A 243,793-nucleotide genomic window follows, 5' to 3' on the forward strand; every position below is an offset into this window, starting at 1 on the left:
AGTGGGGTCATGGCAATTACAAACAACAGAGGGGATAGTGAGTCCCCTTGGAAAATGCCTATTCTAATGCTAACCTGTCCAAGTGTCTCGCCGTTGATTGTTAACTGTGTACTCCATGTGCTCATTGCTCTTTTTTTTTATAAATATCTGAATGTTTTTGCTGACACCAGTTGTTTCTAAACATTTTAGTATCCACGTGTGAGGCAATGAGTCAAAGGCTTTCTTGTAGGCAGTCCATGCAACACTTAGATTTGTTTTTCTTCTCTTGCAGTTTTCTAAAATCATTTTGTCAATCAGCTGCTGGTCTTTTGTGTCTCTGGTGTTTGGGCAATTTCCTTTCTGTTCAACAGGAAGCTGTTTGTTAGTTAATAAGTGTTGCATCACTTCATCTGCTATTATTCCAGTTAATAATTTGAACATAGTTGGCAGGCAGGTTATCGGTCTATAATTACTTGGAACTGCACCTTTTGCTGGGTCTTTCATTATGAGATGAGTTTTCCCAGTTGTTAGCTATTGTTCAATATCACCTCCTTGCAAAATGTGATTGAACTATTTTGATAGTTGTTTATGAAGGCTTGTTAGGTGTTTAAGCCAAAATCTTTTGGCTTTATTATTATTATTATTATTATTATTATTAATTATTATTATTATTATTATTATTATTATTATTATTAACCCACCCCTCCAGTGCACTACTGCTTACATGAATAAAACAGATACAATATCAAACAATTTAAAAATTAATAAAAGTTAAAAAGTTAAGAGACTTTTATTAAAACCCACATCAAAAATGACAATTTTTTAAAATTTGAAATTAAAAGTTATCAATAAAAAGTGAAACACTAAGAAGCTTACCAGATATAAACAGCAGATAAAATATTTTAAAGCCTCTCTAAAAAGATGATGCGCTTTTGGTTGTTGCTTTAAAACACTGAGGTCAGGAACATGGTGACAGTCTTCCAGGAGGGCATTCCAAAGTCAAGGGGCAGCAACCAAAAAGGCCCTATCCTTAGTCCTTGCCAGCCAGACTTTTCAGGGGAATGTTTCTTTTCAGCCCAGTACAGCATCCTTCCAGTGGTGGCAGCTGGTAGCTCCTTGGTGTGTGTTTCTTTTGAGCTGAGATCTCAGCCAGGGACAGCCAGCTCATAGCTCATGCCTTTAACCACTTCATTACCTCTCAATGGGCAGCACTGTTATTGTTATAACAGTTGTATCCCACCCTTGGTTAAGCTCAGGATGACATACATGGATATGGGTTATTCCACAGGAAGCTGCCATCTACTGTACTGTCTCCGACCATTGGTCCCTCTAACTCAGCACTGAATATCTATATAATTAATTCTCTTAGCTGGCATGCATGTCCAGGATTTGGCAGCGGAACTCTCACAACACGCTGTGAGAGTTCCAGTGAGAGGCCCGGCCGAGGGAGGAGGGAGGAGGAGAGGGGGGAGAAAGTGGTTGTGGCGGCGGCGGACAGGCCAGTGGGTGGGCAGGGGGGGGGGAGAAAAGCAGCGGCGGCAGGCAGGCGAGAGAAAAGCAGAGAAAAGCAGTGGTGGGTGGAGGGGGGAAAGAGAAAAGCCACGGCGGCAACAGGTGGACGGGAGGGAGGGGGAAAAAGGTGGTGGCGGGTGGGCAGCGGGGCCCTTCTTGGCCGCCCAGTGAGTCGCTGTGGGGGGGAGGAATGGGAGGGGTGAGGGCTAGGGAGCACGTGGCTGGAGGGAAGGGGGAGAGACCAGGGCAGGAGAGAGAGGGAGGGGGAAACAGCCAGCCCCAAAGCGCCGCACAGATGCTCTGTGCGGGGTCAGCTCGTACTGATTATACTGACTGGCAGCAGCAATGCCAGGTATTGAACCTGGGACCTTCTGCATAGAAAGTAGATGTTCTACCACTCAATTTTATCTTCATGACTACTCTGTAGGGCTGAGAGAGAAAGACTGGCCCAAAGTGAGATTCATGGATGAATGAAAATTTGAACCTGGCTAACATCCATTGTGATTGCTCTAATCATTGATGTCTGCAGGATATTTTACAGGAGGGGGGCAAAGCTTGCAATCCTATACCACTTACCTGAGAGTGAGCCCCATTGAATTCAATAGGACTGGCTCAACTGGGGAAGGGGAAGTGCACCCTCTCGCCTCACCAATGGCACTCATCCAAGGGATCCTTAAACATGGGTCCCCGGATGTTGTTGAACTATAAATCCCATCATTCCCAGCAAAAGCCTTTGTGGCAGGGAATGATGGGAGTGGTAGTCCAATAACATCCAAGAACCCATGTTTAAGAACCCCTGGATTCTAATCACTACCCCACACTCTTAGAGATCTCATTCATTGGTTGACATTATAGATGGAAAAAGAATTCAGTTATTCCTGAGTTTTGCATCTACATTCTCTCAAGATATGTTCTGGGGTTGCAAACCTTTCTTTTACTGGCTCTGTTTTGTGCTTTTAAGAGTATCCTCCTATGCTGAAATGTGAAAGATGACTGACTGTTTCCGTGACATGGAGGGACGGGTTGTCCTTGCTCATTTTCTGTGTGACAGGCTGCTGTAAAAGGCAGAGACGCAGATGCCATTCAATAGTTGGCAACTTCGTGTGCACCATCATTCTAAGAAATCAACTCTTGCTAATTTCTCCTCTCTATGTCTAGCACATTAACACTAATTTCTTAATAATTTTGTACCATTATTTTGACTACTAAAATTAAAACGGCAAGCACAGCCTTTTCTGCAGCAGCTGCTCCTTCATTCAGTCTCAGTTGTCTGCAGTAATCTGAGCACAGCTTTGCTTCCAGGCATTTTGCAAAAGGCTCCAAAATTCAAGAATTTACCATGGGGGTGGGGAGACAGTTGGCCAGCTTTCATGCTTAACTTTCACAAATGCTGACAATTTGGTGAGTAGGACTCTGGACACCTCCCAGCTATAGCTGTAGTCCATGCACTTTATTCCATTTAAAAAAAAAAAAAAACTACAATTAGGTCAACAATGGCCTCCAGCAATGTTATCTGAGCTACATATGGCACACACAGTCCTAGATCAGGCCTGCTAGCACAACTCCCTTGGTCCTCTTTATGGTTGTTGCAATGCCGATCTAGTCAATAATAAAGCCTGCATGGCTAAATATCAGTATCCATAATGAGAACATGTAGAAAGTGTTGGAAGTGAAGGACTCTGCGCTGCCTCATGCCTCAGTGACAGAGGGGGACAGATTAGTGAGTCAGAGGGCTAGAGGGGTCAAGACATTGGACATCCCTTCTCTCTACTGCTCTGACACTATCCCTTTGATATGTAGATTGCTACTCTCAGGGACTTCCTTCCTTCCTGCCTCTCTCTCCTCCTCCTTCTTCTCCCTATCACACACGCTCGCCTCTCTCTCTGTGCACCATGTGTGCAGAGATGCATGCAGCATCTCCCTGCATCCAGCTAGCTAGTTAGATTAGAGATTCTATCTCTCCATTTTCCTATCTAGAATGGAGTTCTCCAATAAAAACTCCTTATATTGATTTGAAACTATGAACTGGCTCCAAGTTTCTTTTGCTCTCAGCAAACATGCATGCCTGGGCAGACTCTGCTGTGTTTTGCTTCTGTGCATTCTTCTGTAATAGAAGGGTATCTCTTACCAGAGAGACATCCCAACAGAAAGAACAGGAGTTGAGTGGTTGTTGAGAAAACACGGTTTCAAAAGCTGCTGCATGAGCATGTAGCTCTATGCATGGAGATGCAACGAGGTAGAAACCCAGCTGAAAACTAGTAGAAACTCAGCTGAATGTTTGCCTTTAACAGGGTTGCCAGCCTTGGATCCCCAGATGTTGTTGGACTGCAACTCCAATCAGCCCTAGCCACAATGGCCCTGGGCCATTGAGGTTTGGGGTGATGGGTATTGCAGTTCAACAACATCTGGGGAACCGAGGCTCAGAATCCCTGGTTAAAGGCACAGGAGGTCTGCCATTCAACAAGCTGGCATTCCTTGGAAATTTTCCCACTGATATCAATAAAAGATGGACAAACTCTAAGAGATGCCAGCTTTTTGAATGTAGGCCTCCGGTGGTTTTAACATCCGCAAAACAGGCAAACATTTCAGCTGGTGATGAACTTTTCTTCCTCACTGTGACTCCATGCATGGAAAAGTTTCAGTAGTTGGATGTTTTTTCTGTTCACGGCACAGAAACCTACCAGAAAGATGTGGAAGCCCTACATTTAATTAGAGCAGGACCCCACTGTTGACTTTGATAATGCCAAACAGTATTTTGAAATGTGTGGCAAGAACAATTCTCATTCTTACTTTGAACCTATGGGTAAAACCATGGGTGTCTGGGGGCGCTAGTATTGAGCCAGTATTGCCACAATTCAATGCCTTGTCTCTTGCCCAAGAATACTGGGTGCACCCCTCCACTGGAAAAAGTCCAGCAGATGCCCATAATAACATCCACCATGCTTGAACTTGCTTCAATTCATGGTAGTATTCTGAGTTTCAGGAATGGTGCAATATCCCACAACCCTGATCCATAGATGGAAACATGTATGCAAACCTGGAGACGCAGGAGTATTTGTGTTAAAAATCCAGGAGAGGTTGGATAATATCTTGCTGATCATCTAATTCAGAGGTGGGAGGACTGAATCTACTATTACTATGACTACGACGACTACTACTGACTCTAACCCTCAATTCCTCTTATTTCCCCCCAGTTGATGACCAGTGCCATTTAATACAATTTGACCAGGATGGCTTCAACTCTTCCATGGGATGTTTGTTCTGTGGAACCATGCACAGCTTCCCATTTCCGATCAAATCAGTGACTGAGTGGCTGCAGTTTTGCAATACAAGGACTTGTGATTTTATACTCGTGCAAGGCCCTCTTACTGGGTTTGGTCTCTTTTCCCCCTTGCACAGCAGATGGTCAGGAAAGCTACAAGTGTCTAATTTCTGACAGCCTTCCCCACACTGACTTTTCTGACTGTAGAACCAATTATTTGGACAGGTGGTAAAGCACACAAGGAATATAGTCATCACTTCCTTACAATGAGCAAGTTAATAACAATGGCCCAGAAATGAAGCTAGTATAGGAAACGTTCCCAGAAATCAGTAAGCCGTTAAGCTATACAAGGTGACAAAATTCCATACAACAGCAGAACATTCAATAATGCAGGAGCTCTCAAACCTGGGTCCCCAGATGTTGCTGGACTACAACTCCCATCATTCCCAGGAACAATGGCCAAAGGACCAAGGTTTGAGAGCCCCTGGCATAATGAGACTTAACTACAAGACCCCTTTCCATCTTTGAAGGGTATGCATCTTAAGTACCTAATAGAGGAGTCATGAGATCAGGAGCCCAGAGAGTCCGATTGAGCCTGCTGACCGTTACCTATCCAGGGACCTTGGAAGTGTTTTTAAGGTGTGTGTGTTGGGGTGTGTGTACAGTTGCCTACTTTTCAGGAGCATATTTACGTCTGTTTATTTAATGGGAAAATAATAAAGTTATAATCCATCACATCCAATATATTGTTGTAAGTTTGAGGCTAGTTCGCCAGCTGGCTGTTCTTTGGTAAGTTAATCACTGGGTGATGGGCGAAGAAGTGGCCCAGGGGTTGGGATGCTAATGACCCATCTGAAGGAGGAATACCATGATGGGTCGTGGCAAAATGCACATGGGGCCACCTGAAAGGAGGGGCTGAAGGTGACATCAGTCTGTCCTGCTTCCCTCCTTCTCAGCAAGGTCTGTGTGTTTTAAACCAGTGTAAAAGAGAGAGAGAGAGAGAGAGAGAGAGAGAGAGAGAGAGAGAGAGAGAGAGAGCAGGCACGCTGCTAGATGAGAGAGACTTAAGGAAGGATTCTGGAGAGGCAGACTGAAATGGAACAACAGAGGCAGAAAGTGGTAGCATCTGCAGATGCAGAGTTTGGCTTCTTTAAAATCTCACTTGTGCTCTAAAAGGTGTGGAAATTGCATGTTAAGTGCCCATCTTAACTTCCACGCTACATTAGCAGTAAATATTTGTACAGCCTCGTATATTTTCCAGACTTTACAAATGAGGCTCCATGCACCCACATCCTCGCTTGGTCTTTCAGCTGGACACTAGGCTGGGAAGGAATGCATCCAGGCAGAAATCCAACAGGTTCAGCTTCTTCAATCATTTACTAGAGACAAATTTCTGCTTGATGTATCTCTATGGTACAGAGCTTCCCACAAATGCCCCATCTACACATTAGCTCTCCTCAGCTCCTCCCTCTACAACTAAGCTCTGCTCCCAAGACACAGCATCCAGCCCCCTTCTGGAGTCCGTGTACTTTCCATGCATTAAACATCAGATGAGGATCTTGCTGTAGGTGATTTAGGGTTTGAAAATAATGTTAGGGAAGAAGAGACAGAACCCTTTGGAGAGACACCATATCCACTTACTCTGTTAACTAGCCATCTGCTCTGCATTTATTATAACTGATGTGTTCCATTGGGAGGATGAAGCGGAACTTTATAGCACTTTTAGACTCAACACTGCAATCCCATCTAGCCTTCCCACTTTAAAAAAGGAAAAATAATAATAATCAATTCAAAACCACTTTCTTGCAAGTCCAAACTTCCTTTGAGCCACTATTATGCTAATGCAATTAAACAGCCAATATGTAGAAAAACAATTCAAGACTTCAGCCTCAGGATTTTGGTTGTACTCCCAAAAACCTTTGGTTGTACAGATGATGAATTATAACTTTTTCAAATGTAAAAAGATGTCTCTGGGGGAAAAAAACATTTTAACTAATAGAGAATTACTCAACAAACAAACAAAAAACCAGGAAAACACACACACACACACACACACACACACACACACACACTTTTTAAAGCTGCAAACAGAAATCCATTCAAGCATTATCTGAATATAATGGGCAAGACGTTTTGGTTTCCACCTTCTTAGGCATCTTGCCCATTTTATACACACATACACATAGGAACACAGGAAGCTGCTATATACTGAGTCAGACCATTGGTCCATCTAGCTCAGTATTGTCTACACAGACTGGCAGCGGCTTCTCCAAGTTTGCAGGCAGGAGTCTCTCTCAGCCTTATCTTGGAGATGCTGCCAGGGAGGGAACTTGGAACCTTCTTCATGGGAACCTTCTTACCAGAGCAGCCCTATCCCCTACGAGGAATATCTCATTGTGCTCACACATGTGTATTCTCCCATTCCAATGCAACCAGGGTGGACCCTGCTTAGCAAAGGGGACAATTCATGCTTGGTACCACAAGACCAGCTCTCTTTCCTCCACACCACACACACACAACGTACTTAAAGATCACATTAGGTCCAATCCAGCAAGAGGTGAAGAAATGTTTTTGAAGGCCTTGTTAATTTATCTCCAATGGGATGAGAACATCTTGACTACTTACTAGAGCACATGGTCGGGATGCTTATGGTGCAGCAACTTTCTTGAAGCTAACTAGGGCTGTATTGGGCCAGGGGCTGGAGGGGCGAGGACAGGGGTTCTGTTTGTTTAAGAGCTCTGAGGTTGGGAGCAGGTTCACAGTTGCAGCTTCTCCATCAACAGTGCCGCCACAGTGGTGGGAAATGCTTATTTATTTATTAGGATAGACTAAGTAGAAAACTTCCACCTACTACACATCTTGTATTTGAGACCCAGACACTTTGCTTCCCCCAGAACAACTAGTTTGGTGGCAAAGGAAGGATGTCCTGATCTGTGAGATGCACTCCCAGCAGATATCTGTAGCTTGGGCTCATTGTTGGCCTTTAAGAGAGCCCCCTACAAACCTATTTGCTTGGCCTGGCCTTCCAAGGTTTTTTAATTGTTCTTAAATATTTGTAATTGGGTTTAAATGGTTTGGAACGGTTTTAAATTTGTTTTTATATTGTTTTAAGCCATTTGTTTTAAATGGTGTTTGTTTTTGTTTGTGTTTGCTTTCTGTGCACTGCCCAGAGCCTTTGGATAGAGTGGTATCTAAATGTAATAAATAATAAAATAGAATAAAATTAGGGGAGTGAGGAACTTGCTATAAATTAAATACTTAAAGAGGTAAGGTAATCGATGTTTTTAGTTTATTATTTACCTTATTCATGAAGCTTGCTTGATTGACATTTTCAAACTTACTGATAATTGGGCCAGTTTCCTTTTGGAAAATAAAGTCTTTCTAAGCTAGGCTAAACCTTCCAGTCTGCTTTGCAGGCAAGTTTTCTTTTCCTGTCCATGTGGCAGGAAAGAACCATCTAGGAGGGAGAGGTCAATAGCAGGCCAGCTGAAATCTGCAGGGGAGTTGATCCAGCACCTGCCCCGCCACACACTGCACACATGGTCTTGCCCAGCTAGGAAGGAAGCTAAGCAGTTGGTCTGGCTCCTGGGAGGCTGGAGGAGTTTCCTCTACCAGGTGTACTGGATTCTGCTGCATGTTGGGGATGGGGGAGTGAAAGAACAAGGGTTTTAAAACAGGGGTTCCCAACCTGTGGTACCCCAAATGTTTTGAACTACAATCCCCATCATCCCCAGCCACAATAAATTGTAGCTGAGGCTGATGATGTAGGAATTATTCATAGCCAAAATTTCCTGTTAGCCTTGTCTGACCAAAGCTTAGCTATTGAGCTCAGGTTTATGTTCAGCTGTTTGCCCACTGCTTAGAAAATGGAGCACACACTCCAGGAAATAAAGTTAAAATTTTATTTGAGTTATGTTTAGGATGAGTTAGAAGAGCTGACACAAAGGATGGAACCCAGAACAGGAAACTCAATAAAAATTAGAAGAAAAATTACAAAAACAGCAACCAAAAAACCCTATAGCCAGAGCTTGAAGCTTGAATCTAGGGAAATGGAGAAAAAGAGGAGAAAATTCCAAAAATCAAATCCATGGCTTAAAGTCGTATAGTCTTTTTTCCTCAGGGGAAGGTCTCTACCCCTACGGGGATGGATTTGGGGTGTTAGTTTTGATAAATTACTTCAGATTAGAAGATACCACCCATCTTAATCAGAAAGATGTCATCTTAGAATATAAATAAAAACTGGTTACTATTTACTTGTATGCAAAACAATATTAATTTTGATGACTAGTGCATCGATTAGGTGATCTCACCAGCCATTTGACTAGGACCAAAGAGCAAACTCTTAGGAGACAACCCCCATCTGTGTTCTTGTGGTATTTCCAGTTAGAAACAATGGCATCTAATTTGCCTAGATGACCTATAGCCATGTTAAACTTCCCTTTCTTCCTAGCTACAGAACTTGGAAAGCAATTTTTAAAAATAACTTTTCAGCAGGTCTGTATGAACAGACTTGAACCAAAGTCTTTAGATATGGTTTTTTGTTGAAAATTACAAAAGCCCCTTGTCTGATAATGTGATTTAAATAATGTGATAAAGTAATCAAATAATGCCCAGCCCATTTACCTTCAATTCATTATTTATTTATTTAAAATATTTATGCCCCGCCCCTCCAGTACACTACTGCTTGGGGTAGCTCACAACATCAACAAAACACATACAATGTACAATAAAACACTAATAAAGTTAAGTTAAAAGACCAGGCTAAAACCACATTCAAAATTACAATTTCTTAAAAGGTTCACATTAAAAGTTGTATTAATAGAAAGCTAAAAACTGAGAACTAAAAAACTAAAAAACCTACCAGATATAAGCAGCAGAAAAAACATTAAAAGGCCTTTTAAAAAAGATGTGCTTTTAAAAAATACTGAGGGAGGAAGTAAGTTGGACTGCATTCACCCATATTAACCTGCCAGGACCCTCCACTCATCATCTCAGGCCCTGCTCATGGCCCCACCACTAACAGCGATCCAGTTGGTGGGGATCAGAGACAAGGCATTTTCGGACGTGGCCCCTCAACTTTGGAACACCCACCATGAAGAACTTCACCATGCTCCTTCCCTCAGTGTTTTTAAAAAACAATTAAAAACATATCTTTTTAAAGAGGTCTATTAATGTTTTATCTGCTGCTTCTATCTGGTAGGTTTTTTTTAGTTTTTTAGTTCTCAATTTTTAGCTTTCTATTAATAACATTTAATTTATTTAAAAGCCCTCTAGAGCTTTAAAAGTCAAGACCAGCATCTTGAATCTAGCCCAGAAGCAGACTGGTAACCAATGAACCTGCCGCAAGATGGGTGTGACACTCATGAATCGACTTGCACCCATGAGCATCCTTGCAGCAGCATTCTGGACCAGATGAAGCTTCTGAACCATCTTCAAGGGCAACCCCACATAGAGAGCATTGCAGTAGTCCAAGCTGAAATTACCAAAGCATGAGTGACTGAGGTCAGATCCAACTTCTCTGAATAGGGTCGCAGCTGGCGTACCAACCATAGCTGGTACAAAGCACCTCTAAAAAGCACCTCTGCTGTGCCGCCAAGGACAGCATCAGGTGCAGAAAACCCCCCAAGCTGTGGACTTTGTCCTTCAGAGGGAGTGTGATCTGTCGAAGACCAGATTTACCTCACTTCTCAGATGATCAGATTACAAACTCGGATTACAAATCCAAAGCACTTCTGTCTAATTTGGGTTATGTTTCAGCTTGTTTGCACACACACACACACACACACACACACCCCATACAGTCCAGAACAGCCTCCAAACCCCGATTCAAAGTATCCACTGCCTCCCTGGTGCCTGCTGACTTAAAAGATAGGTAGAGCTGGATGTCATCAGCATATTGATGGCACCACAGCCAACACCAATGGATAACCTCTCCCAGAGGTTTCATGTAGGTCTTACACTGCATAGGAGACAGAATAGATCCCTGTGGCACCCCATAGGCTAAAGGCCAAAGTGGGGAGCAGGCACTCCCCAGCATCACATTCTGAGTATGACTCTCCAGGTAGGAGCATAAGCACCAAATAACCATGTCCCCAAGTTCCAATACAGAGAGATGACCCAGAAGGATACCATGGTTGATCGTATCAAAAGCCACTGAGCGGTCCAGGAGAATCAACAGAGTCACACTCCCTCTGTATATCTCCTGGCATAGGTCATCAACCAGGGTGACCAAAGCAGTTTCCATCCCTTATCCAGGCTGGAAGTGAGACTGGAAAGGATCTAAGTAATCAGATTCATGCATGGATGCCTGGAGCTGAGACCCCACCACGTTCTCCAACACATTGCCCAAGAAGGGGAGGTTAGACACTGGTTGAAAGTTATTTAAATCATCTGGATCCAATGAGGGCTTTTTAAGGAGGGGCATAATGACTGCCTCCTTTAGCTGAGCATTCACCACCCCCGCCACCCATGGACCCAGTCCTTCCCTGGTAGCCTTCACCAAGCATGAGGGGCAAGGGGCAAGCACGCATGTGGTAGGCCTCAGCCTTCCAAGCCGCTTCCTCAGGCAACACAGTCTGAAAACCATCCAATACAACAAGACCAGTGTATTGGCAATATCCAGTTCTGGTGCTGCAAAAACCTTTGCATCCAAGTCAGAATGGATACAAGCACATAATGCAAATTAAACACAGCGGGCTGCTGAGGGTTCCGTTTGATAGTCTTTGGAGCGGCAGGCAGAGCCCTCACATAGGAGGCCCTGGACCACTCAAAAAAGCTCCACTGGACAACATTAAGCAGACGCGATGGTGGCGGAAAAGTCGGATTTCTTCGCCGCCATCACCGCCATAGAATAGGCCCTAATGTGGGCTCTAGCCTGCGTTCGGTCGCATTTATTCTGAGTTTTCTGCCAACGGTGCTCAGGCCATCTACCAGCCTGCTTCATTGTCCACAACTCACTTGTATACCAGAGAGTCACTTGGATTCGGCGGGTTGGGAGAAGACACCTAGGTGCAACCGTGTCAACCGCCCGACCCATCTCCTCATACCAGAGGGAGACCAGGACGTAAATAGGATCGTCCACTCTCTCAACAGGAAACACACACCCCCGAGCCGTTAAGATCCATATGCCTCTGAGGGAGAAGGCTTCAATGAGAGTTGTCGTTCAGCAACATCTGGTTTAAACATTGGAGACCTTTTAAAATAATTAATTCAAGCAATAGCTCCACAATATACTATACTGTAGCATCTGACACTTTGCTGTAAAGGTCCAGTCTGGTGGATTGAGGAGTGGAAAATATTTAGTGGGGAGTGGAAAATATTGGGGGTGGGGAGAGTAACCTTATTACCCCCTAGAGTTATCCCATCATATCCAGAATGGATCTGCCACTCCTATAGTTGGAGCTACCACACCCAGCCATACTCTGTCAGAATATGATTGTTCTTCTGTGATGTTTATACTTAGCAGGAAGAAGGGTGATCAGACACAAAGAAGAACAGGGACCCTGTACCTTTACAAGCTGGGTAGAAGAAGGTGCTCCTTTGCTTGGTGCCACTTCTCATACAAAGCTAAGAACTGCACCTGCTAAGTTTCCCTCATCTGGTTGCCTTGGAAGGAAACCAAGGGCATCTTTCCTCAGAGGCGTAACTATAGGGGGGCAGGGGGGGCACATGCCCCGGGCGCCATCTTTTCTGGTCACGTGGGGGGCGCCGCCATGACAAAAATTTTTTTAATTTTTTTTTAAAAATTTTGTTTTTGTTAATACAAATGTTTCCTGCTCAGTGCAGCAGTGCTGCAGCAGTCAAGGGAGCGCATCAGCGCCCCCTCCCCCACGAGCGGTCCCTTCCGCGCTGCCCGCGCCCCCCATTGCTTTGCTGGCACCTGGCGGCCAGTCAGTGGCCTGGCTTGGCGGCGGCGGCGGGCGCTTGTGAGGAAAAACTTAAGTATAATGTAGTATGTGGGGGGGGGGCGCCATTTCAGTGTTTGCCCCGGGTGCCGTTTTCCCTAGTTATGCCTCTGTCTTTCCTTGTCTCTGTTGTGCTGCAACCGAGGGTTGCTGGCTTGCAACCCATAACTCTGCTCTGTTCCTATAAGTTCCTTGATGTAGTGGAAGAAGAGGAAGGCATGCCTTTTCTTGCCCACTCTCATTGTCTGCTCTCTACTTTACCTGGAGGCTTTACACACAGGGCTTCTGCCCCAAATCTCCTTCAGAAGAGAATGTGTGTTCACACCCCAGCCAAACATACCTCGAAGTCCCTTCGAGATTTTTGGACCCACTCCACACACAAACCAAACTTTGTGATGTGAATTCTAGCTTATCTCGACGTATGTCCGTTTTAAAAAAAATGCTGGTTTTAAGCTACCTTTTCTGAAAACGCCGCAGCAAATGGGAGATGCACTGGCATAGATTCATTAGCATGATAAGAGGCATGCGCTCTTCAGAAATGCAGATCTATCTCTGCAGGAGCTCTCTTCCTCCCCCCACCATTGGCTAGAAGGAAAACAGGGAGCATACTATGTGGACTTGTTTCAAAATAAAACCGAGAGCAGAGGGGAGGGGCTGCTTCCCTCAATGCCACGAGTGTACTTCGAAGTGGCTTCGCTCAACATTTACCCCGAAGCCGGAAGCTAAGTGCGAATAACTTCCAGGCTGCTGTAATGATCAAGGCTCTAGGTATGCTGAACAGTAGTGGGGAGGGCCACACAACAGGACAGGGGATAACAGATGGGGAAAACTGTGGCTGTGTCCTCTTATACTGCACTGAGAAATCTCAAGGTACAGTGTGGATCTCCAGGTGGCAACCTGGCAACCACGCTGATTAGCTCATCACTTATTGCAACCATCAGGACAGAGAGTAGAATTTTTATCTTAACAAATATAGGAGTTAAGTCATAAGGGGCTTCACTGAAATGTTGAAAGGTGGGACTGTCGGTCAGTAGACAGTGGATGATTTGTCTTACTGCTTGGGGAGATCAGGATTAGGAACAGGAACCAGTGGGACTGGTTCAGTCATGTGGACAAAGGTGATCCGGTTGACATTGTATACTTGGACTTCCAAAAAGCTTTTGGCAAAGTTCCCCACCAAAGGCTCTTGAGTAAACTTAGCAGTCATGGGATAAGGGGACAGGTTCCTGTGTGGATCGGTAACTGGGAAACAGAGGGTAGGAATAAATGGACAGTTTTCACAATGGAGAGAAGTAAAAAGTTAGGTCCCCCCAGGATCTGTACTGGGTCCACTGCTCTTTAATTTGTTCATAAATGATCTAGAAGCAAAGTGGCCAGATTTGCAGATGACACTAAACTATTTAGGGTAGTGAAATCCACAACAGATTGTGAGGAACACCAAAAGGATTTCTCCAAACTGGGTGAATGAGTGATAAAATGGCAAATGTAAGCAAGCAAGCGTTGTAGTGACCAGCATCCCCACCCCAATAGAGGTAACAGGAAGTGAACCCCTGCCTTAACTGACAGGCTGGCGAAACCAGGTCTTGACTAATCAGTCCACCAGGAGGGTGGGACAGGAGACCTGCTGGGGCTGCTGGGAACAAGAAGCAGGAGGTCTGTATGGAGAGTGCAGAGGGGGAGTGACCAGCATGGAGATTGCTCCTACATGTGACTCTGCAGATCCTTGAAAGACAGGGTTGCAGGAGGCTTGACTTGGCCAGGAGTGTGGTGAATGTCAAGGGGAAGGAAGTCCAGGCTTGGTGGCTTCGGAAAGTAGTGTAGGGGAAAGTGTGTTTAGAAAGATTCTGCATTAAAAGTTATATTTGTTTTATGTGTGCTTTGCGTTCCTAAATATCTGTTCTTTGTAACTGAGTGTAGTAACCAGCCCCTCCTCTCCCCTAAAGAGTAAACTGGAAGTGAACCCTGTCCTGACTGACAGGCTGGTAACTCCAGGGATCAGCCAATCAACATACCAGGTGGGTGTGACAGAGTGCCATGAGGAGGAAGAGAAGGGTTCCTTTATTAGAAGTAGCTAGGCTGGAGGTGAGAGAGGCACGGGCTGAAGACTTAGTGAGGAGCAATGCAGTTTTGCTTCCTCATGGTCAAAAGCTAGCCTGGACATTTCTCTCATGGAAGGACCTCTGCAGATCCTTGAAAGACAGGATTGCAGGAAGCTTGATTCTCATCAGGTGTTGGGTGAATTTTCAAGGAAAGGAGGATTCAGCACAGGGAACAGTTAGCTTGTTAATCAGATTTTGCATTAGAAACATATTTCTTTCGTGTGGTCTGTATATCCCTGAACCTGTTCTATTGTTTACCTGTAATGCAACTAAACTAAGTAAAGCTGAGCCTGCGCCCATCCAGCTAGGGTGCTGCAAAATACTTTCTAAACTTTTGAAGGGGGGGTTGTATTTTCTTACATCCATGTTCTTTGCAACTGGGTAAACATGATTTTTAAAATGTGCCACCCCAATATCATCTGGGGTGCTTTTTGAAGGATTCTTGCAACCTACTGAGAACTTCTTCTACCTGTAACTAAAAGCTGAGAGCGCCTCAGACTGAAGCAGTCTGCAGAATTCGAGTAAAGCTTTTATTTTCCTTTTTGTTCTTTGCAATTTTAACAAGCCTCTTTGAGTGGATTTTTAACTCAGGAAGGGGTGGTGGAGGGAAGAGTTTTTCTCTGGTGCAACACACCTCATTACATCCAGCAACTCTACCAGTTTTTTCACCACGTGTAAGCTTGCACATGGAAGGTTTTTGTACTTTTCCTATAACAGAGGAGAGAGTCTCCCTGGGAATTCCACCCAAGCTTGGTGTGTGTGTGTGTGTGTGTGTGTGTGTGTGTGTGTGTGTGTATGAAACTCTGTTGATAATTGGGGTGGTGGCGGCAGCGTGAACTACTGGAAATAAAGGAAGTTTGAGGGAGAAGCCTTTGCCAGAAAGCTCAGAGGGGATGGTTCAACATTTTCGAATTTCAAATTTCGGTGATAGAGCGAGCGGTAGCAGTACAACTTCAGGTGTTTTTTGAGGATGCAGCAATTCTCAATCCCTTCTAATCTGGGTTTTCAGCCTGGGCGTGGTGTCAAAACGGTCCTTGTCACCCTGGCTGATGATCTCCGACACCAGCTTGATAGGGGAGGATCAGCGCTGCTGTTGCTGTTAGATCTCACAACAGCGTTCAACACTGTGGACCATGATATTCTGATCCACCGTGTAGCTGATGCTGGGATTCGAGGTGTGGCCTTGTTGTGGCTGTATTCTTTCCTACAAGACCGGGGATATAGGGTGGCAATGGGCGATGAGAGGTCTTCACGTCATGTATTAACATGTGGCGTCCCCAGGGGGCTATTTTCTCACCCTTCCTGTTCAATATTTATATGCGGCCTTTAGCAAAGCTGGTGAGGAGTTTTGGGCTAGGGTGCCATCAATATGCGGATGACACATAGCTTTTTTTGCTGATGGACGGCAGGGCTGAGGACACCATAGCCCAGCTGACCAGGTGCTTCGAGGCAGTCGTAGACTGGCTGAAGCAAAGTCGTCTACGGCTTAATCTGGATAAGACTGAAGTCCTGTGGCTGGGCCCGAAGAGGTCAGGGGGGAGTTTCCAGTTACCAACCCTTGATAGTGCTTGCTTGATGCTTCAGCCTACAGTGAAGAGTCTGGGTGTGATTCTTGATGCCTCTTTGAATATGGAGGCTCAGATCATGGCGGTCACTCGAAAGGCCTTTTTTCAGTTATGCCAAATACGGCAGCCAGCCCCTTATCTATCCCCTCCGGATTTGGCCACTGTGATCCATGCAACAGTCACTTCTAGGTTAGATTATTGCAACTTGCTTTATGTGGGGTTGCCACTATGCCTAACTTGGAGATTGCAACTGGTGCAGAATACATCGGCCAAGGTCCTTACTAAGGCGCCTTGGTGAGCACATGTGACACTTTTGCTCTTTCAGTTGCACTGGTTGCCAGTTGAGGTCCGGGTTAGGTTTAAGGTATTAACTTTAACATTTAAAGTCCTATATGGTATGGGCCCTCCATACCTCCAGGACTGACTTGTTCGATATGTCCCTTGCCGGGTCCTGAGATCAGCCACAAGTAATACCTTGGTGATCCCGGGCCCTAGGGATATTAAACTACAATCAACAAGAGCCAAGGTCTTCTCAGCGGTGGCCCCGGCTCTATGGAATGGTCTCCCGGATAATATCAGAGCTCTCCATGATCTGTTGGCCTTCTGCAAGGCATGTAAGACTGAAATGTTCCGTCGGGTGTTTGGTCACTGAGATAGCTGATTGCAGAGTGATCTTGTAATCCATGGTCACTATGTCATGTGGAATGAGTACTGTATGGGGTTGGGGTTATGACATTAAGTAAGATGTATTTTATAGAATTGTGTTGCTTTATATGTTATTGTTTGTAAGCCGCCCTGAGTCCTATGGGAGTGGGGCAACATATAAATCTAACTAATTAAAATAAATACAATTTTTCTTCCCCTCACGTGGACTCTGAGACAAAGGATGGTAAATCCGCTACACTGAGTAACTAAAATTTCAGTGTAGGCTGCCTACAAAAGATCTGGGTATTTTGAAACATTCTTGTAACCAAGCTAAGCAATTTTAACTGCATCTAAAAAGCTAAAGCCTCAGATAGACCAGTCTGAGAAAAAGAAAACAACAGAGAAAAACCCTTTTATTCAGTTACTACAAACTGAATAAAGGGGGTTTTCTCTGTTGTTTTCTTTTTACAAGCCTCCCAGAGTTGGTTATTAACTCAGCAGGAGAAAGGCGGGGAGAAGAAGGGGGAGTCTCTAGGGCAAAGCATCTCTTAGAGCTCAGCAAACTATCATTAGCTCTCACCATCTGCAGGCAAACATGTGGGGAAGCAGTTGTTTTTATATTTGCCTGTTAGCAAGGGAACGCAAAGCAAAAATGGGGATTTTCAGTCACTCAAGCCCCATTAAGGAAAACTTTGTAAAGTAACTTGGTGGCAGCAATTTAATCTACTGGAAATACAGAATAGTTTTATGAGGAGCCCACGCAGGCAGCTCAGCCGGGATGACTCAGCAATCATTCCCCTCATGTGAACTGGTCTGAGTAGAAAGGCTATTGTTCCTTACAAGCATATTGGAGCAAAAAAACCAAATTCACATATACACTGATGGGGTCAGAGCTGGCAGTGACTGACCAGGAGAGAGATCTTGGGGTCATGGTGGACAGCTCATTGAAAGTGTCGACTCAGTGTGTGGCAGCTGTGAAAAAAGCTAATTCCATGTAGTGATCATTAGGAAGGGGATTGAAAATAAAAATGCTAATATTATAATGCCCTTATACAAATCTATGGTGCGGCCACACCTGGAGCACTGCATACAGTTCTGGTCACCATATAGTAAGAAGGGCATTGTAAAACTGGAAAGGAGGGCAGAAAAAGGCAACCAAGATGATTGTTTGTTTATTTTATTATTTATTTTTTACATTTACCGTATTTTACGGACTATAAGACACTACGGACTATAAGATGCACCTTAATTTTAATCCAGTTTTTCAGAGTTTTAACATATTAAACTGTTAAAACATATAAGACGCTCCTGAATTTTGGCGGATATTTTTCGAGGAAAAAAGTGAGTCTTATAGTCCATAAAATACGGTATATCCCGCTCTTCCTCCAAGGAGCCCAGAGCGGTGTACTACATACTTAGGTTTCTCCTCACAACAACCCTGTGAAGTAGGTTAGGCTGAGAGAGAAGTGACTGGCCCAGAGTTACCCAGCAAGTATCATGGCTGAATGGGGATTTGAACTCGGGTCTCCCCGGTCCTAGTCTATGAGGCAAGGCTACAGCATCTGGGGCTTTTTAGTTTGGAAAAGAGGCAACTTGGGGGAGACATGATAGAGCTGTATAAAATTATGCGTGGAATAGAGAGAGTGGATAGAAATAATTTTTTCTCCCTCTCTCACAACACTAGAACCAGGGGCCATCCCATGAAACTCAAGGCTGGGAATTTCAGGACCAACAAAAGGAATTACTTTTGCCACACAGTGCATAATTAATCTATGGAATTCTCTACCATGGAATGTGGTGATGGCCACTAGCTTGGATGGCTTTAAAAGGGGCTTAGACAAATCCACAGGTTTATCAATGGCTAATAGTTGGTGGCTATGGGCCACCTCCAGCCTGAAAGGCTAGATACTTCTAAATACCAGATACAGGGGAGCGACAGCAAGAGAGAGGGCATGCTTGTCTGTGGGCTTCTCAGAGGCATCTGGTGGGCCACTGTGTGGAACAGGAAGCTGTACTGGATGGGCCTGATCCAGCAGAGCTGTTCTTATGTCCTATGATCAAATAGGATCACTCTGTTTTCACCGGATCCTGCAGACATTAGGAGGTGATAATGCTTCTCTCCATGATGTGAAAAGCTTTACCTGCTGGCTTCACCAGATAAAGCTGCTGTTAAAGGCAGTGAAGCAGGCCAGGTTGAGGTACATTGGCCACCCAAGTGACAAGGCTATCCTACTTTTGTATGGACTACCTGTGCTAATGTATGTAAAATACTCTGAATGCTCTAAAGCTGTGTATAGATGCTCCTTAGGCCGAAATAAACCAATTCATACGTCTAGATGCTGAATAAATATTGGCTGTGCTGTAGGCCCACGTTCAGCAAAGGTTTGGTTGGGGCCAACTGGGTTCAAGTTGCAGCTTGCATAATGTAGAAGAGTGTCATTCTCTAGCCCCGTTTGTAAACAGATGGGACATAAAACAACGGAGAAACCAGCTTTCGTTCAATGCTGCTCAGAAATTGAGTGCATGCTGGGCAGCTGCAGTGAAAGATCGATTTCCATGCTTGCCCTGAATTGGCACAGCCAACTTACTCGGTCTCCCTCCTCAGGGACTGGTTTTTCAGCTGATAACACAGAACAGAAGCACTCAAATGTCTGGAGGGGTTGTACAGGCCAGGCATGTCAGCACTGGCCTAATTTCCCAGCCATTAACTATTGCAGGGATGGGAGGCTGGACAATGATTGCCAACTTTTAAAAAACCAGCTTTTATGTTCCTTTGGGTTTACCGGCAACTTAGCTGGCAAACATTAGCAGCAGGTGGTGCTTAGCTCCAATCCTTGAAAAGCACAAGAGCAGGCTAGGCCATACTTTCTGGTCACCTGGCAACCCTGTAAAGAGGACATATCTGGATATGTGACAGGTAACAGGTAGGCCCACAAAGAAGGAGGCCGGAAGTTATGTCTTATCCACAGGGAGAGTCCAGGAGTAAGGTGGCCATACGCTTCTTTTAAGTGTGAAGGCCACACATGTGTAGAATTAGATGTGTGCTGCGGCTCCTGCTTCTTTAATTCAGAGTTTTTAATTTTAAAAAATTAATTTAATTTTTAAAATTCAAAAGGATGGGCCCTGCATTGGACCATTGTGCTGAGTGCAGTGTGTGTGTTGGTCTTGGGAAAGGGCCGTAGCTCAGTAGCGGAGCACATGCTTTGCCTGCAGAAAGGCCTAGGTTCGGAACCTGCCATCTCCAGGGAATTATTCGCACTTGGCTTCAGGTTTCAGGGTAAATGTTGAGCAACGCCACTTCAAACTACACTCTCAGCATTGAGGGAAGCAGCCCCTCCCCTCTGCTCTCGGTTTTCTTTTGAAACAAGTCCACATGGCATGCTCTGTGTTTTCCTTCTAGCCAATGGGGGCTGGAGAGAGAGTCCCTGCAGAGAGAGATCTGCATTTCTGAAGAGAGCATGCCTCTTATCATGCTAATGATTCTAGTCAGTGCCTCTCCCATTTGTTGTGTTTTCAGAAAAAGTAGCTTAAAACCAGCATTTTAAAAATCCGGAGGTACCTCGAGATGAGCTAGAATTCGCATCACAAAGCCTGGCTTGTGTGTGGAGTGGGTCCAAGAATCTCAAAGGGACTTCAGGGTAAGTTTGGCTGGGGTGTGAACACACACACTCTTTTCTGAAGGAGTTTCGGGCAGAAGCCCTGTCTGTAAAGCCTCCAGGTAGGGCTGGGAAATACCCCTGTCTGCAACCCAGGAGAATGGCTGCCCTTCAGTGCTGACATTACAGAGCTAGAGGAGCCAAGATCTGACTTGGTCAAAGGCAGCAGCAGTTTGTTTGTTTATACATTTATATCTTGCTCTCCAAGGAGCTGGAGAGGAGAGCTGGTCTTGTGGTAGCAAGCATGATTTGTCCCCTTAGCTAAGCAGGGTCTACCCTGGCTGCAGATGAATGGGAGACTTGATGTATGAGCACTGCAAGATATTCCCCTCAGGGGATGAAGCCGCTCTGGGAAGAGCAGAAGGTTCCAAGTTCCCTCCCTGGCTTCTCCAAGATATGGCTGAGAGAGGTTCCTGCCTGCAACCTTGGAGAAGCCACTTCCAGTCTGGGTAGATAATACTGAGCTAGATGGACCAATGGTCTGACTCCGTATATGGCAGCTTCCAATGTTCCTATGCTCCTATGAGCTCAGAGCAGGTTATCCTCACATCAACCCTGTGAAGCTGGTTAGGCTGAGAGAGAAGTTTCTGGCCCAAAGTCACCCAGTGAGTTTCATGGCTGAGTGGAGATTTGAACTCAGGTCTTCTTGGTCCTAGCCCAATAGTCTAACCATTGCACCACATTGGATCATTGGATCACATTGGAAGCTTTCCCACGTCTCAAAACAGTGGTTCTTCTTCTTCTTCTTCTTCTTCTTCTTCTTCTTCTTCTTCTTCTTCTTCTTCTTCTTCTTCTTCTTCTCTTGTTTACACAGTCAGACAGGTGTTATTGACTGGTTTGTTTTATCCAGACATCGAGTCCTTCCCAAGGACCTGGGATGGCTGAATTTTATTGTCAATTGTTATAGATATTGTCGCAGAATATAGGCTGTTCCCAGTAAAGCTGCTTTTTGTAATTGGCTGATGGTGATTTCTGTGGCCCCTATGGTGTTGAGGTGCTCTTCAAGGTCTTTCGGAACTGCACCCAGGGCGCCAATTCCCACTGGGATTATTTTGGTCTTTTTCTGCCACAGCCTTTCAATTTCAATTGTAGATCTTTGTATTTGGTGATTTTTTCTATTTCTTTTTCTTCTATTCTGCTATCCCCTGGTATTGCTATGTCGATTATTTTCACTTGTTTTTCTTTCTTCTCGACTACAGTTATATCTGGTGTATTGTGTGGCAGATGTTTGTCTGTTTGTAGTCGGAAATCCCATAATATTTTTACATATATACACACACATTTTAATGCTTGCTAGTTTCCATTTTCTGTTTGGTCAATGACTGTAAATAAAATTATTACTATTACATCTTCATTTTCTACAACTTTTTCAATTTTATGGTCCCACCAATTCTTGGCTACAGGTAGCTTGTATTTTTTGCAGATGTTCCAGTGTATCATCCCTGCTACCTTGTCATGCCTTTGTTTGTAGTCAGTCTGTGCGATCTTTTTACAACAGCTGATTAGGTGGTCCACTGTTTCATCTGTTTCTTTACAAAGGTGGCACTTGCTGTTTGTTGTGGATTTTTCAACTTTGGCTCTTATTGCATTTGTTCTTAGTGCCTGTTCTTGTGCAGCCAGTATTAAACCCTCGGTTTCTTTCTTCAAGTTGCCATTCTTAAGCCATTGCCAGGTCTTGGTGATGTCTGATTTTCCACTTATATTGTGCAAATATTGACCATGCAGGGGCTTATTTCTCAATTTTTCTGCGGTGTATAAATTATTAAATTTATACACTGCCTGACTCCAATGTCTCTAGGAGGTTCACAAAAATAAACACAATAAAGACAAAATTAAAAAAAAACTGTTAAAACAGCAATTCTAATCATTCACTTAACGCCAGGCTAAAAAAATGTCTTTTTAAGGGCTCTTTTGAAGGCTGGTAAAGACATTAAACCACAAATGTCTATAGGAAGTGCTTTCCTCAGGCCAGCAGTAACTACAGAGAAGATTACATATGCTGGTAACCACCAGACTTGACTACTCTATTGCGCTCTGTGTGGGTCTGCCTTTGTACATAGTCCAGAAACTGCAGTTGGTACGGAATATGGCAGCCATGTTGTTCTCTGACTTATCTCGAAGAGACCATATAGCTCCTATACTAAAAGAGCTACACTGGCTGCTGATAAATTTCTGGGCAAAATACAAAGTGCTGGTTATAACCTATAAAGCCCTAAACAGTTTAGGACCTGGTTATTTAAGAGAACATCTTAAGAACATCCCTGCTGGATCAGACCCAAGGCCCATCTAGTCCAGCATCTTGTTTCAGTGGCCCACCAGACCAGATGCTAGTGGAAGCCTATAGGCAGGAGTTGAGGGCATGCCCTCTCTACTGCTCTTACTCCCCTGCAACTGGTACTCAGAGGCATCCTGCCTTGGAGGCTGGAGGTGGCCTTTAGCCCTCCAATTAGTAGCCGTTGATAGACCTCTCCTCAATGAAGTTATCCAAACCCCTCTTAAAGCCATCCAGGTTGTTGGCTGTCACCACATCTTGTGGCAGAGACTTCCACAAGTTGATTATGGATTGTGTGAAAAAGTACTTCCGTTTGTTGGTCCTAGATTTCCTGGCAATCCATTTCATGGGATGACCCCTGGTTCTCGTGTTATGGGAGAGGGAGAAGAATTTCTCTCTATCCACTTTCTCCACACCATGCATGATTTTATAGACCTCTATCATGTCTCCCTGCACTTGTCTTTTTTCTAAACTAAATAGCCCCAGGTGTTGTAGCCTTGCCTCATAAGGAAGGTGCTCTAGGTCTTCTTCACCATGAGCTCCACTGCCTGTTGAGATCATCTGAAGAGGTTTGTCTACAGTTGCCACCAGCTTGTCTGCTGGCCACACAGTAACAGGCTTTCTCTGTTGCTGCCCCCAGACTTAGGAATGTGCTCCCTGCCAAGATAAGAACCTCCCCATCTCTGACCACTTTTTAAAAGTTTAAAGATTTATCTCTTCATCCAAGCTTCTTAATTTTGTCTGTGGTTTTAAATTGTTTTTATTTTCTCTGTTTTAACTTGTTTTATGGTGTTGTAAACTGCCCAGAGACTAAAGTTTGGGGTGGCATACAAATTGGATAAACAAACGAACAAATAAATCTCACACACAGTTCTTCAGTGGCCCACTTTTCTCCAGACTTTTGGCACACAGCAAACATGCCCCAAACAACCATGTACCTACGGTGGTTTGTGCATATAATGACAGAAGAACTCTCTAGCCCAGGGGCACTCAAACCTGGGTCTCTAGATGATGTTAGACCACATCACTTGCGTTCTTTGTGGGAATAGCCTATGTGGGGGCTCTGGCAAGGCTACTGCATATCCAAAGATGAGGCCCAAGCAGAGTCTCCTGATATCAGAAATGTTAAGACATTTCCACCACATCCAGTAGAGACCTTACAGAAGCCTACTAGGGTCCCCTCTGTGCCCACAACAGCTGACCCCTTGGAGGGGAAGGATCATGTCACCACTTTAACTGTGATTCTAAGATGCCAATAAAATCTCTAATACTTCCCTATAATTATGTACCATACAATATGCATGATGAAGGTACAAATGGTTTCTTTTAACTAAACCCTTGGACATATAAGAATGCACAGCTATGCTGTTTGGCAGACTGAGTATCCTTGCTGGAGCTAAGCTGAATGAGCTGTGTAAAGTAAATCGATATTACTAATAAAGGACACGCATGCAAATGGAAAGTGACAGGCGTTCTACGGTGAAAAGCAAAATGCTGTGGTTTGAAAGCACTGGAGGCATTTGAAAAAGATATATATTTTGGGAAGCATGGATGGTAACTGTTCAAGTTGCCTCACCTTAACTCAGGGCTGCACAATATCAGCCCTCTGGCTGTTGTTGGACATAAGAACGTAAGAACAGCCCTGCTGGATCAGGCCCAGGGCCCATCTAGTCCAGCTTCACACAACCATTGTGTGTCACAATGGCCCACCAGATGCCACTGGAAGCCTACAGGCAGAAGTTCATGGCATGCCCTCTCTCCTGCTGTTACTCATCTGCAACTGGTACTCAGAGGTGTTGGAAATTCTCTGTGGTGAGAGAATCCCTTTTTCAATATAGCAGAGTGCACAGAGGCACAAACACAGCGGATTTAGTTATGCATGCATGTGTGCTAAGAGTAAAGTAACTTGGAGCCAATTGCTAGTTTCAAATCAATATAAAAAGGTATTTATTAAGGAACTCCATTCTAGATAGGAAAGTGAGGATTTAGGATCTCTAATCTATCTATCTAAATGGATGCAGATGGATTCACCATCTTCTCTGCACATATGGTGCAGGGCAAGAGACTTGCCATGTTGCAAGGTCAACAGCCAGGTAGGAAGAGAGAGAAGGAGGAAGGAAGTTGAATCCCCTAAGATTAGCAATCTACATTTCAAAGGGATAGCATCAGAGCAGCAGGAAGTGATGACCAAATGTCTTTGACCTTCTAGCCCTCTGACTTACTAGTCTGTCCTCCACTGTCTGAGGCAAAGAGACAGCGCAAAGTCCTTTCCTTCCAACACCCCCTCTCGTTGTCTCGTGACTCAGTTCACAATATTCATTTTCTCTCTCAGCTTTTCAAAGCAGGGTCTTGGTAGTGGCTTAGTGAGTAAGTCTGCGAGCATTTCATTTGTCGGGCAGTAGAGCAACTTGATTAGTCCATCTTTCTGCAGACTTCTCACTACATGGTACTTCACATCAATATGTCTGGTACTCCTCTTTACATCTTCTTGTTTGGAGAGTTGAATGCAGCTTTGGTTGTCTTCATACACTGGTATGGGCTGTGGTACATCTGTACCTAGGTCCTTCAGTAGTTGACACAGCCATTGTATCTCGTGACAGCCCTGTGCAGCTGATACATATTCCGCTTCAGTGGTTGATGATGCTACTATGTCTTGTTTTCTGCTTGACCAGCTTATCGCTCCATCTCCATAGAAAATTATGTGACCACTGGTGGATTTCCTGTCTGTTATATCTCCACCCCAGTCTGCATCTACGTATGCTTCTAGTTTTGGTTCACTATTAGCTGGCAGCTTGAGCTTAAAGTGTGCAGTACCCTTTAGGTACCTAACAAGTCTTTTCATTGCATTCCAGTCCTTGACTGTTGGTGATGCAGTCTTTCTACAAAGTAAACCAACTGCTGTACTAATATCTGGCCTAGTGAGTGTAGTAATGTATAAAAGCTTACCCAATGCTTCACGATATCTATGGTTGTCAGATAGTGGCTCAGTTTGATCTTCTTGCTTTATGTAGTTCACTTCCATTGGAGTTGGTGTAGGATTTGCATTTTCCAGTCTGAGCAAGTTTATCAAGTCTTTAATTTTCTGTTCTTGGTTGATCAGGAAACTTCCATCTTTCTCTCTTTGTACTTGAATGCCCAAGTAGTGTGCAATGTTGCCAAGTTGCTTGACTTCCACTTCTTTGTTCAGATGATCCATTATTTCCTTGCTGTCATCTGGATTTTCATAGGCAAAAATCAAATCATCAACATACGCCAAAATGTAAGTCCATTTCCCATCTCTGCATCTCGTGTACAGGCAGGGATCAGCTTCACTTCTTTTGAAGTTTGCTTGAAGCAGCATATCATTCAGTTTTATATTCCATGCTCTGGCAGCTTGTTTTAAACCATAAATGCTCTTTTGCAGTTTGCATACATAGTCCTCTTTGCCTTCCTGTAAGAAACCTGGTGGTTGTTGCATGTAAATGTCCTCTTCCAGTTCACCATGCAAGAATGCAGTTTTCACGTCTAGGTGCTCAACATGCATTCCTTTGCTAGCAGCAATACTTAACAGAGTCCTTACTGTGGTATGTTTAACCACTGGTGCAAAGGTTTCATCATAATCTTCTCCATATTTTTGTGAATATCCTTTTGCTACTAATCTGGCTTTGTAGCGCTGAATCTCACCATCAGCATCATGTTTGAGTTTGAAAACCCATTTGCAGCCAATAACTTTTCTTCCTTGTGGTAACTTAGTAAGAGTCCAGGTTTTGTTTTTCTGTAGAGCCTCAAGCTCTTCAATTGCAGCCTGTTTCCACTTCTGGGCTTCTGGTTGTGGTAGCTGGGATATTTCCTCCCATGATGAAGGTTCTGGTTGTTCCGCTGTTCTTGCGAGGTAGGACAGCCTCGGAGCTGGAACACCTCTGTTTGAGCGCGTTGATCGCCTCACCTCACTCTCTGTGGTCCCTTCTATCACCTCAGGTGCGTCTGGTGGATCGCTGGGGGTCTCTGTGTCAAGTGTGGTTGGATCTGGATCTGCTGTCTCCTCCTCCTCCTCAGTTCCTCTGAGATCAGGAAGCATAATCCAGTCATCAGGGTGCTTGGTCTGGTTGCTTGCTTCAGTGTAGGCCCCCTCTGAAGGTGTAGCTCTTTCATCCTCTTCAAAACACACTGCTCTGCTTATGGTTATCCTGTTGGTGTCAGGATCCAGAATTCTGTAGGCTTTGGATTGTGCTGCGTAGCCTACAAAAATCCCTTTTGTGGCCCTAGGCCCTAACTTAGTCCTTTTTTCCTTTGGGATGTATGAGTAAGCCGTGCTTCCAAAGACACGCAGATGCGTCATGGACGGCTTATGACCATGCCAAAGTTCATAAGGTGTTGTTTCAATAGGTTTTGTGTTCATTCTGTTGTGTATGTATGTAGCAGTCATGATGCCTTCTCCCCAGAATTTCTGTGGGAGGTGTGCGTCAGCAAGCATGCATCTTACCATGTCCAGTAGAGTTCTGTTCATTCTTTCTGCGATTCCATTTTGGGGCGGGCAGTAAGGCACCGTAGTTTGATGCACAATTCCATGTTCTCTTAAGAACTGCTGTGTAGCATTGGACATGTATTCTCCTCCATTGTCTGTGCGCAGGATCTTTGGCTTCGAGCCAAATTTGTTGCTTGCCATCGCCACATATTGTTTTAATTTCTCCAGCATCTCTGATTTTTCCTTCAGTAAATAAACACACGTGTATCGTGAGAAATCATCTGTTATAGTTAGAAAATATTTATGATTACCTATGGTTGCTGGTAGTGGTCCAGATATGTCACTGTGGATCAGATCCAAGGGTCCTTTCGTCTTCCTTTCACTCTGCTTTGGGAATGGCTTGTTTACTGCTTTGAACTCGAGACAAGAAACACAGTTAGTTACAGTGTCACATGGTACAAAATCAATGCCATTAGCTAATCCCTGTTCCTTCATGTTTTGAATTGATTCAAAACTTCTGTGTCCTAGTCTTCTGTGCCATAATTGTAAGCAGTTTCCATGCTGACACAACTTGGCTAGGTTCATTACATTAGGCTGGTATGCCTCAGGTCTGGACTGGGCTGGTCTTTCTCTGTCTGTAAATTGCTCTTCCACATGATAAAGACCTTGAAATTCCGAGCCCACAAGGCAAACTTTTCCATTCTGGGTAACAACACATTGTCCATTTTTAATATACAATTCACAGCCTTGTTGCTCTAGCTTGGATATTGAAATCAAGGAGCTTGAGAATTCAGGGATATACAAAACATCTCTCAGAAAAAATGGTTTAACAGATCCATCCAGCAATTTGCAATATAAAATTCCTTCGCCCTTTTTCTTTGCTTTAATTGTAGTATTATTGCCCAAATAAACAGTCTCTTCAGGAATATCAAACAGTTCAGTATAGAAACTTAGATTTTTAGAAATATGGACAGATGACCCAGAATCTAAAATCAGCTTTTCATTATTTTTCATTAAATTAACACTATAGTTCTTGTTGAAATGTCTGTCTGTATACTTGGAATCTCTATTTTCATTCTCCTTTGTTTGACTGATATTCCCAGACCTCCTGGTCTGATTCTTGGGACAATGCGCCACCCGGTGGCCAAATTCGTTACACAGGAAACACCTGAAGGCTTTGTTTCCAGCTGACCTCATTTCAGCACTGGCGGTCATGTGACCTCTCTCTCTGGGCTGAGTTTCTCTGGTGTAATCTGCTCTCTTTGTATGCAAATGTGAGGTGCCCATGCGGTTCCCTCTTGCAGCATTTCCTCCAGCATTCCCTCCCCATCTCGGGTTACGTCTGGAATGATCAATTGTTGCTTTAAGAGCAAAGTTGCTAGCCAGTTCACTTTCATAGCGTGAGTTTAAAAGGTTTCTTCGGTTAGCCTCCGAAGACAATGTTTCTACAGCCTTTTCAAAGTTTAGATTGGTGTGGGTTTCCAATTGCCCAATTATAGTGCTATAGGAAGCAGGCAAGCTCAAGAACAGAGTCTCCAGCTTTTGACTCTCTGTAAATTCCTCTCCTGCTTGTCTAAATTGGAAAAAGAAATCTTCCAAAGTCCCAATAAAAGTAGAGAAACAGTCCCCATCTTTATACTGAAGATCTTGCAATTTTCGGCGTAAATTAAACGTGTATGCCCATCCTTTCCTCATATGCATAGAATCTAGCTTGTTTAGCATTTCCTTTGAGGTTCCAAGATCACAAATAGCATAAAGGAAAGTTTTACTCACGGAAGCTGCAATCATCGCTTGTGATTTTCGGTCCTTAATTAGCCAGAGTTCCTTCTCCTTTTTCTCAGCATCCGAGGTTCCATCTGGCGGCGGGTCTTCCTCAGTAACTTGGTGGAGTCCCTCTGCTTTCAGTGCAATCCTCAGTCGAGTCTTCCATTCCAAGTAATTATCCGCTTCCAGGATGGTAAGCCTGAGTTTTCCCTCCAGGTATGCAGCCATGCTCACCGGCTCCAAAAGGCAGTTGCTGTAGATTAGCAATTCAAAGTGTCCACGCTAGATCTCAATGGATCTCCTGGAACAAACCTAACTATCTAGTTGCAGCACACGCAGCTCAAAATACTGCTCCCATAACTTGCTGGAGCCCATAACCTGTTGGAAATTCTCTGTGGTGAGAGAATCCCTTTTTCAATATAGCAGAGTGCACAGAGGCACAAACACAGCGGATTTAGTTATGCATGCATGTGTGCTAAGAGTAAAGTAACTTGGAGCCAATTGCTAGTTTCAAATCAATATAAAAAGGTATTTATTAAGGAACTCCATTCTAGATAGGAAAGTGAGGATTTAGGATCTCTAATCTATCTATCTAAATGGATGCAGATGGATTCACCATCTTCTCTGCACATATGGTGCAGGGCAAGAGACTTGCCATGTTGCAAGGTCAACAGCCAGGTAGGAAGAGAGAGAAGGAGGAAGGAAGTTGAATCCCCTAAGATTAGCAATCTACATTTCAAAGGGATAGCATCAGAGCAGCAGGAAGTGATGACCAAATGTCTTTGACCTTCTAGCCCTCTGACTTACTAGTCTGTCCTCCACTGTCTGAGGCAAAGAGACAGCGCAAAGTCCTTTCCTTCCAACAAGAGGCATCCTGCCTTTGAGGCTGGAGGTGGCCTATAGCCCTCCAACTAGTAGCCGTTGACAGACCTCTCCTCCATGGAGTTATCCAAACCTCTCTTAAAGCTATCCAGGGTGATGGAACCACGGCTCCCATCATCTGCAGCCACAGTGATCAATAGTCAGGGGTGATGGAGACTGTAGTCCAGCAATAGCTGGAAGGCTGAAGTTTTGCAGTCGTGCCTGAATTCCTCTCTCTCAGGTAGGCCAACATAAGGGTCAGAAGTTAGTTACTGCTTTACATCAGTGGTTCTGAATGTGGAGTCTGCAAGATGTTGCTGAACTGCAACTCCCAACATCCCCAGCAACAGTTTATTATGGCTGGGGATGCTGGGAGTTGTAGTTCAGCAACATCTGGGGGACCCCACATTAAGACCCACTGCTTTATATCCAGGTACTGAAACTGCTTTGTTTGCTTGGTTGTGGCTCTGTGATAGTCACAGTGGAGCCAACTAACTTTTTAGCCTAACTGACGCAAAACTAGAGTGTTCAAAATGTGAAGTTTTAGCATCTCATCAGATAGCTTACTGTAGTAGTGGTTAAAGTGTCAGACTGGGCCTGAGATGGCTTGGGTTCAAATCACACTCAGCCACGAAACCCAGTGGGTGACTTTGGGCTGGTCCCTCTCTCTCAGCCTAACCTACCTCTTAGGATTTTTGCGAGGACAGAAATGGGAGAAAAGAACCATGGACACCCTGAGTTCCTTGAAGGGAAGAAAAATAATCCAAGTGAAATAGGCCTAACCCAAGTTCCAGGAGTGGGTAAGTTCACCCCCCCCCCCAAAAGAGCCCTTTTCAGGTGTTGTATGCATGTAGAACCAGAGGCACTCTTACCCCTGAACTTCTGGGCCAAAGTCCAGGGCCTCCACAACCCCTGGGTCCCCCCAAATCTTCTTTAGTCTGTACCGGGTAGTGTGGTCGCCCAGCTGAGCATGATGATGCTTAATGTTCAGGGGAGGGAGGCCTCCAAAGGCCTTTAGGTCCAGGCTCCAAAATAACCTAGGTGCACCTTTGTGTAGAACCAACATGTATAGGCAGAGGGTTGGCACTAAAGTGGCAATATCCCTAATAGACCTAACAACATCTGAAGCAACCCTCTTCATGTACACATTAAGGAACCTCTCCTTATGGTCAAGAACCCTGCAAAGGCTTATGCACAGAGGCATTGATATGTGCGCACCTGTAGGCAGCTTAGGTTGCTTCGGATGCCAAAATGAATGTATGTACATTGGGGGTGACAACTACTGTCATAGCATCCTCCTCCACCTAGGTTGGTTTGTTCTCTGTGCATATAATGACAGAAGAACTCTCTAGTCCAGGGCAGGAGTTCTCAAACTTGAGTCCTCAGATGTTGAACTGCAACCCCCATTGTCCCCAGCCATAATGGCCTTGGACTAGAGCAGGGATGGGCAAACCTGGCCCTCCAGCTGTTATTGAACTACAACTCCCATCACCCCAGACACAATTTATTGTGGTTGGGGAAGATGGGAATTGTAGTCCAACAACAGCTGGAGGGCCAAGTTTGCCCAGCCTTGAATTAGAGAGTTCTTCTGTCAGGCCTGCCTGACTTTATTTTATAAAGGAGGCCAAGGCTAACACTGCCAGGAAAACCTGGCCTTTGCCCCATTTCATCAAAGCTCAATTACTATGATCATTGGCAAAGCCAGTGTCACAACCTTTCCTAGCCTATTTTCGTATCTTCATAGTTTCTTCTGGATCTTGAAGGCACCGGTTATGCAGAACTACTCTTTGCAAGTCACAAAGCATCTATATTTTTATTCTTATCATTATTATCCAGTCACATCAGTTATTTCCTCCTCTCATTCATCTTAACTCTAGTGTGCTATGCACGCTACACATCCCTGAGCAGTGAGAAGTTCCAGGTGCAGCGCTACTCAGGTTTTGGCTTCCTTTGGCCACAAGGAACTGGCTTGTGGATGGGGATGATGGGAGCTGTAGTCCAACAATGTCTGGGGACCCAATGTTGGGAACCCCTGTCTTTTCACAACAATCCCTATTCAGCCCAGCATAATATCTTCCAAGTGATTTGTTGAAGGTGTGTGTGGCCATTAAAAAAACACCAGGCCTCGCAGAGGCCATTTGCACATGTGCGGCGGCAGGCAAAATGGCTGCCATGCCAGCATACGGAGGCTTGAACAGGCCAAATAAAGCAGCCGAACAGGCCACGGAGGTGATGACCGAGGCCGGCGGGGGGAGGGGGAACCTTCACGGACCCCCCCAGCCTAGAGGAAGCCCCCTGAAGGGGCTAAAGGTTAATTTAAAAAAAAAATCGCAACCCCCCAGACTGAACCAAACCGGGGGGGTTTCGAAGGGATGACGGACCGAAGTGGTCCGGACTCCAACCGAACTGGGCCAGCTGGTTCCGTGCACATCCCTAATATAAATGAATCCACTGCCCATTACAGAACATTGACACAGGCATCCTGAAATATTTCCAACTAGCTTAACCCACGGAGAGCATCTGTGTGCTAGTATTTGATTGCTCCCGTCACCCTCTGCCACAGTCCCCCTCACCTCAGAGAGCTCTCCACCCTCACCTGAGCCACACTCCTGCTCCTCCTCCTCCATCCTGTTGCTTCCATCTCCCTCACCCCTCTTGGTCTCAGCTGCAGCATTGCTGACACCTATTGGCCAAGCTGCAGCCCCCTATCCCCAGAGACCTCCCCACCCTCACCCAAGCCCTGCTCCTGCTCCTCCCAACAAGAGCAACAGCAGCGGTGGCGGCTGACCAGGCCCTTCCTTGCTGCTGCCACCGCCATGTTCCTCTCAGGCTGCTGACAGGCCTGGGCCCATCCCTTGCCTCCCTCCCTCCCTCCGCCAATGTCCTTGGTAGCCCCAAACAGCAGCAGTGGTCAGCTGGGCCCTTCCTTGCTGCTGCTGCTGCTGCCGCCACCATAGTCGCTCGTTCCCCTCAGGCTGCTGACAGGCTTGGGCCCATCCCTTGCCCTTCCTTCTTTCTCTCTTCCCCTCCCTTCTTTTTCTCCCTTCCTTAGTTAACAGATCTTGTTAATCTTGTTTCCTCATCTAATTCACACAACGGCAGCCTCCTTCTCCTGAAGGGACTCTTTCCTCCCTCATGGCCCCTCTCTTTGCAGACCCCTGACCACCATCCTTTTATATATATAGATTCATGTCCTCTACAATAAAGATCATCTTCCGACCAGTAACGCATTCCAGCTGACCTTAACTATCACAGGCCCCTCCTCCCTATCTGCATATGGAATCCCCACTGCTCAATCAGCACAAGGCCACAGGCCCCTCCTCCCTATCTGCATATGGAATCCCCACTGCTCAATCAGCACAAGGCCACAGGCCCCTCCTCCCTATCTGCATGTGGAATCCCCACTGCCCAGTCAGGTGCTTCTGCTCATGAACTCTTGCGAGAGCTGCCACACACAGAACTAGCCATGGGTATGCCTTCGAGAATTATATATAGAGATAATCTCCCTGACGAAGAAACAGCTGGCCAGCAGCCACTGCAGGTGCTTAACAGAGTAAAGTAATATGAGCAATACAGCCGACACCCGGCTCCACCACCCACCCACACACCCAACCACACACCACCACCACCACCAAAGAGCCCCATTGTTAACAAGGCAATCCAGCTCAATGCCAACAACTGCTGGGATGCTACAGTGCTGCTGTGAAGTATATCTGCTGCCTCTGAATCAATGGCATCCTTCACTCTTGTAGCCATCACAGTCATTATGTTTACAGGAGGTTCTGTAGAAGCATATGAAATAGCCATAAATGTTATCTTAGGCTGCCAGAATGTATCCCTTCAGGCGTATTTTTTTCTAAGGGCATTTTGGGGCAGTGCCATTTCCCTGGGTTGGTTTGTTGCGAATTGTATTGACAGCAGCCCCGAACACCCACACCCACACCCACCCCGCAAAGCTGCCTTAGATCAAATCATACTAATTATCCACATAGCTCAGGACTTTCTACACTGACTGGCAGAGGCTGTCCATGGTTTCAGGCAGGGTTCTTTCCCAGCCCTACCTGCTGCAGATGGTAGGGATTGAACCTGGGACCTTCTGCATACAAAGCAGATGCTCTACCACTGAGTTATGATCCTTCACCAGGCAGTGGTCTGGTAAGAACTGATTCGCTAGATCAGTCAAAAGGTTCAGCTCGTTCATCACCTTGTATTCCATTGTCGCTAGCCATGTGACGTGGGAATCTCAGAGTATGAGCTAACAGCCATGCCTTATTATTTGTCTCCAGCATCTGGCAGTACACTGCCTCTCACAATGGAAACTCTCTTTGGGTTATCATGACTACCAAGTATTCATAAACCTTCCATAAATTTGTCTTATCTTTAGACCACCTGTGGAACAACCATTATCTCATGTTCCGGTGATGAATGTCATAAGCCAAAGAAACACTGTGTGTGAAGAACTAACATGGTGTGCCTTCTTTTCCCCACAGGCCATGGGTTTATCTGGGAGTTGAATGTGAGAGCTCTCACACTCAGAGTGAGAATCATGCCCCTAGACCAGCAAGCCTGGCATCAGCCCAGTTTGAATGCTGGAGCTTGCATAGGGAAGATAACAGAATATTCCTTTAGCAGGGAGGAACAAATCTCCTTTTCTCATCTCATGTCTTGGGAGATTGTGAAGCTGTTGGATATAGAGCTCCAGGAGCACCGACTCTTTACACATTCTGTCTTATTGACCACTAGGGGCATCGGGAATAGATATAATAAGCAAGGGTCTTCCTCTTTGTTTCCCACTGATGTTGTCACTCTCTGTTCTGGCTTCTAATTGATAGACTGATACTCTCAGATCTCCACCTTCATTGCATTTTAGCTTTCCCTCTTTCCTTGTTCTGCTCTCGCACTATGAAGACATAACTCTCTGTGACACAGGCTTTCTATCCAAGTATGTAACTTCCTTAATAAACCTTTACAAGTAATTGGACCTTAAATGTCTGTCTCAAGATATTCTTAATAGGCTTGGTTCTTCTCTCACACACTTCCTCTGTTATAAATGGGATCACTGAAATAACTTCCCTACAACAGGAGCAACGAACCAAGCCCTTCCATTTTATATTTGTTGCTATTGGTATTTAAATGAAAAAATAAGGACAGCCCTGCTGGATCAGGCCCAAGGCCTATCTAGTCCAGCATCCTGTTTCACACAGTGGCCCTCCAGATGGCTCTGAGAAGCCCACAGGCAAGTATGTCCTCTCTCTTGCTATCGCTCCCCTGCATCTGTCCAGCTTTCTCAGCTATAGAGTGTCACAGGGGAACCATTGTCCAAACGATTCGAATATTTGTAGGTGTGGACACGTCATGGTATCTAAATATCCTTTCCAAAGCCTTCATTGCAACCCTACCAAGTGCTGTGGCATATTTCTTAACTGCTGGATCATTTACTGTTGACGGACGATCCTAAAAAGCAGAAACTATCCACCACTTCAGTGTCTTCATTGTCAGTTCTGAGGCTGGCTGCTGTACCTGTTGTCATTAGCTTAGTCTTCTTTACATTTAGCTGTAGTCCCATTTTTTCACTGTGCTCCTTGACTTTCATTACTACAGCTTGCAGATCATCTGCATTCTCAGCTATCAGAGTGGTGTCATCGGCGTAGCGCAGGTTATTGATGTTTCTTCCTCCAACTTTAAAACCACGCTCATCTTCTTCCAATCCAGCTTCTATCAGTATATGTTCAGCATATAAATGGAATAAAGAAGGAGAAAGTATACTTGTCTTACTCCATTGCTGATCTGGAACCAGTCTGTTTCACCATGTTCTGTCTGGACTGTGGCTTCCTGCCCTGTGTATAGGTTTCTCATGAGAACAATGAGATGTTCTGGGATGCCCATTTTCCTAAGTATATTCCACAACTTGACATGGTTGATGCAATCGAAGGCTTTTATGTAGTCAATAAAGCACATATTGACTTCTTTCTGGTTTTCTTTGGCTTTCTCAACTATCCAGCGTACATCAGCAATGTTGTCTCCTGTTCCTCGGACTTTTCTGAAACCAGCTTGAACATCCAGCATTTCCCTTTCCATGTAGGGCTCTAATCTGTGTTGGATGATCCTGAGCATTATTTTTCTAGCATGTGAAATTAAAGATATTGTGTGATGGTTTGTGCAATCTGTTGAGTCTCCTTTCTTTGTTATGGGTATGTAGACTGACCTCTTCCAATCTGTTGGCCCCTGTGTCGTTCTCCAGATTTGCTGGCATAGTTTGGTTAGAGCCTTGACTGGTTCATCTTCTGTTGCCTGCCATATTTCTGTAGCTATTCCATCAATTCCTGTAGCCTTCCGACTTGGTAATGGCCAGCAGGGGTGTATCTAGGGTAGGGGAGGCACATGCCCTGGGCGCCACTTGAAGGGGGCACAAATTCTTAAAATTATTTTTTTTAAAAAAAATCACCACCAAAAACAAAATGGCCACTAAACATGCTCAAATGGCCTCTGTGAGGCCCTAGGCCATGCCAGGCCTCACAGAGGCCATTTGAGCATGCACGGTGGCCATTTTGTTTTCAACGGCCATTTTAAAAAACACAATTATTTTTAAAAATGGCCACTGCACATGCTCAAATGGTCTCTGTGAGGCCCTAGAGGCCAGCGGTGGGAGGGGTAACCTTTGCAGACCCCCCCCCACGGCCTATAGGAAGTGCCCCAAAGGGGCTACAGGTTAAAAAATAATAATTTAATATAATATAAGTCACTGTACACATAGCGCGCGCGCCTCCAGCTATCAGTGCACACCATGGCGCTGCCCCCTGCTGTCCCCATGTGGCACCGGCATGCACATGGCCTCCATGCATGTGCAGTGGCTATTTCCATGATCAGAAACCATGCTGATCACAGAAATGGCCTTGATGCATGCACGGAGGCCATGTGCATGCTGGTGTTGTGCCAGGGCAGCGGGGCGGGGTGGGGGGAGTGCGCTGATAGCTGGGGGAGCACTGCAAGTACGGCAATGGTGGCGAGCAGAGGAGGAGCAGGGATGGACCTGCTCTCCTCCGTGTTAAAGGGGCTGTGGAAGCCCACAGTGTTAAAGGGATTGTGCCACGATTCGGAAGCCGGGTCACATTTTGAGCACATCCCTAGCGCCTTGTTGCATTCCTGGGTCATCTTAGAAGGCTCAAGGAGAGTGATAGGAAATTGAGGCCTTCTCATAAGAAGTGTGTGAACAACCATTCCTGACTAAATATCCAGTGTGGAACCAGCCCTTGCCTCGTCTCTTTGTTGTAGATGGTGAATCCTCCGCATGAGGACGATTGAGCTCTGTGTTCTGTACAACCCCAAGCACATCACCCACAGAGAACACATCTTAAAGCAGAATGGGAAGAGCATATGCAGAAGAACCACAAGTTCAGTATTTTAGACTGTAACGTTTACTTCCTGCCACAAACAACAAAAGCTTATCGTGATCAGTTGAAAGACCTTTTGTCTTTTAAACCTAGCAGCAATGGACCTTGAACGTGTTTAGTTTGGAAGCCATTTTGGCTCTTGGCTAATCTAGTGTCTTAATTGCCTTTTGGTGAATAAAGGGAATTGCATAACACTGAATATTCCCTAATTGGTCTCTTTTTTATCCTCTCTAGACTTATTAATCTAGACCTATGCTAGCAAGACATCTGCTTACAATATCCTGCTGTTGCATATAAATGAGATATGATGGTTAAACAAATGGGGCCACCTAATTAAATCTCTGTTATATCTTGCTTTATGAACATGCATGAAATCAATTGACTGTGTGTATGTAAGGTTACATAGAGACTGTGGGTGTTTAATAAGCCAGCAAAGTAAGCAGAGTTGTCTGAGCTGGGGTTTAATCAAGACGCGTCTACTCAACAAACATGTTCAATGAGACTGCAATTATGCTCTTTGGACCAAAAGGATCTATAATGTTTCCCTTTACTAAAGTTTATGACAAGGCACAGGGGAGGGGGAAGGAGAGGGGGAGAGAAGCACACACACACAGTTTCTAGACCTTGAAGCTAGTAGGAGGCCAGCCTAACAAAGGCCCAGAACTGCTATGATGTTCCCCTAGCTCTGTTTTATAAATACATTTCTTCTTCTTCTTAACTGTGTGTTTGGGCTGCCACCAGAGTTAGCACTTTTTTTTTGTGGGTAGAGGCTCTTCCAGGCCTATAAACAGCTGTATCCACAAGCTGAAACCAGCAGGTTCACCTTTTCACACTACTTCAGAATGGTTACCCCCTGTTGATTTCTGCCTGTTTTGCAGCTATTAAAGACACGGATCATTTGTCCATCAAATGTGACAACTCTAACTAGACGATGATGGGAGGAGAGCTGGTCTTGTGGCAGCAAGCATGAATTGTCCCCTTTGCTAAGCAGGGCCCTCCCTGGTTTGCATTTGAGTGGGAGACTACATGTGTGAGCACTATAAGATATTAGGGGATGGGGCTGCTCTGGGAAGAGCACCTGCATGCTTGCATGTAGAAGGTTCCAAGTTCCTCTGTGACATCTCCAAGATAGGGCTGAGAGAGACTCTTGCCTGCAGCCTGAGAGAGGCCACTGCTAGTTTGTGTAGATAATACTGAGCTAGATGGGCCAATGGTCTGACTCAGTGTAAGGCACCTTCCTATGTTTATACAGTATGTTCCTAGTTTGCAAAGGGCAGGCTTGGCTGGAAGGCAGAATCCATTCCCAGCAGGACACCTATCTGGATTTCTTACCTGAATCTTTCCTGCACCCCTCCAACTATCTCATGTTTGTGATCTACAACATGCTCATGAGAATCCTGCTGGATCACACCACACACCCATCTAGTTCAGTATCCTGCTTCCCACAGTGACCAACCAGGTGTTTTTGGGTCTTGGGGAGTCCACAAAAAGGGCACAGAAACACTGCCTTCCCTTGGGATGCCCCTCCAGCCATACTATTTCCGAATATGAAGGCTCCATATAGCCATCATGAAAAACAGCTGCTGATAGACTATAGCGGGTCTATCATCATAGTCTGGGATGGTAGGAGAAGGTGGTAGCATCAGCATGTGTCTGCACTGCTGCTACTGCCATTTCTTGGCCAACAACCTTCCCATCTGCAGATATGAAGAGGAAAGGAGAAGCACAGGGTCAGCCCTGGGTGTCTCAGCCCATATCAACACTTCCTCCTCCTCATCTAAAAATGGCAATGTCCCTCAGAGATCCTTGCAGTTGGAGGAAACCTATTGGCTGATGGGGTGGTGGAGAAGAAGGAGTTGCCACAGAAGAGTTCTTGGGCAGAAGTGGCTCCTCCCCCTCTTTTCTCCCCATCAGCAAATGAAGGGGGGTGTAGTGGCAGCAGCTGCAGTGGCTTGAAGCAGGAGGTACTGCCGCCACTGTGTCTCCTTCCTGCCGGAGAGAGGAGCATATACAGACCAGGGAGAAGAGGGGAAATTGCAATACGCTAACTCCCATCGTGTAAAAAAAGGAAGAGGAAAAGCAAGCTGAAGCTGCCACCAATTTTCCCCAAGTTAGCCAGTCAAGATGACCCCCAACACAGGACCCCTGGGCACTTGCATGCCCAAGAGTCCACATCGCCCTGGAGTCAGCTTGGCTTTTGTCTTTTCTTATAGGGAAGTTGCTTCACTCGATGATTTTGCTCACCCTTATTTGCACCTTGTCCAGCTCTATGACATCTTCTTTGAGACTGAGTGACCAGAACAGTACATAGTCTTCCAAATACAGCCCCATTGTAGATGAATTCACCAGCCTTCTTTCCCTTGGCGCCTCATCTCTAGGGCTACTTTGTGCTCACTACAGGGCCCCTGTCTTCTTTTGCATCTTACAATACTCCACAGGATTTTCTTATTTGAATGCCTCATTCCACCTTTCGTGGGATTAGCCAAAGTATGACTCAGAGATGTTGCACTTTCCTGTAGGATACAAGGCTGTGGGAGACTATGCAGCTGTGGGCTCTTCTGCCTTGTCCCTCCATCTGACTTCTTCTGACCTGGCTTCCATCCCTGCCTACCGTGGGAGAGAGAAGGAATCCTGCATGCTACAGCAGGTGGGAAGGGAAGGCAGGAGAGAAGACCAATGGAGAAACAGGCAAGACAGGGGTGGTGGTCCTTCCATGAGGTGAATTCACCGCCCCAAGCGGTGAATTATTGGGGTGTTGATGGGGCGGGAAGATGCTCCCTGCTACCCCAGCTGCCTCCCTTTACCACTCACTCTTGTCACCACTGGAGCAGCACAGAGCTACCTCCAGATGGCCTCCCTGCTCTTCCTTTTCCTCCTTTGTGATGGTGGCACCTGCCACCACTTGACTGGTGCACACCCTCCTCTGCCTCCCTTACATGCCACTGAGCTGGCCAGGAAAAGGAGGATATTGTCAAAAGGGGAGTAGCGCACGTATAGGAGACACTCTATAGAGTGTCTCCAGTACCAGAGATGTGCACAAACGACTCATGCACAGGCTGGTGGGAAGGGGAGTGGTTCCCTTAAGGAGCCAGTAAGGAGCTCCTTCAGGGGTGTAGCTACAATTTAGCGGATGGGTTCAAAGAACCCAGGCCTCCAAGCTCCTAAGGGAACCCCAGCTCTACCCCTCCCTTTCTTCTTCATTATCTCCCTCACTCTGAGGGGCTGCTGGGGAGAGAGGTGAGCACGGGCCCCCTCTCCCCTAGCTACTCCCCTGAGCTCCTTACCTGCTCCTCCCCATCCTGCTGCTTTTCTAGGCACAGCACCCTGTCCCCAACTGGCTGCACAGGGCTACAGCACTGTTCCCTGAACACTCCTGCCCAAGCAGGCTCGGCGCTTCCCAGAGGAGGCACCAAACTGGCTCATGCACATCTCTATCCAGTACTTTGCTCATCTTTTGATATTTCCTCTTTTCTTTATCAGTCTGTTTTATAGCTGCTTCTTTCTTAAACACAAAGCAATCTTATGTTTAGCAACTCCATTTTTCTCCTTCTATTTTCCTTCCTTCCTTCCTTCCTTCCTTCCTTCCTTCCTTCCTTCCTTCCTTCCTTCCTTCCTTCCCTCTCTCTCCAGGATCCCCACAAGGACAAACTTCTAATTAACAAAACATACAAATTTGCTAGATAGAATACAGCACAGTACCACGGCATCCGAGAGGCAATGGAAGAGAGAGGATGCATGCCTAATCTAGTGGCAGTGATGGCTACTGTTGTGTCGAAGAAGGAGGTGTGTATGCATGTGTGTGTGTGTGTGTGTGTGCCTGTCCACTGAGTCAAGTAGTGGAGAAGAACAGATGAAAAATAGTAGAAAAATAAATGAGGAGAGTGTATGTGGTGAGGAGAATATTTAGTGTCCTACAGCTACCTCAGGCATGCTGAGTTCTTGGGTTACCGCTGGGGCTGCAGAAGATCTCCAATCTCCCATAGCCTCAATCTCCCATAGCCTCAAAATCTCCCATAGCCTCAAAACTTTTAAAGGGAAACACAACAGCTCTGGATTTCAACCTGTCAACACTCCCCACTCCAGAAACCACATTTTATTATTATTATTATTATTATTATTATTATTATTATTATTATTATTATTCAATTTCTATACTGCCCTTCCAAAAAGGGCTCAGGCTTACATTACACCAGACTTCTTTGAAGGGACACATTAAAGGTGGAGGGGAGAGGTGCATCTTCAAACATACAAACACAAGAAAAGGCTTGCTGGATCAGGCCTAAGGCTTATCTAGTCCAGCACCCTCTTTTCCACAGTGGCTGAACAGATGCTTCCTGGAAGCCCACAAGCTGGAAATGAAGGCATGCTGTTGCTATCCTGCAACGGGTATTTGGAGGCATCCTGCCCCTGAACCTGGTGGTAGGCTCTAGCCACCAAGACTAGTAGTCATTGATAGACCTGTCCTCCATTTGGCAACTCAAGTCCCGTTTTAAAGTCATCCAAGCTGGTGGCTATCACCACATCCTAAGACTGAGAATTTCATAGATTAGTTATGTACCGTGTGAAAAAGCACTTCCTTTTCTGTCCTAAGTTTTCTGCCAGTCCATTTCATAAGATGACCCGACACATTTGTGGATGTGCTGTGAACATCTGCTAGGCAGGCATCTCCCCCTATGTGATCACTGCAAAGGAACACAATACAGATGCCTGCAATCATAAAGTATGAGCTGGTTCTGAGAGCCCACCACCTGCTCCATGCTGGACTTCACTGGTCTGACCTGGCTTGGATTATTGTGCACTAAGAGAAGCTACAGAGGAACATAGGGAAGTGCCTTATACCAAGCCAGCCCATTGCTCCATCTAGCTCAGTATTGTCTACACTGACTGGCTGTGGCTCTCCAAGGTTACAGGCAGGAGTCTTTCTCAGCCCTACCTGGAGATGCCAGAAACTGAACCTGGGATCTGTTGCATGCAAAGCAGATGCTCTGCCACTGAGCTACGGCCCCATTTCCAGTTTGTCACCATAACTTGATTGCCTTTCACATGAGGACTGACACAGAGGCAGTTCTTCATAAGCAAGCCTAATACAATTGGTATATTGATCTTGTTCACACTTTTACTCTTGAGCAGATGTACTGTAACTATATTTGTCCACATTTTCTTGTCAAACTCAGGCTGTGTTTTGGGTGGCACATCCAAAAAATGATATATTTAAAGAAGCATAGCATATTTACACCTTTGATTGTGCTTTTTCGTTGACACGGGTCCCATCAAGTCTCCCTGCAAGAGATTTCATTAAGTCAGGCGGCAGGCACCATATTTCTAATCATCAAGGCTGGCTGGTTGCCTGGATACTTCACTCCCTCGTATCACATTGATATGATTGCCAAGACAGTCCTAACAACAAATCACTCCCTATTTTTAAAGCTGAATATCTGTACTGATTCCAGGACCTCCAGCCTCAGAGGCAAGATGTCTCTAAATTGCAGGGGAGTAACAGCAGGAGAGAAGGCATGCCTTCAGCGCTTGCCTGTGGGCTTCTTAGAGGCAAACAGGATGCTGGACTAGATGGGCCTTGGGCCTGATCCAGCAGGCCTGTTCTAATGTCCAGGAGCTGTATTATTTTTCAGGCAAGGTTCAAGGAGTCCTCACACAATGCAGATGCATGATCATATCTCCGGAGATGTTCACTTCTTTGTGGTATTTTATTTTAACCAATTTTAAACAAAATAGTTGCTATAGCATCTTCCTTCCTTCCTTCCTTCCTTCCTTCCTTCCTTCCTTTGGTGGAACTGTGACTTACAAAATTTCAGTTTTAGCCCTTGGAGAGAAACTTCTTAAACATTCAGGGATGGGGCTGTAACTCAGTGTTACATCATCTGCTTTGCATGTGGGAGGTCCCAGATTCAATTCCTGACATCCCCAGGGCACTTTCCAAATTAGACCCTAAAACGGGATCAGGACGTATCTCTTAAGTGTGCTTCCACACTTCCTGTGTTGTGACACTGCAGTCCCAATGCCGACCGCAGGGTGCCGTTCATATGTTGGATGCCTTATTTCGAATTTAATCGCTGCGATTTAGTGCTACGATGTTGTTTATTGAGCATAAAAAAGGTGTTGTTTTTCCGGGTTGTTAGTTTTCGCAAGACTGCTCCCCCTGCAGGTTTTACATTTTCACTGCGATTTGCCTGAATGAAGCATTTAGTTGCTTGTTTTGAGTGGCTAACTGGAAAGTGCCCAGGAGGTTTTACACACACCAGATTTTACCGCAGGTTTACGAGGAGGCATTACATCCACCCCCAGCACAGTATCTCCAGTGACTGTTGCTGGTGTCTATCATGGTTGTTTTTTTTTAAAGAATGTGAGCCCTTTGGGGACAGGGAGCCATCTTATTTATTTATTATTTATCTGTGTAAACCACCCTGAGCCATTTTTGGAAGGGCAGTATAGAAATTGAATTAATAATAATAATAATAACAACAACAACAACAACAACAACAACAACAACAATAAAGAGCCCCTGGTGGCGCAGTGGTAAAACTGCCGCCCTGTAACCAGAAGGTTACAAGTTCGATCCTGACCAGGGGCTCAAGGTTGACTCAGCCTTCCATCCTTCTGAGGTCGGTAAAATGAGTACCCAGAATGTTGGGGGCAATATGCTAAATCATTGTAAACTGCTTAGAGAGCTCCGGCTATAAAGCGGTATATAAATGTAAGTGCTATTGCTATTGCTATTGCTATTGCTATTGCTAACAACAACAACAACAACAACAACTGCAAACTTAAAGCTGTCTCAAAAAACCGCTGAAAATAGTGGAGTTTTTTACTCCGGAGTCCGGAGATAACTTGAGCTACACTTGGACGCAGGGGAAACCCCAAATTGCAAGTATGGGCTGCTCCCCGATAACTCACAGGGAATTCGGGGGAAATCTGGCCGATACGTGTACTTGCACCCTCCATTCTGGAGGAGATGTGAGCTAAAAGCAAAAACCTCACAGTAAAACTGCTCTGCGTAAAACTTCCAGGTAGGGCTGGGAAAGAACCCTGCCTGAAACCCTGCTGCCAGTCAGTGTAGACCAGGGCTTCCCAACCTGTGGTACACCAAGTGTTGCTGAACTACAACTCCCATCATCTCCAGACACAATAAACCATAGCTGGGCATGATGGGAGTTGGAGTTCAGCCGCATCTGGAGTGCCACGGTTGGGAGCCCCTTGTGTAGACAGTAATGATCTGATTTGGTATGGCATCTAGGTGCACAATAATATAAGCCGGTCTTACCAGTGAAGCCCAGCATGGAGCAGGTGGAGGACTCTCATAGGCCGCTCATACTTATGGTATAAGACAGCTTCCTATGTTCCTAAAGGATTTTTCTGACATTTATTTTCCATATAGCTCTTGAAACAGAAGGATGCTGCCCTTCTGCTTTAGGGACACAGACAAACAAGGATTAGAGGAGAGATACACACTGCAGCTTTGGCTGTAGATGAACATGTGTAGCGGCCTTATATGAGTCAGATCGTTGGCCCATCTAGCTCAGTTTGTTGACACCAACTGGCAACGACTCTCCAGGGTTTCAGACAGGGGCCTTTCCCAGCCCTACCTGAAGATGCCAGCAATTTTCGAACTTCTGGACCAGGGAGACCCAAATTCAAATCCTTGTTCAGCCATGAAACTTACTGCACGATTCTGGGCCAGTCATTTATCTCTCAGCTGAACCTACCTCACAGGGTTGTTGTGAGGATTTAACATAACCATGTACACCACTCTGGGCTCCTTGGAGAAAGAGTGGGATAGAAATTTAATAACGAAGTAAAATAAAATAAGTATCCTCTAGTACTGTGCTGTGGCCTCTCTCAAGGCTGTGTTATGACCAGGACAGTGAGGGTGTGATTTTGCCCTGCACATGCTCCTTTTCATATGAAGAATAGACCCTCCTTACCTCTGCTTATATCTGATTGGGGAAGACATGTAAATAAAATGCTTATGGCTGCCCCATCACATGTAGTTTTGCCTTTGTATAAGGCAACTTCACACATTCATGTACATCTATATTCCTAGAGTACCCAGAATGTTGGGGGCAATATGCTAAATCATTGTAAACCACTTAGAAAGCTCCGGCTATAGAGCGGTATATAAATGTAAGTGCTATTGCTATTGCTATTGCTATTGCTATATAACTGAGCCTACATTTATGGCCATCTTTCTTCTCCATTCCGTACCAAACTACACATGTCATTACCCCTGCTAACTGAGCAAAGAGGGACTTTTTAAAAGTGGTGATTCTCTTTATTTAGCAGGGGGAGAGCAACTGTCCCTAGCCAACCCCAGCAGAGCATCCCTCCAGTGGCTGTTGTTGGTGTCTTTCTTATGCCAGAGAGCCAGCGTGGTATGGTGGTTAGAGTGTTGGACTAGGACCAGGGAGACCCAAGTTCAAATCCCTATTCAGCCATGAAACTAGCTGGGTGACTCTGGGCCAGTCACTTCTCTCTCAGCCTAACCTACTTCACAGGGTTGTTGTGAAAGAGAAACTCAAGTATGTACTACACCACTCTGGGCTCCTTGGAGGAAGAGTGGGATATAAATGTAATAATAATAATAATAATAATAATGTTTCTTTTTTAGACTGTGAGCCCTTTGGGGACAGGCAGCCATTTAATTAATTAATTTCTGTATGTAAACCGCTTTGGGAATTTTGGTTGAAAAGTGGTATATAAATACTCGTCATATTCGTATACGTATTAAGCTCTTTGCCAGCTTAAAGCACGAAGTGCATAGGAATTGTTCCTTTTATGTCAAAAACCATCCGTGAGTGGGGGTGATAAACATCAGGAGAGTTGCACATGGGGAAGGAGAGTTATACTTCCCCCCCTGCACGGCCTTCCTACTGAATATCCCCTCCTCTAACATGGCTGTTTGGCCTGGAGTGGCTATTTGCTGCAAACAGTCTCTACAGAGGGGCATTATGGCAGGGAAATGACTCAAAAAGAGTCAACCCTCCCTCCCTCCCTGTTGGAGATGGAGTTCCAGTGCATGGAGCTTTTGCATCAACTATCCTAATGGCCACTAAGGGCATTGGGAGTAGAGAAGGTGAGTAAGGGTCTCCCTAGCTGTTCTACCTGTCTCTAATCTGTGACCCCTGATTGGACTCCTCAGGTATTTCCTGTAGGAGTCAGATTCCCTTCCTTTCGTCTTAGAGAGCAGATGGAAACACCTCTCTCCCCTGCTACCTATTCATTATGTAGTTCTTTAGATTAAGGATTAGGTCTTTCCTATCCAAAGTGTACTTCACCAATAAATACTTAGTATTTAGTTCTACAAGGATCTCCACATGTCTTCTCTAGATAGCGGCTAAGCAACTAAACTCTGCATTCTACTCTGTAACTGGAGTGCTTCTTTAACTGCTTCTTTAACTGGTGCTTCTCAGTAACTGGAGTGCTTCTTTAGTGCTCTGCTAATTAACTGGGGGTAAAAATTACAACCCCCAACACTCCCTGCATGCCGCAGTCACGACCTGGATTGAGCCCCTGAGATGGTTTTTTACATAAATGGAACACTTCCTGTCTGTGTACTTCCTGCCTTAAGCCCGTCTGTTAACGATGGCTGATTTAATAGTTTGGCTCAGAGTTACTATGGCCACAAACCATTAAATGGGACTTGGTATACATATGACATCATACATGGCATTCAGGCGCTTGGCTACCATAGAGTATGGGGGGGGGGAGTCCTCAGGCTGTCGCCACCCCAAGCACTTCTGGGGTTGCCAGAGGCTTGCCTTCAGCTTTCCCCCACACCTCCGGGGGTTCACCAGATACTCGTTCACCCCTGCTCTCCCTGTGCCCTTAGCTACTAGTGGCAAGACGGGCATGCTGCCCTTTTGCGGCTTCTACTCAGAGCTTCGTTCATATGCCATTGTGGGGTTTGGTTGGGTGCATACCTTCTCTGCTTGGAGTGCACCCAACCTGACCCCAAAGGCATGTGAATGAAGTGCCGAGTGGAAGAGGCAGAAAGGCAGCGCGCACCCATCTTGCCATCAGTGGCCACGCCCCCTTGTGTATGACATCATATGCAGGGGTGGCCAGGGGAGGGGCCTCCAATAGAACCCATTCCACAGCCACCGGTGAGTTCCCTACGGCCCTGATTGCTTTGCTTAGAAAAGGCTTAGTGACCTGTTTTAGTCACAGCTTTAGTTAATGGCTGACATACTATATAGAGTAAGGATCCACCAATGTAGCAAGAGAGCAGCCTAACAGAACTTCCCAACTCTCTGCACTGGTGCAGCTGGGAAGGGGCAGTTTTTGACACCCTCCCCCTCCCCAGGATGCCCTCTCTGGCACCCAAAAATATGTTCCCAAGGGTTGCGCAACCCTTAGGGCATATTTTTGGCTGGCACAGAGGGCTTCCTTCCTGGAGAAAGGGGTGGCATCAGAAATGCCTCATCCTTGCTGCATCAGGGCAATTACCATCGTTGGGAAGTTCTGTTAGGCTGTTCTCTCACTGCACTGGTGCATCCTTGGTTTGTACGTCTGTCTGCCGTTATACCGTATAACAAATAAGCACAACACATGTGTGTTTGTTTATTTATTTTATCATATTTATATACCACCTGATATGTGTATCTCTAGGATTAAACAACTTTAATCCTGAATGTATTAAAACGTGGATGTTTAAATATAACTTTAAGGGACCGCCCCTTAACAAACACAAAGGAAATTTCTTTACTCCTCTTCTTTGCTATTGATACCTGAACTAGTGCCTTTAATTGGAATTTCAGAAAATGCCACAACTTCCAGGAAGGATTGGACCCCAGCGCCTCTCATTTTTACAAATACATTGGTTTTTCCATGTTAGTTATAGAAGTATTGACCCAACCCTTCCTACAAGAAGTGCATTAAAGACTTTAAAATAACACAGAATAAATCCAGAGAACCTTTCTGGTGAAAATCAGCTACACATTGAATTAGTGCTGGCCCTGGAGCAAAATTCAGAGTGACCCAGAAATAGGGCATGTGTTTAATTAGAGTTGACAGCCGTAATGGCATTTCTTGTAATAATGTCAGGGGATTGTCTATTGCTGCAGCACAGCATGATAAGTGATACAGAATTTTGACCAAGGATGCTGGCTTTATCTATGTCGATGCAAATAGGATTTTGCCTTTTAAAATGACAGAAACCTACATCTGTACTGAACTGATCTACCCTGTTTTAGCCACTGCTAAAACACATTTTAAAATGCAGTTTGCATTTTATATATTTCACATTTTATATGATCATAATCTTTTTAAATACAGCTGTTTAATAATCTCACAGCTACCCTCTTTTCTAACTGTAGCAGCTTTATAGTATTATAACTTTATACTATTAGAGTAGTTTTAAAAAGTCACCTTAAGTGGCACAGCGGGGAAATGCTTGACTAACAACGCAAGGTTGTTGGTTTGAATCCCCGCTGCTATGGTTCCCAGACTATGGGAAACACATATATCGGCCAGCAGCGATATAGGAAGATGCTGAAAGGCATCATCTCATACTGCGTGGGAGGAGGCAATGGTAAACCCCTCCTGTACTCTACCAAAAGAAAACCACAGGGCTCTGTGGGCGCCAGGCGTTGAAATCAAATTGACAGCACACTTTACCTTTTTTGGAGCCAGCGTGGTGTAGTGGTTAGAGTGCTAGACTAGGACCGGGGAGACCAGGGTTCGAATCCCCATTTAGCCATGATACTAGCTGGGTGACTCTGGGCCAGTCACTTCTCTCTCAGCCTAACCTACTTCACAGGGTTGTTGTGAGTAGAAACCTAAGTATGTAGTACACCACTCTAGGCTCCTTGGAGGAAGAGTGGGATATAAAATGTAAAATAATAATAATAAATAATAATTTGAAAGGAATATATTTTTATGGTTCCATATTTTTTTATTATTCTGAATCATGCTCTACTATTCTTCTATCTTATGCTGGTCTTGGACCGTAATAAAGATGATTGATTGACTGAACTGAATCCAACCATCTTATATGTGATCAAATCTGTGTTTGGAGTTAAGTGCAAGTGCCAATGTACTTATTGTGAAAGGGGGTCTTTGAGAGCATAAACAAGTGTGTGGATAAAAGGGATCCAGTTGACATAGTACACCTGGGCTTCCAAAAAGCTTTCAACAAAGTTCCCCATCAAAGACTCTTGAGAAAACTTAGCAGTCATGGGATAAGGGGACAAGTACATGTGTGGACTGCTAACTGGCTGAAGGACAGGAAACAGAGGGTAGGTATCAATGGAGAGTTTTCACAATGGAGGGAAGTAAGAAGTGGGGTCCCCCAGGGATCTGTACTGGGACCGGTGCTTTTTAATTTATTCATAAATGATCTAGAAGCAGCGAAGTGGCCAGATTTGCAGATGATACCAAACTCTTTCAGGAAGTCAAATCCAAAACAGATTGTGAGGAGCTCCAAAAGGATCTCTCCAAATTGGGTGAGTGGACAACAAAATGACAAATGCAGTTCAATGTTGGCAAGTGTAAAGTGATGCACATTGGGATGAAAAATCTCAGCTTCAAGTATACATTGATGGAATCTGAGCTGTCAGTGACTGACCAGGAGAGGAATCTTGGGGTCATGGTAGACAGCTCATTTAAAGTGTCAACTCAATGTGCGGCAGTTGTGAAAAAGGCCAGTTCCATGCTAGGGATCATTAGGAAGGGGATTGAAAATAAAAATGCTAATATTATGATGCCCTTATACAAAACTATGGTGCAGCCACACCTGGAGTTCTGAGTACAATTCTGGTCACCACATCTAAAGAAGGACATTGTAGAACTGGAAAAGATTTAGAAGGGGGCAACCAAGAGCCTAGAGCACCTTCCTTATGAGGCAAGGCTACAAACCTGGGGCTATTTAGTTTAGAAAAAAGACGACTGCGGGGAGACATGATAGAGGTCTATAAAATCATGCATGGTGTGGAGAAATTGGATAGAGAGAAATCCTTCTCCCTCTCACATAACACTAGAACTAGGGCTCATCCCATGAAACTGATTGCCAGGAAATCTAGGACCAACAAACAGAGGTACTTTTTCATACAATGCGAGTTGCAGGGGAGTAACAGCAGGAGCGAGGGCATGCCCTCAACTCCTGCCTGTGGCTTCCAGCAGCATCTGGTGGGCCATGTGTGAAACAGGATGCTGGACTCGATGGCCCTTGGACCTGATCCAGCAGGGCTGTTCTTATGGTCATTGAGACTGTGAGGTGTTAATGAAAGCGAATATACAGCTATTTTACATTTTGTGTAGAAATGGCAGACTCCTCAATGCCTAAACCGGAAGGGAAAATGTTTGAAAGCATAGATGAGTCTTTAGGGACTCCATGTAAATAGCGCTTAGTGGTTGCTTGCACGCAGAGGCTTATTCCATGTAAAGAATAGTATTTTGAACTATAGCTCCCTTGAATGAAGGGGAAGATTATTCAAGGAAATGGGGTGCCAGGGGGGAAACGGGGTGCTGGGGTGCTGGGCAGTTGGGCAGAAGTGGTGGGTGCAGCAGAGACTGTGCATCCACCAGAAACTGCTTCGCGGGGGCCTGGAATCATCTGAGAAAGAACAGTGATGGTACGATATTATGTATTTATTTTATTTAAAATATATCTATACTGCCCAAAACTTGCATCTCTGAGTGGTTTACAATTAAAAATTATATGTTTTATCATTCTGATCATTTAAAAGGTAATTAAGATAAAAGAGATCAGTATGACCTGGATGGCAATTTATAAAAGGAGTCAAATATTTATGTGTAAATAGTGCTCTGATGTTAGATTTACATCATTTTAATGATAGATTTAAAATGATATAAATCTAACGTCAGAGCACTATTCACACATGATACCTTGATTCAACACGGTATTCTGCTGTAGCTGTAGCCCTGCTCCTGCCACATCACTCACCCGCGCACCCCCACCGCTCCCAGTGGGACGGGGTTTGTCTGAAGAGGGGGAAGCCCTCAGGACTACCCCGCCAGCGAAGCCACTTCAAAGTAGACTCTCAGCATTAGGGAAGCAGCCCCTCCCCTCTCTGCTCCCAGTTTTCTTTTGTGTGGGTTCACACACAGCTTGCTTCCATGTTTTGCTTGTGGCCAATGGCTTGGCCACACCTCCCTTTCCCCCAAGGGTTCCGTACTGTAATTCAAACACCCTCTGTGATCTGGCTCTGTTGAAGTCACACACACACACACACACACACAAACACACACTTCTGCTTAATTAAAAGAATCAGACTTGGCTTTCTATCCTCCACCACCCCACACCCCAATACACACACCACACACACACACACACACACACACGTCCCCAGCGTGTTCCTGCCTTCCTGCATCGCCTCTGCTTTTTTAGCCCCCTTCTAACTGTAGGCTCCTCATCCCTTATGGTCTCCTTGCATTTCTTTTGGCAGAGTTTATGTTCCTTTCTGTTCTCTTCATTGGGGCAGGACTTCCATTTTCTGAAGGAATTCTTCCTCCCTTTTTTAGCTTGCAGCCTCACTGAGGAGATTCTATGATAGCAAGGAAATGCTCCTTTTCTGCCAGGAGAGCCCTCTGAAGACTGCAAATTCTCTCTCCTTCCTGAATCTCCCCCCTCCAAAAACTTTCAAAGAACAGAAAAGAGCGGAAACCCACTCTTTGCCTCTGGGCCGCTTTCGACAGTATTTGCATTTCATAGGCGTGACTTGCTCTTATCATGTCAATGTAAAGAATTAAGTCAGTGCCTGCTTCGATTTTATGTCCGAAAACTTCAGAGCAGGGGCGGAGCCACCACTGAACGAACAGGTTCCTCCCTGACATGCCTTGCACCCCTGACATGTCCCCTACATCTGACGTCAGGCACGGGGGCGTGATTTAGGTCCCAAACGGGGCCGTGTGGCATTCATGCTATAGTGTTGTCAGCACACAAGATATCAGGATACCGCAAGATTACTGAACAAATATTTATCAACAACAATCCTTGGACAAGCATGTAGAATAAAGGTACTTGCAGAAATCATCAGCCTGAATCTAGCAGCAGAGCCCTCTGCTGTCTAGCAACAAACATTAACTCCAACCTCCTGTAACAACTACTAAGCAAGCTGAAGCCCTGTCTTAAAACATCGTCTCCAACATTTCACACAATACACAACAGCTGCAGTGGGCCTTTTTAATAACATCTGGAGGAGATGTGAGTTCAACACTCGTACAAGAGTACAGTGTACACAGGCACAGATCTGTACACAGATACAGTTATTCCCACGTTATGCTGAACACAGGTACAGCAGTACACAGACATTTCCTATTTGTACCAACCATTTGAGGGGCCTGTGCCCAGGTTCACTTTTAAAATGAATGCAGGAACTGTCATTCACCCAAAACATGCCCAGGTATACAGACATCTGGACACTCTTACAACAAAGTGTTGGAATGGGGAATACCAACGTTCGGAAGTCAGTGGGAAAACATTTTAATCCAGATCTCTTTAGTGCAGACCTGGGCGTGGCCATTCTTCAGCAGAGAAACTTCAGAAGAAGACTAGAGCGTGAAATAGCAGAATCAGATTTTATGTTGATGTCTGTTTCTAATTGTCATTGGTCTGAACAAGGACCATTAATTTCTGTCACATTACAGGGCTAATTAACTTAGCCCTTGTAAGGGGATATTACCACTACAATTATTGCTATTGTGAATTATCACCATGTGTATCTTGTCTACTTTTAGGTTTGTCATAAGACAAGCCAATTAACTCCCTCGTTTTTTATTTTCTCTCTGTTCCCAAATATATGCATGTACCAAATGAGGATTAAGCTTTATGCATCTAATGAAGCGGATTGTGGTCAGTGAAAGCTTATTATTATTTATTTTATTATTATTTTTACATTTTATAACCCATTCTTCCTTCAAGGAGCCCACAGCGTTGTACTACATACTTAAGTTTCTCCTCACAACAACCCTGTGAAGTAGGTTAGGCTGAGAGAGAAGTGATTGGCCCAGAGTCACCCAGCAAGTCTCATGGCTGAATGGGGATTTGAACTCGGGTCTCCCTGGTCCTAGTCCAGCACTCTAACCGCTACACCATGCTGGCTTGTGGCTTATGCCACAATGTAAATGTAAATATAAATGTAAAATAAATAAATAAATATGTTGTTAAGATGTCACAAGATCCATTGTTAGAAATTTTACTTTGTTTCTGAGGTTATTATTTATACTTCTGTTACCTCAACTGTGTTATATTGCTGACTTCTCTTTTTATTAGCCTATTTGAGTTTTCTTTTGAAAAGCAAGGTGGGGTATAATTAAATGAAATGTATATCCAAAGCCTTCTACTCATTGCTGATCTTCTACACTCTGCTTTTCCCCTCCAAAAATGCAGACCCTGCCTGACTTGTTCCAAACTCATCCTTCACTAACTAGTCCCTCTCCATATCAAGCTTAGGGTGCCTAATTACAACGACATGTTTTGTTTTGTTTTTTACTACAAAATGACAGAGAACTCCATTGACTTGGCTAATGAAGTGGACATAGCAGCAGCAGCAATGATTTTCCTCCATCAATATATTGTCCCATGAGGTAAGTCAGTTTGTTGCCTGCAGCAGTTATGAAGGATTGCATATCTCCGCAGCTAGAAAAGCTAAACAGGTTCCTATTTAAAGCAGCAAGCAAAAAATTGTGGGAACTGAGGAGAGGAACAACTAGGGCAGGCCTGCTCAACTTTGAGCCCCTAGCCGTTTTTCGACTACAACTCCCATAATCCCCAGCCATAGTGGCCAATAGCCAGGGATTATGGGAGTTATAGGCCAACATCTGCACAAAGGCTGAAGTTCAGCAGGCCTGAACTAGGGTGTCAGAAGATTCAGCCCTGGACCAAGGGCTGGCTGTGGTTTTCAGAGGACTCTGGCAAACTGCCTTTCATATGCCCCCTCCTGTCTTGCTGGGCCTTAAGGAACTTTTTCAAAGCGCTGTATCTTACTCTGAAGCCCTAAATGCTTTGAGACCAGAATACCACAGGGAGCACCGTGGCCCAGGTAAGCTTCCATGGGTTTTCCGGAAGAGATTCAGTATCACTGGGCAGCTGCAAGGAGTCCAGGGCCCTCAGAAGAGTCCTTGGCTGATGCCTGAGAGGCTGAGACTGTGACCATCACTTTTGTGTGGTGTCGATGATGACCTACCCTCCCCTCTGTCCCCTCTCCCTGTCCACAGTTACTGTATCAGTGCTTTTCCTCCCTAGCTAACTGCAGACAGTACACTCAGTTTGGTGCCTTGAACACCCACCTGGCTTGCCCATCCTAGGTCTGGCCCTGGCTAGAGGATAATTTCCGTGGAACAAAGCCTGTTTCCTTTTCTATTGTCTCCACTGCTATTGAAATATGGATTGCAACAGAAATAGGGTGGTACAGATATATAGATTGACAAGTATGGACCTGTAACAAAATTTTGCGGTATATCCCTGGTGTGCATGTGTTACCTGAGACTGTGCCTGGGCATGGCAAAAGTTTAGGCACATTTCCCCCCTCAAAAGCAGAAGGGATTGTGGCTGTCTAGAGGGAGTATTCATCAGGGTGCTTTCCAGATTAGACCCTGCAACGGGGTCACGTCATATCTTGGAAGTGTGCTTCCATACTTCCTGCATTGTGACACCACAGTCTTACGTGGACAGCAGGGTACCGTTCACATTTCCAATGCCTTGTTTCGAAATGTAATAGCTGCAGTATAGAGCTAGGACGTTGTATATCCGACGTTAAAAAGTTGCTTTTGGAGGAGGGGGTTGTTAGTTTCCATGAGACTGCTCTGCCTGCTGTTTATGTTTCGAATTCAACTTGCCTGAAAGGAGGCATCTTGCTGCTGTTGAGCAGCTAGTCTGGAAAGCGCCCAGGCTGAGAAAATTCCTGTTTTGTGTTCAAGGCTTTCATTCTGCTTCCTCATCATTGAGTTCCATTAGCTCCACCCACCTGGTTATCTGTTAACTGCCCTCTGAGTCTGTGAACATTCCACTCCCTTGAATTTCATTGGGGCAGTTGGGGGTTTGTCCTCTTGGGATCTTTTTTATTTCATTGTTTGTGAAACCAATGTGTCTTCAGGTTATCCTGAGTCTGCCAGTACCTCCCTCTCACCCTGCAGGTGTTCCTGTTATGTATCCATAAGGATGATAACATTTTCCCTTCCCTTCCTTTCTCTTTTTGCTTCTGTTCCTATGCAGAGCATCATCTACATTGATGATGCTAAATAAATAACTTTTAAAACACACCAAAATGAATTCTGTTACCCTCCAGTGACTGGTGGCTGAGTGCCATTTATATTCATGCCATTGATTGATTGAACTTGCTTAGGTACCATTTTGACTTCATTTGCCTTATACCTGAGTGACTCCAGTAGGCACACCTCTGTAACTAGTGAAAGCAAGCCATGGCACAGAATGCTTTTAATTAAAATGCTGTGTTTATTTCGGGATGGAGAGCTCGGTGTTTTAGATACGCTGTGCATGGCAAGTTTTCAAAAGCTGTATTGAGGTCACTAGCTTCCACTCTCTCTGGCTACCAGAGCGAATTAGCAGTAAGCTGCTAACAAGCTCAGACTTACGTTGATGAGCTGTCCTCTCCACTTTAATATAGTGCTGCAAAGGTTCAAAACCCTGCTTGTTAAAAAAAGAAGATGCTTTTCTAAAGGAAACAACTACGGGCAGGGAGCTCGTGCCACAAAGGATCCATGTTATTTCTTATTTTTTCATCATCTTCTGTTGTGCCATGTCTTACAGTGGGAGAAAGGCAAGCCAGGGAGCTCTGTAGCAGAAACATTTTGCAGTAATGTGCTCCTGTTTCAACCTGCAAAAGGCCACAACTTGTATTAGCTGCTAGAGGGGATGCACTGAACTGTCACTGAACAGACCCAGCACTACAAGCCCAACAAGGATCAATCAGATTCAAGTGTGGGCTGAAACTTAAAAGCCTGCGGCAACCAGCTTGTTCAGGCTGATGAATAATAAATGAAACACACTAATATGGAAATCTGCCAAACGGGTACACTGATGAATTTCTTCTGAAGCAGAACCAAAGTCAACAATGGATTTGCAATGCAAGAGAGGATTGCAGTGCAGCTAGATTCGTGCAGGTATTGGTGCTTTGCACTGTGTGAGGAAATGGAGCTCTTTGTACACTTGGAGCTTAGACTACCAGCTGCTAACGTCTGACCTGAGTTCAAATCCCTCTTCAGCCATGAAATTCACTGGATGATTCTGGGCCAGTCACTATTAATAATAAATAATAATAATTGACCCTACTAACACACCAAAGTGGTGGCTCTTTTTAGCAGGGGGAGCAAAACTGCTCCTATCTGCCCCCAACACAACACCTCTCCAGTGGCTGCTGCTGGCATCTGTCTTGTGTTTCTTGTTAGATTGTCTCTGTCCTTTTGCCACTGAGAACCATTTTATTTCTTTTTCTATGCAAACTGCTTTGAGAATTTTTGTGTTGAAAACTGGTATATAAATATTCATTTATTATTATTATTATTATTATTATTATTAATAATAATAATAATAATAATAATAATGATCATCATGGATACATACAAATTAACAGCAATCCTAAGGCGGGCCTCCATAACGCGTGAGCCAAGCAGGCCTCCATTGGATAATGCTAAAATAGAATTGGACTGGATTCTTAACTCCAAGACGAAGCCCTAAAGTAATCTCTCCATTAATCTCTTAGTTAGCTTTCTAACGAGAGGCGGAAAATAGGATTGAAGTGCCATGAGGGATTGCAAAGAACCTCTTCTGCAATAGACAATAAAGCAGAGAAGGTTTGCTGCTATTCACTATTTGTTGTCACAGAGGACGCAATGCAGTCCACACTCCCCACAACAAGAACCCGCTTGGCTGGGGGGAGGTGAGTAAAAAAAGCCCCCCCACTGGCCCGCCACCCTGTATGGATGTGCATGCATGGCTCAGGCAGTCGGTGGCAGGGCATGGAGCGGTTCCCTTAAAAACACTCCCAGCATGCACGCCTGCCATGTGTGTGCTGCTGCTGCTGCCGCATGGAGGCTGCAAAGAACAGCACCATAGTGTGCTGCATTCTGGAAAGTGGGCACCCCCGGAAGAGCAGCGGGGCAGAGACAAGCAGGTAAGGAGCTTCTTACCTGCTTTTTAAGGGAACCATTCCCCGCACCATCAAGCCAGTTCAAACACCAGCACCCTGTTGGGGTTTGTGATTATTTAGCAAAGCACAAGGAAGCTGCCACTCCAGTTACAGAGTGCAGAGTTTAGTTGTTGCCACTAAGGAAAACACACGGAGATCACTGTAGAGTCTAAACTAAATTGATTTATTAGTGAAATACATTTGAGATGACTGACTGATTAATTAAGTGCTGTCAAGTCACTGTCGAATCTTAGCGACCACATGGATAGATTCTCTCCAGGATGGTCTGTCTTCCACTTGGCCTTTAAGGTCTCTCAGTGGTGCATTCATTGCTGTCGTAACCGGGTCCACCCACCTTGCTGCTGGTCATCCTCTTCAACTTTCCCAGCATTATGGACTTCTCAAGGGAGCTGGGGTTTCACATAATGTGTCCAAAGTATGATAGTTTGAGCCTGGTCATTTGTGCCTCGAGTGAAAATTCTGGATTGATTTGTTCTAGGATCCATTTGTTTGTTTTCCTGGCTGTCCGTGGTATCCTCAAAAGTCTTCTGCAGCACCAAAGTTCAAAAGCGTCAATACATTTTCTATCTTGCTTCTTCAAAGTCCCGTTTTCGCATCCATGGTCTCTATGGATTCGCATCTAATCTTTGTAGGTGTAGACACGTCACGGCATCTAAATATCCTTTCCAAGGCCTTCATTGCAACCCATCCAAGTTCTAGTCTGCGGCGTATGTTTTGACTGCTGGATACTTTACTGTTGACGGTCGATCCTAAAAGGTAGAAACTATCCACCACTTTAATGTCTTCATTGTCAATTCTAAGGCTGATTGCTGTACCCATTGCCATCAGTTTAATCTTCTTTACATTTAGTCGTAGTGCCAATTTTTTCCCTGTGCTCCTTGACTTTCATTCCTAGAGCTTGCAGATCATCTTCATTCTCAGCTATCAGAGTGGTGTCATCAGCGTAGCGTAGGTTATTGATGTTTCTTCCTCCAACTTTAAAACCACGCTCATCTTCTTCCAATCCAGCTTTGCTTAGTATATGTTGAGCTACATAATGAATAGGTAGGGAGAAAGAGAGAGGTTTTCATCTTCTCCCTAGGAGGAAAGGAAGATGACTGACTCACTACAGGAAGTAGCTGAGGAGTCAAAGCAGGGGTCACAGAGTAGAGGCAAGCAGGGACAGGTAAGGAGACGCTCACTAACAACCTAGTGGTCATTAGGATAGTTGGTGCACAGGAACTCCATCTCCAACACACCCGAGCCGGTATGGCACTTCCCAGAGGAACTGGCTCATGCACATCCCTACTGCCCCACCCGCCCAGTCATGTGAACATGTTAGAGGTTGTTGATTTTTACCCACAATAGGTAAAACAGCAGAGCACTAAGGAATGCGCACACACTCCGGTTACAGAGTAGGTAGCAGAGGATGGTTTGGATATTGCAGCTATTTAGGGAAAACACATGGAGATCCTTGTATGACTAAACACTAAACATTTATTGGTTAAATACACTTAGATAGGAAATACCTATATCTAATCTAAAGGACTATATAATGTATAGGTAAGGAGAGAGAGAGAGAGATGTTTCCATCTGCTCTCTAGGAAGAAAGGAAGGATTGTGAATCAGCACAGGAAGTGCTGTAGAGTCAGTTCAGAGGTCATAGAGTAGGGACAGATAGGGAGACCCTTACTCACTATCTCTACTCCCAATGCCCCTAGTGGTCATTAGGACAGTTGGTGCAAAAGGTCGATGCACTGGAAGTTCATCTCCAACAGAGAACAACCTCAAACAGTAATCTTGCTGCTGTTATGCTATAGCCTTCAATTATATGAAAGCCTAATATGTAAGTGCTCTTGCACCCCGAGGATGCACATATAGTAATGTCCATACCAGACACATATGTAATCTTGGAGGTAGAGAGAGAGGAAGAAACCATAGAAAGAGTCCTCCTGCCCCTGGCCAAGATCATGCGGTGAATGTAACTTGCTTGAGGGGTAGTGAAGATACCATTTGATTACAGTCCCTGTAACAAATAGAGACAGGCCCATAAAATGAAATATTTGCAGGACTCCTACATCTGAGCTGGGGTAGCTCCCTTCTTTGCCTATTCCTGTAAGAAGCTTCTGAAGTGCCTACAGAGCGTGCTCCACTTGTTACTTAAGGAAAGTGGGAGGGGAACTCATTGCACCCTTTATTTACTGGATTGAGAATGGGTTTTCTGTCTTTATTCCCTACCATTCTTGATTATAAGGCTGGTAGTAACAGCATGGGTTACAAGTGGTCCCATTATTTTCACTGTGACAGTACTTTTGAGAAACCTGGTCTGGCTGTCAGCCACACTAGTGGTCACCCAGATGCATGAAAGCAGCAGGTGTCTGCATGCCCAGCAGGTATACTAGTACTCACTTTGGAAGTGACAATGCATGGGCAAAAAAAGCCATGCACCTCACTATTTCGCTCCTGCAATTCCAGCTGAGCAAACTGTACAGCATTGTGTTCCCTTAGAAAACAACGGTTTGCTCATGCAAGTCCTAAATTAAAAGATTAGATTCTGTTTTCATTTTGTGGAAATCAGCCTTTGTATTCCACATTGTTCCAAAGCAACTGAGCTCTCTCGGCCCCCAAGGAAAAATAATTAACCAATTGTGATTGTTAGTAACCCAAGCAGCTTAATTTCCTGCCTGTGCCTTGACAAAGGTATGGTCTGACTCCTACTTTCTGACTAGTCAAAGAAGTGGCGGAAATGAGGTAAAGAACAAAGAGAAAAGGCCTGTGTTTGCTCATGCAACAGATGAAACACACAAATGACCTTCGAGTCTATAGAATTCTCCCACCACCTTTTCTCCTTGCTTATTTATTTAACAGCTTTTTCTAATGAACATTCACACAGGCAGTCAAACAAATAGCTCGCTGCATCAACTCCCAGCTCGTTAGCAGCGATAATGTAAAATAAAAATATTAGTTTGAAGAGATGAATGGCCATTTCTTTGTAATTTCCCCTGGCTTGATTGCTAGCAAATAGTCCACTTTAATAAAGGTGTGTACGTTTGCCACATGGCGCTGCTAACTGAGCACAAAGCAAAGGAGAACACGGTAACCAAATTAGCGCTATCGTTCCTGACAAACACAGTTGATAACATGTGCCTCAACCTTACTGTGGAGAGAAAAACAAAACTGACCTGTTGGCTGGCTACAGCACTATATGATTATTAAGAGACACAGCCCATCCACAAGCCAAAAATAGCCTTATCGCTTAAACAGCTCCAAAATGGCTGGTAAAGTTGCCTGTGTATCCTGACCAATGTTCTCAATGTCCTAACCAAGATGGAACTTGGGGGCTCAGTCCCAACATATTTTTTTCTCAAAAAGTAGCAGGGTTTGTTTGTTTTTAGTGTGGATTGGGGCTGCAGTGCAGGGGGAAAGGGTTCATCTCTCTCTCTCTCTCTCTCTCTCTCTCTCTCTCACACACACACACACACACACACACACTTACCTGAATCCTTATCCAAAACTATATCTCCTCCAAGTTCTTTGATGTTAGAAATGGGGCGGGGGGGTTGTGTGTGCATCAGAGACCTGTTCTTTTTGAGTTACTAGAGGTACAACCTGTATTTAATCTCTGCATTTTAAGGGGGCCGCCTTAAATTCAAAGCACTCTTTTATTCAGGTAAATATGGTATTAGCTGCAGAGGAGAGAACATATGGGCACATACATTGTACTGTTGCTTAGCATGGTTATTATTGACATCCAGACTAACACTTCACTAGTGCAAACATGTTGCACACTAGACATGTTGCACACTAGTGCTGGGCTGTTGCACTATCTAGTGCCACTAAGTCAGCATCTTGCATTCCAGACTGGTGTTGCGCTGCTGCACCAGAATTCGCTTGCACAGCCTGTGGCATGCCTCCTGCTGTGACACCTTTACCTCAGTCACTATATGTCGCAAGGAATTAAACAAAGCTATTTACTGTCCTTGTTGCACTTGTGTGAGGTGACTAAGACCAGAAGAGATTGCGCCGCTTTGAGCATCTGCTCAGCTAAGCAACCTTTTCGTATAGGTGCATATTTGATCATTGCACTAGTGTAGCGTTAGTCTGGGTGTTAGCCAATGTTTTATTAATTTAACAGATGAATCATATTGGTGACATTGATTTGCTATGAACATTTTTTTTAAGTATTTTTTTTCCTGCAGGATATTGCTGTGTTTTACTATATTCTGATCTTTTGGGGGGGGATGGGGGGGGTTCTTCTTTTTCTTGTTGGCCAATTTGGGCTTCCTTTGCAAAGAAAGAAGAGGATACACGTAAGAAGTGAAATGAAATCTGTCTGGGTATTTGCAAACTTCTCCCTCCCTTCCCTTCCCTCCTCTTCCAGCTAATACTGCAAATGTGGTTGGCTGGCTGAGTGAGGGCATGGCTGCACTATTTTAAATCTCTCTCTCTTTGAGTGATCAGGGCGCTTTCCAGATTAGACCCTGCAATGGGGTCACGGTGGATCTCGGAAGTGTGCTTTCACACTTCCTGCATTGTAACACCGCAGTCCCTACGCGGACAGCAGGGTGCTGTTCACATTGCCAATGCCTTGTCTCGAATTTAATCACTGCAATATAGAGCTAGGACATCGAATATCTGGTGTAAAGAAGTTGCTGTTTTTTCGGGTTGTTAGTTGCTGTGAGACTGCTCCCTCTGCTGTTTACATTTTCAGTGTGACTTGCCTGAACGGAGGCATTTTGCTGCTCTTAAGCAGCTAGGCTGGAAAGTGCCCAGGATAGCTTTTACTTTCTCTCCCTCTCCTCCTTCGGTTTCTTCTCCTACACAGCAGCCTCTCTTGTTCCTCTCCTAGTGGAACATTCTCTGTAAATTCAGGGTTTTTGATATTAAAACTCCTTATTCTTTAAATGTACAAACTTTGCTTTTGTTGTAAGTATCTCTTCCTCTTCAAGTCACCATTTTGTAACAGATTCTACCTCCCCAAGCTGCCATTTTGTGCTGGTGACTCCCAAGGTTCTGGGAAGAAGAAAAATAATAGCTCTTGGAAGTCTGCCTACCCACTGTCTTAAGAAATTAGAGCCCCTGAATAGGCACTCTCACTAGATAACATTAAAATACCATGTGAAATACACGGATTCTAGTAAAAATGAAAAAAATGGACTATGGACAACTGAAATCATTGCACTCCTGAATGGATGGAGTATACTAGGCTATGATGTCATAGAAACCAACTGGACATTCTAGAACAGAATGTCAGGTGCACCAGGAACAAGACACCACAGAAGGCTACATTTCAGCAGATCTCTAGAGCTATAATTTCCTAGAAGTGCCATGCTCTGAACTTGCTCTCAGGAAAAAGGAGAAACATAAAGAAATCAACAGCTCATCTAGGCAATTATGCAACATAAATACAAGCTGGAGCTCAGAAGAGAGGGGAAGTTTTTATCGCAATAAAATAAGAGGGAAAATATCTCTCAAGTCTTCTTGGTTTATAGTTTTTCAGGCAGAGAAGAAAGGAAGACAACAAGTCAAAGAGAGGTTTGCCAGAGTCTCAGGTAGCTGTTAGAAAAGGGACACTTTGCTACAGCTGTCCCAGAGACTGATTGATGCTGATAGTGCAGAGACCAAAGGAAGGATGGAAAAGATTGATGAGGAGACCTCTAAAGGCAGCACAGCAAATGAAGATTTTCCAGTTGTTGAAGAACAGAAACCTGACAGTGAAATAGATGAGGATGGTGACAAAGAGTTGAATGAACACCAGGAAAATGAAATCAACGAGGAGGGTAACAAAGAGATGAATGAGCAGCAGGAAAATGAAATTATTGGCCCAGTAACCGAGGAAAAAGATGCCCCAGAGGAAATAATTTCAGATAAAGAAGCTGAGGAACAACCTCTGAACCCAAACCAGCCGACAGACATTTCCGACAGTGGAATGGGTGATACATCATCTCTCCAGAAAGAGCACCCCAAAAGTATCCAGGTAATCTATAAACGTGACTTGTCTGATAGCCAGCTGCCCCCAAGCCCTAACATTCTGGCAAGCCAAAAGATAGTCAAAGAAAAGCAAAGCAGTCTTATCCAGACAAGTCTAATCTGGGAACGAAAACCTCTTGCAGACATTTTACGGCCTCCTGGCACAGTACCCCAGGCCAGCAAAGATCCAGGGAAAGATACAGTCACTTCTGCTGGGGATACAGAAACTGGGAAGCAGACCACACAAGAATCCCTCCACTCTGCCCAGGGCTTAGAGGGAGAACCCCAGAGTGATAGTCAGCCAGAAAAGGGATCAAAAGATGACATTCGGCTGACAGAAGAAAAGGCATCCCAGCATGATGAAATAGAATCCTTCCAAGAAATTCAACATCCTAAAAGGCAGGCATCACATCTTGGAATTCCCCATCCAGGTTACAACAACAATTTACCTTCCCTACTGCTGCTTACATCAAGCCAAGGTAACGCTGCAGAGGACGAAGTTTGGTTTAGCCCCAAAACAGGCAAACCAGTTAAAAGCAGTTTTAATCAGACAAGTCTTGTTTGGGAAAGAAAACCACTTGCAGAGATTATTTGCTCTTCTGGTGTTACAGGAATGAAGCAGTCGTCAGTACGATCATTCGTGCCCTTCAGCTATGACCCAGAGAGTCCGGAATGGGCTGGGTACCCAAATCCTTTTGAATATTAAGAGCTATACCATTATCATCTCCTCCCCACCCCCCCACCCCGAATCCTGTTTCTGTTAAAGTTAAGCAATTTAAATACTGGTAATGGTGTTAAATCAAATTAAATGCAGTGAGCTATAGCTTAATGCAAAGAGACAAATATGTAGTTGAAACATACTTGCATTCAAAAAGAAACACAGGCCATCATAATGGAAATGCAAACGAATGTTTCTCAAATATCAGTGCCACTGGCCCTAAGGAAATCCCACCGTGAGGGCATGAAGGCTTCAGGTCAAGGATCCTATAGTAGCAGCCCAGAGCTCAGGGTCCAGAATCTTATAACAGCCTTAGGGCCCAGTTTCTCAAACTTGGGTCCCCAGATGCTGCTGAACTACAATGTCCATCATCCCCAGCCACTGAGGAAGATGGTAGTTGTAGTCCAGCAGCATCTGGGGAGCCAAGTTTGAGAAACCCTGCTTTAGGGTGTTTCCCATGTAGCCTTGTGTGGTGGTGAGAAAGAATATCAATTAACCTGCACATACACCAGTAGCAATAGGAACAATTGAGCTAATTTATTGTGATGGTTTACAAATGATTATGTATAGCTGGCGAATCCTCCAGAAACCTGCCTTGCTCACCAGGGACATTCTGTGAGGGGTGTGCAGGCAACCGGCCTCTGCCACACGTGCACTGAATCGCACCCTCTGATGCCACTATGACTGCTGGTCTTTCTCCATAGTGAAGACCGGAAGGTGTCACTCCAAACAGCAGCAGAAGAAAAAGAGGAGGGAAACTTCAACAGGGTGCATTTTTCAATGTAATCCACTCTGAGAACTTATGTTGGAAAACGGTATATAAATATTAGTGGTAGTAGCAGCAGCAGTAGTCCAGGTGCTATTTAGATCGCTGGTATTCTATTTACATCCAATCAGATGTCATCATGAACATTCTTATAAGAAGGCTGTGACACCCACTTTGGCAATGAAAATGTTTTATACTTTACTGGCATTCATCAAGGCAAGGTCATGATGCAACTGTAGGTGATAACTGGTTAAAAGGAGAGTAAATAATTCTCATAAGAACAGAAGAATATATGAACATAAGAACAGCCAGGGGTATAGCTATCATTGAGCAAAAAGGGTTCAAAAAACCTGGGCCTCCAGCTCTGGAGGGCCCTCCAGCTCCACCCCTCCCTATTTTCTTCATTATCTCTCTCACTCTGGGGGGCTGCCAGAGAGAGGGATGAACACGGGCCCCCTCTCCCCTAGCTATGCCCCTGAGAAAATTCCAGCTGGATCAGGCCCAAAGCTTATCTAGTCCAGCATCCAGTTTTACACAGTGGCCCACCAGATGCCTCTGGGGAGCCCACAGGCAAGAGGTATGTGCATGCCCTCTCTCCTCCTGTTGCTCACCTGCAACTGATATTGAGAGGCATCGTGCCTCTGAGGCCCACAGCCACCAGACTAGTAGCCATTGATAGACCTGTTCTCCATGAATTTATCTAAGCCCCTTTTAAACCCATCCATGTTGGTGGCCATGACCACATGGCCACTAAGGCCATGTGGAAACGAGTGCTTCTCTTTGGGATGAGGCATGACAGTTTTTCTAATACACTGGAGTTTGGAGCAGTCTGGGGTCCCAGTGGTGGCGAGGACTTTCTTGGCTAAGATTTTTGGCAGGGGGTGGGGAGAGCGCCTGCTCATTTGCCCCTCCTTTCCCTCCAATATTTGCCCCTCCTTTCCCTCCAATAAAGCAGGAGAGCTGGTCTTGTGGTAGCAAGCATGACTTGTCCCCTTAGCTAAGCAGGGTCCACCCTAGTTGCATATGAATGGGAGACTAGAAGTGTGAGCACTGCCAGATATTCCCCTCAGGGGATGGAACCACTCTGGGAAGAGCAAAAGGTTTCAGGTTCCCTCCCTGGCTTCTCCAAGATAGGACTGAGAGAGATTCCTGCCTACAACCTTGGAGAAGCCGCTGCCAGTCTGAAGACAATACTGAGCTAGATAGACCAATGGTCTGACTCAGTATATGGCAGCTTCCTATGTTCCTATGTTCCACATTCCATGGCAAAGAATTTCATAGATTATTATGTGCTGTGTGAAAAAGTACTTCCTCTTGTCGGTCCTAAATTTCCCAATCTTCAGTTTCATGAGGTGACCCCTGGTTCTAGTGCTGTGAGAGAAGGAGAAAATAATTATCTCTGTCCACCCTCTAAACAACATGCATAATTTTATAGACCTCTATCGTGTCTCCCTTTAGTCGCCCTTTTTCCAAGAGAGCCCCAGATGCGGTAGCCTAGCCTCATAAAGAAGGTGCTCCAGGCCCCTGATCATCTTGGTTGCCTTCTTCTGCACCTTTTCCAGTTCTACAATGTCCTTCTTAAGATACAGTGACCAAAGCTGTACGCAGTACTCCAGATGTGGCAGCACCATAGATTTGTATTAGGGCATTATAATATTAGCATTTTTATTTTCAGTCTCCTTCCTAATGATTCCAAGCATGGAATTAGCCTTTTTCACAACTGCCACACACTGAGTCAACACTTTCAATGAGCTGTCCACCACGACCCCAAGATCCCTCTCCTGGTCAGTCACTGACAGCTCAGATCCCATCAGCGTATATCTGAAGTTGGGGTTTTTTTGCTCCAATGTGCATCACTTTACACCTGCTTACATTGAACTGCATTTGCCATTTTGTTGCCCACTCCCCCAGTTTGGAGAGATCATTTTGGAGTTCCTCACAATCCATTGTGGATTTCACTACCCTAAATAGTTTAGTGTCATCTGCAAATTTGCCCACTTCGCTGCTCACCCCAACTTCTAGTTTATGAACAAGTTAAAGAGCACTGGTCCCAGTACCAATCCCTGGGGGACTCCACTTCCTACCGACCTCCATTGTGAAAACTGTCCATTTATTTCTACCCTCTGTTTCCTGTCTTTCAACCAGTTACCGATCCACATATGAACCTGTCCCCTTATCCCAGGGGTGGGGAACCTTGGCCCTCCAGCTGTTTTTGAACTACAACTCCCAATTGTGGCTGGGGATGGTGGGAGTTGTAGTTCAAAAACAGCTGGAGGACCAAGGTTCCCCACCCCTGCCTTATCCCATGACTGCTAAGTTTACTCAAGAGCCTTTGGTGGGGAACTTTGTCAAAAGCTTTTTGGAAGTCCAAGTATACTATGTCAACCGGATCACCTTTATCCACATGCCTATTGATACTCTCAAAGAACTGCAAATGGTTAGTGAGGCAAGACTTGCCCTTGCAGAAGGCATGCTGGTTCTCCTTCAGCAACACCTTTTCTTCTATATGTTTAACAATTTTGTCCTTAAGTATGCTTTCCATCAATTTACCCGGCACCAAAGTTAAGCTGACTGGCCTGTAATTCCCTGGATCCCCCTCAGATCCCTTTTTGAAAATCGGAGTTACATTAGCTACTTTCCAGTCCTCTGGTACAGAGCCTGATTGTAGGGACAAGTAACATATTTTTGCTAGGAGATCAGCAATTTCACATTTGAGTTCCTTCAGAACTCATACATTGTACCTATTTATTTGGCTAACAAAGAGCATGCTTTTGTCAACTGATCCCTTTAGGATCCAATAATACTTTTAGATGTTCAGCTGACCTCAGAATATGTTGGTTCCAGAGGCAAAAACAGGGATGGCCCATTCATGAGGCAAGTTGAGGCAGTTGCCTCAGGTGGCAGATTGCTGGGGCACCAGTAGGGTGGCAAGTAGGGATGTGCACGAAATGGATTTTGCATTTTGTTTCGAGCTTGAAACAAAATGCAAAATGCTCAAAATGTTTCATCGAAACAGTGGCCAAGCCAGCTGTTTTGACAAAACAAACTTTTGAGTGTTTTGAGCACCATTTTGGAGGGCTGTTTTTCTGGGGAGAATTGGTCTACCAATTGGGGTTGGTAGGTAGACGAGTCCTCTGCTCCAGACTTGGCACATCAGCCCAACTCAGAGGACTGGTCTACACGGCAGGTAGATCAGTCCTCTGAGGCAGACTGATGAACCAAGTCCAGAGCAGAGGACTGGTCTACCCACCGACTCCAACTGTCAGTTGCAGTACAAAAATAATAATAACTAGCTTAACCTGTGCAGAGCATCTGCGTGCTAGTACATGAGTGCTCCCTTCACCCCCTGCCACAATACCCCTCACAGAGATCTCTCCCTTCACCTGAGCCGCACTCACAGGAACACAGGAAGCTGCCATATACTGAGTCAGACCATTGGTCTATCTAGCTCAGTATTGTCTTCACAGACTGGCAGCGGCTTCTCCAAGGTTGCAGGCAGGAATCTCTCTCAGCCCTATCTTGGAGAAGCCAGGGAGGGAACTTGGAACCTTCTGCTTTTCCCAGAGCGGCTCCATCCCCTGAGGGGAGAATATCTCACAGTGCTCACACTTCTAGTCTCCCTTTCATATGCAACCAGGGCAGACCCTGCTTAGCTTAAGGGGACAAGTCATGCTTGCTACCACAAAACCAGCTCTCCTCTCCTGTTCCTCCTCCTCAATCCGGTTGTTCCACCCCCTCACCCCACTTGGTCACTCCTCCATCCCTTTACTCCCTCCCCCTCCCCCCTCTTGGTCACAGCTGAAGCCTATCATCCAAGCTATAGCCCCCTATCCCCAGAGACCTCCTGACCCTCACTCAAACCCTGCTCCTCCCAACCGCAGCAGCAGCGGTTGACCAGGTCCTTCCTCATTGCCGCCATGGCCACTTGAGCCCCTCAGGCCGCTGATAGGGCCGGGCCCATCCCTCACCCTTCATGCTTTCTCTCTTCCCCACCCTCTGGCTTGCCGCTCTTATTGGTGTTCTTGTTTGTATTTGTTCCTCTTTTGTTTTTAATGTTGTTTGTTTAATTTGATTTTTGTAGGTTACCGTGAGGCATTCAAGAAGAGGTGGGATAAATATAAATTAACATAAAACAAATAACTAATTGTTAAATTCTGTAAAACGGTAGCTTTGAGAAGGATAGACTCTCCTTAGAATCTGTATTAGGTATGCACAACTCGCTATCCACTAAGCTGAATGCAGTCCACCAACTATGGATGGTGGCCTGCCAGGCAGATGAAAAACATTTTTTGCTGCTTGCCTGGGACTGCAAAAGGTATGGGGGTTTCAAGTATCTGGGTTACCACAACACATGGCTATGGCATTGTGTTTAGCCTTCTGAATCACAAAGTTGTGCAGATCAAACCTGTGTAATTGAATAGTGTCTCGACAAACAAAATTTCCAGAGCGCAAGGCGAATCAACAGTTTGGTTATTGGCATTAGGGATGTGCACGGAACCGGTTTGAATGGTGGGTGGTTCCACTGGTTTGACGGCGGTGGGGTGTGAGCTTTAAGGGTGGGGGAGGATGCACTTATTCCCCCTGCTGTGTTTCCGCCACCAGCGCTCGTTTTTCAAAATGTCCATCGGGGCGGCAGTGTACCTCCCTGCCACCCCATTCGCTACGTTTTCCAGATGTGCCCGGAAATAGCTGACGTGCCTTGTGGTGTCCTTCCCACCACCGCGAGGGAAGCTTGGAGAGCTTGGAGAAAATGTGCTGAGCTTGTCGCAGTTGCAGCTTACAGGTGGAGGAGGGAGGATGCGGTAGAAAAACAGCAATCCTTCATGGAAGAAGATGGGGTGAGGACCCAACTTTTATACAGTGAGTGATAACATAGGAACATGAGAATCAGACCATTGATCCATCTAGCTCACTATTGTCTACTCTGACTAGGAACATAGGAACACAGAAAGCTGTCATATACTGAGTCAGACCATTGGTCTATCAAGCTCAGTATTGTCTTCACAGACTGGAATCGGCTTCTCCAAGGTTGCAGGCAGAAATCTCTCTCAGCCCTACCTTGGAGATGCCAGGGAGGGAACTTGGAACCTTCTGTTCTTCCCAGAGTACCTCCATCTTCTGAGGGGAATATCTTACAGTGCTCACACTTCTAGTCTCCCATTCATAAGCAACCAGGGCAGACCCTGCTTAGCTAAGGGGTCCAAGTCATGCTTGCTACCACAAGACCAGCTCACTAGCAATAGCAATAGCACTTACATTTATATACCGCTCTATAGCCGGAGCTCTCTAAGCGGTTTTACAATGATCTAGCATATTGCCCCCAACATTCTGGGTACTCATTTTACCGACCTCGGAAGGATGGAAGGCTGAGTCAACCTTGAGCCCCTGGTCAGGATCGAACTTGTAACCTTCTGGTTACAGGGCGGCAGTTTTACCACTGCACCACCAGGGGCTCTCCACTAGCAGTGGCTCTCCAGGGTTGCAGGTAGGAGTTTCTCCCAGCCCTTCCTGGAGGTGCCAGGGAGTGAACCTGAGACCTTCTGCATGCAAAACAGATGCTCTGCCACTGAGCTTCAGTCAGATTAACACCACATATAAGAAGCACCAGTGACGCTGCTGAGTTCCCGACTAATGTGGCACCATAACTCACATGGGGGGACAATTGTGACCACCTCCCCCTTCCTCTCCCCTGGAAGTGCTCTTTGCCACTCAAAAATATATTCTTGAGGACTGTTCACTGTCAGCAATATATTTTTGAATGCCAGAGAGCACTCCCGGAGGAAGAAGAGGTTGTCCAAATTCACCTCCTTACCCGCCACGAAATTGCCAGTGCTGTATTAGTTGAAGTTAGCAGCAGCAGCAGCAGCAATGGCATTTCCCACATAGCCCCTGTGGTTTGTTCGCCTGGATGTCAGCCAGTATACATATCTTCCGCTTGCTTGTCAGCCTGTTTCTTTCCTTGATACAGTGACATCCAATGCGATGGATTTGGGATGCCTCTCCTGTGGAATTGCTGGAGAACTGCAGTCTCTGCCAATTGAGTTTCATTTCAGTTTTCTTGTTAACTGAGGCTGCAATCTTATACTCACTTAACTTGGAGTATGCCCCCATTGGCCACAATTGGGCTTTCTTCCAAGTAGATCTTTATAGGATGGCCCTGTGAGTATTATAAACATAATTTTCCATCTCCAAGGAAGGCTAACTCCAACTAATGCAAGCGTAGGGTTACAGACACTTCTTAATGATACTTTTGGTACCTGAGTATAGATACCCAGCATAGATAGCCAGCATAGTGTACTGGACTAGGACCAGGAAGACCCAAGTTCGAATCCCCTTTCAGCTATGAAACTCACTGAGTGACTCTGGGCCAGTCATGTATCTCTCAGCCTAACCTATCTCACAGGGTTGGTGTGAGGATAAAAATAACTCTGAGCTCCTTGGAGGAAGAGTGGGATATAAATGTTAATAAATATCAACAACAACAACAACTAAATACAAGGACCTTCAGATTGAAATTGAGCAGTTCTGGAAAAAGAAAACAATAGTGGTGCCAATAGTTGTTGGTGCCCTTGGTGTAGTACCAAAATAACTTGAGCACCATCTCGACACCTTGGGGATTGATAAAATTACAACACATCAGCTACAGAAGGCCACACTACTCGGGACAACACAAATACTATGACACTATCTTTAATTTTTCTTTGGTTATCCTAGACCCTTGGAAAGGGCCTGATAATTAAAGTACCAAATCCAGTCCATAACATCTGGTAGACTGTGTGTAAACAACATAATAAATTATTATTATTATTATTATTATTATTACGTAATATTGTGTCCGTTTTGACTAGTGCACACAGGTTTAAGTCAATGTTTTCATGGCAAAATACATGGAAGAGGTGATTGGGAAAGTCTCAAGTCTCTACTTCCTTAAACTGAGCCAAGAAAAGTAGTGATTTATAGTAAGAGTGTCCTTGGTGGAGTTCAATAACATAAGCTCATATTGCCATGTGACCAACAGTGATATCAAAATACCCATTGCAGCCTGCCTTAGCCTATGCTGCATCAGCTAATCGATGTTCACAAAACAGCTGATCGAGAAACACAAACGAGAGGCTGATTTATAGGAAGGACTTACAATAGTCATGTTAAAAATGCTTAAAAGGGCATTAGGAGATCATAAAATGAGCTACACATAATGAGCAACTAAGTAAGAGAGGCCTTTTTGTTATGGTTTTACTGGAAAGGTTTCACAGTGAATATACAAGGACTGCACTGCTGTTCACCTTTCAAAGAAATATTGAACATTAAATCAGGTTTGGTGGTTAAAATGTGACATTTCTGGAGCGAGTACTATAAGTATTCATTAGCACTAACCACAGATTGAAGAAGCTAATCCTGTTTCTGTGAGGAACTGACTCTTTTCTCTCACAGGGCAGTGGAAAGAAAAACAATGGTGGGACCAATGAGCTGTCAAGGCCAGACAGTGGTAGTTCTGCAGAAAACAGTTGGTGATAGGGTCATGGCTGTGCAGCAGGCCTGAAAAACAAAACAGCACCCAACCGGCTGAGAATGGTGGAAGAGGGCTAAGTGCGAGGCAAGAGAGGATGGGATGGCCATTCCAAGGGATGCTCCAGCAGTCTACAAGGCCTGCACCCTGTACTAGTTACTTCATGGTGGAAAGAAGAAGAAGGAACAGAGAGAAAATAGAAGAAGGGGGTGTCCTAAGAGTATCAATCTACCAATCACAAGAGGCTGAGAGCAGAGACAGAAATGAGAGATTACAAGGGAGCAGTCCTATACTCTCTACGTTTATTCCTAATGTGCCTAGTGGCCAATAGGAGTTATTGTGGTTAAGAGTCGCTGCCTATGGAGTCACATCTCCAACAGAAACTGCTTCAACAATCATGTCCTCTACCTAGGAAAATTTTAAAGTTGTAGTTCTCGGGGTGGGGAACAACACAAGATCTCTAGGAGATGACTCCTAACACCTCACTAGACTATAGTTCCCAGGATACTCTGGTGGGGGAAACCATGACAATTAAAGTGGTACAAAACCCAATATAATTCTGTAGAGCTGTAAAGTCAGTTTCTTTACAGAGCTGTTTCTATTCCATCAGACTCAAAAACACAGAGTATAAAGGAGCCCATTCTTTGGCGGATAGGGCCAGTTACTCTCACCCTGCTAAATAAAGAGAATCACCACGTTAAAAGGTGCCTCTTTGCTAAGTTAGCAGGGGTTTAATATAATCCAGAGAAACTGATTTATTACATTTAATAAAATATTTCTATGCCACTTTTCTACCAATCCAGAACAAAGTGGAAGACCTCATTCCCAGCAACAGGACAGCAGCTGCTCATGTGCCATACTGTAATGCAACCAGAGTACTCAACACCAGGGCAAGAATTTATAATAAAAACATTAATATTTATTCAATTAATAATATAAAATACTCCAGAACAATTGGATAATATTTTTAAAAAATCCTGCCTAAATATACAATGGCAAAAGGTGTGTGTGTTTTTAAATGAGCATGTAACATATAATATCAAATACACAAAATATATGAAACCAGCGGACCTGAAGATAGCTGATAAATATGGAACAGTAGAAAGTACTGATCCAAACCCCAGATGGGCTGTTTGCCCGTGATAACCATAGGCCAGATGCATTTCAATCAGTGTTCCCTGAAACAAGGATTCCCAAATGTTGTTGGCTACAACTCCCAGCATTCCCTGCTGCAATGGCCTTTGGCTGGGGATTAGGAGAGTTGTAGACAACAACATCTGGGAATCCCTGCTACAGGGAACACTGGTTTTGACCTCTCTGAATCTTCATCAGTGACCCAGTCCATGAGCTGGATAAGAGTCTAGAGAATTGCACATCTCCTCTAGGCAGAAAGAGGCGACTGGGAGTGAGTCACACATGCAGGTTGTTTACCACCACCCCCTGCTCTGCCGTACAGCCACTACTGAAAACAGGTGGAAGCTTCAGCTACAAGAAAGAGGTTACCCTAAGGAGATTATTAAACAGGCCTCCCATAAGGCTAAAAGTAGTGATGGGGTTGAGCTTCTGAAGCCTCAAAGTATAAACCAGCAAAATGAGAGGATGATTGTGTCTGTGACATTTGATACTGGATATGTGAGATCATTCAAAAACACTAGCTTCAATTACAGGGTATTCCAGCTTGTCATCAGGCTTCCCTATTGGCACACAAACAAAATCAAAATCTGAGGGAATACCCAGTTGGGGGCTAGGTAACCTTGGCTCTCCAGCTGTAGTTGAACTACAGCTCCCATTTTCCCATTTGGAAATTGCAATGGCAGCCAGAAAGTAAAGGGTTAATTCTACCTTTAGAGGCGAAGGGATGGGGGTGGGGATTCATATGTAAGTGAACTCTCTGTATTAGACTGGCACAGTTGCTTGTGCCAATATCGTTGTGATGGCCGGTGAGTTGTTTCAACATTCCACTATTATAAGTCCTGAACATTCTATTGCTTATAAAATCAAAACCATTTGTCCGATCTGCCTGGCCATCAGCACACATTCCGTAGGTGACAAGAGACACCTCCCCAGAAAATCTGGTGAGGATCCGTTGAAAAATTGCTTAGATCGAGCAGTTTAAAGTTTTTCTCTTTTGAACAGGGGTTTACAGAGTTGGGGACATTCTTTCGGACTGAGGAAGTGGTATTTAAATGATTGTGTAGTCCGTGTGTATAGTTTCAGCCTTTAGACTGCAGGCCCGAAAAGTGCCTTTTGTATATCCCTCTGGGACCCAATAGATGGTTATCTCACAATTGATCCTCATAGTTGTGTTTCAAGAGGCTGAAAAATGCATCTTTACTGCTAAAAGAGCTGCACTGCCTACAGCACTGGACACAACCAGCCTGGCAGTCAGCTTCTTCCCTCCCTGGCTTCTCCAAGATAGGGCTAAGAGAGATTCCTGCCTGCAACCTTGGAGAAGCTGCTGCCAGTCTGTGAAGACAATACTGAGCGAGATAGACCAATGGTCTGACTCAGTGTATGGCAGTTTCCTATGTCCCTATGTCCCTGTCTGAGCCTAGGGAGCACGGCCCTGCAATTTCCTTCCCTGCCCTCTTCTTTCCTTCACCCACTGCAGCTATACCTTTTAATACCTCTCCCTTGCCTTAGATAGAGTGCGGTTCAACTCCAGTCATTGGTTACTCCATGGTTGTCAATTCTTCAAATCCGTGTGCATTTTGTCCGGACCTTCAGCCAAAACCAAACCAACACGCTGCTCTGTGCAGTTCGGTGTAAGCGGGAGGCGGAGGGGAGGAAATGCACTCCATTTAGCTAGGCTGTGAAGGGCTCCTCTGGGCTCCTTCTGCAGGGTGTGTGTGTGTGTGTGTGTGTGTGTGCGCGCAGGAGGATAGCTGCAGTGGGTGTGTGATGGTCATTGGTTCTTCACAACCATGTGCGTTTCGTCCCAACTCCAGCGCCCTGCTCTATGCAGCCAGGTGTAAGTGGGAGGTGCGGGGAAGGAGACACATTCAGTTTATCTAGGATGCAAAGGTCTCCTCTTGGCTCCACTTGGCCTCAGTGTGTGTGTGTGTGTGTGTGTGCACGTGTGCGCTTGTCTGTCTGCAGTGTGTGTGAGAGAATGAGAAAATGGATGTGGTGTGTGTGAGAATGGCTGCAGTGTGTGTGTGGGGGGGGGGGGCGACATCACTTGTGTACAACTTGTACGCTATTTTGCTAACACCATCTTGAAGGAAATTAAATCAAGCAGGAGAACTGTAAGGTTTATGGGAAATTTCTGGGAAGATAATCTGTTGTTTTGGACATGGTTGTTAAAACATTTATTTTTAATTATCATTGTTTGTATGTGTGTGAGTTTGTTTTTAAGAAAAAGAAAAAATGAAGTACAGATTTAAAGTGAACACAAATTACCTGCTTCTTCTTGTGTCCTTCTTCACTGCTGAATAATCATGAGTAGGAATCACATGGTCACTATTACTGAATCCACTAATTTCATTTAATTGTTGTTTTTTCCCCAGGTGCGGGGGCGGGGGGAGTGTGACTTTATCTTAGTTGAAGGTTTTACAAAGTTTTTGGTGTTCAACATCAGAAAGTTCTACCTTGTGGTCTGCATAAGCATTTCTGTCTTCCCCATAGTGTCTAATCAGATTCCCCTTTTAAAAATGCCTAGACATTCAGTAATCCAAAAACCTTTGGATTAAGATGAGAGTTCAGATGCTTTACATTTTCACTCATGCTCTAAAATGAATGGAAATTGCAAGTTAAGGTGCCCATCTTAACTTGCATGCTATAGAAGTTGTAAAGATCCTGTACAGTCTGATATATGATGATGGCTTTAGAAATGAGGCTCCATGCACCCATGTGCCTTGATTAGAGATGCATCAGGCAGAAATTCATCAGGGACATCTCTAGGAAGTGATTAGGGAAACGGCTGCTGTTAAACTGTACTTGGTACTGTCTGATATATGATGATGGTGTTAGAAACGCGGCTTCATGCACCCACACTTTGCCTTGGTCTTTCAATTGGACATTGGGCAGGGGAGGGATGCATCCAGGCAGACATGCATCCCTCCCCAGCACAAAGTGTGGGTGCATGGATCACCCACACTTTGGATCAAAGAGGATATGAGTGACTAGCTCCTCCTTCTGATGCCGGCATCACAATCAGGGGGCTGGGCTGGACCAGGCCTGTACATGGAGGTGGGGAACAAAAGTTGGGGTGATGAGGAGCTGATAGCAGCAGCAGGCAAGTGAGATGGTGTGGGGCAGTGGGAGGGCGGGGTGGGATGCCTGTACTTGGCACTGCCCTGAGGCTGTTGCCTCACCTCGCTTCATGGACAAGCCTCCCCCGTCTCCAGTGCAAAACAACCTGATTAACAAATGCACATGCAGCCCAAGCTCAGCTATGGTTTAGCGGCAGGTCACTCAAAAGCCCTCTCCAGACAGGAGAGCCAGCGTGGTGTAGTGGTTAGAGTGCTGGACTAGGACTAGGACCCGGGAGACCTGAGTTCAAATCCCCATTCAACCATGAGACTTGCTGGGTGACTCTGGGCCAGTCACTTCTCTCTCAGCCTAACCTACTTCACAGGGTTGTTGTGAGGAGAAACTTGAGTATATAGTACACCGCTCTGGGCTCCTTGGAGGAAGAGCAGGATACAAAATGTAGTGTGGTGAGGGGGAATTGTGTTGTCATTGTGTTCAGCTAACTGTACACATGCACATGCTTTTGTGTGACTTGTACTTTTAAAAAGTGAACATGGGTACAGGCCCCTGAAATGCAGGATACTGATAGAAAGTGCACTGCTGTGCTTGTGGTGTTCAATATAACATGTGACTAACTGTACCTGCATACAGACCTGTACCTATGTACACCATATACAGATTGTATGAGTGTTGAACATAACATGTGCATAGGGCTAAAGTGTCTTGGTCATATATTCCACATGGTCATATATTCCACATTACTTGCATCTAAGAATTGCTTGCATCTAAGAATTGTTTTCTGAGTCAGACCAAACCCCATCTAGTCCAGTATTCTGTTTCCAACAGTGGCCAGTCCAGATGCCTCTACTTACAAGTAGGACAAGAAGAAGAAGAAATAGGACCAGCTTCAGCTAGTCCAGAATGCTGCTGCAAGGATGCTCATGGGTGCAAGTTGTTTCATCAGTATCACACCCATCCTGCGGCAGTTTCATTGGTTACCAGTTTGCTTCTGGGCTAGATTCAAGGTGCTGGTCTTGACCTTTAAAGCTGTACATATCTTGGGACTTACCTGGCAGGGGAGACACCTTGATCATGAAGGAGGTTTTCCCAAGGTGAGGCTCATCCATTGCACTGCGGGTGTGCTGACTCCTGCGATTTCCCCAAATGTGTGAAACTTGACTGCATAATTTGTGCAGTTGGACCCCATTCACCCATATGAACCTGCCAGGACCCTCCACTCGTCATCTCAGGCCCTGCTCATGGTCCTGCCACTAACAGAGATCCCGTTGGCAGGGACTAGAGATAGGGCCTTTTCAGTTATGGCCCCTTGGCTGTGGATCACCCTCCTTGAAGAGCTTTGCTATGCTCCCTACTGTTGATGGAACTGCCTTGGGGTTATTTGGTCAGCAACCCCAGTTCGGGTGAATGTAGAGAATAATTTAGCTCAAAAGGGGAGAGAGTTCCAAGCAGTTTTAATTTATGTGAGCATCTGAACTCAAGAAAACCAGCTTGGGAGAGAGGTTTTAATTAACAAAAGGAGTTTATTGAAAGAAAAATAATAAAAATAGTAAGATTAAGTTATGAGGTGGTCCGAACGTAAAAGCAATACAAATATGTTTAAAAACAGACTATTGTAAGGCACGTTTAGCTTAAAGTTCCAGATTAGGTGTAAATTTCCAGGTGGGCAAGAGAGAGATGCTAAGAGAGGGGGAAGGGAGAAGTTTGAATTGAAGTGATAGACTGAGGTCCTGAGAGCTGGACAACCGCTATACTGTACCTGTCTCAAGGCAACAGGACTTAGAGCAGTGGGAGACTCATGTCTTTCAGGGTCAGCGAGGTGGATGGGCGCCCACGAGATAGGTGTCTCGGTGGACTCAGCTCCCTACGCCTGCTAGGGACGCTGGCTGGAAGGGCACGCGGACCAATCCAGGTAGTGATTCCAGGCTCTTTTGAAGTGGCAGCACGAAGATGGTCTTGCTGAAGTCCTTGTTGCAATGGAGTCCCAGGTGTAACACACAAGGAAGCACACGATGGAGTCCCCAGTAGGATTGAAAGGGGAACACCAAGATGTCTTGCATTTCGAGTCCCCAGTATAAAGCACAAGGGACCACACTGGGTCATGGAGTCAGGGATACTTATATCCCAAAACGTGCCTTGGAGGCATATTTCTTTTGTCATAGTTTGCTGAATAGAAGAGCCTGGACAGGCCGGCATGGAATGCATTGTGTCCGATAGTCCTTCCTGGGTTGGATGGGGTGTGAATAGCCTATTGTATGCAAGGCTGATTGAGATGAACACTAGAGCATACAGGTGCGTCAAAGAATCCTCTGTTGGGAATGACTCTCCCAATAATTCTATCAAAAGTTTCGATAGGCACACTTTCCAAGTTATGTCACTGACTTATCCCTTTTGTGATGGAGGCTGCTGCTGCACTTGTCTTATCTGCTTTCCCTTCCGAGCCTAATTGCTTCATTAGCAACAGATGTTATCTCTCTTGCGAGAGGATGAGGGAAGTTTAGAGTTCATCCTAAGTCCAAAATGACCTTGGATGCCAGATAACTCGCAATAGCTAGTTCTGGAGTCTGCTTGGGCAGGGTCCCCCACATAGAGAGAAGGGGAGTGAAGCTAATCCCCTTTGCAATCTGTGTTACTTGCAGCCCAAATCTAGGGGTGACCAGTCCACTGCCAACAAAGCAACTTGTCCCCATGTATAACATAAACTAGGAGCTCACAATGCAGTGCAGCTCCTGAGCATAGCAAAAGTGCAATCTCCAAGCCTGGAGATGCAGCTGTAAATAGGGAGGCTTCTGGGAGCCAGGCAGAATAAGCTCAGCTAGTAACACTCCCTCCATGTTGTTTATAAACTAAAAATACATCTTTTTAAAGAGGCTTTTTAATCTTCCATCTTATATATAAGATGGTTATATCTGGTAGGTTCTTTAGTTTTTATAATTCTCAATTTTTAGCTTTAAAAATAATGTTTAATTTGAAACTTAATTCTGATTGTGGTTTTAGCCTGACTTTTAACTTGTTGACTTAATTTGGTTAATTTTATTACTTTTATTCTACATTGTATCTATTTTATTGTCGTGAGCCACCCCGAGCAGTAGTATACTGGAGGGGCGGGGTATAAATAGTTCAAAAAAATAAATAAATAAGAAGATAGCTTTCATAAAGCCCTTCAGAATTTAATGATATCTCTGAAGTTACATGTAAACAGCTAATTATGTATTACAGCCAGAGACAATGAAGTCTTTAGAAGATCTTGACTGAACTCATTAACACAGTTGATGTTATCTCCATTAGATGTGATCTCTTTTGATATTCATAATCCCCCCCAAATATATCTATTAAACTTGTATGCTTAAAGGGATATTGCAAATGATATATCTTTCTCCTTCTCCATCATCTTTTTGTTCTATCTTTTTGTTCTTTCTTTCTATCCATCCATCCATCCATCCATCCATCCATCCATCCTGCACATGTGAGGTTCTGGGAAAATGAGGTTCTGGGGAGGGGAGAAGTAGGGAAGGAAAAAATAATAGGGAAGTAGGCAAGATAAGAACATAAGAACCGCCCTGCTGGATCAGGCCCACGGCCCATCTAGTCCAGCATCCTGTTTCACACAGCGGCCCACCAGATGCCACTGGAAGCTGGAATGAGAGAATTATTTAGAAGTTAATACCTACCACAATCAATTATTTCATTTGTATGAATCTTTATTATTTAAATTTAGGTATTCTGCATGTTCTACATGCAGGTTGCCATCTTGAAGAAAATGCCATCTTGAAGAAAATAACAATATTGTTAATACAACACCATCAGCATACATTGTGCTTTCTGTGGCAAATATAGGTCTCTGCTCCCCAGGAGCTTGCAATCTCAGGCAGACAATGGGGAAAACAGGGGTTGGGGAGGGTAGACAAGGGCAGCAAGTTATTAATGTGGAAAATGCTGTTACAAGTATTGAAAACTGGTCAGCGTTGGGAATGAGGATTAAAGAGCAAACCCCAATGTCGAAGAGGGATTTAACTGAAGCAAGAGGTCACATAATCTACATATTCAAGGAGGAGGCCCACACATAGAGGGTTGGCCTTGTGGTAGCAAGCATGCCTTGTCCCCTTTGCTAAGCAGGGTCTACCCTGGTTGCATATGAATGGGAGACTAGATGTTTGAGCACTGCAAGAGATTCCCCTCAGGGGATGGAGCCGCTCTGGGAAGAGCACCTGCTGCGTGCTCGCATTCAGAAGGTTCCAAATTCCCTCCCTGGCATCTGAGACAGAGCTGAGAGAGACTCCTGCCTACAACCTTGGAGAAGCTGCTGCCAGTCTGTGTAGACATTACTGAGCTAGATGGACCAAAGGTCTGACTCGGTATATGGCAGCTTCCTATGTTCCATGTAATCACTGTAATCCAAATAATACAGCCTCTGTGAAGAAATCATATGTCTTTGGACGCAGAGGTGGCCCTTTCATGAAGCAAGTTGAGGCCAGGGGCGTAACTATTATAGGGCAAGGGGAGACAGTTGTCTGGGGGCCCACTGCCTTGGGGGCCCCCCCAGAGGCAAGTCACATGACTAACTATCCCAACCACACACCCGCCCGGGCTTCCTTCAGTTGTATTCATCCTCCGAAATTGATGTGAATGTTAATACCTGGAGCTACCAGAACAGCATGTCTTTCTCAAGTACCATTAACTGACTTGCATCGTCCACAATTTACAAAGCCTTTTAAAAAATAATTTAGGATGATGTTCTATTGTGGCACATAGGTTTAGATGTGTGTGTGTGTGTATGTGTGTATATAAGCATATATCACTATGCTTTTCGTTACCACTATTTAACCTCATTTAAGATTTCTTTACTTCATGAGCTGAGTTTCAGTGAGGGGGGGGGCATTTTAAAATCTTGTCTCTGAGCCCACTCCAACCTTGCTACACCCCTGGGTGAGGCACCTGCCTCACGCAAAAGATTATTGGGGCACCAGCTGGGTGACAAAAGGCCCAAACCATCGCCATCAGAACAGCTCTCTGGGACTGATTTGACCCTTGCAAAGTTTGCAAGAAGCACAAGGAGAGAAGAGTTGGCTGCTGACAACCGCAACTTTGGATGTGGTGATTCTCTTTATTGAGCAGGGGGAAAGTAACTGGCCCTATCCACCCCCAGCACAGTACCTCCAGTGACTGTTGCTGGTGTCTATCTTATGCTTATTTTTAGACTGTGAGCCCTTCAGGGACAGGGAGCCATCTGATTTATTTATTATTTCTTTGTGTAAACCACCCTGAGCTATTTTTGGAAGGGCAGTCTAGAAATCAAATCAATAAATAATAATAACCTCCCTCCCTCCCTCCTCTGCCACTTGCAAGCAGGGCCAATCAGAAGGTGGTGGGGCAGAAGGGCCATATTTGGCTTGGGCCTCAAGTATAAAGGAGCCTCAAATGCAGACCCTTATTTTTTGGCATGCACTAAGTTTCACAACTTGGTTTTAGGCACATCCCTATCAGACCCAAATGGGCTCACCCTGCTTAAAATCAACTGTTACATGGCACGAAAGCTAGATCCCCCCACCCTCAATAATTATTACGACGATGACAACAACAAATATTTATATACCGCTCTTCAATCAAAGTTCTCAAAGTGATTCACATAGAAAAATAAATAATACATCAAGAAGATGGTCCCCTGTCCCCAATGTTGGAAATTCTCTGTGGTGAGAGAATCCCTTTCTCATTATAGCAGAGTGCACAGAGGCACAACACAGTGGAATTTGCTTAGGCATGCGTGTGTGCTGAGAGTAAAGTAACTTGGAGCCAATTCATAGTTTCAAATTAATATATAAGGCATTTATTAAGGAACTCCATTCTAGATAGGAAAGTGAGGAGTTAGGATCTCTAATCTATCTATCTAGCTGGATGCAGATGGATTCTGCATCTTCTCTGCACACATGGTGCAGGGAGAGGAGCTTGCCATGTTGCAAGGTAGAAGGACAGGTAGGGAAGAGAGAGAGGAAGGAAGTTAATCCCTAAGAGTACCAATCTACATTTCAAAGGGATAGTGTCAGAGCAGTGGAGAATGGGTGACCAGTGTCTTGACCCTCTAGCCCTCTGACTCACTAGTCTGTCCTCCACTGTCTGAGACAAGAGGCAGAGCAAAGTCCTTAAACTTCCAACAGGCTCACAATCTAAAAAGAAACATAAGGCAGTTACCAGCAACAGCCACTAGCGGCATGCTGTGCTGGGGCTGGATAGGGCCAGTTGCTCTCCCCCCGTTAAATATAAGAGAATCATCACTTTGAAAGATGCCTCTTTGCTCAGTTAGCAGGGGTAAATTTACAGGGTAGTTGTGTGAGGGTGAAGTAGGACAGCCCCATATACTGAGTCAGACCATTGATCTACTGTATCTAACTCAGTATTGCCTACACAGACTGGCAGCAGCTTCTGCAAGGTTGTAGGCAGGAGTCTCTCTCAGCCCTTTCTCAGATGCCAGGGAGGGAACTTGGAGCCTTCTGCATGCAAGCACACAGCAGGTGCTGTTTCCAGAGCGGCCCCATCCCCTGAGGGGAAAGGAGGATTGTCTGCACTAGTGAAATGGGGCAAGGAAGCATTGAGTGCCTCACCTCAGGCACCACAATACCTTGGGCTGCCCCATTTTGGAATGCATTTACTGAAATTCATTCTTTGACTACTGAAAGGTAAAATCATCATGACAATTTATGATGCCACTGAATCTTTCCTGTCATCATATGCTACATATCCCAACTATGGGAATGACAAAAAGTTCAGCTCTCAAATGACCTCTGCTGACTGAGCAAAGAGGCACCTGTCAAAGTGGTGATTCTCTTATATTTAGCAGGGGGAGAGCAACTGGCCCTCTCCAACCCCAGCACAGCATCCCTTCAGTGGCTGTTGCTGGTGTCTACTTTGTGTTTCTTTTTAGATTGTGAGCCTTTTGGGACAGGAAATCTCATTTTTCTATGTAAACCACTTTGCAAACTTTTGCTGAAAAGTGGTAAATAGGGGGTAGTGGAAAATGTAGCTACTGTATGCCTGGTCTGGTTTTCCAGTGGAGAGGGTTGTCTGTTTAAATCTAATGGGCTATGTACCCACATGAGGCAAAGCTGTTCTGAGCAGCATTGATCTTTTTAAAAGCCTCTGAAATGTCTCACACCATTTTGTAATTGGGTTGCAGCTGATTTTTCATCACGGAACACTACAGCAAACAAACCTACCATGGCATAGCAGCAGCAGCTGCTGCTGCTTCCGTTTCACTGATAAATTAATATTTCTGCAGGTTAAGTTTTTCTTTGCTAAGCAATTAAAGCAGCATGATAAAGGATGTATTTTTCTTTGAAGGATGTTCATTCTGATTCAGATAGTCTGGAGTATTCATATGGTAAAATGAAGGTGCTTTCAAAGCAGAGAAGGGGGCAAAAATAAAGCCCCCCCCCCCCAAAAAAATCGTGTTCAGACCTTCCTTCTATAATTCTGGAGGTGGGAACTGCTTATCCATCATCAATAACAATTGCAACCTTGAATGCTAAAGCTCTGAGCTGAACAGAAAGATAGATTCTACATGTTCTATCTAGACAGATACATACTTAGCATAAGCTTAGCACAAGTGTTCAAAGCACTTCAAATAAGTTATCTTGTGATTCTTACAACTCACGAATTCTCAGGTTCTGGTCCTCAGATGTTGTTGAACTACTACTCCCGTCATCCCCGGCCACAGTAGTCTTTCTCCTTGCAGCTGAGGATAGTGGGAGTTGTAGTCCTCAACCACACCTGGGGACCCAGGTTTCAGAACCCTGCTACAAGTTAAGTGTTCCTTGTTGTACCTGAGGATGGGATGGAGTAACTAGCTTGCCCAAGGTCACCAAATGACTTATAATGAATATGTAGATCTCATTTTTCAATTAAAAAAAAGCTCTCAAAGCAGATTCCATAGAAAAATAAGATGGTTTCTTGTCCCCAAAACGGGTGTCTAAAAAGAAAGAGAAGGCAGACACCAGCAACCACTGGGGGAAAGAATGCTGTGCTGGTTTTGGTCCTAGGAGAGGCAAAACTCAACCCAGCAAAGTCCTGATTTGTAATTCTCTTCGCCACTGTGCTACATCAACATGCCCCCACTCCCTCTGTATACCAGGATGCTAAATTCTGTACTCCGTATCTAGTCCAGGGCTGCACTTCAGCCCTCCTGAGGATGCTGGCCTACAACCCCCACTATCCCTGACCAGTGTTCCCTCTAACAAGGATTCATTCCCAGATGTTGTTGACTACGGCTCCCAGAATCCCCAAGCCAAAGCTATTGCAGCTCGGGATTCTGGGAGTTGTAGTCAACATGTGTGAATCCGTTAGAGGGAACACTGTCCCTGATTATCAGCCACTGTGGATGGAGATTACTTATTTAGATTATGGGAGTTGTGCTCCAAATACAGCCAGAAGGCCAAAGTTGTGCAGCCCTGATCTAGTCCCTTATTTGCATGGTAGGCCCACACAGTTGCAGAATAAAGCACAAATAGTTGCGGCCAACATCGGAGTTCCGGGGAACCACTCACCTTGCTAAAGCTCCCAGCTGCAGAAGCAAAAGTGTTCCATGACAGGTGGGGAGAAAGACACAGATAGCTGAGTGGAAAGAGAACTTCTAGGGCAGGCATCCCCAAACTGCGGCCCTCCAGATGTTGCTGAACTACAACTCCCAGCATCCCTAGACACAATTTTTTGTGGCTGGGTATGCTGGAAGTTGTAGTTCGGCAACATCTGGAGGGCCGCAGTTTGGGGATGCCTGTTCTAGGGGAAGCAGCAGCCCTGGAATGGAGGTGGCAAGCATTTGCTTCCTCCTCTAGCCAGCTGCCTTAAAGCAGAGGAAGCTAGTGATAGGGATGTGCGGGGGGGGGGGCATACCTTTAAGGGTGGTGGAGGGTGCCCTTGCCCCCCCCCCAGCATTTTGCACACCAGTGCTCCATTTAGAAAAAGTCTCCATCGGAGTGGCAGCCTACCTCCCTGCCTCCCCAGTGTCCTCCTCAGCCAGAAGTAAAAGGAAGTGCCCAGCGCACCGGGTATTTCCTTTTACTTCTGGCCAAGGAGGACCCCGGGACGGCAGGGAGGTACGCTGCTGCCCCAACAGAGACTTTCTAAATAGAGCACTGGTGGGGTGTGTGTGTGTGAGGGGGGCGCCGGGGTGTGGGTGAGGGGAGCGCCGGCGGGGGGGTGAGGGGAGCGCCGGCGGGGGGGGTGAGGGGAGCGCCGGCGGGGGGGGTGAGGGGAGCGCCGGCGGGGGGGTGAGGGGAGCGCCGGCGGGGGGGTGAGGGGAGCGCCGGCGGGGTGTGTGTGAGGGGAGCGCCGGCGGGGGGGGGGTGAGGGGAGCGCCGGCGGGGGGGGGGTGAGGGGAGCGCCGGCGGGGGGGGGGGTGAGGGGAGCGCCGGCGGGGGGGGGTGAGGGGAGTCCCGGCGGGGGGGGGGTGAGGGAAGTCCCGGCGGGGGGGTGAGGGGAGCGCCGGTGGGGTGTGTGTGAGGGGAGCGCCGGTAGGGCGGGTAAGGGGAATTTCAACCACACTTTCCAACCACACCAGTTTCCTGTCTTCCTTGTGAGCAGGCCCTTACAAGCAGGTTTTAATCATTAGCTAGGGATCTACACAGAACCAATGGGGTGGGGTTCGCAGGCAGGGGGCATACCTTTTAAGGGTGGGGGTCCCCTCCCCCCTCCCCCCTCTCCACCGGTGCTCCCCTCACCCCTCACCCCCCCTGCCGGTGCTCCCCTCACACACACCCCCACTGGCGGGGGGGTGAGGGGTGAGGGGAGCACCGGTGGAGAGGGGGGAGGGGACCCCCCACCCTTAAAAGGTATGCCCCCCTGCCTGCGAACCCCACCCCATTGGTTCTGTGTAGATCCCTAGCTAATGATTAAAACCTGCTTGTAAGGGCCTGCTCACAAGGAAGACAGGAAACTGGTGTGGTTGGAAAGCCAGCCACACATAAAAGGCTGGAGTAGCTCTGTGACTCTGCTTGGTCAGAGAGCATAGCCTGGTTCACACAATTGTTCAGAGCTAAGTATAACGCAGGCGACCATCATTAGCATGATTGTGTGAACCCCTGTCAAGGCAGGAATCTCAGATTGCCCTCAGGCCATAAACCACCTAGGCCTGGATTCACACGATCATGCTTATGTTGGTAAACCACATAAAATCTAGATTCAAATGCTTGTGTGAATAGGAACAAGCATAGTTGTTAGACTCAAGCATACTAGAGTCTAGAAAGAGAAGGATCACACCAAGAATAACCTCCCCTCTGGTTGAAGCCAAAAGGGACCCAAAGTTCATCCCACCCCTTATTTCATATTCCAAAAGCTCCAGTTCTCTTACTCAATGCGATAATGGCCTTTTTCAACAGTTACAGAAACAAAAAAGGAGCAATCTTTTACTGAGAGAAGGTGAGAAAGGGCCACAGGAAACATGCATTAATTGATCAATATTCACGGATATAGGATGCTATACAATTGCATGGAGTCAACAGTGGTTAAAAATAGCCCGAATGCCGTTGTAGCTTTTACCAGCAACTGTAGCCCTTCAGTGAATCTCTCACAAATTTATAAAACTGAATCTAGTATAAATTTGCAAATAAGTAGTTTCTTCTATGAAATGCCTACAATGTTAAGACTGATACCATGAAATCCTGAGGAAATAAAAGGTTTAATAAGGCAGCTAATGGGTTGATGTCAGAGATGCAAAGAATAAAAGGCACTCAAGTCTTACAGTTCTGTATATACAAAACTCCTATACATATTAAAATAAGCATTAAAAATAAGCACTTTTCTGCTTTACTACAGAATACATTTCTAGCATGTTGAAGGACCAAAATTAAAAGCAATGCATAATATACTTTTATTTCTCTTCAGAGCTATTTACAGAAATGGTAATTCTTCCAAGCAGCTGTCAAGTCTGCAGTGTATGAACACATTAAAGAAAAGCTAAATTTAGATCTTTACAGAGTTAAAAGGTGCAGGGACAGGCAGAAGAACAGGGGGGGGAAATAAAAGTTTATTTAAGGTTCTAAGTACAATGTGTCCCTGATTATAGCCCATTTCCGGGAGGATCAAAAATACAGTATGTACCATATGCATGTATAATCTCAAAAACAGTGTTGTTCTAAGCAGGTGTACAGGTTTTGATGTGGGTATACCATGAAGAGAGAGTGAGGAAAGACAGAACTGAGGCAGCCGTTAGTTCACGTAAATAGCCTTTTCCCAGGGAAACTTTTTTTTTTAAATGGAAGAAGTGAAAGGTACTAAACTTGGAACACCTGCCAAATAATTTACGTTTGCCAAAGCAGGAAGAGGCGTGGCACTTCTTCTATTTTTCCTGGCCAAAGCGCTCCCTTCCAAAGAATCAGTATCAGCTGCTCTAAATATACTGTTAGTAAAGACTAGTAACTGTTAAAGTACGCTCTGTTCCAGAATTGTGTTTTATTTCCCGTTTGGATTATCATGATGCATTTCTGGGGTGTAGGTAAGTAGAACGATCATGACCCAGAGGTGAAGCAATGCCTAAAAAAGAAAGAAGGAAACAGGAGTTCGTGTATGGCAAGGCAACCATGAGAAACCAAACACCTTGACCGCCCTGCAGAGCTCCAAAGCACAGAAGGAGCTCTTCACCAGGGTGTATCCAAGGGCTGTTCCCAGTGTTGGGGAATAAACACTGGGAACAGCCCTAGGACACACCCTGGTGGTACAGGCTCACCGGTGCAAATGGGGGCTCTCCCAACGATGAAAGAAAATGCCACATGCGTGGACACAGAATGGTTTATTTATTGGTCTCCACTTTTCCTCTAAGAAATTCACATATGCACACTCACTGTACTACTACTACAGGTAAAGTGTGCCGTTGAGTCGATTTTGACTCCTGGCGCCCACAGAGCCCTATGGTTGTCTTTGCTAGAATACAGGAGGGGTTTACCATTGCCTCCTCCCATGCAGTGTGAGATGATGCCTTTCAGCATCTTCCTATATCGCTGCTGCCCAATACAGTACCAGCGGGGATTCGAACCGGCAACCTTCTCTTTGTTAGTCAAGCATTTCCCTACTGCGCTACTACTACTACAACAAATACTTACATACCACTTTTCAATAAAGTGCTCAAAGTAATTTACACAGAAAAACAAACAAGGTGGTTCCCTGTCCCAAAGGGGCTCACTATGTAAAAGAAAATATGAGGTAATTACTAATAACCACCACCAGAGGCAGGGGCATAGCTAGGGGAGAGAGGGCCTGTGTTCGCCCATTTCCCCTGGGGGCGCTTGGAGTGAGAGAGATGATGTAGACAAGAAGGAGGGGTGGAGCTGGGGGCCCTCAGGAGCGAGGGAGCCCGGGTTCTTTGAACCCACCTGCTCAATTATAGCTACACCCTTGACTATGCTGTGCTAGGGTTGGATAGGGACACAGGAGCATAGGAAGCTGCCTTATACAGAGTCAGACTATTGGCTCACCTCGTTCAGTGCTGTCTGCACTGACTGGCAGCAGCTCTCCAAGATTTCAGACAGGAATCTCTCCCAGCCCTACCTAGAGATGCCAGGGATTGAACCTGGGACCTTTCGCATGCAAAGCAGATACTCTACCAATGAGCTATGGTCCCATCCTTCTGCTAAACATAAGAGAACCACCACTTTAAAAAGGTGTTCGGCTAGCAGAGGACTTGTAGGGTTACCCCACTTTATTCTCATAATAATCCATGAGGCAGTTTAGGCTGAGATTGTACTATAGTACCATATATCCGTATCGGAGCCTTCTCAGTGGTTGCACCACAATTGTGGAACTCCCTTCCCAAGGAGATTAGATTGGCTTCTCCCTTATCGCCTTAACATGGTCATGAACAGGGTTGGCCAACTTGAGGCTCTCCAGCTGTTGTTGGACTACAACTCCAATCATCCCCAGCAAAAAAAATCCCCAGCTCCAATCATCCTCAGCAAAAAAAACCTGGCCACTGATGGTCAAGGAGGTTTCAGAAGGCGTTTTACCCCTCTATAACCTAATTTTATGCCTTGACTGTTATATTTGCTGCTGCTTTGTCCTTGTCTGTATATTGATTTTATTGTTGCTTTTACAATAGTTTAAATATTAGTGAGAAATGACAATATGGCTAATGAAAAGCAGGACAGAAATATAAAGTAAGTAAACAAACAAACGGAATAGCTATTGGCCATGATCACCCAGTAAGCTTTATGGCTGAATGAGGATTTGAACTCAGATCCTACACTCTAGGGACTGCATCCTGCTGGATTTCTATCTGTCATGGCAACCAATGTCATGCTTGCACAGGGTTCTAAATCACAGCCTCAGACCATAGCAAATGCTTTCTGTTAAGTGTTCAATGAAAGGATTCCAGCTTCTTCCTTCTATAAAGTCAAGTGTGTGAACATTTACATTAGTCATGGTAAGAGCTTTGCATGACAGCATGATTGCCAGTTAACATTCCTGACACGTTATGAAAAGCTTTTCAAAGACTACAGTGGCCTTGTACAAGTCTCCTATGGGGAACGACAATAGCTGCTGAAGAGATTACAAATTATGTTTTAGAAAGTTCAGTTCCCTGCCGATTCACACTGCTGGAGATACCCAGTGAACTTGGATACGCATCTAAGAATTTTAGGAGTTGACTTTTTAGCTTGAATAGTTTGAAAAAAAGAGAGTAAAATCAACATGGCCGATTTAATTTGATGTTCAGCACTGGCATGGGGGCGGGGTGGGTGGGAGAAGGAAGGTGTCTGGCTGAAGTGTTGTTCTGCCCCCTGCAGTACCAGAATATTCTGGAATATTCAATATGCAGTACCAGAATATTCTGGCAACCCTAGATATTCAGTATGCTTTCTCAAGCAAGGTACATCCACAGTCTGAGAACACACTGAGGAAGACTACTGAAATTGGAAAGGGGTTTCTTATGTAACAATCCTGATTTTCTGCATTAATCACAGGTATATCGTCTCTCTATTGGAAAACAACAGGAATTTCACATATGCTGTGGACTTATTCTCCCATCAAGGGACTTGCCCATCATGGGCAAGTACATTTTGGTCTTTGCCCCAAATGAGCAAGGATCATCACAACAAACAAAAACTCTTCCCAGCCACAGTAGGTACAGAAGGCAAATGTTAGTACTAGAACTGCAGATTTATGAAGCCATGCTTAACATTTTTATGGTCATGAAAATAATGACTCTCCATGTGCTACAGGAGGAGGAGGAGGAGGAGGAGCACTGTCATCCTGTAACTATGGGAAGAGTCCTGCTAGATCAAACCAAAGGTCTATCTAGTTCAGCTTCCTGCTTCTCCCAGCAGCCAACCACATGCCTCTGAGAGACCTATAAACAGGGCATCAAGGCAATAACCATCTCCTGCTGTTGCTCTCCAGCAGCTTTAAAGTCCTCCGAGATGGCTTTAAGAGGAGTTTGGATAAATTCATGGCGGACAGGTCTATCAATGGCTGCTAGGACTACAGGCCAACCTGAGGGCTATAGGCCAGCTCCAGCCTCAGAGGCAAGATGCCTCTAAAATACCAGTTGCAGGGGAGTAGCAGTAGGAGAGAAGGCATGCCCTCACTTGTGGGCTTCCTGGGGGCATCTGGTGGGCCACTGTGTGAAACAGGATGCTGGACTAGATGGGCTTGGACCTGATCCAGCAGGGCTGTCCTTATATTCTTAGCAGCTAGTAGTCAGTGGCATCCTGCCTCAGAATCTGGAGGCTCCATATAGTCGCCTTATCTGAACGCCATAAACTTGTCTAACCTTTTTGTAAAACTGTCTAAGCCAGGGGTTCAGATGTTGCTGGACCATAACTTTGCTGTCATAAGATCCAATAATGGCCAATAGCTTAGACCAGGGGTTCCCAAACAAGAGTCCCCAGATGTTGGATTCCAACTCCCATCACTCCCAGCCACAATGGTCTTTGCCTATTATGGCTAGGGATTATGGGAGCTGCAGTCAAACATCTGGGGACCCAAGTTTGAGAACCCCCTAGTCTAAACTATGATGCATTATGTGAAGGGCTTTTCTTTTGTCTAGCCAGAATCTTCTGCTGATCACTCTAACTGAATGGCCCTGAGTTCTAGTATTATGAAAGAGATTCTGATTCTTTTTCTCCAAACCGCATCTAATTTTATAAGCCTCTGTCATGTCCCTTCTTGGTTGTCTTTTCTTTTGCTAAACTAAGAAGCCTCAGTCATTTCAGCCTTTCCATATAGAGAGGGTGCTCCAACTCCCTGAGCATTTAGGTTGTTCTTTTCTACAAGAGAGAAGAAACATCAGAAACATGAACTGAACTCAAAGATTTGCTGGAGCAAGCGTTCCCAACCTTGGGTCCCCAGATATTCTTGGACTACAACTCCCATCATCCCCAGCCACAATGGCCAAAGATGGGAGTTGTAGTCCAACAACACAGAGCAGGGGGAAAGACTGGAAAGTTTTCTTCCAGCATCAGGAAAATGAGAGATCAAACATGTAGACCTAATACTTGCACAAGTAAGGCAAGACTTCCCCAGGGAAGTCGGGCAATAGTACTCCTATTTTTTCTAGAACACACTAAGTGATGATGTTCATGGCTCTTCTACGGAGGGTCTCCATTGTAATGGACCACTTGCCTATAACCTGTCTTTTGGGGGGCGGGGGGGATGGAACAGGCCAGACTACTATTGTTGCCTTAACAATCCCAAACATTTTACCAAAGTGGACTTCCACTGAAGTGTTTTTTGCTTTTTTTGCTTTTTAGGACCCTCATAGGGATGAGTCCAAGGGGTAACAGTCACTCTCCCCAAATACTTTCTACTTCTCCATTTGTTCCCCCAGCTTCCCGTCACAGTATACTGAGGTGTCAAATAGCTTTTCTCCCCTAACAGTGGTCTTTGCTACCCCTTTCCTTCCCCAAATGAATTTTTCTGGAGTTGCCCTTTTACTTTGCATATTCCAGTTTCAACTTGTGACCTAGAAGTGCAACAGGTACAATGAGGATTCCGTTTTGGAAGGACTGCTCAATCAAAAGCAAGTGTAATTATTTATTCGATTTTGATACTGCCCTTCCAAAAATGGTTCAGGGCAGTTTACATTAAAGAAAACAATCACCATCACCATCATTCCACTATTTAAAGGGAGCAAAATGATGGAACTTTAAAGTTATTTTATTCCTAGAAATTATAGTGAAGTGGAAAAAAACTGAGATAAAACTCTTTTTTTTTAAAAGCCAGTAGCCATGTAATGTCACATGAATATCTGTCATGCTGCACGACTCCAAGATGAAGCTTGCATAACCTACTTATAAAGCGTGCTGAACTGCCAAAATTAATTAGATCCCATTTTTCTTGTATATGCCACTCAAAGCCTGTCAGATCAAGATTATATATTATGCAAGACAGACTAAAAATGCTGTGCTTTAAGTAGATTAAACAGACTCACCATATAAATGATTACAAATACCCTTGCGATGGGATACCGCCGTAGAAAAATTCCAAGTCGAATGCTGGAAACAAATACAATATAAGCATTAGGGGACTTTTCTCCCTCTTGTATTTCCCCCAAAACAGCCATTAAACTCTTTTTCTAGGTCCTATTCATGCCTTTTTAGAATAATTACTAGGACAACAGGTAGAATTACTAGGACAACAGGAGGGGAGAGGGAAGAAGAGAAGTCGAATTCCATCATTCTTCATGACAGTCAGCACAGCTTGGTGGACAGACCAGGAAGACCTGGGTTCCAATTCCTGCATAGCTCACTGCGTGATCTTCAACCAATCACTCTCAGCCGCTCAGCTCAACCTACCTCACAGGGTTGTTGTGAGGATAAACATAATCATGTGCACTGCTCTGGTTTCCTTGAAGTCAGAGCAGGATATAAATGTAAATAAATACATACATAAAATTGAAAGTTAAGAGTTGCTTCAATGATATCAAGTGGCACACTTTCCTCAATAGACTATGGGGGACAGCTGTAGCCATTTGAGGGCCCAACCACAGCCTTCATTCCATCAGATGGAGCAAGACACTGTAAAACATGTTAGTGTTTCTGACTTTTCAGAGAAGTTAATAGCGGAGGCAGGTTTTGAAGGCTCTAGAGTTGTTCGACTGGCTTTTTTCATTTACAACTTCTGAAGATAACACAAACTGATTCCTTTTTATAATCCTGAGGTAACAAAGGACTTGGGAAAATGGGCAAAATTTATTTATTTTTACATTTCTATCCCACTCTTCCTCCAAGGAGCCCAGAGCGGTGTACTACATACTTGAGTTTCTCGTCACAACAACCCTGTGAAGTAGGTTAGGCTGAGAGAAGTGACTGGCCCAGAGTCACCCAGCTAGTTTCATGGCTGAATGGGGATTTGAACTCGAGTCTCCCCGGTCCTAGTCCAGCATTCTAACCACTACACCAGGCTGGCTCTCATTATGACTCCCTATGATGCACAAAGAGAGGAAGGGCGGGAGAACAGCACCGATATGTCAACAAAAAGGAAGGAATAATCTAAGATGCCAAGAGACTGTTCTTATTAAAAGATTCAAAACTGTCTTGCATGTTTCGAGCACAAACTCTTCTTCAGAGGCATTATTATTTTATCAGCCTTTGCCTGGAGGCCTTTTTACCTCATTCAAAGATGAATCTCTGAAGTAAAGAGGTCTCCAAGAAAAGCATTACAAAATAATATTTCCTCTGAAGAAAAGCACATGCTTGAAATGCACAAGACCCTTTGAATATTTTACAAAAAGAGTTTTTCAGCACCTGAGTTATTCCCTCCTTTTTTTGGCAACATGACTGACGTCTCCCCTAGCAGAGTGGCCTCAGGTCAACTGTTATGTGTGAGAGCAAACAAAAGCACTCTTCTGACAGGGATAAAGCAAAAGAAAATAAGTCATGGTTGACTATCAGGTGTCCAATTCAATGGGCAACATCCAGACTAAGGTCTAGATAAGAACACAAGGACAGCCCTGCTGCATCAGGCACAAGGCCCATCTAGTCCAGCATCCTCTTCCACATAGTAGCCCACCAGACGCCACTGAGGAGCCCACAGGCAAGAGGTATGTGCATGCCCCCTCTCCTGCTGTTGCTCCCCTGCAACTAGTATTGAGAGGCATCGTGCCTCTGAGCCTGGAAGTGGCCCACAGCCACCAGACTAGCAGCCATTGATAGACCTGTGCACCATGAATCTGTCAAAGCCCCCTTTAAAGCCATCCAAGCTGGTGGTAATTACCACATCCCCTGGATTTATGATGCACTGTGTGAAAAAGTACTTCCTCATGTCGGTCCTAAATTTCCTGACCTTCAGTTTCATTGGGTGACCACTGATTCTAGTGAGGAGAGGAGAGCTGGTCTTGTGGTAGCAAGCATGACTTGTCCCCTTAACTAAGCAGGGTCTACCCTGCTTGCATATGAATCGGAGACTAGAAGTGTGAGCACTATAAGATATTCCCCTCGGGGGGTGGAGCCACTCTGGGAAGAGCAGAAGGTTCCAAGTTCCCTCCCTGGCTTCTCCAAGATAGGGCCGAGAGAGATTCCTGCCTGCAACCTTGGAGAAGCCTCTGCCAGTCTGTGAAAACAATACTGAGCTAGATAGACCAATGGTCTGAATCAGTATATGGCAGCTTCCTATGTTCCTAGTGTTGTGAGAGAGGGAGAAAAATTTCTCTCTGTCCACCCTCTCTACTCCATGCATAATTTTATACACCTCAATCATGTCTCTCCTTAAACGTAAAGAGTGCCATCGAGTAGGTGTTGATTCCTAGTGACCATAGAGTCCTGTGGTTGTCTTTTGGTAGAATACAGGAGGGGGTTTACCACTGCCTCCTCCTGTGCAGTATGAGCTGATGTCTTTCAGCATCTTCCTATATCGCTGCTGCCCAGTATAGGTGCCAGCAGGGATTTGAACTGGCAACCTCATGCTTGCTAGGCAAGTCATTTCCCGCTGCGGCATTAGGTGGCTGCTTGTCTCCCCTTAGATGCCTCTTTTCCAAGGTAAAGAGCCCCAGATGCTATAGCTTAGCCTCATGAGGAAGGTGCTCCAGGCCCCTTCCTAGATGACAAAGACATATTGAAATGAATAGGCCTGAATTTAGTCACAACTAACTTACCTCATTGATTTTTTTTAATGTCAAGTAAGATTACAGCAGTATATATAACATAATAAAGAATAACAATTATATATTTGTACAACTGAAAAAGGGTGGGGAGAAAGAAAGAAAAAATGATAATTTAAAAATTCTTAAACATGATTCTAACATCATAAATACAACCTGCCAAGGTAAAGGGGGGGAAGGGGGATAACACACCTCCTTCTAAGGATATAATTTGTATAACAAGGGTATACGCTTTGAAGGCAATGGAACGTGCCTCTTTGGATCTCAAAATGTATTATATCTTGAGATCCAAAATACAGCAGAAATTTTTATTTTAGGCTTGTGGGACATTTCAGAGAATGTTTAATAAGGGTTGGCTGCAAACTTCTGGATGTTGGGAGGTATTATTATTATTATTACATTTTATATCCTGCTCTACCTCCAAGGAGCCAAGAGCGGTGTATTACATCCTTCAGTTTCTCCTCACAACAACCCTGTGAAGTAGGTTAGGCTGAGAGAGAAGTGACTGGCCCAGAGTCACCCAGCAAGTATCATGGCTGAATGGGGATTTGAACTCGGTATAATTTGTATGAGGGTACACTTACACGGTTTGGTTCTGTCTGGTTATTGTTCCATGCTTGCTTGAAATCCATTAAGATTGTTAACATGATTTTGCAGCAAGTATTGCCTGTCAAGGATTTTCATGTTTTGTTGAGGTATATCCCCAGCAAATGGAATCTAGCATTACATCAATAATTGGAGATTCTTCGTGCAGGGGGCAGGGGGCGCCAAAAGGATTATAATACAGCACTGGAAGGACAAATTTACTCCTGGACTGCAACTTTGGATAAATGATGTGTGTTCCCTGTCAGAATTTGAAGTAGTTTTTTCCTGACGGAAAGGTAAAGAGGAATTTTCAGCCATTTGGTTGAATTTCAATGAATTGTTCATGGGTGGGGGGTGTTACCTCATTGATTTTAATGATACTTAGCTATGACTAACTTGTCTGGGTGTTGCTCAATGTTTTATCAACCCATCTTTTCAAAATGATCATGCTGCTGAAGTCTTATGAATAGTAGAAATAAAAAGAACACCACAATTTTCTCACCTAAACTGGTCTATACTGCTGGCAGCTTTGCGGACTCTGCCATACATTCCTGCAACATTAACATCGATATCGCCAAATAGGACAGGAACGTTTCGCATGCGAGCACCTAGATTGAAAAAGTTTTTTAAAAGAGAAAAACTCTATTAGTAACAAACAAACAAGAACTTAACCGAAAATCAGGAATACAAATAATCCATATATAATCTAATGGTTCTCTGACAAAATGAAGTGAAAAATATCACTTTGGGGCCCTTTCAGATTCCACAACATCGTTTTTTATTGAATGCTTGATTACCAATGCCAACATCCTTCATTAATATGGCCGTTGGCCATTATAATTCCTCCAGTTTTACCTTCACCAGTGTCAATTCCTGCCATATTAATGGAGGGACCATTTGTTGAAGGGCCTTGAACAGTCTTCAGCTGCTGCTCCAATCGCTCCAGCTGGTACACCAAGGAGTTCTTTTCTGTGCTAAGACTCTCCAACATGGTCTGCTTCTGAATTAGTGTCTCCGTCAGCTGATGTAGTCGATTTTCCAGCTCTAATTGACTACTGCTGCTTAGTGTTTTGTTTGTTAGCTGGGGGGTGGAGGGAGTAAGGGATGGGAGGGGGTGAGCAGGGAAGAGAAGATACCTTGTTTACCACACAGGTGGACTACGGAAGTAATGATAATTTAAACCAATTTTTCTACTGTATAATGCACGCATTTCTTGAACAGAACACACACTAATTGACTGTCCTGACAAAAAATATCTGTTTGCAACTGAAGAGTTTTACTACCACCTAGGAGCACAACTTTTGTACTATAGAATTATTTTGCTTAGAGACGAGGAGGCAATTGTGAATTCAGTGGGTTTCTGTTTAGTTCTCTCTGGATACTAAAAGTAGATCACTTATTGGATTATTAAATGCCAAGAACCTACCAGAAGTAGGGATTGGTACTTACGGGGCAGAACAGTGTGTTTCCATAAAATAGTAATACACAATCCAGCCAGAGTTAAGTGAGATTAACTCTCATTGTCTGACATCCTCACTAACCACGTAGCTACACAAGGCGTTACGTCCCAGTGGCAGAACTTCCAGAGCTTCGCAGCAGCGAATGAACAAAGGGGGAAATTTTCAACAATCACTCCTTCCCTCTGAAGTGTATCATGCCACCCAAAAATATGTCCGGAGAGGAGAGCTGGTCTTGTGGTAGCAAGCATGACTTGTCCCCATAGCTAAGCAGGGTCTGCCCTGGTTGCATTTGAATGGGAGACTTGATGTGTGAGCACTGCAAGATATTCCCCTCAGGGGATGAAGCCGCTCTGGGAAGAGCAGAAGGTTTCAAGTACCCTCCCTGGCTTCTCCAAGATAGGGCTGAGAGAGATTCCTGCCTGCAACCTTGGAGAAGCCGCTGCCAGTCTGTGAAGATAATACTGAGCTAGATAGACCAATGGTCTGACTAAGTATATGGCAGTTTCCTATGTTCCTATGTCCCTGAGGGTCATGTAGCCGCAGAGACATGTTTTTGGCTGATGCAGGACACTTCTGGGGGAAGGAGAGATTGGTGAAAATCCACTCCCTTATGGATTCATTGCTGCAGAGCTCTGGAAGCTCACAGTCTTCCCCTTGCACAGCCACACAATTAGTGAGGATGTTGGCCATTGAGCCTACGGTAAAGGAATATCTAACTTTTTTCCTTTGACGTCCATGAGACTTCACAGTCTTAATTTATGTTCTAAATACCTCTGCCGTTTGGGTGTTAGAAATAGTCATAATACGCCACACCACTCCATGACCTATTGAGACACATTTATAATGCTTGATCTCAAATCAGGAGTTTCTCCTATGTTTCTTTGTTTTACATGAGAAGCAGGCTTTAACAGTTAGCATCTGGAGTGCACCACTGGTGCAACATGGACTAGCACAAGACACCTTTCCCTACTCTTCCTCCCTATGGAAGCTTCCTGCCCCCCCCCCCGCAAAAAAAAGCCATTGCTAAAGGTTGGAGGACCTTCAGGATGTGGTGTGGGTGGCTTCAGGGGAAGGGGAGGGGTAGCCAGAAACTATGAGGGAAGTGTTAGCAGAGACACCACTCTGCTTGGTGCTTCTGGATACTCCCCCCTCCCCCTGTAGCACTCCCATGCCATGGATGAATGGGGATGCAGCCACAACTTAGTCATAGAGCAAAGTAGTCCACCTAGCAAAAAAACCCATTGCTCCTTTGGGCAATTCTTCATTGCCCGATAGCGCTCACAGTTCTTTTTCTTTTCTTAAAGCCACAAACGAGGCCCTCCGCAACAGCCACTAGAGAGCCACTACTTTAAAAGTTGTTACTTTGTCTAGTTAGCAGGGTTATGGAGGTTAACACAAGTTACCTGGTTTCTCAGTTTCTGAATTTCCTCTTCTCTGTCAGATATTCGGCTTTGCAAAGTATTCTTTGTCCGGTACAATTCTTCTTCAGTATAACGAAGTTCCTGCAAAAGGAACATAGCCAGCCACCATTATTTCATCAAGTACAATGGTTAACCGTAAATCAACAGTTTACTTCCACATGGAAATTGCTATGACTGCGTCCCAGTGGTTTGGAGACCAGATAGTTACTTCCTCATCCACAGTTGTATGGCTAGAGAAGTCATGATTAGCTGTGGCTAGGGGTGTGCATGAAACATTCAATGTAGAACCGATTCATATTGAATTGGGTCAGTTTGACTAGAGCCGGTTTGGTCTGCGATCGAACTGAACCAAGCCTGGTTCGAGCAGAATGGTTCTACATCGAAAGGAGCCAGGGCGAGGGTGGTTAGAAAAATAATGTAGAGTACTACTTACTGGCTGGCGCAGCCGCCAGTGCCACCCCTCCCCCCGCGATCGCTGCCCATGTGTGGAGATCCATATTTACCAAGCTAGTGGTGTGGTTGTGGACTCTGCGCATGCTGAGAGGCTGCAACTGCAGCGCCATGCGGGCGGCTTGGTAAATATGGACCAGTTCGGCAGCACATGGTTCAGTTCAAATTCGATTCAAATTCTAACTGAACTGTGAGTTCTGGTTTGTGCACACCCCTAACCATGGCTTCTGTTGTGTTGTATGTACCACTGATCACAGAAACTGGTGGGCATTGGGGATAGTTCCAGCAAACTGTATTTACAATGTGAAAACCTGAACATTCACATTCACATGTTCCTCGGCTCTATTGCTCTGTATTCCTTTCATGGGGGCTCCATGATCTGGGGCCTCCATGAAAATAAATGCAAAGCATTTATTTATTTATTTATTCATTTCATTTCATTTATAAACCACCCCATCCAGAGCTGAGGAACATCTAGATGTGAATGTTCAGGTTTTCACATTGTAAATAAAGTTTGCTACCCAACAAGGGTTCCCAGCCTTAAATCCCCACATGTTGATGGTCTACAACTCCCATCATCTCCAGCCACAATGACCAAAGGCCACCTATTCCCTATGGTGGACCATTCCCTATGGTCCACTCAGTTGCAGACTCTCTTGGAAATTTTTCTTTTTAGATATACTGCGCTCTGAAATTGCTTAAGTATTACATAAGAATAAAGCCATTTAAAAAACACAGCCTAGGGTTCCATACTACAAAAAGGGCACTTTCAGAGCTCACGGAGAACTGTTCTGGCACTTCTGATCCTGGCAGTCCAGACTTGTTGGGCTCTTTTGTCTGTGCTCACTCTGACTTGTCTACTTTCCTGGAAGGGACCAGTATGGGCTACCCAGTACATCCCTCTGATTTTGCAAATGGAGTGTGGGGCTAAGCCAGGGCAAATGGTACTGCTCTTTCCCTCAGACACTTTCTATTGTTCCTGCAGTACTTTACAGTACCCAATCTGGGGTATAGCAAGCTGAGGTCAGGACAAACAAAACAAATGTACCTCTTAACACTGGAAACCTAATCCTTGCAATATTATTGGTGTTGGAATAATTTTCATGGCTTTAGTTTTCCTACAGTACAATGTTAGATAGAACCGATGCCAACTACTTCACTAGTGGACGTGGATATGCACTGTATCCTTCAGGACATTTTCTCTTGCATGCAATTAACATGATTGCTGCAATCAATTTCACAAACTTGGCAAGTGCTAAGCCATACAGGATGTGGGAAGATAATCACATTTTTTAAAATTCTGTACTAGACTTCTTCTGAAATTTTTATTCTCAAACTTGAATCAAGTCTTTGAAAACTCAGAAAGCCTGAAAGGGGAATAATTAATCTGAACTATTACTAGTTGCAGGTAGGAATCTCCCTTGTTTTGTTTTTAAAGTTAAAAGCAGCCGTGGAACCCCTGAACTGGATTAGAGCCACAGCACCAGGGAGGGTGCGAGGTTGACTTCTCTCTCTCTCTCTCACTCACTCACACACACACACACACACACTCACTCACTCTCACACACACACACTCCCTCCCGCTCTCCCTTTTACACACACACTACCTCTCTCTCTCTCTCTCTCTCTCTCTCACACACACACACACACCCTCTCTCTCTAACACACAGAGACTCCCTCTCACACACACAGATTCCCTCTCTGTCTGTCTGTCTCTCACACACACACTCACTCTCTCACATTCACACACACACTCTCACATACACACACTTTCACTCTCACTCACTCACTCACACTCTCTCTCTCTCTCTCTCACACACACACACAAACACTCTCTCACACACACACCCTTTCATGCACTCTCACTCTCATGCACTCTCAAACATGCATTCAAAATTCTGTCTCACACACACACTCTCCCTCTCTCTCACTCACACACACACATTCACCCGCTTTCTCTCTCACACAGATTCACAATCTCTCACACACACTCACTCTCCCTCGCACAGTCACTCACTCTCTCTCCCTATCCCTCTCTCTCACACACATATACTCTCACACATACACACACACACACAGAATCTCTCTCTCTCTCTCTCTCTCTCACACACACACACACACTTACTCACTCTCCCATGCAGTAGCACTCCCACACTCACTTTCAGTCACTCACTCTCACACACTCACATCCTCTCTCACACACACGCGCACGCTCACTTCCCCCTGACATGCGTGCGCGCTCACTTTCCCCGACACACGCACGCGCGCTCACTTTCCATCACCTCCCCCCTCTCACGCGCACACACACTCCCCTTTCGCGCATGCACACACACATCCATTTCATGCACTCAAACTCTCTCCCTCTCACAAACACAAACTCTCTCTCTCACACAAACACACTCTCTCACACACACAAACCATCTCTCACACACACACTCTCACACAGTCACTCAGTCTCACAAACACAAAGTCACTCAGTCTCTCACACACACTGTTGCACATACCCTCTCTCTCACACGCTCACTTTCCCCGACACACATGCGCGCGCGCTCACTTTCCCCCTGACACACATGCGCGCGCGCTCACTTTCCCCCTGACACACATGCGCGCGCGCTCACTTTCCCCCTGACACACGCACGCGCGCTCACTTTCCCCCTGACACACGCACGCGCGCTCACTTTCCCCCTGACACACGCACTGAGGCATGTCTCACGATCCATGAGACCCTCTTTGGCCAGGTCTGTGGGGAGAGCGGGCTAAGCCTCCTCTCCCCACAGACAAGCAGGGCGAGAGCCCTGGGCAGCCGGATTGGCTGCCCACACAATTGCCGGCTCCGTGATGGAACTAGCAGGAGTTGGGGAGTTTGGGGGCCATGTGGAGAGATCCCCAGAGTGACTGCAGAGACCCCCGGAACCGGGAGGTCACACACACGCTCACTTTCCCACACCCACATGCTCACGTTCCCTCACACACACAGGCTCACTTTCCCTCTCACACACACGCTCACATGCTCACTTTCCCTCGCTCCGCTAACACAGGCTTAGGGGAGGGCCTAAAAAGCGGGTGAACCGCTTTGACTCAACCAGGCTCAGCTGCGAGCCCAGTGAGTCTCACGATCAGTGGAAAGCGGGCTAAGCACCCTTAGCCCGCTTTCCACTGATCGCGAGAATAGCTCCACTCACTTTTCCACTCACACCCACACCCTCTCGCAGTCACTCTGACACACTCATTCTTTCAACCTCTCTCACACACACTCACTCTCTCACTTACACACGCACACACACTCATTCTCTCAAACACATATATTCTCTCTCTCATACAAAGACTCTCTCTCTCACACACAGCACCAGGGAGCCACAGCACCAATGTGGGTGGGAGGTTTACTCTGCTCTGTTTTTCTCTCCCTCTCCCCCCTCTCACTCTCTCTCTCTCTCACTCTCTCTCTCTCTCTCTCTCTCTCTCTCACACACACACACACACAAACAGTCCCGCACTCTTTCTCTCACACGCAGTCCCACATACTCTCTCTCTCTCACACACACACAGTCCCACATACTCTCTCTCTCTCACACACAAACACAGTCCTGCAATCACTCTCTCACACACACAGTCCCGCACTCTCTCTCTCTCACATATACACAGTCCCGCACTCTCTCTCTCACAAACACACACAGTCCCACACTCTCTCTCACACACACACATGGAGTCCCGCACTCTCTCTCACACATACAGTCCCGCAAACTCTCTCTCTCACACACACACACTGTCCCTCACTCTCTCTCTCACACACACACAGCCCCGCACTCTCTCTCACACACACACACAGTCCCGCACTCCCTCTCACACACACAAAGAGTCCCGCACTCTCTCTCGAACACACACACACACACGCACAGTCCCGCACTCTCTCTCACACATACAATCCCACACTCTCTCACACACACACAGAGTCCCGCACTCTCTCTCTCTCTACACACACACACACACACAGCCCCGCACTCTCTCTCTCACACACGCAAAGTCCCACACTCTCTCTCACGCACACACACGCACAGTCCTGCTCTCTCTCACACATACATAGTCCCGCACTCTCTCTCTCACACACACACAAAGTCCCACACTCTCTCTCTCTCTCACACACACACACACACACACAGTCCCGCACTCTCTCTCTCACACACACACACAGTCCCGCACTCACGCTCTCTCTCACACACAGTCCTGCACTCTCTCTATAACACACACACAAATACAGTCCCGCACTCTCTCTCTCTCACACACACACAGTCCCGCACTCTCTCTAACACACACACAGTCCCGCACTCTATATCTCACTCACACACACGCACAGTCCCGCATTCTCTCTCTCACACACACACACGCACAGTCCTGCACTCTCTCTCTCTCTCACACACACACACACAGTTCCGTCTCTCTCTCTCACACACACACGAAGTCCCGCACTCTCTCTCTCACATACACAGTCCCACACTCTCTCTCTGACACACACACAGTCCCACACACACTCTCTCTCTCTCACACACACACACAAAATCCCGCGCTCACTCTCACACACACACGGTCCCGCACTCTCTCTCTCTCTCTCTCACACACACACACACAGAGTCCCGCACTCACTCACTCTCACACACACACAATCCCGCACTCACTCTCTCTCACACACACACAGTCCCGCACTCACACTCTTGCTCTCACACACAGTCCCGCACTCACTCTCTCTCTCACACACACAGTCCCGCACCCTGTCTCTCTCACACACACAGTCCTGCCCTCTCTCTCACACACACACAAAGTCCTGCACGCTCTCCTCTCACACACACACACGCACAGTCCCACAATCTCTCTAACACACACACAGTCCCACATACTCTCTCTCTCTCTCTCTCTCACAAACACAGTCCCGCACTCTCTCTCACACACAAACACAGTCCCGCACTCTCTCTCTCACAAACACACACAGTCCCGCACTTTCTCTCTCACAAACACACAAAGTCCCGCACTTTCTCTCTCACAAACACACACAGTCCCACACTCTCTCTCACACACAGACAGAGTCCCGCACTCTCTCTCTCACACACACACAGTCCCGCACTCTCTCTCTAACACACACAAACGCGCACAGTCCCGCACTCTCTCTCTCACACACACACACAGTCCCGCACTCTCTCTCAAGCACACACACGCACAGTCCCGCTCTCTCTCACACACACACAGTCCCGCAATCTCTACTCTCACACACACAGTCCCGCACTCTCTCTCACTCACTCACACACAGTCCCGCACTCTCTCTCTCAAACACACACAGTCCCGAACTCACACTCTCTCTCTCACACACAGTACCGCACTCTCTCTATAACACACACAGACGGTCCCGCACTCTCTCTCTCTCTCTCTCACACACACACACAGAGTCCCGCACTCTCTCTAACACACACACAGTCCCGCACTCTATCTCTCTCACACACACACGCACAGTCCCGCACTCTCTCACACACACACACAATCCCGCACTCTCTCTCTCTCACACACACAGTCCTGCACTCTCTCTCTCTCACACACACACAGAGACCCGCACGCACTCTCTCTCTCTCTCACACACACACAGTCCCGCACTCACACTCTCTCTCTCACACACAGTCCCGCACTCACTCTCTCTCTCATACACACAGGCCCGCCCTCTCTCTCACACACACACAAAGTCCCGCACGCTCTCCTCTCACACAGACAGTCCTGCACTCTCTCTCTCTCACACACACACAGTCCCGTACTCTCTCTCACACACACACGCACAGTCCCGCAGTCTCTCTAACACACACAGTCCCACATACTCTCTCTCTCTCTCTCACAAACACAGTCCCGCACTCTATATCTCACTCACACACATGCACAGTCCCGCATTCTCTCTCTCTCACACACACACGCACAGTCCCGCACTCTCTCTCTCTCTCTCTCACACACACACAGTTCCGTCTCTCTCTCTCTAACACACACACGAAGTCCCGCACTCTCTCTCTCACATACACAGTCCCACACTCTCTCTCTGACACACACACAGTCCCACACACACTCTCTCTCTCTCTCACACACACAAAATCCCGCGCTCACTCTCACACACACATGGTCCCGCACTCTCTCTCTCTCTCTCACACACACACACAGAGTCCCGCACTCACTCACTCTCACACACACACAATCCCGCACTCACTCTCTCACACACACACACAGTCCCGCACTCACACTCTCGCTCTCACACACAGTCCCGCACTCACTCTCTCTCTCACACACACAGTCCCGCACCCTGTCTCTCTCACACACACAGTCCCGCCCTCTCTCTCACACACACACAAAGTCCTGCACGCTCTCCTCTCACACACACACACACGCACAGTCCCACAATCTCTCTAACACACACACAGTCCCACATACTCACTCTCTCTCTCTCTCTCTCTCACAAACACAGTCCCGCACTCTCTCTCACACACAAACACAGTCCCGCACTCTCTCTCTCACAAACACACACAGTCCCGCACTTTCTCTCTCACAAACACACACAGTCCCGCACTTTCTCTCTCACAAACACACACAGTCCCACACTCTCTCTCACACACACACAGAGTCCCGCACTCTCTCTCTCTCACACACACAGTCCCGCACTCTCTCTCTAACACACATGCACAGTCCCGCACTCTCTCTAACACATACAGTCCCGCACTCACTCTCTCTCACACATACAGTCCCACACTCTCTCTCTAACACACACAAACGCGCACAGTCCCGCACTCTCTCTCTCTCACACACACACAGTCCCGCACTCTCTCTCAAGCACACACACGCACAGTCCCGCTCTCTCTCACACACACACAGTCCCGCAATCTCTACTCTCACACACACAGTCCCGCACTCTCTCTCACTCACTCACACACAGTCCCGCACTCTCTCTCTCAAACACACACAGTCCCGAACTCACACTCTCTCTCTCACACACAGTACCGCACTCTCTCTATAACACACACAGACGGTCCCGCACTCTCTCTCTCTCTCACACACACACACACACACAGAGTCCCGCACTCTCTCTAACACACACACAGTCCCGCACTCTATCTCTCTCACACACACACGCACAGTCCCGCACTCTCTCACACACACACAATCCCGCACTCTCTCTCTCTCACACACACAGTCCTGCACTCTCTCTCTCTCACACACACACAGAGACCCGCACGCACTCTCTCTCTCTCTCTCACACACACACACAGTCCCGCACTCACACTCTCTCTCTCACACACAGTCCCGCACTCACTCTCTCTCTCATACACACAGGCCCGCCCTCTCTCTCACACACACACACAAAGTCCCGCACGCTCTCCTCTCACACAGACAGTCCTGCACTCTCTCTCTCTCACACACACACAGTCCCGTACTCTCTCTCACACACACACGCACAGTCCCGCAGTCTCTCTAACACACACAGTCCCACATACTCTCTCTCTCTCTCTCACAAACACAGTCCCGCACTCTCTCTCTCTCACACACAAACACAGTCCCGGACTCTATCTCTCACACACAACCAGTCCCGCACTCTCTCTCTCACAAACACACACAGTCCCACACTCTCTCTCTCACAAACAGACACAGTCCCACACTCTCTCTCTCTCACACACACACACACAGTCCCACACTCTCTCTCACACATACAGTCCCGCACTCTCTCTCTCTCTCACACACACACGCACACACTGTCCCGCACTCTCTCTCTCTCACACACACACAGTCCCGCACTCTCTCTCACACATACAGTCCCGCACTCTCTCTCTAACACACACACACACACACGCACAGTCCCGCACTCTCTCTCACACATAGTCCCGCACTCTCTCTCTCTCTCACACACACACAGTCCCGCACTCTCTCTAACACACACACAGTCCCGCACTCTATATCTCACTCACACACATGCACAGTCCCGCACTCTCTCACTCTCACACGCACACGCACAGTCCCGCACTCTCTCTCACGCACACACACACACAGTTCCCCTCTCTCTCACACACACACACACACGAAGCCCCGCACTCTCTCTCTCACATACACAGTCCCACACTCTCTCTCTGACACACAAACAGTCCCACACACTCTCTCTCACACACACACACACAAAATCCCAGGCTCACTCTAACACACACACAGTCCCACACTCTCTCTCTCTCTCACACACACACACACACAGAGTCCTGCACTCACTCTCTCTCACACACACACAATCCCGCACTCACTCTCTCTCTCACACACACAGTCCCGCACCCTATCCTGCCCTCTCTCTCACACACACACAAAGTCCTGCACGCTCTCCTCTCTCACACACAGTCCCGCACTCTCTACTCACACACACACGCACAGTCCCACAATCTCTCTAACACACACACAGTCCCACATACTCTCTCTCTCTCTCACAAACACAGTCCCGCAATCTCTCTCTCACACACAGTCCTGCACTCTCTCTCACACACACACAGTCCCACACTCTCTCTCTCACACACACACGCAAAGTCCCACACTCTCTCTCACACACACACACGCACAGTCCCGCTCTCTCTCACACACACATAGTCCCGCACTCTCTCTCTCACACACACACAGTCCCGCACTCTCTCTCTCACACACACACAGTCCTGCTCTCTCTCTCTCACACACACACACAGTCCCACACTCACACTGTCTCTCACACACAGTCCTGCACTCTCTCTATAACACACACACACAAACAGTCCCGCACTCTCTCTCTCACACACACACACACAGTCCCGCACTCTCTCTAACACACACACAGTCCCGCACTCTATATCTCACTCACACACACGCACAGTCCCGCATTCTCTCTCTCTCACACACACACGCACAGTCCCGCACTCTCTCTCACGCACACACACACAGTTCCGCTCTCTCTCGCTCACACACACTAAGTCCCGCACTCTCTCTCACACATACACAGTCCCACACTCTCTCTCTGACACACACACAGTACCACACACACTCTCTCTCTCTCACACACACACATAAAATCCCACGCTCACTCTCACACACACACGGTCCCGCACTCTCTCTCTCTCACACACACAGAGTCCCGCACTCACTCTCTCTCTCACACACACAATCCCGCACTCACTCTCTCTCACACAAACACAGTCCCGCACTCACACTCTCTCTCTCACACACAGTCCTGCACTCACTCTCTTTCTCACACACACACAGTCCCTCACCCTGTCTCTCTCACACACACAAAATCCCGGCCTCTCTCAAACACAAACACAAAGTCCTGCACGCTCTCCTCTCACACACACACACACACAGTCCCACAATCTCTCTAACACACACACAGTCCCACATACTCTCTCTCTCTCTCTCTCTCTCTCACAAACACAGTCCCGCACTCTCTCTCACACACAAACACAGTCCCGCACTCTCTCTCTCACACACACACAGAGTCCCGCATTCTCTGTCTCACAAACACACACAGTCCCGCACTTTCTCTCTCACAAACACACACAGTCCCGCACTTTCTCTCTCACAAACACACACAGTCCCACACTCTCTCTCACACACACACAGAGTCCCGCACTCTCTCTCTCACACACATACACAGTCCCGCACTCTCTCTCTAACACACACGCACAGTCCCACACTCTCTCTCTAACACATACAGTCCCGCACTCACTCTCTCTCACACATACAGTCCCGCACTCTCTCTCTAACACACACAAACGCGCACAGTCCCGCACTCTCTCTCTCTCACACACACACACAGTCCCACAGTCTCTCTCTCTCACACACACACACAGTCCCACACTCTCTCTCACACACACAGTCCCGCACTTTCTCTATAACACACACACACAAACAGTCCCGCACTCTCTCATACACACACACGCACAGTCCCACACTCTCCCAACACACACACAGTCCCACACTCTCTCTCACACACACACACACGCACAGTCCCGCACTCTCTCTCTCACACACACACGCACAGTCTCACTCTCTCTCACACACACACGAAGTCCCACACTCTCTCTCACACACACACAGTCCCGCTCTCTCTATCTCACATACACACAGTCCCGCACCCTCTCTCTCTCACACACACACACACACACAATCCCGCACACTCTCTCTCACACACACAAACAGTCCCGCACTCTCTCTCACACACACACAGTCCCACACTCTCTCCTCTCACACACACAGTCCCACACTCTCTCCTCTCACACACACAGTCCCGCTCTCTCTCTCACACACACAGTCCCGCATCCTCTCTCTCTCACACACACACACAATCCCGCTCTCTCTCACACACACAAACACAGTCCTGCACTCTCTCTCGCACACAAACACAGTCCCGCACTCTCTCACACACACAAACACAGTCCCACACACTCTCTCTCACACACACACACACTCCCACACTCACTCTCTCTGACACTCACTCCCTCTCACACGCACACACAGTCCCGCACTCTCTCTCTCACACGCACACACACGCCCGCGCTCTCTCTCTCTCATGCACGCACACTCCCGCGCTCACTCTGTCTCACACGCACACACAGTCCCGCACTCACTCTCTCTCACACACACACACAGTCCAGCACTCTCTCTCACACACACGCACACACACGCCCGCGCTCTCTCTCTCACGCACGCGCAGTTCCGCGCTCTCTCTCTCACGCACGTGCAGTCCCGCGCTCTCTCTCACCCACGCTTTCCAGCGCTTTCTCTCACCCAGAGCAATCCCGCGCTCTCTCTCTCACCCACGCGCAGTCCAGCGCTCTCTCACCCAGCGCAATCCCGCGCTCACTCTCCCGCAAGCGCAGTCCCGCACTCTCTCTCTCACACACGCACACACACGCCCGCTCTCTCTCTCACGCACGCGCAGTCCCGCGCTCTCTCTCACCCACACGCAGTCCAGCGCTCTCTCTCACCCAGCGCAATCCCGCGCTCACTCTCACGCATGCGCAGTCCCGCGCTCACTCTCTCTCACTCAAGCGCAGTCCCGCGCTCTCTCTCTCACGCAAGCGCAGTCCCGCTCTCTCTCTCTCACGCAAGCGCAGTCATGCGCTCACTCGAACGCACGCACTGTCCCACGCGCTCTCTCTCACGCACAGTCCCACGCTCTCTCTCTCACGCACAGTCCCGCGCTCTCTCTCACGCACAGTCCTGCGCTGTCTCACGAACACACAGTGCCGCTCTCTCTCTCTCACGCACGCACAGTCCCGCGCTCTTTCTCTCACGCACTCACTGTCCCGCTCTCTCTCACGCATGCACAGTCCCACACTCTCTCTGTCTCACGTACGCGCAGTTCCGCGCTCTCTCTCTCACGCACGTGCAGTCCCGCGCTCTCTCTCACCCACGCTTTCCAGCGCTCTCTCTCACCCAGCGCAATCCCGCGCTCTCTCTCACCCACGCGCAGTCCAGCGCTCTCTCTCACCCAGCGCAATCCCTCACTCACTCTCCCACACGCGCAGTCCCGCACTCTCTCTCACGCATGCACAGTCCCGCGCTCACTCTCTCTCACGCAAGCGCAGTCCCGCGCTCACTCTCTCTCACGCAAGCGCAGTCCCGCGCTCACTCTCTCACGCAAGCGCAGTCCCGCGCTCTCTCTCTCACGCAAGCGCAGTCCCGCGCTCACTCGAACGCACGCACTGTCCCGCGCTCTCTCTCACACGCACAGTCCCACGCTCTCTCTCTCACGCACAGTGCCACGCTCTCTCTCTCACGCACAGTCCTGCGCTGTCTCACGCACACACAGTGCCGCGCTTTCTCTCACGCACGCACAGTGCCGCTCTCTCTCTCTCACGCACAGTCCCGCGCTCTTTCTCTCACGCACTAACTGTCCCACTCTCTCTCACGCATGCACAGTCCCGCGCTCTCTCACACACACACAGTCCCACGCTCTCTCACTCATGCACAGTCCCGCTCTCTCTCTCTCTCACACACACACAGTACCTCGCTCTCTCTCTCTCTCACACACACAGTCCCACACTCTCTCTCTCACACACACACACACACACACACAGAGTCCCGGACTCTCTCACACACACACACGCACAGTCCTGCGCTCTCGCTCTTTCACACACACACAGTCCCACACTCTCTCTCTCACACACACAGTCCCGCGATCTCGCACTCTCTCTTTCTCACACACAGTCCCACGCTCACTCTCTCTTTCACACACAGACCCGCACTCACCCTCTCTCTCACACACAGTCCCGCACGCTCTCTCACACAGACACACACAGAGTCCCGCTCTCTCTATCTCACATACACACAGTCCCGCACCCTCTCTCTCTCTCTCTCTCACACACACACACACAATCCCGCACACTCTCTCTCACACACACAAACAGTCCCACTCTCTCACACACACACAGTCCCACACTCTCTCCTCTCACACACACAGTTCCGTACTCTCTCTCTCACACAAACAGTCCCGCTCTCTCTCACACACACATATACAGTCCCGCATCCTCTCTATCTCACACACACACACACACAATCCCGCACTCACTCTCTCACACACACAAACACAGTCCCACACTCTCTCTCGCACACAAACACAGTCCCGCACTCTCTCTCTCACACGCACACACACACTCCCACACTCACTCTCTCTGACACTCACTCCCTCTCACACGCACACACAGTCCCGCACTCTCTCTCACACGCACACACACGCCCGCGCTCTCTCTCTCTCATGCACGCACACTCCCGCGCTCACTCTCTCTCACACGCACACACACTCCCGCGCTCTCTCTCTCACGCACGCGCAGTCCCACACTCTCTCTGTCTCACGTACGCGCAGTCCCACTCTCTCTCTCTCACGCACGTACAGTCCCGCTCTCTCTCTCTCTCACGAAAGCGCAGTCCCACACGCTCTCTCTCTCACGCACGCGCAGTCCCGCGCTCTCTCACCCACGCGCAGTCCAGCGCTCTCTCTCACCCAGCGCAATCCAGCGCTCACTCTCACGCACGCGCAGTCCCGCTCTCTCTCTCTTACACACACGCACATTCCCGCACTCTCTCTCTCACACACACGCACAGTTCCGCTCTCTTTCTCTCTCACACACGAAGTCCCGCACTCTCTCACACACACACACACACAAACACAGTCCCACACTCTCTCTCTCACGCACACACAGTCCCACATTCTCTCTCACACACACACTCCCGCATTCTCTCTCTCACACACACACATACACTCTCCCCGCACTCTCTCACACACAGTTCCGCACTCACTCACTCACACACACAGTCCCGCACTCACTCTCTCTCACACACACACACACAGTCCCGCACTCTCTCACACACAGAGTCCCTCACACCCACACAGTCCCTCTCTCTCTCTCTCACACACACAGTCCCTCACACACACACGGTCCCTCTCACACATGCACAGTCCCTCACTCTCTCTCTCACTCACACACACACAGAGTCCCGCACTCTCTCTCTCTCACACACACACACACACACAGAGTCCCGCACGCTCTCTCTCTCACCCATGCACCCACAGTCCCGCGCGCGCTCTCTCTCTCTACCACGCACGCACAGTCCCCTCTCTCACGCACAGTCCCGCGCTCTCTCACACATGCACAGTCCCGCGCTCTCTCTCACGCATGCACAGCCCCGCGCTCTCTCTCACGCACACACAGTCCCTCGCTCTCTCTCACGCACACACAGTCCCTCTCACACACACAGTCCCTCACAGACACACAGTCCCGCTCTCTCTCTCTCTCTCTCACACACACACACACACACACACACAGAGTCCCGCATTCTCTCTCTCTCTCTCTCTCACACACACACACACACACAAAGTCCCGCACTCTCTCTCTCTCACACACACAGACACAGAGTCCTGCACTCTCTCTCTCACACACACAGTCCCGCACTCTCTCTCACACACACGAGCAGTCCCGCTCTCGCTCTCTCTCTCTCACACACACACACTCGGTCCCGCTCTCTCTCACACACACGCGCGTTCCCGCACTCTCTAACTCTCACACACACAGGCAGTCCTGCACACTCTCTCTCTCACACACACGCAGTCCCGCACTCTCTTTCTCTCACACACACACGTAGCCCCGCACTCTCTCAAACACAGTCCCCCACTCACTCACTCTCACACAAAGTTCCTCACTCACTCTCTCTCTCACACACACACACAGTCCCTCACTCGCTCTCACACACACACAGAGTCCCTCACTCGCTCTCACACACACACAGAGTCCCTCACTCGCTCTCACACACACACAGAGTCCCTCACTCGCTCTCACACACACACAGAGTCCCTCACTCGCTCTCTCACACACACACAGAGTCCCTCACTCTCTCTCACACACACACAGAGTCCCTCACTCTCTCTCTCACACACACACAAACACAGTCCCTCACTCACTCTCTCTCTCTCACACACACACACACAAACACAGTCCCTCACTCGCTCTCTCTCACACACACACACACAGTCCCTCACTCGCTCTCACACACACACACACACACAGTCCCTCACTCGCTCTCACACACACACACACACACACACACACACAGTCCCTCACTCGCTCTCTCTCACACACACACACACACACACACACAGTCCCTCACACTCTCTCTCTCTCACACACACACAGAGTCCCTCACTCGCTCTCACACACACACAGAGTCCCTCACTCGCTCTCACACACACACACACACACACACAGTCTCTCACTCGCTCTCACACACACACACAGAGTCTCTCACTCGCTCTCACACACACACACACAGTCTCTCACTCGCTCTCACACACACACACTGTCCCTCACTCTCTCTCACACACAGTCCCTCACTCTCTCACACACACACACACACACAGTCCCTCACAGACACACAGTCCCTCTCACACACACAGACCCGCACTCTCTCTCACACACACAGACCCGCACTCTCTCCTCTCACACAAACAGTCCCGCACTCTCTCTCTCTCACACACACACACACTCCCGCAGTCTCTCTCTCTCTCACACACACACACAGAGAGTCCCGCACTCTCACACACACACAGTCCCGCACTCTCACACACACACACAAACACACAGTCCCGCACTTTCTATCTCTCTCACACACACACACAGTCCCGCACTCACTCTCTCACACACACACGCACAGTCCCGCACTCTTTCTCATGCACACACACGCACAGTAACGCTCTCTCTTTCTCACACATGAAGTCCCGCACTCTCTCTCTCTCACACACACACACACAGTCCCGCACTCTCTGTCACACACACAATCCCGCATTATCTCTCTCACACACACAGTGTCCCGCACTCACACACAATCTCCCCGCACTTTCTCACACACAGTTCCGCACTCACTCTCTCTCACACACACACAGTCCCGCACTCACTCTCTCTCACACACACACAGTCCCGCACTCACACACAGTCCTGCACTCTCTCACACACACAGTCCCTCACACCCACACAGTCCCTCTCTCACATACAGTCCCTCACTCTCTCTCTTAAACACACAGTCCCTCACACACACACACAGTCCCTCTCACACACACATTCCCTCACTCTCTCTCACACACACACACAGTCCCGCACTCTCTCACTCTCACACACACAGAGTCCCGCACTCTCTCACTCTCACACACACAGAGTCCCGCGCGCGCTCTCTCTCTCACCCACGCACAGTCCCGCACGCTCTCTCACTCACGCACAGTCCCCCGCTCTCTCTCTCATGCACACAGTCCCGCGCTCGCTCTCTCTCTCACGCACGCAGAGTCCCGCGCTCTCTCTCTCACGCACACTCCCGCTCTCTCTCTCACGCACAGTCCCGCTCTCTCTCTCACGCACGCAGTCCCGCTCTCTCTCTCACGCACGCAGTCCCGCTCTCTCTCTCACGCACGCAGTCCCGCTCTCTCTCTCACGCACAATGCCGCTCTCTCTCTCACGCACAGTCCCTCACTCTCTCTCTCACACACAGTCCCTCACTCTCTCTCTCACACACACACAAACACAGTCCCTCACTCGCTCTCTCTCTCACACACACACAAACACAGTCCCTCACTCGCTCGCTCGCTCTCACACACACACACACACAGTCCCTCACTCGCTCTCACACACACACACAGTCCCTCACTCGCTCTCTCTCTCTCTCTCACACACACACACACACAGAGTCCCTCACTCTCTCTCTCTCTCTCACACACACACAGTCCCTCACTCGCTCTCTCACACACACACAGAGTCCCTCACTCGCTCTCACACACACACAATCACACACACACAGTCTCTCACTCGCTCTCACACACACACAGTCTCTCACTCGCTCTCTCTCTCACACACACACACACAGTCTCTCACTCGCTCTCACACACACACACTGTCCCTCACTCTCTCTCACACACAGTCCCTCACTCTCTCACACACACACACAAACACACACACATACAGTCCCTCACAGACACACAGTCCCTCTCACACACACAGACCCGCACTCTCTCTCACACACACACACACACTCCCGCAGTCTCTCTCTCTCTCTCACACACACACACACAGAGTCCCGCACTCTCACACACACACAGTCCCGCACTCTCACACACACACACACAAACACACAGTCCCGCACTTTCTCTCTCTCTCTCTCTCTCACACACACACAGTCCCGCACTCACTCTCTCACACACACACGCACAGTCCCGCACTCTTTCTCATGCACACACACGCACAGTAACGCTCTCTCTCTTTCTCACACATGAAGTCCCGCACTCTCTCTCTCTCTCACACACACACACACAGTCCCGCACTCTCTGTCACACACACAATCCCGCATTATCTCTCTCACACACACAGTGTCCCGCACTCACACACAATCTCCCCGCACTTTCTCACACACAGTTCCGCACTCACTCTCTCTCACACACACACAGTCCCGCACTCACTCTCTCTCTCTCACACAGTCCCGCACTCACACACAGTCCTGCACTCTCTCACACACACAGTCCCTCACACCCACACAGTCCCTCTCTCACATACAGTCCCTCACTCTCTCTCTCAAACACACAGTCCCTCACACACACACACAGTCCCTCACACACACAGTCCCTCACTATCTCACACACACACACACACACACACAGTCCCGCACTCTCTCACTCTCACACACACACAGAGTCCCGCACTCTCTCTCTCACATAGCACAGAGTCCCCCGCGCGCTCTCTCTCTCACCCACGCACAGTCCCGCACGCTCTCTCACTCACGCACAGTCCCCCGCTCTCGCTCTCTCTCATGCACGCACAGCCCCGCGCTCTCTCTCTCTCACGCACGCAGAGTCCCGCGCTCTCTCTCTCACGCACACTCCCGCTCTCTCTCTCTCACGCACAGTCCCGCTCTCTCTCTCTCACGCACAGTCCCGCTCTCTCTCTCTCACACACGCACAGTCCCGCACTCTCTCTCTCTCACACACACAGTCCCGCACTCTCTCTCTCTCACACACACAGTCCCGCACTCTCTCTCTCTCACACACACACGAGCAGTCCCTCTCTCTCTCTCTCTCTCACACACACACACTCGGTCCCGCTCTCTCTCACACACACACACGCCTTCCCGCACTCTCTAACTCTCACACACACAGGCAGTCCTGCACACTCTCTCACACACACACACGCAGTCCCGCACTCTCTTTCTCTCACACACACACGTAGCCCCGCACTCTCTCAAACACAGTCCCCCACTCACTCACTCACTCTCACACACAGTTCCTCACTCTCTCTCTCTCTCACACACACACACAGTCCCTCACTCGCTCTCACACACACACACACACAGAGTCCCTCACTCGCTCTCACACACACACACACTGTCCCTCCCTCACTCGCTCTCACACACACACACACTGTCCCTCACTCGCTCTCACACACTGTCCCTCACTGTCTCTCACACACAGTCCCTCACTGTCTCTCTCTCACACACACAGTCCCTCACTCTCTCTCTCTCTCACACACACAGTCCCTCACTCTCTCTCTCACACACACACAAACACAGTCCCTCACTCTCTCTCTCACACACACACAAACACAGTCCCTCACTCTCTCTCTCTCTCACACACACAAACACAGTCCCTCACTCGCTCTCTCTCTCACACACACACAAACACAGTCCCTCACTCGCTCGCTCTCTCACACACACACAAACACAGTCCCTCACTCGCTCTCTCTCTCTCTCTCACACACACACACACACAGTCCCTCACTCGCTCTCACACACACACACACACAGTCTCTCACTCGCTCTCTCTCACACACACTCACACATAGTCTCTCACTCGCTCTCACACACACACACTGTCCCTCACTCTCTCACACACACAGTCCCTCACTCTCTCTCACACACACACACACACACAGTCCCTCTCACACACACAGAGTCCCGCACTCTCTCCTCTCACACACACAGAGTCCCGCACTCTCTCCTCTCACACACACAGAGTCCCGCACTCTCTCCTCTCACACACACAGAGTCCCGCACTCTCTCCTCTCACACACACAGAGTCCCGCACTCCCGCAGGCTCTCTCTCTCACACACACACACACAGAGTCCCGCACTCTCACACACACACAGTCCCGCACTCTCACACACACACACACAAACACACAGTCCCGCACTTTCTCTCTCTCTCTCTCTCACACACACACACACACACACACACACAGTCCCGCACTCACTCTCTCACACACACACGCACAGTCCCGCACTCTTTCTCATGCACACACACGCACAGTAACGCTCTCTCTTTCTCACACATGAAGTCCCGCACTCTCTCTCTCTCTCTCTCACACACACACACACAGTCCCGCACTCTCTGTCACACACACAATCCCGCATTATCTCTCTCACACACACAGTGTCCCGCACTCACACACAATCTCCCCGCACTTTCTCACACACAGTTCCGCACTCACTCTCTCTCACACACACACAGTCCCGCACTCACTCTCTCTCTCACACACACAGTCCCGCACTCACACACAGTCCTGCACTCTCTCACACACACAGTCCCTCACACCCACAGTCCCTCTCTCACATACAGTCCCTCACTCTCTCTCTCAAACACACAGTCCCTCACACACACACACAGTCCCTCTCACACACACATTCCCTCTCTCTCACACACCCACACACAGTCCCGCACTCTCTCACTCTCACACACACACAGAGTCCCGCACTCTCTCTCTCACATAGCACAGAGTCCCGCGCGCGCTCTCTCTCTCACCCACGCACAGTCCCGCACGCTCTCTCACTCACGCACAGTCCCCCGCTCTCTCTCTCTCATGCACACACAGTCCCGCGCTCTCTCTCTCTCACGCACGCAGAGTCCCGCGCTCTCTCTCTCTCACGCACACTCCCGCTCTCTCTCTCACGCACGCACAGTCCCGCTCTCTCTCTCATGCACGCAGTCCCGCTCTCTCTCTCACGCACGTACAATGCCGCTCTCGCTCTCTCACACACAGTCCCGCTCTCGCTCTCTCACACACGCACAGTCCCGTGCTCGCTCTCTCACACACGCACAGTCCCGCGCTCGCTCTCTCACGCACGCAATTCAGCTCTCTCTCACGCACACACAGTCCCGCACTCTCACACACACAAACACAGTCCTGCACTCTCACACACACACAGTCCCACACTCTCACACACAAACAAACGCACAGTCCCGCACACACTCTCTCTCTCTCACACACAGAGTCCCTCACTATCTCTCCCTCACAAACATACAACGTCCCTCACTCTCTTTCTCACACACAGTCCCTCACTCTCTCTCACACACACAGTCCCTCTCACACACACACAGTGCCGCACTCTCTCTCTCTCACACACACACAGTCCCGCACTCTCTCTCTCTCTCTCTCACACACACACACATAGTCCCGCACTCTCTCTCTCTCTCACAGACACACACAGCCCCGCACTCTCTCACACACACAGTCCCCCACTCACTCACTCTCTCTCACACAGTTCCTCCCTCTCTCTCTCTCACACACACACAGTCCCTCACTCTCTCTCTCTCACACACAAACACAGTCCCTCACTCTCTCTCTCTCACACACACACACAAACACAGTCCCTCACTCGCTCTCTCACACACACACACAGTCCCTCACTCGCTCTCTCACACACACACACAGTCCCTCACTCGCTCTCTCACACACACACAGTCCCCCACTCACTCACTCACTCTCTCACACACAGTCCCTCACTCTCTCTCTCTCTCTCACACACACACACACAGTCCCTCAATCTCTCTCTCTCACACACAGAGTCCCTCACACTCTCTCTAACACACACATAGTCCCTCTCTCTCTCTCTCTCTCTCTCACACATACACACACACAGTCCCTCACTCTCTCTCTCACACACACAAACAGTCCCTCACTCTCTCTCTCACTCACACACAGAGCCCCTCAGTCTCTCTCTCTCACACACACAGTCCCTCAGTCTCTCTCTCTCTCACACACAGTCCCTCTCTCTCTCTCTCTCTCTCTCTCTCTCTCACACACACACACACACACACAGTCTCACTCTCTCTCTCATACACACAATCCGGCATTCTCTCTCACACACAAACACAGTCCCGTACTCTCTGTCTCTCAAAGACACACAGTCCCGCCCTCTCTCTCTCTCTCACACACACACACACACACACGCACAGTCCCGCACTCTCTCTCACACACACACGCACAGTCCCGCACTCTCTAACACACACACACGCACAGTCCCGCACTCTCTAACACACACACATAGTCCCGCGATCTCGCGCTCTCTCACACACACACAGTCCCGCACTCTCACTCTCTCACACACAGTCCTACACTCTCTCTCACACACACAATCCCGCATTCTCTCTCTCACACACACAGTCCCGCACTCTCTCTCACACACACACACACAGTCCCCCCACAATCTCTCTCTCACACACACACAGTCCCCCCTCGCTCCCTCTCTCACACACACAGTCCCCCCTCGCTCCCTCTCTCACTCTCACACACTCGCTCCCTCTCTCACTCTCACACACTCGCTCCCTCTCTCACTCTCACACACTCGCTCCCTCTCTCACTCTCACACACTCGCTCCCTCTCTCACACTCACACACTCGCTCCCTCTCTCACACTCACACACTCGCTCCCTCTCTCACACTCACACACTCGCTCCCTCTCTCACACTCACACACTCGCTCCCTCTCTCACACTCACACACTCGCTCCCTCTCTCACACTCACACACTCGCTCCCTCTCTCACACTCACACACTCGCTCCCTCTCTCACACTCACACACTCGCTCAACCTTTCTCACACACACTCTCTCTCATACACACAAACACTCTCACACACACAAACACTCTCCCACTCACACACACCCTCCCACTCACACACACCCTCCCACTCACAGTCACTCAACCTTTCTCACACACATTCACTCACACACACACGCGCACACACACTCATTCACACACATATACTCTCTCTCATACACACAAACTCTCTCTCACACACACTAACTCTCACACACGCACACACAGCACCAGGGAGCCGCAGCACCATGTTGGGTGGGAGGTTGATCCCTCTGTGCTTGGTTTTTCTTTCCCTCTCCCCCCTCACACACACTCACTCTCCCTCTCACACACACCCCCTTCTCTCTCACTCACACACACACACACACACACACACTCTCTCACTAGCTCTCTCACGCACAATCTCATCTCACATACACTCACACACACACATACACTAACATTCACTTTCTCTCACACACAAATTCACACACACAAATTTACATACACACACACAAACTACCTCTCCCACAGGCAGGCACAGGCACACAGGCACACACACACACTCCCTCTCCCACAGGCACACAGTCACTCCCTCCCTCTCCCACACACTAACTCTCACACACTCCGTGCCTTCCTCTCCCAAACTCACTCCCTCGCGCGTGCTCACACTCACACACGCTCGTGCTCACACACACAGCATCAGCGAGCCACAGCACCAGAGAGGATAGGAGATTGACCTCTTTGTGCTGTTTTTCTCTCCCTCCTCCCCCCCACTCACACACACACTCTCTCACTCACTCACACTCTCTCTCACTCACACACACACACTCTCTCTCACTCACACACTCTCTCACACACACACACTCTCTCTCTCACACACTCACTCGCGCACACGCTCACTCGCACACACACACGCACACGTGCGCACTCACTCGCTCACACTCCCACACGCTCACACTCCCACACTCAAGCTCACACTCCCACACACTCAAACTCACACTCCCACACACTCAAACTCACACTCCCACACACTCAAACTCACACTCCCACACACTCAAACTCACACACACTCCTCGTCTGTGAGATGGGGAGTGAGTGTGTGACAGAGTGAGTGAGTGTGTCTGAGTGTGTAACTAGTGCAACTTTGCTCATTATGCAAGTGCTTAATTAGTTTAACAACTGCCACAGGAATACCCAATTGCCATTCGCAGTTTCAAAGTATTCCACCCAGGTATTATTTAGTAACAGCGCTGACCAAATGGGGAGGCTAAACTCAACTTGGGAGACACCTCTTTATGTGCCAGCAGAAGTCCTTCCAAATGGGTGGAATTAGGTGCATTGAAGAGTATTTTCATATCTGAGCCATATATTACAACAACAACTATAAATGTAAAATGGAACATTTCACAGCCACTTCTCAAGAGAAAACATGGAACTTTTGCCTTTTCATTACTTCAGCTGGCCATGACCTAATTAATATGGAATTTCTGAAAGGACAGTTTATCCAGCAAGATAAATAGTCCCAATCAGGTAATGAAACATGTTCCCTCACATGACTTCTCCATTTTGCAATACCTATTCATGGTTAACTTTTTTAAAAGGTAATGAGATACTAGAAACCTATCTGGTATTAGTAAGACCCTGACAATTAGTAAGATTACATATTTTAAATGGGGGTTCGTTAGTGACCTTGTCAGGAACTTACTCATACATCACGCTGAAGGCAAAATTCTCCACGATTTCTCTACATGCATGAATACAATGAACTGTAGTAGCTGTTACTCCATTAACATTACTCTATTACTCTAGTAGCTGTTAACATTACTCCATTAACATTACTCCATTACTCTAGTAGCTGTTAACAATGAGGTCATTCATTAACCATTAACAATGAGGTCATTCTCACGACCAAATTCACCAGGCCCGGGAAGAAGGCAGGACACAACCTACCTTTCCCCAAATGATCCTCACCGCTCCGGGGATCACTTGCATCGCACACCCACATGGCCGGCGTGCAAGTGATCCGGGACGGCAAGGGTGAGGGGACAAAGCAGGCTGGGTCCTCCTGCATCCCATAATGCATTATTATGGGGCATGGTGCACTGGGAATTTCTTTGCTGCCATGCACTCCTTCTGCTCAGCTCTATGGAAGCTCAGGCTGCCAGCAGCCCAAGGTTCCATACAACCAGGCGATGAAAGTTCGCATGCACCCCTCACTTTTAGCTCAGGTACAAAACCCAGGCTACCAAGCTGAGGAGCACTGGGATCGAGACAAATCCCGGAGGTTCTCACGGCCAGCTCTACCCATGTAGGGCCCGAGTAGAGCTGGTCATGAGAACAACCTCAGTATATTTTAGCTGCAGGAAGAGACTTGATTTCTTACCATTTATCTTTCCCAAACTATGCGGGCATAGTCTCTTCAAGCTGTATCCATATAGAACCAAGTTTACACTTACATTTCCCCTTGTAACCCATCCACCCTCTCCTTTGTCTTGGTCCATTTTTTTAAAGTGGCGATTCTTTAAATGATCTTTAATATTCCCATCTCGATTTGGTAGGTGGTGTTTCCCTATACTCTCTCAGGGAGTATAGGGAGTCACTCATCTTGCATGGCTCAACTCTTTGCAATTCAACAGACGTCACCTCCTCAGCATGCTCCACAATCCTCTAGGCCAAGGCTGCACAATTTTGACCCTCCTGCAGACACTGGACTACCACCATCCTTGACTACTGGCCACTGTGACTGGGGGTGATGCAGGGCCAACGTTGTGCAGCCCTGGTCTAGGCCAACAGTTACCTCCAAATATAGTCTTCTCAACACTCCCAGCAAGTCCTGCAGTTCTCCAGCAAAAACAGTGTTTCCCACTTGTAGGTGAAGGGGCGGGTGGGGTGAGGAAGAGGTTTTCATTTGCAGAGGTTTTTTATTTGGTGAAACAATAATCTCTCCCCAACACTTACCTGTTTCTGCCTCTCTAGTTCAGCCTCCACTTCTTGTTTGGCAGTTTTGTGTGTTGCAATTTGGTCTTGCAAGTCTTGAATTTGTTCTCTAGTAGACTCTGCTTCATTTATTTGCTGTGCTTCCATATCCTACAGACAACTAAAGGTCACTTATTCATATAACTTAATAAAAGGAATCTTCAGGAGAATCAGCAAGCGGAACCTTTAGCCCCCTTTCCCCATAAACAAGTGTTTCCACGCTGTAGGTGATGGAAAGGATTCCTAGCTGTTTTGTCCCCAAAGCAGCTGCCTGGTACCTCCTGATCATGGCACCACTATTGGGTGTGATCCCTTCAGCAGGGGTTCTCAAACATCTGGGTCCCCAGATGTTGTTGGGCTACAGCTCCCCTCATCCCCAGCCACAGGTGGGAGTTGGTCCAACAACACCTGGGGACCCAGGCTTGAGAACCCCTGCTGTAGAGGATAGCCCATGCCACAGCAGATCTCAACAGCTGGTCATGGAGCGAAGTCAGTCCCACTGGGAGAATCTTCAGATGCTACAAAGAAGTGGCGCTAGCTGTATGCACACCTAGAACTAGCTAGCTCAGCTGGCAGTATTTCTTGTAACATCCAAGAAGAGAACTCGCCTGTGGGAGATTTACATCTACAGCCTGTAGACATCTCTGCACAAAATCCTTCTGGATGTTATGAAGGACGCACACAGATGCAACTTCCACCTGGTGGTGCTTTCTGGTACTGACCCAAACTGCTCCAAATCACTACTTTCCCCTCTCCCACTGCCACGATCTCAAGCCTCTGAGCTGGCGGTAGCTGCAAGCATACAGTTTTCCCCCCTGTTCCGTTTCCTCACAAGCACAGTACCCAGAGAAACATGGCTTCTGGAATGAAGGCACCAATGGCAAAGGGGAACAGCAGCCTGCAGGCATCAGGTCAAAAGGAAAAGCTCACCTAATTCAGGAAGGTAACATAGCAGAGGGCACTGTTGGCTTTAAATTAGTGCATCCATATCCCATTTTGCTCCCAAAGAGCTCAGGGAAGAAAACATGGGGCTGTCCTACTTCACTCTCGCACAACTACCCTGTAAGTTTACCCCTGCTAACTGAGCAAAGAGACACCCTTTAAAGTGGGGATTCTCTTATATTAAGCAGGGGGAGAGCAACTGGCCCTATCCATCCCTCCAGTGGCTGTTGCTAGTGTCTACCTTATGTTTCTTTTTAGACTGTGAGCGCTTTGGGGAGAGGGAGCCATCTTATTTATGTGTAATCTATTTTCCATGTAAACCGCTTTGAGAACATTGGTTGAAGAACCCAATAACTCTATCCACTACACTACACCATAGTGGGTCTACTTTTCTGCTCCAATCCTAATGTACGGTCAAGTGAAATGGAAGGAAAAGAAACCAGGATTTGCACCACCTTTTGCACCACTACAACAGCCGGAAAGCTGCCTCCTGTCTTGTTCATGATGAGATCCAGCGCGATACCTGCAGTTCTGCCCTCAGCTGCTGTATCTGCCCCCACAGCTTCTGCATTTCCTCCTTCTGCATGTCCCGCTCGTGCCTCAGTTCCTCCAACTCCATGAGGCTTGCTGTTTGGCTATCTAGGCCTTCGATGCCAGAGCCTTCTTTCAGGCTGTTGATCAGCTTTTCCTTAGACTGAGATTTAAGACATAAATGATACGTTAATGCACTTGCATGATAGTTGCCACATGCCATGCTTCTATCTACTATGTACACAGAAGCATTGTACTATGGAAGGGGGACTCACTTGGAAACTGGAAATGTCAATCTGATCTCAAGGAGGGTTCACAGGTGATAGCTATTCCCTATCTGACCTCCTTGGCTGGTACTCAAAGGTATACTACCTCTGTACATGCAGGCTCCACTTAAATATATGGTTAACTGGCTAGCATGTTGTAGTGGCACTGCAGAAAAGGCGGCGAGGAGGCCTAGTGGTGTGATCCACTTTTACCCTCTGCACATATAGACTTCCATGTACTACATTTATCCAGGCATTTAAAGGGTTCATTCTGAGCGTCTATAGCCTTAGACTTTAGTAACCTTGCACTCCTGCCTGTCACTGAAGGCTTGTATATTCACTTGCACTCCTGTATTTAAGAATTTAGAAGTGTTCTTGTTTAGACACCCACCTGGGAGCGGGAGGCCAAGAGGTTTGCTGACATGGACGAAAATGCACTCGGCACATAGCTCCTGATAAGATGTACCAGCAGCCCCATCCCAGGTGGTGGTTATGAGTTTTGTAAAAAGTATAAGACAGGCAGACAGCCTAGCAGTGGGAACTCCAGCGTAGACCAAGACCCGGGAAGGTGCTATGTCACTGCTGGCTTGGGGTATTGTCCCTCATCAAAACCAGGGTTCCATGATGAGCAGCTCAAGTGGGAGCAGATTTATTTTTGTTTGTTCTATACTCCTCTGTAAGGAATCATTTAGTTCTGCCTAATAAAAACCCTCTTTGGCACTTACACAGGTCTGAGCCTATGGGCTCTGAATCTCGGAACCTGCTAGCCACCAGTGCCAATACACATGCCAATAAACACATCTTTCCTGATGACGCCTGGAGTACTTTGTATGGATGTACAGGAAAGGGCTTAACCTGGAGGATGCGTGTAGCTTTTTGTTTGTAGTCGACCAGTTCTTGCTTAGCCGTCTCCAAGTTGGTTTTGGCTACTTTGACTTGCTGCTGCGACTCATCTGCTTTCCGTTTCTCCTCCACGTACTTTCTCTCTGCTGTGGTAACTGCCTCTGCCAAGTTCTGACGTTCGGCTTCCATTTTACCAAGGCGAGCTGCAAACTCGTTCTGCAAGAATGTTTACAACCCATTAAGAAAGAGATTCTTGGATTACTACTCCCGTCATCCTCAGCCACAATGGCCAGATCACCTTTTGTGTTGGCATTCAGTTATGTGTGAAGTGTTATTCGGTTATGTGTCAAGTGTCCACAAAAATGACTACTGAAAGTCACTTTATAAGTGCATTTCATTCAAAAGTTTCAGAAAATTCTTTATGCATGTAATATTTCCACATGCATGAGCTTATGGGAATCTCTTCTAAGAGAGCCTGTGAATCACAAACAATAGCACTTACATATATATACCGCTCTATAGCTGGAAGCTCTCTAAGCGGTTTACAATGATTTAGCATATTGCCCCCCAACATTCTGGGTACTCATTTTACCGACCTCGGAAGGATGGAAGGCTGAGTCAACCTTGAGCCCCTGGTCAGGATCGAACTTGTAACCTTCTGGTTACAGGGCGGCAGTTTTACCACTGCGCCACCAGGGGCTCTTCAGAAGGACTTCCTTGCCACAGACACAGTTCCTGTGCTCATCCCAAAATACAACATGATTTTCTTTAAAGTAGTAATTGAGGCAATCTTTTATAAAACCAACTTCTTTGGTAAAGAAGCATGCAAGTTTTTGAGTGGCATGGAACTATTTATCCAAGAACTCTATGAGATTTCAAATCCTACCTACCCTTAGCCAAAAGAACGTAGGAAAAGTAGCATTTACTTTTGAGCTATCTGAGATACAGAAACAGAAAAGTCAGAGGAATTACTGAAACTGACAGAAGATCCTCCCCTGAGGGCCACTTCTGGTGCAGAAGAATCAACAAGATGCAAAACAGACTCCTCTGCACTCTGTGGGATAAGGATCCCCAATTAGTAGAATCGAACGAAGTCGCAATGATCAGGCCTGTTGTTCTAACCTGCATCTGCTTGTAGCCTTCTTGCTCCCGTCTGAGTGCAGACTCTGCATCATGTAACCTCTCCTGAAGAGTCTGGAGGGCTTGATTGTGGAGGCTGTTCCCTTCACTGTTATCCTGTATTATTCTGGGCAGATAACATCAAAGGCTTACTGAACCAGAAGGGAAGGATACTATTTGCTTTCAAGATACAGATTAAGGCAGCAGTCAGACCAGGGGCGTAGCTAGGGGTGAGGGGGCCTGTGTTCACCCCTCTCCCCAGCAACCCCTCGGAGTGAGGGAGATAATGAAGAAAATAGTGCGGGGTGGAGCTGGGGGGCCTGGTTCTTTGAACCTATCCATTCAATTATAGCTACACCCACTGAAATTAACGAGGCTCCAGTTAGTCAGGACTAACTTATCTCAATGGTGCTTACTCATGAGTAACTAGTCTAGATTGATGCCCATAACTCATAATGTCATTTTATTAAAGTATTTAAATTTAGTTCTAACTAGTTCAATCCACATTTTTTCTCGGCATTGGTTCAGCTTTAGTTTGGTACCTTGTGTTTACAAAAGCTCCTCCATTAGAAATGCACTGTGCAAAAAGAAGAAATTAAATAAGAACTACACCTATCCTACTGCCTTTAGCTGCTTTGATCTCTCCATGGGTCCTTCCAGATGGCAATAAATTCTGTTGTTCCAAGCCTGCGTTTACTCACCCTTCAAACCCTCCTGAAGGCTTGCGTCATCCTTCACAGTGTGAAATCATGCTGTGTTCAAACAAAGAGCAGGGTCTTCCAGGTTTTTTTGTAGTGCCACCTGCCTCTTGCATTCTATGAAGAACTACTATTTGCCAAAAAAGTAGCTATCAGTTCTTCACAGAAGGCAAGAGCTGGCCAGCAGGGGGCACTGCAAAAAAAACAAACAGGCCCTGCTCTGAGTCTAGAGCAAATCAGTGCTGTGAAGAAGAACACAAGGCTGCAGGAGGATGAGTAAACTCACACTTAGAACAGCAGAATGTATTGCCATCTGGAAGAAACCCAAATCTCTATGTTGCATCCTCACCCTCTTCCTTTGCCAGAAGTTATAAAGAGAAAGCAACTCAAGGGGGAGGGTGGAATCTACCTGGAAAATTCAAAGAATAAAATCTGCAAAGTTGCAAAAAAGAAAAATAATTTAGTTCTGTGACAAAGATGATTCTATGCATTTGGAGTCTTTTCTTCCTTTCCTCTTTCAAGGTGGAAAAACTAGGAGGAAAGAAGGACTTCAAAGCTGCAGACTTCTCAGCTTAGTAAAAGACATAATTTAAAGAAGTGAGGTTAAGGGCTTTGTCAAATGCCCTTAACACTGCAGAGGGCAGGTACAATTAAGAAAAACCAAGAGCTGCAATGAGCATGCCTAGTCTGGCGGAGCATGCTCTGGGTCCAGATGGAAATTAAGGGGCCCTTGAATGGAGTGAGAGCCGCTGCTCCTAGGGTGGGTCTCACATCACAAAGGTCACATACAAAATCTCTGCAAACGTGGTCTGAGCAGTTTCCACGGTTCCAGACCACACCAGCAGGAACTGCCACATGGGATGGCTGTCACAAATGAGGTACATCTTGCAAGTAAAACAAGGAAAAGTCAGAGACATTGGGCATTGAGACTAGCATTCCTCTTGTGGAGCTGGGGAAAGGAAAGGGCAATTTTTGCCTATCCGCCCCCTCCCTCTGCTGCCCTCAATGTCCCCTGAAAATATGTCCCTACGAAATGGAGGACCTTCAGGGACATATTTTCAGGAGGAGTTTGGGGTTTCCAAAGGGAAGGGGGGGGGGAAATGGATGAAAATCACCCCTCCTCCCTATGTGCAAGTGGCATGTACTTCGTCAAGCAGAATGGATACTGCCCAAGAAGCCTCAAGAGCTCGATTTCTTCAGTAATAAAGTGCGAAGTCGAATACCGTGTTTTTTCATTCTGCAGGCTTTCCAACGCTTCAGTCCGTGAGTTCAGAAGCTGATCGGCTTCCTGTAATCGCACCTTCAGGACAGCCAACTGGGAATCCTTGGCAGCGGCAGCCTCTGTCAGATCATCCACTTGAGCCTGGAGTTCTCGAACAAGCCTGTCGTTGTTTGAGTTATCAGCATTCCACTTTTCAACCCTCGCCCGGGCATTGCTTAATTCTGCAACGTTCAAGTCAGCAACTGTTAGCATGATGGACAAGGCTGGCATATTCACAGGCTGCTTTTCAAACATGGGCTGTGTGAAATCCCCCCCCCCCGCATTGTTTGCTTTGAGCATTATGCTGCGTTGTGTCTACATCAGCACTGACCCTGGTGAACACAAACTTCCCTTGTGAAGCTTGCAAATGCACTGCAGTCCTGGTAGCAGACTCTGGTTAGGAGGGCCATCTTGGATCACATTCACCACGGTTAGTTAGCACGGGTGCAGAATGTAATGCTCTACCATGGTCAAAGCACAACAAGGAAGTTGGGGGGGGTGTGATTCGTGCAACAAAGCAGGGGAGAAGCACACAAACCAATGGCACGTTTCCTACCTCCTAACCCTCCTTATAGAACATGGGGAACATTCCATCTGCACCACAGAATCATAGCTGTGTTGCAAAAGACATGCTTCATCTCTGGTATTTCCAGTTAAAAGATCTCAGGGAGAAGGGCTAGTGACCTCTGCTCCAGATATTGGAGAGCTGTGGCCTGTCAGAATAGACCAATGTTCTTTGCTGCAAGGCCCAAAGGTGGCCCCCATCAACCCTAAGTGTGGCTCCCTGTCCAATTGTTTATTGGGCAGATGTGTGAGCTTTCAGTCAAAGCCGAATACTCTGCACAGCCCCGCTGGCACCATACGGAGACCACCGATCTCACTGTTCAGTGTAGTGCCCTGTGATGTGGGGGCGGGGAACACTGGTCCCGCTCATTTTTCTCATCTCTGTGCAGAATGAATTTTGTTCTGGGTGGCAGAATCAAGGCACTGTGTGCACACAGGCATTCAGAGCGGGGCTTTCTCCTACCTTGGCTGGCTGCTGCTCCAGTTCGGTTTTGCGATGTGCGAATAAGCTTAGTGACTTGTCTAAGGCCACTTACTGAATTTGTGGCCGAGGGGAGATTTAAACTGGGGACTTCACAGATCACACTCTCAGTCATAGCTCATACTCTCAGCTAACACACAATGGGCAACATCCAGACTATGTTACTCGTGACCAAGACCCACTGAAATCAATGGAACTGAAGTTAGTCCTGTCTCATTTATTTCAATGGGGCTTACACATGACCAACAGTCTGGATCAGTGTCCCCTCTAACAGCAATTCTCAGATGCTGTTGACTACAACTCCCAGAAACCCCAGCTGCAATGGATCTTGTTTGGGGATTATGGGAGTTGTAGTCAACAACATCTGGGAATCCCTTTTAGATGGAATCTTGGTCTGGATCCTTCCCTACGTTAACCAAAGCAATCTTCAGAGTTGTCAGCAACGTCTCACGGTTTACAAACTCTACCTGTTTGGGTTTCTTTGGCTCGCTGAATCAATGACGCCATTTCTTGATTTAAGGACTGCACTTCATTCCGCAAGAGCTGATTCTCAAGGCGAAGGTTAGACAACTCATGCGATTTGCTGTCATTAGGCGTGAGGCTGGGGTTAGCTTCTGCACTCTCTGGAGAATCTTTTTTAGCATCCACATCAGTCTCTAGTCCAGAACTGGAACTATCTGGAGTATCTGTACAAAGAGAGATTCACATATAATCAAGCACAGCTTTTTGCTGGCCTACATTCTACAATTAATATACAGCTCTCTACTGTAGTAATAAGGAGCAGCAGATATCTCTTTTTTAAAAAAATGTCCTTAATCCAAGCAATTCCTACAATTACTCATTATTTCATAGTCCTCTGAATCCATAACATATAACATTTCATACATACACAGACCTAATAGCTTTGATATTTTAAAAAGATAAGAGAAAGGCAACAGTCAAGTCTGCACAATATGGGATTCCCAAAGCCCAAATGAAACCTCCAGAGACTCAATAAGCCTCTGGTATTTGCTAACTGCCCAGGCCTGTAAAAAACAGGTAAATAAGTATATGGGAATACGTATGGGCAGGCAGCTGAGAGAAGCACCTTAGAGGTTCCCATACTGAGTTAGTGGGTTCTATTAATCTTGGTGAGCACAGGAACACAGCACATAATTAATCTCTGGAATTCTTTGCCACCGGGATGTGGTGATGGCCACTAGCTTGGATGGCTTTCAAAGGAACAGACAAATTCGTGGAGGACAGGTCTATTAATGGTTACTAGTCTGGTGGCTGTGGGCCACCTCCAGCCTCAGAGGCACGATGCCTCGCAATACTAATTGCAGGAGAGCAACAGCAGGAGAGAGGGCATGCCCTCACCTCCTGCTTGTGGGCTTCCCAGCGGCATCTGCTGGGCCACTGTGGGAAACAGGAAGCTGAGCCAGATAGGTCTTGGGCCTGATCCAGGAGGGCTGTTCTTATGTTCTAACACCACAGTGCTGAGAAAATGAATATATTTTTTCTGCAGCCAGAGAAGTTGTTCAGAACAGCTTTACACGTACACTTTTGTGCTTCTTTCCTGCCACCCCACCACCACCACCGCCCAAGTGACGCTCTCTACCATGTGCATAAATAAAATGGGTTATCACATCTGCTTTTACCAATACAGGTCTCACAATACAAAATGGGTTTCCACTGCACTGGGAAAAGAAAGACCCATTATCCTGCTTTCATATGTGGGCCTCTGCATGGCGAGAAGCTTCATTCAGACAGCCGGGGGCGGGGCCATACAGTAAGCATGAAAAACTGCACTCCTAGAATATGTATGCATAAACAGATAACAGAGGCAGCCCAATCGTAAGGCAAGGTGAGGTGGCAAGGTGAGGTAGCCATCTCAGGTGACAGATGTTGGGCATAGTTAGGTGCAACAAAATAAAAGACAGAGAGATTTGACCCATCTGCCTGGGAGGACCTTCTGCTCAACAAAATGAGTGGGAGCTACAAGAGAGAGCAGTTCCTGTTCATAACAATGAGACCCAAACAGGAGAAGGTCTCAGTGGACTGTGCCCCACATTAATGAGTAGGTGGGGCATTTGGATGCTCCATCTCAGCCACTAAAACATCTTCGGCTAACCTCAAAGCCACTTTAAACATAAGTTCCAAACTTCACATGACATGACATTTTGGGCCAGCCACAATTTGCACTAATATGGAGAGAATCTCCTTCCCACAGCAAAAAGATGCCCGCTATTAAGAGCTACGACTGGGCTGACTACGAAACCCACATATGGATTTAGAATTATTTGTGAAGTCCAGTGACTCATTGATGCCAAGTAGCCAAATATTTAAAGTCTTGTCATGCTACGAAACAGCAGGGCATGTAGAATGCACTCCCAGCAGAAATCCGCAATCTTAATTCTTTATTGACCTTCAGGAGAGCCCTTAAAACCTATCTGTTTGGCCTGGCCTTCCAGGGTTGTAATAAGTTTTAATTGTTTTAATGCTCTAACCTGGCTTTCAAGGTTTTATTGTTCTTATTGTTTAATTGTTTTTTTAAGATGTTTTAATTGTTAATTGGTGTTTATATTTATATTTCTGTTTTAATTACTGTTGGTTTTAATGGTTTCTGTTTTAATTGTAAACTGCCCTGAACCTTTTCAGAAGGGCGGTATGAAAATCAAATAAATAAATAAATAAATAAATAATGCATCATATACAGCTAGCATCAGACCAGGATCCAATGCTGTTAAACAGGATAATCAAGAATGCCCTTTGCATCCAACCGTTTCCGTTTTTTAACAAATATATACAATCTGTCATGCTTCTCATAGAACCTGGTACTATTGCAGCCTAACGGTTTAAAATAATCTAATAAATCCAGATTTGGTATTTAATCTCTGTTGAATGGCTGCAAGAAGCTTCCAGATTTCTACCATGAGAGGCAAGAATACAAGTTTTGTTTAATGGCCTGCCATTCTGCTGGAGAAAAACTGTTGGAGAGCATTTTATTATTATCAAACAGAGCAATTTATGTATCTTACTGTTTGTGAGTTGTTTTGAGAACTTATTTACTAATAAATGTATACACACACACACACACACACACAATATAGGGATATGTTACTTGCCTTGGCTCATATAAGTAAGGTGGGTTGCTCATGAATAAAACAGAAAGCAAATTTGTGACCAGTTATAAATATTCTAAGCTCTTAGAAGAAGTAATCCCCTGTATTACCCACTGAAAATAAAGTCTCCAGCATTTTCACAGAAAACCAAAAGTAGATTTGCCTTCTGTTTCAATAATTGCAGAACAACTATCTATAAGGGTGCAACCAGACAGATAAATTACTTATTTAAGTGCAGCCAATCTCTGTGGTACACAAGACAAAATGCCTCAGCCCGCACAACCCACAATCAGTCCATACTGCCACAGGCTATGCAGTCTATATGGCTGGCTTCCAAGTCTGATGGAGTGAGGGGAAAGGAGAAGGAGGACATTCCCAGGGCAAAATGCCCTGACTTCTTCTCTTCCCCCACCCCCCGGACACTTCACGTTCTCAGTTATAGAAACATAGGAAGCTACCATATATCAAGTCAGACCATTGGTCTATCAAGCTCAGTATTGTCTTCACAGACTGGCAACAGCTTCTCCAAGGTTGCAGGCAGGAATCTCTCTCAGCCCTATCTTGGAGAAGCCAGGGAGGGAACTTGAAACCTTCTGCTCTTCCCAGAGTGGCTCCATTCCCTAAGGGGAATACCTTACAGTGCTCACACATCGTCTCCCATTCATATGCAACCAGGGTGGACCCTGCTTAGCTAAGGGGACAAGTCATGCTTGCTACCACAAGACCAGCTCTCCTCTCCCTAACTACACTACAGTTCTAGAACTGGAGCTTAGGAGGCTGCTGTCTGAATGGGCTGGTTTTGATGTCAAAGAACCACAGTTAAAGCTGGGCTTCATGAAACTTCTCTGAGTCTTTGGGAGTGTGGGCATCCACTTCTGCTTTAGGTTAAATTAATCCAAGAACAGTTATGTCCAAACCTACTGAACTTGTATTATTCGAGCCTAATTATTTCCAAAAAAAGCCTAGATCTGTAGCTTACTTTAAACCTTGGGTACAGATCTTGACTTGTTTGAAGTAAGTAGACTAGAATAAATCAAGATTAGTTGGGTTGGATGTCACAACCCATCTTGGTTTACTTTAACCTAGAGTGGAGGTGAACACTCATGCAGGCATGGGATAGGAAAGCACACAGTCCCAAGGCACAGAGCCCAGCTTCAACTGAGGCTCCATGGGACATCTGAACCAGTCCACTGCCTTACAAACAGTGCTTGAATTATGGGGTAAAGGGGGAGGGCTTAATGAAATCAACTGGCCCCACACTGGACTGCTCCCAGTTTTAGTCAAATCATGTATTTTGTTTTTAGAAGCTAAAGATGTAGGCACAAAAGGCAAGGCTCCTTCTACAGCCAAATTACTCCAGTAATTCAAGCAACTCAGTTGTAGCACTGGGGAACCGCCTTGGGATTGTTTTGATGAAAGGCGGTATACACATTTAACAATAAATAAATACTGAACTTGAGGAGCCAGGTATCAAAAGACAATCAGACTCCATCTAAAAATCTCCAGATCTAGAAGTTTCCAAAAATCACCCAGCAGCTGGAATCAAAATTTGGAGATAGCCCAACTCATACACTTATGTACGTGCATAACACTGCTTTAGTCTGAATTTAACCAAATAATCATAATAATGAGGCTCTGATCCTCTCAACAACATCACGTTCGAAGACATTCCTCAACATCTGTAGTTATGCTTAGCTACCGTTGTCCTGAGTCCGAATGGAAACATCTTCCCCAGTTTTGACACTTTGCGAACTCGCTGACACTGAGCTAATGCTTGAAGTCCGAGAGTGATTTTGCGCCACGGCTGCTCGGCTTTTCTCCCTCTTAAGGTCCATTCTTCCATTCGGTTCCTTCTCAGAGCTATTGAGAAAGTCAAACAGGAGTTCGTCATTGGGTTCCGACTTTTTCCTTCTCACAAACTGGGAAGATGGCCTGGATGTGGAAACCGCTTCCGCAGAAGAGGACATTTCCATGGATGTCCTGGATGCAGCTTTAACATTTGCAGTTCCGGCTAGGATTGTGGCCTTCTGATGTTTAATGTTATCTGCTGCCGAAGAGATGAAACTTGATTTAGAGGACACCTGATATTGCTGCTCTCTGGTCTGCTGGTGCAGCGTGGGGAACTCACTGACAGCATCTAAGTGGCTATTGCTATAGGTTACATTTCCTGCATTCTCTTTCTTGCTTAAAGCAGTTGCAGCTCCTTGGTCTACTCGGTTGAGAAGGTCCTCTGCCTTTCCAGCAAGCTCAGAAAACCACGACATTGTGGAAGTCAGACAATATGGAATTAAAAAATCAAGTGTTCACCCTGGGGAACAAAAGATACAACAGTAGATCAGGGAGATGTGGACCAAATGTCAAGTATGTTATCACTTAAAGTCTATTTATTATAGCTATGCAGATGAGGCTGTCCCACCACTCTATAAATCAGATCTGAAATCCAAAAATACAAGAACCTCTTTCAGTCTCACACACAAAAAAATCAATTCACGTGCCAAGGGTGATTGCGAGGAGCTCCAAAAGGATCTCTCCAAACTGGGGAGTAGGCAACAAAATGGCAAATGCAGCTCAATGTAAGCAAGTGTAAAGTGATGCATGTTGGGCCAAAAAAAAACCAACTTCACATACCGTATTTTACGGACTATAAGACGCTACAGAATATAAGACGCACCTTAATTTTAATCCAGTTTTTCAGAGTTTTAACATATTAAACTGTTAAAACATATAAGACGCTCCTGAATTTTGGCGGATATTTTTCAAGGAAAAAAGTGAGTCTTATAGTCCATAAAATACGGTATATGTTGATGGGATCTGAGCTGTCAGTGAATGACCAGGAGAGGGATCTTGGGGTTGTGGTGGACAGCTGGCTAAAAGTGTCTACTCCATGTGCAGCAGCTGTGAAAAAGGCCAATTCAATGCTTCGACTCATTAGGAGGGGGTTTGAAAATAAAACTGCTAATATTATAATGCCCTTATACAAAACTACAGTATGGTGTGGACACATTTGGAGTACTGCGTACAGTTCTGGTCACCATATCTTAAAAAGGAAATTGTATACTGCCCTGAGCTGTATACAAAGAAATTTAGGACCAACAAAATTTTCACACAACACCTAATTAACCTATGGAATTCTCTGGCACAAGATGCAGTGACATCCAACAGCCTGGATGGCTTTAAGAGGAGTTTAGATAAATTCATGGAGGTCAGGTCTATCAATGGCTATTAGTCTGAGGGCTACAAGCCATCTCCAGCTTCAGAGGCAAGATGCCTCTGAATACCAGTTGCTGGGGAATAACAGCAGGAGAGAGGGCATGCCCTCAACTCCTCCCTGTGAGCTTCCCAGCAGCATCTGGTGGGCCACTGTGTGAAACAGGAAGCTGGACTAGATGGGATTTCGGCCTCATCCAGCAGGGCTGTTCTTATGTTCTCGGAGATCCAGGGTCAGTCAGTGAAGATACTGAGCTAGGTGGACAAAGGGTCTGACTCAGTATAAGGCAGCTTCCTATGTACTCCTGAGAAAGGTATATTACTGATATGTAACAGTACTAATTACATATTTGTATCTGATAGGTACATTGGAAAAGCAGCAGTAAAGGTGAGCCAAGCTATTTAAAAGTTTCTACAGATATGCTGCCATAGCTATTCAGGTATCATCTGGGTCCCATTCACATTTTTTCCTCTCCAACCAACCAGTTCTACCTTCCTTCAGATATGCACCTGCATCAAGGAATGGAATGTGTAAACTAGATGATCACAGATATGGGCAACATCAAAACTCCAGATTACTACTGCAGTTTCCCCATCCTCTGCTATTTAAACTGCTGCCAACTGAAGCAGTGGTTGCTCCATTCAAATTTTATATTTGGCCAAGTAAATGCCAAATCTATCTGAGGATAGTTGGAACTGATCATGGGGGGAGGGCATATTTCATAACCAGCCCTTCGACATCCATTTACACAGCACAACCAAGTCACATACAACACCTGCATTTTTAAAAACGTCACACCTTGGCAACACTTTGCTTGTCATGCTGAACGATTAACATTGTGTGGGTGAGTTTTCTGGTATACAGGAAGGCTATGTGAAAAGGCGGGGGAAATTCCTGGAAGAACAAGTGGGTGTGTCAGGGGACAGACATATTATTATTATTATTATTATTATTATTATTATTATTATTATTAAAATATTTATACCCCGCCCCTCCAGTGCACTACTGCTCGGGGCAGCTCACAACAATAAGACAGACACAAGAAACAATAAAAGTAATAAAATTAACTAAATTAAACAAACAAAAAAAGTTGTCAGATTAAAAACCACAATCATTATTAGGTTCAAATTAAAGGTTATTTTAAAAGCTAAAAACCGATAATTATAAAAAGCTAAAGAATAAAGCATAAAAATCTTAAGGACTGGGGAAATTACTTGACTAGCAAGCCAGAGGTTGACGGTTTTAATCCCCACTGACATGCTTCCCAGACTATGGTAAACACCTATATCAGGCAGCAGCAATATAGGAGAATGCTGAAAGGCATCATCTCATACTGTGCTGGAGGAGGCAATGGTAACCCTCTCCAGTATTCTACCTAAGACAACCACAGAGCTCTGTGGTAGCCAGGAATCGACACTGACTTGATGGCACACTTTACCTTTACTGGCATATACATGGATGTGCACAAGCTTCTGTCATCAGTCGGTCAAAAATTCTCCACTTCCCTTACCCTCACTGTTTACCTTTTAAAAAGCCATTCCCACCAAACAGATTCACCCTCTGCCAATGACCTTCTTCATGTCCCAGAAATGTATTTAGAATATCCTTCCTTTCCTCTCATACAATCCCTTCTTATCACTTCATAATAAAACTTGTGGATTCTATGAATGGATTAAAATTATTTCAAATAAATAAGTTTCAGGGATGGGAGGTAAGCCCTTGGCAGAGGGCGATCTGATTGGTGGGAATGACTTTTTTAAAAAAGGTAAATAATGCGACCAAGACCAACAACAACATAACAGAGGTAACACATCATACCTAATTTCCGCCACCACTAAATCCAGTCATGTCTACAGAGCCTCCAGCCCCGCTCTACTCCTTTCACTCTCTTACTCTCCTTCCTCCACATAAAGCCGCCTCATTTTCTTGCTGTGCATTAGCTAATATTTCTACGGTGGCAGTAGGGTTGCCACCTTTTCCCCCTGGCTCGGCTCCTGTGCCTTTTACAGCTACATGACAACAAGACATTCAGCAGGCAAAGATCTCAACCCCATTCCGGGAGAAAACTTCACCTGTTCGAGGTCTACCTGTCGTGTATCTGGCAGGACCTCTGTCGGGGGGGGCGGGGGAAGGGCGACATAAATCTGGACGCACATAACACAGGCATGGCACAGTCTCTCTCCGAGCAGCCCCAATTAACATTAGAGCCACAATAGTTGATCATTTGATTTCTGTCCACACCCGCTTTCTTTTCCCCATAACCCCCACCCCATATATTTCCCTCCGGTCCTTTAGGCCTTGGCTTACCCTAAGCCTCTCCTTGTCCTGCCCCTGCCCCAATCTCCGGAGCTCGAAGCCTAGGTCAGGCCAAACATGATAAGAAGAGGAGGAAACAGGTGAATTGCCGAAAGCAGCGGCAGCCGCCGCCAAGCCACTGTCTAAACAGCGCGTCCAGGATCCATCTTCCGGGAGACGTGGCTACTAATCAGTGGGCGCAAGGACCCAGCGGAACCGGGGTCCTACCCTCTGCAAGGCGCTGGCGCAGACCAACACCGGTCCGGTAGTGACGCAAACGCGCACAGCGGAACCACGCGCCTTATCGCGGAAGGAAGCCTTCCAGGAAACGAATCTTTAGAAATAAGATTTTTCCTAGAGTTTTTAGCTCTATGAGAGACATATTGGCACCTCTGGTTTAAAGTTCATCCGGTTTCTCTCACTCCAATTACCAATGCAGAGTTTATAGGGAATTCACCGTAAAGACTCCAGGCGGTATAGCGATGCAATCTGCGCCAGTAGAGAATCATGCCAACAGCGGCTTTCACTGAAAGAGTGAAAGAGTACCATATATCACCGGGGATATATGGTACTCTAGAAGACAGAGATAGGAAAGATCTAGAATGACAGAGAGCTGAAAAACTGAAAGCCTTTCAGTTTTTCAGCTCTCTGTCATTCTAGATCTTTTCTATCTCTGTCTTCTAGAGTACCATATATCCCCGGTTTTACACGGAGTGGTGGTAAACAGAGTGTTGTCTGTATGCAAGTTAAAGGAGCACAATCCGAGTCTATGTTCAGCTTGCTTTGAGTGGGTTTTGAGACGGTGGCAATTTTACTGGATCTTCCTTTTTTTCCAGTTTGTCTCACTTGTGCAGGGTCTGTTTTGCTAAACTGTTTTCCATATGAGTGTGTGCTTATTTCAGATGATTTAGATACATGCAGATCTCCACTGCAATACTACACCTTATGTAAGTGGACAGCAGAACAATTACAAAAGATACAGGAGAGGAAGAAGAGCCATTAGTCAACTGCAGGAAAAACAAGGAACAGTCTTTTAGCAACTTCCAAAATTATTGTGCTCTTGTGGGCCAGAGTCCTTTTCAAATGAATTGATCCTGACAACACTACAACACTATGATGTATTTTATTTATTTATTTGTTACATTTATATCCCGCTCTTCCTCCAAGCAGCCCAGAGCAGTGCACTACATCCTTCAGTTTCTCCTCACAACAACCCTGTGAAGTACGTTAAGCTGAGAGAAAAGTGACTGGCCCAGAGTCACCCAGCTAGTATCATGGCTGAATTAGGACTTGAACTCGGGTCTCCCCAGTCCTAGTCCAGCACTCTAACCACTACACCACGCTGCAAATGAAATCAAGTAGGTGACAATTCTCAAAGCCTTTATTACAGAATTATAAGCTATTCTACCAGTCTCATTGCCTATCTGAAATGAAGTGATCAAAACACATGAGATTCCTTTAGATCCTCCTCCCACCACAATAATCAGTATTGGGTATATTCCAAAGTGTGTGTGTGTGTGATATGTGTGTGTGTAGGTATGTGTATATAAATAAAATAATTATTGTTATTATTACTATTAGAATAACATTGGAATATAGAATTATATTCCAATGTTATTCAAATAGTTAATAATAATAAAACAATAATGATATAACCACTTTCTTTCAGCCTCCCCTACCCAATGTGCAAAGATAGTTCTATGTCACTCAGCCACAATTTTCCTCCTGTACCTCCAGATATGGAGATAAAAACAATTTTGTAAAGCTACATACCAGCCCTGATTTATCAGACTGAGGATGCCTGTAGTCCAGGATCCTATTTGACACTGTAGCTACCACCAAGATGCCTCTGGAAAGCCTGCAAATTGTCCTAAGCTGTTTGCCCTATTCACACACTATGTTCAACACTGGTAAAATCTGCACAGAACATACACCAAAATAGATCTGTATAGTGATACAATTATTTGCATGTTATGTTGAAGAACATAAGTATAGAGGTGCACTTTCTATCTATTCCATGCTTTTGAGAGATCTATATCAAGGTTCACTTTTAAAATAAACGCAGTTACAATCATTCACATGTACATGAGTACAGACATCTGAGGTACAACATGATGTCTGAAAAACACTGTTGCCTCTGCCTCACCACCCCTCTGCACCTGTAATATGGACAATAATATTGGACATTTTGATTCTTCTAGCATAAGAGTTTACAGCTTTAAAAAAATTAACATATTTTATCCACTTCTGAAGACCTGAGTTGGAAAGAGTACAGACTTTGCTTCTATTTTACCTTTGCTTCTACTTTGGGGATGAGGCAGGAAATACACTATGCTGCCGAAACACTGCAAAAATAAAGCCTCAGATGTATCCATTGGCTCCTATGAGCACCTCAAATGAGGACTAGTCAGAGGCATCACAAGTAACTAGGAAATCAGGTCTTCGGAGAAAGGAGGCGGCGGCGGCTGGAAGGCAAAGGAAGCAATATGACTGACCTGATTTACTCACATTCACATTTATAAGCAGTTCATATATTCTTGTTGTCATTTACTCCGCAGTATAGCGTTTGGAAAAGCTGAAAGAGAGGTAAGAGGTGGGCAATACAGAGGCCCCACCCTATTTTTCTAAGAAATCCTGCCATTTGCTGGAGCGGGCTGAGGGCAGGTTGCGGGTCTCCCTGATTTTGTAAACAGTAAACACGTTAGGGACTACAACTAAATGCAAAGAAGACTAAACTAATGACTATGGGTACAGCAACCAGCCTCAGAATTGATAATGAAGACATTGAAGTTGTGGATAGCTTCTGCCTTTTAGGATCGACCATCAAGAGCAAAGGATCCAGCAGTCAAGAAATACGTCACAGACCAGCACTTAGTAGGGTTGCAATGAAGGTCTTGGAATGGATATTTAGATGCCGTGCTGTGTCTATACTACAAAGATTAGAATCGTTCGGACAATGGTTTTTCCTGTGACACAATATGGATGTGAAAGCTGGACCTTGAGGAAGCAAGATAGGAAAAGTATTGACGCTTTTGAACTTTGATGCTGGAGAAGACTTTTGAGGATACCATGGACAGCCAAGAAAACAAACAAATGGACCATGGAACAAATCAATCCAGAATTTTCACTCAAAGCACAAATGATCAGGCTCAAACTATCATACAAGACACATTATGCGAAGATCCAGCTCCCTTGAGAAGTCCATAACGCTGGGGAAAGTTGAAGGAAAGAGAAGAAGAGAACAACCAGCAGCAAGGTGGATGGACTTGATTACAACAGCAATGAACTGAATGCACCACTGAGAGACCTTAAAGGCCAAGCTGAAGACAGATCACCCTGGAGAGAATCTATCTATATGGTCGCTAAGAGTCGACACCGACTTGATGGCACTTAATAAATCAATCAGTCGGAGGGGATCAATCCACGTTTCTGTTCCTTCAGTGGTATTCCGCTCTGGCAGAACAGATGGTATCAATCCCTGAGCTGTATACACAGCAGTGGTCTGCATAGTTACTACTGGCCAGCATGAGAAGCTGTGCTCCACTGAGGTAAGGGGTCCTCCAGGGCTACTGTGCAACTTCATATGCAGCCCCAATGGTGTACTGACGATGTTGCTGCAGAAGGACTTTAAAAGACCTTCCAGGAGCTTTTACAGACAGGGCTTTACCCTGAATCTCCTCCGGAAGAGAGTGTGTGTTCATATACCAGCCAAACTGACGCAGAAGTCCATTGGAGATCCTTGGAAGCATTTCACACATCTATCGGGCTTTGTCTTCCAAATTCTAGCTTATCTTGATGTATTTCTGGGTTTTTTAAATGCTGGTTTTAGGTGAGTTTTTCTGAAAACACCTGAGCAAATAGGGAGAGGCACTGCCATAGAATCATTAACATGATAAGCTCTTTAGAAATGCAAATGATAAGCTCTTTAGAAATCCAGGAGGGGAGATCTGGTCTGGACTTGTCCCCTTAGCTAAGCAGGGTCTGCCCTGGTTGCATATGAATTGATGTGTGAGCACTGTAAGATATTCCTCTTAGGGGATGGAGCTGCTATGGAAGAGCTGAAGGTTCCAAGTTCCCACCCTGGCATCTTATATTTATTATTTATTATTTATTTTATTTAACATATTTTTATATTGCCCAAAATGTATGTCTCTGGGAGGTTTACAACAAAACAAAATAACTGACAACAGAAAAAATTAAAACATTAATAAAAATAAATGACAGCAAAAAAGTTAAAACATTACAACAATTTTTTAAAACAATATTAAAACTATTAAAGCAGTATTTAATTAAAAGCCTGGGTGAACAGATGCGTCTTTAAAGATTTTTTTTTTTAATTGTCAAAGATGGGGAGGCTCTTATTCAGCGTGCATCCCAAAGCTTTGGGGCCACAGCGGAGAAGGTCCATCCCCAAGTAGCCATCAGACGAACCAGTGGCAAATACAGATGGACCTCTCTGGATGATTTCAGTGGGTGATGGGGTTCATGACAAAGGAGACGTTCTCTTAAATACCCAGAACCCAAGTCATTTAGGGCTTTATAGGTTATAACCAGCACCTCGTACTTTGCCCGGAAACATATTGGTAGCCAGTGTAGCTCTTTCAATACAGGAGTAATATGGTCTCTCCAAGATGACCAGGAGACCAACTTGGCTGCCTCATTCTGAACCATCTTCAAGACAGGGCTGAGAGAGATTCCTGCCTGCAACATTGGAGAAGCCACTGCCAGTCTGGGTAGACAATACTTAGCTAGATAGCCCTATGGTCTTACTCCGTATATGGCAGGTTTCTATGTTCCTATGTAAATTGAGCAGATTTGCCTAGCTGCAGGAAGCAAACTCTTTAAGTTCAAGTTACAGAAGTAAAACCTCTGTGTTTGCTCAAGCTGACTTCTTTGAACAATATTTGTCTGCTTGCTTAAGGTTTTTCCGCTGGTTAAAACACCACGCATGTGTTGGGAAAAAGGGAATAAATCTGTTAGTGTAGAAAAATGCTTCTAGTCTAGGACACGAGGTTTTGAAGGCAACATTGATTGTATTCCTACCCAATGAACGCTCCCCCCCCCCGCCCATTGGCTGGAAGGAAAACATGGAGGCATGCAATGCGAATCTGCACCAAAAGGAAACCCGAGAGCAGAGGGGAGGGGCTGCTTCCCTCATGCCGTGAGTGTAATTTGAAGTGGCTTCGCTCAACATTTAGCCCACAGCATGAAGCCATGTGTGAACACAACTCCTTGGCAGCAGTGCAGCCAGTGCTCCTTCCTTTGAACAATTCATGTAATTCTTGGAATAGTGTAGGAAAACATGCACTCTTCTACTTATTTAAAATACTTGTATGCTGCCCCTCCAGTGCAGTGTCGTGAACTGCTGGGGCAGTCACAAACAATGAAACTAATAAAACAATGTACAATTTAGTTAAAAATAAGACTTACAATTTTACCAATGTACAAATTTATAAATTAAAAAACCACTAGAAATGAAAAAAGAATAAAAACTAAAATATCTCTATAAAGATGGGTCTTTAAGTGTTTCTTGAAACTCCCGAGGAAGGGAGCATGGTGAAGCTAGTTGGGGAGTGCATACCAAAGCTGAGGGGCCACAACTGAAAAGGCCCAGTCTCTAGTCCAGGCCTATTCAACTTTGCCCTCCAGCTGTTTTTGGACTACAACTCCCATAATCCTAGAGTTGCCATACCACTCGGATTTTAAGCGTCTCACCCAGATTGTTTAGCCTACCCAGATTCACCCTGATTTCAGCTTTCATTTTTAAAAAATAGCTAAACTTTAGCCCTTGTAGAAGTGGAGTTATGGAACAAAACATGCAGCTCAAAAATTATTTTCAAACCAATTTACATAATATGCAAATTAGGCACCCGGATTTGGAAAGCCAGACTATGGCAACCCTACACCTTAAGTGGCACAGCAGGGAAATGCTTGACTAACAAACAGAAGGATGCCAGATTGAATCTCCCCTGGTGTTTCTCAGACTAAGGGAGACACCTCTACCAGGCAGCAACAATATAGAAAGATGGGGAAAGGCATCATCTCATACTGTGTGGGAGGAGGCAATGGTAAACCCCTCCTGTATTCTACCAAAGACAACCACAGGGCTCTGTGGGCTCCAGGAGTCGAAATCGACTTGATGGCACACTTTACCTTACTTTATATAATCCCCAGCCACTGTCAGGGTCTCGACCGGACTTGGCTGCACACTGTCGACATATAGTGACGAATGTTGTTTTTCAGCAGGGAGTAGCCGACTGCCGACGTGATATATAGTGCAAGCCACGAGAGCTCCCAGCTGGCAGGGATTTAAGGCTTATCAGCCCTCTACAATAGGCGTTTGCTTTTCCTAAGAGTCTCTAATTGATCCCTGCGTCTCGTGACATGCCGCTGTTGGGGGGTCAGCGGGGGTTGGTTACATAGCTCTTCTTCCGATTGGTCTTTCACGATTTCTGCTGCCTCAGGTTGTTGTGCCTGCTCAGAGTCATTATCCACAGCTGTTTCATGAATACTGACAGCCGGGCTCTGCCCCTCAGACACTCCTGCATCGCCTGGAAAGTTGACAGCTTCCCCTTCCTCCTCGCTGTCGGAGATCGAGGGCGTGACAGCCACAGTCTCCAATAGCCAGGGATTATGGGGGTTGTAGGCCAACATCTGCAGGAAGGCCGAAGCAGAGCAGCTCTGATCTAGTCCCTGCTAGCCAGATCTCAATCAATGTAGGGGCCGTGATCAGGGCCCAAGATGCAGAATGGAGGGCTCAGCAGGTTCATACGGATGGATGCAGTCTGACAGATACCCTGCAGGGTGAGGTAGAAAGTAGGATAACCTTTCTTCTTCTTTCTGTATGAATATGCCCTGCAACAGTTGCATGCTTTGGTTAACATCTGTGAAATGGGATACCCCTTTGACAGGTATGCCCAATTGGTGTTTTTTTAATTGGTGTTCTTATGTTGTTAAAACAGAGGTCAAAAGTTAACCGGAACTTCTAAAGAGTCAGATTATTGGTCCATCTAGCTCAGAATTGGCTGTGCTGGCTGTCAGTAGCTCCCCCAGGGTTTTGGAAAGGGGATCTTTCCTGGAGATGCCTGGGATTAAAAGTGGGGTCTTCTGTATGCAAATTTGGTGGTCTCCCACTGAGGCAATAACCCATCCCTATCTTTCTTTAGCAGAATTGATCTCTGAACTATATGAGCATATGGACGTATGATAACTCAATGATGAACATATGATAACTCAATATGATAACTCAATATGATGAACATATGATAACTCAATATCAGTTGTCTTAGAGAGTACTTTCTTCTGCATGATCCCCACCGCACATTAAGGTCATCTGAGGAGGTCCATCTCCAGTTACCACCAGTTAATCTGGTGGCGACTCAGAGGCAGGCCTTCTCTGTAGCTGCTCCTGGGCTGTGGAATGCACTCCCTGAAGAAATCCGCAATCTGAATTCTTTACTGGCCTTCAAGAGAGCCCTTAAAACCTATCTGTTTGGCCTGGCCTTCCAAGGTTTTTAAATAGTTATAACCTGGTTTTCAGGGTTTTTAAATTGTTGTGATTGTTTAATTGTTGTTTTATGATGTTTTAATTGTTAATTGTTTTATACTATTTTATAATTTTTGTTTTAATTGTTAACTGATTTTAATGGTTTTGTTTTAATTGTAAACCACCCTGAGCCATTTTGGAGGGCGGTATAAAAATAGAATGAATGAATGAATGAATAAATAAATAAATAAATAAATAAAATCTATCATAGTAAAATTAAATGTGACACTGCCATAAAACTACTCTCATTTTGCAATCACCATTTTGTCTTGCAGAATAAAACTGGCTATGGATCAAGGATATTAACAAAAACATGCACTCAAGCAATTCTGCAAAAAGTTGAGAGATGTATTGCCTTTATTTGGACAAACAAGATCCCATGGCTGTAATTTTTTAGATGTGAAGAACGCATTTGATTCTTGCAACGTGATTTAATCATTATGTTCTTGCAACATGATTTAATTAATTTTGGATTTCCTCTGATTTTTTAGGTCTGGGTTAGCATGTTATATATGGCTCCATATTTATGAGTTATTACTAACAGAATATTGTCCCTTGCAGTTATAAGTTAGATGGGGCACCCATCAGGGAAGTCCTTGATTATAATTATAGATTATAGATTACTAGTGGGCCCGGGCACAGAGCATCTGTGCCTCTAGTGCGCCGGGCCCGCCGCCGCCGCCTTGCCTCCGCAGCCAGGCCCGAGAGTGCCCCCGCCGCCGCGGCCGGGCCCGAGAGTGCCCCCGCCGCCTTGCCTCCGCGGCCGGGCCCGCTGCCACTGCAGCCGGGCCTGGCCAGGCCCACCGCCTCACCTCCGCGGCTGGGCCCGGCCCACCGCCTCACCTCCATGGCCGGGCCCAGCCAGGCCTGCCGCCTCGCCTCCGTGGCCGGGCCTGCCTGGCTCCCTGGCCATGGCCGCCGCCGCCGCTGTTCTCCTGGGTGTGCCAGCCAATCAGGCGCCCCTGCAGCCCAGCCAATCAGCTGGGCTGCCGGGACGCATTTTTGCCTGGCACACCCAGGAGAATTATATAGATAGATAGAGAGAGCACTTGAACTCCTGATTTGCATAATTAGAAAAATCAAAAAGCATTATTATAAAAGGTGTGATTGAATGCAAATTGGTTCTTCATACAGATGATATTTTATGTTTTATTGATAAGCCAGAGGCTTCAAATCCTAACTTAATTTAATTGTTTATTTATCTGGATATTCTATAAATTGGGGTAAAACTTTAATTTTTAGTGTTCTACTTGACAATTGTAGGGTTTGGGACTTCAGGTGGTGCCTGCATTTCTTGAGTTATCTTAGAGCGATAATTTTGAGAAAACCTTCATGATTAGTACATTTAAATTTGATTAATTTTTTGGCAACATGAAATCTCATTTAGATCAGTGGTCAAAGATTCCTTTGAGTTTGGGGGGCAAAATGAATGTAATTAAATGAATTCTACTCTAATTAATGAATGAATTTTGATGGCAAGGTGGTTTGCCAAGAGAGTATCTCTTCAAAAACTTCAACTACCCATAGATGAAGGTGGGTTTAATCTCCCACACTTTCTAGCATATCACGGGGCATTTAATTTTCTCTTCAGTGTTGGGTTGGAATACAGTGTTTCAGTTTTTTGGTCTTGCCTTGGGCTCAACTTAGAAGTCATTATTTGTCCCCACTGAAATCTTGGCAGATGTTAGTTTCTTTATATATTTGGGAATATAAATTTTATTACCTGTTTTTAAGGTTGTGTGAAATATATGGAAAGTCTTAAGTAACATACATGATTTTTATCCTTTTTTATGTGAAAACCCTACATTAGGGCAGAATCCCAATTTAAAAGTTGTTTTAAAATTATTGGGGGGGGGGAGCTAAGTGGGCTTCCCGTAGCATTATTCTGTCGGACCAGCTTATTTCTTTGGAAGCAGTTTTTAGACCTTTTGTGTTCCTGAGAGCTGAGTTTTATACCACATCATGTGAATTGGCCGTTTATCCAGTTGGTGTATAACTAGATTGTTCAGCCCTGACACACTCACAGCTTCTGAAGCTCCACCCCTCTTATCAATTGGAATGCTTATCGGATTTACCAAACCAGTCATTGTTCTTTATCAAACGTTTAGAGAAATAGATAAGATTGGTATTAAATATATTTGAGATCTTTGCAATAATGAACTGGAATACCCTGTTTTAAATTGGTGACAAATGGCTTTTAAAGCAGTGAAACATACTTCATTAGATCACTTCATTAATGAGAAAAATTATTGGAGGGACTCTCCCCCGCCCAAGTATTAATGTCAGCATTGCTTATATATTATCTAAATGATTAGGATTTCCCCCTCTTGTTTCCTTTTTGCTTGTATTTTCTTTTCCTTTTTTATTTAACTACATAATTATGTACATGTATCATGATTATCTGTTCTTGTCTTAGTTGAAATGAACCAAGGGCTTTTCCAGATAGCAGGCTTTACCACAGGTTTACTGCAAGTTAGAAGTTGCCATAAAAAAATGACACAAAAAGTGATTTTTTTAACCCCGGATATAAATTGGGCTACACTCTAATGCACAATGAAAAACCTGAATTGTTTGTGAAGTGCTCCCAAATAACTCGCAGGGACTTCAGACCGAGTAAATTTGGCTGATATGTGAACATACACCTCCATTCCAGAGGAGATGCGAACTAAAAGCCAGGTGTGAAAAACTTCCAGGCAAAATACAAGATGCTGGTTATTACCTGTAAAGCCCTGAACTGGGCCCAGGGTATTTTAAGAGAGAGCCTTCTTCTTCATGATCCGTGCTGCCTATGAAGATCATTGCAGGAGGTCTAGTTGCAGTTACCACCGGCCCATTTGGCAACCCCAAACCAGGCCTTCTCTGGGGTTACGCTTGGGCTCTGGAACTGCTCCCAAACAAAATCAGAACTTCCACATCTCTGGCTGTTTTTAAGCGATTTTTGACAACATACCTATTTTATCAGGCTTTTCGTTTATAATGTGCTAAAGTTTCAATGATGTTTATTTTTATTTGTTTTATTTGATTTAAGGTTTCAATTGCTGTGTGTTAATTTGTGAACTGCCCAGATATTTTAGATGGGGTAGTATATGAATGTGATAAATAAATAAAAATAAAATAAAGTTTAAAAAAATATCTCTCCAAGTTCTTGCTTCATTCCAAAAGCCGTTTCTGAAATTAACCAGTTTGTCAGTCTTCACAATTGCAGTGTGTTCCGTTTGCAATCTCCCCTACCTGCCTATTTTACAATATTCAAGTTGGCTTGGTTTGTTAAAGGAGGGGGGGGGAGGGCGGGGGGGGGGGAGAGTGCATGCGTTTAAATTCTTAAGTATTTTCCACATAGAAATTTTCAGCCAGCAGGGGACATTGTTGTAGCAAAAACTAAAGAGTATTGTGGCAGCTTAAAGCAAGGTTGGGCTTTACATAGGAACATAGGAAGCTGCCATATACTGAGTAAGACCATTGATCTATCTAGCTCAGTATTGTCTTCACAGACTGGCAGCAGCTTCTCTAAGGTTGCAGGCAGAAATTTCTCTCAGCCCTTTCTTGGAGATGCCAGGGAGGGAACTTGGAATCTAGATGCTCTTCCCAGAGCGGCTCCATCCCAAGGGAATATCTTGCAGTGCTCACAATTCTAGTCTTCCATTCATATGCAAACAGGACAGACCCTGCTTAGCTAAGGGGACAAGTCATGCTTGCTACCACAAGACCAGTTATCCTCTTTGTTAACTCTGGAGCTGGTAGCTCCTGGCCTTATATGAAGTCAGCGTGGTATAGTAGTTAGAGTGCTGGACTAGGACTGGGGAGACCCGAGTTCAAATCCCCATTCAGCCATGATACTAGCTGGGTGACTCTGGGCCAGTCACTTCTCTCTCAGCCTAACCTATTCACAGGGTCGTTGTGAAAAAGAAACTCAAGTATGTAGTACACCGCTCTGGGCTCCTTGGAGGAAGAGTGGGATATAAATGTAAAAATAAAAATAAATAAATAAATAAATAAGTCACTCTCTGCCAGGCATTTGGGCTTGCTTCTCCCTTTCAGTCAATACTGCACATCTGATTGTCTGGCTGTGGGGAAACATGCCCACACCATTTAAAATCTCTCTCTCTGTGAATGATCAAGGTTGTGTTTGTTTTCTCTTCCCTTTGTTTCTCTCCTGGTTCTTTATCCATGAATCAGCTTCCCTTGCTCCCTTTCTATTCTGCTGCAGAAATTCAAGGATTCTGGTGTTAAAATCCTTTAGTTTTATCCATGTAACTGTTTGTACAACCTGGCTTGTACAACCTGGAAGTTATGGGCGCACGTGCTGACGTGCACAGGCACGTCAGCAACTTCTGGTCATATCTGAAAGACGAGGGCAACGGGGCAGCAGGGAGGTACCCTGCTGCCCCAAAGGGCTGTTAAAAAACCTGAAGCCAGCTGGGGGAAAGAGGCGGGAGGGGTAGGTGCACCCTCCCCCCACTCTTAAAGGGAGACCTCTGCCACCTTCGAACCACCCTGCCGCGGTTCTGTGCACATCCCTAGATCAGACCTCTGCTATCCATGCATTAGTTATATACAGTGATTACTACACTGTGCTCCTTGTGGGGCTGCCTTTGAAGGCAGTTCTGAAGCTTCAACTGGTTCATGCTGCCACAATAATGCTTGCGGGTGCTAGTTGCTACACCATTATTACACCTATCCTACAGTAGCCTCACTGGCTGCAAGTTTGCTTCCAAGCAGACTCAAAGTATGGGTTTTCACCTTTAAAGCCCTACCCAGCTTGGGACCAGGGTATCTGTTGGGCACCATTCATCCATATGAATCTGCCAGTGTCCTCGGATCATCATCCCAGGTGCTGCTCTTGGTTCTGCCACTGACATAGATCCAGTTGACAGGAAGAGAGCCTTTGTAGTAAAGGTAAAAGGTAAAGTGTGTTGTCCAGTTGATTCCAACTCCTGGCGCCCACAGAACCTTGTGGTTTTCTTTGGTAGAATACAGGAGCGGTTTACCATTGCCTCCTCCTGCGCAGTGTGAGACGATGCCTTTCAGCATTTTCCTATAGTGCTTTGTCATGTAGAGACATTTAACAAACCTCTCTTTTATAGTGACTGGGTCTGCAGCCCAGCCTGGCCCAAGCTCAGCTGCAAGACCCTATTTTGGGTCTTCTTCACCGGTGTACCCATTACCAAGGGAAGAAAACAGAGACTAGAATTAAAGCAACGATTGTAACATTTGTTGCATCATGTTCAGTTTAAAGCAGCAGTATTCAGAAAGAGAATAGATTACAACATCAAGCTATCGTGCATACTTAAAGGCATAGGTCAACCAAGATGGTAGACCCCTAGGACAAACAGCATATTAAAGTAGCATGGGTCAACCAAGATGGCAGACCCCAATTCTTCATCAAGGCACACTTTGTATAACCCCACTCCACAGGAGTCAAATACCATATTCAGCAAAGTGTTTTATTCTCTGTTATGATTAGCTCATCCTGAGCAGGTAGTTTTTCCATGTACCCACCCTCCTTCTTGTCTATGAGTCTACCCCATTCTTCTTGCCACCTCCTTCATGCCTCTCATTCTGGTTTACTATGGTACTGTTGCTGATTCCCTGTGATTTTCAGCTAGTGTAGCGCTCACCACACCTACCTCTTTTTTCCAGGGGAATCCCAGGCTCTCTCTCTATGTCATGATGTGAAGTTTCATCACAGGCAGGGGTTTTAGTTTCAGTATTCATTCATAAATTTTGGCAACACCCACACTTTAGGCCATTCTGTTCTGAAATGCCCATTTACCACTTCATAGAGAACCTGTGGAACAGACAGAAAATACTTCCACTGCTGCTACCCACCCTCCCAGATTAACAGATTTATTCATTTTAACCCTCATCCAGATGTTGAGATAGGTTTCTACCCCTGGCTGCGTAAGTGTGCATAAACAAGCAAACCACTGAAGTTAAAGCTACGCCCTTGTTGTCATACTCTTACCTGCACTTTGGTACACAATATATCCACGAGTATGGCCCCTCACCAGTTATATTTGTTATTAATTTAAAATATGTCATTTCGGGGCAGTAACCAGGAGAGAGATCTTGGGTTTGTGGTGGACAGCTCATTTAAAGTGTCAACTCAGTGTGCAGCAGCTGTGAAAAAGGCTAATTCCATGCTAGGGATCATTAGGAAGGGGACTGAATTTTTTTTAAAAATGCTAATATTATAATGCCCTTATACAAATCTATGGTGTGGCCACATCTGGAGTACTGCGTACAGCTTTAGTCACCGTATCTTAAGAAGGAGATTGTAAAACTAGAAAAGATGCATAAGAGGGCAACCCAAGTGATCAGGAGCCTGGAGCACCTTCCTTATGAGGCTAGGCTACAGCATCTAGGGCTCTACCTTGGAAAAGAGGTGACTAAGGGGAGACGTGATTGAGGTGTATAGAATTATGCATGGAGTGGAGAGGATGGACAGAGAGAAGGTTTTCTCCCTCTCTCACAACACTATAACCAGGGGTCACCCCAAGAAACTGAAGGTTGGGAAATTTAGGACCGACCAAAGTACTTTTTCACCCAGTGCATAATTAATTTATGGAATTCTTTGCCATGGGTTGTGGTGATGGCAACCAGCTTGGATGGCTTTGAAAGGGACAAATTCATGGGACAGATCTATCAATGGCTACTAGTCTGGTGGCTGCAGTTACATCTAGAGTTGCTAGATAGTGTGCTGCTGCCATTAATACTCGTCGGCGGATGATTAATAAGGGAATTTTATTGTTTTAATTTATAATATCCATTTTATTGATATTGATACATTGTATCTTAACTAATTTTTTAAATTTTATTTGCTGACTTTTTGTTCTGGTCAGTGACTATGAAAATAAAGACTGACTGGTGTCTCTTGCTGCCCCCCAGGGTGGCCTTCACCAGCCGCCACTGGTCTGCAAGACTGGCCAACACTCAGCTACAATACCCTATCATCATCATCATCATCATCATCATCATCATCATCATTATTTCGATTTCTATACCGCCCTTCCAAAAATAGCTCAGGGCGGTTTACAAAGAGAAACAACAAATAAATAAGATGGCTCCCTGTCCCCAAAGGGCTCACATTCTAAAACGAAACGTAAGATAGACACCAGCAACAGTCACTGGAAGTACTGTGCTGGGGCTGGATAGGTCCAGTTACTCTCCCCCTGCTAAATAAAGAGAATCACCATGGTAAAAGGTGCCTCTTTGCGCAGTTAGCAGAGGTTCTATTTATCGGGCAACAGCAATATAGGAAGATGCTGAAAGGCATCATCTCATACTTTGAGGGAGAAGGTAATGGTAAACCCCTCCTGTATTCTACCAAAGAAAACCACAGGGCTCTGTGGGTGCCAGGAGTCGAAATCGACTTGACGGCACACTTTATCTTACCTTCACCACCTGAGTACCCGCTGCCAAAAGAACAAAACACAGACTAGAAGTAAAGCAACATTTGTAACATTTATTGCATCGTGTTCAGTTAAAAGTAGCAATTTGTAGAAACAGAATAAGTGCAAAATCAAACAATAATGATAGACAAATAACATGCTTAAAAGCATATGACAAACAGCATGCTCAGGGGCGTAGCAAGGTTGGAGTGGGCCCAGAGACAAGATTTTAAAATGCCCCCCCCCCCCCCACTGAAGCTCAGCTCATGAAGTAAAGAAATCTTAAATGAGGCTGAATAGTGGTAACAAAAAGCACAGTGAGATATATATCTATATCTATATCTATCTATCTCTATTTTTATCTCTATCTCTATATCTTTATACCTCACATGTGCCACAATAGAACATCATCCTAAATTATTTTTTTAAAGGTTTTGTAAATTGTGGACAATGCAAGTCATTTAATGGTACTAGAGAAAGGCATGCTGTTCTGATAGCTGCAGGTCTTAACACTCAAATCAATTTCGGAGGATGAATACAACTGAAGGAAGCCTGGGTGGGTACTCAGCTGGGGGAGTCAGTCATGAGACTTGCCTCGGGGGGGGGGCCAAGGCAGTGGGCCCCCAGACAACTGTCTCCCCTTGTCCTATTATAGTTACACCCCTGAGCATGCTCAAGTAGCATGGGTCAGCCAAGATGGTAGAACCCAAATTTTCATCAAGGTACACTTTTTATAACCTCGCCCCACAGTAGTCAAACACCATATTCAGTTTTATTCTTCATTATGATTGAGGGTTATCCTGACCAGCTTCCTTGTACCCACCCTCCTTCATGTTGATTGGTCCACCTCATTCTTGTTGCCTCCTCCTTCACGCCCCTCACTCTGGTTTTCAACAGAACTCATGTCTAACTCCTTGTGACTTTGAGCGGGTGTAGAGTTCACTACAACTACCTCTTTTTCAGGGGAATCCCCTGCTTTGTGGTTGGGTGTTTACCATCTTCTGCTTTAGCTGGATACCGCCACCCAGCCATGCGAACTTCCCTCCCAACAGTTATGTAAAAAGTGTTCTTCACCCAATCACAGCTCAAAGGCCTACTAGGTACACTTGTATAATGATTCCTTTGCGAGGCCTGTACCCACACTTACTTTTTAAATGAAGGCGGGTAATAGCTCAAATGCATAGGCTTTTAATTTGTTATTGTGTTTGCTAAATTGAAACAAACTCTTCTCTTTCTAGAATGGGCAACATGTTCTGGTGTGATGTATTGTTTCCTGTTGTCTACCTGGCACTTTGTGTTTACAGTCTTGGAAAACTGAGTGAATATATTAATTTTAAGAAATAAAAAAGACGTACACGTTACATTTCAGAGAAGGAAAATTATCCTTCCCTGCAAACCCTAACCCGAACGGAAGCTCTGGTGGGTTCACTGGAATCCACTTATTCACGCTGGATGCGTTTTGGGGCTATTGCCTTCAGTTTAATCAATTACCAACATGCAATGCAACCTGGCTGGCAACGCCCGTAGCTTTTCCTGATCTGACTGGAGGGGAATTTAATCTCAATTTCTCCCTCGCCCACTGGCTGCTTTTCCAGTGAAGTAATTTTTGCCTTCCAACGATCTGTTGGAATTGCTGGAATTTTGCCTTCCACGAATCTGATCCACCACGCGAATCGACTTGGGGATCTGCTGGCAAGGGGGCTCTGCGGGGCAACTGTTGTAGGGGGCTAGGTCCACACCCAGTTCGAGCCGCGGCGCCGTCCCTAGGGAACGGCGGGCTAAAGCTTGTTGCGACAGCAGTGGCTGAAAGTCCTGCCAGTTTACGCCTCTTCCCCGCCTCCGCCCTTCCCTCACACAAGTATATCTGGCCGCCGCAACCCTGTCAGCCGCTGCCCGGCCCGCGCCAGTTTTGGATATCCCAAAGAAGCTGCGCTAGGGCAGGCGAGAGGGGCGGCGACAGCGACTCTCTCACCTTCGTGCTGCCTGCCTGGGTAAGAGAGCCGACTCGGGGACGGGGTGTTAGTCAGCAGGAAGGGCAGAGGGAGTCGCGTTGCAACAATCACCTCGATGGGCCAGCGGGACGAGAGAGAAAGTGGAACTGAATGCTCCTCGGGAAAGCTTCGCCACAGCCAGGATTCTGCTTCCTTCCACCCCATGGTGGGCCGCGACTTGGGGGGATCTGCTGGGAAGGCGACTTTCATAGAAACTGTCCTGCTCGATCTGATCAAATTAAGTTATTGCCCTTAATCCACACAGCCCTGTTGCCCAAAGCGGCCAGCCAGCTGCCAGTGCCGGGGGTCACAAGCAGGGCATGAACTACTATGCAATAATTTCCCCCCTGTTTTGACCCTAGCAGCATCTGGGCTTCGAGGCACACAGCCTCTGACCATAATAATATTACACGTCTAATACCCGGCCGCATCCATTAAGTAGTGCAATTAATATTAGGCGATATATGCCTGGTATCTGTATCCTGGGGGTAAAGGTAAAGATAAACTTATGCTTTCAGGTCGGTGTCGTCTTAGCGACCACAGAGCCATGTGGTTTTCTTAGGTAAAATCCAGGAGGGGTTTACCATTGCCATCTCCCAGCGCAGTATGAGATGATGCCTTTCAGCATCTTCCTAGATCGCTGCTGTCCGATATAGGTGTTTCCCATAGTCTGGGAAACATACCCGATATAGGGTATGTCTAGTCTGGGAAACATGCCCGATATAGGTGTTTCCATAGTCTGGGAAACATACCATCAGGAATTTGAACCCGCAACCTCTGGCTCCCTAGGCAAGTTACTTCCCTGCTGCTCCATTAGGTGGCTCCAGATGGGGGATGGACAAAGTGGTTATTCTGACTGTGTCTTTGCTGTCTGCAAAAGTTGGGAGGGGAGGCATACCAGTATTATGTCCTTTGCTGTATGCTTTTGGGTGGGGTGGGAGCAGTAGTGAAAGTGGATTACTTATCCTATATAATAAACCCCTTGGGTATCTACGTCCGTGTCTCTGACGGGCGTTCTGCGCATGCTTGGCTTCTGCGCATGCGTGGCAGGGCAAGAGAGCCCGATGATGGCGGCGGCCGCGGCGGGGCGACTGGGCCCGATGGCGGCGGCTGCGGCAGGGCAACTGGGCCCGATGGCGTCGGCCGCGGCGAGGCGACCGGGCCCGATGGTGGTGGCGGCTGCGGTGGGGCGACTGGCTCCGATGGCGGTGGCGGCCGCACTCGGCCCTGCCGGAGACGGGGACCCAATGGCGGCGGCGGCCGCGCCAGGGCGACCAGGACCGATGGCGGTGGCGGCCACGCCGGGGCGACCAGGCCCCATGGTGGCGGCGGCCGCACCAGGGCTACCGGCCCCAATGGCGGCGGCCGCCGCACTCGCCCCCACCGGAGACGGGGGGGGCGGAGGAGAGAGAAAAGGAACCGGCCCCAAAAGTCTTCTAGTGCCCGTTATTGCAATGGGCCTAATGTGACTAGTATTTCTATAAAAGCCATAAAGTTCTCTCTAAGGCCAGTTATTAAAGTGGATGAGTCATTTTCCTTCAGTAGGCAGTGGCTCTCCAGGGTTTCAGAGAGCAGTTCTTCTCAGCCTTACATGGTGAAGCAAGGGATTGGACCTGGGACCTTCTCCATGCAGTGTGTGCTTTATCACTGGACTGTGACTCTTCCCCATACCTTATTGTCCCCTTTCATACATAGCCACAGAGTGTGCGTTTAGGAGCCCTTTGGGTCACATAGGCCAACGGTGAGGTCCAACAGTCTTGGCCAGTGACTGCAATGACTATGCAATAGAACATGTCCCAGAATCCACTGCAGTATTCTAGGGTCTTGCATCAGGGTTACATGGCTGATATATGGGGTCCCTCGACCAGCAAGATGGGAGAATTTGAAAGCATTGCTTTAAAGGCAGTGATGGTCACTTTGGATAACTGATGTAGGGCTGTGCACAAAACTGGTTTGTTTGGTTCGAGTCCAAACCATACTCAAGCCAAACCAAGCATGTTTGGTTCCCCCCGGGGCAGAGCCACCATTGGGCAAACGGGTTCAAAGAACCCGGGCCGGTGACCAATCAGGAGCCGCAAGAGCGGCCCCGACACGCCCCCCCGGCGTCTGACGTCAGACATGGGGGCGTGGCTATCCCCTGCCTCTGACATCAAATGCAGGCGGCGGGGCTATCGGGGCGCCCGCCACACAGGCTATGCCCGTGGTTCCCCCCGCCCCACCCCACAAACAGACTACCCCAGCCACCCCAGACTACCCCACAAACAGACTACGCCACAAACAGACTACCCCAGACTATCCCGGTCTTTTGAACCGACTTGAATTTGAGCTGGTTCAGGGGTTCTACTACAGTAAGAATTTAATTTTTTTTAAACAACTCACTGCCTGCAGGGGGTGCTGCCGCAACCACAGGGGGATCTCTGGTGACTCCTGCTCACCCCCCCGGCCTACCCCCCCCAGTCTGAAATGGGCCCGTAGGAGCATAGGAAGCTGCCATATACAGATTCAGACCCTTGGTCCATCTAGCTCAGTATTGTCTACACAGACTGGCAGCAGCTTCTCCGAGGTTGCAGGTAGGAATCTCTCTCAGCCCTATCTTGGAGAAGCCAGGGAGGGAACTTGAAACCTTCTGCTCTTCCCAGAGCAGCTCCATTCCTTCAGGGAAATATCTTACAGTGCTCACACATCAAGTCTCCCATTCAGATGCAACCAGGGTGGACCCTGCTTAGCTAAGGGGACAAGTCATCTTTGCGACTGCAAAACCAGCTCTCCTCTCCATTCTGGGCCTCTGTGCTAGCAGCTGCCATTTTGGAGGCCACTGCACATGTGCACTGGCCATCTGCATGGCCAGGCCATGACCCGGTCACACAGATGGTCGGTGCACATGTGCAGCAGCCTCCAAAATGGCCACCGCCAGTGCAGAGATGCCCCAAATTGGCCCGAATTGGGCCATTTGAAACCAGAGGGAGGTAGTGGTGTGCATGGAAATGGCCCTTGCTGGTTTGAAGGTGGGGAGGATCTCTTTAAGGATGGAGGAGGGTGCTCTTATCCCCCTCCCACCGCATTTCCCCCACTGGCACTGCCTTTTAAAACAGTCCGGCAGGGTGGCAGCATACCTCCTTGCTGCCCCAGTGCCTCCTCGGACCAGAAGTGACCAGAAGTTGCCACCACACATGCACACGTTGGGGGAAATGTGGCAGGAGGGGTAAGAGCACCCTCCTCTGTCCGGAAAGGGATCCCCCGACCTTTGAACCAGCCAAGCCACCGGTCTTTTGAACCGGTTTGGAGGCCCATGAAGGTTTCGGTTTCGTGCACATCCCTAGAGGAGGCCAGCAGCGGGAGGGGGAACTGCAGAGGACTCCCCCCCTCCCAAGGCTGCAGCAGCACACTGCATGGTGAGTTGTTAAAATAAAAATAAAATTTGACTGGCCACCATTTGCATCTAGGTGGTCTGATTAGTGAGGCAATTTTTATATTTGTGCTCCATAATCTTGAAAGAGAAAATACAAATTACAGTAATGGTATGTAGTTAAAAATGTCCTTGCATCTGTAAGTTAAACATGCCCACGTACCCAGTTTGGCAGCTGTTTTCCAGCTCCAGAAAGTACCTCCAGGAAGTACCTCCTGTGTACTTTCCTCCAGAAAGTACCTCCACAGTCTGCCAAGTCATTCCCACTATGCCTTCCCTTGACTTTACCTACCCAAAGCATCTCCTTCCTACTCCATCTCAATCCTTCCCTTGAAAGCCCCTCCCATTAGGTATGATAGCTAAATGGAATCTGCATGTTCAGAAGTGGTAGCATGGTGTAGTGGTTAGAGTGTTTTACTAGGACTGGAGAGACCCATGCTAAAATCTCCATTCAGTGATGGTCACTCACTGGGATCAGTCACTTATCTCTCAGACTAACCACACTCACAAGGCTGTTGTGAGGAGAAACAACCATGTATATTGCTCTGGGCTCTTTGGAGAAAATAAAGTGGGTCGTCGAGTCGGTGTCGGCTCCTGGTGCCCACAGAGCCCTGTGGTTGTCTTTGGCAGAATCCAGGAGGGGTTTACCATTGCCAATTCTCGCGCAGTATGAGATGATGCCTTTCAGCATCTTTCCTATGTTGCTGCTGCCCTATTTAGGTGTTTCCCATAGTCTGGGAAACGTACCACTGGGATTTGAACCAGCAACCTCTGGCTTGCTGGTCAAGTCATTTCCTCACTGCACCATTAGATGGCTCTTTGGAGGAAGAGCAGGGTAGAAATATAAAAATAAATAAATAAAACCGTCAATTCCAATTGCCGGAAACAAACCACAAGCAGGCTTTTGCCTTGATGCCCTGTTTGTAAACTCTGCAGAGACAGCCACTTCCAGAAATGGCGTGCTCAGCTATATGGAGACAGTGGGTTTGCCCAAGGCAGCAAGCTATATAGAAGGCAGGGATGTGGGCTGTACCCCTAATAGAAAAGGTAAAGTGTGCTGTCAAGTCGATTTCTACTCCTGGCGACCACAGAGCCCTGTGGTTGTCTTTGATCAAATACAGGAGGGGTTTACCATTGCCATCTCCCGCACAGTGTGAGATGATGCCTTTCAGGATCTTCCTATATTGCTGCTGCCTGATATATTATATTATATAATAATAATAATAATTATTATTATTATTATTACATTTATATCCCGCTCTTCCTCCAAGGAGCCCAGAGCAGTGTACTACATATTTGAGTTTCTCCTCACAACAACCCTGTGAAGTAGGTTAGGCTGAGAGAGAAGTGACTGGCCCAGAGTCACCCAGCGAGTATCATGGCTGAATGGGGATTTGAACTCGGGTCTCCCCGGTCCTAGTCTAGCACTCTAACCACTACACCACGCTGGCATATTCCCAGACTATGGGAAACATATCAGCGGGGATTTGTACCAGCAACCTCTGGCTTGCTAATCAAGTCATTTCCCCACTGCACCATTAGGTGGCTGTGAACCCCTAATATACCTCCCCCAAAATTTACACCCAAACATGCATTTTCCTTCTGTTCCCCTCTTCCAAATAACCTGATCTCCCCCACCACTGCCTGCCCAGAGGTTTTCTTCATTTCATCCTAATAGCCTGGTCTTCTGTCCTCAATTCTAGTTTAAAATCAGGACTTGCCAAAAAATGAAATAGCAAAACTTGAAACTTGCAATGGCTATCCCATTATCAGCCCCACGAATGTGCCATCTTCCCCAGTCTGCCATCACTATGCTTGAGTACCAGTGTGGCTGGTATTCGAGCTTCTGCTGCAGAGGTAGGTAAACTGTGAATCCTTTTTTATTCTTGTGGCCAGAGATGTAGGGACAGATTCCACCTCCGCAATTGAAAATTTTCTGAAAATTGTCTCCATATATTATTTTTCCATAGAAAAATTTCAGTTTCTAAAATCTCATTTGCAGATATGAAAATTAGCACTGGCAGGGGTGTATGTGTTCCTGGGAGGGATGAGCAAAGTACGTCGGGAGGTATACTCCCAGTAGGGTCACCCAAGCCGTGAAAGTCATCCCAGCTGCCCAGCTAAAGCAAGCAGGCACCTATATTGGGCAGCAGTGATACAGGAAGGTGCTGGAGGCGGACAGTCACTTTAGTGACGACAAAGGCATCATTTCATACTATGTGGCAGAAGGCAATAGTAAGCCATTCCTGTATTGGATAGACAAGATAAAACTTTGAGAATTGTTTAATGGGATGTGCCACATGATGTTAATTCCACTTAGTTCAATGGGACCCATTCCCTAGTAAGTACGAGTATGTCTTGGATGGCAGTCTTACAAGTCCTTAATTTTGTAGGGTTGTCTCCTGATTAAAGACAATTCCATGATTAAGGATTCTAAAGGTGGGGGGGAAGGATACTTTGCCTTTAGATTATGTTCACATTTCATCATGGAAGCATCATCTACAAATAAAGGCGAGGAAAGTAGTCTTCCCCAGTGAGTGTTCAGGGTTGTAGGAGTGTTTGAGATGCCAAAGCTCCAGTCTAATGCACATTTAACAAAATATTGCTTAGGAATAAACTCTGTCAAGCTCAGTAGTTCGTAGTTTATTTTATTTAACATTCTGAGTAAACCCATAAAATAGCCAAGAGGGCTGATGCCACATAAGACAAACGCTTGAACCATCTCTAGTGAAGGAGAGCTCACCACAATGTCAGATAGACTGTTCCACTGTGGAATAGCTCTTACAGTTTGGAAGTTCCTCCACCCACCCACCACCCAGGTATATCAATCAAGTTGTGGTAGATGAGAGCACCATGCCACCTCATGCCACAGTATACCACAAGGATCCAAGTTTTAAGGGTGCAGCTGCCACCCGCCCACCTGTCTGCCTGCCCGCAATGCCACCTGCCTGGCTATGGGGAAGGGGGTGTTTTGCTGTACCCCGGCCAGCACCGCAACTCCCTGGGTAGAAGTCGACAGGGCCCACCTCCTGGCAGGTCTCGGACTTGCTTTGTGCCTCTTCCACTCTTGGTGCACTTTTTCCTTGCTCCCTACCTGCTCGCAGTTACTGCTGCGACTGCTCAGGCAGAAGTCTCTATCGTGGTTTCTTAAATGCCTGAACCCCAAACAGAAAAGTGATGTGTATTGAATCTGCCTCTGAGGGAGATGGAGGGAGAGGTTGGCCCTGAGGATTGCAGAGCCTGCACTGCTGAGGGGAAGGAGGAAGGGCTCCGAGTCGAGCGGGCTCCGAGTCGAGCTCCTCAACTATTTTCCCTCAGCAACCCTCCATTGCTCACAAACTGGGAGCAGAAGTCAGGCCAGACCAGGCCGCAGCTCAGGTTAAAGCTGGCGCTCTGCATTTCTCAACTGTGTGGGGGATGGGGCATCAAAGCTAAACTTTGCCTAGGGTGCCAGAAACCCGAGGGCTGACCCTGGAAGTCCAGAGGAAGTTAAACACCAATTGTATAAAAATTGGTCTGCAAAATAATTTTCACTTTTTATAAACTGGTAAGCTGGGGATGCAATATGAATATTTAAAAGGACTCCCAAGTATTTCTTTAAGACCTTCAAATTTATTGTGTAAAAAACAGATGATTGAACTTGTAAAACTGTTGTTAAAAGCATAATAAAAACAGACATTTCAGCATCAAATGCCAGCCTCAATGTTGTTCATAGTTTGTCTGTGGATCACCTGCTTATATGGTTCACAGTTTTAATTACACACACTCTGGCAGTAATTTCAATCAACAAAGGAGGTTAACAGTGGGGTGGGGGGGAAGGGATAAAGAGAGCCAAGTTCACACAGCTGTGTGTCTGTGTTCCTACACCACATACTCATTAGTAGCCAATATACTTCAAGGTCTCCTTTAGCTCTTCCTTACCATTTACACTGGGTTTGAGTTTTATCTCTCTAATCTTTCTTTGTACTAAGCCACGCTCTACCTATGATTGTTTACTGTGCTCTATTGTTTACTGTCTGCTATCATTTTATTTATCTCCCAGTTCCCTTAGTTGTTGAGTTAAAAGACAAGAATGGTTTTGAAGATTGCTGCACTGCTGAGCTGTATCTTGGGGATCAGCACCATTCCTCTAGAGGACCCAGAGGATGGAGGCAAGCACTGGGTCGTCATTGTAGCAGGTTCAAATACCTGGTTTAACTACAGACATCAGGTAAAAGTGCCTTATACAGTTGTGTGAGTCATGTAAATTGGACAAACAAACAGCCGGTGTGGTGCAGTGGTTAGAATGTCTTAATGGGCTCAAATGTCTTCTTGGTTATAAAGCTCACTGGTTGACTGGGACATCACCTATCTTTCAGCCTAGCCTGCATCACAGGATAAAATGGGAGTCAGGAAAATAACTCTATGTACCACCTGAGCTTTTTGGAAGAAAGATGGGATAAACATCTAATGAATGAAATTTACAAGGATATCATTGTGTTGAGTAAATTCAAGTTCTCCCCTCATCTCATAACACTACAGCATGAATTTATATCTAACTTGGCAAAGAGGCACCTTTTAATGTGGTGAGTCTCTTTATTTAGTAGGGGAGAGTAACTGGCCCTATCCACCCCCAGCACAGTATCTCCAGTGACTGTTGCTGGTGTCTATCCTGTGTTTCATTTTAGATTGTGAGCCCTTTGGGGACAGGGTTCCATCTTATTTATTTATTATTCCTCTGCATAAACTGGCCTGAGCCATTTTGGGAAGGGTGGTATAGAAATTGAATGAATGAATGAATTTCCAATAGCTGCATGCCAGTGGATTCCTGAACAGTAATGTCTGTTGAAGTGAAATGAAAATTCTCTCACTAACTGTGCACTCACATGGGCAAATGATGGTGTAGTCATCAAGTGGCATACATGTGTGAACATGTAACACTTCTAAGAAGTGTCAAGCTGAATTTTGAGAGAGTGGAATGAGGACTGGTACTAAAGATGCAGAAATGCAGTCATCAGTCAACTCCCTTGTCCTCCATGACCTCTTCCAGCAAAGAAGTGCAGCAGTGGAGGCACCTGCACAGAGCATGGAGAGAGCTCCTAGCTTCACCGTGCTCTCTGCTGCTAATACTTTCATGGGTGCTGTATTAGAATATTAGAGACTTCTAAAAACATATGTACTTATGGAGGGGTGGGGTATGATCAAGTTTAATTATCAAAAAGGGAGCTGAGGCCTGAGCACTGGATCTTTTTGGTACCTAGCAATGGCCCTGGTGTTTTCCAGAGTAAAATAAGCAGCAACAATTTTAAAAAGACAGATCCCTGCCCCAAGAAGCTTAAGCAATTTAATCAAGCTGGGAAGAAAAAAATGGATGATTTTAAAACTAAAATCTTAACTCAGTTTTTTTTTAAAAAGTGGATAAAAGACCAAATTTAATGTATTCTGCTAAAAAGAATATGGTTAAAATTAAAGCTCCTCACAAGTGGTTTTGTGGTGAGGCTATGCCATGAAAGAGGAGTTAACAGTATAGGAAAAGGAGGTGAAATGGAAAAATAGGGGCGGGGGAGAAAGGGAAGGCATTGTTCAGTACACAGCTTCCTGTATTGCTCCGCATTTTGTCACCTCAAAACTTTCATAGCTTCTGCACATAGCAGAATCCCTGTTTGGAAATATTTTGCAGAAATGCCTTCTCTCAGTAAAAAGGAAAACATGTCAAGGGTAAGCAGTATAATAAGGAGATGCAGGGCAGCTTGACATAGATAATGAATAAAACTGTCCATTGCATTAAAAAAAAAGAGGTATTGTATACTATTTCCTAAATTGGTAAAAATCAAGTTATCTTTATTACATGAAGTATACCCTTCTAGGTGTTCTAAGTGCTCTGGCATGTAAATTAACATGTTTTAGCGATCCAGTTTGCACCATTATATAAGAAATACATGAAGAAGTATCAGTAGGAAACTTGATTTAAATCCGGGATTTAAATTGAAGCTTTCTCCTGGCAATGTAAATCAGTCCACTCTGCCATCCAGCCAGTTGCCAATGGGAAGAATTGTGTGGCAGGAACTGCTCTGGCTTTCCAACTGTAGGCATGATTTACTCCACTCCCAGGTTGATCTGAGGATGGGGGCTGGTTCAGGTAAGACTTGCTCTCAGCCCCACTCACACCCCTGAGTTGTTGCTGGAGGAGGACACCTGAGAGTTCTGACTTTCCAGGACAGACATTGAGAATAGAGTGAGAAAGTTTGTGGATTTGTTCTAAGGTGGAAGATTGGCATGCTTTGACTGAAATCAACTTAATTCAAATATTTCTGTAAGCCTAACTGGTGGAAAGGCAGGATGTAAATCTGTTAACTGAGATGGTAGCTGGAGGATGTCTTTGTGTGAAATGAAGAAAGCACTTCCATTGGAAAACTCTAGGTTTAAATCAGAGTTGACATCAGGGGCGTAACTACCATTAGGCAAGGGGAGGCAGTTGCCTGGGGGCCCCCACGCCTTGAGGGGCCCCCCAGAGGCAAGTCACATGTGAAGTGAGTGTGTGTGTATCAGCGAGGGGCCCATTTTAAAATTTTGTCTCTGGGCCCACTCCAGCCTTGTTACGCCCCTGGTTGACATGCCCCCTGAAATTCCAGGTTTCACCCAGATTTTATGCATCTCACCCAGATTGCTTAGCCCACCCAGATTCGCCTGGATTTCAGCTTTCATTTAAAAAAAAAAAAAAAAAAAAGCCCCTAAGGTCTAGCCCTTGTAGAAGTGGCATTATGGAGCAAAACGTGCAGTTACTATTCTGCTCAAAAATTATTTTCAAGCCAATTTACATAATTAGGCACCCGGATTTGGAAAGCCAGAATATGGTAACTGTAGTTTAAATCCATTATAAATGCTACATATTCTTCCTGTGGCCTTCAATCCATTGAAAAACAACAGCTGAAAAGAAGGTTTTGATGTATTTCAGGCTAATGCATGCCATGCTTACCACATTGTGCACCGGAATGGCATCCCAGATGAACAAATCATCGTTATGATGTATGACGACATTGCCTATAATGAGGAGTAAGTAACTTAATTCAGCAGGACAATGGCATCCATACATTTTGTGTCATTTTGTTATTGGCGCTGCTCTGCGTGAATGTAGTGTTTCAGTAAGACGTCTAAGGCATTTCACAAAACAGGAAATTGACTTGCTCCTGAAATAGGCTAGACTTTGGGGTATATCTCATATCCTCCTCTAATGTGCACGGGCTTGACTGATTAGCCTCCTGTCTTGCACACAGAGAGAAATTGCCATGCATTATCATAGGGAGCTGCTGTTTACTGAGTCATATCAATGGGCCATCTAGCTCAGTATTATCTACTCTGATTGATTGCAACTCTCTTGGGCTTGGCAGGAATTTTTCTCAGCCCTACCTGGAGACGCCAAGAACTGAATCTGGGACCTTCTGCAGGCTAAGCAGATGCTCTACCACTGAGCTACAGCCCGATCACCACTGCAATAGCAGGGTTAGATCTGAGGATTAAATCTGATGTTACTGGAGGGATAAGTCAACTGATGCATGGTAGTCTTTTGCTCCTGACTACTCTTCCCCTCGCCCAGCTTTGGCGGTGCATCCAGGCCTCGGCCACGGCTCCGCCGCCGCCTTGGCCAGCTTCCCCCACTGCCTCTTCTCCCCGCCCAGCTTAGCGGCAGCCGCTTTTCCTCGGCCGCCGCTTCTCCTCCACCCGGATGGGAGCCAACATGGCCGCCTGGTGCCTGCGGCCGTATCTCCCTCGGACGTTCTGGGCATGTGCTCCGCGCATGCCCAGAACGGCCGAGGGAGACATGGGCGCAGAGACACGGGCGCACACCCAGGGCTTTTATTATAGAGGATAAGCAATAAATACTAGCTGTGCCGGGTGCAGAGCATCTGCGCCAATAGTTCTCCCCCCCCCTTCCCACCTGCTGCCGCTGTTTTCTTCCCCCACCTGCCCACCCCACACTGTTTTCTGCCCCCACACCATCTTGCCTACCTCGCCCGCAAGCTTGTCCACCAGTGCCGCCGCTTTACTCTCCTCCTGCTGGCAGCTCGCTTGCAAACTCTCGTGAGAGCTGCCACACACAGGATTAGCGATGGGTATGCCTTAGAGAAATATATATATATATACTAGCTGAACCGGCGCACAGCATCTGCACCGCTAGTCTCTCCTCGCCACTTCCCCCTCCCTTCTGCCCCAATCAATTTCCAGTCATTTTCGCCTGCTGGCCACCTCCTTTGCCAGGGCCCGCCTCCTCCGCCGCCTCTCTCCACCACCCCCAGCCCCCATGCCCACCACAACAACCCCAGTTGCCGTGCCAGTCTCCACCCGGCCATTTTCGGGAGCCCATCACCACTCCTCTCGGTGGCGCTCATGGCCTCTTCTCCTCTCACTGCCCCTCAGTTGCTAGGTGCCCCCAGCCACCGGAGTGGTACCCCCTTGGCCTCCTCCTCTGGGCTCCTCCAACCATCATTTCCCTCAGTCCCGAACTCTCGCAGCATGTCGCACCTTGTGAGAGTTCCACCGCCAAATCCTGGGCACGCATGTCCCAAGAGAATTAAATATATAGATGAGATAGATAGATAGATGTTTGTGACCCTTTTATTTCCTTTTATACCCTTTAAATATTTTTCTGCCACCACCAAATTAAATCCTAATTTGGAATTCAAACTCTAACTTTGGTATTGTGCCCGAAGTCCACTTTGTTAGATGTGTGAATGCAGTGGGCTCTAGTCTTCGTCAACATATATCTGTTCGTCTGTCAAAGGCTCCAGCACTCTTGGTTATTTTTGCTGGAACAGATTGTTTTTTCTAGCCCTCTGGAATTTGTCACTGTCATTTTCATATTCCCACAAATGTGTCATTTTTGCACCCCACAAATATAGTGTGAATCAGAGAAGATCCCCTGTCGGGGCATCCACCCATCTATGTCTTGACCCATAAGGAGAGTCCTCAGGAACGTCAACCCTGCCTTAGAGGGAACCGTGGAATATTGAGTAGACACAGTTGAAACAGTTTTAAAGTTCTAAACCCAAGGAAATAGCTATATTATGGAAAAATAACTTCAGTGGTTTCTGTTCTCTACAGTGTAGGGTCACATGTGTAATGGTTTATGGAACAAAGTTAAAACCTTCGTATTTACTTGCCAATCAGTACACTATTCCTTGTATTTCAATCTTGTATTCAAAGCTATGGTACTTATATAAGATTGTATCATTGTGTCAACAAAGGCTTTACTGTAAAGATACGGAGGTGTCTATTAAGGTAAAACAAGCTTCTTTAGACTTCCAACGTATTTATTATTTATTTATCAAATTTGTATACTGCCCCAAACTTTCATCTCTGGGTGGTTAACAATAACATACAACAAGTTAAAACATACATAAAACTTAAAACAATTTAAACAATTTAAAAGTCAAAAACAGATTAAAACCTAAACATTAAAAAAGCTGAAAAAGCTTGAGTGAAGAGGTGGGTTTTCAAATGCTTTTCAAAAATTGCCAGAGTTGGGGAGGATCGTATTTCAGTGGGGAGCACATTCCACAATCTCGGAGCAGCAACTGAGAAGGCCTGTCTCATGTGGCCACCAGCCGAACTGGCGGCAACTGGAGACGGACCTCTCCAGATGACCTCAGTGGGGCTCATAATGAAGAAGATATAATGTACCCAGGACCCAAGCTGTTTAGGGCTTTATAGGTTATAACCAGCACTTTGTATTTTGCCTGGAAACCTATTGGCAGCTAGTGTAGCTTTATCAGCAAAGGAGTGATATGGTCTAGCACAGGACTAGCACTGTGTGCATTGTAGTGTTAGGAGTACATGTTCAGTGTGCTCACTGGCTATTGGCCAGTGAGCTTTTGAATGTGTTCAGACAACTGAGTGTTTTCTGGACTATGAGATTTGCACTGGTTAAAGTGTTGCAAAGTGCAACAGTATGAGGCAGCAGCTTGAAACCGTGAGTACAGCATTTCTCAATGTGTTTTTCAATGCATTGTGACAGGGTTGTGGCTGTTCAAATTGCCCACCACTGCAATGGGTTTTCCGGGCAGGGGTGTCCATATTCCACCAGAATCGCATTCACTACCTTTCCTCCTCCTCCATTTTGGTCCAATGGGGGCTGCCAAGGGGGTAGGATACTGCTGACATGATGAACTCTTATATCTATCTATCTATCTATCTATCTATCTATCTATCTATCTATCTATCTATCTATCTATCTGTCTTGGTGCCTTTGTGCAAAGCCACCAGCAGGGCGAAGCACAGCTAGGGCCGAAAGCTGACCCTTGCACAAGAAACAGAGTAATATAATAAAATAAAATAAAAAGTGGCTTTTACATATCAACAGATCCTTGATCTGCCGAATAAGCCAGCCAATCCACAGTGCACAAAAAAAGGGAGAAAACATGAACGTGTCCAAAAAACAAGTCTGATGAAAAACAAAAGCAAATGTGATCGAAATCAAAAGCCGAAAGCAGATGAAAATCGGGTTACACCTTTGCGTAAAAACCCGGGGGGGGGGGGGGCGGAAGTCATTTCACGGAAAGATTATTTCATGAATGGGATGGAAAGGGGCTGTAAAAATCAACAAATCATTGCACCGCCGTTTGAACCGCCCACACCACACCATGCTGCAACTGTTTTTCTGCAACACATATACAATGTTATAGGGCTACAACACATCAATAAAATCTGAAACAAGGCATCAGAAACATGAACGGCACCCTGCTGACAGCACAGCGATTGTGCTGTCCCAACATGGGCAATACGGAGGGGCACTTAGCGGACACGTTGCAAAACTGTTGCAGCGTGTAATCTGGAAAAAGCCCTGGTAGTGGCTCAGTGGGCATGTCATGATCCTTGCATGTTGATGTAGGCAATTCAGGGGTCTCTTCCTCCTGCTCCTCAAACATTTTAACTATTTATTTTTAATGCTTCTGTCCATTTCCAGGAATCCAACCAAAGGCATCCTTATCAATAGGCCGAATGGCACAGATGTGTACAAAGGAACTCCCAAGGACTATACAGGCGAGGTAGAAGTCAAATTTCTTTGCTTGTTTAGCTTTTAATCCTAATTTTTTCCTAAGAGAAATCAGCATTACTAATCCAATTAGAGAACAGCTCTGAAGTGCTTCACTTGATTGATCTGTGAACCATATATCCAAGTGGAGTGGGATTGGTCATAGTAAGTTTCATAGCAATTCCCCCCCCCATCTGTTTTTTCTGGGGCCAGTTGGGATTACTTTAAAAATGCAAATGTCATTCAGAATGTTTGTCTGTACCTCAGAGTTATCACGTTTTGTAACATCAGATGAGGTATTGGGGTATCAATTTTGCATGCAGTACTATGCATCTGTGTATGCATAATAGTAGATCCAAAGAGCTACTTAGATGCATTCAGCCACCTCAAATGGTTTTTGAAGCTCCCCTCTCTTCTAAAAGTTGTTTGCCACATGCCATAAGGGATTGCAAGACCATCCTTGCCTCCTTCAGGTCTAAACATGGAGTTGGGGAAGAGGAGCAGGGGATTCTCCCTTATCTCACCATAGAGATGTGAGGGACTAAGCTTGCCTGTCTCATTGAACACAGTGGGCAGCATTGAGACTAGCTAGTGATGACTTCCTGAAATCCTATTAATGTCAATGAATAATGACTAACTTAGTCTGAATGTTGCCTGGTGGGACTTCATTGTGCATAGGATGTACTGAAGGGAAGCAACAGGGTCATAGCAATCTCAAATTTGTGCTTGACAACCAAAGTCCTGCCAAATTTGTAGACCAATTTTTTAATGCAACATTTCATTTTTAGAAATGCAAGTGTGACCATCTGCACATTGACTTCTCTGCCAAGCAGCCTCTGTGCATCTGCCATGAAACCTCAGCACAGTGCAGAGGGTCCTGGATCATGTTCTAGCACACACCATCAGCCTGCGCTGGGCTGGTCAGGCCTGTTGGGTGTCATGGTCTCCCCATGTGAACTAAGAGTGCTATAGAAATCCTAGTGCTCTCCTGTGACTGCATCTTGCAAGGGGACATCTGTATGGTCAGCAGGTGCTTTCCAAGAGAGCTTTTCAGCATGACTGCTCCACTGATTGAGGGGAACCTCTGTTGCGCTCCTTGCAACATGGTTTGAAAGGATCTGCTTTATTGTGTCAGAGCCACTGCACAGTACTGTTTGGTTTTTAAAAGAGTAAGTGAAGAGTATTGTTTCTGCCCTGTTTCACAGTTTCCATTCCAAATCCCTCTTGATCTATAGGATGTCACACCACAGAATTTCCTTGCTGTTCTCAGAGGTGATGCAGAAGCAGTGAAGCACATCGGATCAGGAAAAGTAGTACAAAGGTAACTGGAAATACATGTGTCAGAATGACCACTAAGGGTAGCCAATGTTGTGTAAAAACTAGTTTCTGACCAGGTCCAGCCACCAAGACCCATGTTCAAATGCCTAGTTAACTGTACAAAGTTCACTGGGTGACCACTGGGCCAGTCACTATATTTCAGCCTACCTCACAGAGTCATTGGGATAAAAATGGTGAGGAGTGAAGAAACCATCTATGCCACTCTGAGTTACTTGCAGGAGGGACATCATATAACTGTAATAAATAAGGAGACTGTCTTCAACAGTACCATCCTCAGAAAGTCAACAGACTTATTTTTTCTGCAGTGGCCCCAAGGATCACATATTTGTCTATTTTACTGATCATGGAGCCCCTGGACTCTTGGCTTTCCCTTCTGATGAAGTAAGTATTCTTGTATTTTTCAACTTCCATAGGACACAGTGCAATCCTCAGGGCCATATTTTCAGGAGGGAAGCAGCTGTGGCTGTCAAAGGAAAAGAGGATTGCTGAAAGTTGCCTCTTCTATCCGTAGGGAGGGGCAAAAGCATTCCCCCTGTGCAACTCTTGGTCTGGATGTTGGCCACTGTGTGTATGTGTGTGCGGGAGTGGAGAGGGCAGCTTGTTGAGATCAGGGGACTAGGTTGGAAGTTTGGAAGTACGTGCAACGTATCTTAACTATATAATTAATGGAAGTAAATGTCAATATAATTGACAGGTGTGTCATAATTTAAAGCATCATTATGGAGGAACGAGTCCTAGACTTCTTGATTTTTGTAAAGAAGCCCTTGTAAATTACTTGTAGTATTATTGCATTGGTATTCCTAAAACATCTTCATTATTGTAAATAGGATTTCTGTGTTAATATGCTTACATATGTATTTCATACATAATTGCCTATGTATGAAAAAACTGGCAGGGTCAAGAGTTCATGCCTGCTATACCTTAGTTTCACTTTGAGAATATCAGTTTGACAGTTTGGTTTTGGAGGGAAGGGAAGTTTTGAAAAATGGAGGGAACTTTTGAGTTATACTGATTGGGTTTTTAAAAAAATTGTTGGAGCAAAATTTGTGTATACATATAGAAGGGTTGTTCAGTGAGGCAAGTTAGTTGAGTTTGGAAACTTTGAGAGGAAGAGTCCTGGAGACAGTCAAGAAGAAAGAGTTGCAGAAAGAGAGTCCAAGATTTATATGTTGGAGAGCTGGAAGAGAGTTGTCTGCAGCAGTCAGTTGGACAAAGAGAGAAACAGAGCTGGACAAGGAGTCAGAATCAGAAGATAAGTTGGTGAGCATGGTGTGAGGATCAGTTAATAATCCAAGGAAGGAATTGCACAGTATGATAGTTTATCAGAACTGGTGCTATAACCAGTTGGGATGTGCACGGAACCGGTTCAACACTTCTTTTCTGGAGCACCAAACCAGTTCGAAATGCTGGCATTGGGAGGCCAGACGGTTTACTTTCAGGGGCAGGGAGGGTGCCTCTTACCTGCCCATCCCTACCCTGTCACTTCCCCCTGCCACCAGTGCTCTCCTAAAAAGTGTGGGCGCAATGTTCCTCCTTCTAGCCCCATTCAGTGTCACCACACAGATGGCCAATGTGCCTGAGTGCTGAAACGGTTCTGTGTACATCTCTAGTTGGCAGCAGGGTGGATCTTCTGGTGGGATAGTCAGATATTCCTCCACAATCACCCACAAATGTGAGAGAAAGCCTTGAAACAAGAGCCGATTCATCTGGATATACGGACTATTTTATTTTATCATGTAGAGCATTTCTATACAGCCAAAGCCCAGATCTCAAGGCAATTTACACTTTATTATATTGTTATTTTACATTTTATATCCTGCTCTTCCTCCAAGGAGCCCAGAGCAGTGTACTACATACTTAAGTTTCTCCTCACAACAACCCTGTGAAGTAGGTTAGGCTGAGAGAGAAGTGACTGGCCCAGAGTCACCCAGTCATGACTTTAGCTGTCATCAGGGTTGGAAAAACAAGAATTTCTTCTTCTTCTCTCTGTCTTAGCACATTGACCATCAAATTTTTAAGCCATTCTGAACTTTTCTGAGAGTTAGAAACTCCTGGGATTTTCAGGAATCTGACAGGAGCCAATAGGCCTTTTGCTAGTGTCCATGGAGCCTTCTAGGGATTCCATGTTGCCAGTGTTTGCCACAGAGAATTTGCCCTGCAGCTTCCTGGGTGTTCTCACTCTCATTCTGCAGCTTGACCCCCTTTAGTTGGAAAGAGAGATCCAAAATGCATTCACAATTTAACTTCATATGCATGCCATGCTTCCTTCAAAGAGATGTGCATTGCGCTATTCCGTTTATTAGAACACTGCAAGACCTGTTAGGCTTTGCTCAAGGACACCCAATGAGTTTCCTTGTTGAGCATGGATTGAACTCTGAATGATCACCCTTGCCTCAACCCTTCAGTAATATGGGGGTAAGAATACCAGCCTGCCTACTGGGTGGTTGTGAGAGCTTCTGTGACATGGTTGGGATGCTTCTTGACATGTGCTATGCCAATGTTTACTGTGCATTTTTCATTGCTTTATTGACAGCACTGGATATGAACAAGGTTCCTTTTGTTTTACAGCTCCATGTGAAAGACTTGAATAAAACCATCCATTACCTGTACCATCACAAAAAATACCAGAAGGTAAAATTACACTTTTATGACCCTGAAGAATAGTTACAGCCATGCTAATTGCATGGGAAGCAGCTTTGTAACCTTTTCGACTGCACTTCCTATGACTGTTAGTGGAAGGGCAGAGGTGAATAATTCTGGCAGCAGAGTTCTCAGTAGAGGTGAGAGGATCAAGGTGTAAAAGAAGCCGAGGAGGCGGGTGAGCATTATTGTAGTGTCATCCCTCACCAATCGGGGTTTTCCCAATCGCAGATTTGAGTATCCATAACTGGGAAATTATTACCTCCCTTGCCAACCGTGACCTGAGTATCCACGGTTTGGCAAGCTTTTTTTCTTGGAGTTTGGTGGGGGGGGGGTCACTTCCGGGGATCAGGGGGTGATTTTCAGGGGCAGGGGGATTTTTCCTACTTTTTACTGTCTTTTTTTTGGTCATTTCACGGCCGCGATTCCCCATACCCCCTGTCCTCAATTATTTCCTACTAGTATTTTTAAGCCCGTTATGATAACGGGCGCTAGCTTTCTATCCCGTCTTTTCTGTCTCTCTCTCTCTCTTTCTGTCTCTTTTTCCCCCCTTGTCCCCTCTCTCTTTTTGTTTTGTGTTTTTGTTGTTGTCTCTGTTTTTGTTCTTCCTTATTTTGCTTTTACTTTTTTTGCGGGGGGGTTGTGGATGAATAACAGCCAAAATGGCCCATGAGAAGGTGGCCGCCCCCGCCTATTGCCCTCCCGCGCACCCAGCTGCCGGAGCCCACCTTACCCGCTCCAGCTCGAAGGAGAAGAGAGGAACTCGGGAACAGAGCTACTCTCTGTGTTAAGCTGCTGCCCATACTGTCGCAATGGACACAATAGGCGTCCTTTGCGTCCATAGCGGCAGTTTGAGCAGTGACTTAGCACAGAGAGGAGCTCTGCTCGTGAGCTCCTCTCTTTTCCCTCGGGCTGGAGTGGGTAAGGTGGCCTTCGGCAGCTGGGTGGGCGGGAGGGCGATAGGCGGGGGCGGCGACCTTCTCATGGGCCATTTTGGCCCTTAATCTTTGGGGGGGGAGCGGCGAAGGTGATTTTGGGCAGCTGGGAGGGCGGGTGAGCAGGCGGCGGCGGCTGTGAGCAGGCGGGGGCCTCGTTGGCGGCTTCGCCGCCACCTCGCCCAGCTTCATTTTGGGCAGCTGGGAGGGCGGGTGAGCAGGCGGGGGCGACGGCTGTGAGCGGGCGGGGGCCTCGTTGGCGGCTTCGCCGCCACCTCACCCAGCTTCCCTGTCCCCGTCTCGGTCTTCCCCCGCCGCCATTGCCCTCGCCTTTTTCAGGGCGGCCGCTTCTGGTTGCCTCGGCCTCCTCTCGCCGTGCCGCAGCTCATGGCTGAGGCGGCGGCTCCGCCGCCGCCTCGGCCACTTTCCCCCGCCGCCACACACCGACTAATGGCCGCCCATGGCTGTGGGACACTGGTGTCTGCGGTCCTGTGTCCCTTGGGCTCTTCTGGGCCTGCGCGAAGCGCAGGCCCAGAACATCCCAGGGAGGCAGGGACGCAGATCCCCAACGTTCCAAAGCCACGGCCACTCACTTAGCCTTTTATTATATAGGATTGCTTCCCAACTGCGAATTTACCAACCGCAGGGGTTTCTCAGAATGGAACTCTTGCAGTTGGCAAGGGAGGACTGTATTGGCAAAGTGAGGTACATAGTAGGCCTGTTCACACTACCATCAACACCAAGGTGGGAGGTGTACCCTGGTTTGCATAGGTGTGTGGATGCATGAAAATCCCTCTGGCCCAGGTTGCTCAAACAGGATAGCCCATTCTGTATCCTGTTCTTAACCTAGGTAGGAGGAAATGAGAGCTCTCCTCTCTTCCTGTTTTGGTCATATGGATTTACTTACCTTTCATGGCACCTACCAGGAATTAGCAGGCCTGGAAACAATAGAGAGCTGGGTTATATGTGGCTTGCAGAAGCTTCAGCAGGTCTGGGCCCACCTCCTGCCCCTTTGTGGCCAATCAGAGGGCAGATGCTGATATAATTAGAGTTGCCAGTCTACTGGCAGCACAGAACATGCTGGGAAGACTTTCTTGGCCTCTGGGAATCTCATGTGTTTCCACCTCCCAGTTTCAACAATGGAGACCTCTACTGGCTTAATTGTGTGTGCACTGGTTTTGTTGACCCAAACAGAGGTTCTGCTTGTCTGTTACTATTAGGGTGTCATGTCCCAGTCCGTTATTTTCAATGTTATTTATGATTTATAAATGTTCCTGAAGATTTCAGTTAGACTTTATACTCTCTGCCACCTTAAAATTCACTTCAAGCCTCTGTATTTAGCACACCGAAATTGGTTTCATAGCTTAAAGTAAGTGTAGGTAGTGTTGACAGAAATCCACTGAGTCTGGTGTTAAAAACAAGTAAATAGAATAGAGTTTAATAAACAGATGGTTTCCACTGAGGGTTAATTGTCTTACTTTACGCTACAGAACTGTAGGGTATTTATGCTTGCTTGTTATGATGCAGGGAGTGAGAAAAACGCTTTTAGAGTCCAAGGGCCTCCCAGATCCATGTGGACCGTGGAACCAGAGAAGGAGTTTGAGGAGCAAGGTTCTGCAAAAGCTTCCAGTGAAACCGTTGTTAGGACATTACTTTTGTCACAGCACAAGGACAAAACTCCACTAACCAATATACAGACACTTAACTGGTTCTTAAACAGAACTTATTTGGCTTGCTTCACAACTTCTTTATCCTTAATGATACTTAGATTTCCATTTAAAAGATGCTGATTCATAGATTATTCACCACGTGTCCACCACAGACCATTAATCCAGCTTTATACGTAAAGCTGTCTTTTCTTTGAGTCCTAAGAGAGACTCTTCTTCTTCTTTCTCTCCCCTGACCCAAAATGCTATCTAAATGTTTAACTGTGTTCTCACTTCCTCTAACAGAACATTTTGATTGACAGCTCTCTAGATTCCAAACTCTCTAACACAGCCAAAGCAAGAAAGGTACCTCCTGCCAAAACAGCTGCAAGTACATTAACCCTGTACTTGCCAAAACATCACATAGGGTAGGAGCTGTTTACTCCCCCAACCCACTCCCATATGGTCACATGAAAGGATCAGATGGATCCATTAGGGCTAGGAGAGGGAAAGGCAGTTTAAAAGGAAAATGAGGGAAATATCAAATCCTGTTGCTCTCAAGCTGTGCTTCATGATGTCTAACATAAATTGCAGATGGTGTTTTATATTGAAGCATGTGAATCTGGATCAATGATAAATCATCTACCTGATGATATCAATGGTAAGTCAGCATTTTGGTCTGGGATCCATCAATCTCTCCTGTATATATCCAAGAAAGTTCATGTCATGAGAGATCAGAAGCATCAAGGCAAACTTTGGACATTTAACAGATTTTGGTGAAACTGTCTTTCGTATTGGGAGCCTTGACATATCTGCCACCAGGTTGGTGCTTTGCCCTTAAGAGCTTATACTTGGTCAGGGTGGTTGTGTTGGTGTGTGTATGTATAGAATTGATAGAACAGCTTTCTACCAGTTCTGAAAATGAATGGATATCACTAGGAAAGGGGAAAGCTTATTCCATGCAGCACAAAAAAAATGCTATGTGGCAAAACTGGTAAAAATTCAGCCATAATTGACAGCCAAACATTTGGGAATGTTCCACATGTTCAGGCATTTTTGCTCCTGTTATCTCCTGTGTACAACTGGATCCTATAATGGCTTTGGTTATGTTGATTCACTTAATAGTGACCAGTTCCCTTGGCACATTTTATTTTGATATCCTAATTCAGGAATCCCTAACCCCACTGTTGGTACTAGCACCCCTGGAGGTCCTTGAAGGACTCCTGGAGGTACTTAGAGCCCTCCTCCCTCCCCATGCTGCTGTGTAGCTGTGCTGTTTGTCCCTCATCTGAGAATCGCTGGCATGGAGCCAACACATCCTAAGTGATGTGGCTGCTGTAGAAGGGGAGGGAGGAGGGTAAAGACCCTCCTCCTCTTCTCCTAACTGGCTGGCCATGTGCTGAAGTTCAGCATTTCCCTTCCCTCAGCCTGACAGTTTTCAGAAAATTAGCACTGAGTATTCCAATCAAAATTAATTGGACAATTAAACGGGAAACCCCTCTTGTATTCTACCAAAGACAACCACAGGGCTCTGTGGTCACCCGGAGTTGACACCAACTCGATGGCACACTTTACTTTAAACTCTCATTAATGTCAGTATAAGACTGCTTATGAATAACTTAGTGTGTATGTAACCCAGTGACTGTAGTAACCTGTCTCCTTAACTGTAACACTTAAATTGGTGTTTATGTATATGTCTATATACTACTACTACTACTACTACTACTACTACTACTATGAATATTTATATACTGCTTTTCAACAATAGTTCCTAAATTGGTTCACATAGAGAAATATAAATGAATAAAGATGGCCCCCTGTCCCCGAAGGGCTCACAATCTAAAAAGAGACACCACCAGCAGCAACAGGAGGGATGCTGTGCTGGGGATGGATAGGGCCAGTTGCTCTCCCCCTGCTCAATAAACAGAATCGCCACTTTAAAAAGGTGTCTCTGCTCAGTTAGCAGGAAGTTTTACGCACAGCACTTTTACTGTGAGGTTTTTGCTTTTAGCAAAACGTGTCCTATTGATTTCAGTGAGAGTACTCATGAGTAATTTAGTCTGGATGTAAGCCAGTGACTGGAGTAGCTTGTCTCATAGCTGTAATATTTGAATTTGTGTGCATGTGTGCGCACACACACACAAACACTAAAAATTTCTATTTGGGTACCTTAGCTGAAAGCTTGCAACAGAAGGAGTGCACTTGTTAAAATATTTTTTGGGAACCCCTGTCCTAATGCATGCATTATATGTTAGGCTGCTCAGTTCTTGAAAAAAAGACTGGTGGATTCTTTCATGTTTTGGCACATGGCACTCTACATTATTGAAAGTGATCCCGAGTTCAAGTTGAGCCCTTAACGACTGTTCTAAGCAGGGTTCATCTCATTCTATGGTGGAATAAATGAGCATATATTTTATGGGAAATGTGACTTTGAAACAATGTATATTTTGAAGGGTCATTTCGTTTGCCAAAGCCAGGTGTCCCTTCAAAATGTACATTGAGTTTCCTCTACAAGAAGGGTGTATTCAGCAATGCAATGGCCAGTTTAGATTAAAAGTTTCAGTTTGGAGCCATAGTTACAATAAACCTACCAGATGAAATCCTAGGAGCCCACCCTGTAACAGGCTGCTGGATTGGGACAGCAGTCCATGCCAGGCAAGCTCCAATGTGTGCATGGAACTCTATTGCCCACAACTGCTTTCCCATTCACTTCTTTAGAGGGGAAAGTTTTCAGTGTGCTTGGAGCTCTGGACTGGGGCAAATGTGTCCAAATTGGCTTAAATCCAACCACTTCACTTTAACCTGGTGGTAGACCAGGCCATCAGACAAGCACATCTGGTCACTCTCTGTCAACCACAGGTAGCAAATAATTTTTTCCCCATTTATCTTGCAGTTTATGCCATCACTTCTGCCAATCCTAAGGAACCTTCTTATGTATGTTACTATGATAAGAAAAGGAAAACCTACCTCAGCGATCTATTCAGTGCCAGTTGGCTGGAAGATTCTGACGTGGTGGGTCACCAAGTCCTAGCATTACTGCTTTTAAAAACACAAAAGACTGTTTGATGCTGAATTGTGCTTTCTTTAGCACTCATGTGGGCATTAGCTACCATTCTTCATTTCAGTCTTCTTTGTGGTGGGTGGGGTGTCCCCAGAATGGCTGATTTGGCACATGAACCATGCAGGCATAGAACAGGCATACACTGGTTCTTCTTCACTACTTCTGAGCAGTTTTGTCATGAACTTGCTGGCCTTTGCTGCCTCTGACTCCTTCAAGCCATGACTGATGCCTGAGCTGGCTTGCTAGATTCATGTGCTGTGATCTTACATAGAGGGCCCTAGGAGTGCATGGATGCCAAGCAATGGTACTGGGTTGTGCCTACCAGAGGCCTCTGTGCAAGCTTGTGTCATCTGTGCAGGCCCAGGTCCCCCATCCAGAGCTATTTAGAGATAACCAGCTGCTCCACCCACATGAAGCAGTCTGCCAGTGTGCAGTCCTGGGAATCCTTAGATCAGTGTCAGCGGCCAACATGCTGCACAATGTAGCAGGTTGGTGTCTCTGACCTGCTGGGGCTGCTGTATGCGTATAAAGCAGCCCTGGTGGTGTTGCACAGGGTCATGCTTGAACAACTAACTCAAAGAGTGTGCAGGCACTTGTGTCATGCTATTTCCATGGTTTCCAATGGAAGTGATGTTGCACAACTGCACATGTGCTGTTTTAGGTAGTTGCACAAATGCACTATTGTGCAACACCACCAGGGCTACCTTATTCACACACAGCAGTCCCAGCAGGTTGAAAATGCTGGTGTGGTGTTGTGCAGCAAGTTGGTCAATGTGCCCTGAGGAGTTGTGCGATGTGCAGCATGAGGAGTTGTGTTCATACTTAGTGTGGATTGTGGAAGGGCCAGGAGGGGGGATCTGCCTTGCAATTGGCCTTGCAGATCTGCCTTGCAATTGGACACTCCTCCATTGAGCATTTTGTCCACAGAACGCAATGTGTCTCCTTCTTGGAACTGGAAACTTAGTCTTAGCTACACAGTTGAGTTTCTCTGCTAAAACGACCTGGGAGTACTAGTACTCCCTGGTAATGTTTCATCCTTCTTGCTCTTCCACCCTCCCACTCCCAAAAGCTCCTTGCTTCTTCCTTCTCCTTTTCACAGTGTGTATCTAATCTCATGACTATCTCGCCCCTCATTCAAGGAACTTAGGGTGGGATACATGCAGTTTCTCCCTCTTAATCTTTACTGCAGCAGTTGACTAAGCTTTGCATCTGGGCAGAGATTTAGACCAAGCTTTTCTAATCCAAGTGCTATTCTTCCACTGCATGACTGGAGTATTGTTGCTTCACATGTGAAGCTGCCCTAGTGCTGAGTCAGAGCATTCACCCCTCTAGCTCATCATTGTCTACAATACATTAACAAGCAGCAGTCTTCTAGGTTTTTGGACAGGGCACTTAGATGCCAGGGAGTTATCTGGGGCTCTCTGCACATCAAGTAGGTGTCCAACTACTGAGCTACAGTTCCAAGCTACAGTTCCAAGCCTTGTGAGATTGTAGGCATCAAGGGGGCTTTTCTTTTTAAAAGTACAGTAACTACAATTTATGCTAGATGTGTCCTCCCCTCAGCAAGACAGCTGGGCTACATTTGGGTAAAACTCTCCAAAATGTTCTCTCTTCCCATGGAGGTATTGCATGTGACTGTCTTTGATTGGGGAAGGGCAGAACCACCAAGACAAGTAATGAAAGGAGGACTTTTCTTTCCATATTATCTTTTTATTGGCAAAATAGGCAAAATGCCAAAACCAAGCACATCAAAAAAGAAAAGATGGCAAGCATAAAAACACTATCAAAGTACAACTTTAAGGTAGGTTGCAGTTGTTACATTGAAAAGCCCTGAAAGGTGTTTGCAAAGCTGGCAGTATTTCTTCAAAGCAGGTTACAGTCCATTTCAAAAGGGTCAAAAAGTCAAAATCCCTCTGTCCAAAACTCTCCAATAACCCTAGGAGAAAAAGGTGCCATTTTCAAAGTCTCTATGTCAGCTCTTCACTTTTTGCTTAGCTGCCTCTTTCTTCTCTGCACTGTGCAGTCTGGATTTCTGTGTAATTAAGCTCTGGCAATTCAACAGTTTTTCCTCCTCTTGTCGCTTGGGCTAAGTCAAGTGCAGATGATTTTGCCATATTGTTTTTACTTGGGCCTCTTGGTTGAAGGCTAAAAAAGAGTTCACTGTCCTGGAGAAATAGAGATAACCAGAACATCTGCAATAAGCACCAATTTTTGCTGTGAGGGAAAGAAATCACAAGAATGGCTCTCCGTCTCAGAAATAAATTTTATGTTACTTGCAAGTCAGATTTAAGAAATGGATGTCTGCAGTAGTTACCACAGCTCTGTGCCTATGTAGCATCAACATGTCCTTAACAGCCAGTTGACCTTGGGGTTCTTCTATCATGCCCAAACTAGTTTATCCCCCCACCTCCACTGTTGTGTTTGCTTAACATCTAGCTTGAAGATTAGTTCTGGATAAATCAAAAGTTTGCTGTCTACTTTGATATTTTAGTTGGTCCTTTAAAAAAAGGCTGCTCTATCTATCCTAGTTGACTTTTGGGTGTCCTTGAATAACAGTTGTTGTCAACTTCCTAACTGCTTGTTCAACCCTGAGCCAATTGTCTTGGACAATCTCTGTCTGAAGTAGAGGCAGAGCTATACAACAGAGTGGATGGGTTCAAAGAAGCCATTGTGCCCTGCATCTGGGAGCTGCCGAGCCTCCAGGAGGAGCCGACAAACTCCCCACTTCTCCTGACCAGGGTTCACACCACAGCTGCCACCACCGGCTACCTGTAGCCAACACCACCAGCTGCCTCTCTTTAGCTGCTTTGCTCTCCACCCATCCTCCTTCTATCAGCTGGGCTCCCAGACGATGGAAAGGGTGGGTGGAGGGCAAGCAGCTGAAGGAGGCAGCTGGCGGCACACATCCCTGCCCTGCCCATTCTCCTTCCATTGGAGGAAGAAGGATGGGGAGAGCCAGGTGCATGCATACCGTGCAGGGGGTGCTGCCACGAGTGGGGAGGCCGCCTGTATGTGAACATGGGCCCCCCTCCCCTTGCTACACCCCTGGTCTGAAGAACAATTTCAACTTGAAACCAACTCAGGGCACCATTGCTCTGTCAGCAATTACCTCTTAACAAATATTTCATTATAGGGGGAAAAGGTACAAAAAGTGAGTTCACAAATGAGTATGTTACATATAAATATTACTATTGTGTCCTTCCCAGCAGGAAGCTAAATCATGTCTTCTGTACTTCCCATGTGGGTCAGATGTAGGTTTACTCACATGTGCATCCTTTTTTTCTTTTTGCCTGCAGGAGGATCTGAAGAAAGAAACTCTCCACAAGCAGTTTGTGTTGGTAAAGGAACGCACAAACTCCAGCCATGTCATGCAGTATGGAAACAAAGTGAGTCTTGGGCTTCAAATGGGTTTGGAGGTTGACCCCGAGACTCCCCCCGCTCCATAACCTGTATTTGGGCAACTTAATGTTGGCAGTCGTAATGATGGGATCTGAACCCAGGCCTCCCTAGTCAAACCACCCTCCACTAGAGCAGCCTGCTTTAACTACCACCCTGTTTTATAGCGTTCACATGAGAGGACTAATTTATTACATAGACCTTGCTCAACCTCTGAGGACCTGAGTGTCTATATTTATTGGTGTGTTTATTACATTTTTATACCACCCTATCCATAGGCTCTGGGTAGTGCACAATAAAACAAAAAATGAACAATAATTTAAAACCATCAACTTAAAACAATGTTTAAAATCATTTTAAAGCCTTCAAGGACAATTCAGACTTGTGTATCGTTCTTGGCAATCTCTAATCCAGGCAATTTACAGGGGCTGTCTACAGTCTGCAGGTTTTCCAGACAGGGATTTCCCAGTAGGGATGTGCATGAACCTGTTCGGAGGCTCTTTTACTGGCCTCCAAACAGGTTCGAACACTGGGTGGGTTCGAAGTTTGAAGGCGGGGGTGTGTGTCTCACTTTAAGGGCAGGGGAGGGTGCACTTACCCCTCCCCTCACTTCCCCCCTCTGGCACTCAATTTTGGTAAAAACCTTCGGGGCGGCAGTGTACCTCCCTGACAACCCTTCCTCCTCTTTGGCCGGAAGTATCAGGCTCATGTGTGCATGTCACGCTTGCACACGTTACGACTGTGCGTGCACGCGCGCCCAATACTTCCAGTCACTTCTGAAGAGGAGGAAGGGGCGGCGTAAACACTGAAGAGGAGGACGGGGCGGCGTAAACAAGGTGTAAACACTCTCCTCTGAAGGAGATTCGGGGCAGAAGCCCTGTCTGTCAAGCCTCCCTGAGCCTCTTTGTCTGGGCTGTGACTGCTTCCTTGTTCCCCAGCTGAGCAATAGGCTCTATTTATAGAGCTTTCTTCAGTTCCTTAATTCATACTTATTGTAACAGGCCCTGGGTTTTCAGAAATTAGAGCTCTAACGAGCAGGGTAAGTTCAATAGAATTCATTGGCAAAAGAAAGAAGCAGATGTAAAGTAAATAAATTGTAGGGAAAGAACAACCTAAACAATGACAGTTACATAGAGGACAGTTTCCCTCACCCCCGGAGGTCCCCTTTTCACAGCCCTCCACGCTCCCTCAACGCTGACACTTTAAATCCTGGTCTCTGCCACTCTGGGTCCTTTCCAGGAACTGGGTCAACAGGCAAGTCTCTCTCTTTCAAACCCTTGCTTCTTTTCCTCAGCTTCTTCTGTAGCCTCCTTTTTTACCCTTCTTCTTCCTTCACATTTCTCACTGCTCTCCCTCACTAACCACTCCCAGCCACTGCTTCTCTGGGTTACCTAGGTAGCCTGCCCCTGCTCCCCACTGCCTTCTCCTAGGTCTTGCATGCTAATTTCCAGTCAAATCTGTGCTTTGATAGACAAGGAAGTCATTTGCATGACCATGGTTGGGAGGGTGGGTGGAGAGGTGAGCTACTGCCTGCCTCCCCGCACACAATCTCCCACCCCTTCCAGGCTCTGCTGCTCGCCAGACACAAAATGGGCACTGTGGCCAGCAGCAGAGCTGGGAGTTGGAGGAGGAAGTCCTCCGGCATCCCACAATGCACTGTGCCAGGAGCACAGTGCACTGGAGGATTCTCCCATTGCCGGGTGCTCTTGCTGCCTGGCTCTGTACATACTATTGGGGACTGGGATAGAAGGTTGTGCTCATGCCCATCTACCTCAATAATAAATAGCCGGGGTAAAATACTCAGGCTACTGGGGGGGGGGGGGAACACAGCACCAGTACTGGGCCTGATCACAGCACTCCACATGAGCAGCCCTACCCAGTTAGATCTGTGCAGATCTGTGCAGGCTTGGGTAGGTCTGCTTGTGTGAACAGCCCGAAGATCTATCCCTTAAGCAACAGAATATCTTAGGAGTGCTCTAGGTTATCTGTGTAGTACAGTGGCTGTAGTTGGCTACAGTTTTGAGAGGACCAGGTTCAAATCCTTGACCAGGAAGCCTATTGAGTGGCCTCAGCCATAGGCGGATTACGGGAGAGGCAGTGGAGGCAGCTGCCTATGGCAGCAAATATCCCCGCAGTGGCATTTTTTAAAAAATAAATAAAAATAGACATATTTACATTGTGTTTTTGTGTCTTGAAAACTCACGTCGCGGGCGGGCATCAGGGTGGAGGGATGGCAGCAGCAGCCAGCAGGCTGCGATGTGTGTGTTCTTGTTTTGGGGCTGGCAGGATGCAGCATCTGGCGGCTGCTGCTGCCTGGGAAGGAATGATCCTTCATACCTTCCTATTCTAAAGCAGCAGCTGCCTGAAAGCGGGGAGGGGGCGTGAGGTGGCGTTTCTTCAAGTTCTCACTCCAAGTTGGAGGGTGAATGACTTGTCGCTCCTCCCCCTCATCTGATCTGCTGCCGGACAACCCATTATGTGACATGACATGACGTGTGTGTGTATGCGCACATGCACAGCAGTTGCAGATGCAGTCAGAGCATCAAGCGCAGCCCAGTGCAGTGAGAGATCCAGCCCGCTTATGAGAGGTATTCTATGCAATGAAGTACACCATCCAAACATGCAGCCCAGTCTTATTTAGAAATGTTCCATGGGGTTTACTCTTAGGTAACTGTGCCAAGGATTTCACATATAACTTTACTAGCTGTTCCAGCCAATCTCAATAGTATTTCGGTCAATAAAGAGCAAGTGGGCTTAAAGTTCATGATTGCCTTGTTACTTCCTGCAGGCAGGCTGCCTGCCTGCACCTCTCATTGATGATCTCCACTGCTCTGTCTCTGTGTGTGTTGGCTGCTGGCACAGGCCCTGCAGTGCAGGAAGGGAGGAGAGGAACCGAGGCCGAGGGGGCGGGGCCACCGCCCCCAGCATGGAGAGAGGTCCGGAAGAGGCTCTTCTTGACTTCTCTCAGAGGCAAGGGCGGGAGCACTCTGGCCCGCAGTGGTGGTGGTGGCCGGGCCGGCATGGGAGCAGCAAAGAAAGCAGACTGCTGCTGCCTGCAGCTTCAACCTGCCAGCCATGCCCACCGCAGCTGAGCCACCCACAGCAAACAGCTGCCTGGAGGCTGGCTGCTGGGCTCCAGTCCAGAGTGTGTGGGGGCTGCTGGCCAAGTGTGACCACCGGCGGCCAAGGCTTCTCGGAGCCTGACTGAGGGCAGCTCAGTGGAACAGAGGTGAGGAGATATCTGTGAGTTGTTGTCTGTTAGCTTTGCCTTTGCTTGCTGCTGCTGCTGCGGAGGAGGAGAGTTGGGGAATGGCTGGGATTGGCTTGGAGGTGGCAAATTCCTTCTGCCTACAGGCGGCAAAAGGGTTAATCTGCCCCGGCCTCAGATGAGTTGGCCTAACTTGCCCCTGCTTCTGTCTCAAACCTAAAGGGCCTAGCTAGGAGGAGGAGCCAATAAAGCATCCCTGCCTGTACCACCTGATCCCGCCCCCTTCGGACAGCTGACATCTGCTCACCTGAGAGGACATTTAAACAGCTTCTTTTATGTATTGTACCTTTATTCTTGGTGCAAGTGACTCAGGCTCTCTCTGGCCAATGTCCTAAGTAATGTTGCATGTACACTGCAGGAAGAATTGGTTTCCTGACTGTCACAGCATGGGTGATCGCACAGCGTATGTGCAGCCTCAGGGGCATAGCAAGGTTGGAGTGGGCCCAGAGACGAGATTTTAAAATGCCCCCCCCCTCAAAGTCCAGGGCCTCCGCACACCCCAGGCCCCCAAGGATTTAAGTCTGATATTCCAAAATAAGTATGCTGCCTGGAAATACATTTCACTGAATGCACACATGCACACGTCACAATATATAGTGATATACATTGAGTACTATACATTTGTTTTACTTTTAATGCCTAGAACACACTAGAAAGATGAATGATTAAAATGGCCCCCTCACTGCAGATTAGCAAAGGAGACTTTCAACCATGCAGGGTGAGCCTATGTTTGTTTTCTCAGAATTCTGAACAAATTCAGTCAAGTTCGATTCCAGGAGGTTTTTCACAGGAGGCTTTTAAAGCCCTTTAACACACATCTCCTCTGGAATGGAGGTGCTGCATTCACATGTTGGCCAGATTTACCCTGAAGTCCCTGCAAGTTATTGGGGAGCAGTTCACACACAAGAAAAATAAAATAAAATAAAAGCACAAGACATGCTTCACAGTTCTCACTCAGACCTTCTGGGTTGCAAAACAACTTGAACATAAGTGCATTTATAAATGAATGAATGAATGAATAAAATAAATATAATACTGTTTCTTCCAGAAGTTTTTGTAGTTTTCTGCCATGAAACAAGCCACTTATAGGACTTTTTAGATAGTTTTTTTAAGCCAGCAAATTTTCCAAGCTGTTTAAAAATAAATATTCAGAGACTTCTCAGTCCCTCCCCCCATATCAAATCCCTATGGCAAGCAGATGCCTATATATTGGGGCGGGGAAGGTAACCACAAAAAGGAGTTCACACTCTACCTGGCAAATGCTGGGCTGGGCAGGGCAGCAAGGGGTCTGCTGCAGAGAGCAGTGGTGCCCACTCTGGCTGCCTCCTCCTTCCTGGCTGGCTTGGGCCCTACTGGAGTTCAGGCTTCACAGAGGCCTACACGGAGGCCTCCGTGGAAGCCCCGCCCACCCGCCGATCAGCTGAGAGGCGGGAGAAAAGGAGCTCTTTGCAGCTTGCCTGCTACTTCGATTGCGGGCCAGCAGAACAAGCTGGAGAGACGGCGAACAGGGCAAGTGGCTGAGGGGCCTTAGGGCTGGGCAGGGGGCAATGGGGAGTCACGTGAGGTGCCTCTGGGGGGGCCCTCCAGGCAGTGGGGCCCCCAGACAACTGTCTCCCCTTGCCCGATCCTTATTACGTGCCTGTGCAGCCTTATGTAGGATGTTAGGTGGAGAGGCAGGGTAAAATATAAGCAAATAAACAGATGCAAGGATTAGGAGGAAAGGATGGTGGTGGCAAAGAGGCAGCTTTTCAGTCCCATTATCTTTTTGAGCAAATCAAACTTGGGCGGCGGAGGGGTGGGGGGAGCCTCCGTAAATTATGCTTCTGTCCTAAGTTCTTGAGTGGAAGGATTTTGTGTTTTGTTTGCCTCGATAGACCATTTCTCATATGAAAATGGTGCAGTTCCAGGGCACAGCCAAAGCTGACAGCACCCCCATTTCCTTGCCACCAGTCAGTGAGTTGGACCTCACACCCAGTCCCGATGTGACCCTGGCCATCCTGAAGCGCAAACTGTTGGCCACTAACGATATCTTTGAGGCCAAGGAAATTGTAGAAAAGATGAAGAGTCTTCTAGAGGTAAGAATGAATATATACATGTATACTAATGAATGTGTAGTACACACTTGATGGAGGAGCTAACTGCACTTGGGTACCAGTCCACATTGCTCTTCCCTCAGTGGTCTTCAGCTCTGGCAGAATAGACAGTATAAATGCCTGCATGGTTACTACTGGCCGACACAATGGGTTAGGCTCCATCAAGGTAAAGAGACCCGACAGGGCTACTGTGCTTATGGGAGCAGAGCGGGTCTTATTTTATTTTATTTATTGTTAAGTTTATATACTGCCTTTCATTAAAACAACCCCAAGGCGGTTCATAAAAAAATTAAAAACAAGACTATAAAAATACACAATTAAAATATTAAGCTAAAATATAAAAACATGAGTCTGACTAAAAATGTAAAATACAAGCATAAAATAACCAGACAAAATACAATATACAAAGAAGCAACAATAGAGACAATCATATACACGCCTGGGTAAAAAGCCAAGATTTAACATGCTTTCTAAAAACTGTGATGGAGACTGAGGAGCGAATAGCCACCAGGAGAGCATTCCAGAGTCTGGGGGCAGCAACAGAGAAGGCCCTGTCCCGAGTCCACAACAGCTGAGCCTCCCTCATTGTCGGCACCTGGAGCAGAGCCCCTTCAGATGATCTTGTCAAGCGGGCAGCCATTCTTGGGAGCAGGCGGTCCCTTAGGTATACAGGGCCCAAACCATTAAGGGCTTTAAAGGTCAAAACCAGCACCTTGAATTGGACCTGGAAACAAACTGGTAGCAAGTGCAGCTCTTTCAAAATAGGTGTGCTGTGATCCAAGCGGGCAGCTCCAGATAAAATCCTAGCTGCTGCATTTTGCACTAGCTGCAGTTCCCAAATATTCTTCAAGGGCAGCCCCATGTAGAGTGCAGTAATCCAGCTTTGACATGACTAAGGTATAGGTAACTGGCCAGATCGGCCTTCTCAAGAAAGGGACACAGCTGGCACATGAGCCAAAGCAATGCAAAGGCATCCCCTAGCCACTGCCTCCACCTGAGCTTCCAAAAGCAGAGCTAGGTCCAGCAATACCCCCAAGCTTGCTCCTTCAAGGGGAGTGCAACCCCATCCAGAACTGGTAGAATCTCCTCATCCCAATTGGCTCTCCTACTGACCAACATTATCTCCGTCTTAACTGGATTCAGTCTCAGTTTATTAGCCCACATCCAACCCATCACGGCCTCCAGCCCCCGGATTCAGGACATCCACTGCCTTCCTAGGATCAGGTGACAAGGAGAAATATTGCTGAGTGTCCTCGGCATATTGCTGACAACTCAGTCCAAGTTCCTGGATGACCTCTCCCAGCATTTTCATGTAGATGTTAAACAGCATGGGGAACAAAACCGAACTCTGCAGGACCCCACAGACCAATGGCCACGGAGCCGAGCAATAGTCCCCCAGCAACACCTTCTGGACCCTTCTCTCAAGAAAGGACCGAAGCCACTCCAAAGCACTACCTCCGATTCCCATACTCGAGAGGCAGTCCAGAAGGATACCATGTTTGGTGGTATTGAATGCCGCTGAGAGGTCCAGGAAAACCAGCAGGGGCCTCTTGTGGCAGTAAGGAAGAATTGTCTCTTGCTAAGCAGGGTTTACCCTGGTTTGCATTTGAATGAGAGACTACATGTTTGAGAACTGTAAGATATTCCTCTTAGGGGATAGGGCCACTCTGGGAAGAGCACCTGCATGCTTGCATGCAGAAGTTTCCAGGTTCCCTCCCTGGAATCTCCAAAATAGGGCTGAGAGAGAGAGACTCCTGCCTTCAACCTTGGAGAAGCCACTGCCAGTCTGTATTGACAGTACTGAGCTAGATGGACCTATGGCCTGACTCAGTACATGGCAGCTTCCTGTGTGCAACTTCGTCACTACCTCGATGGTATAGTGATGAAGTTGTTGCAGAAAGCCTTTAAAAGTGCTTCTAGGCAACAGTGCAATGTGTCTTCTGTTGAACAATCCATGTTATCCCTGGAGCATGAAAACGTGCACTCCTTTTATTTTAAAAAAATATTTGTATGCTGTTCCTCCAGTACAACGGTGCTTGTATAATACATAAGAACAGCCCTGCTGGATCAAGCCCAAGGCCTATCTCGTTCAGTACCTTGTTCCCTCTGAGAAGCCCACAGGCAAGAGCTGAGGGCATGCCCTCTCTCCTGCTGCTGCTCGCCTGCAACTGGTATTTGGAGGCATCTTGCCTCTGAGGCTGGAGGTGGCCTATAGCCACCAGACTAGTAGCTATTGATAGACCTGTTCTCCATAAATGTATCAAAGCCCCCTTTTAAAGCCATCCAAGCTAGTGGCCATCACCATATCCCGTGGCAGAGAAGTCCATAGATTAATTGTGTGCTGTGTGAAAAAGTACTTCCTTTTGTCGGTCCTATATTTCCTGCCCATCAGTTTCATGTGATGACCCCTGGTTCTAGTGATGTGTGAGAGAGGGATAAAAATTTCTCTTTCCACTTCCTCTACTCGATGCATAATTTTATATACCTCTATCTTGTGCCACGGTAGTCACCTCTTTTCCAAACTAAAAAGCCCCAGATGCTGTAGCCTTGCCTGATAAGGAAGATGCTCCAGGCCCCTGATCATCTTGGTTGCCATCTTCTGCACCTTTTCCAGTTCTATAATGTCCTTTTTAAGATATGGTGACCAGAACTTGCATGAGGTACTCCAAATATGGCTGCACCATACATTAGTATAAGGGCATGATGATAATAACATTTCCCCCCAATCCCCTTCCTAATGATCCTTAGAGCAGCCACCACACTCAGCACAGCCTCCTTCCCCACCAGCCATTCTTTCCCCCCAGAAATGGTGGTGGGCCAGCAGGGGGAGCCATTTAACCTGGCGGCAATCACCCAGACAATTGCTGGCTGGGGTTAAGCGAACCATAGGTTCACTTAACTTCATCTAAACAGGTTAAAAACTCAGGCTTGGTGTGGGGCAGCACCGGGATTGGGCTGGATCCCAACATTTCACATGCACAACCTAACCCGGTCTGGGCTGCCTTGGCCTGGGTTAACTCCAAATGGTTAGTGAGGCAAGACATGCCCTTGCAGAAGCCATGCTGGTTCTTCTTCAGCAAGACCTGTTCTTCTATATATTTAACAATTTAGTCATTAAGTATGCTTTCCATCAATTTACCCAGCACAGAAGGTAAGCTAACTGGCCTGTACTTTCCCAAATCCATCCTGGATCCCTTTTTAGTTTACTTCCCAGTAGGCTTATGAGATCACCTGGCATTCTGTGTGTGTGTCCATCCGTATATCCACCCACCACCACCACCGCCACCATCAACTTCGCAACGCCTGGACCAATATGAACCAAATAGGGTACAGTTATAAGGACACATAAGGACACCTCAATGGCGTAGTTTATGATAATGTCATCCACCCCAATCCAAGATGGCGACCACGTAAACTTTTGAGGTGTAAGTGGGTTGACTTGTGAACTGCCTAACCAATTAGAACCAAATTTGCTACAGCTGTAGAGACACATAGGGATGCCCAAATGGTGTGGTGTGTGATGTCATCCACTCCAATTCAAGATGGCAGCCACATGAACATCTGAGGCATAAGTGAGCTAATTTGTGGACTGCCTAACCTATTTGAACCAAATTGGGTACAGTTGCAGTGAGTGACACACATGGACCACTCAATGGCATAGCTTGTGATGATGTAATCTACCCTGAATCAAGATGGCGGAAACATACACCTTTGAGGCACAAATGAGCTAACTTGTGAACCACTTAACCGATTTGAACCAAATTTGCTACAGCTGAATGGACACATAGGGATGCCCCAATGGTGTAGTCTGTGGTGATGTCACCCACCCTGATCCAAGATGGCAGATGCATAAACTTTTGAAGTGCAAGTGCACTAACCTGAGGACTGTCTAACCAATTTGAACCAAATTTGGAACAGCTGTAGCGAGTGACACACAGGGACACCTCAGTGGTGCAGTTTGTAATGTTGACTACCACCCCGATCCAATATGGTGGACACATAAACATCTGGGGCGCAAGAGTTCTAACTTGCGGACCTCGATTTGTACCAAATTTAGTCCAGCTGTAGAAACAGTGAAAGGAAAGTAGGCTGATTAGTTCTTACTAGAATACCTTGTTGAAAATTGAAGTTACATTACCGTAGCTACTTCCCAGACTGTAGGGACAAGTTACATAATTTTGCTAGGAGATCAGCAGTTTCACATTTGAGTTCCTTCAGAATTCTTGGGTGGATGCCATCTGGCCCTGGCAATCTGTAAATTTTTAGTTTTTAGCTTACTTTCCAGTATGGGAGAGTGCCATGTTGAAGCATTTCCCGTATGTCTGAGCACATAAGAACATAAGAACAGCCCTGCTGGATCAGGCCCAAGGCCCATCTAGTCCAGCATCCTGTTTCGCACAGTGGCCCACCGGATGCCACTGGAAGCCACAGACAGGAGTTGAGGGTGTGCCCTCTCTCCTGCCATTACTCCCCTGCAACTGGTACTCAGAGGCATCCTGCCTTTGAGGCTGGAGGTGGCCCACAGCCCTCCAACTAGGCCATTGATAGACCTCTCCTCCATGAAGTCATCCAAACCCCTCTTAAAGCCATCCAGGCTGTTGGCTGTCACCACATCCTGTGGCAGAGAGTTCCACAAGTGGATCACACGTTGTGTGAAAAAGTACTTCCGTTTGTTGGTCCTAGACCTCCTGGCAATCAATTTCATGGAGTGACCCCTGGTTCTAGTGTTGTGTGAGAGGGAAAAGAATTTCTCTCTCTCCACTTTCTCCACACCATGCATGATTTTATAGACCTCTATCAGGTCTCCCCACAGTCGTCTTTTTTCTAAGCTAAAAAGCCCCAGGTGTTGTAGTCTTGCCTCATAAGAAAGGTGCTCTAGGCCCCTAATCATCTTGGTTGCCCTCTTCTGTACCTTCTCCAGTTCAACAATGTCCTTTTTAAGATGTGGGACCAGAACTGTACGCAGTACTCTAAGTGTGGTCGCACAATAGTTTTGTATAAGGGGATTATAATGTTAGCTGTTTTATTTTCAATCCCCTTTCTAATGATCCCTAGCATGGAATTGGCCTTTTTCACAGCTGCCGCACATTGAGTCGACACTTTCAACGAGCTGTCCACCACAACCCCAAGATCCCTCTCCTGGTCCATCACCAACAGCTCGGATCCCATCAGAATATACTTGAAGTTGAGGTTTTTCGTCCCAATGTGCATCACTTTAGACTTGCTAACATTGAACCGCATTTGCCATTTTGTCGCCCACTCCCCCAGTTTGGAGAGATCCTTTTGGAGCTGCTCACAATCCGTTTTGGATTTCACTACCCGGAAGAGTTTGGTATCATCTGCAAATTTGGCCACATCGCTGCTTTACCCCTGCTCCTAGATCATTTATGAATAAATTAAAAAGCACCGGTCCCAGTACAGATCCTTGGGGGACCCCACTTCTTACTTCCCTCCATTGTGAAAACTCTCCATTTATACCTACCCTCTGTTTCCTGTCTTTCAACCAGTTAGCAATCCACACATGTACTTGTCCCTTTATTCCATGACAGCTAAGTTTCCTCAGGAGTCTTTGATGAGAAACTTTGTCAAAAGCTTTACTATGTCAACTGGATCACCTTGATCCACACACTCGTTGACACTCTCAAAGATGTCCAAAAGGTTGGTGAGGCAAGATTTACCTTTGCGGAAGCCATGCTGGCTCATTCCCAGCAGGGCCTGTTCTTCTAGGTGCTTTACAATTTTATCCTTGAGGATGCTTTCCATCAATTTGCCTGGAACGGATGTTAGGCTAACTGGCCTGTAATTTCCCGGATCGCCCCTGGATCCCTTCTTGAAAATCGGTGTTACATTTGCTACTCTCCAGTCCTCTGGTACAGAGCCCGATTTCAGGGATAAGTTAAATATTTTAGCAAGGAGGTCGGCAATTTCACATTTGAGTTCTTTGAGGACTCTTGGATGGATGCCATCTTGCCCTGGTGATTTGTTAGCTTTCAGTTTTTCCAGACAGTTTAGAACATCATCCCTTGTCACTTCTATCTGACTCAGCTCTCTAGCCTCCATCCCTAAAAAGCCTGGTTCAGGAACAGGTATATGCTCAGTATCCTCTGCCGTGAAGACAGATACAAAGAACTCATTCAGCTTCTCTGCAACCTCCATATCCTCCTTAATAATCCCTTTCACTCCCTCACTGTCTGATGGTCCAACTGCCTCCCTGGCAGGTTTCCTGCTTCTGATGTACTTAAAGAAGTTTTTGTTATTCCTCTTGATACTTTTGTTTAAATGTTCCTCAAACTCTCTTTTTGCCTCCCTTATTGTCACCTTGCATTTCTTTTGCCAGAGTTTGTGTTCCTTTCTGTTCTCTTCATTTGGACAGGCCTTCCAATTTCGGAAGGAAGTCTTCTTCCCTTTTATGGCTTCCTTGACGGTACCCGTTAGCCATGCTGGCATCCTCCTGGACTTAGTGGTACCTTTCCTCCTTTTGGGTATACAGTCTAACTGGGCTTCTAGTATTGTGGTTTTGTGTAAACTCCATGCACATATATGAAGGCACCCATGTTTCGACTTGTTAAACTCAAGGGATAAGGAGATTGAGGCCCCTGTCCCAAATCCCACTTCCCAAGGGCTGCATTTGGTCCCATAGTTGCTATTCCAGAGCAAGGTATGAAGAAAACAGCTGTGCCCATGGGGCAATTCAGGAGCTGACTGAAGGAGTGAGAGGCAGACCCGTTTCAACCACCTATTCAGACTCTCCATCCAGTAAAATGTTTTCTTTACAAGGGTTGACATAAAGATTCCCCAGTGCAGTGTGAGGAGCAACCTTCTCAACTAACAGTAACAGGTAATTGGCAATTTTTGACGCCCTCCACTTTCCCAAGAAGCCCTCAGGGTGATGCAAAAATATTTCACTGAGGGTTGAACAACCCTTGGGGACATATTTTTTGGTGGGACAGAGGACTTTCTGTGGGAGGGGAGGGCGTCCAGAAAAACCTCTTGCCAGCTAGAATCTTGTACTTCCAAATTGCCTCCCCTGCTCCACTCTTTTCCCTTCAAAATAGCAACTGATAACTGCTGATGTTGAGGGCCACTGTTCTTCAGAGCCCAATGGAGAGTCATGATTTTACTAATGAATGAATTATCCATATGTATTTGTTTTCTGTACAGGCCAAAGAGCTAATCGAGGCATCTATGCGCAAGATCATATTCACTATAACTGCCTCTGAAGAGCTCACCAAGCAAATCTTGTCAGACAAGATGGACCTCGGGAGTTATGACTGCTATGAGTCGGCAGTGAATCACTTCAAAAGCCATTGCTTCAATTGGCACACTCCTCTGGTAAGCCTCTCTTCAGCGTGAAGCTAAGATCAATTCCAGCACTGTAGCTCCTAGTGATCTCCTTGGTGTGGTGAGTTGTGCATGTTGGTTTCAGGAAAAATACCCCAAACAGGGGGCCCAATCATTCTCTGACTGCTGCTCCTGTGTGTTATCCCTAAGAAAAGTGGCTATGTATATATGCTTGGTCTCTCGAATTTTCTTCATCTCTGTGCGGAATGAGTTTTGTTCTGGGTAGCAGTATCAAGGCAGTGCGCACACACCTGCATTCAGCATGGAGCCTTCCTAAATTGAACTGAGCGGACATCCAAAAACTTGTGAGCATGCGCACGCCTTAGAGGGAACAGTGGTGCCATACTTGTCTGTTGTGAGGTGTGCATCTCTTGCTCTTGTGTATCTGCACCTAAGAAACAAATATAATGTGGGAATCATACCTCCTGGTCTAACTGTTGCCTTCAGGATTGGAAAAAAAGTTGCATCTGGCTAACATTTTCTCATTAAAAGAGAGAGCTGTCTTGCGGGGTTGTATCTTCCTGCCTCCCCACCTGCATTATGGCTCAGTTCCTTAAATCATTTGAGATATGTCAGGTATATTCCATGTCATCTCCAGCAGGATACATCTTTGTCTTATTTACTCTCTGCTGTAAGGTTGCTATATTCTGGCTTTCCAAATCCAGGTGCCTAATTTGCATATCATGTAAATTGGCTTGAAAATAATTTTTGAGCAGAATAGTGACTGCATGTTTTGCTCCATAACTCCTCTTCTACAAGGGCTAGAGCTTAGCTTTTTTTTTTTTTTTTTTTTTTAAACGAAAGCTGAAATCCGGGCAAATCTGGGTGGGCTAAGCAATCTGAATAAGATGCTTAAAGATGGTGAAACCTGGAATTTCGGGGGGCATGGCAACTCTATGCTTGAGACACATTCTGATCTAGTGGGAGAGGCTGAATGCATCCATTTTAGGACACTTTGGTACTCTGTGTACTCACTTGGGTGCAGGTACCTACTCTTGTATATGATTGGACATGCATAGGTACCCCACCCCTCCATCAGGAACCCAGGATTCCTGATGGCACAGAGAGGTACTTGGACACATACAACCCATACATGTGTAGGGACACTGCAGACATGCAGCAGAATGTTTGTATCGTGGTTGGAGGTGGAGTACTGTGTTTGCATTCATTCAGCTCCCAGAAGTCCACACAGGATTAGCAAAGATCCTTGGTAAGGCAGGGTGGAAAAAAGAATAATTTTTCTCTTTTTTCATTTCAGTATGAATATGCCCTGAGGCAGCTGTATGCTTTAGTTAATGTCTGTGAAATGGGATACCCTATTGACAGGTATGTCCAAGTGGTGTTTTTTGTTACGTTGTTAAAACAGAGGTTGAAAGTTAACAAGATCTTATAAAGATCTTCCAAAGTCTGTTGGTCCATCTAGCTCAGGATTAGCTGTGCTGACCGGCAGTGGGTCCCCCCAGGGTTTTGGAAAGGGGGTGTTTCCTGGAGATTTCTGGGATTGAACCTGGGACCTTCTGCAGGCAAATTGGGTGGTCTGCCACTGAGCTACAGCCCATTCCCATCTATCTTTAGCAGAACTGATCTCTGAAATTCTTTTAATCATTCACACGGCACTAAATCTATCTATCACAATAACACTAATAACATCAGTGCCATGAAAACACTCTCACTTTGAAACTGCTATTTTGTCTTGCAGAGTACAACTAGCTATGGATCAAGTGTGCCTTGGATATTAACAAAAACATTGCCAAGTAATCCTGTAAAAAGTTATTAATAATGATAACAATCATACCAGAAATGCATACAAAGCTCAGTTAAAAGCATATCAACATCCTGATGGAAGGTCTCCCGGACAGCTCGGACCAAAAGCTGCTTCTGAAATCTCCTGAATTTAACCATTGTTCCATCTGCAATATTTTTTTCTCTCCTGATGGTAATGAGTAATTTGCAATATTCAGGTTGGCTTAAGGTGGGAAGAAAACATCTGTTTTAAATTAAAATTTAGAAATGTGTATGTACTTTCCAGACTGCAACAGAATTTCAGCTTTGAGCCAGCAGAGGACACTGTTGCAGCGAAAACAACAAAGTTGTGTGGCACCTTAAAGCAGGGGCAGACTCTGGTAACCTGGGAGCTATTTGGGCTTATAGGAAGTAGTTCCCTAGGTGCCTGGGCTTGCTTCTCCCTCCTCATTCCTTTCTGCCAATACAGCACATCTGATTCGCTGACCGAGGGGCAGAAATGCCCACACCATTTGAAACCACTCTTTTAAAATGATGAGGGTTGTTTTTAATTTATCTTCCATGGTCATTGGTTCCTTTTCCAACAACAAAGCAGCTTCTCTTACTTCCCTCTTGTACTGCTGCAAGATTCCCCAGAAATTCAGGGGTCTGGATATTTAAAAATCCCTTATTTTGTCTGTGTAAATTTTTATACAAGCTGTCTTTCTATGACTGGTACCACCTCCCCAATCTGCAATTCCATGCTACTAGCTCCCAAGGCTCTGCCAAAATTAAGTAGCTCCCAGAATCCTTAAGTTTGTTCAACCCTGCCTTAAAGACTAACAAACCTAGTATTAGCTTTTGCGAATTACTGCACTCTTCATCACATGTGTAATAATACATGGGTGTAAAGCACATAACATATGTGGGGCTGCCTTTGTACGTAGTTCGGAAACTTCAGTTAGTTCAGAATGCGGCAGCCAGATTGGTCTCTGGAGCAACCCAAAGAGACCATATTAGAGACCATAAAGAGCCCCTGGTGGTGCAGTGGTAAAACTGCCGCCCTGTAACCAGAAGGTTACAAGTTCGATCCTGACCAGGGGCTCAAGGTTGACTCAGCCTTCCATCCTTCCGAGGTCGGTAAAATAAGTACCCAGAATGTTGGGGGCAATATGCTAAATCATTGTAAACCGCTTAGAGAGCTCCAGCTATAAAGCGGTATATAAATGTAAGTGCTATTGCTATATTATGTCTGTTTTGAAACAGTTACACTGGCTGCTAATATGTTTCCGGGCAAAATACAAAGTGCTGGTCATTACCTTTAAAGCCCTGAATGGCTTAAGTCTGAGTTATCTTAGAGAGCGCCTTCTTCTGCATGATCCCCACCACACATTAAGGTCATCTGAGGAGGTCCATCTTCAGTTACCACCGGTTCGTCTTGTGGCGACTCAGAGGTGAGCCTTCTCTGCAGCTGCTCCTGGGCTGTAGAATGCACTCCCAGCAGAAATCCGCAATGTGAATTCTTTACTGGCCTTCAGGAGAGCCCTTAAAACCTGTTTGGCCTGGCCTTCCAGGGTTTTTAAAAAGTTGTAACTGGTTTTAATGTGATAACCTGGTTTTCAGGGTTTTTTGATTGTTATGATTGTTTAATTGCTGTTTTATGATGTTTTAATTAATTGTGTTATACTGTGTTATAATTTTTGTTTTAATTGTTAACTGATTTTAATGGTTTTGTTTTAATCGTAAACCGCCCTGAGCCATTTTGGAAGGGCAGTATAAAAATCAAATCAATCAATCAATAAACATTATAACAAGTGATTGTGGTAAGAACTAATCCATCTAATTCCATGTAGCTGCCATCTTGGATTGGGGTGCATCACAAACTACACAGTTCAGGTGTTGTGGCATAATATCTGTACTGTACCAAAGATGGTACAAATTGGTGCAGAGACTGCAAAGTTCTTAGGGACATGGGCAATCTCATAAAAGTATTTTCCATGGAGGGAACAGGGCTAAAGGGGGGCAGGGGCCATGGCATAAAGAAGGTGCAGGAACACTTTGAGAACTTTTTTTTTTTTTTGGTAAAGTGGCATCTAAAGATTTGTATTGATTATTCATCATCCCTATGCAGATGTTTTGGTCGCCATGGTCAGCAAAGGTGTGGTCGGGTAGTGGGAGCTGTGCCCCCTTGTAATGCATTTGTTACCCAGGCCTCTGCATGTTCTGTGCTTCTCTGCAGGGCACTTTCCAGATTAACCCCTACAGCAGTGTCACTACGGATCTCCTAAGTGTGCTTCCGTACTTCCTGTGTTGTGACATGACTGTCCCTGTGCTGACAGCAAGGTGCCGTCCGCATTTCCGATGCCTGCTTTCAGATGTTACCTTTGCATTCTAGTGCTACAATGTCGTAAGTCCGTTGCAGAAAAATGGCTGTATCTTCCTGTTGTAGGAGATTCTGAGGGCCGTTTTCAATACGATCCTGCCAAGCCGAAGCAATTTTCTGCTGTCCTAGGGTGTAGTCTGGGAAGTGCCATGAGGACCATGCTGAACACCAGGAGGGTACTCTGTTTGAGGATATGATGGAACTCAGCTGAAGAACCATGCAAAAAAGCTGGAGACGTGTGGAGGCCTAGAGGCGTGGTCAGAAAGCAGATTGGTGTGGGGGATGTGGCTAGTCAGTACCTTCCCATTGACCTCCTCATACATTCTAATCTCATATCTATTGTTTGCAGGCATAAACTGCATAATCTTTGCATAGGGATATAGTCTGTGACCATTCAGTGCACAGATCTTCCAAGGTTATTCGGTCAATCGAAAATCACACAAAGAGAACATCAGGGGCGGATTAACCTTTTTGCTGCCCATGGGCAAAAAGGCTTTTGCTGCCCTAAAAAAAAAAAAAAAAAAGCTTGGGGGGAAGAGCAGCAGTGAGGGAAAAGTCCCCCCCCCAACTTGGATTAGAAAAAAAGCCATCGCAGCAGTAGCGGGGGGGGGCATGCAACCGGGTGAGGGGAAAGTTCTCCCTTTAGCCCCTAAAGATTGCTGGCGGTGGGATGGGGTGTGGTGGTGGTGGCTGGCTGCAGCGAGAGCGAGGAGGGGAGAGTCACAGTGGTCCCTCCCCCCCCCTTTTTTTTAACCTCTAAGCTTGCTGTGTCCTGCTAATTGAGCAAAGAGGCACCTTTTAAAAGTGGCGATTCTCTCAGATTTAGCCAGGGGAGAGCAACTGGCCCTATCCAGCCCCAGCACAGCATCCCTCCTGTGGCTGTTGCTGATGTCTGCCTTGTGCTTCTTTTTAGACTGTGAGCGCTTTGGGGACAGGGAGCCATCTTATTTATATATATTTTATTTTTCTATCTAAACTGCTTTGAGAATGTTGTTGAAGAGCGGTAGCTAAATATCAGTAGTAGTAGAATGTATGAGGAGGCCAGTGGGAAGGTACTGACCAGCCACGCCTCTAGGCCTCCACACGTCTCCAGCTTTTTCTCACCCTCCCTGCAGCTGCAGCCATCCACCACTGCGCCAGCAATCTTTTGGGGCAAAAGGAAGGACTTTCCCCACCTCCACCCCGTAGCTACTGCCACAGTGGTGGTTTTTCCCCATCAAAGTTAAAGGGAGAACATCTCACCCCAACTCCCTGGAGCTACTACTGCTGCTGCCGCCGCGGCACCTCAAATTTTGCCTCTGTAGGCAGATGCTGCCTCTGCGTTACTCTGTGCCTGCTTGTGGTACCCTAAAAGATTAACATATTTATCATGGCATACATTTTTGTGGTCTACTCTAGATCACTTCATCAAACACAGGAGGTGCTATTCTCAGCTGGCAAAAATACACACACACTCCCTATTTTTCAAATTCTGTGTATGAAAGGCAGGCTGCTTTTTAAAACTTGTGTTGTGCTTGGTTACATTTTCGGGTGCAATGTATTTCGTCTCTCATGCTGCCTTATGTATTGTCTATCATGTACTTAATGTGTTACACATGTTTTTTGAAATCTCAATAAACATATGACGTTGTAGCACTAGAACACCAGCATGGTGTAGTAGTTAGAGTGCTGGACTAGGACTGGGGAGACCCGAGTTCAAATCCCCATTCAGCCATGAGACTTGCTGGGTGACTCTGGGCCAGTCACTTCTCTTTCAGCCTAACGCACTTTACAGAGTTGTTGCGAGGAGAAACTTAAGTATGTGGGCTCCTTGGAGGAAGAGTGGGATATTAAATGTAATCATAAATATCAATTTCATATACAGGAAATAGTACTATTGTCTTCCTCATTACATATTTTTGAAAACCTCAATATGTTGATGTAGAATTTTTTTAAAGTATCTCTAACATTCCTGAGCAAGCAAGGCGTAGTAAACGCCATTACTCCAACCACGTGTACTGAAGCCCTGCTGGGTTGAAAGGAATTCAGCCTACCTGTTCCCCCCACCTGCTTCGGGCCTTCAACTCCCAACATGCAATGCAAGCTCAGGCCGGCAACTCGCGTCCCTAGGGATCGGCATCCCGTGCTGCAGGCCTGCTGCGACAGCAGTGGCTGAAAGCCCTGCCAGTTACGCCTCTCCCCGCCTCCGCCCCCTCCTCCGTCCGATAGAGTATATCTGGCCGTGGCTACAATCTCAGCCGCGCCGCCGGGTTTCGGTTTTCTGGGGAAGCTGCGGTGGGAGGCCAAGAGCGAACGGCAGTGACTCGCCTTCTTTCAACTTGGGTAAGCGCCAGCTCGGGGGCGGACGGGGCATTAATTAGCAGGAAGGGCGCAAGGATGCTGCGCCTGCGTTTCGCCTTGCAAAAAATGACCACAGTGGACGGGCGGCCGGTGGGACGACGAGGGAGCAATTGGGGCTGCGTTTCCCTCTTCCTCCAGGTCGGGAAAGGGACACCCGCCAGCATTCTGCTTCCGCCCAGTGGGAGCTGCTGGGAAGGGGATTGTGCGACCATCAGAAATTGCTGGATCCATCTGTTCAAACGTGGTGATTGTCTAGACCATAGCCCTGTTGCCCAAAGCGGCCGGCCAGCTACGGGGGTCACAAGCAGGGCATGAACTAGGTAATCACTTCCTGCTGCCTTGTTCCTAGTAGCACCTGGGATTCGGAGGCACACAGTCTCTGCTCCGTCCATAATGATTTTCTAATAATCTGCTGTGTGCTATCCATTAAGTAGTGCAATATTAGTTGATCTGCTCCCAAATCAAGTATCCTGGGGCGGGGGGGAGGGTACGGAGTGGTTATTCTGTGTCCTTGTTGTCTGCAAAAGTTAACGGGGGTTCATATCAGTACTGTGTCCTCTGCTGTGTGCCTTTGGTGCAGTGAAAGTGGACTGTCTAGTTTTCTCGAAGAGCCACAATGTTCCATCTAAAGTCAGTGATGAATGTGGATGAGATGTTTTCTTGGCACTCAGTAATAGTTTGCCCGCATTGTTTTGCTGAACTTAAGCACTGGGTGAGGGAATCTGTTCCAGGTCTCCAATGGCAGTGGATGGGAACACTGAGGCAGGGAGGGAGAACTTGCTCACACAGATGTGGATCGCAGGGTGTAGTCATATTCCTAAAGGTGTTTGCTCATCATAAGTGCTCAGCTGGTGGTTCTAATGTTGGCTGGATCACTTGTAGGTGGGGTTACACCATGGTTTTGCAAATGTGGGTCCCCAAATGTTGGGCTGCCAACATCATCCCCAGCTGCAACAGCGAACCTCTGGGTTACACAGCTTTGGGGTTATATTAGCATGGAGGCAATACGGTAAATGAGGTGGATTACTATAGGTGGTTTTCTTATGGTGTTCTGGAAAACCCTGAGTTTCCATGACAACTGATCAAGATCTCTTTAATGAGATCAGTGGCAGACAAGCTTCCTGGAATGCTGGTTGCCCACAGTTGAACATAGAAAGCTACCTTTCTAATGAGAGACCATTCATCCATCTAGCTCATTATCTTCACTGACAGGCAGTTGCTCACCAGGGTTTCAGACAAGAGACTTTCCAACCTGGAGACTGGACCTGCTCTATGCAGAGGGTGTGCTCTGCCACTGAGCTATAGCTGCACCCCAAATCTGATCATCGCCTACGGTTCATAGCCAAGGCTGTGTGGGTGAGATCCAACCACCTTGGCCCTTGCCTGCACTGACTGTGCAGCAAAACATGTCCCAGAATTCTCTGCAGTATTCTAGAGTCTTGCATCAGGGTTCCATGGCTGATATGTGTGGTCCCTCGACCAGCAAGATGAGGTAGAAAGAACTGTGGGAAGGCAGAGAGTTTGAAAGCATTGCTTTAAAGGACTGGTGTTCCCAAACCTGGGAAGATTGCTTCCTGAGTACAGCACTTATCTCCTTGAACAAATGTACTTATGGACAGTGTGATGGCAGGGCTTACTGTCATGTTCTCGTGGAAGCTGTACCTGGGTACAGTGTCCATCTTTGGATAAAACCTGCTCTATTGTTACCCATACTATTCAGAGACACATTACCAAATGTTGTGCATAATTGAGGGTGGCAGTTGCCATCGTGACCTTCTTATAAGTTTCCCAGAGGTCTCTGGCTGACCACCTGGTGGAATTTGGTCTGATTTGTGAGGTGACGTTTTTATTCTCATCAGTGTAGAAATAGATGAAACTAATGGTAGATAGTTTAAAATATCTTTGAACCCATAGTTGAACATGTCCATATACCCCACTAGGCAGCTTGCAGCTCTGGAAAGTACTTCTGCAGTCTGCCAGGTCAGTCCAGCTGTGCTTTCCCCTTGACTTCACCCATTCAAAGCAACTACTCCCTACTTCGCCCCACTTCTATCCATACACAATCCTCCTGTCAGCTGTGATAGCTAAACTGAATCTGCTTGTTCAGAAGTGGTATATCCTTGAATGCCAAATGCTGGAGACAAGCCACAAGTGGGCTTTTGCCTTCATGTCCTGCTTGTAAGTTCCCCAGAACCATTTAGCTGGCCACTTCTGGAAATGGAGCACTCAGCTATATATAGTGACTTACTCAAGACTTCATGCTATATTAGGGGCTCAGCCCACATCCCTGTCCTCTGTATCACCAAAACAATTTGCTTGTGATTTATGCCCCAAACACACACTTCTCTTCTGTTCTCCCTAAAGAAACCTCCCAATTCAGGAGGTTTCTTTCCCCTGTTGCCCACCTCTGCCTGCCCAGATTTCTTCTTTGGTGCACCCTATTAGCCTGGTCCTCTGTCCCCACTTTGATCTTAAAGAGATGTTACTTGTAGAAAAAAGAAATAACAAGCTTTGCAGTGGCTGTCCCATTATCAGCCCCCCACCCCACCTCCCCACCCCCGTGTGCGGGCTCTCCCAGTCTCTGCCTCCACTGAGTTCAGGTGCTAGTGTGGCACACTAGCTTCGATCACAGGGGCAGGCAAACTGAATCCTTTTTTGCATTCTTGTGCCAAACACTGTTCCCTCTAACAGGGATTCCCAGATGTTGTTGACTACAACTCCCAGCATTCCCAGCTGCAGTGGCCTTTGGCTGGGGACTATGGGCGTTGTAGACAACATCTGGGAATCCCTGCTGCAGGGAACACTGGTGCCAAGCATTGCGAAACAAAAAACCATGTAGCTGTCTTATGAGCAAAAACAAACAAATGTTGAAACATCAGGTGATTCCCCGCCCCCATAAATGAGCCCTCAGTGTGCTGTACATTTTGTGTAAGGAGCTTGTTGGTACTGCATCAAGTGGAAGAGATTGCTCTTCAATAGACAGGACTGACTGCAGGCACAAAGCTGTATAGATATATCAACATCTTCAGTTGAAAGCTGTTGATCTAGCTAGCGATGCAGTCAAAAGAGCTTGTAGGTCTTAGCTGGTCAGCACAGTTGCATGCAGCAAAGTTAGCTTTCTTTCCTGCTATACTAACTTCATATTGGGCATGCTGTAGCCAATTAAATAGAGCCATTTATTTAATTGGATGTGCAGTGTGATCCCAAGCATGTTTATGCAGATGTTAATCCCACTAAGTTCAATGGGTCTTACTCCCTACTGAGTGTCTTGAATGGGAATCTTAAAAGTATTTAATCTTGTATTGATTACTATTAAAGTAGGGTTGCCACCTGATTAAAAAATCACATGATTAAATTTTTTTTTAAAGAGCATGCTCCTTTGTTTTTATTGATTCTGCAGTAGGCCAGGTTGAGCTTGTTTTGGTTGCTGGGGTTATGGGGTGTGTGTGTGTCTCCTACTGTTTCTGTTGTGTGTTTGGCTGCAAACTGCCTTGGCAAGAAAGGCAGGGTAAAAATGCTTTTAAACTAATGGCACAGCCCTATTTTTGAGTTTGTGCATGACTTTGCTTTGTCCTGGCTGCTTCGTTTCTTGCAAGCAGTGTGTCAAATGCTTTGTTGACATAAACATAATTATCCCTGCTTTAATAAGACTAATCTAGAACGTCATTTGGAGTGTACACTTTAAATAGCATGCATGAAAATCAACATGAAAGTACATCAAATTGCTTCCATCTTCCTCCCCAGTCTGTGCTCTGTTTAACACAAATGGTAAAAATAGGGAAGTTTTGAAAACTCCATAGGGATTCTTTAAAAAGTGGGCATCTAGCCATTTGGTACAACTTTAGGCAACACAGCAACGGGGCAGCTTGTACTGTGGTTGCTTTAACACACTGCATGTAGGGCTACCTTTGAACTATTATTCAGAGACTTCCACTGGTCTGAATATGGTGGCCAGATTATTGACTAATATTGCCTGCTCAGAATATGTCTGTCTGTCTGTCTGTCTGTCTCTCTCTCTCTCTCTCTCTCTATATATATATATAAGTACTGGTTTCCAGTTCCTCTTTAAGATGCTGGTTGTGAATTGTCCACCGTGCAATTTTGGATTGCTGCTTTTAAACTTACAAAACAATATATGGTTTCAGACCAGAGTATCTGAGAGACCACCTTTTGCATAGGAATTTGCCTGTTAAAATCTCTATCTGAAGCGCTAAAGAAAAGAGGAGGGTATGGCACAGCGGGGAAGTAACTTGCCTAGAAAGCAAGAGGTTGCTGGTTCGAATCCCCGCTGGTAAACACCTATATTGGGCAGAAGCGATATAGGAAGATGCTGAAAGGCATAATCTCAAACTGCGCGGGAGATGGCAATGGTAAACCCCTCCTGTATTCTACCAAAGAAGAACCACAGGGCTTGGTCGCCAGGAGTTGACATCGACTCGACGGAACAACTTTGCCTTTAGTGACCACAGAAAAGGCAAAACTATATATTTTGTTGCTGTTCAACAAAAAAGTGCTTCAAGTAGCAAAAGAGAATAGACTGTACCCAGTGCCCAAAGCACTGACACTTTTTAAGGCCCACTAGCCCTTTTAAAACTAAAAAGCAGCCTCCAGGATCAATTAGGGTGTCAGAATTGTATTACTTGCCGCATTGGAAGTTCTGGCTCAAAGGCAACCTAGATGTCTTTTAAATGAATAAATATTCTCTTATAGGCAGTGGAGCAGAGCTAACTAGAGCCAGTGTGGTGTAGTGGTTAGAGTGCTGGACTAGGACCGGGGAGACCTGAGTTCAAATCCCCATTTAGCCATGATACTTGCTGGGTGACTCTGGGCCAGTCACGTCTCTCTCAGCCTAACCTACTTCACAGGGTTGTTGTGTGGAGAAACCCAAGTATGTAGTATACCGCTCTGGGCTCCTTGGAGGAAGAGCGGGATATAAATGTAAATAAATAAATATAAATAAATAAATATTAACACTGTCCCTGGGTTATCAGGTTGATTTGCAGTGCAAAGAGACAGGTGGTAAAGCAGAATAACTTAGTTCAGGCAGTTTGAAACATTTCAGGGACAAACATGAAGATTTTATTCTACTCTGTACCTGCAGGCTGTAGGTTAGCAGATCAGTAGATTACTGGGCTAAACTGGCTTCTCTTGTAGTCCCTCAGTGAAGGTGTGGCATTAGCAAAGAGGACGGGAAACAGCATGATTTTGTCTGCTGTTTAGGAGTTTCAGCATGGCACAGAGGTGTCCTTTCCAGCACAGTTCTGAATTCAGGGAAACCTGAGGATCCTCTGTGTCTATGAGGAATGATGGACAAGCTTCTCAGAGAGTCAGTTTCTCCATCACTGAGCTTTCCCTGTAGTGCAGGCATCCCCAAACTGCGGCCCTCTAGATGTTGCTGAACTACAACCCCCAGCATACCCAGCCACAATAAATTGTAGCTCGGGATGCTGGGAGTTGTAGTTCAGCAACATCTGGAGGGCCGCAGTTTGGGGAAGCCTGTTGCGTGTGACTTGGAGGGGAAGTGTTGGGTGTGACACTGGTGGTGATCTTTCAGTTCCATGTGAGGCAATAATGTGGCCTGACAGGCTCAGCACCCTGTGTGGGCTGAGTGTGTGCCTGGAAGATTCCACAAGATCCTGCATAATATGCAGATATTCTGTGACCAGTGTTTGCACTATTATCTGTTTAGCTGTATATATTTATAAATAAGTTGAAATGTTAAGCACTGTAAATGTTGTAGTATTTACTAAGCAAAGATGATAGAATTCAAGCTAAAGCCCCCCCTCCCTTTTTTAAATGGTCTAGACTAGAGTTTGGTTTTGCTGTCTGTCGTCTTTGACCTAATCTAGGATCTCATAGTATTTCTGTTGTTATCAGGGTGTGCACCATGCAGGAAGACTGAGGCAGAATGGAGGTCCCAGGTTAATAAGTCTCCATTGTAATCTGAGTTGCGGAAGATGTGCAACTGAGATTACAATGGAGATTTCTTTTTAATCACGGTTAAATCTCTTATCCAAGTTGTTGCATAGTTCTAGTCTCATGTCTGGGTCAGCACATCCTTGCTGATAAAAAGAAAAAAAACAACCATCCCAAACATTGCAACATGCCTGTACAGTTAACAAAGCAAATAGAAACTAAAAAAAAAAAAAATCTCATGCACACATCAGTTAGCAATTATGTTGTAAGTTTCGAAGAGGAGCATACCTAATATTGACATATATAATTAAACATCGTTTAAAAATATAATGGGTGAAATGTCAAGACTATCTTTTTTGAATGGCTAAAAGCATCCTAAACTACCTTGCAATGCTGGTTTGGATCAGTGGAGTCCAGTCTTTAGTTTGTCAGTTCTGATGTAATTACAAGGTATGGTGGCGTGATCACACGCAGAAGACTTTTAGACTGCTTTTTCACTTCAAATTAAACACTACAGAAAAACAGCCATATGCTGCTGCGCTATGTTTACTTTTGTCATAACTAAAACAGCCCAAAAGTAGAGAAAGCAGGACACTCAGTTCAATGCAAGCCAAAAAATTGGTGCAACAAAAAGTTCTTCATGGCCAAAACAAAAAACCTTGCAGCCCTATGGGAACTTCCCTGGGGATTGTTCAAACTGTCATCAAAACATAGGAAGCTGTCATATTCTGAGTCAGAGCATTGGTCTATCTAGCTCCGTATTGTCTACACAGACTGGCAGCGGCTTCTCCAAGGTGCAGGCAGGAATCTCTCTCAGTGGAAGAGGGGACAGATCCTAAAAACAGCTTGGACAAAAATGTAGAAAAAGAACATCCCTTAGAGGCCTCCCAGGAACCTAGGAGCAAAAATGGGTCTATTCTCATCCCAAACCACCCTGCCTTGCCTCCCGTCTCTGAACCCCAAACCCTCTACCCCTTACCAACCCTCCCCGGGGCCCATCTGCCTCAAAGTAGGTCTACACTTTCACGTGAAGTAAACGTGGAAGGGGTAGGAGGTAATACTGTTATCATGGAAGACATGGAGGTAAGGGTTGAATTAACCCAGTAAGCCCCTTTGAACAATACTTGACACGATCTGAGATCTAAGGAACAAATGCCTACTATTCTATTGCCTCGCTTCTACGCGAACAGCGACTCTTTGTTTGAATGGGTCCATGCCTTACACATAACACCCTCCTGTCATGGGTTGTCGGGCCAATTCCTATAATATACTTACATGGAATGTTAATGGATTAAGGTCACCAAATCGTAGGCAAGAGATCCTACACTTTTTAACAAAATGGAACTATCACATCTATGTTCTGCAAGAGACCCATTTCGAAAATGAGAGCCACTGCTTTTCGGCACAACAGCAATGGACAGCGGGCCCATCCTTCTGGTCCTATGATGGGAGCGGCAATGCAGGGGTAGCGATATTGTTTAAAGACAGACCTGATCTCAAAATTGAGAGGGTATTGGAAATTGATCAGGGCAGACTAATGTATGTAGATTTTACTGTCAGGGGTGACCCAAGCTCGGCAACCACTCTAAGGCTTGACCAAGCCTTTAGACTCTGCGCCATATATGTCCCGGTACAATCACACCTTAGGAAGGCTCTTTGGGCTAAACTAAAAGATATATGTGACACCAAGCGCCACCTCCTGATCGCGGGGGATTTTAATAACAGAGCCCAACTGAGCGACAGGAAAGCCTTTTCGGGAGGCCTCCCAGTCTCCCCCTCAAGTCCCTCTTTAACGAATGAGGAAAAAGCTCTCCAGCGTTTTCTGAGTGAGACTCTGGGTTTAGATGATAAGGCCTTGGGGGTATATAATGATTTGGATTTTCCCCCAATCTGTCACGAAGAGAACTTTAAATCACAGTATGGACATAAATTTAAAACCGGAGTCAAATTTACATAGTACCACCTGAGATCAGCTAGCCGGCTAGATAGACTCTGGGCTCCCCCTTCTTTTGAAGTCTACAGGTGTAAACTAGTACTTACCCCATGGTCAGACTATGCGGCTGTGGGATTTATTTGTAATCTCTCTGAGGTAATTCCACATGGTAAGCCCTTTTGGTGATTACACCCAAAAATGTTAAGTGATGAATATCTCAGAGGTGTCCTTTTATCAGAACTGAGGCAGAAGATGATCTTTTGGGAGCCTAGGAGACACCTAAAAAGAGGGTGGGCTGCCGTACTAGGGCAGTGACCAGCCAGACATATAAGATAGGGGTCAAAAATTATCAGAAAGCGATCACCCAACATCTGAGGATTGTTGATAAGATGAACAGGGGAGAAGCCTTCGACGTGGAATCATGCCGCCGCTGCAAAGAGACAATCAGGACATTTCAAAATGAGCTGTGGCACAGGCGTTTAGAAAATAAGTGGTATCGCTTCAATGGGTCTGTAGTTGAAAAAGGGGAGTGGGCAAAGGACAAGATGCATGCATCTAGTTTGAGATTCCAAGGCCTGCGATCGGATGGAAGTAGCCCACTAATGGCTGACCCCACGATATGTTAAAGATCATGGCCCAGTTTTATACAAACTTGTATGCATTGAAGGATATTTCTGTAAAGGACATTCAATCCTATCTAGATAGGTTCTGCAGTCTGAATGAATATGGTCTCGGCTATTCCCTCACTGAGGGGGGGAAAAGCTCTCTGACCCATCCTGTAACTATAGAAGAGGTCAGAGCAGTTATCTCAGTGGGAAAGAACACATCGGCCCCAGGGCCTGATGGTCTGACATGGCCTTTCTATAAGATTTACACAGACCAGCTACTACCAGTTTTAGTAAAATTATTTAATTTTGTCCTAGACAATGGGCGTTTAAATCGGTCCTTTGGGGACGGCCTCTTAATTTCCCCCCCCCAAGAAAGGTGACACCACTTTACCATAAAACTGGAGACCGATAACCCTCACAAATATCGATTACAGAATCTTTGCCAAAATCCTAAATAATAGATTGGCGAAAGTGGCCCCTAAATTGGTCCACAGCTTGCAGACAAGTGCTATCTCGGGAAGAAAGATGACAGACTCATTGTGTCTGCTGAGAGAACTTTTTTTACTCCATACAGAATGAAAGTTGGAAAGGTCACCTCCTCTTATTGGATCAAGTTAAGGCCTTTGACAAAGTGAACCACAATTATCTGTGGACATTGTTGAAAGCTAAAGGTATACCACCCTTATTCGTTACTTGGATACAGCTGCTCCATACGAATGCAAAGGTGACACCACAGATTAATGGATTGCGGGGCGACCCGATCATTTTGCATTCGGGTGTCCGCCAAGGATGCCCACTGAGCCCATTACTTTATGTTTTTGCCCTGGATCTGATCCTGATCAGGATTCAGAGAGAACCCCATCTGCAAGGACTCTCGGTCTCTATCCCTCTGCCCTGCGAGATCTTCCCGGGAAGGAGGAGGAGGGAGAGTGATGGGATAGCCGAACCACCTGTCCACTCAGAACCGCATACTGAGTTTAGGGTAAAATTTGTAGCTCATGCCGATGATGTTACATTACTGTTATCGGATGAAACAACTCTCGTGCCTACCCATCTCTGAATGTAAAAGCGAAGGGGCCCCAGTCCAAACTGAAGTGGGTAGATACAGTAAACATTTTGGGGATTGAATATGGGATTAAGGAAAAAGTCTTGGGGGGGGGAGAATTGGTCAGATTGGGAAGAAAAAGTAATGCTTAAAATCACCTTGTGGGAAAAAAGGAGCCGTGCCATGTACCAGAAAGCGGTTTACATCCAGACTTACCTGATACTCCCGGTGCATGACCTGGCGGTAGTCTATCCTCCCCCGCTCGATCTCCTTCAGAGAGTTGAAAGCCAGATCTTCCGTCTAGTATGGCACACAGCGTCCTTCCCTTTGGCCTGTGCAGTAGCATTTAAGGAGGTTGAGTGGGGACAGGAGGCCTAGCCCTACCTGCCCTGCAACCCTATTTTGTAACTGAATTCATGTCCTACAATTTTGGAAACTGGATTTTCGTGAATGTCCATAATATGTCCAACCTCCTGCAAAAAACCTGGGTCTCGCTTTTCGCTCTGCATTGGCGCAAGTCAGCATGAGGCATAGCATGGTGGGGGAAAGGATCTTTCAATGGTAATATCACACAAGTATTAAAAAGAGAATACCCGGACTACTTGAGAGATTTGTTATTCACACTTAAAAAATGGAAGGTTGAACCAGATCTGTTTAAAGGATCCTCCTCAGTTAAGCAGCTAAGGAAAACAATTTATGGAGCGATTCTAGAAGTGGGTTTCTTAAAACTGGATTTAGAACGTAAACGCTACAAACACCGCACTTCACAGTACTTGTTGCAACCCGATCACCCTATCGCTCTCTTTAAGGAGAAAAAAGTCCCTTTCCATTTATGGGAAACAATGTGGCGCTTATACCATCAAGAACTAATGCGGCTAAGCCATGGCTCCCAGAGGACCAGCAAGAGTGCCCTAAAATCACCTGCAAACAGAAAGCTAGTAAGCTAGGTAAAACATTCAGGGAAACCCACTCACATTTCTTAGAAGAGTGTGTGGTAGCCAAAAGAGTGTGGCAGGGAGTAAGTAAGCTGTTAGAGTGGCCTGATTTGGAAAAACAGACTTGAGAAGAACTAACCTCGGGTTTGAGCGATAGAACCTCCTTTCGAGGTCTCAGAAAGAAACCTTCAAGGAAACGGGACGGAATGGGTGCCCTCATACTAGGGAATTGGAACGTTCCCCTTCTCGTAATCAGGTTAGTAAACCTGTATGTCATTTATGCAGTGCTCCTGCATAGGAATAGGGAGGGAAGACGCGACCAAGAGGTTCACGCAGATGAGACAGTAAATCTCTTCTGGAAAAGTTTGTATGGTTATGTGCAAAAAGACAAGAGTATCTCTTCTAAACAGCAATGGGACAAATTGTGGAAATGGACGTCGGACGTAACCCCCCCGATTACCTGATGTGCCTTGAAATCCCCCACCCTTGAGTTACAGTACTACCTGCATATACTTCATAACCTTGTGGGTTTCCAAATCCTTGTGTGTAAATCTATGCAGATATATCATGTACAAACAACCACTTTGTATATAATTGTGCTTTGGCAACATACTGTATGCTTTGGTAGTTTGTTGGTTCAATAAAAAAATCTTGTCCTATCTTGGAGAAGCCAGGGAGGGAACTTGAAACCTTCTGCTCTTCCCAGAGTGGCCCCATCCCCTGAGGGGAATATCTTACAGTGCTCAAGTGTGGTCTCCCATTCAAATGCAACCATGGTGGACCCTGCAGTGCTTAGCTTAGGGGACAAGTCATGATTTGAAGGGAGGGAGTTCCTGAATAAAGGTGCCCTACCAAAACAGGCCTGTCCTGTGCCTTCCCCATTCAGGAGCACATGAGGGGAAGAGGGAACAGCTGAACAGGGGGCATGACCCTAATCTTCCAGCAGGTGGTTTGGAGGTTTGGAAAAGTTGTGTCTGAATTCATTCAAAGACTTCAGCATATGTTTGCACCATAACATGATATGAACACACACACCCCATTTCATGATACGCTTATCAGTGTTCCCTCTAACAGGGATTCCCAGATGTTGTTGACTACAACTCCCATAATCCTCAAGCAAAAGCCATTGCAGCTGGGGATTCTGGGAGTTGTAGTCAACAGCATCTAGGAATCCCTGTTAGAGGGAACACTGATGTTCATGCACTCAAAATAATGAACAGCAGCATTTCAAAATAAGTCTACATTAAACTTTTACTGACCTCTAACTAACTATCCCATGGGGTGGGGGCCAGTGGTCCCTCTAATTTTTTTCATCTCTTTGTGGAATGAGTTTTGTTCTGGGCACCGTTTCTGAGTTTTGTATCAAGGCACTGTGTGTGCACATGCATTCAGAGTGAGACCTTCCTAATTCAACCTGAGCAGGGTCTAAAATTAACTGAGCGGTCATTGAAAAACTTGTGAGCACACGCACGTCTTAGAGGGAACAGTGGTGGGGGCAGTTCCCACAGCCACTGACATGGGTTGCAGAACATAATAGCCCTGCTGGATCAGGCCCAAGACCCATCTGGATGACTCTGAGAAAACCACAGGCAAGAGGTGAGGGCATGCCCTCTCTCCCCTCTCTCCAGGGGCATGTTGCCTCTGAGGCCGGAAGTGGCCTATAGCCCTCAGACTAATAGATAGACCTGGCCTCCATGGATTTTGTCTGTCCCTATTAAAGCAATCCATGCTGGTGGCTATCACCACATCATGTGGCAGAGAATTCCACAAATTATGTGTTATGTGAAAAAGTACTTCCTTTTGTTGGTTCTAAATTTCCCAGCAATCAGTTTCATGGGATCACCCCTGGTTCTAGAGAGGAAGAAAAACTTCTGTCCTCAGTACTGGTCTTATTCACATATTCACAGTATCTGGTTCCTTTCCCAGTGAGTTTATGTGAACAGCATACTTAGGCTGAGTTGACCTTCCTTCCTGTTACTATTACCTCTGCCATGTTCAGTATGACTCATCAGAAAGGAATAATGATTGACTGTGTATTCAGACCAAACAATTTGGATAACACACGTTAACAGATCTAGCTTTGACTTGTGCAGCATTTTTATCTTCCAACCCACGCCACTTGTAAAAATATATTGGAATTGGAATCTTTATTTCTACATTGTGAACAATTGGCACATAATTAACTTGTAAGAAACCAGCACACGTACTATATTTACCTGAATCCGAAACTAGGTCCTGTCCCCCCCAAGTTCTTTAATGTTGGAAATCAGGGGTCTTCTTAAATTCAGAGCTCTCTTTCATGTAAACATAGATATAATCTATACCGTCTCTTTGAGAGTATAGATTATAGATATTGAACAAATATAGAAAGAGGGCTTTACTGTCTCTCAAGTGAGCAATATAATAAAATCTTGTTCAAGGCAGGATCTCTTCAGCATTCTGAACTTAATGGTAGGCATGTATTCAGAGAATGTGACGATCTCAGCATGTTCACTATTCATTCACTGGCTGACATCCTGCCGAGTGCAGTGCTTGTGCAACAAACAAAGTTGCACTATTACAAGAAAATAGCTTAGCCAGGCAGAGGCAGGGGATTTTTGAAACTGAGCTTTTGTGCCAAAGCTCCCTTTAAACCATTTGAGGTGTGTTCACCTTAAGTGGCACAGTGGAGAAATGCTTGACTAACAAGCAGAAGGTTGCTGGTTTGAATTTCCACTGGTACCATATCAGGTAGCAACAATATAGGAAGACGCTGAAGGGCATCATCTCATACTGCATGGGAGGAGGTCATGGTAAACCCCTCCTGTAGTCTACCAAAGCAAACCACAGGGCTCTGTGGGCGCCAGGAGCTGAAATTGACTTGACGACACACACACTTTGCAAGTTGTGTAGACATGCTTGTGCTAACACAACATGGGTATGGGATGCAAGCTCCAGACTTGACACACAGGGCTTGTGCAGCAGCTTTGTGGTAGCACAACATCCTTATGTAAGCACAGCATTGGCATGTTAGCCACTGAGGTCGTTCTCGTGACCAGCTCTGCCTAGGCTAGCGCAGCCCTACCTGGGTAGAGCTGGTTGTAAGAAGACCCAGGATCAAGCTTCTGGGTAGACCTGGTTTGAAACCCAGGCTAAAAGTGAGGGAGGGGTGTGCGCGCACCCGGTTGTGTGGGAGTCCAGGCTTCCAGCAGCCTGAGCATCTATAGAGCTGTGCAGTGCATTATGGGATTCCAGAGGACATCCTCCTCCGGATAGCAGCTCTGCCAATCGCTGCTGCACCTGCCATCTGGGCACATGATCAGCAGAGTCAGAAGGAGCAGCCGGTCCAAGATATCCTGCCAAGTTAAAAGCTAAAAGTAATTGGGAAATGTGGTTACTTTCAAACGACATGTTCTTCAGAATACTGGGGTTCCTCGGCTGCTAATAGAAGGCGGGTTTTCCTGAAAGGTAGCTTGCTCACCTTTACCAACTCCCCCCCCCGGTGCGTAGCTACAGGAGGCTACTGGATGCATTTTAGAGCACACTGCTTGGGATGATTACTTGGCCTTAACAGGCTAGCCAGCATCCAGTGTGAACCAAGTGGGCATCCTAGAACACCTCCCAGAATCCTTTTATGATAATCTGGGGTTTCTTGACGGAACAATTGAATTGAACAATTGAAATAATTTTTGAACAAATTGAACAATTTTGGAAGTAGCCCTTATTTGTTAACAGCATCACAAATGCTGATGGGGGCGGGGGAGAATGAGCAGTGGGGTTGGATATAGGCCATTTATTTAGAGCAGGCCTGCTCAACTTAGGACCCCCCAGCTGTTTTTGGACTACAACTCCCGTAATCCCCAGACACAGTGGCCAATAGCCAGGGATTATGGGAGTTGTAGGCCAACATCTGCAGGAAGGCCAAAGTTGAGCAGCCCTGATTTAGAGCTTGATGGTTGCAACCAAGACTAAATGTTTTGAGTCTAATCCTGGCACAGTTTCATTGCACCTAACTGCATTATCCTATGTTGTGAGCCACCCAGAGAACAGACTTTTTATGGTGTGGCTAACAAATAAAGATTTATTTATTTATTTATTTATTTATTTAATCATGGTGAAGTATGCAAACACTGCTATGTTTCCGGGCAAAATACAAGGTGCTGGTCATAACCTATAAAGCCCTAAACAGCTTGGGGCCTGGGTATTTAAGAGAATGTCTTCTTCGTCATGAACCCCACCGCCCATTGAAATCATCAGGAGAGGTCCATCTGCTTTTGCCACTGGTTCATCTGGCAGCTACTCAGGGATGGGCCTTCTCTGTTGCTGCCCCAAGGCTTTGGAATGCGCTCCCTAGTGAAATAAGAGACTCCCCATCTCTGACAATTTTTTAAAAGTCTTTAAAGACGCATTTGTTCACCCAGGCTTTTAACTGATATTGTTTTAATTTTTTTAATGTTGTTTTTAGAATACCGTTTTTACTTTTTTTTAAATTGCTGTGTTTTAAATTTCTTGTTTTTGTTTTAAATTAATATTTTACCTTTGTTTTTATCTGGTTGTAAACCTCCCAGAGGTGCAAGTTTTGGGCAGTATAAAAATATGTTAAATAAATAAATAAATAAATAAATTAAAATAAGTGATCCTCATTGCACTGCTTTTTAAATGCATCAACACTGTGTACACACAATTTCCACTAACACAAGTAGTTGAATGCTATGAAAAAACTGGTCATGGATGCTTCCCATATTATCTGCTCATTTCCTCCACCTTAAATGGGAACCCTGCAGATTTGTTTCCTCTGCTAGATTTTTCACAGGATGAGTTGACAAGTGTAGAACAGTGTTTTGTAACAGCATTATGACTCTTAAGACCTGCAGTGCTCTCTCTTCTTTTTTCTTCATTCTGAGGCAGACTGAGCCATCTCCTCTCAAGTGAGGAGGGAGCCTGAATGAAAGAAAACTAAAGCATAATAAATATAACAAAGGTTATGAAGCGGCATTGAATTTTAAGTGCTCCAAGAATGTTTCAGATACTTTTGTTTCAGATATTATTATCTTGTTTACACAGTCAGACAGGTGTTATTGACTGGTTTGTTTTATCCAGACATCGAGTCCTTCCCAAGGACCTGGGATGGCTGAATTTTATTGTCAATGTTGTTGCTGTTGCTATAGATATTGTTGCAGAATATAGGCTGTTCCCAGTAAAGCTGCTTCTTATTCTTATTCTTATTCTTATTTACATTTATATCCCGCTCTTCCTCCAAGGAGCCCAGAGTGGTGTACTACATACTTGAGTTTCTCTTTCACAACAACCCTGTGAAGTAGGTTAGGCTGAGAGAGAAGTGACTGGCCCAGTGTCACCCAGCTAGTTTTATGGCTGAATGGGGATTTGAACTCAGGTCTCCCCGGTCCTAGTCCAGCACTCTAACCACTACACCACGCTGGCTTGGTGCAATGTTATGCATATTTTACAAGTTATTGCTTAGAAATAAACTCTTTCCAATTTGGTAGCTCTTAATTCTGTGTAAACATTCCTAAAACTGTCAGGCCTGGCCCCAGTCTTAGTGACTAATACAGATTCAAAGATCTTCTGATCACATCTAGAATAGCTCAGGGCTCAGCAATTCCAGGCACCAGCTTGCCATGGTGCCTGGAAACTTAGGCATGACACCTGAGCCAGACGATGGACAGGGATGATCTGAAGAAGGGTTGAATGAGCAAGGTGGGGGTGGATTATGCCCTCATGCTGCTCACATCTGTCAATCGCCTGCCTGAACCAGATGGGTGTGATCAGGAGGAGAAATGAGCATGCAAGTTGGAGAGGCCTCTGCTGCCCCCCACGAAGTGGAGGGCATTACTGGGGGGTGAGGAGTCCACCCCGAGGACCGAGGACAATTTTTCAAGGCTTGGAATAGCTAGTATGCCACGCTGAAGTCCAGAGTAAGTGAAATACTAGTTGCATTAAAATGGCTTTATGAAAAAATTGCTTCTTTTAAAGGTGTAGAAGAAGATTATTATGCCTCTGTTGTTTACTGTCTGCTTTCATTTTACTTACGTCCCAGAGTTCCTGTAGTTGTTGAGTTAAAAGACAAGAATGGCTTTGAAGATCGCTGTACTGCTGAGCTGTATCCTGGGAATCAATACCCTTCCCCTAGAGGACCCAGAGGATGGAGGCAAGCACTGGGTTGTCATTGTAGCAGGTTCGAATAGCTGGGATAACTACCGACACCAGGTAAGAGTGCCGTATGCTGCCATCTGAGTAGTGTTTGTCCAGTGTTCTCTCTAATTTTTTTTCATCTGTGTGCGGAATGAGTTTTATTCTGGGCAGCAGTATCAAGGCAGTGTGTGTGCACATGCATTCAGAGTGGGACCTTCTTGACTGAACCTGAGCAAGATCTAAAACTGGCTGGGTGGACATCAAAAAACATGTGAGCATGCACACACCTTAGAGTGAACACCGGTGTTGACTTGACTTGTGGTCTGTTGGTTGTTGTGGTCAGAATGTCAGGCTAGGACCTAGGTTCAAGCATCTTCTCAGTTATAAAGCTTACTGCGTGACTGTAAGTCAGTCACTTATCTCTCAGCCTAGCCTACCTTGTAGGATTGAGAATAAAATGGGAGGAGGGAAATAACTTTCCTGAGCTCTTTGGAGGAAAATTGGGATAATAAAAATCTTATAAACTTAAAAGATCACTATTCCCTCTGCCTCTTGCCACACCAGATCAACATGAATGTATCTATATAATTAATTCTCTTAGACGGCATGCGTGTCCAGGATTTGGCGGTGGAACTCTCGCGACACTGCGAGAGTTCCAGCGAATTGAGGAGGAGAGGGGGAAGAAAGTGCTGGCGGTGGCCGGCCGGCCGGAGGAGAGAGGGGGAGAGAAAGGTGGCAGGCGGGCAAGAGAAAAGCGGCAACGGGTGGAGTCGAGGGAGAGAAAAGCGGCGGCAGCAGGGAGGGAGAAAAAGACGGCGGCGGGGCCCTTCTTGGCCGCCCAGTGAGGCTCTGTGTGGGGGGAGGAACGGGAGGGGAGGAAGGCTGGAGAGCGCGGGGCTGGAGGGAAGGAGAAGAGAGGAGAGACTGGGGCAGGAGGAAGAGGGAGGGGAAAACAGCCGGCCCCAAAGCGCCGCACAGATGCTCTGTGAGGGGTCAGCTAGTATAATTTGAATTCTGATAGCTGAATATTGGTGGATTCCACTGAAAAGCAATGTCTGTTGACGTTGCCTGCTCTGGGCAGATGGCGGTGACCAGGAACCTGCTCCTGCATTGCTTGCTAACTTCTAACTCCTCCTGGTTGCGTTGGTCCATCATCTGCCCGAGCCAGCCAGACGTGACCAGGAGGAGTAGTGAGCAAGCAAAGTGGGGAATCTCCCACCCTGCCCCCAGTGGATCAGAGGACTTTGCTGGGGAAAGCAATGATCTGTGCATGCACGCACACACCCATGGGGCAGAGGGTGTTGGTCATGGCAAATGGTGAGTCTGTCCCTGCCCCTCATGGAACAGAGGACGGTCTAGCTTTTAAATCTTTGGCCTGGCTCCTAGTGCTAAAGAGAACTGATCAAGGCTTGTCTATTGCAGTGAAATGAAAATTCTTTCCGCAAGTGCTTCATCACACATTCAGGTCAACGAATGATGCTGCATTCATCAAGTGGGCATATGTGTGTGAACCAGCCTTAACATAACTGGAACTAAATAATTGGGTATCTGACTTATAGTTGGGTTGTTCTGCTCATAATCCGTCAGCTAGGTGTTGGAACCCTCAGAATTTATCCAAGTGATCTGGGGAGGTTTTTTTTGCTGAGGTGGTGGAAGTTTGCTGATGACTTGGTGGTGGTTCTGTACTATAACAGCATACCATCACCAGCCTATTTGATTACTTTACTAAATGTTGAAATCTCCTACACTTCCATTCTCCCTTCTCTCACTGGAGAAGCAGACCACAAATACAGAATGCCATATGACAGCCCATACAGATTGTATGGGCTGTCTGTCATATAATCCCTGCTTATATCTGTAAAGCAAACTTCAAGGAGAGATGGATGTAGTTGGAAATAAAGAGGATGGACAGTACTGAGTGAAAGGAGGAAGTGCAGCTGCTTTAGGTAAGGACTATTAGACTGGAATCAGTCGTGTGAAAAGACGTTGCAACAGAAGTCTCAAAATAGCAACCTGCCTCTCTGTGATCTAGGGTCTTGAACAACTACTAACCCTGACTTGCTCCAGGTCTGAACTCTGAGAGGCATGTTCGTCAGAAAAATGATATCCTTTAAAACGACTTTCATTAGGCTGATCTCAAACTTCTCAGACACACTTTGCATTAGTGCTGTTTGCTTTTCTTGTTACAACTGAAAACTATGAACTCAACTGCCCCGTGCACTGGGATTTGTACCAGTTGCCATGATGCAGAAGCATGAAATCCTTCTCAGAAGAGTCGAGCTGAATTTTAACAGAACAGAATGGGGATCAGTATTAAGGAGACAAAGGAACTCAAACATACAGTTCTCTCATTGTTATAATGGCCTGCCTTGATATTAATTTGCATAGTGTGTGGGTGTATTTTTGCAGGTGGTGTGTGTGTGTGTGTGTGTGTGTGTGTGTGTGTTTTAAAGAATCATGCGGGGGGAAACCCTTAATTGTGTGGTAAGGTTTTGCTGCCTGTCCTATTTTGCTGTTTTTCACGGAACTGTTTAAAAAACAACATGCAAATTGTATTTTTTAAAACATTCTCAGACATTTTTTCTTCCATAAAGGTAAAGTGTACTGTTGAGTCGGTGTTGACTCCTGGTGACCACAGAGCCCTGTGGTTGTCTTTAGTAGAATACAGGAGGGGTTTACCATTGCTTCCTCCCACGCAGTCTGAGATGATGCCTTTCAGCATCTTCCTAAATCGCTGCTGCCCGATATAGGTGTTTTCCATGTTCTGGGAAACATACAACCTTTGGCTTTATAGTCAAGCCATTTCCCTGTACGACATCATTATGTATTTGGCTCTACAACATCTACATGCATGGTGCTTTCCAAAGTAGAATAAGCCCCCAAAAGATCCCCTGCCCCAAGAAGCTTACAGAGTAAACTTAGTCCATGGAAGGGAAGGAGAAGAAAAGGGAGAGGCCAGGATAACACTGTCCACAAATTCACCGGTCACATATTTCAGTAAACATATTGTTTAGTCATTGTGCCCCACTCACCATGGTATTGTTTGATAAACAGACTGCCTCAGCTATATATCTCTTTTAAAAATCTGTGCTGGTTTAAATGGGATATTAGTTCATAGTGTCATGGGGTGTTTTGTTTTGTTTTTTGCCGCCTTCATTACTTTCAAACCATTTCATCTTCTTTTTTAAGGCATCTCAAATCTTAACCAAAACATTCCACTATTTGTCCTTTTTTCTAAGCTGCTCAAGGAAGAGAAAGTCTTTTTCAGACCCTGGAAGGTGTCCAACAATGAGAGCTTGCTGAAGGTTGTACTCTTGGTACCATTTCAGGCCTTCATGACATGGAGCTCTGCTTTTTGTATAAAATGCTTAGCAATGATTCAGCATCTTCTGCACAAGCAGTATAGAAGCATCATTCACATAATCGGTGTTCTCCCCTTCATATCTTTCTCTCATTTGAAGCAGCTTCCGTGCATATAGTACAGTGACCTTTTGAGAGTATGTTTAGCTGTGCCTTGGGTTTCTTGGGGCTGATTTGAAACCAGCATTTATTTTATACATACTCTGACTTTCTCTTCCATCTTTTGATCCAAAGCAGTGAACAAGGGAGTGGTCCTCAAATATGCATTAGAAAAATGTCCCAACATTCAAGGGTTTTCTCCCCAATGGGGCATTGTTTAATTCGGTATACATATAGTTCCAGGTTGCTGCCCACAACTTGTTACTACACCCATGTCTGGAAATTCCCAGATGTGCTGCTCTGTGGCTGCCTGTGGTGCAGATCTGCAATCATTGGGATCTCTCAATAATCTGGAACATTTGTGTGGGTTCAAGACAGTCAGAACTGCCACTGACCTCAGCAAGTGAGGATGATGATGATAATAATAATAATAAGCTTTATTTGTTAGCTGCCCCATAGCCAATTGTTCTCTGGATGACTTAAAACACAACATTAAAACATCCAATTAAAACAAATAAAATGCATCAAATCGCAACACACACACACACACTCACAATGCAGTACACAACAATTTTAAAACTTGGGTTTTTTAATTTAAAAAATTCAATTTAAAAAGCCTGATTGAACAAAAAAGTATTTACCTGGTGTCTAAGAGAACAAAGTGATGGTGACAGGCGAACCTTACTGGGGAGGCTGTTCCATAAATGGGATGCAACCACTGAAAAGGCCCTCTCCTTCGTAGCCACCCACCTCACCTTGTTTGGCAGGGGCACTCAGAGCAGGGCCTCTGAAGAAGATCTTAATATCCGAGTTGGACATATAGGGCAAGGCATTCTTGTTGGACATATAGGGCAAGTTCATTCTTACTCAATGAGTGGGTAACCCAGTCCATTTAGGGCTTTAAAGGTTAAAACCAGCACTTTGAATTGGGCTTGGAAATGGATAAGCTACCATGTGTGAGGATACAAACTGCCATCAAGCCAGTTGGCAGTGGGAAGAACTGTGGCAGGAGCTACTCTGGCCTCCGAATTTTAGGCATGCCTTGTTCCGCTCCCAGATTGGTCTAGGGGTGGGGCCTGGTTCAGAGAAGGCTTGCTCTTGGGCACACCACTTGTTCATATCCCTGGAGAGTAACACCAGAGAGTTCTGGCCCTCTTAGGAAGACATGGCCCATAGGGTGAAGGAGTCTCTGGATTTGTTCTATGGTGGAAGATCAACATGCTTTAACAGAAAACAATGAAATTCAAATTCCTCTGTAAGCCTAATAGTTGGGAAGGCACGATATAAATTGGTTAACTTAACTGGGTTTCTAGTTTAGAGATATCTGTGAAATGAAGCGGGTCCATTGGACACTTACTGGCCAAAATCTGCTATAAATGGTACAGATTCTCCCCTGTGGCCTACAGAGTGTTGAAAAGCAACAGCTGAAAAGAATTTGTTGATGTCTTTCAGGCTGATGCATGCCACGCTTACCAGATTGTGCACCGGAATGGCATCCCAGATGAACAAATCATTGTTATGATGTATGATGACATTGCCTATAATGAGGAGTAAGTAAATTCGCTCATCAGAACAATGGAATCCGTACATTCTGTGTCCCTTTGTTATTGGTGATACTCTGTATGAACGTAGTGTTTCAGTAAGGAAATTTCTAAGGCATTTTACAGAACAGCAAATGGGTTTGCCACTGAAATAGCTGAGACTTCAAGGTATACCTCACACCCTCCTCGGATGTACACAGTCTTCTGCTTAGCCTCCTGCCTTTCACACAGAGGGAAGCCCCCATACATTGATCTGATCAGCTATAATTTTTCATTCCTAACTATTTGATATGCCTTGCATTGTAGAAGAAATCTACTAACACCCCAGGCAGTTTACTTTCTTGCTGGAACTAACACAATAAAAAACCAACAGCAGGCACACTATCTATTAAAATACTTACATCCCATGCTTCTGGTGCAAGTGTGATCCTCAGAGGGGTGAAGTTAACCACCAGCATGAAAATACCTCTAGTACAGCCACATGGCTACTGTTGACCACCGTACTGAAATCAAATTAAAGAACACCCTGATTAAATACATGTCTAAACAATATTGTTGTGCATGTTTGATCTAAGATCGTAAATAAACAACTAACTAACTATTGTTGTGGACTAATGCCTAAATGTACAGAAGAGGAGGTTAGATGGGGCTTATGGGGCCAGGAGTTCCAAAACCTGGGTGCCACCAATAGGAGGGCCATATCCTGCATCCCCATACTTCACTACAGAGGGGGCGAGACGTAGGAATATACATAGGAAGCTGGCATATACTGCGTAAGACCACTGGTCTATCTAGCTCAGTATTGTCTTCACAGACTGGCAGCAGCTTCTCCAAGGTTGCAGGCAGGAATCTCTCTCAGCCCTTTCTTGGAGATGCCAAGGAGGGAACTTGGAACCTGCTGATGCTCTTCCCATAGCAGCTCCATCCCCTGAAGGGAATATCTTACAGTGCTCACACTTCTAGTCTCCCATTCATTTATAACCATGGTGGACCCTGCTTAGCTAAGGGGACAAGTCATGCTTGCTACCACAAGACCAGCTCTCCTCCGGAACATGGCTTCTCTGACAATTGCAGTGTGTGGCTGGGCTTTTATGGGAGGAGACAATCCTTTCAGATCACCAGCTCCCAAACCACTGAAGGCTTTGAAAGTCAAAACCAGCACCTTGAACTTTACCCAGAAACAAATTGGAAGCCAGTAGCATTGATATAATATTGGAGTTATATGATCAAATAAACTGGTTCTCATCAGCATTTTGTTGTTGCATTTTGCACCAATGGAATTTCTGGACACCTTTCTAAGATGGCACCATGTAGAGCTCTACATGTAATCAGCCAAGCTTTACATGTAACCAGAGCTTGTGTTACTGTGAGAAAAATTATTATTCTTTTAGAAATTCACTGCTTTTAAATGAGAGTGCTGAAAGTGTTTTACATAGCAAAATGAATGAGAATGGGGTGTTTTTTGTCCCAAAAGGGCTTGTAGTCTAAAAAGCATATAAGGTATACACCAACAACAGCCACTGGAAGGATGCTGTGCTGAGGCTGAATAGGGCCAGGGGCTCATCTCTTGCTAAATGTAAGAGAGACATCCCAGTTCAAAAGGTGTGATAGTTTAAGGTCTTGTAGGCACTTCATATATTACAGTTTTAGTTGGACCCACACTGCAGCTGTACAGTATACCTGTATGACAAACCTCTGGACCCTGGCAGAATCTAGACTAAGGAATGACTGAGTCCCGTTGAAACTAATGGGACCTAAGTTACTCATGACAGATCTGTCTCACTTATTTTAATGGTGCTTAGTCTGGATCCGGCCCACCATATGGAATGGCCTGCAATGTCCTAATAGACAAGGCCCGAGGCTGTTCAGCTGCTGAAGTAGTAGTGGTTATGTGAAGCATATAGGCTGAAACTGAAAGTCAAAACTGGCACAAACAGCTTCCTGGGAGTGATTCAGGGCTCTGACATTTGTGGAGACTTGGCTCCAATTGTTTTTCTGCTGGAAGACTTCATTGTCTAACTCTGCAGGTACAAGTAACTTCATTTATCTGCTACAGGTCTTCCAGGAGATGACAGGGGAAAAAATATTTTTTCAGGTTTTCTGGTTTGGGTGTCAAGATGGGAAGTAAAATAATCAGGACCGGATTTTAGAAATTTGTGTCTCAATCAAAGCAGGAATGTTTGGTTAAGTGGCGGAAGAGAAGTGGTCTTCCCTAAAGAGGGCAGAGCTGCTTATGGGACAGCTGGCATACATTTACTCTTAAAATCCTTCCTGTCATGTTCATTGCTATATTACAATGATTGTGGTCATTTCTTTTTTCTTCTGTATTTAATGCATTTATTTATCATCTTAATGCATTTTCTTGACTTTATGCTACTTTGGGGGGCTTCTGCTGAGTGCCAATCTACAAACTTACAAAATCCATAGTATGAAACCTCTTGGAGATAGTGGTTGACATTCTGACAAATGCTCCACATGTGCACCTAAGGCTAGCGTGTGCATAGCACTGACCTTGCTCTTCTAATGTGGGAGCGCTTTTGCATAAAAGCACAACAATTTTCAGTGCTCTTCTGCTGTTCCAAAAGTGCTATTTGACCCATAGAAACACGTCACTGATGGCTGCATGGGGCTAGTGCTTTGTGCATGCTCGTATTAGGAACACACGTGCAGCATTAGTCAGCATATCAGCCAGTGTGTGTGTGATGCAAACTCTTAAATATGTGTAACATGCCTCAAGTTATGCAGGGAAGATGAGATAGGTGACCAGCTGCATGAAACAGACGGTGCTGCAGAAGTCTATACTTATTAACCTTTCAGAGCCAAACTTGAATCCATGTTGTCTGAAGTTCAGTCATCTGGTAATGGCTCAGTGGACATGCCATGATCCTTGCATATTGATGTAGGTGGTTAAGTTTGGGTTTTTTGTTTTTACTTTGTCAAATGTTTAACTAGAGCCTTTGGAGTTGGGCGGTAGATAAATTGAATGAAGGAATAAACAAAATAATAATAAATGGTTTATTTTTAATACTTCTGTCCATTTCCCCACATCTAGGAATCCAACCAAAGGCATCATTATCAATAGGCCCAATGGCACAGATGTGTACAAAGGAACCCTCAAGGACTACACAGGAGAGGTAGAAGTCAAATTTATTTGCTTGTTAGCTTTGAATCCTCCTCCGCACCCCTAAGAAACGTCATTTCAAATTTACTTTGAGAAGAGCTCTGAAGTGCTTTGCCTAATTGGTTTGCACTTTTGTTAAATGCAAGCCATATATGCCCCTGGTGGCACAGTGGTAAAACTGCCGCCCTGTAACCAGAAGGTTACAAGTTCGATCCTGACCAGGGGCTCAAGGTTGACTCAGCCTTCCATCCTTCCGAGGTCGGTAAAATGAGTACCCAGAATGTTGGGGGGCAATATGCTAAATCATTGTAAACCGCTTAGAGAGCTCCGGCTATAGAGCGGTATATAAATGTAAGTGCTATTGCTATTGCTATATATTCAAATAGAGTGGGATCAGTAATTTTTGTAGGTTTCCTTTATTTGCTTAAGGCCGGTTAGGATTACCATAGCACTTCAGAAACAGCCAGTGTCATTCAGAATGTCTGTCTATACTGCAGAGCTATTGTGTTTGGAATAAGGGCATTTGATGAAAAATCTAAGTCTAGAAGTAGGCCAAGGAGCCAGAGAGTGGCTTAGATGCATTCAAGATGCTGGTGCTTGCCCAGCCATATCACAACTGGTTTGTTAAGCACCCCATCATTTAACAGCGGGTTGCCAAATGCCATAAGAGATTGTAAGACCATCCTTGCCTGCCTCCCTCTCCAGCTCCGAACATGGAGGTGGGGAAGAGAACAGGGGCGTAGCAAGGTTGGAGTGGGCCCAGAGACAAGATTTTAAAATGATTTTAAAAGTTTGAAAGCCACTGCTTCAATGTGTTGGAGCCCATGCACTGAACGGTTGAAGAAGAGGAGTGTTGTTCCTGCCACATTTCACACTTTCCATTCCAAATCTCTCCTGATCCATAGGATGTCACACCACAGAATTTCCTTGCTGTTCTTAAAGGTGATGCTGAAGCAGTGAAGAACGTCGGATCAGGAAAAGTAATACAAAGGTAAATGGAAAGATGTCTGACAAAATGAGCACTAAGGAGAGCCAGTGTTGTGTAAAAATTCGTGTCTGACTTGGTCCAGCGAGGGAGACTTTGATTAAAATCTCCAGTTGGCTGTAAAAAGTTCACTGAGTGACCCTGGGCTAACCACTATATCTCAGTAGAGGTGTGCACGGAACTGCACCTCCGCGGTCCAGCACTGCGGAGGGGGGCTCTTTAAGGACAGGGGAGGGTGTACTTACCCCTCCCGCTGCTTTCCCCCCGCTAGCACACCTGTTTTGTAAAGCATTTGGGGAAGCAGGGCACCTCCCTGGCACCCCTTCCCCCGTTCCTCAGCAAAAGGCTTCAGAAAGCCTGACTGTGCATGCGCACGTCACATCTGCACATCGCATCGTACGTTGCGCACGAGCGCACATGTCTGAGGTACACACGCATGCAACATGCAGACATGACATGTGCGCATGACGTGTACATGCGCAGTCAGGCTTTCTGAAGCCTTTTGCCGAGGAATGGGGGAAGGGGCGGCAGGAAGGTACCCTGCCGCCCCAAAAGCTTTACAAAACAGGCGCCCCAGTGGGAAGGGTAAGTACACCCTCCCCCGCCCTTAAAGGTACACACACACACACCAGCGCCAAACCAGTCCCGTGTCCGGACTGGTCCAGAGGCCTTTAGAATGGCCTCCAGACTGGTCCGTGTGCATCCCTATACCTCAGCCTAGCCTACCTCACAGGGTCATTGTGAGGATAAAAGCGGTAGAGGGAAGATACTATGTATGCCAGCCTGAGTTGCTCAGAAGCAGACTTGTCTTCACCAGTGCAGTCTACATAAAGACAACAGGCTTATTGTTTCTTTACAGTGGCCCCAAAGATCACATATTTATCTATTTTACTGATCATGGAGCTCCTGGACTTTTGGCTTTCCCCTCTGATGATGTAAGTATTCTTCAACCTCCATAGGACATTGTGCTATCCTCAGGGCCATATTTTCAGGTGGGAAGCAGCTGCGGCTGCCGAGGGAAAAGAGGATTGCTGAAAGTTGCCCCTCCCCTCCATGTGACATGGTTGGGATGCTTCTTGACATGTGCTATGCCAGCGTTTATAGTGCATTTCTCATTGCTTTATTGACGGCACTGGATATGAACAGGGGGCCTTTTTGTTTTACAGCTCCACGCGAAAGACTTGAATAAAACCATCAGTTACATGTACCATCACAAAAAATACCAGAAGGTACCATTCCTTTTTTCTGCAGCTGGAGAATAGTAGCAGCCATGCAAATTGCATAGGAAACAGCTTTGTAACCTCTTCCAACTGCTCATCCTACGATTGTTGATGCAAAGGGGGAGGTGAATAACTCTGGCAGTGGAGTTCTTGATAGAGATGAGAGGACTGAGATGTGCAAGAAGCAGAGAAGATGGTTGCAGAAGCCAAGGTTGGGGGTGAGCATAGTGGATGGATGAGGGAGGGCTAGGAGAGGAGAAGGCAGTTTGATAGGGAAATGAGGGAATGCCATTGCCTGTTTCTTTCATTCTGTGCCTCATGATGCCTAACATAAATTGCAGATGGTGTTTTATATTGAGGCATGTGAATCCGGATCAATGATGGTTCATCTACCTGATGATATCAATGGTAAGTGAAGAGCTGGCATTTTGGTCTGGGATCCGTCAACTTCCCCTGCTTATAGCCAAGGTGATCTGTGTCGGGAGAAAGTTGAAAACATTGAGGGGAACTTTGGACCTTTAACAGCAGCTCTGGTTAAATTTGGCTTTAAGTATTGGGAGCCTTAACATATCTGCCACCAGGTTAGTGTTTTGCCCTTAAGAGTAGATATGTGGTTAGATTGGTTGTGATGTGTGTTCAGAATCAGTAGAACAACTTTCTTCCAGTTTTGAAAATAAATTACTGGGAAGGGGAAAATCCCTTCCACACAGCACAAAGAATGTTGTGTGCCGAAACTGGTGATGATACACCAGTAAAGGACATCTAAACACTTTGAAATATTCAGGAATCTCTGCCCTCACTATCTCCTGTGTGTAACTGGATCCTGTAATGGCATTGGTTATGTTGCTCCACACAGTTTCCTGGACACATTTCCTTTTGATATCCTAATGCACACATGATGTGTTTAAAATGCTCAGTTTTTAAGAGTACAAAAATACACCTGTTTTGTCTTGGCACATCCAGTCTACATTTCTAAAAGAGATCCTAAATTCAAGCTGAACCCTCAATGACTGCTGTAAGTGGAGTACAACCCACTCTACGGCCAAATGTATGAGCACGCATTTTATGGGAAACATGACCCCAAACCAATTTTTCGGAAGGTTGCGGCCCTATCCTCAAGTGACCAAATTGTTTTTATTTGGGCTGTAGATGTACTTCACCATGTCAACATGTATAGCATCTCTGTAAAATTGTCAGCAAAATCCAGGAGTATGATACAACTCGTAAGAACGTAGGAAACTGCCTCATGCCAAGTCAGACTGTTGGTCCATCTAGTTCAGTACTGTCTACACAGACTGGCAGTGGCTTCTCCAAGGTGGCAGGCAGGAGTCTCCCTCAGCCTCGCTCTTGTTTGTCGGGCTGGCACTGCCTGCCCCAGTGGCAAATCTTACCCAGGTTCCCAGTACTTTCAGCACCAACTCTAATGTTTTGCTTAATCTCCAAGGAGCATTCCCCGTGTTTAAAAGCTCTTCATGGCTGGGCTCTCCTCAACGAGAGGCAGCCCTTCCATGAGAAGAGTTGAGTTGAGGTGGTTGTGTCAGGTAGCAGATTATTGGGGTGCCGGCAAGGCCCCCTCCTGTCTCCACTGATTTAAAAAGGGTGTGTGTGTTTTTTAAAGGGCTGACAACACTTGCACCCTGCCTCGGGAGCACAGAGGTCTTGAGCTGCTACTGTCCTAAGTGCAGTTGCACTTAAAAACTAGAGTGAACATATAAGGCAAAAAAACCCCAGTCCCTTCGAAATCTAGGGTAGTTCTGAGGGTCGGGGTGCCACGACATGTTGGGGGATCCCCCCCCTCCTGCAAACCACCATGGCTGTCAGATGATCAGTAAAATGGGGTTAGGAGAGTGCTCGCTCTCCTAACGTCGTTTAGCAGGGTGGCTTCGTAGGCGGGTTTGCCGCCATGGTGCCACCGGGACCAAGCCCGAGCCCGGCGGTACATGCGTGTGCAAAACCAGGCCGGGCTTCCTTAGCCCGGTTTTGCATGTGCGTGTGAATAGCTTCTAAGTGTTTTCAGTTTGGAGCCCTAATTAAAAGTAAACCAGCCAACTGAGATCCAAGGAGTCCATCCTGTAACAGGTTGCTGGATTGGGACACCGGTCCATGCTGGGAGAGCTCCAGTGTGTGTATGGAACTCTGTGGCCCACAACTGCTTTCCTATTCACTTCTTTAGAGGGGAGAATTTTCAGTGTGCTTGGAGCTCTGGACTGGGGCAAATGTGTCCAAACTGGCTTAAATCCAAGTACTTTGCTTGAACCAAGTGGTAGATCAGGCTATTAGGCGAGCACTTCTGGTCACTCTCTGTCAACCACAGGCAGCAAATAATGTTTTTCCACTTACCTTGCAGTTTATGCCACAACTGCTGCCAACCCTAAGGAATCTTCTTACGCATGTTACTATGATGAGAAGAGGGACACATACCTCGGTGACTGGTACAGTGTCAATTGGATGGAAGATTCTGACGTGGTGGGTCTCCAAGACCTAACATTACTGCTTTGTTTCATGCTGAATTGTGATTTTAGTGCACATGTGGACAACTTGTTCAGTGCTAAGAGGCACATTGAATTGTAGAACGGTAGCCAAAGTTCCCAGTATGCTCTTTATTTTTAATTATTTATTTATCATATTTTTATACTGCCTGATATGCACATCTCTAGGGGGTGTCCAAAATGTAAAACAATATTTAAAAATCAACAGATTAAAATACACAAAACAATAAAAAGAGTAGCATAAAACAGAAACACAATAAAAACAGTTGCATAAAACAATTATTAAAACAAATTATTGTTTTAGGACCAACAAACGGAAGTACTTTTTCACACAACGTGTGATCCACTTGTGGAACTCTCTGCCACAGGATGTGGTAACAGCCAACAACCTGGATGGCTTTAAGAGGGGTTTGGATGACTTCATGGAGGAAAGGTCTATCAATGGCTACTAGTCAGAGGGCTGTGGGCCACCTCCAGCCTCAAGGGCAGGGTGCCTCTGAGTACCAGTTGCAGGGGAGTAATAAGCAGGAGAGAGGGCATGCCCTCAACTCCTGTCTGTGGCTTCCAGCGACATCTGGTGGGCCACTGTGTGAAACAGGATGCTGGACTAGATGGGCCGTGGGCCTGATCCAGCAGGGCTGTTCTTATGTTCTTATGTACTATTCATTCTAATTAATAGCCTGCGAGAACAAGTGAGGCTTGAGGGTCTTCCTGAAAATAAGCAGAGAAGGAGATGCTCTTATTTCAGCAGGGAGCATATTCCAAAGCCCCAGGGCAGTGGAGGTGTTTCCATTTTAAACAGAATAGCGCATTTGGCACATGAAACATGCAGGCATGCAGCAGTGGTGCATACCTCTGTTCCCATTTCTGAGCAGTTTGTCCTGTACTTACTGGCTCCTGCTGCCTCTGGGTCCTTCAAGCAGTGACTGAGGCCTGAGCTGGCTTAGGAACATAGGAAGCTGCCATATACTGAGTCAGACTATTGGTCTTTCTAGCTCAGTATTGTCTTCACAGACTGGCAGCGGCTTCTCCAGGGTTGCAGGCAGGAATCTCTCTCCACCCTATCTTGGAGAAGCCAGGGAAGGAACTTGAAACCTTCTGCTCTTCCCAGAGTGCCCAATCCCCTGAGGGGAATATCTCACAGTGCTCACACTTCTAGTCTCCCATTCATATGCAACCAGGGTGGACTCTGCTTAGCTAAGGGGACATGTCATGCTTGCTACCGCAAGAACAGCTTCCCTCTCCGGCTTGCTAGATTCATGTGCTGTGATCCTGCGCAGAATAATAATAATCAACTTTATTTGTTAGCCACCCCATAACAAATTGATTTCTGGGCGGCTCGCAGCACAACATTAAAATATCCACTAAAAACACACAAAGCGCACACATGCAAAGGCTCTAGCAGTGCGTGGATGCCAAGTTATAGTGTTGTTTGTGCCTACTGGAGGTCTCTGTGCAGGCTTGCAACATTTGCATAGTTTCACCCCACCACTGTGCTATTTTGGAAATGGCCAGCCCTCCCACCCACAGGAAATAATCTATCATTGGATTAGCATCAGTGGCTGACGTCCTGTGCCGTGCCGTACAACATCAGCATTTTTGACCCATTGGCGCTTCTGTTCATGCAAAAAGCAGCCCTTTTGGTGTTGCACAAGAGTGTACTTGCACAACTACCTAAAACAGTCTGCACAGTTTTCATATCCCTCTTTGCAGCCCAGCCCATGAAAATTGGAAACTTCTGCTATACCAAAGGTTGCCAACCCTTTTAAAACAAGTGTCCCCCTTAATGCCCCATTTATTGGACTGGCTACTCCAGTCACTGGCTCGCATTCAAATTAAGTTACTCATAAGCAGTCCTGATGAAATCAATGAGACAAGTTGACTTAATTTTCTGAAGCCTGTCAGGCTGAGGGGAAGGGTATGCTGAGCTTCAGCACATAGCCAGCCAATCGGGTATAGAGGAGGACTACTCCTGCTCACTCTCTTCCCTCCCCTTCTGCAGTGACCACATCGCTGAGGAAGCATTGACTTCAAGCTGGCAATTATCAGATGGGAACAAATAGCACAGCTGTAGTGTGGGGAAGCAAGAGGGCTTTCAGTACCCCCTGGGAACCTATCAAGTACCCCCAGGGGTAAAAATACCCCCTTTGGGTACTAGTGACTGTGCCTGATTTTGGGAATATGTTAATTGCAGGTCAAATTTAAGTAAAGTTGTCTGCAGTAGTTATCAGAGGTCTCTACTTATGTAGCGTCAGCATGTCCTTTACAACCAGCTGACCTTAAGAGTTCTTCTGTCTTGGCCAAACTAGTTTATTTCCTCTCCCCCACCCCCGCCAACACATCCTCACACTCTCTTTTGTTTTGCTTAACATCTATCATGAAGAATACTTCTGGATAAGTCTGCTGCCTACTTTGATATTTTAGTTGTTCCTAATAAAGGCTACTTTATCCTGTTTTAGCTTTTGGGTGTTCTTAATAAACAATTGTTGCTATCTTCCTAACTGATTGTTCAGCCCTGTGCTAATCTTCCTTGACAATTTGTCTGAAGTAGCATTTTAACTTGAAGCCGGTTTGCCATGTCATTTGTCTATTAGGTGCTCTGTCAGCAATGATCTTTTACTGTCACATCCTTCCCAGCAGGAAGCTAAATCATGACTTCTGTATTTCCCTTGTGGGTCAGATGTTGGTTTAATCACATGAACATCCTCTTTTCTTTTTGTCTGCAGGAGGATCTGAAGAAAGAAACTCTCCACAAGCAGTTTATGCTGGTAAAGCAACGCACAAACTCCAGCCATGTCATGCAATATGGAAACAAAGTGAGTCTTGAGCTTCAAATGGGTTTTGAGGTTGCCTTGTTTTGGCCCAATGTTTAGTCTGCTTTAAGGGGCTCTATAAGGAGAAGGTCACCTAATGGTGCAGTGGAGAAATGACTTATCAAGCCAGAGGCTGCCAGTTTGAATCCCCGCTGGTATGTTTCCCAGACTATGGGAAACACCTATATCGGGCAGCAGCAATACAGGAAGATACTGAAAGGCATCATCTCATACTGCGCAGGAGGAGGCAATGGTAAACCCCTCCTGTATTCTACCAAAGAAAACCACAGGGCTCTGTGGGCGCCAGGAGTCGAAATCGACTTGATGGCACACTTTACCTTTATAAGGAGAAGAGACCTCAGAAGCCAACGCCCTTTCTGCACCACTTTCTTGGGGCTCTGTATTTTCATGGCTGCAATTCCCGGCTACTTCCAAAAGCATGCTTTCACATGCTTTTCCGACTACTTCCAAAAGCATGCTGCTTACAGCCTTCCAGTTAACATCCTATATTTCCTAATGAAAAACCTCCTCCTTTTTATCTGCACTTTGATGCGTTTTTATCCACCCCTTTGCAGAATCCAGAGAATTAAGGGGTGTATTATGCAAGGAGCAGGCAGTAAAGTAAAAGCAGCAGGTCAGGAACCCTAATAAAGCCCTTGAGTTCCACATGCAGCAAACGATGTAGCCTACTTTCCTCTTCTCCTGCTTGTTCTCCATCTGCTCCACCTCCCAGTATAGGACTGAACTAGGCTGTAACTAACTTAAAGCATTCTTCAAAAGTTGGCCTGGATCAAGAACTTTATTTCTTCCTCCAGGAAACTCTGGGTGGCATGCATAGTCTTCCTCATAACAACCTAGTGAGTAGGCTAGGCTGGAAAGATGATGATTGCCCAAAATTCCACAGTGAGCTTCCTGGAAGGATTTAAACCGAACTATCTCTGATCAAAGTGCAACACTCTCTCCAGTACAGCAGCCTGCTTTGCCCCTTCTTCTACAATCCTGTTTTATAGTTCTCACATAAAGACCTTTATATGAGACATATAGAACTTGGGTATTAAGTTCTATAACTTATAATAAGCAATATTAACTTACCACATATTCCTTGCTCACTTGAGTGACTTGTGGATAACCCTATATATCCTTATTCCAAATATATTGCAAGGTCAGATGGGCATATAGGAAGTCGCCTTCTATAGAGTTAGACCTTTGGTCTATCTAGCTCAGTATTACTTGACACTGACTTGCAGTAGCTCTCCTGGTTAGCACTACCTGGAAATGCCAGGGCTTGAAGCTTTGATGGTCGATGTGCAACTCAGGTGCTCTGCTACTGAGCTACAGCTGGCTCTGCTTAGCTTCAGCAATATAACTGTGTCCTGTACCTAGAGTCTGTTGTCTGGGCCATGACTGTTTCCTCTTCCCCTACCCCACTTCTACAATATGCTCTGTTTGTAGAGCCTTTTTCAATTCCCTAACCTGCCAAATCTATGCTCTGGCAGACAAGTCTATTTCTTAAGAAACAGAATATATTGGGAAATACAGTTGGTGTGTTCTGTGGACGTGTGTAGTATCACTCCAGGTGTAGTGCAGTGGCCGTAGATGGATACAGCTGTGAGAAGGGCGGGTTCAGATCCTTGACCGGGAAGCTTACTGAGTGGCCTTGGATGAGTTAAGAACATAAGAACAGCCCTGCTGGATCAGGCCCAAGGCCTATCTATCCAGCATCCTGTTTCACACAGTGGCCCACCAGATGCTTCCAAGAAGCCCACAGGCAGGGGGAGAGGGCTTGCCCTCTCTCCTACTATTGCTCCCCTGCAACTGGTATTCATGGCATCTTTCCTCCTGAGGCTGGAGGTGGCCTATAGCCACCAGACTAGTAGCCATTGATAGACCTGTTATCCATGACTTTGTCTAAGCCCCCTTTTAAAGCCATCAAGCTAGTGGCCATCACCACATCCTGTGGCAGAGAGGAGGCAAAAGAGAGGATGAGCCCACGGGATTTCTCTGCCTGGGCCAGTCAACCCTGTCGCCTTTGGACAGCTGACATCTGCCCACTTGAGAGGCCCTTAAACAACTTACTTTATTACATCTTTGTATCAGCCTCTTCAGGCTGTCTGGCCAACCTCCGAACTAATACTGCCGGAACACTGCAGGAAGAAGTGCCCAAGCTGTGGAGGGCTTCCTGACTGACACAGCACCGGTATTTGCATGAGGGGGAGGGGATTTTGCTGATCTGTGCTTCCCCCTGCACCACACACAAATATGTCCCTTGTTGGGTTGCCACAGGGCACTTGCAGGCAAAGCTGAAATCTGTGAAATTGAGAAGCTGCCATAGGAAGCTGTCCTAGACCAAATCTAGGACCCCTGGTCCATCTGTCTCAGTTTTGTTTGCACTGACTGGAAGCGGCTCTCCAAGGTTTTGGACCAACCTGGAGATGCCAGGGATTGAACTTGGGACCTTCTGCATGCAAATCAGATGCTCTGCTACTGAGCTACGCCCCCCGCCCCTGCACAGTCACTGCAGATGAGTTAGCAGAAGCTTTTGTCTGCACAGGCACTTCTTCCTGAAGCCTACAGGCAGCCTCAGTTAGGATGTTGTCCCCTGAGTGGAAAGACAGGACAAACTTTTTTCAAATAAAATAAATTTGATGCAAGGATTTGGAGGAAGGGGAGAAGCAGCAGCTTTTCAGTCCCATCATCTTTGAGCAAATAAAGCTTTGAAAAAGAGCATGACTGTTGAATATGTTTCTGTCTCAAGTGTTTAAGTGGAGGGGCTTTTCGTTTTTCTTTACAGACCATTTCTCATATGAAAGTGGTGCAGTTCCAGGGCACAGCCAAAGCTGACAGCACCCCCATTTCCTTGCCACCAGTCAGTGAGTTGGACCTCACACCCAGTCCCGATGTGCCCCTGGCAATCCTGAAGCGCAAACTGATGGCCACCAACGATATCTTTGAGGCCAAGGCAATTGTAGAAAAGATGAAGAGACTTCTAGAGGCAAGAATGGAGATCTGCATGTATATTAATGAATGTGTCATATACATTTTGAGGAGGAGCTAACTGCACTTGGGTACCATTCCACATTATCTTCCCTCTGTAGTGGTCACTTCTGGTAGAACAAACATTATACATCACTGAACTGTCCATGCAGCAGTGATCTGCAGAGTTAATATTGGCCAACATGAGGGGTTGTGCTCCAACAAGGCAAGGGACCACAAGGGCTACTGTGTGATTTCCAAGGCCGCCTTGATGGTGTAGCTTCAAAGTTGCTGCAAAAAGACTTTAAGAGCTCTTTCAGGCAGCAGTGGAACACTCCTTCCATTGAACAATCCAAGTGATCCTTGCAATATGAAAATTTGCACATATATCTAATCCTATCAAGGCAACCTCAGAAGAGGTAGAGTCCACCTTCTGCACTTAGATGGTAAACATTTTGGGGGGGTTGGCAGTAGTGCCCTTCACTTGCATGCCCAGCAGTGGGGAGGGTGTGTAACTCCATGAGAAAGGCCAGTGTTATCAGCTCCACCCTCTCAGACATATTGTTCACATGCACACGACCCTTTCAGCATGAGACAGTGCCATGTTGAAGCAGCTCCTGAGCACATGAACGAAGGCAGCCATATTCCAGCTTGACTCACGTTCCATTTTAGACTCTGGTGATGAGAAAGTGGAGGTCCCTGTCCAAAATCCCACTTCCTGGGGCTGCACTTGGTCTCATAGTTGCTGACCCAGAGGCAGGAGTCGTGTAGGACAAAATAATCTGTAACCATGGGATGTCTTAAGAATTGACTGAAAGGGCAAGAGGCAGATCCTGGCTTTAGGCACCCATTCAGACTTTCCATCCAGTGAAATTTCTTGCTTAGAAGAGTTGACACAAAGATTTCTCAGTGCAGTGAGAGGAGCAACCTAACAGAATTTTCCAAATAACAGTAATGGGGAAGTGGCAATCTTTGATGGCCTCCCCTTCCCCAGGAAGCCCTCTTTGCAACACAAAAATATATCCCTGGAGGTTGCATAGCCCTCGGAGACATATACTTGTTGGCACAGAGGGCTTCTTAGGAAAGGGGAGGGTGTCATATAGTGCCACTTCCCCACTGCATTGGTGCAGGCAGTTGGGAAGTTCTGTTAGGCTGCTTTCTCACTGCACTGGCACATCCTTGCTCTGTGTCACGGTCTTGTTATGTATCAAAATCTCTAGTATTTGAGTGAAATTGGATTCTCGTAGGGAGGGTTATTAGACCATACTTGGGGGGAAAACTACATTGGGCAACTCAGAGTTACACAACTATAGGCCTTGCTCTAATCTCCCATGGTTTGGCAAAATGATTGAGAGGGTGGTGGCCTCTCAGCATCCTGCAGTCCTGGAGGAAAGTTATGGAGGCTATTCACACGCATGTGCAAAACTGCGCTAAGGGAGCCCAGCCTGGTTTTGCACACACATGTGAACCGCCAGGATTGGGCCTGATCCCAGTGGCTACAGGGTGGCAAACCCTCCTAAGTAGCCATCCTCTTAAATGAGCGAGCACATTTTTTTGGTCGTGTGGCACTGTAGGGAGCGCGCGGAAGGGAGGGGGGATTCCCATAATACATTGCGCATTTGCACAGTGCATTATCAGAGCTCCGGGGGCAGGGCAATGCACAGTGGTGCGTCCCAGCACCTTGACCCCCAGAACTGCTGGGAGCGCAGCCAGTCATCTGGGTCAGCGATCTGGGTTGGGAGGGAGGCTGATCGTCTGTGGAGCAGGTAAGTGAAATCTGCTCTCCCTGGAGCTCTTCTCATCGACCGTGAGAAGAGTTCCAATATCTAGACTCATTTCAAACTGGCTTCAAGCAGGGTTGCGACTGCCTTGGTTGGCCTGATGGATGATCTCCCTATTAGGTACAATAAACTGCTGGGAGAGATCCTCAGGAGCTTTGGTGCAGGGTGTTGTTAATATGCTGATGACACCCAGATCTATTTCTCCCTATCAGCCATCAGGAAATGGCATAACTTCCCTAAATGCCTGCTAATGGGGTTGATGAGGGATAACAGATTGAAGCTGAATCCATTAAGATGGAGGTACTGATTGTGGGAGGGTCTCTGGGACAACTCAGAGGGGCCATATAACACCGATTCTGAAACAATTGCACTGGCTGTTGCTAAGCTTCTGAGTGAAATACAAAGTGCTGGTGATTACCTATAAAGCCCTCAATGGCTTAGGTCAAGGGTATTTTAGAGACCGCCTCCTGCCGCCTTTTAAGATCATCTGGGGAGGTCCAGTTACAGTTGCCACCTGCTTATCTGGTGGTGACTTGGGGCCAGGTCTTCTCTCTGGCTGCCCCAGGGCTTTGGAATGCACTCCCTGTCAAAATAAGAGCTTTTCCATCACTGATTGCTTTTTAAAAGATCCTTAAGATACACCTCTTGTTTTCTCAGGCTTTTTAATTAAAATTAATTTTAAACTCTTTAATTCTAATTGTTTCACTCTGTGAATTATGTTTAATTGTCTTTATCCTGTGAAAGTGTTCTGTTTTTATTTTTATATTGTAATTTGGATTGTGTACACTGCCTAGAAATGTATATATCAGGCAGTATGTAAATATGATAGAGAAATAAATGTATGTCGGCCAAGGATCTTATTCTCCCCCGCCCCCCAATAGGAACTGATAACTGCTGATGTTGAGGACTGCTGATGTTGAGGACTTCAGAGCCCAATGGAGAGTCATAATTTTACTAATGACTGAATTTTCCGTGTGTGTGTATTTGTATGTGTGTGACTGTACAGGCCAAAGAGCTAATCGAGGCATCTATGCGCAAGATCATATTCACTTTAACTGCCTCTGAAGAGCTCACCAAGCAAATCTTGTCAGACAAGATGGACCTCGGGAGTTATGACTGCTATGAGTCGGCAGTGAATCACTTCAAAAGCCATTGCTTCAATTGGCACACTCCTCTGGTAAGCCTCCAAGAACCAGCTACAACTTATTGTAGGCTATTTTTGATCGATTGTCGTTCAGGAGATTTTATGGTTTGTTAGCATTTCTGTCTCGCATGACCCATCATTATCACCTTGTTTATATGACTTAATAATTTACCACTATATATTCTGTATGTCCTTTTTTCCAATTGTATTATTGTATGATTGGATCTTGTGTGGAGTGCCTTACTGAATATATTGGTGCCATGAAAGCACATCCATCTTGCTATAATTCTAATAGGAAAACATTCACCTTTTTGAAGTCCTGGGCTGACATTCCCCTGAGGTCTCCACACAATGAATGGATACAATTTTTTTTGTGGGGGCAGCATTTCAGTGGCAAGCTCTGCACACCTACCACCCCATATGTCTGTTCTGTTGCATGTCCCAAACCTGTGCCTACACTTGTGCATGACAGGTCACGTGTAGCCCAGAGAGGTGCTGGGACACATACAAACCATACATGTGTAGGGATACTGAAGACATGCAGTAGAATGTGTGTACTGGGGGTTGGGGGTGGAGTGCTGTGTGCGCATTCGTTCAGCTTCCAGGAAATCCCTCCTACCTAGCAGTATGGGATGGAAATCAAGATAACCGTTCTCCTCTTGTTTCCTTTCAGTATGAATATGCCATGAGGCAGTTGTATGCCTTGGTTAATGTCTGTGAAATGGGATACCCCGTTGACAGGTATGTCCAAAAGGTGTTTTTTGTTCTTGTGTTTTCAAAACAGAAGTGTAACGTTAGCAGGGTTTTATGAAGAATCGGACTCTGTCTAGCTCAGGATTGGCTGGGTTGACTGGCAATGGCTCCCTTTAGCATTTTGGGAAATTGGGGTTTCCTGCAGATGCCGAGGATTGAGCCTGAAGAATTCTGTATGCAAAGTGGGCGGTCTGCCACTGAGCTATATAGCCCATCCCTATCTTTCTTTAGCAGAACTGATCTCCGAAATATTCACTCACACTGCACTAAATCTATCATAATGACACTGAGGCTATTCTCACGCACAGTGGGAACCCAGCTAAGGGAGCCCAGCCTGGTTCTCGCTGTGCATGAGAACCGCAGGGAGCTGCGCAGCTCCTGGTGACAGAAAACCCTCTTGGGTGGCCCCCCGCTTAGCCTGGGTTTCAGGCTCAGGAGCGCTTGAAAAGTGGGTTAACGGCTCGTGTGTTGCCGCAGCACGGCTCCATGCCACAGCAACTCACAAGTAGCCCCCCAACCGAGCGGCTCCCCAGAATGCCCTGTGCACTTGAGCAGGTCATTCTGGGACTCCCGGGGGCCAGGAGGCCCCTGAACCCTGCCGCCCCAACTGGCTCTGTGACAGAGCCAGTAATCGTCTGGGCGGCCGATTCAGCCACCCAGGGAGGGCTTGTGTGCCGGGAGAGCGGGTCAAGCCCGCGCTCCCTGCACACCCCATTCAGGCTCTCCACACTGCTTGTGTGGAGAGCCTTACTGAATATATCGGTGCCATGAAAGCACATCCATCTTAGCACATTCATCTTGCATTTACCATTTTGTCTTGCAGAATACAACTGGCTATGGATGAAGTGTGCCTTGGATATTAACAAAAACATGCAGCCAATTAATCCTGCAAAAAAGCAATTTAATGGGAATAAATCAAGCCTGGAATGCATATAAAGCCAAGAGAGCCCGGTTAAGAGCATCCACTATCAAACTCCTGGTGGAAGGTCTCTTGGACAGCTTGGACCAGGTTCTGCACTTTAGTGAATGAAACGGCATCATGATACCTCTCCCAAGTTTTTGCTGCATTCCAAAAGCTGCTTCTTAATTTCTCCTGAAATTAACTATTTTGTCAGAATCTTCACAGTTGCAGTGTGTTCTGTCTGCAATCTTCTCCCCCCCCCACCCCCGCCATTTCCCAGTGGTGATAAATATTTTACAGAAAGAAGGCTGTGTTTCCAAAGTGCTCAGTTGAAACTGAACTGCTTTTGGTTTTAATCTCTCACTCAGGTTTTTGGTGGTAGCCTTCTGAGAAATACCCAGGGAACTCACAAATGGCCTGTAGTGAATACTGTTTCTGTCTTGGGTGGTTGTGTTTTGTTTTTGTTTTTTTAATAATTGGAAAGTACAGTAATGTTTTGGAGAAGGATACATGACTAAAAGTTTTACACTGGTTTTGGAATAAAATGCCATAGTTCTTTGTGTTTTTTAAACTTTGCAAATGAGTTAATTTTTGCGCTTTAAATTGATCGGGTTTTGTTAGAAAATAATCAAAAGGGCAAAGTCCACTGTGACAGCGAGGTTATTTCGCCCACCCACTTTGAAAGATTGTCTACTGCTATGATATTTCTGATTCTTATGTAATTTGTCTGTTTGCACAACTCGGTGGGAGATTATACAGTATTTGGAGTAACCTGTGATTAAAAATAAAGTTGATGAGTTTATGGTTCATTTTAAGCTAATGCTTTTCTCTGCTGTCTTGGAATAGGAAAGTGTGTGTGTGTGTCCCCGTCCCCACGTGTTACTGTCTAAATAGTCAAATAACATGGCAAATGAAGGGGAAACTTGCATGGGAAATCTTTCCAGAAAACCCACTTCTCTGACATTCAGTCTAAGCACAAGCACATTTACTTGGAAGCAAGTCCTACTTCATTCCATAAGTCTTATTCCCAAGTAAGATTGCATAGGATTGTAGCCTTAATCCAGGTTAATCCGTCCAGTCCCAGAATTTTTGCAACTCTCACATATACTTCTGCTGTATCAACTTCTGTCGGAGCAAAAGACGTCTTACAGGAAGAAGTAGTCACAAGCTTTCTGCCTGGATTTCTGTCTTCTTCCTTGATTTCTTGGGCTCTGAAGAAACTTGA

General features: G+C 46.0%; 3 protein-coding genes and 1 pseudogene across 10 annotated transcripts; 3 read left to right on the forward strand and 1 right to left on the reverse strand.

Annotated features, from left to right (window-relative positions):
* The first annotated feature begins 77,690 nt into the window (after positions 1-77,690).
* On the forward strand, positions 77,691-77,836 carry LOC128341410 (uncharacterized; annotated as a pseudogene).
* Positions 77,837-87,291: 9,455 nt separating this feature from the next.
* Positions 87,292-147,764, reverse strand: GOLGA5 (golgin A5). Of its 6 annotated transcripts, XM_053268603.1 has the most exons (14): positions 139,327-139,575; positions 137,818-137,913; positions 135,511-136,119; positions 131,175-131,393; positions 129,625-129,844; positions 127,707-127,830; positions 126,597-126,800; positions 125,468-125,638; positions 123,985-124,113; positions 99,168-99,266; positions 97,160-97,385; positions 96,807-96,912; positions 93,053-93,116; positions 87,292-88,164 (listed from the first exon to the last, which is right to left on the reverse strand). In XM_053268603.1, exons 3-14 carry the CDS (start codon positions 136,073-136,075, stop codon positions 88,084-88,086), a joined length of 2,208 nt encoding a protein of 735 aa, XP_053124578.1. In that variant the 5' UTR covers positions 136,076-136,119; positions 137,818-137,913; positions 139,327-139,575; the 3' UTR covers positions 87,292-88,083. The 6 variants fall into 6 exon arrangements, 5 of the variants coding, with proteins under 5 accessions (XP_053124578.1, XP_053124605.1, XP_053124598.1 ...); XM_053268630.1 differs by lacking the exons at positions 137,818-137,913; positions 139,327-139,575 and adding an exon at positions 147,704-147,764; XM_053268623.1 differs by lacking the exons at positions 137,818-137,913; positions 139,327-139,575 and adding an exon at positions 145,473-145,585.
* An 8,321-nt stretch (positions 147,765-156,085) lies between these two features.
* LOC128332621 (legumain-like) lies at positions 156,086-199,912 on the forward strand. Of its 3 annotated transcripts, none has more exons than XM_053267126.1 (14): positions 156,086-156,242; positions 163,691-163,858; positions 166,583-166,680; positions 170,588-170,669; positions 171,892-171,977; positions 172,300-172,375; positions 174,563-174,625; positions 177,810-177,876; positions 180,109-180,227; positions 183,573-183,662; positions 188,815-189,015; positions 196,195-196,365; positions 197,633-197,700; positions 198,074-199,912. In XM_053267126.1, the coding sequence occupies exons 2-14, from the start codon at positions 163,721-163,723 to the stop codon at positions 198,111-198,113; spliced, it is 1,299 nt and encodes a 432-aa protein (XP_053123101.1). In that variant the 5' UTR covers positions 156,086-156,242; positions 163,691-163,720; the 3' UTR covers positions 198,114-199,912. The 3 variants fall into 3 exon arrangements, with proteins under 3 accessions (XP_053123101.1, XP_053123110.1, XP_053123120.1); XM_053267135.1 differs by lacking the exon at positions 156,086-156,242 and adding an exon at positions 163,512-163,547; XM_053267145.1 differs by lacking the exons at positions 156,086-156,242; positions 198,074-199,912 and having other exon boundaries at positions 163,515-163,858; positions 196,195-196,435; positions 197,633-197,657.
* Positions 199,913-202,588: 2,676 nt separating this feature from the next.
* On the forward strand, positions 202,589-243,383 carry LOC128332615 (legumain-like). The gene is made up of 14 exons (XM_053267115.1): positions 202,589-202,801; positions 219,294-219,463; positions 224,300-224,397; positions 227,441-227,522; positions 228,415-228,500; positions 229,354-229,429; positions 229,661-229,723; positions 230,056-230,122; positions 232,062-232,180; positions 234,930-235,019; positions 237,808-238,008; positions 240,777-240,947; positions 241,588-241,655; positions 242,491-243,383. The coding sequence occupies exons 2-14, from the start codon at positions 219,326-219,328 to the stop codon at positions 242,528-242,530; spliced, it is 1,299 nt and encodes a 432-aa protein (XP_053123090.1). The 5' UTR covers positions 202,589-202,801; positions 219,294-219,325; the 3' UTR covers positions 242,531-243,383.
* The last annotated feature ends 410 nt before the right edge of the window (positions 243,384-243,793 follow it).

The sequence above is a fragment of the Hemicordylus capensis genome, chromosome 1 (assembly GCF_027244095.1).
Source record: "Hemicordylus capensis ecotype Gifberg chromosome 1, rHemCap1.1.pri, whole genome shotgun sequence".
In the NCBI taxonomy this organism is placed as follows: domain Eukaryota; kingdom Metazoa; phylum Chordata; class Lepidosauria; order Squamata; family Cordylidae; genus Hemicordylus; species Hemicordylus capensis.

Excerpts from the sequence above, each read along its gene's own strand:
- LOC128332615 (XM_053267115.1), top strand. The coding sequence starts at position 219,326 with ATGGCTTTGAAGATCGCTGTACTGCTGAGCTGTATCCTGGGAATCAAT. Across the intron at positions 224,398-227,440 it reads GACATTGCCTATAATGAGGA|GAATCCAACCAAAGGCATCA; the intron begins GTAAGTAAATTC and ends CCCCACATCTAG. Across the intron at positions 241,656-242,490 it reads ATGGGATACCCCGTTGACAG|AATACAACTGGCTATGGATG; the intron begins GTATGTCCAAAA and ends TTTGTCTTGCAG.
- LOC128332621 (XM_053267126.1), top strand. The coding sequence starts at position 163,721 with ATGGTTTTGAAGATTGCTGCACTGCTGAGCTGTATCTTGGGGATCAGC. Across the intron at positions 196,366-197,632 it reads TCAATTGGCACACTCCTCTG|TATGAATATGCCCTGAGGCA; the intron begins GTAAGCCTCTCT and ends TTTTCATTTCAG. Across the intron at positions 197,701-198,073 it reads ATGGGATACCCTATTGACAG|AGTACAACTAGCTATGGATC; the intron begins GTATGTCCAAGT and ends TTTGTCTTGCAG.
- GOLGA5 (XM_053268630.1), bottom strand. The coding sequence starts at position 136,075 with ATGTCGTGGTTTTCTGAGCTTGCTGGAAAGGCAGAGGACCTTCTCAAC. Across the intron at positions 97,386-99,167 it reads TTCAGAAACTGAGAAACCAG|CTAACAAACAAAACACTAAG; the intron begins GTAACTTGTGTT and ends TCCACCCCCCAG. Across the intron at positions 88,165-93,052 it reads TATTTGTAATCATTTATATG|GCATTGCTTCACCTCTGGGT; the intron begins GTGAGTCTGTTT and ends TTTCTTTTTTAG.